General features: G+C 52.2%; 55 protein-coding genes and 2 non-coding genes across 57 annotated transcripts; 24 read left to right on the top strand and 33 right to left on the bottom strand.

Moving 5' to 3' along the window:
- Positions 1-20,383: 20,383 nt before the first annotated feature.
- Positions 20,384-24,195, bottom strand: HRG_05278 (polyprotein; the record flags this gene model as incomplete). The annotated part of the gene is made up of 13 exons (XM_044863749.1): positions 20,384-20,893; positions 20,942-21,130; positions 21,200-21,261; positions 21,331-21,490; positions 21,796-21,851; positions 21,897-22,125; positions 22,415-22,424; positions 22,500-22,662; positions 22,737-22,764; positions 22,827-22,937; positions 22,995-23,380; positions 23,977-24,059; positions 24,116-24,195. The coding sequence occupies 13 exons, from the start codon at positions 24,193-24,195 to the stop codon at positions 20,384-20,386; spliced, it is 2,067 nt and encodes a 688-aa protein (XP_044720281.1).
- Positions 24,196-42,153: 17,958 nt separating this feature from the next.
- On the bottom strand, positions 42,154-43,044 carry HRG_05277 (uncharacterized protein; the record flags this gene model as incomplete). The annotated part of the gene is made up of 1 exon (XM_044863748.1): positions 42,154-43,044. One exon carries the CDS (start codon positions 43,042-43,044, stop codon positions 42,154-42,156), a length of 891 nt encoding a protein of 296 aa, XP_044720280.1.
- A 12,432-nt stretch (positions 43,045-55,476) lies between these two features.
- HRG_05276 (Nucleotide-binding, alpha-beta plait) lies at positions 55,477-57,087 on the bottom strand (the record flags this gene model as incomplete). The annotated part of the gene is made up of 1 exon (XM_044863747.1): positions 55,477-57,087. One exon carries the CDS (start codon positions 57,085-57,087, stop codon positions 55,477-55,479), a length of 1,611 nt encoding a protein of 536 aa, XP_044720279.1.
- Positions 57,088-60,223: 3,136 nt separating this feature from the next.
- Positions 60,224-61,441, top strand: HRG_05275 (HPP family domain-containing protein; the record flags this gene model as incomplete). The annotated part of the gene is made up of 3 exons (XM_044863746.1): positions 60,224-60,481; positions 60,716-61,123; positions 61,262-61,441. 3 exons carry the CDS (start codon positions 60,224-60,226, stop codon positions 61,439-61,441), a joined length of 846 nt encoding a protein of 281 aa, XP_044720278.1.
- A 990-nt stretch (positions 61,442-62,431) lies between these two features.
- On the top strand, positions 62,432-65,074 carry HRG_05274 (uncharacterized protein; the record flags this gene model as incomplete). The annotated part of the gene is made up of 2 exons (XM_044863745.1): positions 62,432-64,942; positions 64,985-65,074. 2 exons carry the CDS (start codon positions 62,432-62,434, stop codon positions 65,072-65,074), a joined length of 2,601 nt encoding a protein of 866 aa, XP_044720277.1.
- Positions 65,075-66,947: 1,873 nt separating this feature from the next.
- HRG_05273 (phosphatidylinositol-4-phosphate 5-Kinase domain-containing protein) lies at positions 66,948-69,461 on the bottom strand (the record flags this gene model as incomplete). Its single annotated transcript, XM_044863744.1, has 3 exons — positions 66,948-68,196; positions 68,599-69,048; positions 69,103-69,461. 3 exons carry the CDS (start codon positions 69,459-69,461, stop codon positions 66,948-66,950), a joined length of 2,058 nt encoding a protein of 685 aa, XP_044720276.1.
- Positions 69,462-73,350: 3,889 nt separating this feature from the next.
- HRG_05272 (putative threonine/serine exporter domain-containing protein) lies at positions 73,351-76,113 on the top strand (the record flags this gene model as incomplete). Its single annotated transcript, XM_044863743.1, has 2 exons — positions 73,351-75,963; positions 76,024-76,113. 2 exons carry the CDS (start codon positions 73,351-73,353, stop codon positions 76,111-76,113), a joined length of 2,703 nt encoding a protein of 900 aa, XP_044720275.1.
- Positions 76,114-76,794: 681 nt separating this feature from the next.
- HRG_05271 (peptidase family m20/M25/M40 domain-containing protein) lies at positions 76,795-78,708 on the bottom strand (the record flags this gene model as incomplete). Its single annotated transcript, XM_044863742.1, has 3 exons — positions 76,795-76,979; positions 77,033-78,303; positions 78,416-78,708. 3 exons carry the CDS (start codon positions 78,706-78,708, stop codon positions 76,795-76,797), a joined length of 1,749 nt encoding a protein of 582 aa, XP_044720274.1.
- Positions 78,709-84,404: 5,696 nt separating this feature from the next.
- On the bottom strand, positions 84,405-85,269 carry HRG_05270 (alpha/beta hydrolase family domain-containing protein; the record flags this gene model as incomplete). Its single annotated transcript, XM_044863741.1, has 2 exons — positions 84,405-84,829; positions 84,900-85,269. 2 exons carry the CDS (start codon positions 85,267-85,269, stop codon positions 84,405-84,407), a joined length of 795 nt encoding a protein of 264 aa, XP_044720273.1.
- A 1,362-nt stretch (positions 85,270-86,631) lies between these two features.
- On the bottom strand, positions 86,632-88,548 carry HRG_05269 (sugar transporter domain-containing protein; the record flags this gene model as incomplete). The annotated part of the gene is made up of 4 exons (XM_044863740.1): positions 86,632-86,960; positions 87,066-88,093; positions 88,177-88,425; positions 88,535-88,548. The coding sequence occupies 4 exons, from the start codon at positions 88,546-88,548 to the stop codon at positions 86,632-86,634; spliced, it is 1,620 nt and encodes a 539-aa protein (XP_044720272.1).
- A 1,988-nt stretch (positions 88,549-90,536) lies between these two features.
- On the bottom strand, positions 90,537-90,648 carry HRG_12089. The gene has a single exon. It is a non-coding gene; the product is annotated as a tRNA-Phe (tRNA).
- Positions 90,649-91,331: 683 nt separating this feature from the next.
- On the bottom strand, positions 91,332-92,149 carry HRG_05268 (SNO glutamine amidotransferase family domain-containing protein; the record flags this gene model as incomplete). Its single annotated transcript, XM_044863739.1, has 2 exons — positions 91,332-91,797; positions 91,860-92,149. 2 exons carry the CDS (start codon positions 92,147-92,149, stop codon positions 91,332-91,334), a joined length of 756 nt encoding a protein of 251 aa, XP_044720271.1.
- A 1,448-nt stretch (positions 92,150-93,597) lies between these two features.
- On the top strand, positions 93,598-94,536 carry HRG_05267 (SOR/SNZ family domain-containing protein; the record flags this gene model as incomplete). Its single annotated transcript, XM_044863738.1, has 1 exon — positions 93,598-94,536. The coding sequence occupies one exon, from the start codon at positions 93,598-93,600 to the stop codon at positions 94,534-94,536; it is 939 nt and encodes a 312-aa protein (XP_044720270.1).
- A 4,238-nt stretch (positions 94,537-98,774) lies between these two features.
- On the bottom strand, positions 98,775-99,859 carry HRG_05266 (BTB/POZ domain-containing protein; the record flags this gene model as incomplete). Its single annotated transcript, XM_044863737.1, has 3 exons — positions 98,775-99,450; positions 99,496-99,635; positions 99,698-99,859. The coding sequence occupies 3 exons, from the start codon at positions 99,857-99,859 to the stop codon at positions 98,775-98,777; spliced, it is 978 nt and encodes a 325-aa protein (XP_044720269.1).
- A 10,645-nt stretch (positions 99,860-110,504) lies between these two features.
- Positions 110,505-111,287, bottom strand: HRG_05265 (integrase core domain-containing protein; the record flags this gene model as incomplete). Its single annotated transcript, XM_044863736.1, has 4 exons — positions 110,505-110,663; positions 110,712-110,829; positions 110,914-111,014; positions 111,093-111,287. 4 exons carry the CDS (start codon positions 111,285-111,287, stop codon positions 110,505-110,507), a joined length of 573 nt encoding a protein of 190 aa, XP_044720268.1.
- A 163-nt stretch (positions 111,288-111,450) lies between these two features.
- Positions 111,451-112,665, bottom strand: HRG_05264 (reverse transcriptase (RNA-dependent DNA polymerase) domain-containing protein; the record flags this gene model as incomplete). The annotated part of the gene is made up of 3 exons (XM_044863735.1): positions 111,451-112,494; positions 112,561-112,588; positions 112,649-112,665. The coding sequence occupies 3 exons, from the start codon at positions 112,663-112,665 to the stop codon at positions 111,451-111,453; spliced, it is 1,089 nt and encodes a 362-aa protein (XP_044720267.1).
- Positions 112,666-121,896: 9,231 nt separating this feature from the next.
- HRG_05263 (pyridine nucleotide-disulfide oxidoreductase domain-containing protein) lies at positions 121,897-123,834 on the bottom strand (the record flags this gene model as incomplete). The annotated part of the gene is made up of 2 exons (XM_044863734.1): positions 121,897-122,748; positions 122,827-123,834. 2 exons carry the CDS (start codon positions 123,832-123,834, stop codon positions 121,897-121,899), a joined length of 1,860 nt encoding a protein of 619 aa, XP_044720266.1.
- Positions 123,835-124,606: 772 nt separating this feature from the next.
- Positions 124,607-125,930, top strand: HRG_05262 (putative cyclase domain-containing protein; the record flags this gene model as incomplete). Its single annotated transcript, XM_044863733.1, has 3 exons — positions 124,607-124,800; positions 125,002-125,672; positions 125,755-125,930. 3 exons carry the CDS (start codon positions 124,607-124,609, stop codon positions 125,928-125,930), a joined length of 1,041 nt encoding a protein of 346 aa, XP_044720265.1.
- Positions 125,931-126,882: 952 nt separating this feature from the next.
- Positions 126,883-126,954, top strand: HRG_12099. The gene has a single exon. It is a non-coding gene; the product is annotated as a tRNA-Gly (tRNA).
- Positions 126,955-128,423: 1,469 nt separating this feature from the next.
- On the bottom strand, positions 128,424-129,794 carry HRG_05261 (RNA recognition motif domain-containing protein; the record flags this gene model as incomplete). The annotated part of the gene is made up of 5 exons (XM_044863732.1): positions 128,424-128,979; positions 129,040-129,306; positions 129,365-129,505; positions 129,579-129,686; positions 129,739-129,794. The coding sequence occupies 5 exons, from the start codon at positions 129,792-129,794 to the stop codon at positions 128,424-128,426; spliced, it is 1,128 nt and encodes a 375-aa protein (XP_044720264.1).
- A 9,916-nt stretch (positions 129,795-139,710) lies between these two features.
- On the top strand, positions 139,711-145,342 carry HRG_05260 (proteasome stabiliser domain-containing protein; the record flags this gene model as incomplete). Its single annotated transcript, XM_044863731.1, has 3 exons — positions 139,711-139,878; positions 139,931-139,977; positions 140,032-145,342. The coding sequence occupies 3 exons, from the start codon at positions 139,711-139,713 to the stop codon at positions 145,340-145,342; spliced, it is 5,526 nt and encodes a 1,841-aa protein (XP_044720263.1).
- Positions 145,343-145,649: 307 nt separating this feature from the next.
- Positions 145,650-147,341, bottom strand: HRG_05259 (RNase H domain-containing protein; the record flags this gene model as incomplete). The annotated part of the gene is made up of 4 exons (XM_044863730.1): positions 145,650-145,799; positions 145,853-146,015; positions 146,422-146,891; positions 147,312-147,341. 4 exons carry the CDS (start codon positions 147,339-147,341, stop codon positions 145,650-145,652), a joined length of 813 nt encoding a protein of 270 aa, XP_044720262.1.
- An 897-nt stretch (positions 147,342-148,238) lies between these two features.
- On the top strand, positions 148,239-149,947 carry HRG_05258 (thioredoxin-like domain-containing protein; the record flags this gene model as incomplete). Its single annotated transcript, XM_044863729.1, has 2 exons — positions 148,239-148,785; positions 148,866-149,947. The coding sequence occupies 2 exons, from the start codon at positions 148,239-148,241 to the stop codon at positions 149,945-149,947; spliced, it is 1,629 nt and encodes a 542-aa protein (XP_044720261.1).
- Positions 149,948-151,066: 1,119 nt separating this feature from the next.
- HRG_05257 (kinase) lies at positions 151,067-153,255 on the top strand (the record flags this gene model as incomplete). Its single annotated transcript, XM_044863728.1, has 4 exons — positions 151,067-151,148; positions 151,205-151,235; positions 151,297-151,613; positions 151,661-153,255. 4 exons carry the CDS (start codon positions 151,067-151,069, stop codon positions 153,253-153,255), a joined length of 2,025 nt encoding a protein of 674 aa, XP_044720260.1.
- Positions 153,256-154,216: 961 nt separating this feature from the next.
- Positions 154,217-155,493, top strand: HRG_05256 (isocitrate/isopropylmalate dehydrogenase domain-containing protein; the record flags this gene model as incomplete). The annotated part of the gene is made up of 3 exons (XM_044863727.1): positions 154,217-154,252; positions 154,314-155,332; positions 155,409-155,493. 3 exons carry the CDS (start codon positions 154,217-154,219, stop codon positions 155,491-155,493), a joined length of 1,140 nt encoding a protein of 379 aa, XP_044720259.1.
- A 555-nt stretch (positions 155,494-156,048) lies between these two features.
- On the top strand, positions 156,049-156,737 carry HRG_05255 (glutathione-dependent formaldehyde-activating enzyme domain-containing protein; the record flags this gene model as incomplete). The annotated part of the gene is made up of 4 exons (XM_044863726.1): positions 156,049-156,100; positions 156,154-156,200; positions 156,270-156,333; positions 156,481-156,737. The coding sequence occupies 4 exons, from the start codon at positions 156,049-156,051 to the stop codon at positions 156,735-156,737; spliced, it is 420 nt and encodes a 139-aa protein (XP_044720258.1).
- Positions 156,738-157,057: 320 nt separating this feature from the next.
- Positions 157,058-158,461, bottom strand: HRG_05254 (aminotransferase class I and II domain-containing protein; the record flags this gene model as incomplete). Its single annotated transcript, XM_044863725.1, has 1 exon — positions 157,058-158,461. One exon carries the CDS (start codon positions 158,459-158,461, stop codon positions 157,058-157,060), a length of 1,404 nt encoding a protein of 467 aa, XP_044720257.1.
- A 660-nt stretch (positions 158,462-159,121) lies between these two features.
- Positions 159,122-161,268, top strand: HRG_05253 (tRNA synthetases class II (D, K and n) domain-containing protein; the record flags this gene model as incomplete). Its single annotated transcript, XM_044863724.1, has 8 exons — positions 159,122-159,355; positions 159,414-159,479; positions 159,532-159,687; positions 159,740-159,958; positions 160,013-160,376; positions 160,432-160,793; positions 160,850-160,974; positions 161,031-161,268. The coding sequence occupies 8 exons, from the start codon at positions 159,122-159,124 to the stop codon at positions 161,266-161,268; spliced, it is 1,764 nt and encodes a 587-aa protein (XP_044720256.1).
- Positions 161,269-161,641: 373 nt separating this feature from the next.
- HRG_05252 (methyltransferase involved in williams-Beuren syndrome domain-containing protein) lies at positions 161,642-162,537 on the bottom strand (the record flags this gene model as incomplete). The annotated part of the gene is made up of 2 exons (XM_044863723.1): positions 161,642-162,461; positions 162,515-162,537. The coding sequence occupies 2 exons, from the start codon at positions 162,535-162,537 to the stop codon at positions 161,642-161,644; spliced, it is 843 nt and encodes a 280-aa protein (XP_044720255.1).
- A 394-nt stretch (positions 162,538-162,931) lies between these two features.
- HRG_05251 (transmembrane adaptor erv26 domain-containing protein) lies at positions 162,932-163,626 on the top strand (the record flags this gene model as incomplete). Its single annotated transcript, XM_044863722.1, has 2 exons — positions 162,932-163,235; positions 163,298-163,626. 2 exons carry the CDS (start codon positions 162,932-162,934, stop codon positions 163,624-163,626), a joined length of 633 nt encoding a protein of 210 aa, XP_044720254.1.
- Positions 163,627-164,213: 587 nt separating this feature from the next.
- Positions 164,214-164,588, bottom strand: HRG_05250 (uncharacterized protein; the record flags this gene model as incomplete). Its single annotated transcript, XM_044863721.1, has 1 exon — positions 164,214-164,588. The coding sequence occupies one exon, from the start codon at positions 164,586-164,588 to the stop codon at positions 164,214-164,216; it is 375 nt and encodes a 124-aa protein (XP_044720253.1).
- Positions 164,589-168,663: 4,075 nt separating this feature from the next.
- Positions 168,664-172,852, bottom strand: HRG_05249 (KR domain-containing protein; the record flags this gene model as incomplete). Its single annotated transcript, XM_044863720.1, has 9 exons — positions 168,664-169,218; positions 169,280-169,530; positions 169,590-170,525; positions 170,581-170,888; positions 170,948-171,651; positions 171,736-171,750; positions 171,816-172,013; positions 172,066-172,623; positions 172,733-172,852. The coding sequence occupies 9 exons, from the start codon at positions 172,850-172,852 to the stop codon at positions 168,664-168,666; spliced, it is 3,645 nt and encodes a 1,214-aa protein (XP_044720252.1).
- Positions 172,853-172,975: 123 nt separating this feature from the next.
- On the bottom strand, positions 172,976-173,756 carry HRG_05248 (polyketide synthase dehydratase domain-containing protein; the record flags this gene model as incomplete). The annotated part of the gene is made up of 4 exons (XM_044863719.1): positions 172,976-173,115; positions 173,256-173,307; positions 173,375-173,652; positions 173,720-173,756. 4 exons carry the CDS (start codon positions 173,754-173,756, stop codon positions 172,976-172,978), a joined length of 507 nt encoding a protein of 168 aa, XP_044720251.1.
- A 1,105-nt stretch (positions 173,757-174,861) lies between these two features.
- Positions 174,862-176,466, bottom strand: HRG_05247 (reducing polyketide synthase FUB1; the record flags this gene model as incomplete). The annotated part of the gene is made up of 4 exons (XM_044863718.1): positions 174,862-174,975; positions 175,024-175,764; positions 175,822-176,164; positions 176,225-176,466. The coding sequence occupies 4 exons, from the start codon at positions 176,464-176,466 to the stop codon at positions 174,862-174,864; spliced, it is 1,440 nt and encodes a 479-aa protein (XP_044720250.1).
- A 1,933-nt stretch (positions 176,467-178,399) lies between these two features.
- On the bottom strand, positions 178,400-179,148 carry HRG_05246 (uncharacterized protein; the record flags this gene model as incomplete). The annotated part of the gene is made up of 2 exons (XM_044863717.1): positions 178,400-179,045; positions 179,111-179,148. The coding sequence occupies 2 exons, from the start codon at positions 179,146-179,148 to the stop codon at positions 178,400-178,402; spliced, it is 684 nt and encodes a 227-aa protein (XP_044720249.1).
- A 154-nt stretch (positions 179,149-179,302) lies between these two features.
- On the bottom strand, positions 179,303-179,575 carry HRG_05245 (uncharacterized protein; the record flags this gene model as incomplete). Its single annotated transcript, XM_044863716.1, has 1 exon — positions 179,303-179,575. The coding sequence occupies one exon, from the start codon at positions 179,573-179,575 to the stop codon at positions 179,303-179,305; it is 273 nt and encodes a 90-aa protein (XP_044720248.1).
- Positions 179,576-183,143: 3,568 nt separating this feature from the next.
- HRG_05244 (PIF1-like helicase domain-containing protein) lies at positions 183,144-188,308 on the top strand (the record flags this gene model as incomplete). Its single annotated transcript, XM_044863715.1, has 12 exons — positions 183,144-183,281; positions 183,339-183,440; positions 183,495-184,028; positions 184,088-184,149; positions 184,340-185,180; positions 185,245-185,759; positions 185,825-186,307; positions 186,378-186,492; positions 186,567-187,086; positions 187,188-187,318; positions 187,494-187,930; positions 187,996-188,308. The coding sequence occupies 12 exons, from the start codon at positions 183,144-183,146 to the stop codon at positions 188,306-188,308; spliced, it is 4,191 nt and encodes a 1,396-aa protein (XP_044720247.1).
- A 5,017-nt stretch (positions 188,309-193,325) lies between these two features.
- Positions 193,326-198,109, top strand: HRG_05243 (PIF1-like helicase domain-containing protein; the record flags this gene model as incomplete). Its single annotated transcript, XM_044863714.1, has 11 exons — positions 193,326-194,264; positions 194,372-194,473; positions 194,546-194,909; positions 195,016-195,142; positions 195,200-195,604; positions 195,666-195,703; positions 195,761-196,179; positions 196,255-197,115; positions 197,178-197,654; positions 197,709-197,899; positions 197,965-198,109. 11 exons carry the CDS (start codon positions 193,326-193,328, stop codon positions 198,107-198,109), a joined length of 4,068 nt encoding a protein of 1,355 aa, XP_044720246.1.
- A 2,531-nt stretch (positions 198,110-200,640) lies between these two features.
- HRG_05242 (cytochrome p450 domain-containing protein) lies at positions 200,641-202,625 on the bottom strand (the record flags this gene model as incomplete). Its single annotated transcript, XM_044863713.1, has 4 exons — positions 200,641-200,878; positions 201,064-201,280; positions 201,359-201,831; positions 201,916-202,625. The coding sequence occupies 4 exons, from the start codon at positions 202,623-202,625 to the stop codon at positions 200,641-200,643; spliced, it is 1,638 nt and encodes a 545-aa protein (XP_044720245.1).
- An 11,968-nt stretch (positions 202,626-214,593) lies between these two features.
- On the bottom strand, positions 214,594-215,478 carry HRG_05241 (retinal pigment epithelial membrane protein; the record flags this gene model as incomplete). Its single annotated transcript, XM_044863712.1, has 3 exons — positions 214,594-214,635; positions 214,727-215,260; positions 215,359-215,478. The coding sequence occupies 3 exons, from the start codon at positions 215,476-215,478 to the stop codon at positions 214,594-214,596; spliced, it is 696 nt and encodes a 231-aa protein (XP_044720244.1).
- Positions 215,479-216,334: 856 nt separating this feature from the next.
- On the bottom strand, positions 216,335-217,351 carry HRG_05240 (C6 zinc finger domain-containing protein; the record flags this gene model as incomplete). The annotated part of the gene is made up of 1 exon (XM_044863711.1): positions 216,335-217,351. One exon carries the CDS (start codon positions 217,349-217,351, stop codon positions 216,335-216,337), a length of 1,017 nt encoding a protein of 338 aa, XP_044720243.1.
- A 1,636-nt stretch (positions 217,352-218,987) lies between these two features.
- Positions 218,988-220,460, top strand: HRG_05239 (cation efflux family domain-containing protein; the record flags this gene model as incomplete). The annotated part of the gene is made up of 1 exon (XM_044863710.1): positions 218,988-220,460. One exon carries the CDS (start codon positions 218,988-218,990, stop codon positions 220,458-220,460), a length of 1,473 nt encoding a protein of 490 aa, XP_044720242.1.
- Positions 220,461-221,989: 1,529 nt separating this feature from the next.
- On the bottom strand, positions 221,990-223,828 carry HRG_05238 (cytochrome p450 domain-containing protein; the record flags this gene model as incomplete). The annotated part of the gene is made up of 6 exons (XM_044863709.1): positions 221,990-222,169; positions 222,237-222,247; positions 222,308-222,455; positions 222,518-222,856; positions 222,929-223,430; positions 223,494-223,828. 6 exons carry the CDS (start codon positions 223,826-223,828, stop codon positions 221,990-221,992), a joined length of 1,515 nt encoding a protein of 504 aa, XP_044720241.1.
- Positions 223,829-229,566: 5,738 nt separating this feature from the next.
- Positions 229,567-231,484, top strand: HRG_05237 (uncharacterized protein; the record flags this gene model as incomplete). Its single annotated transcript, XM_044863708.1, has 5 exons — positions 229,567-229,929; positions 230,083-230,208; positions 230,283-230,722; positions 231,026-231,077; positions 231,167-231,484. 5 exons carry the CDS (start codon positions 229,567-229,569, stop codon positions 231,482-231,484), a joined length of 1,299 nt encoding a protein of 432 aa, XP_044720240.1.
- Positions 231,485-233,125: 1,641 nt separating this feature from the next.
- HRG_05236 (uncharacterized protein) lies at positions 233,126-234,449 on the top strand (the record flags this gene model as incomplete). The annotated part of the gene is made up of 4 exons (XM_044863707.1): positions 233,126-233,270; positions 233,334-233,986; positions 234,085-234,195; positions 234,261-234,449. The coding sequence occupies 4 exons, from the start codon at positions 233,126-233,128 to the stop codon at positions 234,447-234,449; spliced, it is 1,098 nt and encodes a 365-aa protein (XP_044720239.1).
- A 2,577-nt stretch (positions 234,450-237,026) lies between these two features.
- On the top strand, positions 237,027-238,714 carry HRG_05235 (sugar transporter domain-containing protein; the record flags this gene model as incomplete). Its single annotated transcript, XM_044863706.1, has 2 exons — positions 237,027-237,906; positions 237,966-238,714. The coding sequence occupies 2 exons, from the start codon at positions 237,027-237,029 to the stop codon at positions 238,712-238,714; spliced, it is 1,629 nt and encodes a 542-aa protein (XP_044720238.1).
- Positions 238,715-238,842: 128 nt separating this feature from the next.
- Positions 238,843-239,868, bottom strand: HRG_05234 (shikimate dehydrogenase substrate binding domain-containing protein; the record flags this gene model as incomplete). The annotated part of the gene is made up of 2 exons (XM_044863705.1): positions 238,843-239,582; positions 239,655-239,868. The coding sequence occupies 2 exons, from the start codon at positions 239,866-239,868 to the stop codon at positions 238,843-238,845; spliced, it is 954 nt and encodes a 317-aa protein (XP_044720237.1).
- Positions 239,869-240,449: 581 nt separating this feature from the next.
- Positions 240,450-243,359, bottom strand: HRG_05233 (mutS family protein; the record flags this gene model as incomplete). Its single annotated transcript, XM_044863704.1, has 6 exons — positions 240,450-241,277; positions 241,330-241,730; positions 241,792-242,149; positions 242,204-242,244; positions 242,295-242,616; positions 242,676-243,359. 6 exons carry the CDS (start codon positions 243,357-243,359, stop codon positions 240,450-240,452), a joined length of 2,634 nt encoding a protein of 877 aa, XP_044720236.1.
- Positions 243,360-244,491: 1,132 nt separating this feature from the next.
- On the bottom strand, positions 244,492-245,160 carry HRG_05232 (uncharacterized protein; the record flags this gene model as incomplete). Its single annotated transcript, XM_044863703.1, has 3 exons — positions 244,492-244,618; positions 244,681-244,883; positions 244,987-245,160. The coding sequence occupies 3 exons, from the start codon at positions 245,158-245,160 to the stop codon at positions 244,492-244,494; spliced, it is 504 nt and encodes a 167-aa protein (XP_044720235.1).
- A 300-nt stretch (positions 245,161-245,460) lies between these two features.
- On the top strand, positions 245,461-246,637 carry HRG_05231 (FAR1 DNA-binding domain-containing protein; the record flags this gene model as incomplete). Its single annotated transcript, XM_044863702.1, has 2 exons — positions 245,461-245,860; positions 245,922-246,637. The coding sequence occupies 2 exons, from the start codon at positions 245,461-245,463 to the stop codon at positions 246,635-246,637; spliced, it is 1,116 nt and encodes a 371-aa protein (XP_044720234.1).
- A 274-nt stretch (positions 246,638-246,911) lies between these two features.
- Positions 246,912-248,578, top strand: HRG_05230 (WD domain, g-beta repeat domain-containing protein; the record flags this gene model as incomplete). The annotated part of the gene is made up of 3 exons (XM_044863701.1): positions 246,912-247,133; positions 247,195-248,267; positions 248,326-248,578. 3 exons carry the CDS (start codon positions 246,912-246,914, stop codon positions 248,576-248,578), a joined length of 1,548 nt encoding a protein of 515 aa, XP_044720233.1.
- A 2,296-nt stretch (positions 248,579-250,874) lies between these two features.
- HRG_05229 (glycosyltransferase family 20 domain-containing protein) lies at positions 250,875-253,723 on the top strand (the record flags this gene model as incomplete). Its single annotated transcript, XM_044863700.1, has 3 exons — positions 250,875-250,897; positions 250,950-253,618; positions 253,683-253,723. The coding sequence occupies 3 exons, from the start codon at positions 250,875-250,877 to the stop codon at positions 253,721-253,723; spliced, it is 2,733 nt and encodes a 910-aa protein (XP_044720232.1).
- Positions 253,724-255,027: 1,304 nt separating this feature from the next.
- Positions 255,028-255,456, top strand: HRG_05228 (uncharacterized protein; the record flags this gene model as incomplete). Its single annotated transcript, XM_044863699.1, has 1 exon — positions 255,028-255,456. One exon carries the CDS (start codon positions 255,028-255,030, stop codon positions 255,454-255,456), a length of 429 nt encoding a protein of 142 aa, XP_044720231.1.
- A 1,633-nt stretch (positions 255,457-257,089) lies between these two features.
- HRG_05227 (amino-transferase class IV domain-containing protein) lies at positions 257,090-258,341 on the top strand (the record flags this gene model as incomplete). Its single annotated transcript, XM_044863698.1, has 3 exons — positions 257,090-257,159; positions 257,218-258,113; positions 258,165-258,341. The coding sequence occupies 3 exons, from the start codon at positions 257,090-257,092 to the stop codon at positions 258,339-258,341; spliced, it is 1,143 nt and encodes a 380-aa protein (XP_044720230.1).
- Positions 258,342-259,018: 677 nt separating this feature from the next.
- Positions 259,019-259,531, bottom strand: HRG_05226 (hydrophobic surface binding protein A domain-containing protein; the record flags this gene model as incomplete). The annotated part of the gene is made up of 1 exon (XM_044863697.1): positions 259,019-259,531. One exon carries the CDS (start codon positions 259,529-259,531, stop codon positions 259,019-259,021), a length of 513 nt encoding a protein of 170 aa, XP_044720229.1.
- Positions 259,532-261,922: 2,391 nt separating this feature from the next.
- On the bottom strand, positions 261,923-262,837 carry HRG_05225 (uncharacterized protein; the record flags this gene model as incomplete). The annotated part of the gene is made up of 2 exons (XM_044863696.1): positions 261,923-262,364; positions 262,644-262,837. The coding sequence occupies 2 exons, from the start codon at positions 262,835-262,837 to the stop codon at positions 261,923-261,925; spliced, it is 636 nt and encodes a 211-aa protein (XP_044720228.1).
- Positions 262,838-266,183: 3,346 nt separating this feature from the next.
- On the bottom strand, positions 266,184-266,596 carry HRG_05224 (fungal hydrophobin domain-containing protein; the record flags this gene model as incomplete). The annotated part of the gene is made up of 3 exons (XM_044863695.1): positions 266,184-266,225; positions 266,284-266,369; positions 266,419-266,596. 3 exons carry the CDS (start codon positions 266,594-266,596, stop codon positions 266,184-266,186), a joined length of 306 nt encoding a protein of 101 aa, XP_044720227.1.
- Between the last annotated feature and the right edge of the window lie 8,907 nt (positions 266,597-275,503).

Raw genomic sequence — 275,503 nt, 5'->3', positions numbered from 1 at the left:
GGACTAAAAGGTCTATTAGGGGACTAGTCGGGCCGGTCTGTCTAACGGGACCGGGCCGCCCGGAGCAAGAGGCGGGGCCGGGCCTACGGCAGCCGTTAAAGACAGTGTTGATGCTCTCGAGGGAGGTGGAGCCGAAGGAGCAACAGCCGCAACAGCAGCAGCGGGAGCCGCAGCAGCAAGGGCTGCAGCAGCTGTAGGTCGAGCCGTCTAGGTTAAGTGCTAGCCACGAAGGAATAAGACTGCTTACTGTTATACTCTAGCAGCCTCTTCGTCTAGTTCCCGGCTAGCTTCTCGAAAGATAGTCGAGTAACCGTTACTAATAGGCTTTATTAGCAGAGATATATCCCATAGCCACTAGCCGGAAAGAGCTTCTATAAGGAAGTATTAGTTAGCTTCCTCGAGGATTTCTTCCTACTTAGCTAGCCACGAAGAAGCTAGTAGGTTCCTAGTAGAAAAGGCTCCTAGGTAGGCCGTATAGGTCTTCCTAATACGGTTAGTTATATAACCTCTTAAGGGAGCTATTAAGGTCTTGAGCTTTAAAAGCTACTACCTAGGAGTCTCTTCCTCTCGAAGAGAGATTAGCTTTGCGGCACTAACGGATTCCGTTATCGCTATACGAGCAGCCGTTAGCAACTTCGTCTCGTAAAGGTATTCCTTTCGGTGACTCTCGTAGTCGCCTAAGGCAGCAGAAAAAGCTCTCTGTTGTGCAGAGGTTAGCTTAGAGAAGAGGGTAGCTCCCTCTGCAAAGTCCGTTGCCCTAGGACGAAGAGGGGGCTCGAGAGGGTCCTGCTTATCAGAGAAGACTAAATTATAGATGGTTCTGTCTACACGAGCCCGTAGCTCCTTTACCTACTTATCCCAATCTTAGGGCTCTGTAAGAATCGTCCTACGGACCGTAGGGACGGCAGAGGAGTCGATTTTTATTATCGTTGCGGAAAGAGGGGGCAGAAAAGTCGGTTAAAAATCGGCTTTTCTAGTAAGAGGGGTAAAAGGGAGCCACGAGGGATGTAAGAAGGGTGCCTTTTATAGCAGCCGGAAGGTATAGGAATACTATTCCTCCCGGGCTTATAACTCTCGCGAAGAGAGATGCGAGAGATATATATAAAATGCACGAAGGTGAAATTAGAAGTAAGGGGTAGGATAGGCAGGGCAGAGAGATATGATTCTTGCAGAAGCAGCAATAAAGGTAAGGGAGTGATTGTTGTATTGCCTTAATTGTCCTTCTTTTCTCTATCCAACGCCCCTATTTATACCCGTCTAGCATCTTAATTAATAAAGAAGATCCTGCTTAAAGAAGCTACTAATGTCCTTTTAACTACCGAGCTTTTTGCCGGTTTTTTCCTTCCTTTGCAGCCGTTTCCGGCACATCCGTCTTATCTCTCGCTACTTTATGCTTTCCCTTATGCCCCTACCCTCCTTTCTGCTCCTTTTTTCAGCTCCTTCTTCTATACCGGGTGTTTTTAGCTTCCTTAGTCCCTCTTACTAAGGGATATCTTTAAGAACTGCGAAATCAGGCCACGCTTCGCAACACTAATAGCCTATATAAGAAGGTAATATCTATAGCTAAAGAAAAGGAAGAGGTTTTTCCCTTTAAAGGGCCCCTTATTTTAATTAGGTTTTTCCCTTTTAAGAAGGCCCCTTTTCTTATAGGATTTTCCCCTCTTTAAGCTCTTATTCCTTAAGTAGGTCTAAAAGAGCCTAGGGGCCTAAAAGGGCCCTTACTTTCCTTAAGTAAAGAGATAAGTATAGAGCTAAGAACCTCCTTTATACGCTTACTAGCCTAAAGCTATATTTACTATACCCTTACTATAAGGATATACTATAGCTAAGGGGGTATATCGCGAAGTATATCTTAATTTTATAGTTCTTAGAGATATTCCTTAGTAAGAGGGACCTAGGAAGCTAAAAGACTAGTATAAAAAAAGGAAGAAGGAGCTAAAAAGAGGTATAGAAAGGAGGGTAAGGGTAAGAGGGGAAGTAAAAGTAGCGATAGCTTCTTATAAAGGTAGCGAGAGATAAGATAGATATACTAGTACCGGCTAAAATAAAGGGGAAAAACTAGTAAAAAGCTTAGTAGTTAAGAGGATATTAATAGCTTTTTTAAGTAAGATCTTCTTTATTAATAGAGATACTAAATAGATATAAAGAGAGGCCTTAAATAAAAGAAAGAAGGATAATTAAGGCAATATAATAATTACTCTCTTACTATTATATACTAGTCCCTTAGTATAAAGCTAGTATATTAACCTTACTATCTACCTAGATCTAGTATAGGTCTAATAGGTAATTAAACGGACTAGCTATTATATATAATTAAATATATTATATAAACTAGCTATTATATATTATTACGCGCGTTAAATATAGACTAGCTACTAGTCTTATAAGTTAAAGTAAGAGTAGTAATAACTATTTATATTCTTCTCTACCTACCTAAGATCTAATAAGTTCTCTATCTTCTATATATACTATAGTAAGCGTAAGACCTTACTTAGGGCTTTAACTAAGTAATATCTTAACCTTATAATTATATAATAGTAGTATAGTATATTAGTAGTATTTCTTAGTATTTTCCCTAGGTAAGTATAGGTATTTCTCTATAATTTCCCTACTATACTTTTATAGTAACTTCTTAGGGAAATATTAATATAATCCTTAAGGAGCTATTATTACTTAGGAAATTATAGTATATTTCCTATATAATATATCCCTAAGGGAAATCTCTATAAAATATCTATATAATCCGCTTAGTTATTATTTCTAGGATTTCTAGGTAATTTCCTAGAGTTTACTTAGTAGCTTCTAAGTTCCTTCTTTTATAAGGAGCCTTAAGGAGTTAAAGGTAACTTCCTTAAGGGAGGCCGATATTATTATAGGTACCTAGATTATCGACTATAAGGTATCCCGTAATAAATACCTAGGGCAAAAGAATTAACTAACGTCCTTATTAGTCTCCTATAGTATTTAGGTAAGAGTCGCGCTAATAAGGAATTATAGTAAAGTTCTATAGATTTCTAAGGTTAGTATAAGGAATAACTTATATCTTATCTAGGATATAACTTAGTATAACTAATACTAAGGGCGTAAGGCGGCTAAGCTAAGAGTAAAATACTATTAAAACTAAGGGCGCTAGGTAGCTAAGCTAGGGTAATAAATAAGTAGGGCTAGGGGCATAGTATAGCTAAGCTAGGGAAAATTAATTATAACTAAGGGCGCTCTATAGCTAAGCTAGTAGAAAAATAAAATAGGACTAGGAATATAATAAAGCTAAATCGGTAACTAACCGTCTTACGCTATAAGGGTAAGGGTAGGGCGGGGAATCTCCTCCTTAGCTTCCTCCTTTATTAGATTCTTAAGGCTTACTAGTACGTCGTTTAAAGTATCCTATATATTAAAGGCTCTATAAATAAGCACGCTATAAGTATTATTTAAGGCTAGTTTTACTAAGAGTATTATAGCTAGTCTATTATAAGAGGCTAGAACCTAGTTATAGATTATTACTATTAGTACCTATATAGTTAGGCTTAGGTTTTAGAACCTACCTAGGTATATATTAGTAAACTTTTAGTTTAATAAGTTAAAATAAGCTATTATATTAGCTATATAAAGGCGGGCCGGTACTAGCGTATAAAGGGGGCTAATATAGGCTACTCCTTAGTATACTATAGTAAGCTTAGGTAAGTTATCTAAGAGGTAGGCGGTAAAAGTAAACTAATAAATAAAGCTAGTAGGCACTTTAGTAAGGGCGGCGTATTAGCTAAGTAAGAGGTTAGCGTTAGCCTCCTTATAAATAGCGGTAATTAGATTTACTTAAATTATAACTACGTTTAAGGCTTTATAGACTAGCGCTTTTAACCTAGACTAAATAATACTTATATAGCTATCTATATTAGCTAGGTTATTATAGTATACTGTAAAAGGTATAATAGGGAATAGTCTAGGTTTTTTATAGCTTAGAACCTAAAAGGGGTTAAGCTTTTATTAGACCGGTATTAAGGCCTATTTCTTAGTAAATAGGTTAGCCTATTTAAAGGGAGTAAAGGGTAGGGCCGCGGCGGCGGTAAGTAAGCGTTTAGTAAATAGGTTCCTTAATAGCTTATTAAAGGTAAGGTCTACTATACTAGATCTTCTAGGTTTAGCTAGGGTACGCTTAAGGCTCTCCTTAAACTTATAGGTTCCTAATATACTAGTAGCCTTACGCTCTTCTATAGTAGCGGCCTTAAATATCTTTAGATAAGTAGGGAGGTACTTCGCGCTAGTAATAGTAGTAATAATCTTAAGTATCTCGGCGTTTATAGAGGCGACCTATTTAAATAAGAGCTTATTAATAATATCGGCTAAGATAGTAGCGATCTATATAGTTTTAAGGGCGCTAGTTATTATCTTAGTTTTATTAAGGAAGATAGCCCTATTTAGGTCGCGTAATAATAAAGGGAGAAGCTTATCCTTATTAAATAATAAGGTAAACTACTTATAGGTATTATAGGGGGTACTAAGGGTTTTTCCTATAATACCTAAAACTAATAGTAGCGAGTTACTAAACGAATTACTAAAGCTTAATAGTAATAAAGTATAGTTATTAAAGCGAACGTATAAAAAAGTACTAAGATTATAGCGATAGGAAGCGTTAACCTACTATAGTTAGATAGTTAACGTTATATTCTTACCGGTTTAGTTAGTTATAAGAGTTATAGTAGTATTATAATAAGCGGCGGCGCTATAAAGCGTAAAGAAGTATAGCTAGTTATAGTTATATAGGTCGTAGGCTTTAAATAAAAGAAGAGATAAAAGGGTATAGTATATACTATTTTTTACTAAGCCTATATTAAGATTATATCCTTCTTTAGTAAGGAGGTCGCGGTAGTTAGTATATATATTATAATTATCCTATTTCTACTTAGTAAAAGCAGCTATATTAAACTTAAGGTTATAGAAAAGTTCTGCTTTATTCCTATATAATTAAACTACTTAGCGGAATCCTTTAAGGCTTAAGCGTAGCGGTCGGCGGTAGATTTAGTTAGAGAAATACTAGCGAAATACTAGGTCCTTACTATAATATTTATAGCTTTAAATAGCGGGAACCTTAAATATAAGTATAAGAGAGGCGCGGTTTAGTATAGAAAGGGGAGTATAAAAAGATAAGAAAATTAGGTTCTTAAAATAAAAATAAACGCGGGTACTAAAATATAGTATTAGATTACTATTCGCCGCGGGCGGCCTATTAATACTTATTAGCTAGTTAACCTATCCTTAGACTTCTAAGAGAATAAATAGTAATAGCGCGTACTATATACTATTATTTCTCCCTTAGCTATAGCGGCTTATACTATTATATAACGCGCGCGCGGAGCTTCTAAGTATAAGTAATATAACCTTATAACGCTCCTTACTATACGTTAAATTCTTCGATAAGGTCTTTAGCGATAATATCCTTAGCGGCTACCTAGGAATTATAATAACTTAGCTAGCCTTTTTAGCTAATAAGGTATTTTATATAAGTATTCCCTTAGCTATATTTATAAGTTCTAGAGTTAAGGATTCTTTTAACTTCTTAGTAGTTAGTATTAGGTTCTAAGCTAGGTCGGGAGTCTAGTTATTTAGCTAGCTATAGCTATATAATAGAAATAACGTTATAAATATTTAGGGATCTAGCTAAGTTAAGGCGGTAAGCTAAATATCTAATTTATTTAAAGACTTCGAACGGTCCTATATAGCGTTCCTTTAACTTCGCTACCTATTTATCGGCTATACTATATCCTTTCCCTAGCTAGAGCTATACCTAATACCTAGGCTTAAACTCTAGCGCTTAGCGCTTTACGTTATACTGCTTTTTTATTCCCGCTTAAGCTAGAGTAATCGAGATCTTAGCTTAGTCTTAGAGTATCTCCTTATCTATCTATAAGGGGCCTTCCCTAAGGTATCGCCTACTATTATTTATCTATATCTTAGTTAGTAGCTCGCTTAAAGAAGTACCTATTACTAAGGAGTAAGAGTTATTAAGGGTAAATTAAAGTAATAGTAATATATCGACCTATTATAACGACCGGTGTTATTCCTAAGGGATAAACCTATCGAGGGGTTTATATTAGCAGATATAATAGGGCGTGGTCTAAGTAATAATAAGTATATTACGTTAGTAATAAGTCGGAGGTTATAGACTATAGACTATAACTAGGTAATTAAAATTAGAGATAAATCGTAATAAAGATCTATATTAAAAGCTATCGAGCTATCTATTTAAAGGAGTATTTCGTTCCTTCCTTATATATCTCGAGAGCTTCCTTAGATCGCTAAGAGCACTTAGTAATCCCGTCGCCTAGGAGCGCTAGGGCGCTAAAGCGATCCTACGATCTAGCTATAGAGCGTTAAAGCGCTAAAGTAACCTATCGCTCTAAACTTAATTAGCCCGTCGGTCCGTTTAATATTCCTTGCTCCCTACGTTATATATCCTCGTAATATATACTAGTCCCCGCGGTTTACTAGACTATAGTCGTAATAGGATGCTTCCCTTCCTTTTAGTCTTGCCCTTAAGACCTACTACCTTAGCCGCCGTATATAAATATACCCTTATCGCGTTATACGTAAGTATATCGTTCCTTATTCCTTTATCCTTTTAGGATATACTACTAATAGTATATCTAGTTATATTTAAAAATCCCGTTCTTATAATTCCGATAAATCGCGTTAACGATCGGAGCTAGTATCCTAGACCGAGATCTATAGTATTAAAATTATACCTTGCTCCTATTATTTTCGGTTAGGCCTAACTTATAAAGTCGGCGAGCGTTTTAATCGGTGTTCCGAATATACCTCTATAGGCCGTTCTTATAATAGGTATAATATAGCGTCCGCCCGTTCGTTTTATCCCTTTCCTTCCCTATTATTCTTTTTTACTAATATTCCTTCTTTTTCTAGTTTATCGTATTATAAATTAATAGTAAAAGAAAAATTCGGACGAACGGAAAGTAAAAGAAGCGTTAAAGGAAGTAATAGCTCGCTTAGCTTAGATTAGGAAATAGAAGCGTTTCCTAAAGGACCGAGGTAGTAAGTTATTTTAGCGGGGTATATAAGCTATTAATAAAGAAGATAGTATAACGCGTTCTTCTTAAGACAAATCGGTTCGTTTATTAAATAAGGAAAGTATTACTATTAGCGAGGTTTAATTGTTTAGTGCCTTAGACGTATTAGACTAAGATACTATTCTTAGTAACCTTATATTTCCGAGTAAGGGTTTACTTAATAGAACTATCGGAGTAAAGAACCATAGTAGGTTAAGTGCTTAAGTAGTTCCTAGGTATTTTCCTTTAGTCTATATCCCTTTTACTTAATAAGGTATTCTTATTACTAACCTTATTTTCTTATATCTAATATTTATTCTACTTTATATTCTTAATCGTTGTTAACTTCGATTTTTTCCTATAGTTTAGCGTTTTATAGTACTAGTTCTAATAGTAAGATATAAAATATTAGGTATATCCGTATTATTATTAGTAGCGAAAGTTTATAGTTAACTTTTAAAATAGTTTTCTTAACCTTAAACGGTCTAAGTTTCTTAAAATCTAATTTATTACTTAGTCGTTTTATTTTAATATTTCGTTATATAAGGTAGACTATATCTCCCTCTTAAAAGATTAGTCCCTATAATCTTTTCCGATTATAGTAAGTAGATATTCGTTTTCTAATAAATTAAAGTTCTTATTATATTTCTTTATATAATTTTTATAGCTAATCTACTTATAGTATCGCTCGTTCCGCTTATAGTCCTTATTAAGTAACCTTAAATACTTCTAGGTTATATCCGTAATTAGCGTATACTAGTAAGAGCTTAGTTATTTCTATAACTAAGCTATTATAAGCTAGTTACGCTATTAGTAGCTATTTAACTTAATCGTTTTATTTATAGCTAATATAGTATTATAAATATTATTTAAGCGTTTAATTAAGTCGTTTTATTTATCTATCTATTTATAAGTAATAGGCTATACTAAGCTTATATTTCGTCCTTAATTATATTATAAGAGCTTACTAAAACTTAGCTATAAATATACTTCCTTTATTAAAGATAATCTCGTTTAATAGTTTATAATTACTAATAATAGTTTATAGGAATATATATACTAGATCTTTTATATTACTTACTTCTTTATATAGTAATAAGTACCTATACTTCGTTAGTCTATTAGTAATAACGAATATACTATCGTACTTAACGTTAGTTATAGGTTCTTTTAACGGTAGTAGCTTTATAATATAGTTAAAAGCTATTAAATCCTATAGTTTCTCTAGTACTAGTAGCGGTTATAATTCTCTATATAGTTTATATCGTTTAGCTTTACTTTATATATAAAGTTTATATTCTTTAATAACTTATTATATTACTTCTTTAAGCTATAGGAAGTTATATTATCGTTTAATCCGTTTTATTATTCTTTAGATTCCTAGTATCTATATATTAGATATTTATATATATCTTATATAACTTTATCTTATAATTCTAGTAGTATCTAGATTTTATTTTTATATATTAGAACTTCTAAATATCTTATATCGTATCCGTTTAGTACTTTATATTCTTTTATTTATTTTAGGATCTTTTAATAAGTCGAGTCGTTAGGTTATACTTTAAATATTATATTTAGCTATCGTTATTAGTAGTTCCCGTTTTCGTTAATTTCTAGGAGCTATCCTTTTACTATAAGTACCCCTATATCGTAGTTACTTCGTCGACTAAGGGTATTAGCTCGACCGTTTTCTATTCCTTTTCTATAGATTATTTTATAGTCGAATTCTAATAAGTATTTAGCTTATTAGATCTATCGTCCGTTTAACTATTATATTATTATAAAATATAAGATATTCTTATAGTCTATATAGACCTTAACTTTATATTTACTTTTAAGAAGGTAGTATTAAAATTCCTTAAAAGCTTAAATAATTATAAGGAATTCTTTATCGTAGATAGGGTAATTAAGTTCTACGCTATATAGCTTTTTCGAGTAGAATATAATTAGTTATAGTCTTCCTTTATTATCTTTTTATCCGATTTATACTCTTAGAGTAAAGTCTAATATATCGGTTTTAAGTTCGATTTATTGTTTTAGATTAAAGGTAGTTAAGACTAGTTCTTATATAATCGTAGTCTTAATATATTCGAAAGCTTCGTTAGCTTTATCGTCCTATATAAATTCTTTTTCCTTTTTTATTAAGTTATATAGTAGTACTATAATCTTTCCGAAATCTTTAATAAATCGTTAGTAGTAATTTATAAATCCTAGGAAACTTTATACGTCCTTAACGTTCTTTAGCGTTAGCTATTCTTTAACTAAGTTAATCTTATCTTATTATATTTATATCTCTCTTAGTAAGATCGTATATCTAAGGAAGTCTACTTCTTATATATAGAACTTACTTTTCTTTAGTTTAACTAGTAACTTTATATTCTAAAGTATATAGAGTACCTTATAAACGTATTCCTTATATTCTTCTAAGGTATCTAAGAAGATTAAGATATTATTTAGGTATACTACTATAAAGATATCTAAGTATTCGCGTAGGATATTATTAATTATCCGTTAAAAGGTAGCTAGTATATTTATAAGTCTAAATAGTATTACTAGATATTCGAATAGTTTAAATTTTATTTTAAAGGCTATTATCTATTTATATCCCTTTTTTATATATATTAAGTTATAGGCGCCTTTAAGTTTAAGGGCTATAAACTATTTTTTACTATATAGTCGATCTTATAGTTTTAATATAAGCGGTAATAGTATTCGGTCTTTTATTATAATATCGTTTAGGCGTTTATAGTCGATAACTAGTCGTAGCTTACTATTTTTCTTTAGAATAAATATAACTAGATAGCCTACTTTAGATATTAATATTTATATATATCCTTTTTATAGATTCTCGTTAAGGTAGTCGCGTAGCGTTTATAGTTACTTTTTATTTATATTATAAATCTTATAGAACGTTAGCGTTATTCTATCTTTAAGATAAATCTTATAGTCCTATTAACTATATTTAGGTAACCCTATCTTAAGTTCTTCCTTAAAGAGTTTATTATATTTCCGGTATTCTTAGGGGATATTCTTTATTCTATCTTATAAGCTTTATTCTTTCTCTTAAGAGCTAGTTTCTCTTAACTTAAGCTCTTTATTAATTTATTTAAGGTCTTTTCTTAGAGTAGTAATAACTCTTTAAATCTTTATATTATATCCTTTATTCTATTTATATTAGATACTAGGTTATATAGCTATATTAGTTAGTACGTAGGTCTTATTAGTTAATTTTATTATATTTACTAGTTCGGTTACTATTTTCGTTTATATCGCTAAAGCCTATAATAATTTACTTAAACGGTTATCCCTTTTATCTTATTTAGTAGCTAAATTATCGTAAAATTTTACTTTCTCTTAAATCTACTAGTCCTAGAAACTTATATCTTCGTCTTAATATAGCTAGCTAGTTTTCTAGTTAATTAGTAGGTTGCTCTCTTATAGCTATAGAAGCCTTAATATAAGGTTATATTTTCTAATATCTATAATATTAAAGTTAACTTATTCGTTATAGCCCTAGATATTAATATCGAGGTAATTAATCTCTATATTAATAATTCCGTTATTATAGTTAAAGGCCTCTCCTTTAATATTTATAAGTTTATATAGATCTATCTTATATCTCTATATAAGTTAGTAACGATTAACGACTTTAGGTAAAACGTAGTTACTTATCGCGCTATAGTTTAAAAGTATATATACGTAATATCCTACGATTTAAATATCTAATACTATTTAGTCGCTATAGCTTACCGTTACTATATATAGGGTCCTTAGATCTTATCGTATTATACTAGTCTATAGCCCTTTTATAGATAGCGTACCTTATTTTTTACTTAGTCCTTATTCGTTTTATTTAAGTATTCTTCTTTAATTTATTATTAATATCGTTTCTTTATATTTTTATCGCGTAGTATTATATTAGGGCTTAAGAAACTAATTTCTTATAGCTAATTAAAGATTTCTTATTTCTTAACGCTATATCGTTTATATTATACTACTTTATAGTTAATTATATACTATACTTTATAATTTTATTTATTTTCGTATTAAAGGTTAAGTTTTCGTTTAGTATCTTTTTATTTTTTATATAGTATTTCTATATCGATTCTTCCTTAGTCGAATATAGCTTATAGCCTTTATATATATTACTAATAATCTTTTAGTATACCGTTATATCGTTTATACTATACTTATACTTTTTTATATTTATAAATTCTATAGTTTAGGTATATATATTCGTTATAATTTTCTTTATTATATTTAACTCGTTATATAAGTCTTTAGAAGATTAAGGGTTTAGATATCTTAGAGTAAGTAGCGTTATATTATTCCTCTATTTTAGCGTGTTTATAGATTTTATATATCTCTAAAAGATATCTCGTTAATAAACCGTAATTATCGCGGTATTTAAGTAGCGTGCTATAATCGGGTTCTAATAATATAACTTAGTTATTCGGGTAGCGTTAATCGATTTTCTAGTAGTCTAGTTCTATACTTAGGTAGGGTTTCGAAAGTACTTATCCTTTAAACCTAACTAGGAAGGCGTTATATCGTGCCTTTATCTAAAAGTATATTATATAATCTAGGTAGATATATAATATCTATAAAATATACTTATAGTACTTATAAGTAAGTAGTATTTATAGATCGTCTTTAAATTCTCCTTATAGTTACTATTCTTATTATAGAGCTATAAAGGTATCGACTATAGTAATAGCTATAGTATAGTCTCCTTTACGTAGTACTAGTTAATATCGAATTAATATAGCTTATTAGTTTTCTATAAGAATTTAAGGTATTTATTAAGTTTTAATTTTAAGTATTTCTTTAAATTCTTTAAAGTATAGAGCGTGTTCTCTAATCGTAGTATTTTCCCTTAGTAGTAAGGGTAGTAATATAAGTTCGTTCTTATCTTCCGTTTCTCTAAGTATTTCTTATTCTTTAAAGCTTATATCGTCGATACTTTATTATTCCTCCTTAGGTTATTATCTAAGTTTTATAAGTATAAGGGCTATATCTATATCTTCTTTATTATATTATTTATAAACTACCTATTATTATTATCGATTTTTATTTTATATATCTTCCTAGAATCGTTTACTATTTTTCCTAATCTAGTCTCGTAAGACTCCTTTAAGATAAGGATATTTTAGTTCTATAAATTTAACTTATTTCTATATTTTAGGATCTTTTCGTTATATTATTATAAGGGTTTTCTATAGTAGCTTTAAGAACTATTTAATACTGTTCTTATCGCTTAAATATACTATATATTCGTTATTATAGTATATAGTCTAACTAAGGAGTTTATACTTTAGTTCCTATCTATTAGTAGCGTTTAAGTATTTCTTACCTTCTAGGGCTAGTACCTAGTAGGTTTTCTTCTCCTTATAAGGTTATCTATATTCTTTAAAGTAATATCTAGGTTTCCTATAGTTAAAATACTTTCCTTTACTTTTCTATATTATATTTATATCTATCCTACCTAGGTTAGTTATATAAGCGTAGGTAATAGGAGTTTCGCGCTTCTTTTTATAGTTAGCGCGTCGGTTAAAGTTATTCCTATAAGAAGGGTTCTAGTTTCCTCTTTCTTAATTCTTTTCTTAGCGTTACGTATACTATCTATCGTCGATTTATACTACTATAGCGATATAGTTTAAGAGGCCGTTAGGTCGATCTTCCTTATAGAGTTCGTCCTTAACTTCTTCCTTAAGTCTATCGTAGAATCGCGATATAAGGGGTTCGTTGTCCTATTTAAGTTTTAAGGTAACTTAATAGAATTTAGTAGTATAGTTTAATACTAAGGTCCTTTATTAGAGTTCTCGAAGTTTCTATTCGGCTTCTTATTCTTTATTAGTTATTCTAAATACCTTAGTAATAGCTTCTTTAAATCCTTAGAAACTAGTAAAGACTTTATCTATTTCGCTATTTCGTTATACTAGTTAGTTATCGAGATAGTCCCTTATAATAGGTCTAAACTAAGCGAGTGCTATTTTAAATAAATAATTTTCTACGTAGAGTACCTTTTCGACTAGGTTCGAAAGTTTCGTTAAGTAAAACCGGTAGTAGGCCTTAAGTTAGGTAAGAAAGTCTTAAAGAGTACTATAAGTACCGTTAAATAGTCCTAGCTACTTTAGTTTAACTACTTCTCTAAGGTCCCTAACTTATCCGTTACCTCCTTTATTCCTAAGTAACTATACCTCTTATTAAAGGGTAATAATCTCGCGTATTATATTCTAAGGCAATATAGTAGCTCTAGAGTTAGTTGATCTAGTTTACTATATAGGTATATTAATAGTTACGATATTACTTAGAGTAACGCGGTATTATACTAAATAAGAGCTTTTAACGTATAACGACTAGTATTATTCCTAAGGGATAAACCTATCGAGGGGTTTATATTAATAGATATAATAGGGCGTGGTCTAAGCAATAATAAGTATATTACGTTAGTAATAAGTTAGAGGTTATAGACTATAGACTATAACTAAGTAATTAAAATTAAAGATAAATTATAATAAAGATCTATATTAAAAGCTATCGAGCTATCTATTTAAAGGAGTATTTCGTTCCTTCCTTATATATCTCGAGAGCTTCCTTAGATCGCCGAGAGCACTTAGTAATCCCGTTGCTTAGGAGCGCTAGGGCGCTAGAGCGATCCTACGATCTAGCTATAGAGCGTTAGAGCGCTAAAGTAACCCGTCGCTCTAAACTTAATTAGCCCGTCGGTCTATTTAATATTCCTTGCTCCCTACGTTATATATCCTCGTAATATATACTAGTCCCCGCGGTTCGCTAGACCGTGGTCGTAATACCTATTAATAAGATAGGAAGTTAGTTATAAAAAACTAAAGTATAGTTTTAACTACTTAGTTATATCGTTTTAATAAGCCGTTAGTCTAGGGATACTAAGCTATAAATACTAGTAACTTAAACCTATATGCTATTTATAGTCCTTTCTAGAATACTAAAAGGAACTAAGGGTCTTAGTCGGAAATAATCTAAGTAAGAATCCCTTAGTTATAGCGTATTAACTTAGTAAATAGTACCTCGGCTTAGTCCTCTATAGTATTATAACTATAGTTAGCGGGCTATAAGAGAGCTAGCTAAGTTTACGTAATAAGGCGGCTTAGAATAATAGTTAGGAAAAGAAGTTACTTAGGCTTAGCTTACTTAAAGTATATATAAGCTAAGTAAGCCTTATATAAATAGATTACTACTTAGGAGCATAGCTTATAAGTAAGCTATAGTAAGCTATAAAGGGGATAACGGCTAGGACTATAATCTAAGGATAGTCTTTATAAGTATATATAGCTACTTACTTTTACTCCTTTAAATAAATAGCTCTCTAGCTTTTAATATAGATCTTTATTATAATTCTATCTTTAATTTTAATTACCTAGTTATAGTCTATAGTCTATAACCTCTAACTTATTACTAATATAATATATATATTATTACTTAAACTACGCCTTATTATATCTACTAATATAAACCCCTTAATAGGTTTATCCCTTAAGAATAATACTAGTCGTTATATATAGTAAACTAATTATAGCCTAAGATAAAGAGCCTTATTTTTAAGAACTTATTAGTTACTATTAGTAGTATATTATAATAGACCTTAATAGGTAGTATTTATAGAGTTTAGTCTATATAGACGTTTAAGAGCCTTATTACGAAATCTATAGTAATTATATAGAAAGGTAAGGCTAAGGAAGTAATTAAAACTAACTTACTAAGGGCCTTTAACTAGTTAGTTTAGTTCTTATAGTAAGTATTATACTTATCGATAAAGCTATTAATAAGTTTCTTAAGGCTAGTAATAGTAAATATAAAGGATAATTCCTTTTATATCCTTTACCGTTTAAGGTAGAATTTATATATATAGTCATCGGCGATAATTTCCTTAGTATAGGTAGTAGGGATATAAAGCTAGTAATAACCTTTAGACTTAACTAAGTAAAGTAACTTATTCTATTAAATAAATAAGAGACCGACCTAAGACTTATTGCTTTTAAGCTACTTTAATATACTAGCCTACTTAGGTTCTTCCGCGTATACTTCCTAGATCTTTTAGTATAGGTTAGGTTAGATAAAGGATTCTATAACTATATATACGTATTTAACTAGCGCTTTATCTTCCTAGATATAGTTTAATTCCCTAGGTTTATATTTCCTAGGTATTATAAATAGTAATTAAGATAGTATATTAGTAAGGATATTTATAGTTCTAAGAATATAGTAAACTTTTAAAGGAAACTAGCTAAGGTACTATAAAGCAAGTATAAGCTAATTATTTATCTTTATACTAATAGTAAATAGTAATATTTACTTTAGGATTACGCTTATAGTAGTATAGTTAGTTAGTATAATAACCTTTAGTAGTAAGGTAGAGATAATATATAACTAGAGCTTTTAATAAGCTTAAAAAAGATAGGTAACTTTAAGTTTAGTAGGCTAGTATCTAAGCTCTCTACTAGTTAAGCGTTTACTAAGGTAAAGGATTAGCTAGATACTCGTTTAAGGTAGGGTTCTTCCTAGGTTCTAGTCTTCCCTTTAGTACTAAGTAGAAGGCTATAACTATAAAGCCTAGCTCGCGGCTAGCGTCGATTTATAAGAATAATAGCTATTATAGGTCGAAATAGTATAGCTACGTTAGTTTTATAAAAGCGTTTATAATATCTTAGAAGGCCTATTCCTCTACTAAGGATAGTTTATATATTACCTTAAAAGTATATTTATTCCTTACCGATCCCTTAAGTAGCGCTTAACTATCTCGCGCTTCTTTAAGTATTACTATTTTCTAAACCTAGGGCGCCTTTACCTTTTAAGAGAAGTAAGCTACTAAGTACTATAGCTAGTTAACTAAGCTAAGCTACTTTTCTAGTACCTATAGGGTATTTAGAAACTCTATATCTTATAATACCTATACTTATTCTTTAGTACTTATTAAGCTAATACTATTAACTTAAAATCTTAATAGTTTTATAGATAGGTAGCCTAAGAATAGTTTCGATTTAGCTAAGGCTAGGTTATAGTTTATAAAGAGTTAAAAGATAGCTTAGAGGTAATAAATATAGTCGTCTTTTATATCTAAGTATATTATAATATCGTTAATATACTTAATAGAATATTCTATATATTCCTAAAGGATTTAGTCTATAAATTATTAGATATATATAAGTAAGTTCTTATATCTTATTAAGGCTACTATTAGTCGCTCTAAGCCTTTATAGCTAATTACTATAAACCTTTCTTAATACTCCTTATAGATAAGGAACTAATAAAAGAAAGACTAAGCGTCTATAGTAAAAATAAAGTATTTCTTATATAGCTTTTAAATTATATCTCCTTAAAGCAATATTAAGTAAGCGTCTAAGATAGCTATACTATTAAGAGTATATAGGTCTATTATTATTTAACCCTTTTTATTACTATATATAGTTCTCTAAACTATAAATGTAAGGTAAGTAAACGGGGTTACCTTTATAGCTTATTTTATATACCCCTTTTAGTATAGGTCCTTATAGGTTTAGTCGATTAGCGCTTTATCCTTCTAGCTAAGTAGGTAAGCCCTAAAAGCTAGTTTTTATAGGTATTAATTTTCTACTAGTAGAATATATATATAGTAGTTTAGGTAGACCTTAATAGTACCTTAGTCTTTCTATATAATTAGGAAGGAGGCGACTATACGTTAGATCTTTTCTATAAATATAAGGTCCTAATTATAGATTTTAACGTCCTTTAAAGTAGTTATTTCTAGGAGGCTATAATCTTATAAAATCCTAATCTTATAGTTTAAAGTCTATCTATATATTTATAATAGGAGTTCCCTTTTAGCGGACTTAGGGCTCCCTTCTTCTAAGGTTTCTTTTAATAGGTTAGTATCTTAGTATAGTTCGCTATATTTTATAGTCTTCTATATAGCTAGCTCTTTAATTAAAGTTACCTTAGCTAGGGTTTCCTTAAGTAGGTCGATTTATAAAAACTATATTTCGTTACTAAGGTTTATTAGTATACCTAAGTACTATCCTTTCTTAAATTAAACGTAGCGAGCGGTAGTATTAACCGCTATAACTAAAGTTATACCTTAGATTAAGTTATAAGCTAATAATAGGTTTCTTAGAAAAAGCACTAGGTTACGATCCCTTAGTATATCCTTAATCTATACTAATAGGCGTTCTATCCTATATATAAGGACGTCGACGTTAGCTTAGTATATAACCTAATAACGGATTATATAGCCCTATTAGGTCGAGCGAGCTATAACTATTAAGTTACTATATAAGCTAATAGATATTATTCCCTTAAAGTTTAAGATATTAACTTTATTTAGTACTAAGAAATCTTATCTAAGTAATAATCTTATAGATAGGGTCTAGACTACCTAGGCGCCGATAGTAAATTACCTAACCTTAAATCCTATTTCCTATTTCCCTAGGATATTAATTATTAAGGTCGCTTAACCCTTAGTTTAGCTTTTTCCTATACTAAATAATAAGACCTACTAGGTTATATTAAGGGTTATATTATTAAAGTAGTTAAGCTAGTCTTCCTTAATTATAGAGTAGGCTATATTAAAGTTTATATATACGTTTAATAGTTAGTTTAGGCCTTTAGTTTTAAAGATAGATATCTAAGTATATATAAACTAAGACGGCTTTATTATATTTAATATTTCAGTCTATAGCGCTGCTCTTATAGTTAGCTAGTTTCTTAGTATTCTAAGCGAACTACTTAGTCCTATAGGTTCCGCTTCTATTATATTAGGAATAAATAAGATCTTATCTTTTATTTCTTTAATATCTTCTCCTATATTAGCGGTAGTATCTTTATCTTCTAGCCCTTCGTCCTAAGTAAATAGGATATAGTTTTATATTTCCTAGGAAAGATATATCCCGCCCTAGTTATCGGTTAGTACCGCTTAAAGCTAATAGGTAAGGTTAATAACGATTAGGTTTTCCTAAGAGCCCTCTTTTAGTTTTAAATCCTAAGGCTATAGTCCGACTTAAGGGCTAGTTAATTAATTAGGTACTAGGCCTACGTCTACTTAGTATAGATTATTCTATCTTAATATAGTCGTTATATTTCCTTTTAATTAAAATTATCCTTATTCCTAGGGTTTCTAACTAGTTAGTTTAGCTATAAATAGGGCAAAGTTTACTATAGTCTTATTCTTAGTTTTATATAATCTACTTTATACGCGTCCTTTTACTATATTACTTATCTTTCCCTATAACTTAACCGTTAGCTTAGTTTCTAACTATAAGATAAGTTACTTATAGTTATTAATCTAAGTATTAAATAATTCTAAACTAATAGGTCGGCGGAATAATTCTTATAGTAATACGTTTAGTTATTAATAAACTAATATAATAAGGTGCTCTTTTAAGTATAGCGCTACTTTTACTTTTTAGTAGAGCTTTAATATCTATTTATAAAAGTTAGCTCCGTTTATAATATCTAAGGTAGTAAATCGTTCTATTTATAAAGATCTTAACGCTACTTTTAGCTAGATAGTAAAGTATTTTTATAGTTTAGTATACTAGGCGGTATATCCTTAGTCTAGGGTATAAAGTATAGCTTTATCGGATTCGCTAAGATCGCTAGAATACTATTCGATAGCGGTCTATAAAGTAAGCTAGGGATTAATATCGCTGGTTTATTAGCGTATTTTAGTCCGCGAATAGCTACCTATTTTAGGGAATCGATAAATCGATTAATGCTTTTATATATAATTATTTTCTTAGTTTCTTTAAGAACGTTAAACGTTATATTAAAGGGGCTAGCGGGGTTAAACTTCCTTATATCTTTTAGTCTAATATATACTAAGGGTGCTTAAAGAGGGTTTATAGTAATATTATCCTTAGTTTCTCTTACTATAGCTTTTACTAGTAGTCTTATAAAAGCTTCTTTTATAATTAGGCTTACTAGCTAGTTTACTAGGGTTATTATCGTAAACGTACCGCTAAGGGTAGTATTATTTAAAGGTTCTTTTTTATTTTAATCGTTATAGTTTAGCGAACTTTTAAGGCTTTATCCTTTTAATAAAGGTAGTTAAAGCGGGGTAAGGGAAGCTATACTATACCGATTTCTATATAGCTTTATTATTTATAGCTAATATTACCTTATTACTAAAACGTATTCTAAGTTATTAATTCGTTCTTATAGGCCTTAATAGTTAGCTAAGTAAGCTAGTAAGTCGTATTATAAAAGTTCCGCTCTTAATTCCTTTAAGCGTTATTCCTACTACTAAGGTAGGCGATCTAGCTATCTTCTATTTCTATAAGAACTTAATAAGAAATATCCTAGAAATAAGTATCTTTCTATCCGCTAATAAAAGCTCTATATTACTTAAGCTTTAATATATTAAAGTTCTACTTTTATTTAGAGTTCCCTAAGTATTTCTTTTATAAAAAGTAATTAAGAAGCTAGTATTCTTTAGTATATAAGTAAAAGCTTTCTTTTTAAGAAGATATTAAGGTTTATAGGTTAAAGTTAACTTATCCCTTTCCCTATTCTTTATCTTTTATTCTATTAAATATAGACCTTAGGATAATAAATAGTTAAGGGAATAGGAATTACTACTATTTATTATATACTAGTCCCTTAGTATAAGGCTAGTATATTAACCTTACTATCTACTTAGATCTAGTATAAGTCTAATAAGTAATTAAACGGACTAGCTACTATATATAATTAAACGTATTATATAGACTAGCTACTATATACTATTACGCGCGTTAAATATAAACTAGCTACTAGTCTTATAAGTTAAAGTAAAAGTAGTAATAACTATCTATATTCTTTTTTACCCGCTTAAGATTTAATAGGTTCTTTATCTTTTATATATACTATAGCGAGTATAAGACCTTACTTAGGGCTTTAACTAAGTAATATCTTAACCTTATAATTATACGACGGTAGTATAGCGTATTAATAGTATTTCCTAGTATTTTCCCTAGGTAGGTATAGGTATTTCTCTATAGTTTCCCTACTATATTCTTATAGTAACTTCTTAAGGAAATATTAATATAATCCCTAAGGAGCTATTATTACTTAGGAGATTATAGTATATTCCCTATATAATATATCCCTAAGTGTCGGGAGGTCTGTACTGCAGTAACGCAATGGGTTGTATTCAAGATGTCTTGCTAGGAAGGGAGGAAAGGGAATGAGGGGGCACACTACGTGCCCTTTATACACGGATCCCCGAGGTCCATACACGTGACGCTAAGGGTCACGTGTGCGTGTGTGCGCACCTCCCTTACAATCCTACTATAGCTATATGCTACATTCCCACACTGGCAAATCTTCTTTTATCGCTGCAATCGCAGCAGTAGCAGCAGGTGCGGGAGCGTAGCAGCAACCGCAAGGGTGCGAAAAGAGTGACGGTTCGAGCGGCAGCTAGCGGGAGGGCGTTCGACTGATCCTTCTATCCTAATCGTAAGGCTATTCGTATCGACGAGGCGTTCGAGGGCGCGGTTAGGCGATGCCTTTGTCATAGCATCTGCTGGGTTGTCTGCGCCGTTAATCCAGCGGATTTCTGTGATCTCACGCCTTTCGTAGGATTGACGTAGGGCCATGATATCTATCATCAATCGCTTCTCCTTCGTTGTGCCTAGCTTAACGAGGCACTCGTAGAGGGAAAAAGAGTCGGTGCAAACGATTAGGGATAGGGGAAGATTGAGGCGGTCTGTGATCTTCCGTATCGTCGTTGCTAGTGATATCCCAATATCGAATCCGTTGACCATGCCGTAGATCTCTGATGCTAGCACGCTTCGGGTGACCCTCTTACACTTCGTTGAGCTCCAATGGAGGACATTGCCCTTGATCCCGAATTGGTCTTTGGTACGTGCGGTCTCGGTCTCATTGACTAGGGCAATGACGAAGCCTAGCTGTGACGATAGGTCCTTATTGTTCGCAAAGGAACCGTCGGTAAAGATGATAAGCTTGGCATTGGCGAGGTCAATAGGGATATACGTTAGGCCTCGCTGCTGGTGGTCTTTCTGCCATTGAAGCCGCTTGTTGAGGGTCGTGCAATCCTCTTCCGTAGGGGTTTGGACCTGGGCAGCAATAGAGATGTCGAATGAGGCCTCTGGTTGACAGATTGAAGCCACATACGCGCCACGGGCACGCTGTTCCACGTACTGTTGGGCTCGATCGTATGCCTTGATGTCGATGGGTTCGATCTTGGCTGCTTGACCCTTTTGTTGAAGCAGTAGAGCGTTGTGGAAAGTGGTGTCTTGGAGGGTTATCTTTGCACCGTTGAAGTCAATGCTAGTACCCGGGGTCATCGTTGTCTTCGGCTTTGCCCGAAATTGTGCCTTTACGAGTTCCGCTTCCTCTAGCGCGGAAAAACGTTGTGTGCCAAGCATAAGGGTATCGTCAGTCTGCATTCCCACAATCCCAAAGTTATCAGGTCCCTTATTCGTAATTAGGAAGCATAGGTCGTAGGTTGATGTGGACATGTCGAGGTTATCGACATGATGCCCGTGATAGGTTCGAAACCAATGGACTCCGGCCTCCGCAATTCCGTATAGGGGCTTAATAACGCGAATGATTGTTCCTTCCGGCATCTTCCTTCTAATTCGGCGGGAAGATGCGTGAGAATGGTGCGGAATAGTTCGGTCTGCGCCTGGGGATACGCTTGTGTGATGTCACGAAGAGAGAGGGTCATGCCGTGAGAAAGGAGGTCTGGGGAGATAGCAGAAATAAGCCGTTGACTGACGCGTTGAATTGTCGGGGATTGCGTCAATAGGGTGGTTTTCTCTTGGTCGTTGTGCCCTTGGACCACGAGCCTTGACTTCTCGTATGGTTTGGTTTCTTTGCCTTTAACCTCGCGGACCATGCGGGAGCGGAAGATATGATGGTTCCCGTGCTTTGCTTCATTGTAGCGTTCGAAGCTAAACACTCGTACCAATAGATCATCGATCTCCGTGCTATCGGATTCCTCAAAGGGGGTGCCTGGCGTTGTGATAATGCCTTCGTCCCGTAGCTTGATGGCTAGTTGGTAGGCATCTTCTTCCTTCTTGACTAGGAACGTCGTCTTTGGCTTGTTCTTCGAACCAGGCGGCTCGCTTGCGCGGCGCCGGGGATTAGGAGCAGGAACAGGGCAGGGCAGGGGCAGAAACAGGAACAGAATCGCTCGCAGGATCAGAAACAGGAATGTCAGAATCATCCGCAGCAGCAGCAGCGGGGGCAGGGATCGTCGTCTCGTCGCGGAAATAAGGCTGCACAAGGGTGGAACGGAAGGTCTGGGGTCCGTTGATAGTATCAATTGTGACATTGGAGCCATCAATTGCACTAATCTTAAAAGGGCCTTGCCAGCCGAGCTTTTCTCTCCACACTCGGACCTCGCTTTGCAGTGGGAGCGATAGTATAACGCCTGTTGATGATGGTCCGTTCTTTGTGTGTAAGGCGCCCTGCACTTGCCGCTCTGCTGAGAGCTGACGAAGCATTTTCATCGCTTTCTGGGCTGCGGCAGCCCTTTTCAGGGTCGTAGCAGAAGGGGGCGAATCTAACGCCATTCGAGGGTAGGCGCCAAAGACTAGGAGCGTAGGGACAATGCCATTTGGCCCTGTTGTGTCGTTGATGGCTTTGATAGCCATTTGAAGGATCGATTCGGGGATGTGAAGGTCCTGATTTCTGCGTGGAGGATCTCAAACGCACGGCGGAGAGGGGCATGATATCTTTCAACCTTTCCAACGGACCAATGTGCTTCCACAGGACTTGCTTGCAGGTTATCCCCATAAGCTTTGCCTCGTTACGGAACTCTAGGGAGGCAAAATTGGTCCCTGCGTCGTGCTTGATAGTATCAGGGGGTCCGAGATATGTGTCTATCCAGAGGGCTCGGAGGGCTTCCCACGTATCCTTTGCTGACATCGATAGGAGGAACCTGGCTGCTTGGAACGCTGTTGCTGTATCTACCACGTGCAAGACGGGGCGTTGAGGGGTTCCAAGGTAGAGCACATCAGCGACGATTTCGTAGTTGAATTCCTGGTCATCCTTTAGGGTGAATTTGAAGCGTCTTGGAGCTTGAGAGTGCATTTGACAGTGATGACAGAATCTCGAGATGTTCTCTAGGATATCTATCGTCACATCGTTGTGGCCAGCTTGCCGTAGGAGGTTGTGAAGTCTTGGGACCGCTGGGTGCCCGAATCGACGATGAAGAGTGCGGATCTCGCTCTCCGTGAGGAATGCGATAGCGGCCTCGTTGGTCTTAGGTAGGAGGAACCAAGGATGTCCCCATTTGCGGATAACCGGGAGGGTTGTTCGTCCGACAATAGTGTCTGTAAGGTTGTTGAAATAGATGCCTAGGCGATCCATATCAGCGAGAGAGAGGAGGAAGGAGTAGGGGTCTTGAGGATATGGAATGTGATCCTTCCGAGAGGTGTTTTAAGGGCGATAGAGCCGAGGGATAGAATGGCTTCGCCGTTGCCGAATTTGATAGAAGCTTGGCCTGCTGTAGTCTTATCGAGCGTTATAGCAGGGTCTGCTCGTTGTAGAGCGATGCATTGGTCGTAGCCAGCTGGAAACCTTCGCGGCGCCTGTGTCAATTATGATGCCCTGGAATCGGAGTCTTGAGTAGCGCTCCTCTATCATGAATTGGGAAGCAGGTGTAGCGTTGTTTTGAGAGGTGCTATACACGTCTTCCCTGTGATCAGATGGTTGAAGGCTTGCTGGCAGAGCATTTGGCTTGTGTGCCACTGTTCTGGGTTGTTGTCATTATCTTCATTGTCGTCCTCGTCCCAGGGTCGTTAGCATCATCGTGGGCATCCATCTCGTGACCTTCAAAGTCAAGAACGTAGGCTGTAAGGTCCTGGGAGGGTAATCCCTATGAAGTGACAGTGGGCGACGTATTGGTCTCGGGATCTTTGACGTTCCTCGGCAGTGTGCTTTGTAGACCAACATCCTTCCTTATTGCAGACGAAGCACTTCTTATTCCACGGGTGGTTGTGGCCGTAACGGCCTTGTGGGCGGTTAAAGCGTTGACTATTGAAGATTCCCGTGGAGCGTTGTAGCTGCCTCGTTGAGCGTTGCCTCTATACCTTCTATACCCCTTCTGACCAAATCTTCCGCGATTGTTGTTGTATCTTCGATCGAGATAGTAGTGGTCATTGGGATCCATATGATCAGATGGTTCCTCGAGGTCTTGATGGTATTGAGGGCCTCCTTGAAGATAACGAGGCGCTATTCCGCGTGCAAGATGGGTCTCAACGGAAGAGCGAAGATCTGCAAAAGGGCTCGATTCCTTCGGCGGGCTTGAATAAAGCGTATTCAAGTTCAGGAACACCGCGGCATGCATTAATAAGCGTTGTACGCAGTGGAACGTTTCCTGCATACGCGTTGCCAAGAGCTCGTTGGCATAACTGTAGCTTATCAAGGAGTAGCTGAAGAACCTCGTGTAGGGATTTCGTAGCATTATCGGCACGGAGCTTGTTAAAGGAAATAGTCGTCCATTCAGTATAGTAGTGAACGTGGTTAACTTCCGTATCGAAATGTTGCTTGATGCTATCGTATGCCTTGCGGAACGTTGAGGTCCAGTTAATGTGGTCAATGTAGTACGTTTGGGCTCGGCCAGTAAGGATTCGAGGGAAAAGAGCGTGGAATTGGTCCGGCTTGACCTGAATGTTATAACAGATACTCATAAAGATGCGTAGCTTATCATCGAGAAGGTCATAGGTTCCCCGCATAGTTCTTCTCTTTGTCCCAGATCTTGGTGAATTTCTGTTGTGTGTCGGCATCGACGATGCCGTTCGGGATGTCGGGGGAAGCGTTGTGTACGCTTCGAGGATGTGGGAGAAGAGGGTTCTGCTAGAACGATGCTCTGTTGCTGGAACTGATAGCTTGTAGGATGTATTGTTCGTTGGGGAAGCGTAGCAGTCGTTGTGGGCGGTTCCGCAATTGTCGTAGCGGGAGGAGCAGGGAGCGTCGGAATAGGGGCTAACGGCGTGGATGGCTCCGCCGTGTTGGAGGTGGGAGGGTTCTGCGTTAGTCGTCTCTCTTTTCTTGTATAGGCCTCCGTTCCTTTATCGAATTGGGTTACCATGAATTCGTTGTCGGGCCAGGCTGGTGGGTTATCGATCGTCTGTAGGAAGACGAGCTGTGGGATGATGTGGTCACCCTTTTCTCCTGTATAGATACCACGTCTCTTTAAAAGGTAACGTAGCTCCTTCGAAATTCCTTTGGCATCTTTCTCCACGTTGCCTCGGTCCACTGTTGGAAGTGATCCTGGAAGAATTCAAGGATATTAGTGCCATGAAGGTGTACGTTCTCTCGCATTCTGACATAAATCGTGCGGTATATGTCATAACAGCTATTCTATCTTCCTCTTGTGGCGTGATCTCATCCTCCCATCGGGTCGGATCGATATCCTGATATTGGGTCTTTGGGATCGTGAGATTTGGACCAATTCCTTACTTGGTCGAGGAAGGCGTCGTTCCTCGTAGAGGCGGGGTTCGGGGTTGGGGTCGTGCTTGTCATCGTGAGGGTTGTCACGTAGTTGTCGAATCGTGAGGGCTGTCACGTAGTTGTCGAATCGGCGTTGTGGACGCACTTACACTTAATGTAACCGTTAAGTGAAGTTGGAAGGATCTATCAATGGCCTACCGGGAGCTAGTTGGTTGCCGGGTCCGGGTAATCGTAGAGTCCTTGATCTTAGCATAGAAACCTCCTCTAGGTCCAACCAGGCAATATCGCTAGGAATATGGTAGTTGGGCTTTCGAAGGTTGCGTTCTATCTCTTCTTCCTTGCCAATCTGTGATCGACCAAATCGATCACTGATCAGTGTCGGGAGGTCTGTACTGCAGTAACGCAATGGGTTGTATTCAAGATGTCTTGCTAGGAAAGGAAAGGGAATGAGGGGGCACACTACGTGCCCTTTATACACGGATCCCCGAGGTCCATACACGTGACGCTAAGGGTCACGTGTGCGTGTGTGCGCACCTCCCTTACAATCCTACTATAGCTATATGCTACATTCCCACACTAAGGGAAATCTCTATAAAATATCTATATAATCCGCTTAGTTATTATTTCTAGGATTTCTAGGTAATTTCCTAGAGTTTACTTAGTAGCTTTTAAGTTCCTTCTTTTATAGGGAGCTTTAAGGAGTTAAGGGTAACTTCCCTAAAGGAGGCTAATATTATTATAAGAACCTAGATTATTAACTATAGGGTATCTTATAATACTTACTATAACTACTACCTTTATAAGAATTAAATAACTTTGCCTTACCTATTTAACCCTTTACTTTTACTTTTACCTTTATATTTTTAATATATACTTCTTATATCTCTCTTTATAAGAATATTAATACTATATAAGGTAGCTGTTTTCTCTTTAATAAGAATAAATAAGTCTATATAAAACTAAGTTTTATTTTTTATAAAGGAACCTTTTTCTCTTTTTTTCTTTAGCTTAAAACCTTACTTTATTATAAGAAAATTCTTTTTATTTTCCCCTTTAAAAGGCTTTTATCTCTTATTTCTCTAGACTTTACTTAGCTAGTTTAGTAATAGTAAACTAAGGATTATTTAGATATTTATTACTTATTATCTAAGCACCCTTTTTATAGTCTTAGATAAATAGTTCTTATTTTTAAGATCTTATTATTATATTATATAAATATAAATAATCCTCTCTAAGGATATATTTTTATTATAAAGCGTAGCTTAATTTTATAGTTCTTAGAGATATCCCTTAGTATAAGGGACTAAGGAAGCTAAAAACACTTAGTATAAAAGAAGGAAGAAGGAAGAAGGAGCTAAAAAGAAGTATAAAAAGGAGGGTAGGAGTATAAGGGGAAGTATAAGTAGCGAGAGATAAGACGGATATACTAGTAACGGCTAAAAAGGGGGGGAAAACCTAGTAAAAAGCTCGGTAGTTAAAAGGATATTAGTAGCTTCTTTAAGTAGGATCTTCTTTATTAATTAAGGTGCTAGATAGGTATAAAAAGGGGCGTTAGATAGAGGAAAGAAGGAGAATTAAGGCAATATAATAATTACTCCCTTACCTTTATTACTACTCCTATAAGAATTAAATCTCTTTACCTTACCTATCTAACCCCTTACTTTTAATTTTACCTTTATATATTTTATATATACTTCTTATATCTCTTTATATAAGAGTTATAAGCCTAGGAGGAATAGTATTCCTATACCTTCTAGCTACTATAAAAGGCACCTTTCTTATATCCTTTATAGCTTCCTTTTACCCCTTTTATTAAAAAAGCAGATTTTTACTTAACTTTTCTACCCTTCCTTATAATAATAATAAAAACCGACTCCTTTACTATCCTTACGGTCTATAAGACGATTCTTATAGAGCCCTAAGATTAGGATAAGTAGGTAAAGGAGCTATAGGCTTATATAAATAGAACTATTTATAATTTAGTCTTTTCTAATAAATAGGACCCTCTTAAGCCCCTTCTTTATCCTAGGGCAACGGACTTTATAAAGGGAGCTACCCTCTTCTCTAAGCTAACCTCTATATAGTAGAGAGCTTTTTCTACTACCTTAGGCGACTATAAGAGTTACCGAAAAGAGTACCTCTATAAGATAAAGCTACTAACTACTATATATATAGTAATAATAAAATCCGTTAGTACTATAAAGCTAATCTCTCTTTAAGAGGAAGAGACTCCTAGGTAGTAGCTTTTAAAGCTCGAGACCTTAATAGCTCCCTTAAGGGGCTATATAACTAACTATATTAGGAAGACCTATATAGCCTACCTAAGAGCTTTTTCTACTAGGAACTTACTAGCTTCTTATAACGACCGGTATTATTCCTAAGGGATAAACCTATTAAGGGGTTTATATTAGTAGATATAATAAGGCGTAGTCTAAGTAATAATAAGTATATTACGTTAGTAATAAGTCGGAGGTTATAGACTATAGACTATAACTAAGTAATTAAGTAATTAGAATTAAAGATAGGATCGTAATAAAGATTATAATAATTATAATATTAAAAGCTATTAAGCTATCTATTTAAAGGAGTATTCTATTCCTTCCTTATATATCTTAAGAGCTTCCTTAGATCGCCGAGAGCGTTAAGTAATCCTATCGTTTAGGAGCGCTAGAGCGCTAGAGCGATCCTACGATCTTAGCTATAGAGCGTTAAAGCGCTAGAGTAACCCGTCGCTCTAAACTTAATTAGCCCGTCGGTCTATTTAATATTCCTTGCTCCCTACGTTACGTAACCTTATAATATATATTAGTTCCTACGGTTCGCTAGACTATAGTCGTAATAGGATGCCTCCCCTCCTTTTAGTCTTATCCTTAAGACCTACTACTTTAGCCGCTATATATAAATATACCCTTATTATATTATACGTAAGTATATCGTTCTTTATTCTTTTATCCTTTTAGGATATACTACTAATAGTATATCTAGTTATATTTAAAAATCCTATTCTTATAATTCTAATAAATCGCGTTAATAATTAGAGCTAGTATCCTAGACCGAGATCTATAGTATTAAAATTATACCTTACTCCTATTATTTTCGGTTAAGCTTAACTTATAAAGTCGGCGAGCGTTTTAATCGGTATTCTAAATATACTTTTATAGGCCGTTCTTATAATAGTTATAATATAGCGTCTACTTATTCGTTTTATCCCTTTCCTTTCCTATCGTTCTTTTTACTAATATTCCTTTTTTTCTAGTTCGTTATATTATAAATTAATAGTAAAAGATTAATTCGGACGAACGAAAAGTAAAAGAAGCGTTAAAGGAAGCAATAGCTCGCCTAGCTTAAATTAGGAAATAAAAGCGTTTCCTAAAGGGCTAAGGTAGTAAGTTATTTTAGCGGGGTATATAAGCTATTAATAAAGAAGATAGTATAATACGTTCTTCTTAAAATAAATTAGTTTATTTATTAAATAAGGAAACTATTGCTATTAGCGAGGTTTAATTATTTAGTGCCTTAAATATATTAAACTAGGATACTATTCTTAGTAACCCTATATTTCTAATTAAGGGTTCGCTTAGTAGAACTATTAGAGTAAAGAGCTATAATAGGTTAAGTACTTAAGTAGTTCCTAAGTATTTTCCTTTAGCCTATATCCCTTCTACTTAATAAAGTATTCCTATTACTAACCTTATTTTCTTATATTTAGTATTTATTTAGCTTTATATTCCTAATTATTATTAACTTCGATTTTATCCTATAGTTTAGCGTTTTATAGTACTAGTTCTAATAATAAGATATAAAATATTAGGTATATCTATATTATTATTAGTAGCGAAAGTTCGTAGTTAACTTTTAAAATAGCTTTCTTAGCCTTAAATAGTCTAAGTTTCTTAAAATCTAATTTATTACTTAGTCGTTTTATTTTAATATTTCGTTATATAAGGTAGACTATATCTCCCTCTTAAAAGATTAGTCCCTATAATCTTTTCCGATTATAATAAGTAGATATTCGTTCTTTAATAAATTAAAGTTCTTATTATATTTCTTTATATAATTTTTATAGCTAATTTACTTATAGTATCGCTCGTTCTACCTATAGTCCTTATTAAGTAACCTTAAATACTTCTAGGTTATATCCGTAATTAGCGTATACTAATAAGAGCTTAGTTATTTCTATAACTAAGCTATTATAAGCTAGTTACGCTATTAGTAGCTATTTAACTTAATTGTTTTATTCGTAGCTAATATAGTATTATAAATATTATTTAAGCGTTTAATTAAGTCGTTCTATTTATCTATCTATTTATAGATAATAAGCTATACTAAGCTTATATTTCGTCCCTAATTATATTATAAGAGCTTACTAAAACTTAGCTATAAACATACTTCCTTTATTAAAGATAATCTCGTTTAATAGTTTATAATTACTAATAATAGTTTATAGGAATATATATACTAGCTCTTTTATATTACTTACTTCTTTATATAGTAAGAAGTACCTATACTTCGTTAGTCTATTAGTAATAACGAATATACTATTATACTTAACGTTAGTTATAGGTTCTTTTAATAGTAATAGCTTTATAATATAGTTAAAAGCTATTAAATCCTATGGTTTTTCTAGTACTAGTAGCGGTTATAATTCTTTATATAGTTTATATCGTTTAGCTTTACTTTATATATAAAGTTTATATTCTTTAATAACTTATCGTACTACTTCTTTAAGCTATAAGAAGTTATATTATCGTTTAATCTATTTTATTATTCTTTAGATTCCTTAGTATCTATATATTAGATATTTATATATATCTTATATAACTTTATCTTATAATTCTAGTAGTATCTAGATTTTATTTTTATATATTAGAACTTCTAAATATTCTATATTATATCCGTTTAATACTTTATATTCTTTTATTTATTTTAGGATCTTTTAGTATATTAAATCGTTAGGTTATACTTTAAATATTATATTTAGCTATCGTTACTAGTAGTTCTTATTTTCGTTAATTTCTAAGAGCTATCCTTTTACTATAGGTGCTCCTATATTATAGTTACTTCGTCGACTAAGGGTATTAGCTCGATTATTTTCTATTCTTTTTTTATAGATTATTTTATAGTTAAATTCTAATAAATATTTAGGATATTAAATCTATTATCCGTTTAACTATTACGTTATTATAAAATATAAGATATTCTTATAATCTATATCGACCTTAACTTTATATTTACTTTTAAGAAGGTAGTATCGAAATTCCTTAAAAGCTTAAATAATTATAAGGAATTCTTTATCGTAAATAAGGTAATTAAGTTCTACGCTATATAGGTTTTTCGAGTAAAATATAATTAGTTATAGTCTTCCTTTATTATCTTTTTATCCGATTTATACTCTTAAAGTAAAGTTTAATATATTAGTTTTAAGTTCGATTTATTATTTTAAATTAAAGGTAGTTAAGACTAGTTCTTATATAATTATAGTCTTAATATAATCGAAAGCTTTATTAGCTTTATCGTCCTATATAAATTCCTTTTCCTTCTTTATTAAGTTATATAGTAGTATTATAATCTTTTTAAAATCTTTAATAAATCGTTAGTAGTAATTTATAAATCCTAGGAAACTTTATATATCCTTAATATTCTTTAGCGTTAGCTATTCTTTAACTAAGTTAATCTTATCTTACTATATTTATATCTCTCTTAATAAGATTATATATCTAAGAAAGTCTACTTCCTATATATAAAACTTACTTTTTTTTAGTTTAACTAGTAGTTTCGTATTTTAAAGTACGCGGAGTACCTTATAGATATATTCTTTATATTCTTTTAAGGTATCTAAGAAGATTAGGATATTATCTAGGTATACTACTATAAAGATATCTAAGTATTTATATAGGATATTATTAATTATCCGTTAAAAGGTAGCTAGTATATTTATAAGTCTAAATAGTATTACTAGATATTTAAATAGTCCGAATTTCGTTTTAAAGGCTATTATTTTTTTATATCCCTTTTTTATATATATTAAGTTATAAGCGCCTTTAAGGTTAAGGGCTATAAACTATTTTTTACTATATAGTCGATCTTATAGTTTTAATATAAGCGGTAATAGTATTCGGTCTTTTATTATAATATTATTTAAGCGTCTATAGTTAATAACTAGTTATAGCTTACTATTTTTCTTTAAAATAAATATAACTAGGTAGCTTACTTTAGATATTAACGTTTATATATATCCCTTTTATAGATTCTCGTTAAGGTAGTCGCGTAGCGTTTATAGTTGCTTTTCGTTTAGGTTATAGATCTTATAGAACGTTAGCGTTATTCTATCCTTAAGATAAATTTTATAGTCTTATTAGCTATATTTAGGTAACCCTATCTTAAGTTCTTCCTTAAAGAGTTTATTATATTTCCGGTATTCCTAGGGGATATTCTTTATTCTATCTTATAGGCTTTATTCTTTCTTTTAAAAGCTAGTTTTTCTTAACTTAAGCTTTTTATTAATTTATTTAAGGTCTTTCCTTAAAGTAGTAATAACTCTTTAGATCTTTATATTATATCCTTTATTCTATTTATATTAGATACTAGGTTATATAGCTATATTAGTTAGTATATAGGTCTTATTAGTTAATTTTATATTTACTAGTTCGGTTACTAAATTTATTTATATTGCTAAAGCCTATAATAATTTACTTAAACGGTTATCCCTTTTATCTTATTTAGTAGCTAAATTATCGTAAAATTTTACTTTCTTTTAAATCTACTAGTCCTAGAAACTTATATCTTCGTCCTAATATAGCTAGCTAGTTTTCTAGTTAATTAATAGGTTACTCTGTTATAGCTATAGAAGTCCTAATATAAGGTTATATTCTTTAATATCTATAATATTAAAGTTAACTCGTTTATTATAGCCCTAGATATTAATATTAAGGTAATTAATCTCTATATTAATAATTCCGTTATTATAGTTAAAGGCCTCTCCTTCGATATTCGTAAGTTTATATAGATCTATCTTATATCTTTATATAAGTTAGTAACGATTAATAACTTTAAGTAAAACGTAATTACTTATTACGCTATAGTTTAAAAGTATATATATATAATATCCCGTGATTTAAATATCTAATACTATTTAGTCGCTATAGCTTACCGTTACTATATATAGGGTCCTTAGATCTTATTATATTATACTAGTTTATAGCCCTTTTATAGATAGCGTACCTTGTTTTTTACTTAGTCCTTATTTATTTTATTTAAGTATTCTTCTTTAATTTATTATTAATATCGTTTCTTTATATTTTTATTACGTAGTATCGTATTAAGGCTTAAGAGACTAATTTTTTATAGCTAATTAAAGATTTCTTATTTCTTAACGCTATATCGTTTATATTATACTACTTTATTATTAATTACGTATTATACTTTATAATTCTATTTATTTTTATACTAAAGGTTAAGTTTTCGTTTTATATCTTTCTATTTCGTATATAGTATTTCTATATCGATTCTTCCTTAGTTAAATATAGCTTATAGCCTTTATATATATTACTAATAATCTTTTAGTATACCGTTATATTATTTATATTATACTTATGCTTTTTTATATTTATAAACTTTATAGTTTAGGTATATATATTCGTTATAATCTTCTTTATTATATTTAGTTTATTATATAAGTCTTTAAAAGATTAATAGTTTAGATACTTTAAAGTAAGTAGCGCTATACTATTTCTTTATTTTAACGTATTTATAGATTTTATATATCTTTAAAAGATATCTCGTTAATAAACTATAATTATCGCGGTATTTAAGTAGTATACTATAATCGGGTTCTAATAATATAACTTAATCGTTTAGGTAGCGTTAATCGATTTTCTAGTAGTTTAGTTCTATACTTAGGTAGGGTTTTAAAAGTACTTATCCTTTAAATTTAACTAGGAAGGCATTATATTATACTTTTATCTAGAAGTATATTATATAGTTTAAGTAAATATATAAGATCTATAAAATATACTTATACTCTTTATAACTAAGTACTATTCTTAGGTTATTTAAAAATTCTCTTTATAGTTATTATTCTCGTTATAAAGCTATAAAAGTATTAACCGCGGCGATAGCTATAACGTAGTCTCCTTTACGTAGTACTAGTTAATACCGAATTAATATAGCTTATTAGTTTTCTATAAGAATTTAAGGTATTTATTAGGTTTTAATTTTAAGTATTTCTTTAAATTCTTTAAAGTATAGAGCGTATTCTTTAATTATAGTATTTTCCCTTAATAGCGAGGGTAGTAGTATAAGTTTATTCTTATCTTCTATTTCTCTAGGTATTTCTTATTCTTTAGAGCTTATATTATCGATACTTTATTATTCCTCCTTAGGTTATTATCTAAGTTTTATAAGTATAAGGGCTATATTTATATCTTCCTTATTATATTATTTATAGACTACCTATTATTATTATCGATTTTTATTTTATATATCTTCCTAGAATCGTTTACTATTTTTCCTAATTTAGTCTTAGGAGACTCCTTTAAGATAAGGGTATTCCGGTTCTATAAATTTAACTTATTTCTATATTTTAGGATCCCCTTATTATATTATTATAAGGGTCTTCTTTAATAGCTTTAGGAACTATCTAGTACCGTCCTTATCGCTTAAGTATACTATATATTCGTCGTCGTAGTATATAGTCTAACTAAGGAGTTTATACTTTAGTTCCTATCTATTAGTAGCGTTTAAGTATTTCTTACCTTCTAAGGCTAGTACTTAGTAGGTTTTCTTCTCCTTATAAGGTTATCTATATTATTTAAAGTAATATCTAAGTTTCCTATAGTTAAAATACTTTCTTTTACTTTTCTATATTATATTTAGATCTATCCTACCTAGGTTAGTTATATAAGCGTAGGTAATAGGAGTTTCGCGTTTCTTTTTATAATTAGCGCGTCGGTTAAAGTTATTCTTATAGGAAGGGTTTTAGTTTCCTTTTCTTTATTTCTTTTCTTAGCGTTACGTATACTATCTATCGTCGATTCGTACTATTATAGTAATATAGTCCGAGAGGTTATTAGGTCGATTTTCCTTATAGAGCTCGTCCTTAACTTCTTCTTTAAGCCTATCGTAGAATTATAATATAAGAGGTTCGTCGTCCTAATTAAGCTTTAAGGTAACTTAATAGAACTTTATAGTATAATTCGATACTAAGATCCTTTATTAAAGTTCTTAAAGTTTTTATTTAGCTTCTTATTCCTTATTAGTTATTTTAAATACCTTTATAATAGCTTCTTTAAATCCTTAGAAACTAGTAAAGACTTTATTTATTTTATTATCTTATCGCGCTAGTTAGTTATCGAGAAAGTCCCTTATAATAGGTCTAAACTAAGCGAGTGCCGTTCTAGATAAATAATTTCCTATATAGAGTACCTTTTTAACTAGGTCTAAAAGTTTAATAGGGTAAACTTAGTAGTAGGCCTTAAGTTAAGTAAGAAAGTCTTAAAGCGTACTATAAGTACTATTAAATAGTCCTAGCTATTTTAGTTTAACTACTTTTCTAAGGTCCTTAACTTATCTATTACCTCCTTTATTCCTAAGTAACTATACCTTATATTAAAGGGTAATAATCTCGCGTATTATATCCTAAGGCGATATAATAGCTCTAGAGTTAGTTAATCTAGCTTACTATATAGGTATATTAATAGTTACGATATTACTTAGAGTAACGCGGTATTATACTAAATAAGAGCTTTTAACGTATAACGACTAATATTATTTTTAAGGGATAAACCTATTAAGGGGTTTATATTAATAGATATAATAAGGCGCAGTCTAAGTAATAATAAGTATATTATATTAGTAATAAGTTAAAGGTCGTAGACTATAGACTATAATTAGGTAATTAAGTAATTAAAATTAAAGATAGGATTATAATAGAGATTATAATAATTATAATATTAAAAGCTATTAAGCTATTTATTTAAAGGAGTATTCCGTTCCTTCCTTATATATCTCGAGAGCTTCCCTAGATCGCCGAGAGCGCTAAGTAATCCTATTATCTAAGAGCGCTAGAGCGCTAAAGCGATCCTACGATCCTAGCTATAGAGCGTTAGAGCGCTAGAGTAACCCGTCGCTCTAAACTTAATTAGCCCGTCGGTCCGTTTAATATTTCTTGCTCCCTACGTTATATAACCTCGTAATATATATTAGTCCCCGCGGTTCGCTAGACCGTAGTTATAATACTTCTTCGTAGCTAGCTAAGTAAGAAGAAATGCTTAAGGAAGCTAACTAATACTTCCTTATAAAAGCTCTTTCCGGCTAGTAGCTATAGGATATATCTCTGCTAATAAAGCTTATTAGTAATAGTTACTTAACTATCTTTTAAGAGGCTAGCCGGGAACTAAATAAAGAGGCTACTAGAGTATAATAGTAAGTAGTCTTATTTCTTTATAGCTAGCACTCGACTTAAATAGCTCGACCTATAGCTGCTACAGCCCTTATTACTACGGCCCCCGCTACTACTACTATAGCTATTGCTCCTTTAGCTCCTCCTCCCTTAAGAGCCTTAACCCTATCTTTAACAGCTGCCTTAGTCCCGGCCCTAGCTCCGCCTACTACTCTAGGTCCGGTCCTATTAGTTAGACCGGCCCGACTAGTCCCTTAATAGACTTTTTAGTCCGTTAGTCGAAAAATTAAGGAACTAGTCGAAATCGAACCTCTTTATTAAAATTAGCAATAAGGGGTAAAAAGGGGGGGTTTTTAAGCAGACCTTCTAGAAAAGGATAAGGATTCCTTAAAGAGATAACATATAAAGAGGAATCGACCTACCTACTAAGTATATAAAAAGCCCTATCGACTAGAAAACTACTAGTAGGTCTTAAGGAAAACTAACCTAAAGGAATTAACCTTTTAAAGAGGCTATAAGAAATAGTATAATAGTCTCTTAAGGAGGACCCCTCGTTATAGAAGAAGATAGATAAGATTTAGGTTACTAAGAAATAGTAACTAATAACGCCGCTGCCCTTATTCGAGCTATAAATTTAAGGAAAAATCGTTAGTATAGTAAATCTAGTATTCGTCTTCCCTATAGATTAGTAAGACTACCTATTAGGACCCTCCGACTATCCTCTATAAAAATTAGCTATCCTTAACTTTAGTGCTTCTCTTAATATTTATAATATACTCTTACGATTCCGGTCCTTTAAGAAAGTATAAAGGGAATATCTTATTACTAGGGAATTAACTATATAGATAAAGGGATATAAAAGGGTGAATTTTACGATAAAATTACTTAATAGGTCTATATAAATTCTTCGACGAAAAAGGGTAGCTTTTTACCCTCGATTTTTAACGAGCTTAATTTCCTTCTACTTTCTATAAAAGGAAGGAATCTTCTAAGATATAATGTCTAAGCCTATAAGGCTAGTCTAAAAGAATTAAACTATTAGGCTTATCTAAGAAAAATTCGGTTAATTTATTCTTAAATTCCGACCTATCCTTAGGAAGGAATTACTTAAGAAGTTAGCTTTCCTTACTAAGAGGAATAGGTCTACTATAAAGGACCCTCTTCCGGTAGCTTAAAGAGACGGTCTTCTTTAGTACGCACGACTTAGTTACCTAGGCCCCTTAGCTTTATATAAGCTAGGCTAATAATAAGGCGTATAAATAAGGGGCTTAAAGACCGTTAAATATAAATACTATAGCTAAGGAAAGACTAAGAGACGAATTTCTAGACGAACGCCTTTACGGCCGGACTAGCTATATAAGGAAATTTAGGTCGACTAGACCGACGTCTCTAGGGATTAAGAAAGCTTTATTAAGGTAATGTTTTTTATAGACGCTTTTTTAGGGACGGTTTTCCCTTATTTCTTATAGACCTACCTAAGTAAGTATAACTAGTCTACCCTCTAAGACTTCGTTAACTAAATAAAATCCTACTTTAGCTATAAGGTAAAGAAGATACGGTCTAATAAAGAGCTTTTTATAAAAGATATCTTAAATTAGCTTCGAAAAAGGGGTATTTTACCCTTCCTATTAGCACTAAATACCTAGGCCTAGAATAAAGGGGTAGAAAGATTAGGAGGTGCTATAATAGAAAGGGCCTATATAATAAGACTTACTATAAGGCTTTTATACGACCTTTAAATAGAAGTCGTTAAGACCGCCTATTACCTTTAAAACCGGACCTTAAGGGACCCTAGGGGCCTAAGGGACTATAGGGACCTAGAGACCCTTATTAAGACCTAAGGAATAGACTAGAAATTACCCCTTAAGCTCTTTACGAAGAAGAGGGCCTCGCTAGCCTACCTTTATACCTATAGCTATAAGGTATACGCAATAACTACTAATATATAGCTAAAAAGGATAAAGAAAAGAAAGCTTAATCTTAGAGCCTTAATTAGTTACCTTATTAGTTATAATTCTATAAATATCTTTTAGATCTAGATTCCTTTTTTATAGAAGGTTATTTTAACTAAGGATATAATTTTCGACGAATCTAGCTTCTTTAATAGAAAGAGGGATTAATAGCCCCTCTTACTCTTATAACGTTAGCTAATTTAAAAGATTTAAATCCCCCCTTCCTAATAGTTTTAAGAAGAGGTCTTAGATAAGGAAATAAAAGAAGAAACTAATATTAAAGTAGTTAAAGATAACGCCGACTTTAAAGGAGAAAAGGAAGCTACTAGATTAGATAATCTAAATAAAGAAGGAGACTATAAGAAAGTAGTAGAGCTAGAATACGCCTACCTTCCTATGCCTCCTCTTATAAAATAAGAAGAAGATCTAAAAGTAGCTTTTTTAGTTAGTCTTCTTATCTCGACCCCTAAGGGGGTAGGAAAGGCACCTCTCTTAAAGGATTACCTAGCTGCCTTTTTATCCCTACTTCGAGAAGTAAAGGAAGGTATAGGGCCTAATATAAAAGAAGACTAACCTCTCCCTTATTTTAATCGTTTTTTAGACTTCTATCTAACGCCTATAAAAGACGGTTCCTATAAAGCGTTTATAGTAGGCCGGCTCTTTAAGCTATAGCTATTAGTAAGGAAGGTATATAAAAGAGACCTCCTAGACCTACTAGTAAACTAAAAGTAGCTAGAAAGACACCCTTTTAGAAACTAGTTTTTCTAGGCCTAGAAAGATTACCTAGTATTACGGGCTATGCTTATAGAAGGCTAAGGTTATACTATAGCGACCGTACTAAAGTCGGGCTAAAGTAGACCTATATATAAGTAGAGCTCGACCCGAACTTAGGCCGAATAGTACCTAAATATAGGTCGAGCTAGGGACTAAGGAAGATAAATAACTATCGCGACTAAGATAAAGTTTTCCTCCTTTCTCCTTAGCTTTAAATAAATAATTATTCGGCCTTATACTACTATACTAAGTATACGCCGGCCCCTAATATATTTAAAGCTCCTTTTAGATAAGGCTATAAAGCTTAAAGAGAGATCGGACTAAAAGGATATAATATAGATATCCTAATAACTTAGAGGAGGGAGAATAGGCCTAAGGATAGTAAGGAGTAGTAATAGGAGGGCTAGACGCCTAGCTAATAATAAAGTAAGCGATACTCTCGCTATAGGTAGGAGAGGTAGAGATAAGGCATTAAGTAATATAGAGCTAACTATAGATATAGGAACTAATTAGCTAGATTAAAAGGATATACTAAAAGATAGATAAACTAATATAGATAGGTATATAGGAGGGGGCTAAGGGCGGAGTAGGTAGTTTAATACCGCCCTTAAGGGCGATAGGGGGGGCAGCGACGCTTATAACTAAGGGGGAGGTAGTAAGGAAGAATAGCTATAGGAAGCCTCTCCTAAGCCTAGGAAAATTTAATAGATAACGATAGTACTATACCTTATAAGCACGATATATATAAGAGAAGTATAAGATCGATAAAGAATTCTTCTTAAGCTTAAGAGAAATCTTTTACCTTATTTATAATTACTTAGACGCTAGGCTATAATATATAGTCGCTATATACTATAGAAATAAGGGCGGAGAGGGGCTATAATTAAAAGGAATTCCTAAAGTACCTCGACTTAATCTACCTTAATATAGATATTTAGTTATACGCGGCGGCGGCGATCTAAATAATAAAATAAAGGGAAAGTTAAACGTTTATAGCGTTCCTCTTAAAGTTTAAGTAGAGACTCTTTAAGGCTAGAAGCGGGTCCTAGCTATACGACGTTTAGATCGTCTTCCTAGAGGGGGCCCTAGGAATCTAGCTTTATAAGGTATTAGCTATAGTCGACCTCTCTATATTAAGCTTCGCCGCCTATACTAATCGGGTAGCGTAAATAGCGGCTAAGCTAGAGAAGGTCTAGTAAATAAGATAACCCCCTTTAAACTAAAGGAGACTAGCGGATATATTATCGCACGGAGGATGAGCAAGTGGGCATAAAGATCAGGGACTGGAAGACTCTTGATTCTGCTATCTAAGGTGGGAAAGAGGCGAGATCTTTATAGACTGCCTGAATATGAGAATGGAAGGGAATGGTAGTGAATGGAAGCATCTGATCGGATCATCTGGAAGCCACTGATGCGTTGATGATGCCTCCTAGAAGTTTCTGTGGGGAAATGTGGAAACGGACTGTGCGAATAGGGGGTCAGACTGTTGGAGGCTGATATCCTATGTGTGACATACCCCCCCAGGTTGTGCTGGCTAGTGGGCAGTGCAAACTGAAGAAAGAAACTAGATCCCTAGCAACGTAGAGATATCGACGAGACCGAGTTGTTTGACGAAAGTAGCAAATTTCTGGCCTGGCAGAGCTTTGGTGAGCGGGCTGAGCGCCGTGGCTGAGTCACTCGGACCGGGGTCCGTGTCGGATATGGGTGCTGAATGTCATGAAACTCATCCTGATCATCCGAGTCCTCATGATCAGATGATTCGGGTTGTACCACAATCGTGGTGGCGTCTCCTTGGTCTGAGGTTGAGGAGATTGCTCAACGGGGTCAGGTTCAGGTTCATCGATTTGAGTGGGGATTTCCTCGTAATCCGACTCGTCCTCGATGTGGGCTGGAAGCTGTACTTCCACGCGCTGTGGGATAGGTTCTGGTGGCTGATCATTTCCGTCATAGAAGATGCTTTCATTGAAGGTCACATCTCGGACCCTTCGGACTTCTGATGTGGACGGAATCCAGATCCTGAAAATGTTCGTGGAATCATATCCAACGAGATAACCGATTTCTGTGTGAGGTCGGTCTTTAGGTCCTTCTTCTGTCTGTTCTGAAGGGCCTGGGGTGTCAAGGATAGGCTCTGCAGCCGTATGCCTTGAGAAACGTGATGTCAGGCTGGTCTTGCTGGTAGCCTATGTCTCTGTTGTTGTCTCGCAGCCACTGATGAAGCAGCTGGAAAGGCGTTCGAAGCTGTGGTTCTGCATGGGCGATCTGTTGTGCAAAAACACTGCAGCTTTCCAAGTCTCTGGCCAAAGATCAGATGGTAAATTGGCATCAATTCCCATTGTTCTGGCCTGGGCAGATATTACCCCCCCAGATCGCTCTGCAGAACCGTTTTGAGCGGGAGTGTAAGGGGCAGAAGGTTCATCTTGAATCCCTTTTCCTCGATCCAGCTCTCATACGCACTCTGAAGAGAACGATCGTTATCACGGTGGATAATGCAAATGTTGAGATTCCATTGGCGTTGAACCATTGCCTCGTGGTTTCTCAAAGCAGTCATAACGGACCCTTGTGTCGCGTCATTCAGAAGGTAGATGAAGATCATGCTTGTAAATTCATCTTTGATAAGAAGAACAGCTTCCTTGCCGTTGAATGAGGTGTTCATACTGAAGATATCAACGTAGATTCTCCAGAATGGTCTGGGGCTCGGTTTTGAGGGGTTCGGCGAGAGACGACCTTCTTTCCCTTCCCAAGGAACACGCGGTGCAATCGATGGTAACTGGGCCTTTGATCTTCGAACCCGTCGTGTTCTCAACAAGATGCTCTAGGGCTTGAGCGTTCAAGTGACCTAGGCGCTTATGCCAAAGCGTAGCATCTGCTGTTTTCACTGTGCGAGGTGCAGATGAAGATGTGAAATTGGAGGCGTGAGAGTCCTCCTTAATCGGGTTGAACTCGATGACCGGTTGACGAAAGCGGCGTTTCGTATGAAATATAATCTGATCGTCTTTAGAGACGCGTCCAGATAGTGGATTCCAGTTGTATCCCTTCGCAAGAAAGCGGTCGAGGATGCGATGTTGGTGTGGAATTTTGGCACGAAGGCAACTTCGTTGAGCTGAAAAAGTCCTCCTTCTTCAAGCTTCATACGGACTGTGCCGTAGCCAAGGATCTGAAGTTGACTATCGCCTGCAAAGAGCTCTTTGGCTCTGCAAGGGCGGTGTAGTCAAGAAAACGGGATCGGTTGTTGCAAATGTGTGTGTCTGATCCGGAATCAAGGATAAAGGAGTCATACAGCGGGTAGACTGCCTTTCCCGTCGAGAAACTGGTTGATGGAGGTGTTGAGGAGGCGGTGTGTTGTCAGGAGCTGGTAGAAGACCGGCAAACGCTGTGCCTTTAACGGAGGAGTCGGACGATTTCTCCATTTCCTTCTTCTTGAAGTCTTGTGCTTTCTCCGTCATCTTCTTTGCCCATGGATTGGAGTCGAGGATTTCCTTGATCTTCTTCTCAACCTTCTGATCAGGAGTCCAGCCATCAGGCCGAGCTGATTTGATGAGATAGAAGCAATCTACGAAGCGGTGATATTCTCCGCAGACACACATAGGAACACCATCAGCGTTCTTGCTTGAAGACCACTTAGGCTTGTCCTCTTTCCTCTCCGATTTCTCTCCTTGCCTTGGAAGGCAGCTCCGAATGATCCTTTGCTGTTGTTGGCGGCCTTGATTCGGTGAGCTCGTTCAAAGATCTCACTGATCTTAATGCCGTCCGGGAAGTCCGTCTTCCAATCAGGCTTGCCGAATACGGCCTCGTCTTCCATTTTGTTGACCCAATAGTCTGTGAATGGGGCGTTGATGGACGAAACAGCCTGTAGGAAATCTTGGGTAGGGCGAAGGTCCTGGACATCAGGAAGCCCTAATTGCTTTGCCTCAGTGAGGACTTTCTGCCATTGGGTGACCCAAGCTTCGATCTTGGTCCTGTTTGGCGACTGAAGGGTGGAACGATAACGCTGAACAACTTCCCTCTCGAGTGCCCAGTCGGTTGGGGCCACACGAGCCTGAAGCAAGGCAAGTTGCTTTGCAACGTCGTGTTCCTCGGCAATGGTGCTGTAGTAGTTGCCGATGGTCTTGACGATGTGTTGTTGAAGGCTGGCGAGTGCCTTCACTTGATCCCTATACCCTTGAAGCTTCGAGCGGTATTGGGTGTGGAGGAATTCGAGACGGCGAAATTCCTCCGAGGTCAGATCCACGAGATCAGATGCTTCGTGGTTGATTTGTCGGAATGTTGGTTCAACTGGCTGCTGAAGAACCGGCTTACCCTCCTTGACGGCAGGGTCCAGAAAGTCCCAAAGACTGTGGGACGTGGCGAATTTCTTGATGATAGAAATCCATTGTTTCCAGTCGCAAGGGCCGTTGAGCACGGTGCCCTTGGAAGAGCCATCAAGATCTAGAGCTGAGCTCATTGTGGAAGCTATTCTGCGCAGCGGAGTGAACAAGAATAAGATACCCAGTCAGTGGCAGACCGGGCTCATAACTATCGCACGGAGGATGAGCAAGTGGGCATAAAGATCAGGGACTGGAAGACTCTTGATTCTGCTATCTAAGGTGGGAAAGAGGCGAGATCTTTATAGACTGCCTGAATATGAGAATGGAAGGGAATGGTAGTGAATGGAAGCATCTGATCGGATCATCTGGAAGCCACTGATGCGTTGATGATGCCTCCTAGAAGTTTCTGTGGGGAAATGTGGAAACGGACTGTGCGAATAGGGGGTCAGACTGTTGGAGGCTGATATCCTATGTGTGACATATATACCCCTAAGAAAGGAAAGATTAAGATAAGGATACCTTAATAACCGGTATTAACGCCTTAAATAAATAAAGGGAGGGGTAGAGCTAGCTAGAGAACCGGATATACTTTAACTATAGAGTTAAAGGATATATTACGCTCTATTATAAGAAGAGGAGATAGGAACCCTAGAAGGCGGGTATAATAAAGGAAGAGAGGGACGCTAAGGATAATAATAACTTAGAAAAAAAGGAACCCTAGTATAAAGTTAAGCGCTAAGGGTAGAAGAGAAATAGTAAGAAGCTTAGAAGTTAATAAGGGACTATCTTATACTAAGCCTAGTAACGTTAAGGGTAAGTATTAATAGGAAGAAAGGACTTAACGCGCTTATAAATACTACTTATTATTACTATACTATAGTAAGTAAAAGGGTAGTAAAGAAGCTATAAATACCTCTTACTAATAAGAGAAGAAGATAACTAAGGCCGTTCTTAAAAGATACTCTAGCCCTATAAATAAAAGGAATTATAGTATTTAAGATAGATATTAACGGCTATATAGAGTAGACCTTTATATATATAGTCCCTAGGCTAAGCTACGATATATTCCTAGGAAGGCTATAGATAAAGAAGAACTAAGTAATATATAATATAATAAGGGATCGGATTCGGTATAGTAAGGCTAAGATCTAAATAGGCTTATAAAGATAGGAAGTAGTAAGGAGGGTAGAATAGATCTAAGGGGCAAAGATCGTTAGCGCGGTAGTATTTATAGTAGAATATTAAAGGGAGAGGGTAGTAAGGGATAATAAGGGAAGGCGGAGGATAGTCGATATCTAAGCGATTATAATAAAGGATATAAAGAAAGCACTCTAGCTAAAGATAGCGGTAGGCCTAGCGGACTATATCCTAAAGTAGGCGCTAGATATATACCTAGACCTCTTTATATTAAAGAAGGCTTTAGAGATACCCTTATATAAGCTAGGGGTAAACTATAAGATTAACTTAATACTAGATAAAGATAAGATAGAGCCCCTTTTATTATAGGGACCCCTTTATAATATATTAAGGGAGGAACTCTTAGTACTAAGGAAGACCCTAAGCGAGCTAATAAAGGTAAACCTAATCCGCCTAAGTAGCTCCTTAGCTATAGCCCTAGTACTTTTTACTTAAAAGTTAAATAGTCGCTTATAATTTTACTATAACTACTAGGCCCTAAATATAATTATAAAGAAAGATAGGTATACGCTACCCTTAATTATAAAGATATTATAGATACTTATAAAGGTAAAGTAGTTTATAAAGCTCGATATTATAGCGGCGTTTAATAAGATCTAGATAGTAGAAGGCTATAAGTTTAAGATAGCTTTTTAAATAAAGTTCGGATTATTTAAGTAGTAGGTATACTTATTTAGCTTAATAAGGACGCTAGCTACCTTTTAATAATATATTAATAAGGTACTAAGGGAATACCTATATAAGTTCGTTATAGCGTATATAGATACCGTCTTAATCTACTTATTAGGGTCTCTTTAAGACTACTAAGAGAAGGTAGTAAGGGTACTTTAAAAGCTATAAAAAGCGGGCCTAATATTAAACCTAAGGAAGTATAACTTTATAATATAAGAGGTTAAGTACCTAAGCTTTATTATATAAGTAAGGGGTAAGGTTTAATATAACCTAAAGAAGATCTAGGTAATATAGATATAGCGGGTACCTTAAAACGTAAGAGGAGTTTAGAGCTTTCTTAGCTTCGCGAACTACTACTAAGCCTTTATACTACTCTATATAAAGGTATTAGTATACTTAGATAGCCTTTATAAAAAAGGCGCGATCTTTAAGTAAACGGATAAGTACTAAGTAGCGTTTAAGTTTATCTAGAACGCTTTCTATAACGCCCTAGTACTATAACTCTATAACTTAAAGAGAGAAATATACCTAGAGGCAAACTATTCTAAATACGCGATAGGGGGGGCGCTAATATAGGTAGGGCTAGATAGTATATAATACTTAGTAGGATTCTTCTTAAAGAGACTAAACCTAGTAAAGTATAACTACTTAATCTACGATAAGAAGATACTTATAATTATATAGTACTTAGACTTTTAGGAAGTAAAACTCTAAAACGTACTTACTTTTATAGTACTAACTAACTACGATAACCTAAGGTACTTTATAATAAAGAAGAAGTTAAATAAGAGATAAAGCTAATAGGCGATAGAGCTTATATCCTATAACTTTATACTAAAGTTCTAGCTAGGGAGGCTAGCGGTAGTACCTAATACGCTATCCTACTAAGAGTAAGATCGGCTAGTAGGCGAAACGGATAAAATAGAAATAGGGCGGGTAGTCTAAATAATTCCGGAGACTATATACCTATAGGGCCGCTTAGTCCCTACCGAGAGCTAATACGCCGACTTACTAAGACGCTTAGCCTAAGATAGGGCGGTAGTAGTAGCGCTATAGGTAGGTAGAGGAGGGGTAAGCGCGATAGCGTACGTCGGAGGAGTAGGGGGGCCTATAAGACGACCTAAGGAGAAGGCGAATAAGGGCGATAACCGACTAAAACTTAACCTAAACTTAGGCCGAAATATACCCTAGGAATAGGCTAACCTTATATTAGTATTCGACGACTAAGAGCTATAAAAGAAATAAATAAAGGTATTAAGGAAAGATAAAGAATACTAAGCGGTATTCTAAGTAATATATAAAGGGGAGAGATCGCTAGTACTAAAATAGTAACTAAAGGTATAGCTAAGCGAATATATAATTAACGTTAAGAGATAGTTATACTTTTAAGAGAGGCTATAGGTATTAAGGAAACTAAAGTATAATAAAAGAGAAGGGGCTAAGGAATAAGATATACTTTAAGTATAGATAGCTTAATAAATATATAACTTAACGGCGGTAGGATACCTAAGGAGAGAAGGGACCTTAGTAATACTAGCTTAAGAATTCTTTTAGCCTAGCTTGTTAGCGATAGTAAAGCGGCTCGTCGCGAACTATAGACTATATAAGAGGGGGTATTTATAAAGGTAACTTTAAAAGGGACTCTTAAAGCTCCTACTACCGCTATCCTAACCGTTCGTATACCTATTAATAAACTTTATAGTTAAACTACTACTAACTAAGATAGAAGGCGTAAAGTACTTTTAGGTAATTATAGACTAGCTAATAAAGGCAGTAATACTTAAAGCGATACTAATAATAAGGGTAGTAGTATACGCAACGAGGTTCTTTTAGGCTTACTTCCGCTTTTATAAGATACTAAGGTCGATTATATTAAATAAAGGGACGAACTAAATAGGAAGCTTTTAAAGGGAGTTCTATAAATAAATAGGAGTATAAAGGAAGTTAAGTTTAGTATACTACTTATAGATAGATAGGTTAACTAAGTATATAAACTAAGAAGTATAGGTATACCTTTAAGTATACGTTTACTATAGCTAGGATAACTAAGGAGTATAGCTATTATATATATAAGCCGTACTAAATAACTATATAGCGTCGATAATAGGTATAAGCTTATTCTTTACGATATATAGATACGATATTAAGCTAGTTTAAATAGCGAGGGAGGAGGGGCCGCTAATACTAAAAGTAAGGGGGGTAAGGGAGCTCGCCTAAAGGATAAGAGAGGTAACTAACTTCCTATAAACCGCTATTATCGCGGCGTAGGTAAGATAAAAAAAGATAGTAAACTAAAGAAGAGCCTTAATAAAGAGGTTTAAAGTAAGCGATAAGGTATAGGTAGATATAGCTAAATATATAACTAACCGGCTATATAAGAAGCTTAACTAGCTATATTAAAAGTATATTATAATAAAGGTAGTAAGCTTATATATAGTAGAGCTCGATATACTAAGGAGGGTATATAAGAAGCTCTATATAGAATTTCTCTACTAAGCGGTAGAGAACCTACTACCTAGATAAGTAGTCGACGACTACTAACTACTACTAGTAATTAGGGAGGATAACGAGCCTAAGTATATCGTCGAAGAGATTTAGTAAGCGTAGTAAAAGTAAAGAGGGAGGGGTAGATAGCGATAAGTACTTATAAAATAATAAGGGTATATAAACCTATTATAGTACCTACTAAATAACTTCTAGGAGATAGAAGCCTTAAAGGGATTTAAGAGATAGTAGGGAAATATAAGGGAGAATAATAAAGGAGGGGTAAGAGAAAGGGATAAAAAGGAGGGCGGAAGATAAGGAAAGGGAAATAAAAGATAAAAGGAGGAGAAAGAAAAAGAGGTAGGAGATAAGGGACGCTCGTTAAAAAATAAGGAAAAGATAGAAAAGAACTATAGTACTAAAGGGAAATAATAAAGGATAAATAGGGGATAGATATAAGATAGATAGCGATAAAGGATAGATAAGGATAAAGATAAAGGTAAAATATAATAAGATAAGATATAGATATAGTAAGATATACTAAGGATACTAACTTAATTTTAACTAATTATAAACGCCCCTTAACTACCGCTTAATTACTCTAAGATATTAAAGTATATTTAAGCTTAGCGTATAAATATAATAGCGTAGGTAAGCTTAGTATACTAAAACGATAGTTAGAGATAAATAGTAAGATAAGGTTAAAGGAGGAATAAAGTATATATATAAAAGTTACTTTAATAGTTATCGAATATCCTTTAGGATATATAGTCTTAGAGAGCGTTAATAGTAGCGATCGTATCCTTAGTATACTATTATTATATTAGCGTCTTATTAAATAAAGTTAAGGGAGAGTAATAGATAGGAAGGTAGTATAATCTAGCGTAGGTATAGGTAAAGTAGTTATAAGTACGCGGCGACGCCTAATTCTAATAAGTACTATACTATATCTTAACGCTCGGCGACGTTATTTAGCCTATATAGGTAAGATAGGGTAGCCGCTATATAGTAGTACTATAGGTCGCGCTACGCTTACTAAAAGATATAAGCAGACGCGTCGACTAGCGTAAAAGCGGTAGAGTATAGTCGCCTAGCATACTAAGAGGCGGGGTACCGCTACGCGGAGTAAAGAAGCTAGCGGGCGTATAAGGGCCTATAGTAATTATAATATAGCGCGGCGCGGCGATAGAAGTTAAGTAGAGTAGGGGCACGCGCGTAGAGGGAGTAAAGCTTAAAAGAGGAAAAAGAAAGGATAAGGGAGAGGAGATAGAAGAGGGGCATTTATACGCGGCGGGGCACGCGTATAGTTAGTAAGGTATAGGGGTATATACGCGGAGGAGGGAAGGATAGGGCGGAATAAGCGTATAAAAGGGCGGTATATAAAGGGATAGGGCGAGCGTAAGGTAAAAGGAAGCGACCGCGCGTACTAAGAAAAAAGGGATAGTAATAATAGAAAAGTAATAAGAGAGAAATAAGAGCGCTACTAATAAAAGGGGGAGAGCGGGGGTAGTATTATAGGCTATACCTATAGAAAGCTAAGGTTATACTATAGCGACTATACTAAAGTTAGGCCGAAGTAGACCTATATATAGGTAGAGCTCGACCTAAACTTAGGCCGAATAGTACTTAAATATAGGTCGAGCTAAGGACTAAGAAAGATAGATAACTATCGCGACTAAGATAGAGTTTTCCTCCTTTCTCCTTAGCTTTAAATAAATAATTATTCGGCCCTATACTATTATATTAAGTATACGCTAGCTCTTAATACCTAGCCTTATATAAAGAGATAGGGTCTTTTAAAGAGGTCCTTAAGGAAAAGCTAAGAGGAAAATAGGTCCTTAGTTATAAGTAGGTCTTTATCTATAAGACTAATAAATATAGCTTCCTTTAAAAGTATAAAGCCTAGCTAGTTATCTATAAGAATTAATAGGAAAAAGGGGATTTACCTACTAAAGTAACTACCTTAATAAGGATATCTTTTTAGACCCTTATAGCTATAGTAGTAGAATTTAACCTCGAGCTCGATTAGATAGATATAGTTAACGTTTTTATTAACTATCTACTTAAGAAAGAAAAAGTTATCTATATACGCTTTCTACTAAGCTTTTAATAGCTAGGAAAGGTTCTATAGCTTAAGAAAGCTTTATACGGACTATAAAGATTATCCCTTCTTTAGTAATAGTATTTAATAGGTTCCTTTAAAGCCTTAGGCTTTAAGAAAGTCCCTTAAGAACCGTGTATAATATAGAAGGGTAAAATCATAGTCTTTTTCTACGTTAATAATATTATCTAGGCCTACTTAAAAGAGGAAGAAGCCGCTACTAAGGAGGCTATATAAGGCTTATAATAAAGGTATAAGATAACTAGGCTAGGGGAGCTAAAGTAGTTCCTAAGGATATAAATCCTTTAAAATAGGTCTTAATAGACTATCTAGCTTACCTAGGACGCTTATATCGATAAGGTCGCTTATAAATTCCTCCTTAAATCCCTCGATAAGAAGCTTCCCTCTACGCCTATATTAGATAAAGAGCTTTTACCTAATCTATCCTTTTAAGCTAGGGAGTAAGAGAAACACTAATATTAATAGAAGGTAGGCTCCTTGCTTTTTTTTAGCTATTTTAACTAAACCGGATATCTCTTTTACGGTCTCTTAGCTAGCTAGGTATAACTAGAATCCTAGCCCTAGGCATTAAGAAGTAGTAGATAAAGCTATCCTTTATCTCTATTTAACGAGATTATATAGTCTACGCCTAGGAGGGTAGGGAAGGAAATAAGCTACCGAAATCTTCCTTTATTTAAGCGATTCGTCCTTTACGGATAATTTATTAGATAGAAAGAGCTTATAAGGGTATATTATATCTCTTTTTAAAGGAACTATTACTTAGAAAGCTTTAAAGTAAGCTACCGTTACTATATTAAGCATAGAGGCAGGGCTACTAGCTCTTTTAAAAGCGTTAAAAGAAGCGATTTTCCTTAGCCGGCTACTAATATCTTTACGACTATAAATTCCGTCCCTATTAGCTATAGAATACGATAATATATAGACTATATAAATTCTTATAGAGGAAAATAGTAAGTTATCGACCTAGCTATAGTATATCGATATCTACTAGTATTACTTACGCTAAGAGGTCTAAAGGGGACTAATTTCTATTTATTAGGTTCTAACGGCATCGATAAAAGCCGACGGTCTTATAAAGCCCCTACTAAAGTAAAAGCTAGCTATCTTTTATAGTAAATTAGGCTAAAAGACGTTTAAGAAAAGCTATCCTTAGAGGCCCGCCTTAAGAGTCTTCGAGAGGAGCTAATAGCACGTACGAGAAGGTAACGTCTATAGCCGAAGAAAAGGAAGAGGTTTTTCCCTTTAGAGGGCCCCCTATTTTAATTAGGTTTTCCCTTCTAAGAAGGCCCCCTTTCTTATAGGACTTTCCCCTCTTTAGGCCCCTATTCCTTAAGTAGGTCTAAAAGAGCCTAGGGACCTAAAAGGGCCCCTACTTTCCTCGAGTAAAGGGAGAAGTATCGAGCTAAGAACCTCCTATATACGCTTACTAGCCTAAAGCCGTATTAGCTATGCCCTTAAGGGGCAGGCTATAGCTAAGGGGGTGTGTCGCGAAGCGTGGCCTGATTTCGCAGTTCTCGGAGATATCCCTTAGCACGAGGGATTAAGGAAGCTAAAAACACCCGGTATAGAAGAAGGAAGAAGGAAGAAGGAGCTAAAAAGAGGTATAGAAAGGAGGGTAGGAGCATAAGGGGAAGTATAAGTAGCGAGAGATAAGACGGATATGCCGGCAACGGCTAAAAAGGGGGGGGGAAACCGGTAAAAAGCTCGGTAGTTAAAAGGACATTAGTAGCTTCTTTAAGCAGGATCTTCTTTGTTAATTAAGGTGCTAGATAGGTATAAAAAGGGGCGTTAGATAGAGGAAAGAAGGAGAATTAAGGCAATATAACAATTACTCCCCTACCTTTATTGCTGCTCCCGTAAGAATTAAATCTCTCTGCCTTGCCTATCCGACCCCTTACTTCTAATTTCACCTTCGTATATTTTATATGTACTTCTCGTATCTCTCTGCGCGAGAATTTTACCTCCTTTAAGCTTAACTAAAGAAATATACTTTAGTTAAATCTTTTTAAATCTAGCCGTTTTATTATATATAAATATATAATTTAGTATTAATAGTAATATAAATACCCTTATTTATATTTAAAGGTATATAATATTATAATTAATATATAAAACGCTAATAAAATTATTAAATAGATCTAGATACTTATAAGCAGCTTAATTAATAAGAAATCCTACTTCCCTTATATTATATATATATATTATTACTATTATACCTATACTCCCTCTTTTAGGAAGGACAGCGCAATCTATATACTCCTCCTTAATATAAAGACCTAATAACTAGTGATCAGCGCCGCAATCCGCAGTAGCGGCCCGCCAATATTGTTTTTGCGCCGGTGGAGGTAGGGAGTCGGACCGGAGATCGGAAGAATAATTATCTAAGTTAGTGACGCCTCGCTCGGGAAGCTCGTTAATCCCCCTTGAATCACCGCAACAATGTTAAGCTCGCTCATCGAGCGACTATCGACGCTGTTTATTAAACTGCGTCACCTCATCAATATTCGATGGGTTCTACTGCGTCAATCCTTATCATGCCTAACGACACATATTTCCAAATTTTGGGCGCCCGTCCAGAAATACCCGCTGACCCCAGAGCAACGCGACGAACGACGAACGAGCTTTATTACGTCCATCAACAAAGGGGCAGTTGGCGTTTTGGCGTCTCGATACATTAATCAAAAGGAGTGTCTTGTTTCCGATACTATACGCCATGGCAGCTATAATGTCTGCCTGTTTGTTGCATTTCCTATCGACAACACCCAATGGGTTGTGCGAATACCCGTCAGCCCACCCGTGGATGACGCCTGGGACAAGGTTCAAAGCGAAGTTGCGACGATGCGGTGGGTGGCTCGTGAAATCTGTCTACCAAAACTAACACATGTACAGACTTGTCCAACGCCATACAACGATTCCCCTTCCTGCGATACATGCTTACGGGCGAGGCGAGCAACGGCCAGCCACTTCAACTCCATCAACTCTGCTCATCTCCAATAGAAAAACGAAATCGTTTCTACACCGAGCTTGGCAATATTTTGGGACAATTACACAAACTACAATTTCCCGGAACTGGGTCGCTTTACCCAGATCCCGAAGACCTTGGGGATATTGGACCTTTGCTGTCTTTAGCTGAGAATGACCTAAAATTTAATACTGGAGAGCTTCGAAGACTTCTGCCGGCTTTCAGCTCAACGGCCGCTGCCGTCGAACATCAATACGGCGTATTGACTGATTGCTTTGCTATACCCGCTGCAGATTCATCTGAAGACACCATCAAGCGGGAAATTTTCGCACTTCACAGTTTAAAGGATCTATTTTCGAAGTGGCGCAGCTCGTCTTTGAGTGGCCAGTCATTCTCGCTTAGCCATGGGGACCTTGGATGCGATACCTTGTCAACGATGATCTCCAAATCCAGGGCATACTTGACTGGGAATGGGCAAGTATTCTCCCACGACAACTCTGTACGCCACCTCTCTGGATTTGTGGCTATGAACCCGGAATGGTCGACTCGGCGACGAAAATAGTTCATGATTTTCGTAACGCTATTATGGCCGATAACCTATGCTTCGAGCATCTGAACCAGTGAAATGAGGACCACGCGAATATTTGCACATGTCTCGTAAAGGCTTGCCTCTCGCTCTTGCAGAGTGACCGTTTCTCCGATGCCTTTTCGTCTTGTCGAACTCGAAGCAGCGCGCGATAATTGGGTTTTGACCTTCTCGCTCATCTGGAAAGTCATGTCCAGCATCCCTTGCGCTTCTTGTTCTTTCTCTTGCCAGTATGCAATATGCTGATGTAGCTCATTTATTCTGTGTTCGATCGCTTCGATTTCCAAACCGGTTGTGGACATCTTCGACAAATGATACCGGATACGGCGGGTTGATTTCAGATCCAAGATCTGGATAGAATGAGAATTAGAGAGCGAAAGGGTCGAAAACGTGAGTGTAAAAGGCGCGTGCAGGGCGGTCGTTCTCGTCCCTGACTTCTGCGTTGATCGGGCTTCGTCTGCCCTTTGGTACTTCACGCTTGTACCTGTGGGGGAAAGGAAAGGGGGTGGATAAAATACAGTGCCGGTCTCCTAGGCCGTTAATAGTGAGTATGTGGTTAAGCTGACCACCACCCTCGTTGCTCGTCCTCTACGAGCGTTTCGAGTTTTCCTAATGCAAGCTTTTCGGCAATACCAAGCTACTCTCGCAATATTATGTCTATTTTGCTACGCAACCTTTCTTCCTGAATCAGACTTTCGACAGCGCAATTGGTCCATTGAGACACGATGCCCAGGACATCGTGAATGTGTGCTCAGCAATGTTGGCCCAGCGCCGGGATTGTTCACGGAAAATCTCAGCCAGAAGTGCAGAGTTATAGTTCCCCGGCAGTTCCTTCCCTCTGGTGTGGAAGTATGCCTATTTGTAGGGTGTTTGAAACGGGACCTACTCGTTGGTGACGAGGCAGATCGGACGAACCTGCTTCTTAGGGTTTTAGAGTTAATTTAAGATTGATGTTGTCCAGGTTCTTGGTGACAAGCGCAGCCTTGGCTTCGGCACCCTGATTGATCAGGTCCGGTTTGGTGATTATCCCGACCGTTCGCTGGCCTTGGGGGTCGTGTTTCCTTGCCAGTTTGATGATTGTTTGATTTGCCATAGCATTGCTCGCTCAAGACCCCAAGACTGCGAGAATTATCGTTCGAGAACCCTGAAGATACGTCGTCACCATGTCGTAGACAGCGTTAACATCCTCTTCAGATTGCTCTTCACTAAGGGGGGAGGTCCGTGATTGTGGGGGCCGCAAAACCAAGCAAGGCAGACGTATGCAAGTCGGGCGCTTATATGCGGGACTCCCAATTCTTCCGACAATCTCTGCCCAATAGACCTTTTGCACGTCGTTCACGTTCGACACGTCACACGTCCATCTTCTCAAAGCGCTTCTCAAGGCCCACTTTGCCATGTATCCGAAGATGCATCAGTTAACCAATTAGGCAACGGCATGCAGGACTATTGTGAGCTATAAAGCCTGCTTGGCATGGCAGTCTATGAACGGGCAGGTCGAACTTGTCCGCCCAGCCTTGAGTTGAGCTATGAGATTGAGTTCAGGTCGTTTTGCATCCCGATTTATCAAGAATTCTTGCCGCAGAGCCTCCACAGTACGCGCCTCGTCTGTTCCGTCTACCTCGTCTGCTTCGTCTGCCCTGTCTGCCGCCGATTGTTGTCATGGCCTATTACGATAACGTCACTAGCAAAATCCGCTTTGATAAGTATGCGTCGCGTCAAGGGCCGGATAGTTTCGATTCTCTTTACAAGTCGAATGACTTTAAGGGTGGTGTCGGTCGCTGGGGTACTGCGCACTTATTTGCGAGCCGAGTCATCTGCACTAAACCCCAGAGGCACCTCGCCCTCTTGGCCGACTTCTTCCCAGACTCTACAAGGGGAGTCCATGCCTACATCGACCGTCTGGTTCACGGGCCAACTGTCAGCCTCAGAGAAATGTATGAGCCCCAGATTGTTCAGCAGCATCAGCCAGACGGTCTCGGCTATATCTGGGCCGCGCTCGCCCGGCTTCTGCAAGCAGAAAAACAGGTTATTACTACGACACCGGATAGATCTACACGAGAAAGACGGCCGGCGACACAGCGTGAAGGCCATGTCTCATCTACGACCATGCAGGTTGGCAGCAGCTCGCCAACCAGACCAGCGTTAGAGTCGTCCTCGGGCTCATCTGTGGCGAACCTCAATTGGGTAAATAAGTTATCGTCGTCTCCCCTCGAGGTCCTCACTGTGCGTCTAGCCAACGGGGTGCAAGGTTGGAGGGTTGCTGCTGACATAACGTTAGTGCGCTAGGCCAGCCCGGTTTACTACTCCCAATGTCTACAGGCCACGATGGAGCAGCACCACCTCCTTGGCTGCCCGTCACCTTCGCAGGACTGGTGCTCCGAGGCACGGCAACGTATGTGTCTATTCTCTGCCGACTTGCTCTCTCGGCCTCTCCTTTATTTTCTACCTTTTGTCCCTTCCAATGTGCCTCGCCACCCTGGCGGCGGCCGTTCCCCTCGACGGCCGCTTCCGCTGCCGGAGCCAAGAGCCTCGTCCTCACTGTCTCGTCACGTCCGTTGCTCTTTGGAAGCGCCGTTCGACGAGGCCGGCGGGCGTGAGTTGCTGCCTTCGAAATACTGCTTCACCACATCCGGGACCGCCAAGGCCCTGATATCGCAGCATCCCCACTCGCACTTTGCCTCGCACTGCGGCACACGCCAGCCCTCGATGCCCTGCTCGGCGGCCTTGCGACGGCGGTGTCGCGCCAGCATGCCGTACCGCTCCCAGGTGCGCAGGTTGACGGCGCCGAGCGCGGCAAAGTGCTGGTCCCATTCGTCGGCCCACTCGGGCTCGTGCAGCGTGTTGGCCATGAGCAGCTTGAGGTCGTCGTCGGCGTGCACCTTCCAGCTCCATGCCCGGCGCGTCAGCCTGATTGTGCTTCCTATGATGCGATACTCGGTGTCTGGGAACACGTCGCGCTCGGCGAGGTACGAGGATAGTTCGGATGGCGAGACGTCGTAGCACCTGGCGAGCTTTTCCGTCGCACCCGGGCTGGCACGCCGGGGCATCGGTCCCTGTTTCTCCTGCTGCCGGGCTTGGTCCGACGCTCTGGCGGCGCGATAGTGCGCGAGGGTGCGCTCGTTGTAAGGCGCGCAGTTCCATCTTTCCTCGAGATGGCTTGGGGAAACGTGGCCTATTATGGCAGCCCTGAACCCGCTCCCCTGGGACGAGTCGTCAATAAATCCGACGTGGAGCCCTGGCCACTCCCACTTGATAAGCCTATGCGCTCGGTCAGCCTCGAAGAGAGAGGCAAACTCCAGGACCACGGCATCCAAGCGGTCCGTCAGAACTTCCGATACGGCATAGGTTCTAAGAAGAGTGAGTAGGTCCCAAACAGCGTCGACGGGAAACCCGCCAAGGGCAATGGCTCGGGTGACGCCACTGGTTAAGAAGCCATGATCCCGTGCCGTGTAGCCGAACGACGCCGTCTGAACCAGCCATACGTAGGCCTCGTAGATAGAGCCGTCCTCGGCAGCGAACGCCAGAGCGTTTCGCTCGCAATGGTCGGCAAAGCGCTCGGCCGAGACGGCATAGACAAACTCGACCACGGCCGACTTTGTGACGCCCCCGGATCCGCAATCGGGCACGACGGTCGCGGCCATGACGCCCCCATAGCAGCTGATGGCACGGAGGACCTGGGTGACTCCGATACTAGGCGGCAGGTTATCCAAGACGACACGCCTGCTGCCAGCATATGGCGTCAATGGACCCATAGAGATCCTTGGCGACTGCAGGGACGCAACATCGGGGTGGTAATCGGGGACGTAGGGCTGGAGATGAGATCTGCCGTCAGACTTGGCAGGAAGCGCGTCGACAAAGGGATCCTCGCTGGATAACGGGATCACGCATGAGCCGCTCCAGCGCGGATTGCTATAGCCTGAAAGACGGCTCCAGCGTGAGGAGCGCGATCCGAAAGGCGCAGGATCCGAAGCAATGGCGCTCCCCGGTTCCTCACTCTGCTGCTCCCCACTCGCGTCCACCCCCTCGGCCCTCTTTGGCACCTCGACGTCCTTGACGAACCGATCGGCGAAATCCAGGGCGGATTCGACCGACCATGAGAGGGCGGTGGCCATGCCCCGAAGCGTCGACACCGCAACAATACCCGGGTGCTGCGGCATATGGGACGATAGGTCGGCTGCGCTGTGCTATAAGAATCACAGAGGCGCAGCATGGCTTGGTCAGAAACGTCCCATCATCTTCCATGGAGGACACTCAAAGGCGAGGACATTTTTGCGTACAGTGGCGGATACCAGCAGCTGAACATGTGCCTTCTGGCAGATCAAGAGTTCCTTGACATGGCGAGCTTGTGAGAAGAGCTCGGACGCGAGCTCTTGTGGCGGCGCGTCTTCTGAGCTGTCACGGACTCCCTTTCTGCCCGAGCCGGGGTGAGGTTCCTGGGGATTCAGATCAAGCGGAGACGGTCGGGACATTATAAATCGTCTCACGGCGAGCGGCCTGTCGAGATGGAAATGATATCAAGATTTAGGTGCAAGGTTGAAGGTTATTTGGAGGGAAAAGAAGCCGCCGAGGTGGGCGATCCGGTTGTCTGTTGTGGCAGAAGAGAGATGCAACTCGCGCGTGCGAGCGTCAAGAGACAAGGAAAGGGAAGATGGTGCAGGAAAGAAATCGCGGGCTTGTTGGCGATGGAAGAGATGCGCAGTCTGGACGAGCAAACGCTGAGAATGAGGCAGAGAGGCGATGCATTGGGCAGAAGGCGGGAATAGAAGGTGTTCCTTGAAGGGAGAGCTCGGTTGACGAGCTAGTGCAGACTGGAACGGCTGTGAACAAAACGGAGGAGGCCCAGGCAAAGAAGTTGGAAAGCTGGAGTTGAAGGTGCGTGTGTCAGAGCACGGCGAGAGAAGCCGAGGTGGGCTGATGAATGGTGGTTGGAGCAGCGTTGACAGCCGGGCCAGCATGCACGGGTCGACGGACAGGTTGAAGGGGCCTTGATTAGGTGATGAAGCGTATGGAATCCCAGACCTGCGTGGGGAAGAGCAAATGAGGTTGACAAACATCACTATCAACTGCTGAACAGCTTCCCCCATGCTGCTCACGCCAAGCGACTCGCTTACTGGCCGCTTCAGTCGTGCTTCATGTTTGCTTTCCAAAGAGGCCGCTGGTTGCACGATCTCGCGATGATGGAGGAAGCAATCAAGGCTGGTAACACAAAAGACAAGAAGCGGAGTCATGAGGCGAGGAGAGACGGCGTCGTTGGGATTCATCAAGACCCACCCACTCGCGGGTGCCTTTCTTCATGATTCGTGAGAGATTACTGAGCTCGGTTGCAAACCAGTTGAGTGGGCAACTATAATTACATTATTTGTTACTGGTTGTCGCGGTGGCGTCTGACAACTCAACGCTCCGAGATTCTTGACTACACGCTCGTCGCTATCGCGCGGGACATTGCACATCTACTTCTAGTACGTCCTGTTTAACTTCGATTCAACATTTACGGCTAGGGGTTTACTTGGCTCTCTTACTTTCTATTCGCCGCTTCACTTCATGCCATCGATGCCACGTGCATGCAGTCGGAGAGGAGAGGAGTGACAAAGAAGCACGCAATCGGTTGCCACCAGGAACCGGCAGCAACAGAGTTTATCGCAGGTCGCCTATAAGCATGCGTCCTGCAAGTGTGAGAGTGCAGACGTGCAAGCTGACCAAGTCTGGGGCTGCAGGGCCAAGCATGGCACGGCATCGGGATGGGCTGGCCTCGGACTGAGCGGTCCAGCCTCGGCGGCCACGGTTCCGGCCAATTCAAGCTGTCTTGCATAGAAAAGAGCTTGGCACGGAGCCTGCACGTTGCCAAGCCCATGATTGGGTTATCCTCCTCCAACCCTGTGACATGCCGAGCGTCGTTTGTAGCCTTGAAGCAGAGCATCGTGGGGTCGGGAACGACATACACCAGACATGGACAGGGTTCGTGGAACGGCGTGGATGGAGTCGGTCTTGTTTCCTTGCAGATGGGCAAAAGAAGCTTCTTTTCTGGATCGTGCGATGTCGGGTCGCTGGACGGCAGCCCCGTTATCTGCTGCCTGGGCGAGCCAGAGTCATTGGCCGACATGGTCGTGCAGGCGGGATGCGAGGGCACGCAGCCTTTTTCTTGCAACAGGGGGGCCGAGTTGATGGCTGCGCTCCTCACCGCCGTCTCGACGACCATGGCGGGGGTCTTGAGGAGGGAGGGGGCTAATGTGTGTGCGTGCCGGGACAAGGGGCTCGTCTCTACTTGTAAGTCAGGATCAATGAAACGAAACTCTCGTCATCCCCCGACCAGGCTCATTGACAGCCGCCTGGCGTGCGGCTGCTCCCTCGTCATCCCAAGCTTGCCGGGCTCGCTCGGCTCTTGTGGTTTCATCCTGTCTGGCCCCCGTCCACAGTCCACGATGCCGGATTCCCGAGCAATCGCCGGTCCGCCTCGCGCCGGACGGAGAGCATCAGACGCCCTTCAGGTGCGTGCGTGCATGCAAAAAGAAACAAGGTTTCCAAGACGCGTGCTTGACAGGCCGCCACGATTGCCCGGAAGGGACGGGATGAAGAGCATGCTCAACGACGAATGGGCAGCTGGAATTGAGAGAAATCTGCATGCAGAGTGCGAAGTAAACGCAAAAAGGAAGATACAAAGGAACGAAAAAGAAGCATCTCCGTTTCTCCACCCCGATCCCCTCCACAGCAGCCCACATTTGTCTCGAACCCATCAATGACGCCTCGCCTCTCGGCCCCAATCCTCATTCGTTCCTGGCTATTCCTCTCTTACACAAGGCAGGGGTGGCCCCCCCTATCCGTAGCATCTCGAGGGCCCGCGCTGCTGTCATGGGTTGTGAAAGAGTCGGTCCCCCGTGGGTTTCCAGGGTTGGGGGCCTGAGCGGCCGCTTCCGGATCCATCACTGACATTATTTCCTCTTGCTTGTTTCTTTCCATTCCTTCCCTTCCCTCTCTCACACACTCTCTCGCACTGCCCGGGTCCTGCCGCCATTCTTGATGCCTTCGACTCTGCCCCCTCCGCCCTTTCCCCCCTTTCCTGCTCCACACCTCGACCCCCGAGGACAGCCGCCGGGGAAGCCAAGACACACCAGGCAGGCCCAAGCCCGGGCTCGCTCCCGCTCTGATTGCGACGGACGCTTGTCCTGCTCCCGTCGCCGACGACGACTCGGCCGGAGGACGCCGTGAAATCCTCTCCGTCAACCCTTCTGGCCGTCGTTGGCCGAAAACAAAACAACAGAACCAACAACAACAATGGCAACAACAGCACAGACAAACATGCGGCACCGGACGTGGAACCTGGATATTGACCGCTTCCTCAACCCCCTCGTGCCGTCGCCGCCATGGCCTATCCTGCCGTACCCCGTGGCGCACTTCCTGGGCCACCGCAAGACGAAGCCGCAGGAGACGGGCAACCTCATGCCCATATTCTGGGCCTTTGTCGGCATCCTGTGCTCCATCCTCGTCATCGAGGCCGTCACAAGCCGCGTGCCGCTGTTTGAGGCGCGCGGCGTGCCCATGATTGTGGGCTCGTTTGTACGTGCAGTCCTTTCATCTTGTTTCCTTGCAGGCTGTGCCCTCGTGTTTGGTGGCTGAATGACCGCCAAGCCTCCATGCTTCTCCTCCCGCCATTGATAGGCTCTCGTTGCGTTTCTCATGTCTCAACCATTGCTAGTCCAGCATCAGGGTTGGACAAAGGGGGGGCACGAGGAACGGGTCCTTTCGATGTCGAGAGAGCCACAATCGCCAGTCTAACACGAGGCTTGACAGGGAGCCGCGGCCGTGCTCGAGTTCTACGCCATAGAGTCGCCCTTGGCGCAGCCGCGCAACGCCATTGCGGGCCAGCTCATTGCCACGGTGGCCGGCGTGGCCATTGCCAAGCTTTTCCAGCTCAGCAGCAGCTTCCAGGAGCTGCGCTGGGTGGGCGGCGCTCTGGCCTGCGCCTCGGCGACGGCGCTCATGGCCTTGACCAAGACGGTGCATCCGCCGGCGGGCGCCACGGCGCTGCTGGCCGTCGTCGACGTCAACCTCGTCGCCGTCGGCTGGCTGCTGGTGCCCGTCATGATGCTGGGCTGCGCGCTGATGCTGGCCATTGCGCTGGTCGTCAACAACCTCGAGCGCCGCTTCCCCATGTACTGGTGGACGCCCCTGGATCTGCGGCAGACGGAGCCGGCGTTTGTGAGGGGGGGGGAGGGGGGGGAGGGGGAGCAAGGGCCGCGGCGCCGGCGTCGGCCACACCGGCGCCGGCCGGATGACGAGGAGACGGGCAACGACGACGAGGAGAGGACCGTCGTGGGCGGCGGCTCGAGCCAGCAGACGGGCGAGAGCGACGGAGACGGCGGTAAAGAATCGGGACGCCGGCGGGACGCGGACGATAATGCCGGACGCGGCAAGGCCGAGGTGGTTATTCGGCGGGGGCAGGTCATCGTGCCGGAGCACATGTTTCTGACGCAGGAGGAGGTGCAGCTGCTCGAGTCCATGAGTTTCCGGTTATGATGATGGCGACGATGACGATGTCACGACTGCCAAAGACGAACACGGCCAAGACGACGGGGACGATGGATTCAACCATGGCCGACTGCTGTTCAAATCGGTTTCCTGTTCGCCACTGAGCCCGACTACAGATATTTCAACCATGACGGCGATAGCGAAAGAAGGAGAAGGTAAAGTTTGGACTTGTACATCTTGATAGACCCTGGCTACGTGTATATGCCCACGTCGAGCTGCACTTTAGTAATGACTGGAAGACCTGCAAACTGTACAGGACAAGGGGCCACGGCTCCCGTCCTGGCAATCTTCCAACATGGAACGAGCCGCATGACGCGAGCCAGTCAAGCAACTAGAGGACGGCAAGCCAACAGGACAAAATATGCCTTTCTGCCTGTCTTTTCACCCGGACCACTGCGGCCCTCTCAACCGGAGCCGGCTCTAGTAACCGGCCACGGAACGCAAAACAGCCACGTCTTGACCGGACTCATGTTCATCGAGCGATATTCCAAGTCACCTCGCTAGCCTTCCCCTCTTTCGTCTCTTCCCCCCGCCTCCAGGCCCGGCTGCATGGCTACTGAACCCTGTCAAGGCGATCGCCAAAGCCTGGTGCAAAAAGGCCCACGCTGTGAGTGGATGGGCGCGCGGCAGACGCGGCCAGTGAGTCACCGGCTCCTCTTTGCCTCTGACGTCGGTGCAACAGCTTCCGTGGTTGATGTGCCCAGCGGTCGAGCAAGCTGGGGCATTGAGTGTCCACTACCGATGCATGCATGGAGTATAGGGCTCCGATATCATACCGCGGCTGACAGACATCTACGGCGAATGACTGTCTCCCGCTTGCTCCTCGCATGGAGGCCAGGCATATCAAAAGGCTTCCGCCCGAGCCAAAGTCCCCCTCAACTACCCATTCCATTGCAACGGTTCATTCTTACATTGAATACTGCCGTCCAGCGACGCGGAATCAGCTCGAGCAATATCGTGGCGCGTCCTCCTCTTTCCATGGCGGCTACGGCGTCAGCGGCAGACCGGCGGCCCTGGTTCCTGCGTTCAACATACCCCGTCGACTTCCCAGCCCACGATGCACTGACCAAGTCGCGAGCCGATTTCGATGGTTTCCTGGCTGACCAACTCATCCGGCGTCGCCCCGATCACGCCTGCGCCGAAACGCCGACCCTCGGTGGCGACTCTGCCTCGATAGAGGCTAAGGTCCGCGATGACTTGGCCGTCATGGACCTGGACGGCGCGACCCAAGCCGGTGACGAGGCCGTCGGCAACATGGACACGGATCCCAAGACGTGGGGACCCTTCATGCAGGGCCTCGTGAACCACCACCGCCATCAGCCGGCCCCGCCCGGCCTTCCGGCTAACAAGATGCTGACGGAAAACGCCGACGTGGCGCTGCGGTCGAGCACCAACCCTCTGGTCGATCTCTTTGCCGAGCTCGAGGACGTCGTCTCCGGGCCTCGGCTGCGGCAACTGCTCGACGCCGCGTGGGCCGAAGACCCGTCGGCCACGCTCAAACTCATCTTCAACGCGCGCTCCATCCACCTGGGCAAGGGTTCACGGGGCAGCTTTTACCGCGCCGCCGGCTGGCTGGCCCAGAACCACCCGCTCACCCTCGTCGCCAACCTGGGCTGGCTGAGCCGTCCGGTCATTGAGAAGAAGGCGGGGACGGCGGCTGGCGAGGCCGACGAGGACGTGGTCCTGGTGGAGGGCCCGCGGTCCGATGAGGAAGACGGCTGGACGAGGCTCGATGTCAAGCACGGAGTCGCGCACGGCTACTGGAAGGATCTCCTCAACATCCTCGTTCTGGCCGTCAGGGGTAAGCTTGACGTCCTGGCCGACCCTCGCGACGTGCTCAACGCCGAGGACGAGATCATCTCGCGCGTCATGAGGAACCGCTGCGCGCGCCGCTCCGGCCGTGTCCCGCCCAGGCCCCCCGCCAACGGCTACCGGAGCCGGGGAAGACCGACCCGCACCGGCGCCGAAAACCCGGCCGACGAGGCGGTCCCGGCGGCGCACACGGAGGCCCGGAAAGACGGAAGCGCCGGTGAAGGCAAGACAGAGAAAGCGAAGCCCGACATCAAGCAGAGGCGGAACGAGGCGAGGAAGCGCCGCCACGCCACGGCCGTCGACGCCTTTTCCAACAACGTCGTCTACCGCGCACTACACCTCGCCGTGGCCCGGCTCTTTGCCCAGCAGCTCCGTGCCGACCTGCAGGCCCTTGGCGACGAGCACCCGGGCACCAGGCGGCGCGGCGTCTCGCTGTGCGGCAAGTGGGCGCCGTCGCAGGACCACTTCCACGACCGGCACACCTCTATCGCCAGCTCCATCGCCGAGCTGCTGCACCCGCGCGAGTCTTTGACCGCCCAAGACGCCGGCCTGGCCCCCGACGCCGGCCGCGAGACCTTCCTCCGGCACGCGCGGGAGCGGTACCGGCGAGACCTGTCGGCGCTGCGGGCGCACCTGGGCGTCGTGGAGCGCGACGTGACGGCCGGCACGTTTGACAGGATCCGGTACGAGCGCGTGCCGTCGCTGGCCATGAGCGCGCACTGCGGCGTCTTCATCGCCAAGGACGCCGAGCGCTTCGAGGCCTACGTCGAGCGCGTCGCCCGCGGCAAGGCCGGCATCTCGGGCGCCACGCTGCTGCCGTCGACGCTCGTCAGCCGCATGCGCCTGTGCTCGGGCGGCGAGCCGCGGCCGTCGTCGCGGCAGGCCCTCGTGCGGCGCCGCGTGTGCGAGCTCGAGGCCCGCGTCGCCGACGGCCAGTGGCGCACGCTGGTGCGGCGGATCCGCGACTCGGGCACGCTGGCGTCGAGCATCGCCGTCTGCGACGTCTCCGGCAGTATGGAGGGCCCCCGGTTCCCCGACGGCTCCTGTCCCATGGACTCGGCCCTCGGTCTGTCGCTGCTCGTCGCCGAGGTCACGGAACCGCCCTTTGGAGGCGCCTTCATCACCTTCAGCGCGAGTCCGACGGTGCAGAAGATTGATCTGACGCAGGGCCTCGGCGAGAAGCTGCGCGGCATGCAGGCCTCGGAATGGGGCCTCAACACGGACTTTGTCAAGGTCTTTGAGGAGCTGATCCTGCCCATGGCCGTGGAGAACAAGCTGCCGCCCGAGGACATGGTCAGGCGAGTCTTTGTCTTTAGCGACATGCACTTTGACGGTGCCCAGGAGACATGGAGCCTTGACGGCTCCCAAGACCGCCGGGATAAGCAGCCGGAGAAGTGGAGCTCGTCGTACGAGCGCATCAAGCGCAACTTTGCCGGCGCTGGCTACGACATGCCCGAGCTGGTGTTTTGGAACCTCGCGGGCGGACGCGCCGGCTCCGGGGCCGGGGAGGCCGGGGGAGATGCCACGGCGCCCAAGCCGATCGCGGCCACCGAGGAGGGCACAAGCCTCGTGAGCGGCTACTCGCAGGGGATGCTCAAGGTCTTTCTCGACAATGGCAGCTTCCAAGACCCAGAAGAGGAGGAGGAAGACCAGCCGGAGGAGAGTGACGACGAGATGGTTGTCGTCGGGCACGGAGAAGGAGAGACGGGTGCCGCGCAGACGAAGCGCAAGATCCGCAAGGATCCTCTGCGGACGGTGAAAAGGGCCATTGGGCACGAGGCATATGCCATGCTGCGGGTGATGGACTAGAGAGCACGGCTAGCCATGTCTCGTTATTGTGTGATGCTGTCGCTACTCCGCGGGAGTCATCACGTTGTTATATCAGGGTCCTCACAGCTCAATAACAAACTCGTCAGTTGCCGCTCAACAAGACTTGCCATTCAACTGTCGATGTGCTTGACGATGCCTTGACACGCTCAGCCGTCAGGGGTGTTGACATCCACCCGCCAAGCAAGCACACAACATGCAAACTCTCCGCTGCACGTCCGTGCCCGCAGATCTCAATAACGCATCGTTCTCCCAAGACGATCTCTTGGGGCTCGGAGGAGAGACTCCACGTGGCAAGCATCAAAGTTCATAAACCAGCTTTCTCGCAGCTCCTCCCGCCCTGCCGTCCCTCTACGACACAGGACTGGAACGCCGCTGTCTCAAACTCAACCTGGGACTACGTACCGGTGGCCATGACGTACTCTTCCCCTGCTCTGTCTCTGTCGATTCCCTTTTCTCACCGGTTGCAGATGGCCGGATCTGGCTGCAGGGGAGGCAGGGGACTGAAGCCAAGATCGAGCATCACTTGGCATTGGCGGCAAAGAATGGGGTGTCCCGCCTCCTCGTCTTGTTCCCGTACCCTGGGGCAGTGCGACCAGTGACGATGCTGGGCGAGCGAGCAAGGGAGCATGTGGATGGACGGACGGGGCAGACTGGCCTCTTCTCAGCTTCTCCCCTTCTATATTTCCCCGTTGCCAGCGAGCCACACGATGGTATGTAGAGGGCGTAGCCGCCCATGTGCACACCGCCAACCTTGCCTTACACGCGAGACAAACTCCAATCTTGAGCCGGGACGGGCGGGGTGCGCGTATGATGATGTGCATATGAAAGAGAGACACTAGGCCAAGCATTGGAAAGAGAAGGACTGAGGAAGCGACGTGAAGAGCATTTCGAAACATCATGTTACAATCTGACGTGGGGAGCAGACTGCCAATTAACTTGATATTAACGAGCACGCGAGATCTGTGAGAAGCAAGGACCACACAGCAAGCAGCGGCATCTCGCGTTTACCGAAATCAGACACCTCGCATCGTCTTCTCCGCTCACAGACACATCCAGCGTCAGCTCCGCTCTTCTCCACCCTATAAAAACTCCCTTGACAGTGCAGCGGTATCCTCGCCATGGAAAAAAGACGCCCAAATCCGGCCTCGTTACTGCCAATGCCTGGCCTCCTCCTCCAAAAGCCCCATCATATCCCAACCGAGCGAGACATGACAGCATTCCTCGCCCGCGTAGCTCGCCACGTCCTTGGATGCTCTGCGACGGTTCCAGAGTGACGATGCTCCGCTTCACGCCCAGACACCAGCGACGGGGGCGGGGGACTGGATCCAGGTGGGTGGAGGCAGGTTGACGAGTGAACAGTTTCGAGAAGGAAGGAGATGCCATGTCTGCCTTTGTGAGACATGCTCAATGGTAGGGGTGAGGCCATAGTAGGGGTTTTCCTGGATGATTCTGGGCTGGTCTTCGTGACTGGATAAAAGCCCGGGGTCCGTGATCGTGACCAGTCATGTCGGTCCTCTGCCTCGACGATAACTTGCGAAAGAGGAGGGCCAGAAGCTGGTGAGACACGGAGACCGTAAATTTGCTGCCCGTGGCCCCCTCGGGCCTGGGCCTTTCTGAAAGCCAACCTCTGCGCAGCCTCACCAACGCAGTTCGTCACCCGCGCTGCCAAGGGCCAAGGGAGCAGGTGCCTTGTTGGATCGTGGGGCTCTGGGATATGCATCAGATATTGCTGCCCGGTCCGCTCGCAGGCCCGAAACGCCGCCCCCTTGCTGGGCGTCCGTTCCTTTGGCGCCTCCCTTGACAGCGGCGCGACACATGCTGCGCTTTCGTCTCGCCACCGTTGCTTCAAACTTTACAGTCCCGCTTCGTCGGCCTCGGCCTCGTCCCCGTCTTCGGTGTCGTCGTCGCCAGTGGCCACGACGAGCTTATCCACCATGCCCATGAAGCGCGTCCGGTACTCGGCTGGGTGGGCCGTGATACTCATGGGCCCCTTGTTGGCCAGAAGGTTAAACACATTGATCAGGCCCGTCATGGCCTTGGCGCGCAGCTTCTTTTTGGCCCAAAAGAAGTCAAGGACAACGGCTCGATAGGTCCAGCGGCCGTCGGTGGAGTGGAACCCTCTGCGCCATGAGCCGCCGACGTTGTCGGCAAAGGGCGACACGACGCTGGAGCCCGGGTCCATTCGGGCGAAGCGCACGAGGAAGAGGGAGTAATCAACGGCGCTCGCGGCGGCGAGCAGCGCCGTGTCGGCGTCGAGGAGGGACAGCAGTTCAGCCCTGGCCTCAGCCGAGACCCGCACCTTGCCGGGGAACGTGTCGACTAGCCGGTCTTTGACGCTGTCGGGCGCCAGCCTGCCCTCGGCAATGTCTCGCTCGGGGAAGAAGTAGTCGTTAGGTTTAAGGTCGTATGTTTCCACGCTGGCATACTGCCAGCGCCCGTCGCCATCTTGGCCGTCGGGCAGGCCGCGATAGAGTAGGTTTTCCATGACGACGTGGTGCGTGGGCGCGGTGCCTAGCAATCCGCCCAGGGTGGCGCGTGGGGTATAAACCATGTCGACGATGCGGACGAGCAGGCTGTCCGGGCAGCGCCTCATGTGCGCCGTGTATACGTCGAAGAGGTCGTGGGCGAAGAACTGATGCTCGAAGCGGCGGGGGAGCGACTTGACGAGGTACATGTCGTTGGGCGTGGTGAAGAAGGTCGAGCCGCTGTATCCGAGGTCTCCGGCGGGCACGCGCTGCGTCGATGCATCGGGGGAGGAGGACAAGCGAAACGAGTCCCTGTACTCGTCGTCGTCGAGCTCCCAGATGTCGCGGCGCAGCTGGAGAAAGTCGGATGAGCGGTAGCGCGTCATGCTAAGCCTGAAGAGGCAGAAGAAGGAGACGAAGGCTTTGACGGCGCCGTCGAGGACGCCCTTGGTCTCGACATGCTGGTCCGGTGCCGTGACGGCGTCGGCGACGCTGGCGGAGATGCGGGACGTGCGACTCGTCATGACAAACGGCGCCGCTTCGGGTCCATGGGCGTGTGAGGGCGGATCGTCAGACTTTGCCTCCACGGGGCGCTGGTGAATGGGGACATTTCGCATCAGTCGAGGTTGAGCAAATCTGGATATTGAGGCAATTCAGGCATCAGCAGCGGAAGCAGCAGCAACGGCAGCGGCAGCAGCTTCCCAGCCCTCGCACGGTGTGACGTCATTGCGGCGCACGGATGCGGCCTGCACATCGACGGGCAGCCTCAATCGCCATGAGTCACGTCTAAAAGAGACGGGTTCGGCAACCAAGTAGGGCATATTTCTTGCAGTTTGAGCGGCTACGTACAGAGGCCAACTTGTAATTAGTGTCTGGTTGATGTGGTAGCGACTGTTATGTTAATAGTGTATGTCGCGGATATAGCCAACTCGGGTAAGTTAGTGGGTGGTGTCATGTCTGCTTGTCACAGCGCTGCGTGCGTACAGTGCGGCCTTGATGCCGACACAGTAACCATTGTTCAACCTCGTCCGTCTTCACCCAAGCCTCGCCCACGCCAGCCAGCCTCCGTATCCCAGCATCCCCATCATCACCAGCTCGCCCAGCATGGTAACGAGGTTCTTGTGCGCCCGCTTGGTCGACTGTTGGAGGTTCCGCCGCGAGTTGACGGCAAACGTCTCGCGGTCGTTGATGCGCGGAAAAGGCGCTTCGACCGGCTTGCCCGTCGCCTCGTCCTCGACCATGGGCACCGGCACCCCGAGGTGCTCGCACAGCGGCTTCCACCCGTCTTGCACACGGAACTCGAGGCACCTCTCGGCGGGGATGCGGTCGCGGAACTCCTGGTACTGCCCCTTGAACCACGCAATGGCCTTGTCCTTTTCCTCGACGTGGTCAAAGGGCATGCCAAGCTTTACCATGACGTTTGTGAAGCGCACCCAGCTGCGGATTTGCCCGTCCAGGGCGTAGCAGTACAGCCGCGCCGCCCGCTCCCTCAGCGATTGCGGGCGCAGGACCTTGTGGATGCTCTGCAGCGCGCTCTCGTACCACAGCTCCGGGTCGCGGTTGAGGATGACGACCTTGGCATCCGGGTATAGCTCGGCCAGCTCGGCACTGAAGACGGCCGACGGCATGTCGCAGCACGCCTGGCAGTGCCCGAGCAAATGGTCCCAGTCGGCCTTGCCAAAGCTCCCCTTGCCTGCGTACTTGGCCTCGTAGGCCCGGATCCACTGCTCCGGGTGGCTGTCGAGATTCTGCAGCACCGTGTGCATATGGTAGCAGTCGTGGAAGCCCAGCTGCCATAGCGCCGACCGCATGCTCATGGTTCCCGTGCGGTGGACACCGCAGACGATGACTCGCATCGGCACCACGCGGTCCGGGACGCCAACGGCGGTTTGCTGAGCCATGATTTCGATGGTTACAATGATCAAATCGTCTGTGTCCTCGTCTCCGTTTTCGTCTTGGGGGCTATCGTAGTCGCTATCCGCAGTCTTAGTCGGCAAGCAACTCAGAGACAGGCACAGTCGGTACGAGAGGAAGAAGAGATGAACAACAGAATCTCACAAACACGACGGGAGGGGACGGATGGATATAAACAGGCGAGAATCCTTGTTCGGCGGCCGAGCCCGAGGCGACCAGGCGGGGGTGCCGGACAGGAAGACAAAAAAGGAAAAACAACATGGTGGCTACCGTGAGCAGGAAACAAGTCTCGTGCTCGGAGTCATCCTTTTGCCGCCCAGCAGCGTCTGCTACGGCTCGTCGGAGGTCGGCGCACAAGGCAGCCCGAGGGTCCGGGGCTACGATCGAGGTCAACGGCAACGGCCACGAGCCGCTGCCGCCAAGGAGGGGATGCGGGCAAGCTGATTGGAGGCATCCGACGACCTTGCTGTGCGATGCGGGCGAATGCTCGGCTTACGGGCGGCAACGGCGGCGCTGACGCCCTACATGATGCCGATTCTTGAGCCATGGCCTGTATGTAAGCATTTAGTTACAACGTCAGCGATTGTCACAACATGGAAGACGGCCATGGAGGGACCGGCGACGGCCTCGCGAGTTTGCCAAGTGCGGTCGCCGTCGGAAGGCCGACAAGAATCGCCGGGACCCCCTTGCTCTCCTTTGCGCACACGGTTCACACCGTCAATGGCCATCAATGATGGTGGCCACGTTTGCGCCTCGATGGCCTGCCTTTTGCTGCGCGTCCGACGGCCTGGGAGTCAGAGAAAAGAGGGCAAGCGGGCGCACGGCAGTGAGAGGCGTGAGATCAAAAGCATCTGCATTGGTGGACGTAATAAAAATAACCAGAGCTTAGAATAGGCGCTGACACGCTGGCTGAACCGGCCTAGAAGGGCTCCAAAACGCATGTACAGGCCAAGTGTGGATGATGGAGGAGAGAGAGAGTCGACTCTTTGCCTCGACATGCTGCAGCATAGTTGAGTTGCCACACTCTGCTGTCTTGTGAGATGCTTGTACCTCAAGGTATAATACATGCCTCGTTGATCGCCACCAAGGGAAACTCCCGCACGTTGAAACTCGATCCCGTCCAAGACAAAGCTTAACATTCGAGGGACGCAGTGTTTGGTATGCACCGGTTGTTTCAGGCTCGACTTTGGCACTTAGCACGGGGTCTGCCGCACACAGCCGATACCAAATTGTACGCGTACGATACAATCTTTAACCAAATTTTCTGGGGCTCGAACTCTATTCTGACGCGTCCCTCGTGCGGTTACAGTTGCATGCACCTGGACCGATGGCAGGCGAGGCAGCATTGGTGATTGCTGGATTCTGCAAATCGCAAGTCCGGACAGTGCCGATCAAGCACACGCTCGACGTTCGTCCGATGGGCGGCGGCCGTCTGCCATGGCTCAATGCAAGGCTGTGCTCAATGGCTGACTCGCAGGCTCATCTGCCGCGTCGTCTCATGGCAAGTCGGTCGTCACAGCGGGACATTGATTCGTCGAGGCGGGTGTTGGCCAGAGCGGGTCACCGGGAGATGGCAGCTGAGAGCATTGGGTCAAGTAATTCTATCCATCCCTCTGGCCTGGAGTCAAGACGACGACGCTCATGCCGCGAATTACGGTCCAGTGGGATAACGTGTCGTGTTTGGTGGATGGCCGACATTGAGGGAAGGGCGGGAGGGAGCATCTGTTGAAGGCTGCTGCGGCACAGGAGTTTTTCATTTCGAAAAGATATATATAGACTGCCAATGCAGATAGATGTCTATGCAGAGTAGAGATTACCTCTGCTTCCGCTCCTTCTGCTCCTTCTGCTCCTTCTGCTCCTTCTGCTCGGCCAGGCTGTGACTCGCCGTCTTGGGTCCAATCAGAAAGACAGACGCCTCGTCAGGGTATCCGCAGGCAGAGACGGCTATGCCCAGCGAGTCAGGCGGCTGAGAGGGAGCTTCCCGGTCCATGGCTCGGTGAAACGCAGCCGTGCGTGCATATCTCCTCATACGTCGACGACGACGCCAGACAGGAGCTGCCTGATTGTCGTGTCGGGTTCGGGGCGCCTTTTTGGCTCCACGGCCTTCAGGTGGCGAGCGGGCGTCAGGTCGACGCTACAGACGCTACAGTAATTACAACTGATGCACTACCTAATAAGTACTACCTAGGTAGGTAGTAATGACTGGCCGTTGGCTGGGCAGTAGAAGCCATTGCTACTGTACAGTACGATGGTGCAGTGGACGAGATATTAGGTAGGTACTTACCTCGTCAACGGGCCTGCTGTATGTTGTATGGGCGGCTGAGCGACGACCATCAAACTCGCTATCATGGCCCCGACCGACATCGGCACCCGAGCGACAAGGTTTACCTGACGCCGTGTGTGCCCTTTGCGCGGTTACAGCCGTGCATGCCACGCTGGAGCACACAGTTTGCCTGCGCAGCAGATCCGACTTGACGTCAACGGGCGGTGCAAAACGTGCTCAGATCGAGGCAGGCCATCGACATAACTTACAGTAACTTACAGGACAAAGGATTCGTCGTTGTAGGCCGCTACTGCTGCAGGTCCGGAGACGTACGTACTGGTAGGGTGCACCGAGGGCACTACAGGGGCCGAGGCGCTGTAAGTTCTGGCCCATGGCCCGTACAGTTCGAGGGGCCCCACGCACTGCAACTCGCCTTCGTCACATGTCTCCGCTGGCCAACAAGGAAGGCGGCGATCCAGGTCATTAGTGCCGTGCTGTTAGAGGAGGGAAAATTTTCCCCTTTGCCAACTCTCCTGACCATCCATCATCTCACCGGGCACGCTATTCCTCGCATGATCAAGCGCACAACCTCGACTCGCGGCAGGGCGGAAAGTCCCGACCGCCCCCTTTTCGAGCCTCTTTGTCCGCTGCCTCGGCCTCGGAGCCCGGCAAGCACATGGCCGTGCAACCCGGCCCTCTCTGCCTCTTCTGCTTTTCGCCGTCGGGTCAAACGAGCCTAGAATCGTCGTGCGGCGCCATGGAGGCGTCGTACCGTATGCAAGCACCGAGGCTACGGTTCTCCCAGGCACACACACACGCACACGCACGCGTCACCCGCCGCAGAGAGACTGGGCGAGATGGATGGCTGGGTCCGCTGTCGACGTGCCGACCCACCGCACCGGAGCCCGCCGACCGCCACCCCCCAGCCAAAAGTTAACCCGACGCCCTCCCCTGCTGCGGTAACGATACGACACATCATGCGCCATCGTCAGGACGGACTCGACATCTGCCGGCAAGCAGATGCCACCATCCAACGCCCAACGCCCATGCTCTCCAATCCCGTAGGCCCGGCCATCCTCGTCCCATCTTGCTCACGGCCCAGGAAGAGTAGAGGCAGGAGAGAGGAGGCCCGCGGAGAAAAAAGGAAACCCGACGTCGCCAAGCATCCGGAAGCTTGCTTGGGAAGTGTGGTTCCCACAAAAAATCGACAGCATGGTGGGAACTCTGAGTCTACCGTACAGCATGGTGGGAACTCTGAGTCTTGGAGATGCCACCCAAAACCCACCGGGTCGCGACCGCTTCCGTACCCGCCTCGCATTCTTTCTTATCTCTTGACTCTCCCTCTTCATCTGACAATTTGCCTGCGCCTTGGTGGCCCGACGACCCATCTTTTCCTCCTCAACTTTACCAAGCATCTTGCTGGGCCCAGCGCCGGCCTCTAACACCGTGTCCCTCGCCACCTACACGCATGCGAGCAATGTGGAGTTCTATCATAATCCCCCCTTTTCTCTCTCCCTCGTCTCCCTCGTCTCGCCTCACCAAGCTCGACAGTCCGGCTCTGAGACCTGTCTCAGAGCGAATCCCCCCCAACCCAAGACCTCTTCACCCAGGCCATGGCCCGAGAGCCAACCAACGGCAGCGGCCAGGCTAGCGACGTGCCTTCGCCAAACCGCAAGCCCAAGAAGCGCGTGGGCTGGCACTCGAGCAGCAACAGCGGCGGCGAAGGAGGCGGGAGCGGAGCGAGCAATGTCGGCTCGGGCGACCACTCTCGCTCCCCGCTGGCCTCTCCCGGCCTACCCTCGGGCATCACGCCCCCCGGCGCCCTGGATGCCCGCGAGCTGAGCCTGGCCCTGACAAAGGTCCTCTCGGACGAGCGAGAGCACCAGCAACTGCAACGGCAGTGGCAGGAGCACCAGCACCAGCAACAGCAACAAGAGCAGCATTCGACGCCGCCGCCGCCGCAGTCGCTGCCCATTCTCACCATATCGGAGCCTCTCCCCGCCACCGCTCCCAAGACCCCGAGGCCGGCTTTGAGACGCAACACGAGCTATGACGCCCCGGAGGAACGCAAAATGGCCGACTGGGCAGAGCAACGAGCCACACAGCGCCAGCTCCGCTCCCTGACTGACGCACGCCAGCGTGCCGACCTCCTGGCCATGTCTGTGTCTGCCCCGGATTCACGGCGGGCATCGAATGACTTCGATGCTGCATTCCAGCCCCTGATTGGTGATCCAGATGGCCTCGACAGGGGCCCTGCGCATGACGCCGTTGCCGCTCCCGAGGGCAAACTTAGCCCGGACAGCGTCAAGCTTCGCACCCCCCACAGCCGCCGCCAGGTTCGGGCGCTGGAAAACGACCATGCCGCCGCAGAGACTCTTGTCCGGTCTCACACCGTTAGGGACAAGAGCAGAGACTTATTCCATCCCAAGCCTTCCCTCTCGGGCACGCAAACCCCCACCCTGCACCAGGCATACACTCAAGACTACGTCCCCCGCCCGTCCAAGTATCGTGGTGGCATCCTCTCCTCGCTGCTCAAGCTCTACAACGATGATAGGAGACCCAGCGGCGGCAGCAACAGCAGCGGGTACAATACGCCTTCCAACCCATCGACTCCTCTCATGTCGCCCCGCCCCTCTCCGCCGCCTTCGCGACCGGCTTCCACGATTGGGGGTTCCGGGAGGCGCCCCTCGACCGGCGGCCTGTTCAGCAGTCAGCGGGCTCTGAATTCGACAACGTCCCTCTCCGAGTTCATCAAGTCGTCGTCCATGTTTGCGGCCCCCGGCGGCGGCGAGCTTCACGACCAGTGGACCGAGAAGCTCAGGAAGGACAGGCCGAGCAAGCCCAAGAAGGACCAGATTCGAATCACGGTCCACATTGCCGGCATCATCTCCCGCCACCGCTACCTGCTCAAACTATGCCGCGCCCTCATGATGTACGGTGCCCCGACGCACCGCCTCGAAGAGTACATGACCATGTCATCGCGCGTCCTCGAGATCGAGGGCCAGTTCCTCTACATCCCCTCGTGCATGCTCGTCAGCTTCGACGACAGCACGACGCACACGACCGAGGTCAAGGTGGTCCGCGTGCCCCAGGGCATCGACCTCGGCAAGCTCCGGGACGTCCACAACGTCTACAAGGACGTGGTCCACGACAAGCTCGGCGTCGAGGAGGCGACGAGGCGCCTCGACGAAGTGATGCAGCGCAGACCAAAATTCCACACCTGGCTTCGCGTCCCCGTCTACGGCATCGCGTCGGCCTGCGTCGCGCCCTTTGCCTTTGAGGGCCGCCTCATCGACCTACCCATCGCCTTCATTCTCGGCTGCATCGTCGGCCTGCTCCAGCTCGTCTTCGCCCCCAGCAACGAGCTCTACGCCCACGTCTTCGAGGTGTCGGCCGCCGTCATCACCTCCTTCCTCGCCCGCGGCTTCGGGTCCATCCACCAGGGCCAGCTCTTTTGCTTCAGCGCCCTCGCCCAGAGCAGCATAGCGCTGATCCTCCCCGGTTACATGGTGCTGTGCAGCTCGCTTGAGCTCCAGAGCCACAACATTGTCGCCGGCAGCGTGCGCATGGTCCACGCCATGATATACACCCTGTTTCTGGGCTACGGCATCACCATCGGCGCCTCGCTGTACGGCATGATGGACAAGAACGCCGCGAGCGAGACGCATTGTCAGGACCCCCTGACGCGGGGGTGGTACTTTTTGTTTGTGCCTGGCTTCACGCTGTGTCTGTGCATCATCAACCAGGCCAAGTGGCGGCAGACACCCGTCATGACCATCATGGCCCTCGCCGGCTTCTGCGTCAACAGCTACTGCAGCAAGTACTTTGAGCAAAACACGCAAATCTCCAACATGCTCGGCGCCCTGACGGTGGGCATCCTCGCCAATCTTTACTCGAGACTGGGACGACATGTCGAGAATTTTTGGCTCGACGTGATGGAATGGTGGGAGTTCCGGATGCGACCCCGTTTCACCAAGAAGAAGCCGTCCCTGCGCGCCGACTCGTGGTCCATGCCCTCCCTGTCCGACCCCGAGTCGCGGCCGGGGTCCCCCGAGAAGCCGCAGCGCGCCCCCCGAAAGGTCGGCTACAGCCTCGCCGCCGCCGCCATGCTCCCGGCCATTTTTGTGCAGGTGCCTTCAGGTCTTGCGGCCGGCGGGTCGCTATTGGCTGGCGTGACGTCCGCGAACGCGCTCAATGGCAACACTTCGGCCGTGGCGGAATCGAGCGTGAGGACACTGGGCAGCCTAGACGGCACGGCATTCAACGTCCTGTTCAGCGTCATCCAGGTGGCCATTGGCATCAGCGTGGGGCTGTTCATGAGCGCCTTGATTGTGTATCCCCTCGGCAAGAGGAGAAGCGGTCTCTTCAGCTTCTAGCCTGACATCGGCATGCCGAACGAAACGACCTGATCAGCGACACGCAACGCGACGAAACGTTTTGGATCCAACATTGGACAGCAGAGCAGCTGGGCTGCCTTATTTTATACACGTCCACATTAATGTTTTTGTGTTTTTACCGCATTCATCTTGCCTACTACAAACAGATGCTCGGCCATTCATCTGACTAAACAGATATTATCACCGGCCCGGAGTCGAGGAGCATTCGTATCATGGAAAACTATCAAGCGATTGGCGCACGGAGCTTTTTTGGGTTTTTACGTCAAGAGGGGGAGGGGGGTTGTCACCGGCGAGCATTGATGTATTGGACATGCTGGGATTTGAGATGGGGTATGGCGAGAAGCTCTGGCCGTGATGTGCTCCGAAAAGCTTTTTGTGACGTGGGCAAAGCAGTGTCAAATCTCAACGCTTAGTTTGTCGCATAGTCCAGCACGAGGAGCAGTCCAGTTGAAAGATGAGCGAGTCGGCCAACGTTCGGGTGTCTGGCCCCACGTGATTGCGTGCTTGTGGAGTCTTGTTGCAGACCTAATAGTGCATGGCAAAGCTGACCCGACAGTTTTATTCATATTCAATCTGCACCTTGGGACAGGGAGGATAGTCTCATGGGAAGAGGACAGGTGGCGGGAACAAGGTGAACGAGCAAGCGTCAGTCGGCCAAGCTTACAGCTCGGATGGAGTCTCGAGAGTGACGCCGAAGCGGTTGCCGTTGAAGACGCGGACAAGGTTGTAGTAGAACATGACCATCTCCATTTGGGTCGTCATCATAACCCCCTCGTCTATAGTGTGGATGCCGTTGAACTCGCCGAGGCGGACGGGGGTCCATCTGTAGATGTTGCGGCTGAGATCTGCAAAGGAAAGATGAGATTGGGCTGAACGACGGTTGGCTACATAGACTTACTAAGGTAGTGGCGGGTGTCGGTGTTTGCCGTCATGCCCTCGGCCGCCGGAACGACGATGCCGTCGGCAAAGGCATAGGTGTGGCGGATGGTGCCGGCAAAGGCGTCCCAGACGGGGCCCTCGGCGCGGGTGACGGGGCTGGGCTCGGAGCTCTTTCCCTTTGTAATGGCCAGCGTGCCGTTGTAGTCGACGTCGTAGCGGGGTTCCAAGCTGCCGGAGTCGGAGCCGGAGCCGGAGCTGGTGCCGGAGCCGGAGCCGAGGCCGGCGACGTAGTCCCGATAGCCGGCGTCATCCTCAAAGGCGCGGACGCGGATGCCATAACTGCTCGCAATCCCCGCGGCGAGCTCGACGATGTGGCGCTGGACATCGTGGAGGCTGTCGTGAACGGCAATGCGGTAGTTGACGCCGAGGGAGACGCTCTCGGGCATGGCGTTGATCTTGAAGCCGCCGACGATGACGTCGACGGCCTGCGACGTCTGGATGATGTACTGCGTTTCGCAGCTGGCGGCTGCGATGATTCTCGCCGCGGCCTCGAGGTCCCCCTCCTCGATCACCTTGGTCAGCTGGGGGATGGCGCGGGGCGAGTAGCGCGCCTGGCACTGCAGGTGGCGGTGGACGGGGCTGTCGTCGACGATGCGGGGCTTGAAGGGATTCGCCTCGAGGTCGTTGACGATCTGGGCCATGACGCCGATGGCTGTGTGCGGGAAGGGCACGGAGCTGTGGCCGCCCACGACGTTGAGGTCGAACCAGACGTCGAGGTAGCCCTTTTCGTAGACGCTCGGCAGCGCGTACAGCACCTTGCTCTTCTTCTCGTCGTCGTCGTCGTCGTCGTCTCCGCCGCTGTCCCCCTCGAGCTGGAGCAGGCCCAGCCCACCCTCGTCAAAGATGAGCTCCAGGCCGTCCTTGCCGTAGCGCCTCTCCAGCACCGGGGCAATGTGCGCCGCGCCGCGGAGGCCGGAGCACTCCTCGTCGAAGCCAAAGGCGACGAGGATGGTGCGCTTGGGCAGCCAGTCCGGGTCCGACGAGAGCAGCGTCTCCATGACGGCCATGATGGCGCTCAGGCTGCCCTTGTCGTCGACGGCGCCGCGGCCCCAGAGCCACGTGCCGTTGAAGTGGCCCGAAAAGGGCGGGTAGGTCCACGACTCGGGCTCGGCGACGGGGACCACGTCTTGGTGGGCGGTGAGGAGGATCGGCCGCAGCTCCTTGTCTGTGCCTTGGAATGTGTAAAGCAGGCCCAGAGTGTTGATCTTTTCAGGCTTGGCTCGTTCGTGGCTTTGGCAAGGGTAATGGAACATGTCATCAGCTTCATCGATCAAGGCCGACTTGGCAATGATGCCGACTACCTGAGGCATGAGAAAGGGAATCAACGTCTCAAGAAACTCACACGACTGGATACAACTCTTCCAGGGTGTCCTGGAGCTCATAAAACGGCTCCCAGCGCTCGTCTTGGTCGACGGGCCCCATGTCGTCGTAGCAGATGGTGGGCACCCGGACAATGGCCCGGTGGCGCTCGACCTGTCTCAGGAGGGCGTCCTGGGACGAAAACAGCTCATGCGCCGAGGGGAGGCCGTCGCCGGCCGGGTCGAGGGCGTCGGGCAGATCGCACTTGAAGCTCGAAGCCGCGGCGCCGCTCACGAGGGCGGTGGCGGCGAGCAACGACAGCTTGGCGCGAGACATTTTGTGCAAGTTGCGTCCTCTGGCTTGCGGTATATGCACCGAGCAGATGGTTTCTCTCAAACGGGTGTTTGAGAGCGCATGTGGAAGTAATTAGGGGCAAATAAATTGATGTGAATTGATAGGACAAGTGTGTATGCCTTCCCTTTAGCTATATGAGATCGAAGGGGGTATTTATACGTATAGGAAGCTCCTCTAGACCCTAAGTCAGCCCACCTAAAGTCCGGCACACCCCAACGCCGGCACTCTCTATAACCCTATCGCGTCGCTAAATATATTACATTGCAACCGCGTTTTCTCATATATCTCTTGCTCTATAATTGTAAAATAAACACTATTTGTATTAGCTATACCCCGGCTTTCTAAGTATACCGAAAACTAGCTTTAAGGAGCACTCGAAACTGTTAAAAACGGGATACCTTAGCTCTATACTAGTCAAAAGTAAGGTATTCTAAGAGGGGCCCTCTATACACGTCTTAAAGGGGCTCTACTTATTAAGGAGGCAAAAGAGGCATATTAGAGGCTTAGCAAAGAGTAGGAACAATACTTTACTAATTAGGTTCTTACTTTGGCCACTTTACGGGGACGAGGGCATACACCCAAAGCACGCGCAGCACACGGCGAAGAGTGAATAGAGTAGTTGACGACTTCATAGACCGTGGGATCATCTGATCATCAGCGTCGCAAGGAGCTCTACGAGTCTCTTGTTGGCAATGCAAATTCGGATGCTTTTTTACTTTATAGTTCTTCGTCTAGCCGAAGCTGCGTAATTGGCAGTCCTCGCTTTAGGAGGTAAAACGAACGTTGAAGATTAATCAAAATCGAAAAAGGATATCTAATTAAATGATCCGCGCACCCTAAGAGTCTTCATCTAGAGTAACGGCAGTCTCCCAATGTCGCCTCATCGTCATCTGCAAAGCTCAGGGACTCGGCTCGATGCTGGGGTTGAGCTTGAGCGTTGTCGTCGTTGTTCGCGTACCGGGCACACAACATGCACGTTACACGCCCGGTTCATAGTCTCCGTGGCTGAATCTGCAATCTCGAGTGAGTGGTACAGCATGGGCTCTGCGGGAGAAAGAGGGCGCCAACGGGTCAAAGTCAACGGCTGCTTGTGTCGCAAGGTGAAAGCCACGGCATTGGGGCTTGCCACTTGTCGGTACTTGATTTGCGGACGCCTGCTTTGTCCAAATTGGGCCAATCAAAGGGTCGGATGTTTCCCCCTGGCCGGACGAGGGCAGTATGCCACAAGCATCACGACCAATTCCAACCAGGCAGACGATCACCAAACATGACTATCATCAGTATATGGCTGCAGAAACAGTGCCTGGTCTTCGTCGGTTCTTAATCAAAGAGGACCTGAAGGAGTCTACCATCAGGTAACTCGCAAATCTCCTCCCTGCCACTCTTGACCCTTTTGAGCAAATCAATCCGTGCTGAACTGATGACTGCGGGGTTGTGGTATGATAGCCTATCACGTATTAAGCCCGAGATGTTTGTCGACATGAAGTATGTCAACTTGTAGAGATCATCGCTCGACATGATTAGCTTGGGAAGTTCAGTTTCACCTGGTCCATCAACGGAATACACACATGTGTGCGAGAACTGTGCGAAGCATACAAGTCTACTAACAAGCCCTGGCTGAGACGAGCGAGGACAGGCTATCCATGGTCCATAGTAGGCTGTAGTCACAAATCATACAGCAATAGAGAGGGACCAGGACTTGTTTTAGTATAAAGAAGCCGTGGCCGGCAGACAGACTGCCTCAAGGCACACAAGATCCGAGTCTCCCTCTGCAAGCGGAAACGCGATTTCTTTCTCGGGCCGGCGATCAAATCTGTGAGTTCGAAATAAACCAAACAAGCTCCCAACTTCGATCATTGCCGATCCTCGTCGATAGATGACCAGTGACGTCGTAAAACATTTTCCAGAACTGCCCTCGGAGAAAGTGGTGATCAGGGTGAAAAAGCCAGCGTGATAATGTCTGGGCGCCAAGAACAGTTTCAAGGCCACCGATGGATATGCCAAAAGGTGTGATTTGGCATCTGCTCAGTCAACAGCACTAGGTATGAGACCATTGTTCTTATCCTTATGGATATTCATTTCTACGAGATCGTAGTGGTTGAGTACCATTGAGTATTCGGGTCGAAAGAGCAGCGGAAGCCCTTTGCGTACTTCTTCTAGTTGAAGTCGAAAGCGCTCTGGCAGGCTTTGGGAAAGTTTGTCGAGAATGTCGGAATAGGGGGACAAGAGGGTGCAGGCGACATCGGGCGACTGCTCTAACCCTGACTTGTTTATCCACACCGAGGCAAAAGATCTAGTAAGGTTTAGATAGGCTCAATCAGGGTTTAGGTGCATTCGAACAAACCTCGCAAAGTCCTTGACAGTCTGAAGTAGAGGCTGTTGATGATGCTTGCAGCCGTGCAGTTGCAGTCAGCTCGTATAACGGTGTTTTATCTGTGGAAGAAGTTTACGATTTGAAATGGCGTCAATATCCTCTACCGTTGCTGTGTATGAGAAAATATCCATCATGATGCATCTGCTGTCGCGAAGCATGGCCTGATTTCGCAGTTTTCGGAGATATATCCCTTGGCAAGAGGGATCTAGGAAGCTAAAACCAACCGGTACAGGAAGAAGCAAGGAGGTGCAGAAAAGACAGTGGGGGAGAGAGGGGAAGCAGAAGTAGCGATAGCTTCCCATAGGGGTAGCAAAAAAGTAAGACAGATTAGCCGGCAACGGCTAAAAAGGAGGGGGAAAAGTGGCAAAAAGCTCTGTCTTCGGTCGGATATCAAAGACTCGGCCGAGGGGGATTTCCTTTGTCAGTTAGGATGCTAGAGGGATATAAAGAAGGGCGTTAGATAGAGGAAAGGAAGGGGATCAAGGGAAATATAACAACTAATTTTCTGCCCCTATTACTGCCCTCTAAGATTTGAACGATTCTGCCCTGCTTGTCTGACCCCTTACTGTTAATTTTACCTTCGTGCATTTTATATGCACTTCTCGCATCTCTCTTCGCGAGATCTGCAAGACGAGGGATCCTCTCGCTCTTCTTGAAGAGCGGTGTGCCTACGTACTTGGGTCTATAGAGGAGCCGACTTATTCAGCCCCGGCAGCATTAACGGGATTATTTCTCTTTGCACGTCCAGCAGCCGTTTATTGCCTCTACACACACAAAGGTCCCAGGCCCATGCACACAGCTCCTACAGGTAGCCGTCTTCATGCCCTTTTCCCGTTCTATATATATACTTGCCTTCCCCCTGCTCCGCCTGAGTAGTTGCTTCTCTATCATCCAACCAAATCTTCTTCGAGCATCTATTTCGTCATGCCTCTGTGGTTCTGCGACTGAGAGACTGCCTGCTCTGTGACAGCACCTCTGCCGCGCTCACCTTCAAAGGCCATGGCACGAATTCCCAAAGGCAGGGGTTGGTGTTATCGCCACTGTATCAACCAAGGCAGCCCTTTCTCATGCTGTTAACTCAAGTATTACTTGGATTCCTCCTCCTCTCAGTACACGGCCGCCGAGGCTCGTCGCATAGACGAGCTATGCCTTTGAATAGATGGCGCCAATCTCTGTTCCCGTGCATCAATGCTTAGGGAAGGATTCCCTTGCACCGTTGAACTGTCCCACAGTAACGTATGGGCCATGATGGGAAACCAGAACCGCCACGTTGAGATTACCTTTCAAGACAATGTTAGATGGCTCGCACGCTTCCGTCCTACGACAATTTCGTGACCACATGCTCCAAAGCGAAGCTGCAAACGTAATGTACCTTGAACAACACGCTCGCATTCCCACACCTAGAGTGTTCGATTGGGCATGTGAGTCCGATCCGACACTCGCTTGGAGCCGGCTACATTCTGATGGAGAAGTTGGATGAAAGAACCCTGGATTGGACAAGTGCGGCGCCGAATCAAAGGGAAAAGGTCATGTGTAGCAGTTGTTTAAAGTTTCCTCGATATCAAGATGCATGCCTTCAACGCAATGTGGTCACCAGTCTCTGCCACAGATGCCACCGAGTCCGAGGTACAAGGCCTGGCACACCACGCAACATTCCGGGTGGGATGCGGAGTTTCGCTCGGTCCCTTCTCATCCTCGCTGGAGGGCTCATGTGCTATCCTCGAATCGTACCTCGAAATGATGGCCAGCGGGGAGATTGAGGCGCGCCATCCGGTCGATGTTTACTTTGCCCACCGTTTCCGCCTGGATATTGTCCACGAACACTTCCCGTCTGGGGAGAAAGGTCCCTCGAGCATCTAGACGACAAGGGCGACCTTATCCTAGTCAATGACTCTTTCGACGTCGTCGGACTCATAAACTGGGAATGGGCGCAGACGGTTTCACGAGCGGATGCATTCTGCTTAGTACTCACTACGTATGAAGTGACCTGTGTCCGAGTTCTATAACGGATTCAATGACCTGGGCGTGGATAAAATGCGACTAGCTGATATTCTTCGTGAAAGGGGACGTCAAGATCTCACCCAATGTGTCATCGATGGCAGGAGGATGCGGAAGTTCTTCTTCGCTCTTGGTCCCGAGAGCTCTTTCTTCGACCCAAGTACACTCACAGGTCTCTTCCCAGGACTCAGGCGAGTTTTTGACTCCAGAGACGAGGGGTGGGTGCAATGGAAGGGCAAGGCTCTCGACGAATGGAAGAGCGAGGAGTCGCTCCGGCGCTTGTTGGAGCTGGATGAGGGCAAGAAAACGTATCTTGTAGATTAGCCCCATATATAAGACCAGGCGTCCCCTCGCTCCTCTTGGAGGCCGACGTAAGCCGACTAGTCTACTTCGTACAGAGGAGCCAGTTCTGGATACTGTACTCCCGGGCTTAACAAAGAGGAGAAAACGCTCCATATTCGAGAGCAGCCGTTGTGTTTTCCATCCACGACCATGTCTACAGGGCAGTCGGGATGAGGATTTCGCGGGCCAAGATAGCAGGCTCTTGGGAGAACAGTCACATGGGCAGCAACGTTCTTGATACTCGATCAATTTTCCCACAAATATCGTCATGTCCTAGCATCATTAGACTTCAATGCAGAGCGCTTCCGACCGCAAAGTTCCCATTTCTTAAACGAGGTAGCTAGGCGAGACCCATGTCAATCGGCCAGTGGAGGCCTCATTCGGTGCCCTGATGGTGGTCTGGGAGTGAAACATACCCCATCTGGCCGTCTCAGCATACTCGACGGCGCCATCGACGGCTGGCTGCGTATTACCCCGTGGTCCCTTGAGACCACTGCCGACCCATACCCTTATTGAATTGACACTTATTGATGATTGGATTGCAGAAGCCGACGCCTACGTGGCTGCGGTGCTTTGTAGCTCAGCGCGGACGGCTGTCTACGTGCGACTTTGATGAGCCCATTGGCTATTTGCTGTTATCTGTTAAAGAGGAAAACAAAGGATGGATCTAGTTAATATCCATTATGTTATTGGTTTTCAACTGATATATTCCAAGTAGCTACGTAAAATACGTCCAACGACATGGCCTCGGGTCGCACTCCCCTCTGCCGCCCTGGCCAACCAAGACCGCAGACTCACTCGACGCACTCAAGCACTCCAGTCCAGTTGCGGCTTTACTTGGCAGAATGCTACCGTCTTGCACCTGGTTGACGTCAATCGGGCCAGGTGCAAGCAACGTGACGTGTCACGGCGGCCGGTGGCAGTCTGCTAGATGCGCCACTCGGCTTGTTCAAAGTCCACGTCGTCATTGTTCTGTCCCGTGTACGACAGTAGGAATACCTCGGACCACCTTGTTGATGACATCGACAATGGCGTCTGCGGCAGTCAAGTGGGCGAAGTGGCCAGTGGCCAGCTTATAAGTCTGGACCTTGCGGCCCTGCTCCTCCAGCAAAGCCACCATCGACGTCTGATAGGTCAAGGACATGACGCTGTCGTAGGGTGTGTAAATGTACGTAACTGGCATCTCCCTCCAGGCGCAGTGCGTGATGGCATTGTATAAGCACTCGCCGTTCCAGCGGACCATGGTGGCATTGATGTCTGCCTCGAACCCTCGTTGGTCGGCACTGGCACTGCCCGGTGGACCATGGAAGAAGAGCGTCATGTCCTGGTCAAAGTTTAAAAGGAAGGGCATAAAGGCCTCATCGCCCATTTCCTTGATCTTGCCAGCCACTGCAGCGTTGTCAGCACTCGCCCAAGTTCAAGGACGGCAGGAGTACAGAAAGCACCGAAAGCTGCTCACCGGAACCGCCCTCAGGAAGGGCAAAGGCGCACAAGTAGACAAGGTCCGACACGCCGCCAGGCAGCCCCCTCTTGGAGCGGCTGTCGAGGCCCAGGCCATGCAGAGAGTTGCTGCCGACTTGGCCTCCGTACGAGTGCATAAGGGCAACGACGCGACGGCCCGAGTCGACCAGCTTCTTGGCGTAGGCTCGCATGTGCCGCGAGTCCGAGGCCAAGCCATCAGTCGGAGGTCGCGCCTGGTTCAGTGACGGGTGGCGAGGGCAGTGGACCTCATAGCTGGCCGCTTCGAGCGCCTTGGCGAGCTTGTCGTAACTTGCCGGCGATTGCCAGCCGCCGCCGATGATGAGGACAACAGGCTTGTCGGTGGCCATGGACAGTGCTACTCTGACGCTGGATTCGATGCGCAGTCGATTGCTGAGGAGACAGGGGGGGTCGAGGACGGTGAGAGGGCAGGCTGGGGAGAAATAGGGGGGCTGCGATGGATAAGGAAGAGTGTGGGCTTATACGCAACAGAGAGCGGCGCCTGTTGGGCTCTTATGCCCGATTCTATTACATTACAGTACATGCCGTCTACCTCGGCTTTCTCCGCTGGGTAGCCATTCATAAACGGCCTCCACGTCTCTTCTTTGGCTGTCTGCATTGGCGGGCTGTCTGGGTAACTCTGGCGTCCCTCCTCTTTGCTTTGGTCTACCGATGGCCACGTCCCTCGTGGCGTCGCTTGGCGATGCAAGTCATCACATTACTGCCACGTACGGCATCAGCCAGCTGAAGCTATACAGCAAGTAAATCCATTAGACTCGTACTCATACTCCCCCTGGAGGCGACCTCAGAGGAAGCGTTCTGGCAGATGCTATGTCAAGGGAGGTCGGCAGGTACTGAGCTGCCTCACAGTCGATTCAAAATCGATGCCCTTTATCATCCAGACGATGATACATCGAGTTCCGCACATTTCCTAACCACCGGCGCACCAAGATACCGCTTCTCGGCCGACGCTTCGTCAAGGAGGGCTTGGCGCTTTCCATGCGCCGTTCTTATCCATTACTCCCGGAGAAGCTGCATGCATGAATCCGCATCATGTCTTGGAGATGCCGGAATCCCCATTGACACATGTTCTTAAACTCAGCACTTCGGTCTACATTGGGGGCCTTCAGAACCACTGCCTCAGCATCTGGTGCCCGGTGGCTCGGCGTGGCCATGGCCCATCACTCGTGCTTCATGGAGGCCATCGAGGCTCTCAGGCAGCTGGGATGTGGTATAGCAGCTTTTGGCGGCATCGGAATCGAAGAAGCCGCTTCCTCCCGCCCGGTACGCTCCAACACATCGACGACGCCGCCACGATAGACTCTGAGCTGGCTTGGATCATTGCCCTTGTCCCCGGGCTGGCGGTTTCTGTTTGTGTATGTCCACGTCGCCCGGCAAACACAAGAAACCTCTGGAAGCACCACCTGTGTTCCAGACGCAGTTCATTATTATCGCATGTTTCTTCTTCCTCCCGTTTCTTCCCCTAAGTAAACCAAGTATGCTTGCCTCGTGACCCATGTTATTTTATCTCCCGCATCGCCAGTCAGGCACGCGGACATGATGTAACCAAGAGAAATGTAGTAATCTAGGTGTACTTGCTACTTTGTACAATACAGCAAAAAACAATGCCATGCTAACCATACAACCCTGTGTCGATTTGACACAGCTTGAGGACACCCAAAACCGACAACCCCAAACCCAAGCGCCAGACATTAAGCATGCTCCCTCCTCTCCTCACCGATGCCGTCGCTGCCGTCGCTGCCAATATTTTCCTTGCCCGTGGAGCTAGTTTCGACGGGGCTGTGGGCGTCGTCTCGCAGCTTACGCGTGATGTAGCCCGGCGGCACCCACTTGGAGCTATTCCACGGCTTGAGGCCGGGCTGGCTGTACATCAGGTCGACGTTTTCGAGGCTGAGGGCGCGGGACTCGTAGAGGAAGAACCAGACAAGAAGGGCGGCGGCGATGTTGGTGCCGACAAAGACGAAGCCGTAGCTGTACGAGATGCCCGTCGAGGCCAGGGGCGTGAGGAAGCCGATGAGGACTGCGTTGGGGGGACGCGTCAGTCGTGCGGATCTGGGAAGGAATTGGGGATATGGGGAGGAGACACGCCGAGACACGGATAGGGGTGGGACTGGGCTCGACTTACAGTTTCCCAGCCAGTTGCCGGCCGTGGCCAGCGACGCCTGCTTGGCACGGGTACGCAGGGGAAACGTTTCGCCAATGACGACCCAGGCCATGGGACCCCAGGTGCCGGCAAACGAGGCAATGTACATGCAGGCCGAGACAATCATGACGATGCCCGTTGTGCTACTGCTGGTCGAGGGGGGCCTGCCGGTGCCGATGGCGGCAAAGACGAGCAGCCACAGGGCTTGCCACAGGGCGCCGAGGAAGAGCGGCCAGCGGCGGCCGAACTTTTCGACAACGTAGAGGCCGTAAAAGGTCATGACGACGTTTACGGCGCCGAGGATGAGCTGCGTCAGGATCGGGTCGCTTATACCGGCCGACTGGAAAATGGTGGCGCCGTAGTAGAAGAAGTAGTTGATGCCCGTCCACTGCTGGAGGAAGTGGATGCCAATGCCGAGCAGGGTGCGATAGACGACCTTTGGTGTATCGGGGCTCGGTGTGAAGCACTCGGCCCAGGAGCCGCTGCCGACCTGGCGCTCCTTTTCGAGAATCTGGCGCATCTCATGGATGTCGTCCTCGACAGTGGCGTGGCCCGGGTCGTGCTTGAGGCCGCGAAGGCGGGCGATGGCCATGCGGGCCGCGTCCCAGTCGCCGCGGCCGGCGAGCCAGCGGGGGGACTCGGGGACGACGAGGATGCCGATGCCGAGGGGCAGGGAGAAGAAGATGCCGAGGCCGATGACGATGCGCCACGACGCGCTCGACTCCTCCATGGTGCGGGTGCCGTAGTTGATGACGTTGGAGACGAGGATGCCAATGGTGATCATGAGCTGGTACGAGGCCACGACGGCGCCGCGGATTTCCTTGGGCGACGACTCGGACTGGAACATGGGCACGCCGACCGACAGGTTGCCGACGCCCAGGCCGGCGACGAAGCGGCCCATCATCATATGAACCCAGCTATCCATGGCCGTGATTTGGATGATGTTACCAACGATGAAGACGACCACACCAAACGACATGCTCTTTCTCCGGCCCCACCAGTCGGCCGTGCTGTGCGAGGGAGTGGGTGCACGTCAGCTCTCGTTCTCTCCGGATGGCAGAGTCTGTAGTCAAGACGACCAGGAAGGACGTACTAGGCTCCGGAGAGAGCACCTATCAGGCAGCCGATGCTCATGAGGGACACGAGCAGGGACTTGATGATGGGCTGCCACTCCTTGGCGCCTTGGGCGTTGGTCTGCGCAAAGCGATTCATGAAGTCTTTGAAGAGGAGCATGGCCGAGATCTGGCCCGTGTCGTAGCCAAAGAGGAAGCCGCCGACCGAGGTGGTGGCCCCGAGGATGAAGGCCTCGACGCCGCAGTCGGCGCCATTGACCTTGATGGACCTGAGTGCAGAGGGTGGCGGTTAGCAATTCGGGGCGCATGGACTTGCCGAGAATGGAGTGAGTTCCTTGCGGTCGCAGCCCGGCGAGGAAGAGGAGAGAGCATGCTCACTTTTTCCCCAGCATCGCCGCGGGTCGCTCTGTTCAGGAGTCTCCAAGTCGGGTTTCGAGCGGTAGAGGAACGATATGAAATGCGGTCGGGTGGATGTGCCCCAGGATTCGAGAGGAGAGGCTGCGCGACGGAGCTGCAACCAGAGCCTGGGTTTGACAGGACGAGATACGGGAGGGTGTTGTCTCAACGTCAAGAAAGCCGTCTGTCTCTAGCCAGATGTTCACAAGGGGTCCGAGAGTCGACGATGCGCACACATTGAAGAGAGAGCGCGGGAGAGAGGGAGGGGGGGACTGAAGATACGGGGAGAGGGCGTGAATGGGTATATTTACCGCCCACAGGACAACAAGGGGGGTGCGGTGGGTAACGCAGAATCACGGAATATTGCCAGACGAGCCCGGCGAGGAGGCGATTTGTGGGGAGGGAGGAAGCGAAGAGGGCGGCTCGCATCGTGGAGTCGCATGGGCCAGTCGGAGTGGGACGCCTTGGCAATCGTCATTCCCCAGGACGGGACGCGTCAAAGGAAGCAGACCCCGGAGCCCGGCTTGCACCAAAGCGAGAAAGGGCCGTTGCGGCAGGTGGGCTCGGCGGCGAGGCGGCTGCGATGACGTCTCGGGGAGGCGGGGGGGAGGCGGGAGAGAGGCGACGGAGTCAAACAGAGGCGCCTTCTTGGCAAGCAAGGCGCTGACGACGAGGGCAAGGAGAGCCCGCGATGGCAAACAACCCCATGGGGGCAAGTTGGAAACCGTGGTTGAAACGCGCCGGTGGGTCGCTGTTCTTCGTTCTTGTTGCTGATAGATCGTCTGCTCTCTGCTTTTTTTTTGGTCTGCATACCGCCGCCCTATGGCACCGAGAGTCGGCCTCGAGTCGTGTCGGGGCGGGAGCTGTTGTAGGCAGCAAGCATTGAAGCCATCGTGACATCACAACTCGATAAGCTTAATAAATCCACCACCAGGCGTCCTTCCTTCCCCTTGTGTGACTGGTTTCTTGGCTTGGGAAGCTGCGCCTCGACACAAGCGGCACCTTCCCTCTTGATTCCATCCCCTATCTTGGATTGATCCATCACGTAAGTAAGAGTGCTGGCCGCTCCACCGAGGCCTCATTGAACACGGAAGCAAATTATCCTTGGTACAAGCATCTTGGTACAAGCATCTTGGTACAAGCATCTTGGTACAAGCATCTTGGTACAAGCATCTTGGTACAAGCAACATCGAGGAGGTGGACCAGCGGCAGCAGTACACTAACATCAACGCATCGGCCGCTCCCTTCTCTCGATCCCGGTACCGCCGGCGAGGGACGCTGTGACGGCTCTTCTTGGCTCTACTTGAATGGCCGGGGAGGCCGGCCGTGTTTTGCTTCCACTCCCCTCTTCGGCGCCTTGCTCGGTGGCTCTTGTCATGCGCCCGCTTCTGCATGACGACCATGATGCAAGCATTGAATGCAGGGAAAGGGAAATGAACAAGCAGACTGGGGAAACCAGTATGAAAATTAAACCCCCCAAAAAAAGGAGGAAACGGGGACCGATCAGAGAAGAAAGGGGCGCCCCGTGGGAATGCCGGGCCCGTTCGCCGGGCACAGCCAGCCCACACGGCTTCTGCCAAGCGGTCGCTACCGAGAGCGCAGAAGGAAAAGGCACGGCGTCGAGGTTCCAGAAACACGGCGAGCCTTGGCTGCCAAGCCTCCGTCTACCTATTTGGAATCACGATCGCCTCTCTCCCTCTCTGGCTAGAGGAGTCTGTTTAACTCGGACACTCTGTCTGTTGAAGTCCTTCCTGGCTGCACCGGTTCTTGACTCAGGACTGACCGTCGTCACACAGCCGTTGCAGGGATCGTCATCTTCCACGCAACCTTCCATGCACACCAAGGTCGCCTCATCTGTAATCGGGATGACTTGTCAAAAAGAAAAGTCGCGTTAACCAGCCCAGACTTGTTCCAGAAATACACAGAATAAATTGGACGTGCGGAATGTAGGCCCGGAGAAGCCAGCGCAACCAAAAAACTTGAGTGCGGTCAATGTGGATCGAACACATGACCTTCAGATAACAGATGGATTGGATCCACACTGAGGATTGAAGTGATACTTCAGTCTGACGCTCTCCCAACTGAGCTATGCCCGCTTTGTTGAAAACATGACAATATGTTTTCATATATATCCGAACAATCATAGCTTGCGCCCAGACCCAAACTCGCGGCCTGCTTCCAAGCTCCTAGCTGCCACCCTGAGCTGGCTGATATCCCTCGGCTGGTATGTCACTAGCAGCGCCATGCTCTCTTTTAGAAAATTCCAAGCTTTAGTAGCACGCCAGTCCAAAGGCCAGCAGGCTAACTAACGCCCACTGAACCAAGCCCAGCAAGTCTGTGCCCGAGGACGTTCGTCTCAGCCTGGCTACCCTGAAGCCACGTATTTGGCCAGATGGTGCGCTCTGCGATGCAAGCCGTGCATGCGGCTGCCGTCAATGGGATGGCATGTGAGCTGTTTACTTATTTTTTTGAGATGCTCGGTTTTATGTCACCTAATGGTCGAATGATATGCTCCTGTTGATGGACGGTAAATGCTTGCCCACTTTCCATAGCCCTTTCACTCTCATTTTTAGCATGCGATTTATAACCTCGACGCGAAATCTGATTGCTGACGATGAGACGCCCAAAGTAAAACAGCACGCAGTAGAAAGGACAGCATCCAAACATGTACGGTCTAGTTTCCAGGCAAATCCTGCCCGTCTATATGCAAACCCCAGACTCCAGCGGTCATGCATCGTGTCTCCCAAACAGCCAACCCTCCCATGCTACCTTCAACGGTCTACCGCAGCCGCAGAATCTCGCGCAACCACCAGACGTGGATGCGCGCATCCGGCGTCAGCTCAGGGTGAAAGCTTGTTCCGAGGACATTACCCTGGCGCACGGCAATGACGTCCCCCGAGGCATCCTTGGTGCTCGCCCGGGAGACGCCGGCCTTCATCTTATCGACGCGGCCGGGCAGGGTGGCCAGGACGGTGACGGGGGCGCCGGGTAGCACCTCCTCGACGACCGGGGCGCGGATGAAGACGCCCGGGAACGGGGGCGGGGGGGCAAAAGCGTCGGCGGCGGCCAGAAAGGGCAGGTCGAGGCGGGCCTCGAAGCTCTCGATCTGGCGGCCAAAGTGGTTGCGGTGGACGCGGACGCCGAGGCCGCCAATGAGTTCCTGGCCGCCTTTTTTGGTGGCGTTGGCCTGCTCGGAGAGGAGGATGAGGCCGGCACAGGTGCCCCAGGTGGGCTTCTTCTGGGTCCTTTGGAGTGTCAGTGCCGGCGAGGGTCACATGTTGCTCAGAGGCGACGAGTTTCAGCCTACTTGACAAAGTCCCTCAGCGGCTCAAGGAGGCCCGACTGGGCGGCTACAAAGGAAATGGTGGTGCTTTCGCCACCGGGGATGATGAGGCCGTCGCAACGGGCCAGCTCGGCCGGGGTTCGGACCTCGAGGGCCTCAAAGGACAATGGCGTCGAGGTCTTGACGAGGTCGGCGGCGGTACGCAAGAGGTTAAGGTGCTCGGCGAAGCCTCCCTGAAGGGCGAGGACGCCAACGGTGAGGGTGGCGGCGGCGGGCCCGTCGTCGGACGAGGCCAGCCGGGACTGGGCGGTCATGAAGAGCGACTTGCTTTGGTGATGGCGAGGGCGATGGCGATGGCGCGTTGCGTGGTGACGAGGCGATAAGTATGGAGTCGGTGAGGGAACGGGTTGGTTGGTCCGGGACTCGGGGTTGGCCGGGCTGTTTGATCCGAGCCGAGGGGAGTCAGACCGGCATGCGGCGGGCAAAAATCCTCGGAGGTGACAGTGCAGGATGGCTTGCATCCGGGGTCCGGAGGCGGAGGCGATTACTAATTACATTGACAAATCCGCTGTACTGTCCCGGATACAGAATAGGTACTACAGTACATAAACGAATGGAAGAGATTGAAGAGCGCATGTACAGAAACATATATGAATCGAAATGGTAGCAATATAGAGAGGGGTTGCATGGCAAAAGGCCGAGTCAAGCAGACGCAAACGGGCTTCGGAGACAAGACCAGCGAGAGCGATGGGATGGCGGTCCGTCTTCGGAGGATGACTTGCAGGCAAAAGGCAGGGTCCAGGCCTGGCAACCAGGGTTCTGTCCGAGGTGGGGTTCCAGAATGTCACGTCGAGCCGTGTACGGAGCACAAAGCAAGGCACATCGAGTCGATGATGGTAGGGTGCGGTGGCGAGTCGGTCACGCCAGATCGATGATTTGGATTCTGGCAACAGCTTCTCGATCTGCTGCTTCTCCTTTGGACCTGGCCTGCCTGTTCTGTACAGCACAGTAAGTTACAGTACAGGACAGTACAGTACATGCATGTCCTCTGCGCCCTTGTGCACCACAGCAACCCGCTGCAGCAAATGCCGACCCTGGCCGTGGCAGCGACCCGATGATTGCCGTCGCCACAGACGCCATGTCGGTCGGTACATGATGTCGAGGTGGGGGGTACAAGCCCTGCCCCCGGGCTTTCCTGCGTCAGGCGGGGTACCCGGAGAGGCCACCCGCGTGTACGTACGTACCCAGACTCTTGGGAGCAGTGGGGAAGGCACGACTGGAAATTTTTTCCGCAAGAACTTTCCCGTGGTAATGGGAAATATACCTCAGAGTACCGAGCAAGTGCTGGCGGATACTCACGTACAGAGGTACCCATACATGGGAGCCCGGCTTCGGCATCCGTCTTCCGCCATCGTCGCCTCTCTCGCCCCGGACGCTCTTTTCTTGCCCCTCCATCTCTTGCAATTACCATTCTTACCATTCTTTCCATACTTTCCAGTCATCATCCACCCTGCGCCGTCACGATACAGGAACAAGCAGGGAGCAAAGCTCCTCCATACGCAGGGAAAAGATCCAAACCTCCAACAGTCTCGGTACGGACGGACCTACAGCTCGGTTGCCCGGCCGTGACTGTCTGAGGGCTGACTCACTCTCCTCGCAGCCGCATCCCGGCTCCGACATACACCGCGGTCCATATAAACCACGGCCATATCTCCACCTCGTCCAACGCTCTCCGTCCCCTCGAGCATCTCCCGCAGCCAACATGACCCACGACGCTTCCAACGGCTCCAACGGCGATGCCGCGGCCGCCAAGCCCTCGTCCCTCTCCGTCAAGGCCGGCCTCGCCCAGATGCTCAAGGGCGGCGTCATCATGGACGTCACCACGGCTGAGCAGGCCCGCATTGCCGAGGAGGCCGGCGCCTGCGCCGTCATGGCCCTCGAGCGCGTCCCTGCCGACATCCGCAAGGACGGCGGCGTCGCCCGCATGTCGGACCCGGCCGTCATCCGCGAGATCCAGGACGCCGTCACCATCCCCGTCATGGCAAAGGCCCGCATCGGCCACTTTGTCGAGTGCCAGATCCTCGAGGCTCTTGGCGTCGACTACATTGACGAGAGCGAGGTTTTGACCCCTGCCGACCATGAGAGCCACGTCGAAAAGAGCCCCTTTTCCGCCCCCTTTGTCTGCGGCTGCCGCAACCTCGGCGAGGCCCTGCGCCGCATTGCCGAGGGCGCCGCCATGATCCGCACAAAGGGTGAGGCCGGCACCGGCGACGTCGTCGAGGCCGTCCGCCACATGAAGACGGTTAACCGTCAGATCGCCCAGGCCAGGGCCGCCCTGGCCGAGGGCGGCATGGTCCGCATCCGGGAGCTCGCCCGGGAGCTCGAGGTCGACGCAGAACTGCTGCGCCAGACGGCCGAGCTGGGCCGCCTGCCCGTCGTCAACTTCGCCGCCGGCGGTGTCGCCACCCCCGCCGACGCCGCTCTCATGATGCAGCTCGGATGCGACGGCGTCTTTGTCGGCAGTGGCATCTTCAAGTCGGGTGACCCGGCCAAGCGCGCCAAGGCCATTGTCAAAGCCACCACCCACTTCAAGGACCCCAAGGTCCTGGCCGAGTGCAGCACTGGCCTGGGCGAGGCCATGGTGGGCATCAACTGCGACAGCATGAAGCCCGAGGAGAAGCTGGCCGGTCGTGGCTGGTAGCGAGCGGAACGAGGCAGAAAGATTCACCACCGATTAAACGAGGCAGAGATGAGCATGCCAGCGACACCTCGAGACAACGACGATCCGTCTCGACTTGTCCTCAACTCCACTCGACGTTTGTACGCTTGAGCAGAAGAGAGGACGGAAAGAAGACTCCGTAAGCCGGCATTGTCCGGCTACGACAAGGCGCTCCACACGTCTTTTGGCTTTTGCACGTTAGATGGTTTGGTTATGCGCGGGCGCCTAGCTGCAAGGGCCTTCAACACTTTTTGGCATATCCTGATGTGTATCCGGAGGGGAATGGATGCTTTGGGGTGGCGAGGAAACCATATCGCGCCATGTAGATTACTGCTCAAGTCCCTGGTCTCATTAGCGGTTCCAATACTTGCTTGTTATAGAAGAGACACGTTTCTGCGTAACGACTGCCAGTGGATTACATGCAAGACATTGCTGCGAACGAGATGGGCTTACGTGCATACATGTGCCTCTACATGTGCATCGAGCATGTGTCCCCGGGCGGCCCGAAATAGAAACGGGAGTTTTGTGTCTATCCCGGGGAGGCAGGCTGGAAGCACAAGAGTATATGCATGTGTATGTATGAAGTGACGGCGCAGAGAGACATGGCACACGTGTAGCGAATGACAGACGGATGCCAAGATTCGAGGTCGGGATGCATGAGTACCGGTATCACGGCTGCTGATGGCTCCGGGGCCGGTATTTCAATCTCGTCTTTTCTTTTTCCTCACCCGTGCCGCGCCAAACGACGGTTTCTAACCTTGAAAAGAGCGGGCGACGTAGACCGTTGGCAACTTGGCCTTGTGAGCGGCAAACAGACGCTTCAGCCGGCCATCCTCTTCTTCTGCACTCTGTACATGTACCAGAGTCCCCGTCTTTTTTTCTTCAGATATTTTATCGTTTCGCAGGAGTCGAGGGGGCGTCGTCCACTTGATTGCTGGGGCTTCTCGCTTGTCTTCTCGTTGACTGGCTTGTGTGGAAAGAGGGTCGCGGTTCTCACACGGCTGCTTCGAAGAGCTGGCGTTTCGATTCTCACGACCCGCCATGTTTTTTTTTGGATTGGTTTCCAGACACTCTTGTTTTTGTTTGAAGGGGGGAAAAGACTTGTCTTGTCATTATGGCCCGAAAGTAGCCCTTCTGCAGAGCCACCGCAGACTCTGTGAGCAGCATCGAGCGCTGCCCGCTTTGAAGGCCTCCAAGGAACGTCGCAATCTCGGGGGGAAAGCCCATATTCCATGCTAGGGCGCTTCGTGTAACATCTACATGTTTTTTTGGGGCAGGGGATTTCAAATCTTTGACCGTTTTGCTCCAAGAGCCCAGCCCGTTGGCCGGTGGCAGGTGTGATACTCTGCCGTCATCCGTGGCTGCTGTTTCCATGCTGAATGTACCGTTTGCATGACCGGAGAAGTAAGTGAGAGGGTGGAGAGCAGTTTGATCCGGACGATATTGTCTCGGTGGTCGACTTGCTGCGGCTTCCCTGGTGCAGCCCTGAGCAGCGGGAGCTGGGGGCCTGTTTCGAGCATGATCCACTGCCGTGGTTGTTCATCAGCCCCAACAGCCCGGGCAACCCGAGGTGCAGTGCCCGGGCTCGCAGGTCGGTGCTACCAGCCATTAATGTATCAGCTCAGGCGTCTATACTGAGGCGGGGCGAGGAGGGAAATCAAAAGCATAAGACAGGACTGACCACGGCAGCATTCCGCAGCGAGACGCAAGAAAGGTCGACAGGCCGAAGGCGCTTGGCTCAAGTATCGGTCGTGGCTTCTGTTTCGATTCGCCATCCTGATGCCCAGGCTACGTGGGCAACGGAGGTGGCGCCTGTGATGGTGAGAGCGACCTGGGAAAGTACCCCCCGAGCTTGACTATCAGTGAGGAGACTGGAGCGAGAGGAGCCATACCCTGGCCTGGGTCTCAAAAGACCTCGGGTTTGTGCATGAGGAGCGCGTTTTGCTGACTAGCACAGCTTCGTTTCCCTTTCTAGCCCCGATGTTCCTTTAGAGAGGCTTTCGACAGTCGCCCTCTCCCCCCTTTCGAGTCTTGGTATGTCTTGCCAGGCGTGGCATTGCTGGTGCGTCTGGAAGACTCCAAGGGGCAGAATTGCTGTGATTCTTGGTGGTTTTTACTGTGTCGGTCTCAGTGGTTACCAGGGACCGATTCTGCAGTGGGTAGAAGCTGCGGCAAATCGTTACGGCACGGGGCAGCACAAAGGCTGAGTCCATAACATAATCCACCAATGGCTTTGGGCCCTGGCCTGACCTCTGGCCAGGTTCATGTCTTTTTGTTTCTATCTTTGATTCTCGCCAAGCAGCCGAGCTCGTGCAGCCGGCTGGCCTTCTTTTGCCCCCCCTCTCCCCTCCCCTCCCTTTTTTTCAAATTCTGGTCTTTCTTGACATCGACGATCACTGACATGTTGCTCTAGGCAGTCCCACCAGCTTCCCGAGTCCTAGAGCTCTACCGGTCTTGACGCCCGTCTTCGTTTTACGCCGCTTTGCGTTTCTCCAACGCCAGCTCTTCGTCTTACCTACCTCAGCCCGTTCGTGCTGCAACCAACAAATTCCAATGGAGACGAGCCACAGCCGGAGACACCCGTTATCGTCGTCATCACCCGCAAGTCCTCTCTTGCGGGTGTTTCAAGCATTCACCCAAGTCCACAAGCTTCGAGCTCAGCGCCAGCCCTGCGACACTAGGCCCAGCTCCAGCAACTGGCGGCCCTCGGCCGACCGAGCCAAGTATGCATCTCGACCAACGGGCATACGAATAAGAGTACACGTCTCAACAGGAGTCATCGGCAATTGGAATACGAAGAGACCGGGTCGTGGATGAGGACTGGAACGCACCATCGCATGGCCCCCACTGCAGGCGATTCTTGGGCCACTGTCTTGTCAAGACTCTGGCAATAAGAGATCATAGATCTCACAAACGGCTACAGGCCCAATTTCTCTCAGAAATATCGGCATGGGTCAATTTGCACTGCATTTATACATACCCATCCGTCCACTCCAGGTTTCTCTCCCCCTTTCCCCTTACCCGGACCCGCCGGCGGAATCCCATCTTCCGCGACGGGCTCAAACAACATCATTGATACTGAATTTCCTTTGAACTGCAGAGAAGCTATCCCCGTCGACGCTGAGTAGTTTCAGAGGCCTTAGAAAGCTCCTGAATTTGATTCGAGGGTTGGAGAACACGATCATCTTACTCGCGGGCTTGACCCTTTCAAAATATTGAAGCATGCAACGGTATTATCAGGACAACCTAATGCATTTGAATCTCCGCCGCACCATCACCGCTTACTATTCGTCCAGGGTTGCTGAGTTTGAAACACCGGATAGACAACTGTCCTTCATGGCTGGAGCCACAAACAGCACAAATCAAAGCACACCAAGCCTTGCCTACACACGGCTCAGCACGGAGAGTTTATAATTTTTGCAATGGATACTTCTAAGAATAGCTTCTGTCCATATATATTCTATTCAAAGATGGTATTTGAGCCCGGATTATCATTACCGCATATAGTTCAGAAGTTGCCGGAGGATTTGTTGTTTCCTAGTCTTGGCGTATCTCCCCAAATCTAGTCAAGGTCGTCCATTCTCGACATCAGACAGAAGGGGCCTGCCCAGGGGTATGTAGTCAGAGGATTTGGTTCTTGTTTTTTAACTTGCATGAATTAACGTTTCTTCTATATCTTCGCATGCATGCTTGCAGGTATTAATAGCATATACTTCTAGCCGAGAGCCGTCTATTTACGAGGATACACGGGATTATCTGCAAGCGGGCACGCGTAGCTCAGCTTTCCATCTACACATTCCCGAGGAGTCGTCACAGTAGATGATGACCGACAAGTTCGAATGCCAGTACAAATGGGACGAACAAATAAAACTCAACGTTGAATTATTGGGCGCAGGGAAGGAACTGAAAGAAAACTTGACGTGTCATGCTGCTTTATGGAGGAAGCTCAAGGGGGGACCAGACGTGCCTGGGGTGATGCTCATGACGCAGCCGCTTCTCAAAGCCAGGAAAGAGCCGTGATAATTCAATCCCTCCAGAGATTCAGCAGCTCTCAAGTACTAATTTCGAGAGTCAAGGACTGACCTGAAAATCCGCAAAGAATAAGCACTCGTGAAATTCTTTTTGTTCGACTACCTTTAGCTAACGGAGAAACTCATCTGCTACGATGTGTTAATATCGTAGCACCTTGCTCTACCCCATTGATTGCCGCCCAATTCGCGTCAATCTTTGTGCTTGCACTTGCACCCCTGGCAACGAAGGACACGCTCCTCTGGATCGATATAGCACCCGAACACAGAGTCGCAGTTCACGTTTCTGCAACGTCTTGTCTTTCGCAAGGTTTGAAGGCACCGGTCGAACGCGGATTTCTCGGCGCTCTTTTCCATCGTCATCACCTGGTATGCAGAAGCCTCGATGGCCAAGCGCGATTCGAGACTCTGAACTTGAAGCTTAGTTTGCTGCAATTCCTCACCTAGGCCCCGGATCTTTTCATCGCAGTATCTCAACACCTTGAGCGAAAAATCCGTGATGGGCTTGAGACTCTTGAACTCGTACGTGCCAACGAGAGCCGAAATGTTTTCCGCAGTCGCTGACGCTAGGATCTCCAGCAGCTCGTTGTCTCCCGTCCACTCCAGTGCTTCTTGGGTCATTGTAGGAAGACTTGAAACCCAAGTCTTGTCTTTGCCCTGTAGATCAATAATCCGTTTGATCTTCGAGTCCGCCAGCGACACAAGGGCATCGATTGCGTAGTAGTCGCCGATGCAGTTGACATGAACGTGATGAATGAGGGACGCGGCAGTGGCGGCTGTCGGCAGCGACGGCTCAAATTGAGCAAACGAGTCGGGATTTTTCCCATTTGGCGAAGCATTAGTTACTGTGCTGTCAGTCTCCGAAGCCCTAATTGTCGGAATAATCCATATACCTTTTCCATGACTACCATGCCTGTCTGCAGCACCGTCTGGCATAGGAGCTTCATGCAGATGCTCGGAGGCGTCGTAATCGCCAGAGTACATAAACTTTACCAGCTGCTTGACGGTTTCGGTATGGAACTTGTCCATGTTGATGACGTATTTGTGTGATTCCTGCATTTCCAAGTCAGTCAAAGGATCGAAATAGCTTTGAGCTCCGAGCACAGCAAACACACCTCAAAGCCCCCTTGGACGGCAGCTTTTATGACCGGCGACTGGGCGCAGACAATAGCCTTGTGGACTTTGAAGTCCTTCCCTTTGCAAGTAAACTTCAGATCACTGAAGTCGCCCGACAGCATCATACGGGTCAGAGCTGGAGTGAGGTTCTCGGCCGCCATCGCGAAAAGCTGTTTCTGACGCTCTCAATTCAGGGAAACGCGGATTCGGAGAAGAGCTGTGCGAATTGCGTCTGGGTACTGGAGTGGACACTGCACGTTGTGGTTGCAGCTGCTGGATCGATGTCGGGTCAAAGAGCGTGACTGACCGGGCTCGACTGGGACGGGTGGTAAGAAAAAGGGGAGAGGGGGTAAAATTGAGGATCAACACGAAGTTGATTCAAGTACCCGAAGGGATGCAGTGAATTCCGTGGCGAGATTCTTGCTGCAGCTATCATTGCGGAGTGAATGTCGCAGCAACTCGGCACCCTGTAACAGCCATCTAGCGGCTATAGTCACCAGTACTGAATCCACAATCCCATTCATAGTATTTTTGCTCAAACGGAGCCTTTGCAGCATCAACAGGGGGTAATTTCGTTTCACTGACCCGGAAAGGTCACACAACGTAAACGATTCGCCCCTCCTCAACAATGCCCTCATTCCGCGTGTTTCTGAGGCGGTCCGTTTGTTTGATAACGACTGCTTTCCGGAAGCATCGGTTTGAATCCCAGGTGGAACGGCATCTTGACTACCACCGGCAGCCGAGAGGCACAACGACAAGAATGGCTGTTGAATGCTGACCAGCAAAGCATTGCTATGACCATGGCACGATAGTGCTGTATCTTCAGCCAGATGCAGTTGAGAGGCATCAGCACCAAAAACAACAGCGGATTGCAAGTATGACTGAATTCAATTGTGCCATTAAACTTATTTTCCTTTCTTACCAACGCCAAGCAGAGTGACTGTAGAACTTTGGAAGAGGGGCCAAGACAAAAGAACACGGTTGAAGGCAAAGTAAACGCGCATGAAGTGTGTGCTGATTTCTTGTGTTTGCATCTTTTATGCTCCAAACAATCTCAACCCCTTTTCCATGCTCTTTCACCCTAAGACCTGTCCATGTGTAGATGTTCGTTTCGTTTCGCTCGCTTGCTCGCTTGGTACGAAGACGTGACTGATAATCCCGGTGTGTAAAAACGAATTAGCATGCTTCCAAAACGTGAAAAGCGGTAAAAGAGAAAGAAAAAGAAGAAGGCACGCCTATTTGCACTCATATTGCCTTTTACGCGCGTTCATCTCCAACTCGAAACAACAGACGAGCAAGCCCGCCTGTGCTTCGTGAGTTTTCCCCCGTAGGGGTCCCATGGATCGATGCAGAAATGGTTTTTAATCATTGTGCATGCATGCTTTGAGAAGGAGACAGTGGACTTACCAAATAACCTGGAGATGGCATTGAGCCGTGGAAATCCGATCACTAGCGAAGTAAGCAAGAACCGAAGAGTAGGAAAAAGAAGACGAAAAACAAGAGCAGTCCTGTTTTCCCTCAGATGTTCTTTTCATGGATTGCTCCTGTCATGCCCGCTCAAACTCCGGGCGGGCAAGGCCCGCCCAGGTTTGTGAGCTCTCCCAAAAGGGATGCTTTCGGATACAGAGCAGAGTGTTCATCATCATTGGGAGACATGCCGTCAAAGAGACCAAGAAACTTACCAAATAGTCTGGAGATGGCGCCAATGACACCGAGGGATCCTGTGCATGTAATCAACGATGTTAGCAAAGTTTTCAACCCCAAAGAGAAAGCAGAGGAAGACAAAGACATGAGCAGTTCTGTTTGAACTCATAGCATAGCGTTTTTCACTCATCTCGAGCTCGAAACGCGAGGTGACCAGGAAAGCCCAACCCGCCTGCGCTTCATTGAGCTCTCCCCAAAGGGGAACGGATCGGATACAGAGAAGATTTTGGTAATAATCATTTGCAGAAGTGCCTTGTGCGAGAAACCAAGAGAGAATTGACTTTCCAAATGTTCTGGAGATGAAGGCAATCCCACCACCGCGGGAGGAAGCATGCTAAGGCATCAGGAGTGCTGAGAGAAAAAAGCTTGCAAGTTTGCAAAAAAGGTTCCAAAAATTGAGTGTGTATCAGGCTTCAGTGTCTCTGCCCCTCAGCAACAGCCTCATCGGGGTCTGGACAGCTGAAGTCATCATGTACTTGTATGGTCTCGGACATGCTTGAGCGTCCTTGACCTCGATGTGGTCGAAGAAGATGGGACTTGGTCCCCCGAAGGATCGTGTGAGCTCGAGAAAAGGCGTAGTGTCGGTCGTGTGGTTATTCAATCGATCCGCCGCGTCGTGGGAGGGAGGATGAATCGACACCTGTGGCATTGTCAGCAGATGAACAAAAACTCAAAGAACCAGGAGCGATGAGTTATTGAATTCAGTCAATCACGAGGCGACTGGAAGTTGTCATGGTCGATCGGTCGTGTGGTTGGAAAAGTGGTTATTCAATCGATCGATCGGCCGCGTCGGGGAGGGAGGTGAAGTACATCTGTTGACACCTATGGCATGGTCGGCATATGGACAACTCAGAGAAGCAGGAGGGGGTTTTTATTGAAGTCAATCAGTCGCGAGGAGACTGAAGGTTGTAAAAGTCGATTGTTTGTGTGGTTGGAAAGTGGTTATTCAATCGATCGATCGGCCGGCCGTGTCGTGCGGAAGGAAGGAGATCCGTTGAACCTGTTGCATGGTTAGCAAACGAACGACTCAAAGTTTCAAGGGGAGTGAGGGGAATGGTTATTGAAGTCAATCAGTCGCGAGAAGACTGGAACTTGTCGGTCATGTTGCCGGAGAAGTGGTTATTCGGTCGATCGGCCGCGTCGTGGGAAAGGCGAGATGGAGTCAATCTGTTGAATCCTGTGACGTGGTTAGCAAATGAACACCTCAAATTTCAAAGGGATCGAGGAAATAGTTATTGAGTCAATCTGTCGGGAGAAGAAGTCGTCGTGGAAACCGGTTGCGTTGCGAGGAGACTCGTGCGAATCGATCGGTTGCGTTGAGGGGAAGCCACAGGTTAGCATCAGAGTTCCAGAGAAAGAAGGGCAAAAATAAAGAAGAAGGAAGTGAGAGGAACAAACTTACCGTTGAGCTTCCGCCCATCTCGCCTCTTGCCGCAAGGAGAATCGAAGGATTTGGGGAGGCTCACGGTTAGTATGATCAGAGCTCAAAGACGGAAGTGGCAGGAAAGCTTACCGTCGACCATTGAGCCACCCTCACGCCCCAAAAGGAGTCGATGTAGGGAAGTAAACGGTTAGTATGATCAGAGCTCAAAGGCTGAAGAGGCGGGAAAGCGTACCGTTGAGTATTGAGCCATCAATGCCCGGCAAAGACAAGAGCAGCAAAATCAGAGCTCAAAGACGAGACATAGAGGCGAGCGTACCTATAACCATTCACCCGCTTCACAAAAATGAGTCGGCCGATGAAGGGATGAGCGCGGTTAGTATGATCAGAGCTCAAAAGCCGAAGAGATGGGGAAGCGTACCGTTGAGTGTTGAGCCTTGAGCCATCGATGCCTCGCAAAGAAGAAGAGCACGATCAGAGCTCAGAGACTATAGAGAGAGGGTAGAGCGTACCGTTGACCTTTCATCCGCTTCACAAAAAAGAGTCGGCCGATGAAGAGATGTGCGCGGTTAGTATGATCAGAGCTCAAAAATCAAGAGATGGGAGCCAGCGTACCGTTGACCATAGAGCTGTCGATGGCTCGCAAAGAGGAGAAGATCATGGTCAGCATGATCAGAGCCCAGGGATCAAGAGATGCGGGAAAGCGTACCGTTGGCTGTCGAACAATCGCCGCTGGCTCGCAAAGAGGTCGACAAAATGTGGGGAGAAACGCGGTTAGTATGATCAGAGCCCAAAGAATCAGGAGATGGGGGCCAGCGTACCGTTGACTTTTCAGTCACAATCGCCTCGTGTTCCGGAAAAATAGTCGAGCAGATCAGGGATAAGACGCGGTTAGTATGATCAGAGCTCAACGAATACAGGAGGAGGGGAAAGCGTACCGTCAAGTTTACGGCCACAACCGCCTCCAGGAGCGAGAAACAGACAGGTTAACATCAGAGCAGAAGAGAAAGCAGAAGCAGAAAAGAAAACGTACCGTTGACCTCTCGGTCGGCCTAAGCTCTCGCCTTGAAGACAAGTGAGTTGCATGTTGTCAAAGTCGCTCGGTCGTCAAAGACACACCTTTGCCCTCCCCGTCACCCCCGCCTCTCGCCTTGGAGAAGAGCGAATTGTAAATGTTGGAGTCGGTCGGTCGGAGTCGGTCGGTCGAGGTCGTGGTCTTGGAAGCGTCGAGTCAAAGTCGGTTTGGCATTGTGGAAAAAACGAGGTTAGTAATTGAACCAGACAACCAGAAGGAATGAAGGAAGGACTCACCGCTGGCTTTTTAGTCAATCTGACTTGTCGCTCTGGACAGTGTCGAGTTGTTGTCAAAGTCGATTGATGTCGGTCGCGTTATGACGAAAGTCGAGTCGAAGTCAACGAGCGAGCAGTTGGAGAAGAGACAGATTAGCATCAGAGAACAAGAACTGGGAACTGGGGAGCACTCACCGCTGGCTTTCCAGCCACCATCGCTTCTGACCTGATGTGTTGTTATCGAGATCGATCGTTCGTGCTGGGAGAGACCGGCCTGTGGGAAAAGAAAAAAGTCATCCAAGTTCTCGAGTTCATGATGAGAGAGAGACAGAAACTTGCCTTGACCAACCACCCGCCCGCTCAGGGATATTGGACTCAAAAAAAAAGAGTCAAATGTTAGCCGCCCACCCACCCGCTCCGAGGAGCATTGGATCTGTGAGAGAAGTCAGCATCTGTCCTGAAAAAGGGGGGAGGGGCTTACAGATTCCCGCCCGCCCGCTCCTTGAAGCCATGGACTCAAAAAAAAAGAGTCAAGTGTTAGCCGCCCACCCACCCGCTCCGAGGAGCATTGGATCTGTGGGAGAAGTCAGCATATGTTATGCTCAAAGGGGAGGACTCACAATTGCCCGCCCGCCCGCTCCTTGAAGCCATAGAACCTGTGAGAAAAGTCAGCGTCTGTTTTGCTCAAAGAGGGAGACTCACATTTGGCCGCCCGCCCACCCGCTAAGAGCATGAACCTGTGAGAAGAGGGAAGTCAGCATCTGTCTTGCAAAAGGGGAGGGACTCACTGTTGCCCGCCCGCCCGCTCCTTGAAGCCATGAGAACCTGTGATGAGAGAAGTTAGAATCTGTTTTGCCAAGGAAAGGGACTCACCTGTTGCCCGCCCACCCTCCCACTGGAAGAGCTTGACACTGGAGATGTCAGTGAATGGCCGCCCACCCACCCGCTCCGTGGAGCCAAAAAAAACCTGTGGAGAGAAGTTAGTATCTGTTCTGCCAAGGGGGGGGACTCACCTGTTGCCCACCCACCCTCCCACTTGGAGAGAGTTGCCTGCTTCTGCGTCAGCCAAATGGAAGAAGGACACTCACCTTGGTGCCCACCTTCCCTCCCACTGGAAGAGTGCTGCCTGCTTCTACGTCAGCCAAAGAGGAGAGGGAGACTCACCTCCAAGGCCCATCACTCCGAACAAGAATTTGCCAAAAGAGCACACAAATGAAAATCAAAAGACAAGAGCATACAAAATTTGATACTGAAAATCGAAGACTGGAAAAAAACATGGATGACAAAAGGAAAAGGACCGGGGAGCTTCATCAGACTGGGTGCGTGCCACACAGACTCTGGAGTCTGTGTTTGGGCGCGTCTTGGAGGTCTCATCACGCGAAGCTCGGGCGGTCATGGTGGAAAGAGTCAAGTCAGCGTTCATGAGCAGGAAAACATGCAGAGGTTTGGAGGAAACTTAGCTCTGGATTGGGCACCCAGACGAGGTCAGGTCGCTAGCAGTCGAACAAGTCAGCGGTCACGATCGGAAAAAATGTAAGAGTCGAGCGAGACTTAGCTCTGGATTGTGATCTCGAACTGTCTATGGATTCAGACACGAAGAAGTCAGTGAAGGAACAAGCACTGCAGACAGACAAAGGAAGGAGAGAGAGAGAGAGACTCAGCTTGTTGCAAAAAATGTCGAGGAAAAAATTGGCCCACCCACTAACCCGCTTGAAGCGCCTTGAGATCGAGAGGATCTGGGACAATGATGAGTTAGCCAATGGCCACATCAGACAAGGGGAGGAAAGGAGGGGGGAATGATGAAGCTCAGCTTGATATCGATCAAGTCGGAATGGCCCGCCCGCTAACCCGCTTAAAGCGCCTTGAGAGAAGAAGTGCCGACCGAGGTGGGCAAGGAAGGAGGTGTCCTGAAGAGGATGTCGATGTGACAAAGCCATTAGCCAGCTGCCACTTGACGAGTGTGTGAAGGGATGTGGAAAGGAAAGAGTGAAGTGAATGTGTTGGAGGATGAAGAAGAGGAAGAAGGAAATGAGGGGAAGCTTGAGAGTGTCAGGCCTGGGCCTGTTCAGCAAAAGACCAAGTCGAAGATGGTCAGTTGCTGTTCATGTGCGAGCCATGAAGATGATGAAGAGGAAAGAGGAAGAAAAGAGGAAGAGGTTTGGGGGGGAGCGGCGAGGTATTTATACTCTGGGGGGGGAGGAAGTGATGCCTGAGGGAACAGGCGACGACGAACGGATGCCTGAGGTGGCAGGCGACGACGAGCAGCTGTCAATGGGATGGAACGCGCACGATGGCTTCGCCGCCAACTTCCTTGGCAGGCGGGCCAATGGCTGCGTGTTGTTCGGGTGTGCAGTGATGCATAGACGAGCAAGAGTGGGGCCCCCTGGACGTCATGGGGGATGCTTCACGTCTCGGGGCAACGTGTACATGGTCCCTGGCGAGATGAGTTCAGGCCAGGGAGTACCCCTCGGGGGGGGCTGTGGACGTGTTTGCCTGTGTTTTGGCTGGGCGAGCCTATGCTCCTCCTCCCGAGGGTACCTGGGCCCAGGAGTTGCTGCGTGCCTCGTCCTGTTCCCTTTGCTCGCCTCCCCGGCCCCCTTTTCACACTAGCTTTGCTCCGTGGAAGTGTCGAGAACAGGTGCCAGCTGCAATCACAGCCCATTGCCACGAGGCATTTGCGCCAACCACCCCAACAGGTCATGAGCCCATCACGCCAGGCTCGTAGAGGGGAGGGAGGCAGCCCTCGGTGATGCCCAGCAAGCAGGCTTCGTGATGCTTGAACAAGTTGCCCAAAGGGCCATTCACTACAGTAGCCCCTTTCTTGTAGACCATCAGTAGATAGTCACCGTGCTTGACTCTGTAGAAGCTCCTCCTCGTGCAGGTGCAGCACTTGTTGCGGCAAGTTTGATTTTCCTAGGCTCAGGAGGGAGCCCACGACGAAAATAGTGGCCTCACCTTGCTGCCAGTCCACCACTGTTGCGCCTCGACGCATTTTGTAGTCACTAAAAGCTTCCCCCGGAGCTGTAGACTCGTTAATGCTCAGGGCAGCCTCCTGGAGCAGGGGGAAGAAGTACCAGAAGCTCGTAAAACTACGTGGTAACGCGTCGGTAGACTCTGGATCGCTGGCGTGGAGGTTTGCCTGGCACCCAGCAATGCATCGTGGAAAAGCCCTTGCTCAGAAGAGCCTGTCTACTATGGCCCCCTGAGCTTACTTCCTCGAGAAAAGTAGCATCATCACTAGAGTCACCGTGTTGGAGCGTGGGATCCTCGAGTGGCAGGCGCGACCGAGCGACCAGGGCTGCGAGAACGCACATCCCAGAGCCGCAAAACACCACAGGTAGGCACTCGTCAAGATGCTGGAGAGGAGATCATCGCAGCCAGGGTAGAAATCATACAGACGACGCGAGAGGCTACATATGGATTGCTTCAAACTGCGAGACTGGGGCCAAGGGGCACATCTACATCTTGGCTGGGGATATTCCCCGGTGGGCACAATCTGGGGAATCCTTGAGGATCCGCGGCAAGGTCCAGGGCTGGAGGCTGCCGGTATGAGCCTAGAGGCACTTCAGGTGCGTTACAGAGGGCTCAGGAACAGATCTACGGACGAAGGCTCAAAGAGCAGAGCATCCATCAAATGTATTGAAGCTTCGTATTTCCATCTCCAACATTCCACGGCCGGCGTGTTGTGCTGTTCATCTTCGTGAAGCCTACGAGGACGCAGTTCCACCAGCTCTGAAGTTTGTCTTGGCTCCCGGTATCCCCCTTGTTTCTCAATTTGCAGCCTCCTCTTTCCCCAGACGCGGCTGGACATTGTATTGAATCGATCGTGGGCAGGAAATCGTGCCGAAATCGAACGGCGGGAGCTCGGACTCAGCACTTTGCACTAGCAGGGCCATTGTTGGATGGCAAGGTCGAAACTTCAGTCGACAAGAAGCGAGTACCAAGGCGAGTCTTGGCCTCGTCGGTGCTGGCAAATCGCGTTTCTTTGGCGTCGACAAAATGGGGGGTAAGATGGTGCTTTCGTCTCCAAGCCCAGAGCGTTGACCAGAAAAATGAAAAGCAAAGAGAGACGCTGAATCAAGCATCAATGGCAGGCCACCAAACTGGCTGAAACACCCGTCGAGTGATTCAATGCTGCAGAATAGCGGGAGCCCTGATTGTCCGTCGCCTTGGGATGGCCGGCGGTGGCTGTACCCCAGCTCCTCCTCGACCATTCTCCTTGCTCGCTTGGGAAGCATTGTGAAGAGAAGTCTGGACAAGTACGGTTCTCTAGAGCTTGTAGATCAAATTGCATGAAGAAAATATCCCTTGTCTTAATCATGGGCGCCGTGAGCTGGCCGCGAGCAGTTTGCAAGCTGCCCGCGTGCCTGGCGTTTACCTGGCTCAGGGGCCGAGCGCTGTAATTTCCTCCCCTGCAGGTCGGGCATGGCTCTACTCAAGAGACGAAAACTGTCAGGCTGTTCCATGAAGCTTCTCACGGGCCAACTGTCAATTTGGAAGTTGCCCTCGTAGAAAAGGGGTGAGGGGATTTGTCTCGTCACAGGGCCGTCTGAAATTCCTGGTAGAAGGAGACTGGTAAGAGCTGTTGTGACCAGAGACTCTTCCTTGTCATCGCTGCACGACCCTGCTCTTCGGCTACCCACAGCAGTACTTGCTCACGTTTGTCCAAGACGGCCTTGACAAGCGGCACTGGGAGAGCACGTCACAATCTGAAAGCATCCGCCTGGCCTTGATCAGGGCCAAACACGCCTCCTTGCGCTCTGGATACCACTACGGAGTCTGGCAGGGGTGGCCTGGGAGAAGGCACTCGACCAAAGTATGTGTCGCTCCCTCCATGTCCCGATCACGTCCAGAGGCAGTTCTTGTGACTGGAAGCGACCGAAACCGCCGAAAATCGACGAACGATCCAAAGAGCAACGCCAGGTCAGTAATACTTCATGACAGCGCCTCCAAAGGCTGCTACAGAGACTAGAGAGAGATGCTCTCGCAGACAGAAATCAAAGTGCGGCGGCTTTGTTGATTTTCCAGCAGAAAAGCCGACTGGGTCGCCCCCTTCCACTTGACGGCTTCCCAACGGCCGATGGGAAGAAGCCAGAATAAGAACTTGAGAAATTAGAGGCAGCAGAGTCCGCGGCTGGGCACTTTTCGGTCGAGCCAGCCCTCTGGCCTGCTCCAGTCTGCAGGCCTACTCCAGTTTACAGGCTGGAAGCAAGGTACGCACTGAAGCCCATCTTTCCTCGCCATTACCAAGTTCGCTCTCTCCCTTTGGAGCCAGATTACCAGATGCTAACATGGCCTCTCGGTGGTCCAGGCTCGACTCTACGCTTGCTCCTCGAGAGCCACGACTTCCATGCTGTGAAAGGCTGGCCCGGAGTTTATTCAACAAGCAGGTGCCTAGGTGTTGTCTATCTAGAGCTAAGGAGGAAAAGAAGCTGAACTCGAGGCGTAGCCTCGAGTGCGAGCTTATATTGCCCTTCTCGGAATGTTCTCGCAGCTTCTGGGTCCGCGGGCCGGCCGGTGTTGCCACCGGAGCACGACCCACCGGACCCGGTACAACCGGGTCCACCAGCCGGGCACAGCCCGTGACATTACCCCTTGTCCCCTCCGACCAGGTCGGCGTCTGCGGGGTTCTTGCGTTCCTGCCAGCGTCTCGTACCTCTCCTAGGGCCATCATTGGTCTTGATTGGCCCGTACTTGTCCTCGAATGCCTTCATCGCAATTGTTCCTTGCAACCACTCAACTGGCTCCCAAGTCGGCTCTGCGTAGCCCGTCCATCGCACTAGTGCTTGCCTGAATTCCCTCGTCCGCGCTTCTTCCATCTCGCGCAGAGGATCTCGTCGACATCCACAGATCCGTGCCGGACTCATCTTGTACCGGTGGTGGCTGTGCGTCATCTACCTTTGGCCAGGAGCCGGATCTTGATGCGCCCGCCGCAAAGGTCAACATGAAATCGCGGGTAAATTGAGCCACGAACATCGAGCTCAACAACGTGCGAACTAATTACCTTCGTGACTGTGTACTTGTGATGCAGCCAGTCGAGCTTCTTGCACGGTCGTGGCGATCTGTAGTTTGCCATCGAGAGCCACACCTTGTCACCAACTTCAAATCGCTCCGCAGGCTGTCGCTTTGCGTTGGCAGCCTCTTCTTGTTGTTGCTGTGAGGAGGCCATCACTGCTTGCATGTACTCATTGACCTCCTGCAGGCGACTGAGTAGGCTATCAGCTCTGCTTTCCTCTCTATGCCTCGGTGGCTCTTCCGATTCCTCGACGCTGATGGGATCGACGTGGTAACCATGCTCAGCGAAAAAGGGGCTGATCTTGGTCGCTGCGGATTCACGATTGTTGAGTGCCAGCTGCGCGGCAGGGAGCAGTTCTCCCAGTCGTCCTGCACGTACGACACGTAGGCTCTCAGGTAGGCCTCGATCTCCTGGTTCATTCTCTCTGGCCTCCGTCCGTCTGAGGATGATAGGCCGTGCTCAATTTCTGCGTGACACCTGCAAGACGGCAGAACCTCTTCCAGAACCTACTTAGCCAGTTGCTCCCGCGGTCGCTGACGATGGACCGTGGCATTCCGTGAAATCGGTAATGACACTGGAGAAAACGGTTTGCACACGGCTCAGCTTCCATGTTGTCCATCACCTCGAGGGTCACAGCCTTTGTCAGTCTGTCCACAATCACCCACAGGTACCTTGCCTTGCTCGGTCCAGTAGGCGGCAGATCTGTGATGAAGTCCATGGACAAATGGCTTCGGGTCGATCTGGAATCGGCAGAGGCTTGAGAAATCCCTTTCGACTGGCGCCAGATGTGTGCTCTGCCGCAGGTGTCGCAATTGGCTACGTACCGGCGAACCAGCTGGGACTGCCCAGGCCAGTAGAATCGCCGAGCCACAATAGCCAGCGTACCTTCCCTGCCGGGATGACCGGTCGCAACAGAGTCATGCGACTGCTGCACAATGCGGGTTCTCAACTGGTCTTTCTCAGCTTCCTCCTGGTTACCCTCCTCTCCGGATCCACCCGGCACCCAAATACGGTCTCTGAATGTCAGCCTTTTGCCTGCGTCGATCGCACATTCTGAAATCTGGATCTTCAGGCCCAGCGAGGGCGGGAAGGCACGCTCGCGATCGCGGACTGCCTTATAGGCTGCCCGGAATATCGAGTCCTTCGCCACCGTTTCGTCCCAGAGTTGCTGCAGGTCCGCTACCTCGAAGACCTTCATCTTCGGCAGGGTGGATGCCTCTGAACAGTCAGAACTCATCGCGTTGATACATGCTCTTGTCGATGATGGAATGGCACTATCCGGTATCAACTGTATCATTCTTCCTTGTTCCCGCTCGTCGTCAATGCCCTGTGGCTTGTCTTGTTCACGGCGGGACAACGCATCAGGCACGACAGCCTCGCTTCCCGGTCGATACTCGAGCTTGAAGTCGAACTGGGACAATTCGGCAACGGCTCTGCCGTTCCGTGAGCTTCTGGCGTGTCATGAAATACTCCAGGTTGCGGTGATCGGTAAGGATTGTAAATGGGCCGCAGCTCCTAAGTTCGGCGTTCCAGTTGTCGAGACATCTCATGATGGCAAGCATCTCCTTGTCGTGAATGGGATAGTTGTACTCCGCTGGCGAAAGTCGCTTCGAGAAGAAGGCGCATGCGTGTCGACGTCCATCTGGGCCTTCCTGCGACAGGACGCCTCCCAATGCGTAGCCTGAGCAATCCGTCTCCAAAAAGGTCGGGAGGCTCGGGTCCCACTGCTTGAGCACCGGTGACTCGCAAAATCGTCGCTTCAGCTCCTGAAACGCCTCGTTCTCCGCTCGTCCCCAATGAAAGGCAGTTCCTTTCTTAAGCAGGGCATCCAGAGACTGCGTGATCTTGGCATAGTCGGGGATGAAGATCCGGTAATAGTTGGCGAAGCCCAGAAAGCTTCTGACACCCTTCACCGTGGTCGGGGCCTCCCATTCGCGGATGGCGCGCTGCTTTTCGGGGTCGCAGGCGATTCCTTTCCCTGCGTTGACGATGAACCCAAGGTATTTGACCTCTTGTACCGAAAACTCGCACTTCGCTGGGTCTAGGTGCAGCCCAGCGTCGGCGAGTGCTTGGAGAACTCGTCGCACCTTAGCCTCATGATCCGCCTTCGAACCGCTCGAGTAGATCAGTACATCATCCAGGTACGCTGTGACAAAGTCGTCCAGCCATTCGCGCAATACACTGTTCATGTATCGTTGGAATGATGCCGGGGCGCCGCTCAGGCCGAAAGGGCACACGAGCCACTCGTAGAGCCCAAACCTCGTGCGAAATGCAGTCTTTCCCTCATGTCCCGGAGCCATGCGGATCTTATGGAAAGCGGCCACCACGTCCAACTTGGTGAACCACTTAGCCTTGGCCAGATTCTGCAGGGTCTCCGCGATGAGGGGCAGTGGGTATCGGTCGCGCTTGGTGATTGCATTCAGCGCTCGGTAGTCGCAACAAAATCGCAGCCCTCCATTCGGCTTCCGCACGAACAGCACCGGCGCGGCAGCCGCTGAGCTACTCGCTCGGATGAATCCTCTGTCCAGCAGGTCTTTCAGGGTCTTTCGCAAGACCAACAGCTCTTCTCGTGACATGTTGTAGAGTGGGCCCCACGGAAGGGGTGGCTCGTTGCCGTTCTTGTCAGGCTGCAGGTTGACTTCATGATCCACACCCGGTCGATGTGGCGTAGGGGTGATAGACGAAGGTGAATTTTTTGAAGATTTTGAATGAAGGATGAATCAAATGAATTGAATTTTTTGGATCTTGATTCAAAATCTTCAAGCTCCAATTTTCGCGATTCAAGTTGGGTTTGGGCCAATTCAGGCCATTCATGAATAGTTTGAAGGAATCCCCTAAACGAAGTGAATTTGGTGTGTACCTAAGCGATTGCAAAGATACCTCGAAAACGCCAATAAGTAGTATATGGTTTTATAGCCTTCTGGGAAGTCTCTCGATAATCTCGAATATTACAAAAATTAACTTACATAAATACTGATCCGCCCGTCCTAGGCAAATGGACCGAAAATAAGCACTTTCAAAAGCTCTGCCGAATCCTCAAAATATATCGGTCCAACGCGTTCGAATCCGCGATTGTACACAGTTACACACTTGTAGAGCCTCAATCCTCCGAAGCCTCCATTGTATCTGGACAGGGGGTTGATATCGCAGACTTATCGGCTTGGGAGGCAGGAGGTTTGGGGGGTAGGAGGTTCGGCGGGAGCCTCGGTAGTAGCCTCGGTGGGAACTTCCGCCGGAGCAGGGGGTTGAGGAGGAGGATTCTCGCCTGAACGCAGATTAGCATATACACAAACAATGAGGGTATATTCACACCATCTACCAGCTTGCCCGGAAATTGGAATGTGGTCTGGTCTTCAAATAATAGAGCGTGCCGTTGTTGGCGGCGTTGTCTCCCGTAATGGCGAGAAGCTTTGGCTTGAGCCTGAGCTCCTCAAGTGTCTTCTCAACTATCTCGTGTTTGCCAGTGTGAGATTTTTGAGCTCGATAAACTCAATAACCTCCTCTCTCCTCAAACTCCGGCGTAATCCAGTGCGTAATAATGGCGAAAATAGGCACCGATTCGGTGCTGTCCAGATATCAAGGGTGAGCGAGATGGTAGCACAATTGTACTGAAGCTCGATCTTCAGCTTCTCTCTGCGTTCCACAAAGTCTGTGTAGATGTGATTGCGTAAGGTTATACGGCTCCTGTACACACAGGTTGTATTGTGAGCCAAGAACATCTCTTGGAAAGCAGGAGTCTCAAGTTCTCAACAACAGAGAAGGGTTGTCGGTGTTTTACAAACCACTGGCGGATAGACTCCTTTGCCGTGAGCCTTGCTCTTTGCCTGGGTCGACCGCTCCATGCATCTACCTCTGTATAATCTCCTCCACCAATGGCGCGGCCGTATCCATTGATTCGACCGTGGTGAGACTCCTTCGTAATACTGTGGGATTTTAAATGGTCTCCCATGCCAGAGGTAACCCCTCGGCGGTTCGATTCAAGGACCTGGAATATCTTCCGAAGAGTAGAAGGATTTTGAAGGCACTCTATACAAGTCCACCGGAACTCTTGGAAGATCTTCGGCCCATCCTTATCCTCTGAGTAAAAGCTTCTGTCTATGGCTTCCCTCTGCATGTACCAATAAACGTGGCTATTCTTGTCTCTCTTCTTGCGAACATGCTTCTGTTTGTTGTCGGCCCACTTCTTGATAAGTCTGGCTTTCTCTGCGAGCGTCATGTGACTACCGGTACTGTTCAATGGCGGCTCTGATGTATCCGCGTCAGGCATGTCATCATCTGACTCACAGTCAGGATGGCCCGGGGGCGCGCAGATAATTGTATCTTCGCCAGTCGGAGGGGACGAAGGAGCCGGAGTTGTGCTAGGATCAGGGCGCGCGCGCGCGGGATTCTGAGGGTTGAATTGAGGGCGTTCAATGCGGGCATAACTCTGCGTTGGCAATTTACGCCGGGTCCTAGGAGCAAAGAAATTCGCTGCGGCAGCTGTTTTCGATTCAGCAGGGGCCATACTATGTATCATGTTATAATTAGCTATCGGTTGGACAGTAATGAAGTTTTACCTGGTCTAGGCTAAAAGGCTCGAGAATGGACGTGAGACAGGTAGTCGGGACGACACCAAATAACCCACAATAAAGTATAACGGAGTCGAGGTTGAACGGGTGGGATAGGTCGTCGGGCAGGACGTTGATTCGGGGGCCGACCCGAAGCCGCTGTCGGAAACATCGAAGCAGGAATTAGGCGAGATCGTCGTAAAATAATGTCGTGACAGTTGTCGCGAAGACCGTTGCGCCACGCAGGCAAAAATGTGGGATGGGCTGACGACCGTGTCTTTCCGACAGTAGAATTAACAGGTGGTCAATTGAGCGCGAATAACGCGTCTAAACGCGGCTAGTTGGCACAACATATCCTTATCATGCAGATGTTTCGGTACTTTCTGATCGGGCTAGTTTGTGTGGACAAGCAAGTAGCAGTCATATTGGGCTCGATGAGTAGATAAGTCCCTAACAGTCTCCAAATCGCGAGATGACGCAATTCGTGTCACGTCCAATTGTTCGCGCAGTATTGAGACGTTGAGGGATCTGAACGCGTTTTTCTAATCAGTTTGCCGGAGGCTGTTTAACGGTATAAGTCTTGTATTATATTTCAAAAATTTGGGCTGCCGAGCTTAATCTGTGCTTGAGATGTAGTTTTGCAAGTAGCAAATGACCGATCTATTTATTGCCTTCAGGATGATGTGGCATTTCTTGAGCAAATGTTAAGCACAGATATCGAGAGTTATATCACCCGAACCAGAAAATCCAGAACATTCGAGTGATACTACATTTAAATGGTGTGCATTATAAAATGGCACTGTTCATAAGCTTCATGGTTTTTTTGATACTCCGTATAGGGTGGCAAGACTGCTGAAACGGTGGGCGTATCAGGCACTGTTAGGGTCGTTATACCAACATATATGGACGCCCTAACTACCCCACTTCCAACCCACTGGGATTTTCCCAGTGGAGTGTGACGGCGGAATCCAACTGAAACACGCACAACAGACTTTTAAATACGCAGTGCGTCATCGCATGGGCGGCCGATTTCGAAGTTACCATGTCCGCGCGGGCGAACCCTTGCTCCTGTCAGAACGGTGGTTCTGTGGCGTGCCTAATGGGAAAGTGCATTGTGGAATCTATTGGTATTGTGGGAATCATGCTCGTCAATTGTATCTAGATCACACGGTCAGCATGTGGCCTTAGGGTCACGTGTGCGGCTGAGGCTTGCGTGGCTATATCTTCCACGCTGGCCTCTCCTCCTAGATAGAAGACAATCCTCATAGCATAATACGACACACCGGTTGAACGACGTTCCCAGTTTGTCTCATGCTCGAGCCCTGCCAACAGGTATGATGGGGGTCAAAGCAGCTTGTTTCTTGATGTGTACGTGTGTGTCTGCTTGTTGGAACGGCGCAGCAGGAAGGGCGGCATGGGTCACCTGCCAGGTCACGTGGGGCATTCAGCCGAGATTTCTGCGGGCCCAAAAGGGGCACATTCCTAGCCGGAAGGGGGCAACACACACATCGCCTTTACACACACACAGCCGTGCATATAGCTCCAATTGACCTCTTCTGTGTGCCCACTATCGTTGCCACCTTCCTCATTCGGACGAGCCGCAGAACCGCTGTTTCTGACACTGCTCAGAAAGAAAAGGGAGGCCCTTGGTGGGTGGCTTTGGGCATTAGCCCATTCCTCCCTGTATGCCCCCTTGGCTGGCAGCTGCGAAGCGGGGTGATCCTTTTTCACCGTATATTTCGACCATATCGCCATTCATTCAAGATTTTGATGAATGAATTGAATAAAGACTCCTGATTTTTGATTCATCGAATTTGAAGACCTTACCCGATTCGGCTTCATTCAATTCAAGGGTCCCGAGGCCGATTCGACTTCAAAATCTTCAAATATCAGCCCTAATGTGGCGGCAGCTTCATTGCCTCTCCTGGTGAGAATAGGTCGCGGAATTCTTTCAGCACTTCTGCCGGGACCTTCTCGCTCGGATCGACTGGCGGCTTCGGCTGAAGCGCCCTCTCTATATCCGACAAACTGATTGCATGAATCGAGATCGCGTTGCACTTCTTGCGTCTCTTTGCGCGTCGACACTCCGCCGTGAATACGGCTGCCGACACGAGTCTTGCGCTTCGAATCGCGCGTATCTTGGCGGGCTCTTCCTGCCCAATGAGGCGTATCGTCACACCTGCCCTCCCATGGTACATTCGCTGCTTGGCAGCATCGTACACGACGTGATTTCTCTCCATCCAAGGCCGGCCGAGGAACATGTCCTGGCCCAGGCTTGGGATCACGTATGCAAAGACACGTTCGTCAAATCCAGCTGTCTCGACCACAACAGCCACGACCCTGGGGATATGACACTCTTCGCTGACTCTGAGAATCCCCAATTTCTCGTGGTTTCGAGTCGACGAAGGGTATCCGCAGCTTCCGAACAAGGGCTTCGTCGATCACGGCATAGCAGTCACATCCACAGTCGACAAGGGCGCGTATTCGATAGCCTCGGTTTACCCGCGCGTTGACTAATACAGTCCGACTATTCATTCGTGGCTTGAACGCTTCCCAGTCCCGGATGTCTGCCTTTGCAGGCCCCGGCGCCCGCTTTCGCCCGGGGCTAGTCTTTCCCGCCGACTCGTCCTCACTGGATGCTGCGGTTGATTCCGAATCATCTGCGGCATCGGGCTTCTTCATGCGCGCAGCTTTAGGTCGCTGTTGCTTCCTTCGCCAGGAAAGACCACCTGGGCTGGGCAGTCCACGATAAGATGATCCGTCCGACCACAGCGATAGCAGCGGCGCTCATCCTTCGGCTTCTTATCGACATGTCGACGACCCTTCGACTCGTGGCCAATACGGTTGATGTCCGTCATCTTAACATCTCCGTCGGGGTCCTCCGGTTCCTCCTGGGTCGTTGCCTTGGTAGCTGTTGAGGCGTCCGCTCAGTCGACGTCGGCTGCCTACCGGGTTTCAGTCTCTCCAATCTGCCCGCAATTTCCTGAACTCTCGCAAGCCATCCCTGGTAGTCGTCGGGTAGGACGGCTGTGACCAAACTCTCTTGGAGGCGTGCATTTATTGCGTTCTCTAGAAATACGATCTTTGCACTGTCCGGCCAGTCTGCTCCCCCGGCTTCAGCTAATGCCTGTTCGAATCGGGGAAGGAAGGACGCGAGAGGTTGGTCTTCGCGCTGCCGCATAGTTCTCAGCGTGGCAGCAGCGCGGGATTGGATGTTGCTGTCCTGGTAGGTTCGGTCGAGGTATCGCATGAACTCTTGGGGTCGTAGCTACCCCAGGGCCTCCCGCGGCGTAAAAGGTAGCGACCACTTGCTGTGGTCGCTCGTCCAAACATGAGTTGATGAGGTACCAAAGTTCGCGATTTCCACTGTAGTAGTGTGCATCAAGGTCCAGCTTGTCTCGCATCTGCCTGGCCCAGGCGGAGTAGCTCTTCCGTGAGCCGTCATACTTGGGTGGGTTGGGCAACGGTTTCCGCATTCCAGTACCGCAGGTTTTGGGAGGGCGTGCCCAAGCCAGGCGTGCTCTCGCCCAATCCTCGTGCCACTGGCGGCGATTGCAAGTCGGCGCTCTGCGGCTGCGCTCGCCCGAGTTGCTCCATCAGCAAGGAAAGTTGGTCCTGTAGAGGGCTGAGAGTCGCATTGACCGCTTCTTGAATGCGTTGGTCAATCCATTGCTGCTGGAGACTTGGGCTCTCACTCTGCTGGTCCATCCTGACGAGCAGTCTGCAGCTTGCGGTATTTAGAAGGAGCTCTAGATATGTGAAAGGCTGGCCCGGAGTTTATTCAACAAGCAGGTGCCTAGGTGTTGTCTATCTAGAGCTAGGAGGAAAGAAGCTGAACTCGAGGCGTAGCCTCGAGTGCGAGCTTATATTGCCCTTCTCGGAATGTTCTCGCAGCTTCTGGGTCCGCGGAGCGGGGCCGGTGTTGCCACCGGAGCACGACCCACCGGACCCGGTACAACCGGGTCCACCAGCCGGGCACAGCCCGTGACACATGCAAACGATACGAACGAACCCTCCCGACCGTCATATCCCACAAGCCAACGCTCCAGTCTGCCGAGACAGCATCTGCCTGCCTGCTCCTCTTCCCGCCGAGACGACCGGAATAAATCGAGTCCATTGAGCAAGGACACATATATGGGGGGCTGGTGATCCAGTTACCACCAATGCCAGTGCAGTCTTCCAGGCTGCCGTGAGCAGTTCGAGGCTCCCGTTGCAGATATTGGTGCACGGATTCTCCAACACTGGGCCCACCGACACTTTGTTTTTCTGTTTGAAAACGCACGAGCGGAGGCCTCGCCCCAGGGTCTCAGCTCTTCGTTTCTCCTCGCTACAGTCTATAGAATGCTTGAATACCTGAACAATATCATGAATGGTCTCTCCTTGGTCGTGGGTGCAGATACGCGGGAAAAGGGGGCTGGCGAATGGCTGGCATCGCCCCGTCAACCGCTCCCACATCCGCGGAGAAGCGAGCTCAAGGTTTATGGCCTGCTGCAAGTGCCACGTCATGAGTGGCTTGAGCTGCCGGCTCTTACTCGTGCCCCAGCCCTGGTGCTTCTGCAATTTGCGTGTGTGTGTTCTCCTCCGTTTAGCTCTATGTAGGGTAGGCGGCATTGGCTTCGGTTGACGAGCTCTCGCATTGCTTGCTCTCTCGTGGCAGGCTCCAAGGATAGAAAATGTTCGGCACATGGCCATGTCCAAGGGGGAGTGTTGTGGCACGTTCAGGAGCAATGATGGAGTCGTTTGAATTTGGAAGAGGCGCCTTATTCTTGATGGTCCTGGAGGCGATGAAACTGTTATTTGAAAAGGAAAAGCCCCATGGCAGTGCAGGCTCGGAGTGCCCTCCTTGACCATGGGGCGCGGCAGTTTCCCCCATCTCGTTGATGCTTGCAGGGAAGAAATCTCGCTTTTCGAGGCCGCGGGACAATAAGGCGGAGCAGACCCCTTGCAGTGGAACTTGCAAGTAAGCAAACATTGGCTTCTAAGGGGCAAATTCGAGGGAGCTTGCACGATGTGTGCCATCAAGTTTGAACCCAACTCTCGAGGAAAAGAAGCTGCTGCTGGGCACGCCGATGAGGCCAGCATTTCAAACCTCTGTGGATGAAGAGGACCAGAAATTTTCTTCGAATTAACAAAAGGAGCGGTCTGATGCAGGGCCTACGGGTGGCCAGAACCCGGCCAGCCCCAGCTCGTCTGTGTTCCCTGACTGCATGTGCTGTAGAATCGGCCAGATGCTGGAGCAGGGATGCGCAAACAAATCACCAACTGCACCAAAACCCCTATGTCCTGTCTCTACCCGCATTCTCTGTGCTCGGCTGCATACAGCATCGTCGTGTACGACACGGGTCAACGCGCTGTACCGCCATCCTCCGATCCCAAACATTCCGACACGGCTCCATCACCTGCTGACAGGGTCTCGGTGATGCCCTCCTCCTGATTCTGGTGCCTGTACTGTGTCCAGCTCGGCTGCTGGTCAGTTCAAAAAAATCAAGGGGCTACTTCTCTCGAAACACTCTTCTGACCGTGCCACTCGTTCGGTGCGCCAGATTTTGCTACACAAGAGCAGGAAAATTCGGAAAAGACGTGAAGAGATACACGCAACACCAACTTCATCACCGCCATCTGCCGTCCGTGGCGAGCTGCCGGCCTTTCAGTACGCGCTCTCAGCCCCTTTTCTTCCGACAGTGTGGAGAGCCAAGAAAATTGTACCTCGTGGTGTTCTGGACGGCGCTGGGCAACAACAAACGGAGACATGAGCGGCAAGATGCGACGATGTTTCTTCGAGACGCCAGGTTCAGCTTGGCTGCTCCTCATCGACTCGCAAGACGACTACAAAATCAAATAACCAAGAAAGCAGCGAGGCGGAGCATCCAGCAGAGATCACAAGTTCACAGGTGCGTTTCCTGGCCATGCAAATGGCTAATTCTGGGGACCTCCGAGGGCCAGGCCTTGCTCTGCCAGCCTCAGGGGAGACCAGCACAGCCAGTGAGCGAGTGCCAACTTTGGATCTGCCCACGGCTCCAGGTCCATATTTGCAAAGAATTGCTTCAGGTTTTGTCGACAGATTTCAACTACCAACCCAGCTGGGCCTGCTGTGCCTTGCTGCTGCAAAACAAGCCCTCCCCAAGTTTGTCACGGTTCTCTTAACGAATACCCCAGCTTTTCTACGGTCTCGAACGAAGCTTGAAGCGAGGAGCTGACCAAATTGAATGGTTTCTTCCGATAACAGTAAGTGTTCTGCTCTGTATTGATTTGTGTCTTGGTTTCAGTTCCATGATGTTGGCCTTTGATTTATGACCAGGTTTCGATTTCGCCACACCAGTAGCTCTCGACGAAGCCCGACCAGAGACGTGCAGAGCTGACTCCACGCTCCCACTACATGTAGTTCTACGTGCTACTGCGGTCGACGGACGAAATAGCTATACTTGGAGAGTTTGTCGAGGAGACTGGCAAAAGAAAAATACAGTGCTGGCGGCAATGGGGGCCTGTTCTTGTTGAAGGCGAAATCTACTTGGGCGGTCGAGTAGTTCTGAGCCTGGTGCAAAAGATGTTCAATAGTACTCTTCTGCTTCCATGACGGGCCCGTGCGAGCAGCATTACCCCAATCGTTTTGCTGGCTCGGCTGTTGAGGGAAACCTCGAGCTGAACTGGCATCCATGCCGTCAACGCGAGAGCCATTCACTCCAAACGAGGGACCTATAGAGCCGGGGTGTCTTCTTCAAGGCCCAGAGACAAAGTAGCCTGCTGTCGGCTCCTGTTTGGACAAGCAGCATAGGGCCACTGTTACTCTTGGGAGCCTTGGGGAGAGTGCCTTTGTCCAAGAGTGCAGTCTACACGGCTGCAGCACGAGTCGACATTGATGACAGTGCATGCTCTTGCAAGGCGTATATTGCTCCAATCTTCAGATAGGAAAGAGAGTGCCGGACGCATGCGAGCCTAGAGACTCTTGCTTATTTGTTTAAAAACGAGGCCCGGGGAGCCTTGGCGGTAACGACCGGATATTTGTTTGATATTCTGCGAGCGAGATTTCTAGTCACCGACGCAAACCATGTTCTGCCCGGCGAGAAGAGTGCCCAGCTATTGTTGGAGCTGGTCATCCACTGAAAAGCGTTGCTTCCTGCGTCCGAACCGCAGAGTTCCCATCGCTCTCTCCGCTACAGCCATGGACGTCTCCTGTGCCCACGAGCACTTTGAAGTCGATCTGCAGGCAGCACCACTTGAGCGCGAAGATCCCCTATCTAGGCCGCCGGGTTCAACATCGACTCAACCACAGCCGCCCCCCGACGAGCCCACAGTCAAACCCTGCATGCTCCCCTCGCGCCGCCAGCGCTCCAAGACACGCTCATACTCGATGATGCCGAGCGGATACGGCGACGCACGCGCCCCCTTGGCAGCCTCGTCGGGCGAGCGGTGCGCCGCGTCGCTCTCGTTGTTGATATAGCCAGGTCCGCAGACGGCAACGGGCGCCATCCACGTCGCCCGCCTCACAATCCGCGCCGTCCAGTCGGCCTCGGCCTGCTCCGTCGCCTCGACGGTGACGCGGCCGCCGTCCACGCCGTCTCTCTCTGCGCGCGCAACGGCCTCGGACAAGACGTGGGCCGCGTGGCGGGCCAGCACGTCCTGGACGCCGGCGTAGTTCCCCGAGGCGCCGGCCTGCGCCGGCCCCGTGAGGATGAGGTTGGGGAAGCCGTGCGTCAGCATGCCGTGGAGGGTGCTGGCGCCGTCGTCGTGCCACTTGCGGGCGAGCTCGACGCCGCCCCGGCCCGTGACGGTCGTGTTGGACCGGCTGCTGGGCTCGACCATGGCGACGGCCGGGGAGCGGAAGCCCGTGGCCAGGACGATGATGTCGAGCTCGTACTCGCGGCCCGCGGCCACGATGCCCGCGCGGGTGAAGCGCTCGATGCCCTTGGCGGCCGACGTGTCGACGAGGCTGACGTGGTCCAGGTTAAAGGCCTCGAGATAGTCGTCGTGGAAGCACGGCCGCTTGCACCACGACGGATACCACGCCTTGAGCGCCTCGGCCGCCGCCCGGTCCTTGGTGACGACCTGGTCCACCCTCGTGCGCAGGCGCTCCATGCGAGGGGCGTGCGCCTCGGCCACGACATCGGGCACGCGCTGCAGGGCCACGGGCTCGTCGTGAGGCCCGCCGACGAGGTGCTTGTATGTGCGCATCAGGGACCAGGCGTCGCCGACCAAGTTCTCGTCGATGGGGTACCCGCTGATCAGCCCGTTCCAGTTGTCGATGCGTGCCTTTTGCCAGCCCGGACGCGCCGTCATGGCCCGCCAGGCCTCCGTGTCCGTCTCGCGCTGGCCGCGCTCGTCGACGGCCGACGGCGTGCGCTGGAAGACGACGAGGCGGCCCGCCCACTTGGCCAGCTCCGGGACCAGCTGCACGGCCGTGGCGCCGGTGCCGACGACGCCGACGCGCTTGCCCGCGAGGCCCGCGAGGGTCCAGTCGTCGGGCGAGCCGCCGCTGACGGCGTAGTCCCAGCGGCCCGTGTGCATCATGGGGCCGGCAAAGTCGTCGATGCCGGGCACCTGGGGCGCCTTGGGGTGGTTGAGGACGCCGCCGGCGAGGACGACGAACTGGGCGCGCACCGCCACGTCGACTTCGCGACCGCTCCGGCCGCGAACCTGGCGCAGGACAACGCTCCAGCGGCCGGCGTCGTGGTCCCAGGCGAGGGAGCGGGCGCGGGTGCGGAAGACGGCCTGGTCGGCGAGGCGCCAGCGGGCGGCAACGGCCTCGGCGTGGCGCCGCAGCTCGGGCCCGTAGGAGAAGCGGTGCGCCGGCACATGGCCCGTCTCCTCGAGCAGCGGCATGTACATGGCGCTCTCGACGTCGCACATGAGCCCCGGGTAGCGGTTCCAGTACCAGGTGCCGCCGAAGCCGCCGGCCGGGTCGACGATGCGCACGTCGGCGGGCGCGAAGCCGGCCTCGACAATGCGGACGGCGTGGACGAGGCCGCCGTAGCCGGCGCCGAGGACCAGGACCCGGACGTCGTCGCCGTCGGCGAGGCCCGGGGGGCGGGCGTCGAGGGCGTCGTGGTCGGCCCAGGGGTCCTGGGCCAGGCCGGCGAGGCGGCTCGACGAGGGGGAAAGGCCGAGTTCGAGGTACTGGGCATCTCCGTCTGGGCGCAGCCGCTTGTTCTTTTCCGCTTGGTACCGGCTGGCGATGGTGGCCAGGTCAGGGGCCCCGGCCATGGCTGTGGATGATTGGCACGGGCTGGTGAGCTGCAGAGGGATGGCGGTTGATGGCGGTGAATTAGGGGGAGCACTCTTACATGGAGATGGTCGGGCCCATCCATCATGACCGCATGCACTCAGCGCTCTAGGGCTGTTCTAATGCACCATCACCACATCCTCGTCATCATCATGGGACACGGGGTCCATAGACTCCATCCATACAACAAACCATTGAATATGCACAGCACGCACCTTGCCCGTCCACCCAATCGGCGACTCATGTTTGATTCTTGCGTCGACCATTGAGGCCAACGATGGCCAGCGCCACTAGACAGTGATGACGGCTTTGCATTCAGATCTCTTCTCCGCACTGGAAGCAGCTCGGCAACGCCAGAGGAGCAGGGGGTCCGCCTCTGCATCTCGGGTTCCTCGGCCGAGCCTCGTTTCTCCGCCAGAAGAAGAATTGGAACAGTAAACGCCCGTTGCTCGACTTGACTCTGTATTTAGAATGAATCTACATGTCAATGCCCATATAGTTGACTTCTTCCAACGTGAACCCCTGAGGGGCCTCACGCAGCATGTTGACCCTGCATAAATAGACTCTTTCTCATATTCGCATGCACACTACAGGTAATGCATGTCCCATGATGTAGGCTCTACTGAATGGCACTGCCGATTGATGCCTGGCCATTTTTGCTCGTTTCCTGCTGTTTGTTGCCGCAAACACCCAACCACGACACCCTCAGACATTCAACACCCACAGACTCGTCCCTTGACTCAACTCAAAGCCATGACGCTCGAACCCTCGTCGTACCCAGATTTCGACGACCTGCCCAAGGTCGAGGGCATGCCGCAGGGCTGTGCCTGGGGCGTCTTTGATCGCGACGGGCAAAAGGACCTCGTCGGCACGCTCAACTTTCTCACCCCGGCCGTCGTCAAGGCCGCCGCCGCAGAGGTCAAGGACGGGGTGTCCATTTCTCTCAAGTAAGATCAAGGACGTGTAGGATGGGATTTTCTCATGGACCTCCTCCTCCCCTTCCTCTCTCCTCCTCCTCCTCCTCCTCCTCCTCTCTCCTCCTCTTCTCTCCTCCTCTTCTCTCCTCTTCTTCATACTCTTTCCTCCCCTTTCACGATACCGCTACAAAGACTGCCCGAATACGGCCAAACACCGCCAACACATCCCAGTTGGCCCCTCGACGGCCTCGCCAAGCTAGGCATCCCCGGCCGCAAACCCCCCCGGCACACCGTCCTCTACCTCCCCGACACCATGCCCGGCATCCCCCCCGAGGCCAGCAGCTGGGACGACGAGCTCGACTTCAACACGCAGTCCAGCAGCCAGTGGGACAGCCTGTGCCACGTCCAGCACCTCCCCTCGGGCCTCGCCTACAACGGCCTCCGCCCCGACGCGCGCGCCCTCGCCGCCGCCTCCACCGCCGAAAACGACATGCCTACCCTCGACCACTGGCACGCCCGCGGCGCCCTCGCCGGCCGCGGCGTCCTGCTCGACTATGCCGCCTTTGCCCGCGACACGGGCCTCTCCTTTGGCCCCTTTGACGGCACCGCCATCTCCGTCGCCCAGCTCGAGGCCTGCGCCCGCCACTTTGCTGTCGACTTCCGCCCGGGCGACGTCCTCGTCGTCCGCACCGGCGCCACCGAGTTCGTCGACGGCCTCTCCCAGCAAGAGGCCGCCCGCGTGGCCCACACCTTTCCCCGCCTCAGCGGCATCGAGGGCTCCCCGGAGATGGCCAGGTGGCTCTGGAACAAGCGCTTCACCGCCGCCGCATCCGACAGCGTCGCCCTCGAAGTCTTCCCGCCCATCAATCCCGACGGCACGCGTGCCGGGATGGAGAACCCAGGTACCATCGCATTCATATGCTGCGAGCCCCTGGAAGAAGTCGAGGAGAGGAATACATGAGCTGACCAGGACTTGACTTGTAGTTCTCCACCATTACATGCTCGGCCTGTTTGGCATGCCCATAGGCGAGCTCTGGGACCTCGGCAAGCTGTCGCAATACTGCCAAAAGACCAAGCGCTACTCGTTTATGATTACCTCGGCTCCTCTGAACCACCCGTGCCTCATTGCCTCGCCCCCAAACGCTCTCGCCATCTTCTAGACGCGACAGTCAAGCTGGACAGGACAGAGACAAGCTGCGGGTGAGAGTAGCAGAACAAAAGGGTAGATCTTAGTTCCAGACACGTGTGCGTATTGTCTGCAGACTCTTCAATCTCCAGCCTCAATAGAGGCGTAGTGTATCCAACATGTCCCTCCTCTCTTACTTACCGAGGATCTCGAGACTCGGTAGTTTTGTCTCGTAAACTCGAGCAGCCCGGGAGCTTTTCGTGCTGTGTCTTTTCTCCCGCTGCATGTACAGGCCCCGAATCCGAAGACCCAAGGGGCCATCCGCAATCACCTGTCCAAGCGTGCGTTTCTGCAGCACAAGAGCTGGGGCTGCGAACACCCTTATTCCGTGCCTTTGGGTCAGAAGGGCATAAACGTGCCAGGCCAGAACGTCGAGCAGTGAGGCATACCCCTACATTTGCCAGCCGAGGAGCGTAGCGTATTGTGCTGTGCAGGAGAAAATAGGTTCCTTGAAGGCCTGACTCGAGACGTTGCCTTTCCGTACTCGATTCATCTCCGTCCGAGTCCTCTGTCAAGCTCATCCCGCCTCGACCAATTCCGACCAGTTCTATAGGAGAAACTTCCTTCCCTCTTGAAGCGGTGCCAAGGGTATTGGTGGTGACACTTCAAGCAGCCCTCGCACACAGACTGAGAAGTGCACATGCCCGTCCTGTCGCTGCTTGACTCTGGCCGCGAGGAAGACCGGGCCGCGACAGTCCGAGACGTTTCGGAGCAGCTGTTGGTGCATACTTGGCGTGAGTTTCACTGCCGGCATACAGGCGGCGCCGGCGTTGAAACACCAGTCCAACCTTGACGCTGGGAGCACCTGTTTTTGCCTTTTTGAAGTCGTAGCGCATCTCCGAGGAGCTTGGGGCGGGGCAGCCAGAGAAAAGTGAGTTGCATGTACATATACCGCTGTACTCGACCGCAACTCAACAAGCGCAACAGCGTCGTTGGTCTAATGGTTAGGATTCAACTCTTCCAAAGTTGAGGTTCGGATTCGATTTCCGGACGACGCATTCTTTTGCTGCCCTCATCCCTTTTTGGATTATTTTCAGCCGCCATTTTTCTATACTTGCACTGCCTTCTTGTCAAAGAGCATCTAAACCTCGCCTTGTTTTTTGTTGGTTTTTTCACGTCCTTGCAGGCAGTAATTGAGAAACACCCGTCGCCTGGTTCCTAGATCCATCAGAAACTTGAGGCCTCGGCCCAAGAAATAGGGCATTAAACACGTGGACACTGTGGGTCAGAGACGACACCCTTGCACTCGGCTTCGGCTCGAGACGGCTTCACCTGTCGAGCACGAAAGGACAACACAGCACAATCAATACTGGGCTGTCGAAGCAGCCGTGGTCTTGGTATGCTTCCACTGGGCCCCCTTGTAAGTTGCAACTTCTCTTCAACGAACTCGTTCGAGCAAAGCGTTCAACTCTCCCGGGTGGTATATCATCATCGCACGCGACAAAAAGAGTCCATCAGTCCCAACGACATGTCCCGACATGTCCAAGCCCGACGCAACACCCTTGGGCCTCGCAGCGTACTGTTTAAAGCCGCCGTCGCCTTGGCTTTCTGCCCCCAGCCAGCCTTCCCTCAGCCCAGCGTCAATGCCCGCAGGAGACCGGCCTCGACGCCTACGCCTGCCAAAAACTCCAAAGCTCTCATCATCCCAGCGAGCGCAAATCATCACTTCGTTGTCTTCATCAGCAATCCAAAGAAGGCGAGGTCAAAAATACACAAGGCAGGTTCCACGCAACAAGTGGAGGACAGGCCGGCAGCGCAACCAACCTGGAGCAGCAAACGCTCTCGCAGCCGGACAGGTTTGCAAGACAGTAGGCCGACCGTCTTCCAACCCGCTCGAGAGCTGGCTGTGACGAACGACCATGACCATAAGTGCCGAAAAGCAGGCTCACGGTGCGCGTGAGCAAGCCCCAACTAAACCGCACCCAGCAAGTAAACCGTGACTTGGACTCGAGGACCATCACATCGGGAGAGCTACTGACGCACTGGGCAGCCCGAGGCAAGACAAGCAACAGCATCGAAGCAACTGCAAATCGCGGGCGCAAGACAAACATCACAAGAATAAACACGCACGCTAAGCAAGAAGCCACGGCCGAGGGCAGCAAAAAGCATGTTTTAACTGGGGTGACAAAAGAAAAAAAAAGCCGCAACCGTTGAAATTGACTGATGACAATCCACCAGGGGACTAAAATCTCCAACGCCGGTCATAATCGACTCAAGAAAATCGAGAGCGTTGTATCATGGTGACGAGCAGAGCAATGCTGGTATGAGATAAATCAGTCCCAACGCCTCAACGTCACGCCAGGCAAAGGCCTTCGTAGATTGGGCCACCAAGAACAAAAGAACGTCGTAAAAACGAGCTCCCCCAACATGCGCTTGGGTCTGGCCGTTCGAGCCGGGCGTCAACGAGCCAGGTCATTTACTGCAAAGCATGTCAGTCGTCTAAACACACTTCATCCTGGGCAGCCCATCATACCTGGGGAGGGCCAGCGGGGCCGGGTGGTCCCGGGGGTCCCTGAAGGCCAGGAGCCGGAGCGCCAAAGTGTTGGGGGCCATAGGGGCCTGGGCCGTGGCCTGGCATGCCCATGTAATGAGGCGGCGGGGGAGCGGGTCGGTAAGGGGTGCCGACGCCCGAGTTGTTCTGAGACCGGCCCCAGCTGAGACGCACGCGCGAGTTGCCAATCGGGTAGCCCTGCATCTGGTTGATGGCCATCTCAGCGGCGTGACGGTGCACAAACTGGACAAAGCCGCAGCCCTTGCCGGGTGGAATCTTGACGTATGTTATCTCGCCAAAGCCTTGGAAGAAGGAGCGGAGTTCGTCCTCGGTCACGTAGCCCGAAAGCCCGCCGACAAAGACGGTCGTGTTGTTGGGGTCCGTGAACTGGTTCATCTGCGTGGCAGGGTTATAGCCGCCGTACGGAAAGCCCTGCATTCCACCACCCCACATCTGTTGCTGCTGGGGCATGCCGCCGCCTCCCATCATGGGCCCGCCGTGGTGGCCGTGCCCACCGAACCCGTGGTTGCCGCTGAGGACAGGGAGTAAGCTCGTGCTGCGAAAGGTCGGGGATGCTCCATGCCACACGTACCGGTTCTTGGGCGTAGCGGTAGAGATCCTCATAGGTCTGTTACCACAGTACACACCCTGCATTTCAACGAGCGCGCGCTGCTGGTCGTTTTCGTCCGAGAAGCGAACAAAGCCATAGCCGCGGCTCTGGCCCGACATGGCGTCCGTCATAATCTTGGCAGACTTGCAAGACGGGAAGCGGGCCTGGAACAGAGAGACCAGGACGTATTCGTTGACCTCGGGGCCCAGATCACCCACAAAGATGCTATACTCGGGACCACGGTCGTCTCTGCAGCAAGAGGTCAGCCGGTCAGCGCAGCCAGGCAGTCGAAACAAGAAGAGCATACCGTCTATCGACAAGTCCGCCACCCGAGGCCCAGTTGAGCTTGAACTGGCGTGAGCTGTTGGGAACAGGAGTGCCGTTCAAAGTGAGAGCCTTGTTGGCGGAGTCGGGAGTCGGAAACTCAACAAAGCAGTAGCCGGCGTTTCTGTACGTCGTCTTAGTCGCCTTTGACTCGGGCAGCGGGGCGCATGGCCGAGGGCCGCGGACTGTCGACTTACCCAGAGTTCTTGTCGCGAATGACCTTAACATTGACAGTCTCGCCTGCAGCCGATAGGAAGACGCCTTTGATGAAGTTCTCATCCATCCAGGGTTCAAGCTCGCCCATCCTGAAGCGCAGCGTCAGCGACCTGCAACATGGCAACTCCGTAGATCGCTTACCAGAGCGTAGTCTTTTGCTGATCCTGGCCGCCTGGGGGCGGTGCAACAGCCGACATGTCAGTTGCCGGTGGGGTGCCGTTGGGAAAAGACATCTTGTTGCAGTATACTCAAGTTGCGTGAAGGGATCGAGAAGCTGATCTGGATGGTATATCAACAATCGGCGACCTCGACGAAGATGGTCTCTGGTGGATCTGCGAGAAGGCCTTGGTTAGCAGTCTCGATCGGGGCGTGAAGTGACGGTCGATCAATCAGGCCCCGCAGTAATAATATGGCGAGTCGTGATAGCTTTGTTACCTGGGGCCGCCCAGGACTCCGCAACAATAGGAGAATAGGGAGCCAGCAAAGCGAAAACTTTCCGGCGCACACAAAAACTAGGATCGGCGAGGACAAGTCTGGAGCACGTAACACGGCCGCGACCATACCACTTTTGATCGACCGGCCTAGGGATCACCAACAGGCAGAGTGTTACTTACCGAATGACAAATCGAGGGGAGAGGGCGGAGAGGACAAGAACGGGCGATTATTCGACTACGTTCTGTATTTCCGCTTTGAAAGGAGCGGGTTGAGGCCTCTTGGGCGGTGTTGTCGGATACGAATACCGAGAGGAGAATCTGTGTCATGTGTCAGTTCGTTGCTCTACCCGTCTACGTGCTGCGAACTGCGGCTCTTTCAAACGCATTGAGGTTGCGTTTGACGGCCACAAGGATCGGTATACTAACCTACTGGAGCCTCTGGATGCTACGCGGTCGAATCGAAACGAAAATCGGAAGCGAATCGAAAAAGGCCGGTATCCAGACCCAATGCCGAGACCCAGTAGCGTAGTCGAAAGGCAAGCTGTCAAGACGCCGACACGCCGCGTTGGAAGTTGCAAGAGAGTGCGTCGAAATATTCCGCCGGTGGCCAAGCAACAGACAACAACGACAGTGTCCAAACGGTGACTGTCGAGATGAAGCTGGAACGGGATATTCCTTTGGTGATTGGAAACCGAACGCACGCGTTACCAGAGATTCCGAAGGAACGTGTGTAACAGCTGAAACGCTCTGAAAACCACTAGAACCTACTTTGACGGTTAGTATCAACGCCCATGATTTATTTCGAACTTTTCATGTGCTCTGTGCTCCAAAAGGCTCCAAGACATGGTAAAATGAACATGCGCTCAGGGTAGGGTTGATGTCAGTCCGGCGTGGCATCCATATTCGGCGGAATCTCAGTGCTGTGTGTATGGCCAGGCTGGATTCGGCCAGTCTGGGAGAGCTGCAGCCAGGACTACAGTTTGTCCAGGTGGAAAATATCAAGCGCAGGTGAGCATGATCCGATTCCCAACATGAAGAGGACTGCCAGCAGTTGGTTCTGATGCGTCCGAGCCGAATTATCCGCCAGGTCCAGGAAAGCGCCGGCACAGGAAACTTGCTATCCGGCGTCTGAGGTGTTTCCAGCGGACGGGGAGTAGGCAAGATCGTTCAGGAAGTATATCGTGTCGCTTTGAAGACAAGCATTGACGCATACTGTTGATGTGTGACCAGGCGAATCTATGGATACCGACAACTCGCGTTACCTGAGGCATCACGGCGATTGAATTTTGGGGACTGTCGATGAAGAGGTTTGAGACGGTCTGTTGCGAATCACGCCCCGCCCATGTAGGTGCTGGCTCCAACCACTCTGGAAGCGAGGGCTATGTGGCGACGTCTCGGTACGTCGAGCGACAGGGCGCGCCCATCGGCGTATGCCCATGACAGCAGGCGCGGAAGCGTGAAATGCTCTCCGGTCGATGCCGGAGAAGCGCAATTTCGGACCCATTTCCCCGTGTCGCCATGTCAAAATGGTTGATGCCTAGCATACCCGAGGTGAGGCGCTCAGATGATGCGTCTTGACGGCACGTGCGCGGCGGCGAGATGTCGGCTCAACGTCCGGGCGGCATCGAGGTTGATCGGTGTCGAGCCATGCTCAAGGCGCGCTCGATTCAGAGTGAATGGGTGCATGGCGCATGCGGCCTGATGTTGCGAAGAGGGCGAGTCGAGTCGCGGCGCACAAGGCACCGCCAACCCAGTGGAGGGGAACTGCTCCGTCGTCGCGGGCCGTGGCTAGGGTCCTCTGCGTGTTGAGACCTGTCGCAATGGGTCCAGGGCCGACGACTTCGCATGCGCACTCGAGCGTCTCGTTTGAAGGATTGACGTTGGCGATTTTGTCATTGCCATCGAGGGGTAGCACCGGCCAGAAGGAGATCTCAACCCGGAGGTGCAGGACGAGCCACGGACAGATGGGGAATCGAGAGCAATGATCAGTCGAGGGGGAAATGGAAAAGGATACTCACTTTTAGGCGCCGGCAAAAACAACCGTAACTCTCTCGGCCAACGTCCAAAACACGCGCAAAGGAAGAGTCGTGAGCGATGATGGGGGGTTTGAGGTGAGGAGGGAAGAAAAAAAGAAGAACGTGGGCCAGTGGAGCGGAAGGACGGACGAGCTTTTTTTTTTTTTTACACCTTCCCTGGCCAGTCGAGTCGTGACCGATAGGGTACTTGCTGCGACCCTCTCGATCTCTCGCTGTTGGGCAGGACACGCACAACAAGGCCCGCACTGCAAAGCCTGCACTGGGTCGCGCGCGGGAATCAGCTTAGGCGAAGGCAGGGTAAATTGTCGACGGGGGAGGGGGGTGGGCGTGCGGCGGGCTCGTCGACGAGGGGGGAGGCGTGTGTCTTGTCGGCGCCAGCCAAGGGTCTCCGATCTTTGGGCCGCTGACTCCGAGTTTTACTAATAAGGTTGGCGGTGTCGAGCTAGGCGTTGGCAACTGGCGCTTTAGTTTGTGTGTCTGCTCGAGAAGGAGAGACATACTGCCGATGAAGCAGGCGAATAGCTGCTCGCTCCTTGCGCATCCGCCTGCTGGGCAGCACGCTCTTGGAGGGCGGAGATGAACCAGTACACCAACAGCTATACACCGTGTCAACGGATGGGTCGATGTACTGTAGGTCACCCGTCTCGAGATCGGATGCCGTCGAAACAAGGGGGGGTGCTGGAGGGCTGCTTTGGTTGCGGGGAAGGGTCGAGAGCCGCAGGAGGGAGTCCCGAAGCGGAAACGACGCTGACGATGCGGACGGAGAGTGTCGAGCATGTACTTCTTTAATCGGCCGGAACTGGTGGGAGAGGGATGATGTCGAGGTCGTGCTGGATAATGGTTTTCACCGACTTCTTTGTGCGCAGACGACATGGGCTGCGATGGCCGTATACTGGATTCCGGGCTACGGGTACTTGGGAGCTGCTGTGGCTGTCACCGGTTCAGGTGTATATTCTGGAGCTTCCCGGGGCACTGCTTAGCGCCAGCCGGCTTGTGGCACAGCCACCCTACAGAAAACCCGGCGGGCCTACCCTATGTCAAGTCCTTATATTTGTCCAGCCGTGTCTGCGGATGGCCTACATCCTCCGACATCTCTCGAAGCCCTTGGAGACCGTCGCTGGCTTGTTCCAAGCGGTCGGCATCCATGTCATGTGGCTGTTTGCATCTCTGGCCGCGGGCTGTTCCAACAGCTGCTCTCCTTGCACACGGTCGCGGGCAACGCCTCCAGATCCATCACCTTTGCGGGCACAGTTGACCACTGCAGCATCCTGTGCCTCCAACACCAAGGTTCGGCCAGGCAGCGGGCACAGCCTGCAGCGAACATCGTGGCTTGTTTGCTCGACCATATGGACATGTCCGCCTGCGCTGGCAGCAACCCCGTCTGCCGGTCCAAACAGAGGGAGTCTGAACAGTCACAAGCCCCTGTGCCCAGTCATGGCATCTGGGAGATCCGCAGCGGCCGGTCCTGTTGTGCGGCGACGATCAACAACGCTGTTCGTGCGAGCTACCGCAACCACGCTGGCTCAAGATTGGGGGGGAGGAGGGGCAAAAGCTCGAGGGATGCGTCTTGCTAGGGCTGCCTTTTCTGCAAACAGAACGGACCAGAAAGGCAAAGGGAAATGGACGCCCTGACTAGCTCGTTCCTCTCGCAACATCCATCGACTGACTACACCTCCGGAAAATCATGGCTGCATCTTGGGCGTGGCACTGCTGTGCAAACTCTCCCGGACATTGCAAAGCACAAGAGTTTCGTCAACTGCAGCCTTGACCAACCAGCCAACAGCAAAGTAATCCGCTCAGGGCAAGTGTCCTCTAGCTTCAAAAGCCCGCCGGCGACATTTCGGGCCTACCGCGCCGTTTGCGGCCGGGCACCCTGTGTGGGCTCAAGCCGTCGCCGTCCTCTCTCCGGAGGCGTACGCGGCCGTCTCGAGACGTATGAAGACCCAGGGGTTCGACTGGGCGTCTTCAAGTCGGCACACATCGATATCCAACAACCACTCTCACCCACCGGTCATGGGCTCCTCGAGCTCATGGTACACAAACAAGCAGCACTGTGGCAACATCGACAGCGGCAGGCAAGGCTTTTAGACTTTGCAGGAATCAGTGGATCCCGGCGGGCCTGGCAAAAGCCAGACTGTCCCTATTTTCATACCTGCCGCCAAGGCCATGCTGGTACATACACTGGCTGTATCACATCTCAACAGCAAGCGGAGTGTCCCTATCCGACTGACGAGTGCACACTTCGCACAGGTCGCTGTCTCGCTCCGTTTTGTTGATCAGAAGTCGGCGTCTCGGGCTATTACAGTACATACAGTTGCTCTGCGACCGGTACGACGAGATCGAGCCAGCCAAGCATTGTCTCGGCTGTGCCAACGCTGCCCTGCATGTCTCTCCGGGCAGCCCCCTTGTCATATCCCTCTCTTACCAACTCGGCTTCCCTTGCCTGAATCGATATTTCTTTGCCCCTGCTCTAGCCGTTTCGTCTTATAACTCCACGCATGTATGTACTCTGCTCTGGCCACTGGAGGTGAGTCCGCTGCATGGAATGCAATCCCGCGTCGAGCCCACTCTTCACTTTCTTCAACAAGCGGAGGAGAAAAGAGCAGCTCGTCTGTTCCCCCCCCGTCGCACGGCCCATTGTCACTTGACGGCCCGATCCTCGCCAAATCGTTCCCCCGTGCTCTTTGATATGTCTCTGCGCTCCGTCGCCTGTGGGGGCCATCAAGTGTCTCGCACGAAATGACGCCGAGAGCCCTAGTCGCACCGCGGCCACGCCCTGTGCACCGTAGCACCGTGGGTACTACTCTGTACTTACCTGGACATCAGGAGCACAGGGTCCTGCACGCCGGAGTGTCGCGGCCAATGCGCTCAGTACAGACACATGCCATGCCAAAAGAGGTCAGGTCTCAACCCCTCATTTTGCGCACACTCGGCCTGCTCGGGATAGCTTCAGTCAGTGATCCAACCAGATGCCCCTTTCGCCATGTGGTGAAGCCCTGGCTGGCGGCGTCTGGTTGAGCCGAACCCCTCCCACCCAGACAGCCCGCGTCATTCCCTGTTTCTGATGCCAACGTTCGCACTCAACAACGACACTTCTGCGCACTTGGCGTCAAAGCGCATCTCGCCAGCCAACGAGCGAGAACGATCGTGTCTGGTACCTGATGGTTCTACCCACCCTTTCCCCCCCGCCAATTTCCATCCTCCCTACCGTGCATGGTGTGGGCACACGACTGCAAGGCCACCAACCACGCCGTTGTCTGCACATTTCGCTATGCAAGGCTCGATGGCCCAACCCAGGGCAGTGGAGCGATCTCGTTAATCATTAGCCGCAGGCGTGACCGCGTGCTGCGAGATACTGCACTATCAGAAATACCAGAGACAAATAAATGGCTGGCCTGGATAGAAGCAGGGCGGGCGACCACACGGGCCCCACAGGCACCCAAAAGCAGGGGTCGGGGCGGCCGACAACTGTGCACTCATCACTGATGGGCAGCCTGATTTTGGTCGCAAGGGTTTGCCAACATCATGGCAGATGACGAGATTTCGTCCCAAAGACTCGGATGATGACGCTTGTCAGAGGATCGACACCCAGACCCCTGCTCAGCCACGACGGCGTCAGCTGAAAAGCTGCCGGCTCGAAACATGGGCCCCCAAACACACTAACAACGGGGGGCATCTTTCGCAACTCAGGCCAAAGAAGAACCAGATGGATTGCTGGTATCTGACGAACTCGAACGGGTGCGCAGTTCCTGCGGCAGAAAGCCCTTCCGGTCACAATATGCCACACCCCCCAGCACGCCATAAGGGGAAGCACCCTAATTACCGAATATCCATCCCTTGGACCTCGCAGGTACATGCCGTATATGTACTCTTTGCTTCTGTCGGTGGCGTGTCTCTAGCCAGTGCGGGGGCCGCTCTCCCTCGCAACGCTCTTATTATGTGTCCTAAACCCCTTTGCTGGCTGCATCAACAAAGGTCACCTGGCCCAAGAGATGGGGGCCGAGGGAGAGACGAACACGCAATTGCGAGCGACAGGCCTCCCGTTGTTCGGAGTTGAAATCCGACATCGTGGTTGTGGTCCTCCTGTTCCTCGCCCCCGTGTAACTACTCGGAATAGTCCATCCGGCCCGCCGAGCAATGCTGTTGCATCGAGCTTGGGTTGAGAGGCAAAGTCCGGCTGCGTAACCAGCTTTCGGAGCAGACCACGGGTGCTGCAGAAGCGGAGAGCTGGGCCAAAGTCGTCGGCGCGGGAGCGGCGCGGGTAGCGAAACGTGCCGTTGGCCATTCGGCGTGATGTTGACGGCATCGAGCAAGGTTCTTTTGGCCGTGTCGCGCCGGTGCACAGGAGCCATTTCAAGGCAGCGCAGAAAACGCCATGTACGGCTGCTGGGGAGACGAAAAGTCTCGCATTATGCTTGCCAGATGCATCACTTGTGCCTATAGTGAGGAAGAATGTCTTAGGCGCTATCCAGACTGACAGCAACCAAGGGACATGATATTACTGCTGCTTTGGTGTAGAAAGCTTAGCCTGCCTACCTAGCTAACTGCATCCATCATAACCGAGTCTTCGTTCGAGACAGTGACCTGCACGTTATGCGCTCCCTCCCGAATTCTGTGCTCCCTCCGAATCTGCTGTAACGAAACGGGCCGAATTACCGGCTTTGAAAGCTTCAAATAGTGGATCGCATCACCATGAGACTTGACAACTGCACCAACATCCAGCAGTTCCTCGACAATAACGCATCCGCCGCCACCATGCTCGAGTGCGACGGCTTCCCAACCCCGGATCACAGGAGGATGCAGAGCGAATTCCCATGTTCCTCTCCAGGTTACAACAGCAGGCTGCCCGTCCCCCAATTGCCTCGTATCTGAAGAGCATCGCCGATCCCTCTCGTCCGTTCCATATCTTCATTGTTTCAAGTTTTGGCATCTTCATGGCCACTGCTGCTGCCTCCTGGAGCATGTCGCCGATCTCGCTCGGGCTCTCATCGGGCGGGAGTAGTCGTGAAGTAAGCACAAGCGAAGTCAGGTTGGGCCACTTCCAGGAGAGTTCGCAAGCATGGAAGAAATAGCTGGCATCCACCGGGAACGACGCTGAGAGATGTTCAAGCTTGAGACTGGCGTTGACCACCATTTGGCTAACACCAGAGTTCGGGACTCGAATATGTTCACAATCCGTAAAACTAGGTGGTTACTGTTGATTAAAGTTTTCGAAGAGCACGAGTCTCCGTAATTTGTTGGAAGCGAGCGACTCGAAAAGCGATCGGTAGGCTACATTAAAGACGAAGATTAGTAGGTGGTCCCCGGTCAACAAAATGGCATGGCAGAGAACAGCGAACGGTCGCAACAGTACTCACATTTGTCCGTCCACCTCGGCTGAGACTTATCCCATTCCCTCCAAGGCTCGTAGTGGATCTCCTGGAGTCTGGGAAGCCGGGCAAACATCTGTGCCAGCGATGTCGGCTTCCATCGTCGGCGGTTCTGCTGACGTAGAAGTATACCTGTTACTGCTGGGGCTGATGGCAGTTGCTGCCACCATTGGTTTTCCTGCTCGTCATCATTGAACGGTCCTTCGCCCATGATTTCCTCGAAAACTTTGTAGGTAGCATTGTCGGTCGGAGCGAAAGCTCGGCTGCCAGCAATCCAGCCATGCTAGTGGTGATCAACTTTGGCTACCATCGCCTGCTCTACGCATCGATTCCGGCCGCACTCGTCCGAAGGAGCATCAGGCCCAAAGGTCAGGTATTTGAACCAATGCTCTGAGTCGCTGGGCGAGTGAACGCTGACATCGAGCAGCAAGTCGCCGTTTGGCTCCCAGGTGCTAAGTGCTGAGAATAGATCCTGGAATGCTGTGGTGATGAGGATATTGTCCTTGTTGCTGACGCCCCATACTGCCGGATCTTGAGGTGCACACTCGGTGCAATCATACTCTTGGAGTTCCAAGCAAAGCCATATGTAGCCCACGAGAGCCCGATTGCGATGAACAGTCGAACCAAAATCGGCGAGGCGTGACGGTGTCAGTCTGATTCGGGCGAAGTTGTGCCGCTCGATGATCGTCTGCAACTCTCGCGACACTGACGAAGCGAGCCAAGCTGCAACCGTCCTGCGGTAAGACGTCGAGGATCACAAGCCGGGTCTCTGCGCGCAGGCAGTCCCAGGGGTCTTGTTGACTGTCATTAAAGACATTGGTGCCATATTCGTGAACAATGACAGGAAAGAGGGTCGATGCACTGCTTGAAGGAGGTCGTAAGGCGAGAGGCGATAAGAAAGAGCGGAAAGGTTGGTATTAAGGAGCTGTGAAGAAGAGAGATGAGCAGAGCAGCGATTTTTATTTGCAGACACCTTCTTGTAAGATCTCGGCCTGATTGCGCAGATTGAGCGTGTGACTCTTGCCGGCTGTGGTGCGCTTGAGCTTTTGAGTGAGCATGGTTCTGTAAAACTCTTAGCTCGCGCATTTTGCCGTGGAAAAAGAGACTGGGAATAGTGTCAAATTGCAACAGGGCTAGACATGCTGCTACCTTCGCGCGCCATGCGCCCTTGGTTGTGTTGCAGCCTTCAAATTCCTCGATAACGACCAAAGTAGCAGCCAGCTCTATATTTCAAGGACAGCAATATCTCTGTAAGTATGAACTTCTTCATGTTACATGTCATGGGGTTAGCCCTTGTTGTTGTTGTTGTTGCTTTGCTTTGGTGTTGGACCAAGCCTTCTTATGCGTGCTCAATTGACAAAGCTGTCGTTTAATCAATTTCGCTCTCTTTTGCTGCATGCCACACTTTGCCTTTGCAGTGACTGAGGGGTTTGGTAGCGCGACCACTGCTTTTGCCCACCAGGCAAAGACTCTTACATTATTGCTCTTTCCTATATTGGCGTCTATGTGGAGCTCCGTTGGCCGCCTCGTACTCTACTAGCAACTTCGCGACTCTGGTGGCAGTTACGATAATCACAGCAACCGTCACAGTCACAACATGTGCAAGCTACCTACCCTTGCGCCTGCCGCATAACGCAATCGCCTATATTAATGCAAGTAATATAGCTTCCTTCAATTAGTAGACTACTTCTAGTAGCTAAACAGCATTATAGACTGCTTGCTATAGCCCTTGAAACTGTCAAGCCACTGAGGTGGTGGAAGCAGGCGAGGGCGTCAGGGACGCTCCCGGAGGCACCATGTAAGAGACAGTTCCAGGTATCTGTTTCTGGCCTATTTAGTAAGGGACCCTGTTAGCCTCTGCACACCATGGACATATATGTAGTTATATCCGCAGATGCACTCTTTCAGGAAGGACAGCGCAATCTACACACTCTCTCTCAATGCAAGGACTCCATGGGTAACTACTTGAGTGATGATTGAATGGTCGTTGTGCCCAGGACTAATGCCCAGGTACAGACTCTGCACGTACCTCGAGTGAGCATATCCGTGGTGTGGTTGGTGTTCTGGAAATTTCGGCTTAGTCATCGCCGCGGCCTCGTCAGACGCCTGCTGGCTGGAGCTTAGCATCGCAGGGTCGTCACCGAGAGGCTGCCTATTCTTGCCACTCGAGGCCGTAAAATACAAACCCGAGACGATGCTTACGGCGCTCAATCGTCTTCTTCCGCCCTCGACTTTGTGATACGCCTTCGTCTCCGATACCGCCAGCGCACCGTCATGGCAGCTCTCTCGTCGGAACAGCGGGAGCTCCAGCTGGTGGAGAATGTCGAGTTCAAGATCCTCGCCGTGGCCAACAAGGAGGACAAGCTCCAGCACCTGCTGCAGCTCTACCTGACGCCGCTGATACTCAAGGCCGCCAGTAGCCACGGCTCGGTTCGCGAGAGGGTGCGTTCTGCGGGCTGACACTGTGCGCTCACCGTTGACGCCCTCGCTCCAGGTGATACGGGTATTGGCCCGGCTCAAGACCTTTATCCAGCCTCCGTCGTACGCCTCTACCGCTGATCCCAATGTTGGACCGTGACTTACATGGACTCGTAGAATTGTGCTGCCCGTCAAGGCACTGCTGGAGCAGTACAAAGCCAACGAGTCTCCCGTCATTAAGCAGCTCGACCTGTCCTTTATCCAGCACAGTCTGGACAGACTGGACGCCGAGGATCGCGTGCCTCTCATTCCCATTGCCCTACAGGGTCTCGCCGCCGATGAGGGCCATCCTAGGGCCACCAGCATACTCAACATTGTCCTCCGACTGCTTCTCGACTCTCGGATACCCCCTCGCGGAAGCAAAGATGACGAGGCATTCAGATCTTCAGTTGGTCTCTCAGACGCCGCCGACGCGAGATATCTTTCCCATGTCATTGGAGTCTTCTTCCGCCTACGCGCCCCTACTGGCGTCCAGAGCTTGGCGCAGTCTAACCCGGCGCTTTCTCGACAAGAGCTGGAACTCTTCGCCATGGAAAATTCCGACTCCGAGAAAGTCTTCCGGCGCCTGTCTGAGCTCAAAGCCAAGCTGGTGGCCTTCTTGGCTAGCGGGGCTTTGACGGATGACGAAAAGCTTCTCCCTGCTCTCTATGCCGCGGCGGGCTTCGACAACAGGGTCGCCTCCACGGCCGAGGAGATTATCAAAAGGAGCTCCGTCTCCATGGAGAACGAGGCGTTGGTCAAAAGCCTGTTTCACGCGCATTCCATCTTGCCAGCAGCCTATCGAACCCGCATCCTCGGCATGCTGTCCAAGTCTGCTGTTTCGACGACAATGACAGACAGCATAGCGGGCGTCGTCGAGCGTGATTTCGCGCCGCTGCGTTCAGAGGAGCCGTCTGCTGCTTCCATGCAGCCAACAAGCGCCCTGGAACGAACCAAGCTTCACAACGCACTATTCCAGTACCTGTCTTGGGTCGCCCGGATCGGACCGTCGCAGCCGGGATTCGCCATTGGCCCTCCGCTCATCCGCAGCATGACGACTTATATTGAGACACAGGGCTGGCCTGCTCCGCAGAACTCGTCTCACGATGAAGTCAACCTACGGTCCAAGGCCTACGAAACCATCGGAATGCTAGCAAGAAGCGCCGACCTGTCTGTGAAAGAGCGTTTGGAGCTCGGTGCTTGGCTGTTCCGCTCGCTGTCCGAGGATCCCACCAATGACGCGGTTGTCAACATCGACGGCGCACTCTCGAGTCTGACGGCTGGTATCCCGCCCAGCATCGGGGGCGACCAAGAGCGGCTAAGGACCATGCTCCTTACGTACATGTCGCTTCCCGATGAAGCCCCTGCCGTGAGAAGCACACGTCACGCTGTGGTCAAGTGGGCGAACCAGTGTCTTCCCTCTTCAGATATCCGTGGCCGGTGGATCGACATTTTGGCAGTAGCTGGGCGTTTGAATGAACGGAGTGACGTGGTCGAGCAGGGCCACAAGGGGCTGGATCCTTGGACGTATTTCGCCCATAGCGAGTCCAGGCTCCCCTTGCCTGACTGGAAGCATATGGTCGTCACCTTCTTCAACTCTCTCATTGGGCCACATCAGCCGTCTGGTCCGGCATCCAGCGGCAGCTCGACAACTGCGTCAAGCGCCACCGTCTTCCAAAACTTCCCGGGAGGACGGATCCAGGCGTTTCCTGTCGCACTCCGGTACTGCAAGCAAATCATGCTGCTCGCGGCTCTCGATGACTTTAGCGTCCAGCCGGATTGGATGCAGGCGCTGGACGCACAGGTCAAGACAGATGTGAAATGCAGAGACAGGGTGCGAGCGTACCTGGGGACTGTCGACGGCGCCCACATCGTCCTGTATCTCAAGTCGTGTCTTGTAGGGGCTTTCCTGGAAGACTCCCCCATCGTCGAAGAGTGCATCAGATGCTTCGTCGATGTGGCCTCCTTGAGCCCGGAGGGTCCTTTGGGTGGCCTGGTAGACGTCAGTTCCGGCCTTCTTGGCTTGATCAGGTCCAACAAGAAGGAGGTTCGAAGTCTGGGCGCCAGGGCTTTGGGCATACTTGCCGCACACCCGGCCAACACATCCGACAGCGTCATGTTCTGGCGCACAACCCTGTGCTCGTTATTTGCCGATGCTGAACGTCTTGTGGGATCCGACGCGAACGCCGCCGACGGTGCATTGCTCGCGCTTGGTTATCTCAACTCTCGATCTGTCTACTATGACCGCGATTTCCCCAGAGACCTCGACTACCCCCTGCACCTTCTCGTCGATAAAGCCGGATCCTCGTCGCTCCATGCTTCCGCGCTGGAATCCTTTTCTCAACTGTGGTCCGCCAAGCTGGCGTTGCCCCCTGCAGATGGAAAGTACTCTGCTCGGATCGTAGTCGAGAGGCTCTCAGCCGAGGCCAAGAAGGGAAACGAAAGAGCCGTTGCAGCTCTGGGAAGTCTTGCCATTGGGTTAGATGAATCTGAGGACACTGAGCTGGTCGAGGCTGCTCAAGACGGCGAGGATGGGCCAGGTCGCGGCGTCTTGGGCTTGATTCTCAAGGAGCTGCTTGCCCTGCACGAAGTGAAGCAGGTCGAGCTTCAATTCACCGTCGGAGATGCAATCACCGCCGCCGCGGCGCGCTGGGAGTCAGACTACGTCATCCTGAGGCTGGACGTCGAGGCACGCAGCTCGCAGTTCCGTACCGGTGTGAGAGCGACCCTCCTCGAAGCTGTTCTCGGAAGACTTCTGCAAGGCTCCAAGGCTACGAAGCCGTCCCTCCTCAAGGCGTCTGGCATCTGGCTCTTCTGCATCGTGCAGTATTGTTCGCACCTACCACAGGTTCAGGCCAGGCTGCGCGAGATCCAAGCTGCCTTCATGCGGCTGCTCACCGCGCGAGACGAGCTTGTCCAGGAGACGGCATCTCGCGGCCTATCCCTCGTCTACGAACGAGGCGATTCCGATCTCAAGTCTGCGCTGGTTAGGGACCTCGTGTCTGCCTTTACAGGATCAGGAACGCAGCTCAAAGTGGGCGAGGAGACGGAGCTGTTTGAGCCTGGCGCGCTGCCAACAGGGGAGGGGAGCTCGGTTACGTCGTACAAGGACATTGTCAACCTGGCTAACGAGGTGGGGGACCAAAGGCTAGTCTACAAGTTCATGTCGCTGGCAGCCAACGCGGCGACGTGGTCCACGAGGTCAGCCTTTGGTCGATTCGGGCTCAGCAACATTCTCTCCGAGTCAGAGATTGATCCCAAGCTCTACACGAAGCTGTACAGATACCGATTCGACCCCAACCCCAATGTGCAGCGTTCCATGGAGGACATTTGGAAGGCCCTTGTCAAGGACTCGAATGCCACGCTCGACGCACACTTTGACGCCATCATGGAAGATCTCTTGAAGAGCATAATTGGCCGAGAGTGGAGGGTACGACAGGCTAGCTGCGCGGCCATTTCTGACCTTGTTCAAGGACGGCCGTTTCCGCAGTACGAAAAGTACTACAGAGACGTCTGGACGGCGGCCCTCAAGGTGCTGGACGACGTCAAGGGGAGCGTCAGGGAGGCCGCGCTCAGGCTTTGCATGGCCTTGTCAAACAGTCTCGTCCGTCAACTGGAAGAGGGCAACCACGCGGCAGCGGCAAAAGCCATGATGCAGGAGGCACTGCCCTTTCTCCTCTCCGAAAAGGGCGTGGAGAGCTCGGTTGAAGACGTCCAGATCTTTGCCACCATTACCGTACTCAAGATATCCAAGCACGGCGGCAAGGCCCTACGGCCGTTTATCCCAGGCATGGTGACCCAGCTTCTAGGGCTCCTCAGCACCATCGAGCCCCAGCAGATCAACTATCATTACCAAAGGGCTGGAGAGGAGAGTCGCGATAAGATTGACCGACTGCGGTCGCAAATGGTGAACCAATCACCCATTTCGGAAGCAATCGAGAACTGCCTGCGCTTCGCCGACGTCGAAGTCATGGCCGAGCTCGGGCCGCGACTCGAAGCGACCATCAAGAGCGCCATAGCAATGCCAACCAAGATTGGCTGTAGTAGGGTGCTGACGACGCTGGCGACGCGTCACGCAAGCGACATTGCATCCGTGTCGGGCCGCTTCATGCAGCTGCTCGAGAAGCAGGTGGTGGACAGGAACGACGAAGTCAGCCAGGCGTACGCCCGCGCCGCGGCATACGTGATGAGGGCGGTCCCGGACGAGGCCCAGGCGCGATTCTGCGAGCGGTGCATCAGCATGTACATGCAGGCGGAAGACGAGAGTCGCCGTCAAAAGATTGCCGACGCCATGGTCGCTCTCGCAAAGGTCTCGCCCGACCACTTCACCGCCCACGAGACGGAGCTTGTGCCGTTCTCGTACCTCGGAGGCAACGATTGCGATGAATATACCCGCAAGGTGTTTCAGGAGGTGTGGAACCAGCATGCGGGCAGCAGCCGTACCGTGGTTCGGTACGTCCCGGAGATTGTTGCGTTGGTTCAGCGATGTCTAGATACAGCTCAGTGGTCGCTTCGACACACGGGAGCCTTTACCGTTGCCGCCATGGTCGCCGACGTCGCCAGCGCCAGCGACTCCACGGGCGGGATGGGAGAGGCGAGCCTCAAAGCCATCTGGCCGCTGCTGGACAAGACGATGGCGCTGAAGACGTTCCCCGGCAAGGAGAAGCTGCTCGAGTCGTTCCCCAGGTTTGTGGAGCAGGGGCAGCTCCTCTGGAAAAAGGACGAGGAGGTTGCAGCGCAGATGAAGAAGATTGCCCTGCGAGAAGCAAAACGAAACAACGACGACTATCGGGTCCACGCTTTTCGCTGCCTGTGGCGGTTTGCCAAGGCAAGAGACGACCTGGACATGCTGCAGGAAATTGCCGAGATGACGAAGCCGTATCTGGAGGCTCAGAAGGACGAGGACAAGATGGACGTGGACTCCAAGGGAGGCACCAAGCAGGAGGACCTCACCTTCAAGACAGCCAAGAGCGCTTTCGAGGCCGTTGCCCGCGGATATGCCCGGTCCTCAAGTAAGGACTTTCGACGCTCCCTCCGAGACATCATCGACACTCTCGGGCCATATCTCTCGAGCCCCCAGTTCGACATCATCAAGCGCGAGACATGGTACGACTGCGTCTGCGACATGATGGCGGACGGCACCAAGATGACAGGTCCAGCCGGACCTGCGCCGTCAGCGCCGTTTGACGGCAGCGGGGCACTGACGGCCTTGCTGGAGAGCCTGGACCTGGGGCGGGCAGAGGCGGGGACGGAAGCGCAGAGACTGGGGCGGGCCAAGGCGGTATCTGCGACTCTGCGGGCTAGAATTGACGGGGTGTTTGGGAAGGCCGAGGTGGCCAAGGCGCTGGAGGAAGCGATCAAGGCGGCGATGGGCGAGGAGCGGGCCTTTGATGTGCAAAAGGCGTGGAGGACTGCGCTGGACGACGTACAGGAAGCGCTCAGGCAGTGATGGGAATAGTGTAGCCAACATGGGATTTCTGTCTACGACAACTGCTTGTTCTCTTTGTAATGCACCATGTGAGTTGTGTGGTGTGTTGGTTTAGTTTAGTTTAGTTTAGTGTATTTTCCGTCCAGCAACTTTTGGTCGCTCAGGTCTCCGCAGGGGAGCACAGGACGTGCTGAGCTAGCAGGTGTCTACATGCTACATATCGTACACTTCACCCACTATCCAGCATTTCATCGGCTCAACGGCGCTCATGACAAACCTGTTGCCCGTCAGCGGGACGTCCAGGCATGAAGAGAAAGCTGTCCCGTGGTCAGATCAGCCAATTTGCTTCTGGGGCCTTGCAGCCCTTGATGACCTCGGCGATCGCATGGTCGCGAGACCTTGACGCCGCCGAGATCGGAGCAGGTAACAGAAAGGATTGAGAGGAAAAGGTAGGGTGAGAGAGGAGAATGATGACCGTCTAGTGGCGTGGGCAGATCCTCCGAAGAAGGAGCTCGCTTTCGCCAGCCTGACGAATTTGTCAAAGTCCTTGCCGATTGCGCGGTTGATGGCTGCAGCCGGCCAAGGTGCAAGCCGCATACGATGCCGTGGCGCAACCTTTCTGCAGTAAAAGATGTGTGCTGGCTCTTTTCGTCTTCCGCACGAGCACGTCAGTCGCGCATTGTCGTGACCAAACCTTTCGTGGTAGTCAGCAAAATCCCCATGGTGGGTTCTTGCTGCAAGCAAGTTACGAAGCAGGGGCCGAGAGAGCGCCAATTCTGACGGGCAGCTGGTTGTGGCTTTGTGGTGTGTTGGTTATTATTATTATTATTATTGTATTTTCCGTCCAGCGACCTTTAGGTCGCTCAGGTCCCCGAGACGGGGCACAGGACGTGCTGAGCTGCTGGAAGTCTACTATCGCGGAGTAGGCCCACAATACGCGAAACGAAACGAGTACCAATCCGCGTCTTCTGCCCCTTCCACAGAACGTAAACAATCCACCATTCAGCATTTCATCGGCTCAAAGGCGCTTCTTTGCTCAGCCTGCTGCCCGTCAGCGGGACGTTCAGGCGCGACAGCCATGTCTTTCGTTTTGGCCTCACAGGGCCGGTTCCGAGATGAAGTCCCCGTGGTGGGTTCTTGCTGCGAGCAGATGGTGGAGCAGAGGTCGTGGAATGGTAAGTTCTGGCGGGCAGCCAGTCGTGGCATCGAGGTCGAGGACCCTGTACTGTTGGGGTGCAGAAACTTCCCACCAGGCTTTGAATGCGTCTTTTGGTCGCTGCCTAGCGACCTTGCGCAGATATGCCAGCGTCGGGAGAGCGTCTGCAGGCTCGGGTTGAGAGGTTCCTGCCTTTGCTAAGGCGTCTGCCTGCTCGTTACCTGGGATGTTGGTGTGGCCGGGGATCCAGCGGATCTCAGTGGCACCATGTTCTGCGGCCAAGGCCTGGAATTCCAGGAACTCCTTCTGGGAGGAATCTTGTGGTGTGTTGGTTGTTGTTGTTGTTGTTGTGTATTTTGCGTCCAGCGGCTCAGGCCGCTCAGGTCTCCGCGAGGGAGCACAGGACGTGCTGAGCTAGTTAGAGAAGTGTCCCGAATGAGTTCCCTCGAAAAAACCACTGTCCATCTAAATGCACCCAGCGCTCGTAGTTCGCTACCCGTGAACAACCCCTTCTGTCCCTATCCAGCATTTCATCGGCTCGATGGCGCTCGTGTCAAGCCTCGTACCCGTCAGCGGGATGTCAAGGCAAAGTGTCGGGTGGTCGCAGCCACAAAGAATTGGTCAACCCTTGGTTTTGTCCGGTCAGAATTCTCTCGCTCGCAGCCAAAACTGCTGCCGCAGTCCACGCTCCAGTAACCAAGCCGTGGAAATGACTGGGAGCGGCGGCAGGAAAAACTCTTGGAGGGGATCAGAGGCTGGCTTTGCAGCTTGCCCTCAGGGAGAAAAACCTCCGCAACCGGCCACCGTTGTTTAGAAGGGCGGGCCTTCCAATACCCATAGCTCCTTGGTTCCGAAGAGAGCCATGAGGTCCGAGTGGACATGTTGTCGAGACCGGCTTCGCAGAGGAATATGAACTCTCCTAAGGTCTTCCTCTGTGCTGTTAGGGTCACGATGGACCCCGCAGCAAAAGCGCGGTCGGGTGGCCTGTAGATCCTGTCCCGGCTAACGAGCCACTAACAGCTCCGCGGGTGAAGAATTTTTACAGGGAGAGTTTGTGTGGTGTGTTGGTGGTCTGAGCAACGCTGAGCTCTAGGGTAGCCCCCGGACTGTAACGAGCAGTAACTCCGGAACCGGCGCTTGTAATGATCCGGAGGCGCCACCAAACGCGGGCACCTGCTTTTCGTTGCGTCATGGCGGTCGTGCCTGCGGAGCTGCAGTTGCACCTAGAAGGTTCAGTTGACCCTTGGTCCAGCCAAGCTCTCTCTCTCCCCCCGTCTCCCCTCAACATCAAGGCAGCCTTACCACCGGGAACCTCGAAATCATCCGCTCTTTTGCTCTCTTCACCCTACGACCGATAGCCGCGTGGGCTCATTCGCACAACGGTCAACTGGGTCCCTGTTCCCCCGCACGTTTGCCGCACACTCTGGTCGTTGCACACACAAGACCGATACCTAGAGAAATTCAGCCGCAAGACTCCGTGGGGCGGTTGAAAAGGGATCCAATACTGCCGGCGACGAGCCCTTGACTTGTCCCCGTAACAGAGCCACAAGCTGTTTCGGGAGAGGAGCAGAAACAGACGGCCAAAAATCCGCAGGCAACACCGAGCCTCGATTATCGTCTGCCGAGCAAGCCAGGGAACAAGGCCGCCGACGAATCGTAATCTGCCTCTGCCTGCAGAAAAAGCTCTGTTCAGCCCCAGCTACACCCAGGAACGAGACGCACGACGGCGTCCTTGGCCAGGCAGTAATCCTGGTGACGGCCATGGACGAAAACATCTCCAACTTCGTCTCCATCACCGGAGCGAGCGCCGACGTCGCAGGCGGCTTCCTCCAGCTCGCGGGCGGCGACTTTGAGCGTGCCGTCGGCCTCTACTTTGAGAACCCCGACCTGGTATCGGGCGTGGGCGCCGGCATCACGGGCGGCGAGGCGGCAGCGAGCAACCAGCCGTCGGCGTCCCAAAGCCAGCACAACATTGGCCGGCAAGACGAGAGTGGCGTCATTCACATCAGCGACGACGACGATGATGACGTGATGCAGATCGAAGATGACGACGACGCCAACGACGACACCGACAGAGTTGCCGTTGCGCAAGCCGTTGCGCTTGCCCAGGAAGAGGAAGATGCGGTCATGGCGAAGCGGCTGCAGGAAGAACTATACCAAGGAGGCCAGGGGTCTGGCGACGACGGTGTCAGGGCCCCCATTGCGAGGACAACAGAGACGCTGGTCGCCCCCGACGCGGGCTGGGGCGGCGATGATGAGATGGGATCTGCCTTTTTGGAGCAAATGAGAAGACGAAGGCACCCACCTCGTAAGTTTAGCCCCTCCCCTGTTTCTACACAGCCCGAAAGTTGCCATCGGACATAGCGGCTAACAGTGCGGGCAACACAGCTGGGTCGGGAGGACCGTTTGGCCAGCGGATTTGGGCAGATGGCTCCGCTGCCCCCGCACCCTCGACCGAGAATGGCACGCACGCGCGAAGGCTCGAGGACTTGTTCCGGCCTCCCTACGAGCTCATGTCGCGCGTATCGTGGGATGACGCCCGGACGCTGGGCAAGGAGGACAAGAAGTGGATACTGGTCAACCTACAGGACATGAACGACTTCAACTGCCAGGCGCTCAATCGAGACATCTGGAAGGACCCGGCCGTGCGCGACCTGGTGTCGGAGAACTTTGTCTTCCTGCAGTACGATAAGGACTATCCCGACGCCCAAGAGTACATCACCTTTTACTTTTCTCACCAGACGCACGAGAACCCTGACAACTACCCGCACGTGTCCATTATCGACCCTCGGACGGGCGAGCAGGTCAAAGTGTGGAGCGGGCGGCCCTTTCCCAGCGCCGTAGACTTTCACGCCGAGCTCGCCGAGTTTCTGGACCGTTACAGCCTGGCCGCCAACAGCAAGAACCCGGTAGCGCAGTCGACGGGGCGCAAGGCGCAGGTAGTGGACGTGGACCGCATGACGGAGGAGGAGATGCTGGAAATGGCGCTCAAGAACAGCCTGGCCAGTGGCGAGGGCAGCGGGGCGAGGGCGGCGGCCAATATCCAGGATCCGGACGCGCTGACCAAGTCGTCGGGTCAGAGCGGTGGCGCCGAGGGCGAGGACGAGGGCGAGGGCGAGGGCGAGGCCAAGGGCAAGGGCAAGGAGCCGGAGCAGGCTGAGGCGGCGAGCGCGTTTTCGCAAATCTCGGGCGACAAGCCGCACATGGAGCCAGAGAATGACGCGGCGATGACGACGCGAATCCAGTTCCGACACCCCGACGGGCGGGTAATTCGACGGTTCCGGCTGCAGGACCCGGTGCGCAGGATCTACGAGTGGCTCAAGGCGGAGCCGCTCGAGGGCAAGCAGGGCGTCGAATTTGAGCTCAAGAAGATGCCGCAGGGGCAGGACCTGATGGGCAGCGTGGATGAGGCGATTGAGGAGACGGGCCTCAAGCAGGGGACGGTGATGATTGAGTTTGTGGACGGGTGATGGCCAAGGGTGCGGAAACCTGGTAATGGAGGCAGGGAGGAGTCTCTAGAGCGAAATGCTAGACGAAGCTGGTTCTATTTCCTTTGTCGAAGCAGGGGAGGGCCGCTTTCATGGACGATATAGACGGGAAAACGGCATTTGGGCTGTGAGGCTGGACGAGCATCGAGTCGACAGCGAGGAGGAAGCAATGAGATGAGCATTTTACGTTTCGTGCTCTGTGGACTAGATGTTTGACAGGTGTCGGACATGGTCCTCACCGTCGTGTTCCTGTGGCCAAGAAGGCTCATCTTGATGGTGCAGGGGTTCAACAATGGGCGGGGAGTGACGACTGTGAAAAGCAGCGTCCGCTGGAGCCTGGAATCCACAGGGCTGGCGCACCTGTAATTAGTGCAAGTGCACACACGCGCCAAATGACGACGGTACCTTGGCTGGGCCGACGCGTTCTCGGCCGCTGCCCCGCCAGGTACAGTGCCTTGCGACGCGTTGCAGGTACCTTCAAGTAGTAATATACTACTACCTTAGGTAGGTAAGTACCTCGGTGGGTACGTGGTGGTAATTACTGCGGGTAGATTGGGCGGGGGAATGAATGTGTTAGTTGGACCGCTGCCTGCGCGCGCGTTATTCCGTGGATGCCTACCTAGTAGTACTGAGTATTACTACCTACAGTAGGCGGCCGGGCCTGCCCCCGCTACGGGCACCACTAACTCGCTGCCCGAGATGACCCCAGGCGTGAACCCGCCCGCCCTGCTCGGGCTGCCTCTATTACAGCGCGGGCCAATTTGCGGAGTGGAAGCCTGCCTTCTTCCACCACCTCCAACTCTGTCCGGCGGGCTTCGCCGTGCCATTCGCTGCCTCATCACTCTCTCTCTGCTTTCCCAAAGACAACCCTCACTTTCCTTGGCCGCCGCCCTTGCTCCGCGACTCAAGCAGACACCCGTGTCTCGACGTCGTTTTGTTGTTGACCTGACAGCCGCGAGCACCCGTACACTCGGACGGCGGCCGCCTGCACACCAGCTTCACCAACCTTTTGGAGGAGGAAGCGCAGACTATTGACGATATCCAAACGCCGCGAGATTCAGACTCGACAGTCTCTGGGGCTGCCCCGCTCGCGCGCCCACCATGGCGGACCGCATCCGCGAGGCCGACGAGGGCAACGAGGCTCTGGACCCGGAGCTCCTCTACTCAAAGGACTACTGCATTGGTGAGCCCCGCGGCTCCACGGCCCTCGACCTCGCAGACTAATGCCCCGGTGTGCAGGCGGAGGCAGCTTTGGCAAGGTCTACAAGGGGTACGCTCCTCCACTCTCTGTTTCCCTCGCGTGGCTGACGAGAGGCGTCGGGCCCCTGCAGCGTCGACAAACGCACCGGCCACGCCGTCGCCATCAAGGTCATCGACATTGAAAACGCAGAGGACGAGGTCGAGGACATCATCCAAGAGATCGCCATCCTCTCGGAGCTCCAGTCGCCATACGTCACAAAGTACTATGGCTCCTACGCAAAGGGCGCCGAGCTGTGGATCGTCATGGAGTTTTGCGCCGGCGGCAGCTGTGCCGATCTCATGAAGCCGGGGCTCATTGGCGAGGACTACATTGCCATCATCGCCCGCGAGCTGCTCATGGGGCTCGACTACCTCCACTCGGACAAGAAGCTGCACCGCGACATCAAGGGTGAGTCTCGTCGAGTCCAACAAGACGAGTTTGGCTGACGCTCTCAGCCGCCAACGTCCTCCTCGGCTCCGGCGGCCAGGTCAAGCTCGCCGACTTTGGCGTCTCGGGCCAGCTGTCGGCCACCATGACCAAGAAGAACACGTTTGTCGGCACCCCCTTTTGGATGGCCCCAGAGGTCATCAAGCAGTCGGGCTACGACCACAAGGCCGATATCTGGTCCCTCGGCATCACCGCGCTCGAGCTCGCAAACGGCGAGCCCCCCTACGCCGACATTCACCCCATGAAGGTTCTCTTCCTCATCCCCAAGAATCCGGCCCCCAGACTCGAGGGAAACTTTACAAAGGCCTTCAAGGACTTTGTCGAGCTGTGCTTGCAACGCGACCCCAAGGAACGGCCCACGGCGCGGGACCTGCTCCGACACCCCTTTATCCGCAAGGCCAAGAAGACGTCGTACCTGACGGAGCTGATTGAGCGCCACGGCCGCTGGGCGGCCACCCACAAGGCCGACGACGACGAGTGCTGGGACACGGTTGACGCCTGCGCACCCGCCGAGCGCGAGACGGTTGACGAGGACATGTGGGACTTTGGCACCGTGCGGCTGGTGGGCGACCGAGGCGGCGTCTTTGTCAACAGCCGCGCCGGGCTCAACGCCCTCGACGAGAACGCCACCAACGCCCGGGCTGCGCGCCCCGCCGAGACTGGCGACGCCAAGGACGAGAGGCGAGGCGACCTCAGCCCGGCCAAGACGCGCGACCAGGCCCTGCAGTCGAGCGACACGCTCAAGGCGGCAAATCAGGCCACGTCGCGGCAGGGCAGCCCGCAGCGCAGGCCCGTCTCAACGCAGGCTCTGCCCGCCAGCTCGCCGACAAGGGTGCCGCTGCCGCCGAGTCCGGTCAAGGCTCTTGCGCGCGACGGGCTGGGGACGCCGTACAAGCTCAACACGCCGCGGCCGCTGCCGCCGGACCCATCGTCGGAGTCTCCCGGCTATGACGAAGAGCTGCAGGCCCAGCTGCAGCGCGACCTGGGCATGCTGAACCTGAACCTGAGCATGGCGTCGTCGGCGCGGTCCTGCTCGGTGCAGGCGGCGCCGTCGGCCGGGGGCAGATCGCCGCAGCCGCCGCCGCACGACGTGACCTCGCGGTCGCCCAGCAGCTCGCGACCGCCGGCCATGGCGATAGCGGACATTCCGCCGTTCAGAGGCCCGTCTCCGCGGGCCGTGTCGCAGCAGGTGACGGCGCAACGCGCGACGAGCACGGCGCCCAAGCCACTATCTCCCGGCGAGTGGGAGGCGTCAGCGGTGCCGTCGTCGTTTCCGTCGCCCATCTCGGCGAACCCCAACGGGGAGCTGGACGCGCTCAACGACGTCATGTTCCCTGCGCTGGAGGAGGCGCTGAAGCGGCGACAGATTCGGCTGCAACAAACGCTCAAGGCGGGGCCGCGGACGGTGAAGCAGCAGCGGGCCGAGGCGGCGCACGAGAAGCTGCGCAAGCTCGTGTACAAGCTGGCACACGTGTGCAAGGAGATTGACCAGTACGACAAGGCGGAGCCGGTGGGGATGGGCCGGGAGGTGGACAGCTTCCTGGAGGGACTGTTGGAGGAGATCCTGGTGCGGGTCGAGCCGCTGGACGAGGAGGAGGCTTAGGGGGAAGCCTTGATGACGATGCGATGCCTTGATATGACCAGTTGAGCGGCAGCAGCACCAGACGTGCCCCCACGCAGCACATGCCGGTAGATGTGCACGTTAGACGACGTTGGGCATTTTGCTTTTGACATTGGATCTTGTCTTTGCCTGGAGTTGCGGCGGGCAAGACGGGACGCCGGAGAGGAGAGGAGAGGAGAGGAGAGGAGAGGAGAGGAGAGGAGAGGAGAGGAGAGGGAGGGATGCAATTGAGATGGCTTTGACCAGGTAGTAAGCATGCAGCAGCAGCAGCAGCGGCAACAACGACAGCGACTTGATCAAGGGTGTTCTCTTGTTTGATTTAATACTGCTTCGCGTATTGTCGTGTCTGGCTGGGTAGGTATACTTGATTACTTGTTAGTCTGAGGCTCAAATGCCGTCTGCTTGGGGCGGCTTTTGGCGGCGGGGCCCCGCTCGGAGCCGACGTCGCAATTCCGCTCCTTGTTTCCGAGCCGGCTGTGCCGAGCGTGCTGGAAGGACAAGAAAGACGGGCGGGCAGCGTGATGGGAAAACCAATCCAGGAAAAGGGAGAATGGAAGGAGGGTGGAACGAAGATGCGAGACAGTTGAGAAATGCATGCATACCGCGCAACATGGCGGTTGATATCGTGATGACTTGGTACCTAAGTAATTACTTGGTATCCGTACTCGGTAGAGGGTAACGGAATACGTAGCTCGGATGTACCGCTGAGCCTCAGGTGGCCTTTTTTCCCTCTTTTTTTTTCCTTTTTCGCCCTCTCCTCCACCACCTCTGTCTGTACAACAAAGAAGCCTTGCCTCCCATCCTCTGCCTCGTCCGTCGCCGCCTCCGCCGCCGCCGCTGCTCCAGTAGACGCATTGAGCTTCATCCGACGCCGCGGGCCCAATCCGGTTCTCTTTCCCCTGGCCTCCGTCCGTCTCGCGTCCGAGTCGAAACGAGGGCAAGCATGTTGTCGCGAGGCTCCTCGAGGACGGCGGCGCAGGTACGTGGCTTGCCCGAGGGTCGACGACGAGTCCGAGTCTGACAGGCAGCTCAACAAACAGCTCGCGCGCGCAGTCCCCCGCCGCCAGCAGGCCCGGTGCATGGCGACGGTGCAGTCGGACCTGTTCAAGCCGGCCAAGTTTGGCGGCAAGTACACGGTGACGCTGATCCCCGGCGACGGCATCGGGGCCGAGGTGGCCGAGTCGGTCAAGACGGTCTTCAAGGCCGACAACGTGCCCGTCGAGTGGGAGGAGATTGCCGTGTCCGGGCTCGACGAGGCCGGCTCCGGGCGCACCGACGAGGCCTTCCGCGAGAGCGTCGCCTCGCTCAAGCGCAACAAGCTCGGCCTCAAGGGCATCCTGCACACGCCCATCAGCCGCTCCGGCCACCAGAGCTTCAACGTGGCCATGCGCCAGGAGCTCGACATCTACGCCAGCATCAGCCTCATCAAGAACATCCCCGGCTACGAGACGCGCCACCGCGACGTCGACCTGTGCATCATCCGCGAGAACACCGAGGGCGAGTACTCGGGCCTCGAGCACCAGAGCGTCCCCGGCGTCGTCGAGTCGCTCAAGATCATCACCCGCGCAAAGTCGGAGCGCATCGCCCGCTTCGCCTTTGCCTTTGCCCTCGCCAACGGCCGCCAAAAGGTCACGTGCATCCACAAGGCCAACATCATGAAGCTGGCCGACGGCCTCTTCCGCAACACCTTCCACGCCGTCGCCAAGGAGTACCCGACCCTCGACGTCAACGACATGATTGTCGACAACGCCTCCATGCAGGCCGTCTCGCGGCCCCAGCAGTTTGACGTCATGGTCATGCCCAACCTGTACGGCGGCATCCTGTCCAACATTGGCGCCGCCCTCGTCGGCGGGCCCGGCATCGTCCCCGGCTGCAACATGGGCCGCGACGTCGCCGTCTTCGAGCCCGGCTGCCGCCACGTCGGCCTTGACATCAAGGGCAAGGACCAGGCCAACCCGACGGCCATGGTCCTCTCGGGCAGCATGCTGCTGCGCCACCTGGGGCTCGACGACCACGCCAACCGTATCTCCAAGGCCATGTACGCCGTCGTTGCCGAGGGGTACGTCCTTTGTGTTTGCCATCCCCCCTTCTATCTGTCTCGGATGCTGACCTGTTCTCCCCCCCCCCCTCAACAGCAAGGTGCGCACGCGCGACATGGGCGGCAACTCGACGACGCACGAGTTCACAAGGGCCATTCTCGACAAGATGGAGGCTCTGTAAGTTACTGAGAGGGAAGACTTGGAAACAATACTGCGAAGGTGGAGAGGCCAACTAGTGGGATCCTGGCGGCGGCAAGCTCGCCAGATGGCCCCTGTTCTTTTCTTTTTATGTCGAGACAGCAAGACACGATGATATGATGGCAGAGAGAGAGCGGGAGGGATCGGCTGTGTACGTGTAGTCTGGTTCGACGGATGGAAGGGGGAGCGGTCAGACAAGGCACCTAGACTCATACATACATACCTATAACACACAGCCACACCTACGGATAAACACGTCAAGAGACGATGGTTGATAACGCCACGTCTGGCTACGCCGCAGCCGGCGAAGAGGAGGGGCGGAAGGGCGTCGATGCTGTTACACGGCAATGGCCTGAACTCGTATCCGGGTACTCTGTATTAATAATGGAAATAGACTTGGATGTGCCGAGGGTACTGTACGGAGTATTTAAAGGGGGGTTTCACTTCATTTGCCGCCGCGCATCCTCACACAGTCACCAATACAATTGCTCTCTAGAAAGAGACACAGCACCTGAAGCAAAGACACCGAGCAAGCACCATGGCAACAAAGGGCAGCTGTGCGTGCGGCGACATTGAGTTTCAGTTCCCGGGTACGTGCCGAGTGACGCGAGAGCAGAGGCAGACGTCTAACGCACCGGGGCAGGGGAGCCGGCGGCCACGGCGCTGTGTCACTGCACTGATTGCCAAAAGGTGGGTGCTGGCCAGTCTTGCGTCTCTTCAGGGCGCTGAGGACGGGATGTGGTGGTGACGCCGAGTTAGTGGACCGGCGGCGCGTTTACGTCCAACGCCGTGGTGCCCCGGGCCTCGTTCCGGGTCACGAAGGGTACGTCGTGTCATCCCCTATCCCCTTGACAGGGAGACAGATGTGAGAGAGACGGAAAATTTGTGTGTGAGAGAGGGAGAGAGAATGGGAGAGGGAGAGAGAATGGGGGGAGAAGGGAGAAACAGAGAACTGACATCCCCCCCCCAGGCACCCCCAAGGCATGGGACGCCGTCGGCGGCTCGGGCAAGCTCAACCGGCACTTCTTCTGCGGCCGCTGCGGCTCGGGCCTGTACACGGAGCTCGAGGTGATGCCGGAGCAGACGTGCGTCAAGGCGGGCGCCCTCGACGGCGGCGCCGCGGGGCTGGGCGGCCGCGTCGACGTCGAGTTCTACACAAAGGACCGCGTCGCGTACCTCGGGCCCTGCGGCGAGGGCGCGCGCCAGGAGCCTGCGTTTGGGTCTTGAGGCCGTGGGCAGGAGTCTGGACGAGCTTGGGGAGGGGGATTCTAAAGGGGCCAAGGGGGGTGGGAGAGCTGTTGGCGTACGTGCGAGCATCGTCGACTATACGCATGTTGGGACTCTGTTATATATACAGTACTGTTCGCATGGATGTCAACTGCAAGAACCGCTGATCCTGGCGGCAGCTTGGCCTCCCATCAAGTAGACCGCCGACTTCTATATGTGCATTACAAAAGGACGAATGGAAGCATGTACTTTGTCTGCGTGTGCTGTTATATGCAAATCAGCTGCCCAGTCCTTCGGAACAGCCGCCTGTCCCCTTTATTTCAGAGGCAAATGCCAATCGTTGACAAATTGGTGGCGGGCTCGTGCCGGAGAACAGGCGCCGTGTTGTGCAGCCGGCCCCCTTCGCCGCCATTGACCGCCTGGGGGGGTTCGGCGGCAGCGCTCTGCCCCTCTCCAATGGCGGCAGCGATCCGGCGAAGGCCCTCCTCGATGTAATCTTCCTCACGCGAAAAGATGATGCGGAACCACCCGGGCTGCTCGGCCCCGAAATGCACCCCGTCGGCGAGAAAGACCTTGTGGGCGATGAGGCTGTCCATGACGGCCTTGTCGAGGTCCGCGACTGGCCCGGCGCAGTGCTTGCGGTACACGGCGCCCAGGTTGGCCCAGACGAAGAAGCCGGCGTTGCTGCCCGGCGCGTACTCGATGCCGTGCTCGCGTGCCCAGGTGATGACCTTTTGGTGGTGCAGCGACAGTCTCCGCTGGTTCTCCTGAATGTATCCCTTGACCCATTCGTCGTCCTCGAGCATGTTGGCCGTCACCAGGTCCGACAGCGACGAGGTCCAGGAAAACTCGAAGACGGCCTGCAGCGCCGTGCGCAACCTCTGGTTGTGCTGCGTAATGGTGAAGCCCATGCGCAGTCCGTTGGCGCCAAAGTCCTTGGACATGCCCCAGAGCACGTGGACGAGGCCCGGGTCGATGATGCCCGTCGGGTCGATGGAGAGCACCGACTGGAACGGCACCGGCGGCGCCTCCGTGTCGGCCCTGTTCTCGAAGACGGAGAGGGCGTAGATTTCGTCGCTGACAAGGTGGATCTGGTGCCGCTGGCAGAGCTCCATGTAGGCCACGAGGGCGTCGCGGCCGTAGCAGCGCCCCAGGGGGTTGTGCGGGTGGGCGAGGATGATGGCGGCGACGCGCTGCCCGCGTTTCTTGGCCGCGCAGATGGCCTCGTCGTGGGCACGGACGGCGTCGGCGCCCATGGGATCGACGCCGCCGAAGCTGAGGGGGATGAGCTCGACGCCGGTGCGCTTGCCGACGTCGGCCGGAAAGGTGCCGTAGTACGGGCGCCCGATGAGGATGGCGTCGCCCGAGTTGGCGCAGGCCCACGATATGCTCTCGATGGCGGGGGTGCAGCCGTTGCTGACGAGGACGTGGCCCGGCTCGATGGGGGTCAAGGGCTTGAGGTGGCGCGTGAGGAAGCGGGCGACGGCGTGCTTGACCCTTTTGTGGCCGTCGCCGTACGTCAGGGCCATGGGTGGGATCTTGATGTTGCTGTGTATGTGCTCGAGCAGCTCCGCGTGCATGAGCGAGTTCTCGGCGGCGCCGAGGTTGATGAAGCCATCCGGGTTGGACCCGGCGTCCCAGATATCCGACACGACCTTGAGGAAGAGGGCGTTGGGGTCGGATCCTGGGAGGGACAGCTTCTCGGCGAGGCGGGACAAGGACATGGCTGTGAGACGGAGAGCTTGGGAAGCAAAGACACGCAGCGCAAGAGGAGACGGAGGAGGCGGGAGGCGCGATATCAAGGATTCAGAGGCGGAGGACCCGGATTTGGCGTTGACGACACGGCGTTGCGCATCTCGACTAGCACTCTCATCCCAGCGACTCCCCAACAGCACCAGCAGCGATTAGCCTGCGGAGCCATTGCACCATCATGGAGGGTCTCCTTGACCGAGTCCGTCGGCGAGTGTGAATACTAGTGTCGAGGCGACGGGAAGTTTAATCGGAGCTTGCTGAGCTGCCGGGCACCGGGGCTGGACGGCGTTGGGGGGACCGACGGACGGTGCATTGGACTGGCTGAGCAGATGATGCGCATCCAACTCTGAGCAAGAGTGCGGCGGCGACCAAGGACTGATGAGGTCTGAAGAAGGGTTCAAGAGTGAGGCGAGCAAAAGAAAGCAGAGATGAGTCAGGGCCGGGCCGGCCAATTCAAATTTTCCGTGGTTGGGCTCGACCCCGCCATCGGCCCCCCTCCCTCCATCTTTGGCGGCACGACGATTCTTTCTGCCCGTCGAGTCAGAATTGCCCAAGAAGAATACACAACCCCCCCTTTCTCAGCGAAGACAACAGACTGCAATTGAGACGCAACGGCACACCGCTCCCCCACCATGGCCGACCACCAATCGACCGCCGGCGCCGACGACGCTGCAGCCGCCGTCGCCAAGCTGCACCTCGACGATGTGACGGGCGAGATGATCTCCAAGACGGAGCTCAAGAAGCGCCAGAAGGCCCGCGACAAGGAGGCCGCCAGGAAGGAGAAGCAGGCCGCCAACCCGACGCCCGCCGCCGGCCCCAGCAGCAAGAACGCCGAGGCTGCTGAAAAGGAGCTCACCCCCAATCAGGTACTGACGCCTGCCATCCTCCACCCAGACATAAGACTGATCCATCGGCGACAAATAGTACTTTGAGATTCGCTCCCGAGCCGTCGATGAGCTTCATGCACGGGGCAAGGCCTATCCCTACAAGGTGCGTCGGACCTTTCCCCCAAATTTGAAAGCGCCATCTGACCGCTTCCCAGTACCACGTCAACTACGACATCCGCAAGTTTGCCGACGACTTCTCCCACCTCAAGAATGGCGAGTCGGAAAAGTCGAGGATGGTCCAGCTCGCCGGCAGGATATACGTCAAGCGCTCGTCGGGCAACAAGCTCTACTTTTACGACATCCGCTCCGAGGTGCGCCGCAGCCCCCTGTTGCGCCCACCCGCACCAGACTGACTCTTGGCAGGGCACACGGCTCCAGGTGCTCGCCCAGGCCGACAATGTCGGTCAGGATGCCCCAAGCTTCGACGAGCAGCATGTACACCTCCGGAGAGGCGACATCATCGGCATCCGGGGCTTCCCGACCCGCACCAACCCAAAGACCAAGCAGGGCAGCGGCGATTTCTCGGGCGAGCTGTCCATCGCCGCCACCGAAGTTACCCTCCTGTCGCCGTGCTTGCATCAGGTATGGCCTCCCGCTCACCTCCGCTATGCGCGTGCTAACCATGGCACGGTCTAGATCCCCGACGACCACTATGGCTTCAAGAACTCGGAGCAGCGGTTCCGCCAGCGCTATCTTGATCTCATGATGAACGAGAGGTCACGGCAAATCTTTCTCACCAGGGCCAAGGTCGACTCATACATCCGCCGCTGGTTTGACGACCGCGACTTTGTCTCCGTGCAGACCCCCATGCTCAACCCCATCGCCGGCGGCGCCACCGCCAAGCCCTTTGTCACTCACCACAACGACCTCAACATGGACATGTTCCTCCGTGTCGCTCCCGAGCTGTACCTCAAGATGCTCGTCGTCGGTGGCTTAAACAGGGTCTACGAGATGGGACGTCAGTTCAGGAACGAGGGCGTCGATCTGACTCACAATCCTGGTTCGTGGTTTGACCCCGCTCACCCTCTCGGTTGATCCGCGCTGACGTATTCTAGAATTTACCAGCCTCGAGTTTTATATGGCCTACGCCGATGTCAATGACCTCATTGGCATGACCGAGGAGCTGGTCAGCGGGCTGGTAAAGCATGTCCACGGCTCCTACACGACCGTCTTCCACAACATCAAGGGCGAGGAGATTAGCATCAACTGGGAGGCTCCGTGGCCCCGGATCGAAATGATCCCCGCCCTCGAGGAGGCTGTAGGCGAAAAGTTCCCGCCTGCCGACGAGCTACACACCGACCAGACTGGCGACTTCCTCAAGAGGGCTCTCAAGAAGACTGGCGTCGAGTGCACGCCCCCCCTGACCAATGCCCGCATGATTGACGCCCTGGTCGGCGAGTTCCTCGAGTCGAGATGCGTGAGCAACACCAAGCACAACCTATGGGAGCCGAAGCAAGCAGCTGACGTCTGTAGATCAACCCCACCTTCATCATGGGCCATCCCAAGATGATGTCGCCCCTTGCCAAGACGTCACGCGATACCCCCGGGCTGTGCGAGCGATTCGAGGTCTTTGTCGCGACCAAAGAGATTGCCAACGCGTAAGTGCAGTGCTCAGCTTTGACAGTGGAGGGACGTACGTGCTGACTGCTGCTAGCTACACCGAGTTGAACGTGGCCTCTGAGCAGCGGCTTCGGTTCGAGGAGCAGGCGCGCCAGAAGGCCCAGGGCGACGACGAGGCGCAAATGGTCGACGAGACCTTTTGCCGGGCCCTGGAGCACGGCCTGCCGCCTACCGGTGGCTGGGGCATGGGAATTGACCGCATGATGATGTTCTTGACGGACAATTACAGCATCCGTGAGGTCCTGGCGTTCCCGACCATGAAGCCCGAGTGAGGGTGACGGAGCTGGGCCGGGCGACGTCCAGAGTCGCTGGAGTGCTTGGGTATCGCGCGGCTGCGTGCCGAGGGCCTGCAAAGCGCTGGCAGCGGTCTGTTTCCGTGATTGCTTAGACATGCATGTGGTGAAAAGCACGGGAAAGGGTCAACAGGCAAGATTTGGAGAGCCAGCAAGGAAAGAGGGCTAGAGAGGAAAGGGATCACGAAGGAAATGAATAAACCGGGTCTCGCGTGAGACAAGGGGGTATCTATTTCGGCCTTGGTCTCCGTCGTCTCATGCAGTCGTGCTCCCAAGTAAAAGTCCTTCGCTTCGCCGTACGCCGTGTCCATGCAAGCCCAATAAATTGCACACAAATATCGCAAAGACAAGCTCAAAAGGCGGTGCGACGCTTGCGCCCGCTGTACTTTGAGGTGGCCTTGACAACCTTGCCCTTGCGCTCCATCTGCTCCTTTTTCTTGACGATCCAGGCCTTGCTCCCCTTTTTGACGTAGGCGGGGCCGGTCTTAACCCTCTTGCGGGCGTCGAGGACGTCGACATTGTCCATGCCGGCGACGACGCCGGTGATGTCCGAGGACTTTCCGTCGACGGGGCTGGTGCCGGCGGTGAGGACGAGGTAGAGCTTGACGTTCTTTGTGCCCGGGTCGTCCTCGAGGATGCCGGCGCCGAAGCCGGCCTTGACGGCGGCCTGGGTGATGAGGGCGCGCTGGGCGTCATTTTTGGGGTAAAACTGGCAGACGGCGCGGCCGCCGCGGCGGAGGGCGGCGTAGAGGCCGTTGAAGAAACGGGAGAGGCGACCGGTGGGGGAGGTGTCGGAGGACTCGGCGCTGCAGAGCCACTGGATGGCCGAGATGCTGATGGCGGCGTCAAAGGAGCCCGGGCGAAAGGGGACGCCCTGGCCAATGTCGGCGAGGAGGAGGTCGCCGTCGACGTCGCGCTCGAGGGCGACGTCAAGCATCGAGGGTGCGAGGTCCATGCCGACCCAGGTGTGGGGCCCGCCGTCGGCCGGGTCGAGGGCCGAGAGGATCTCGCCCGACAGGCCGCTGCCGCAGCCGACGTCTAGGAGGAGCGAGGGGCCGCGCAGGTCAAGCAGCTCGAGGGCGCGACGCGTCATGGAGGCCTGGATGTTCTGGATACGGGAGCTGGTGGTATACTTGCGGGCCTCGGCGTCGTTGTAGTGGACGTCGGCGGCACTGGGGGTGGTCAGTTGTCACTCGATGTCTTGGAACGGGGGATGATGGAGTACAGGGTATCTTCGGGGCGGGACATGTTGGCGAACTGGTGGCGTTGCGAGCTCAATGCGACGATTAGGTCGAGATTTGGCCGTGAGGAAGACGAGTTCGAGCAAGGTGTGGATGTAGATGGGCCATTTACTGCTAGAGATTCAGGTGTCGAGGAGGGGACATTTTTTTGTCGGTCAGGGTGGATGCTATCGATAAGCGCTGTGGTGGGCGCTCCGACCTTGCGGAGTGAGCTCTGCCATTCGCGGAAGCGCCGGAGCGGAACAAGGCTCGATCCGGAGTGGACGGACGTGTCCAAGGGCACTTTTTCATCTCGCACGACTTTTCTCCCTTCATCCAGATCATCTCCAGCCTCTCCATCCACCACCCAAAGCCAGTGGTGCCGGGCCATTGACCGTGGCCCAAACTGCCTCAACGTCATAATGTGGATTCTACCGCTCATCGGCTATGCCGGGGCTGTTGTCGGCTTCTGCTTCCTCACGCTGGCCATCGCCTCCGGGCTCTACTACCTGTCGGAGCTCGTCGAGGAGCACACCGTCATGGCCAAGCGCCTGTTGACCCGCCTCATCTACACCGTCATCGGCCTGCAGCTGGCCCTGTGGCTCTTTGACGGCTTTCCCTTTTGGTCCACGCTGCTCGGCATCGCCGCCCACCTCGTCTACCTGGGCAACATGAGGCGCTTCCCCTTTGTCAAGCTCTCGGATCCGCTCTTCCTCGTCGCCTGCGGTATGCCCTGCTGTGCACGACGATGATGCCCTGCACACAGACACGGCTAACAGCGCGCGCAGTCCTTGTACTCCTCGACCACTACGTCTGGTTCAAGCACTTCTCCCACAGCCAGATGCATGCCCACCAGCGGTCATCCTACTACGATCAAGTCGACACGCCCACATTTACCATGATTGCCTCGTACTTTGGTTTGTGCGTCTGGCTCGTCCCCTTTGCCCTCTTTGTCAGCTTGTCTGCCGGCGACAATGTGCTGCCAACCATGGGGACGGAGCCAGTGCGTGGGAGCGATGGCAAGAACAAGCATCAGGGCATGGTCAAGGCTCTCGTGGACTACGTCCGTGGTGCGATTGGAGAGATTGCCGGCTCGGCAGGCATGGGTCATCCATGATGAGAGGGCGCACCGGGAGACATGGCGCTTGTATGGAATCATGGGACGGCCATTGACAGATGAATGCTCAAGTCGTGCGCACTGTTGCATCGGCGCTTCCTCGTTGCTCCCCGAATCCTCGAGTATGCTGATCCCGAAAGGGAGCACTGGGTGAGTGGAACCTTCCTTTACCTCCAATTTTGCTTTTTGCGATTTCGTGATGAACAAACCTCACGCTAGATTGTACGTGACAAGGCAGTGCCTTGCATGATCACTCTGAGTTCATAGTTACTCTGATTCGTTGAATATTTTCTCCCGCCTATCTCGCGCATCTTTTTGATGGCTTAAGTACTAATGAGAATACATGGGAATGCAGGCAAGGCGATCCTCAGCGCCACCAGCTCTTGGCGCGCGCTGCTCGCCAGAAATGCACCGACATATGTGTACTGCCCGGCCTTTTCCGCTGCACTGTCTTGCTACCCGTCGAGCGCCAACAGGGAATATGGCGCTGTAAAAGGCGACATTGTCCTTGGTGGGCTCACGTGCTGTGGCAGTGCGGAACACCAAAACTCAACCGCTCGGCATGGCATCATTCCGGCTCGCCGTGTCTAGCCTTTGGAAGCACCAGTCCAGAACTTGGCATCGGCCTTGTACTCGGGAGCGCTTTGGCCCCGGTCGTGCTTGGCGGAGAAGTGGCGGTTGTGCTCCTTGACCTCCTGCTTCTGCTCTTCGCTGAGCTCTTTGTCGAGATTGACGCCGGGGACGCGCGAGTTGACGACCTTTGGCGGCGCCGGGGCTCCCGGTGCGGTGCTGGACAGGGGCTCGCCGCCTCCCGTGCGGCCCTTGGCGCCAGAACCGCCGCCTATCATGGAGTCGTCGACGGGGCTGCCATTTGTGTTTGACGCGGTTTGGCTAGCGGCGGCTCTGGAGGAGGCGTGAAGGGAGCGCCGGAGAATCGGCGCGGTTTGCAAGAGTGGGCGCATGGCTCGAGATGTCGAAGAGACGGGAGCGGCCTGAACGTTGGGTCTGCTATGTGGTATATTGCTGCACAGCTATGCGGAGGATTGCTGAGGTGGAAGAGCTTTGCTTGTCTTGTGGGGTGAGTGACGGCAGTTGACGGCAAGGTTATATGAGTGGCAGATGGAGTTCGCCCCACGTCCCTGCCCGCCCCAGGGAGCCCGTTGGTCGTGTCGAAAGGCGTGTCTCCCCCTCTCGAGGGGATTGACGGCGGTGACGTCAAAATGAAGGGGTCCGTGTGGTGTGGTGTGGATGTTTGGGTGTATGTATGCACAAGCGCGGTTTGGACGACTGATCAGCGCTCATATGTCATGTCGCACAGCGCGCATCATTTTTGCCGGTCTCCAGCTGCGCCCTTCGGCTTTCCAACTAAGTTGCGGGTTGCTGGGTTTGGTCAGGCTCTCTGTCCTGTATGTGTGTCCTGTACATGCAGTTGTGCCGTCTGATCGCTTGGTGCGGCCGAGGGCGAGATGCTATTTCGTACCGGGCACACGGACACGGATACGGTACATTTTGCTGCACTCGGGCTCTTTGGAATTCGTGGCGACCTTGCTGATTAGCTTTGTAGCCATTCAGCCTCGACGCAATGTACTGCGCTGGCTCGCCTGGCTGCCATCTCGCGAACCCTGCTCAGCACCAAACAGCGGTTCACGGATCTTGCCGTGTCTCACTTTTCTCACGGCATGTACCCGGCATGGTGGGCCGGGATGACGAGCTTTTTGGGGGCTGCGGATCATAGACACCGTGGATTTACGTTCCTGGCAAGGCACAAGTGTCTTGCACAACAGCGTTTCGCATTTCTGTCTCGATGGCGAGAGTACCTGCTTCAATGTTACCCAGGTGGCTGTTTGTCTTTTGAAGGCACCTCCTGGCCTGAGGTTTGCTTCCTCCCTCGTCAAGCTAGATCGAGGCTTGCTTTAGCGTTGCCAGCAGCTATTCGTTCATAACTTCATCGGCATGTCCTTGGTTGCCCCGACGGGTTTGGAGACGTTGGCGTCTGGGCCCGGAAGTCGACTGCCCAGGCGTGAGCGCGACCTTTTCTCGAAAGTCACATGCATTCTGTAGAAACGCTGCAGAAACGTGGAGATGAGCCTTGTGGCCACAAAGCCACAAACGCCTTTCTCGGCCAGCGACATGTAGCCTCCACTTCAACTTATCCAAGCCTCTTCAACAGCAGCTGCAGCCGTCCCGTTTGATCTAGCACCTTGAAGACGCAGCTCTACGAGTATATGTATAGACGTGGACGAAATAGAATGATAGGCATCCTCACCAGCTCCATCCAAGCTTGGGAGGTGAGTTTAGCAGGCCTCAAAATTCTCATTTGTCATGTTCCTCTTCGCTTTGGAGCTTTCTGTCTACACCGATTCATGGCTTAGCCATCCGTCAAGGTCAATCATGAGTACTCGTATTATTGTTAATGCTACTCCCAAGCTATGCCCGGAGATGCCATTAATCGACGGGAAGAGATGGCAAACATAGTTTGCCGACATAAATGGGGACGCGGTTTCGACAGCACCCAGGATCAGCTGCAATCCTCCGGCCAACACGCCTATGGTGGCAATCACTGCTTCTCCTAGTGGACAATGGCCCACCTGCGTCTCAAAGTGTGTCTCTGTCCATGTACAAATGGGACGGAAAACAGTTGCGAGTCCGACTACCTGCGACTCTGATGCGGCATTGATAACGTTAAATCCATCCGTTTTCTTCCTAGTATCGAGCCGCCTCTGATCTCCCAGGTCACTGATCGCCTCCGCCACCATCCTTTCAACGCCTGACCCCGGCGAGGGTATTCTGACGATGAGTTCAAAGAGAAATACGGCGAAGATGCATATAAACATCTGCAAAGAAGGCGGTGGGGCCAGAAGCTAACCAACAACGAGACGGGATTCCTTAAGACATATCTTGAGCTTGATACAGAGGCATGAAGAACGTCGGCTGAATGTGTGGAGTTAGAAGAGGTACGAGAGCAGGCGCGAAGGAGCGGTCTTTAATCTCCCTGCGAGAGTGCGTTATTATAGCGGAACTAGTAGTTGTAGGGCCATAAGGAGAGCTGGATGTAGAGGTTGTGAAGTAGCTGGGTGGCCAGCCTGGCCCAATGACCCGTCGGCACCAGCTTGGCTGGTGACGGTGCACCGGAACATAGAAAAGTGGGAGGGTGGCAAGAGTATCTCCAGTAACCGGCCGAAGTGTGGGTACGGGGGCCCTCGGGGGCCCGGCGGGACCCAGCCGCAGGTTCTCGGAGCCTTAATTGCTTAAAAAGGGAAACTGGGGCGTATATTTTACCGGTTAGCCGTGAATCTATTGGCTCCCCAGCGATTGCACCCATGTTCCCATGTCGTGCCATGTTCCCTTGCGTTACGGGAGTCTCGGGCACCGGGGCTAACTCCTTGTATGGTTTCTCCCGGTGCGTCCCTATCGATATAATAGCCAAAGAAATGCGATATATATTCTCCTGTCCACACTGAGACCTTGTGTCGGGAGCCTATAGTTTTAAGGCTGCCCGTGAATCTTAAGAAAACATGGACCAAGTTCTGCTCTTGGGGCACCCTCGGCTTGGCTTGCTCAAAAAAAAACACCGGCTTAGAGTTTCAGGGGTAACCGCAAACCCATTGGCTCTTGTGTAGCGCCTCAACGTGTATTACGGGGTTTATCAACCCTGCGATTTAAGCCTTTGGTTACCCTGTACGAATATGCCGTGTAACAGTTGACCATTAGATGAATCTGGTACCATTGCTCTCTTGGGCGAGCCAAGGATACAGCCTCCGCGCACCGCGTAATGTGCAGGTCACTGCACCCCCCCGCCTCCCTACCGGGGGTTCGCGCAACCCTTGTCTTATTAATTCGCTCCCGGTGGCCTTCGTAGCCAAGAGAGAGGTCAAGGTTATAATTATGTTCGCTGCTGGTTGGGCGAGGGCTTGGGCCAGCTGAAATTCGCTGTGGATGCAACATGGTGGGCATATGTCGAGTCACTGCCACTATTCTGTCGGGTGTAACGTTTCATAAGTAATTCTCACAAGAGGCGCAGACCTTTTGGCCCATAGCGGCGGCACTCCTGAATTTCATGTAGACTACTCCGGTTCAAGCTTCCAGTCCCCACGTTATAGCTGAGTATAAGAGCGCTATCAAATTTAGTCGATACAGCAGAGAATGGATCTCTAAGTCGAGACAGAATCACACCTGCGCTTGGCCCTATTATAAATATCCTGTGCATCTCGTATTTTCGTTTTATTTTCTTCCTTCGATAGTGCATCCTTCTCTCCCGGCGCCCCCAAAGTATCGTCGGTACTTTTCACACTCATTCCACCAACCTAGTTACCTTCGTTTTACACTACTTTTCAAGTATGAAGTACGCTCTTCTAGTCGTCATTCTTGCGGGCGTTGGCCTTGCGAGCCCTCTTATGTCCTCGCCTGACAACAAGCTCTATCTAGAGCGGCGAGGCAACGAGACCAGTCCCGAGCCCATGCCAGAGCCTGCAAGACAGCAAGGCAACATGGACTCTATCAAAAGTACAGAAATTAAAATCTCTGATCTTCCTCCAGAGGACGAACCTTGTGAGAAGTATGGCAAAGAGGGTATTACTGTCGATAGGGAGTGCGTTTCCGAGCCCTCCACCCGCCAGATGTACTCCACTCGCAAGAAATTACACAATGGACTATCTTCGTACGGATCTTCGAGAGGAGGCGGCTAGGTAAGTTATTCGGTTCCTAAATACTCTTATTCGTAGCCTACTGACACTGTTGTTTAGCATAGTAAGTTTTTTTTACTAGGAATGATCCGAGTTGTAAACACGATGAGGAGGCCAAGTGCGATCCGTAAGTTCTGGAGAAACTCTCTCGACATACACGAACTATACTTATTTGTAATTGCATAGTGAACCCGTGCCCGCCGATGCAATCGATCAGTTGAAGAAGCTGGATGGCGTGACTGTGTCAGATAGGCCCAACTAGCCATGTGGACGAAAGATATCGAGGTAGCCAACTCATCCATCAGTTCCTTAACCTCATCTGGTGCCCACATGGACCTGCATTCAATGTGGCCTGTTAAATCCGCATCTTACCTCCCCCAGCATGAGCCACGGCGCTGGATCGAAGGACAATCTTGGCACACAAGTCCGCTATTGACCGGGAGTCCAAAAGCTCCAGGATGCTGACATGGCAGTCCAACTCCTTGTTGAGCCAATTTCTCAATTCCGAGGCGACCAGACTGTCGAGACCATACTGCTGCATGGTTGCGGCACGGTCGATGTCTGCCTCGGGTCGCATGATGATGCGTGATAGTTTGGCGACAACCATGGATTGGACCAGCTCGGCAGCCTCGTCGGTGCTCTTGGCACTCCTGAGCCGCTCTTGGTGGCTCGACATGTTGGTGGCGCCCGTTGCAGTGTCGGAGTCGGCCGCGTCTACGCGAAGCAGGTAGGACAACTGGGGACTGGACCGTAGCCACCAAAAGTCATCGCCGGGGGCCTGGCTCTTAAACGTGCGCTCGATGCCGCCGGTGCCCAGGCCGAGCACGAGTTGAGCTGGTACAGTCTGTGTCGATGACTGGGACAAGACAGTGTCAATAACCGCAAGGAGTCGTTTCGAATCCAAGCCCGTCTTTTGCGTCTCCGAGTGTCAGCATGTGCCCTCGGATGTGGCGACGGCATGTTGGACTTACATAGTCCAAGGCATGACCTAGCTTGAACGACTGCCTGTTCTCCTCCACATAGCCCATTTCGTGGATAACACTCAGATCGAGGGCATTTGCCCTGAGGCCGAGCGAACGGCGATGGTGAGCGAGGGCGTCTTGGAATGCGTTACCGGCCGCGTAGTTGGACTGCGAGGCAGAGCCGATGACACCCGACACGGATGATAGCATGAGGAAGAAGTCAAGATGCTTAGGTAGAAGCTTGTGCAGGTTCCAAGATCCTGTGCCCCCCGCGTTAGCATAGAGCCTTTTAATGTAGCAGACCGGGGATCTAGCCTACCTGCGGCCTTTGGCCGTATGGACTGGCTCCATTCCTCAGAGGTCATGTTGCAGAACAACTTGTCGTGCAAGGCCATGGCCCCCTGGATGACGCCGCGCAACGGCGGCATGGTGGCAGTGAGGGACTGTATCATGGCCGCAAGCGACTCTTGGTCGCCAATGTCACAGGAAATTGGCTTGACATTGACTGCCATGGACTCGAGCCGACGCAGCAGACCCTGCGCCTCGGGGCGTGTGGGCCCAGACCGTGACACGAGAACCAAATTCCTCGCTCCATGCTCTGCTATGTGCAAAGCAAGACCACGGCCCAGTCCGCCGAATCCTCCAACCAGGAGATAGGTTGCGTCCGGGTCCAGCACGAGACTTGCCGTGCGGGCCGCCGGGGCCGTGACCCGAGACTCGGACGTGATGCCGAGCACTTGCTTGCCCATGTGCTTCCCTTGCTGCATTTTCCGGAACGCCGTCTCGACGTCTGTCATGTCGAATGTTGTCAGTGGCCGGATCGGCCGAAGATGGCCCTCGTTGAGCAGCTCGACAACCCGCCTGAGCAGCCGCTGGTAGGAGACCGGGTCGTCGGCACCCAGCTGTGCGATGTCGACGCAGCTGAACTGAACATTTTTCAAGAAGCGAGACATCTCCAGTCCAGTGTTATCGTATACGTCGCGCTTGCCTACCTCGAGGAAGCGTCCAAAGGGGGCTATGCACTCCCATGTTTGACGGAGCGCCTCGCCGGTGAGGGAGTTGACGATGACATCGACACCGCGCTGCTTTGTCTGGCGCATGATGCCGCCTGCGAAACTCAGGTCTCGTGAGCTGAAGATGTTGGACTCCGGTATACCCAGTTCCAGCATGAGCTCCTTCTTGGCTTTCCTCCCGACGGTGCAGTAGATGTTGGCTCCTAGGTATGTTGCCAACTGGATACAGGCCAGCCCGAGTCCTGGAGCATTCAATGTCAGCTCTTCCGTGTTTTCGCCTCACAGACACCGGCTTACCTCCCGCGGCAGCATGGACGAGAACCGACTCCCCCTTCGACAGGCGCGCGACGTCCACCAGGCAGCGGTACGCAGTCATGTGAACCACGGGAATGGTGGCTGCGTCTGCCATGGATAGGCCGTCGGGAATGATGTGATACGCCGTCTCTGAAGCGCGGCATTTCGTCCTCATCGAATCCATGGCAGCACCCATGACGCGGTCGCCCGGTTGAAGCAATGTTACCTGAGAGCCGATGCTCGTCACAACCCCGGATGCTTCGCAACCAAATCCCGTCATCGGAAGATGGCCCATGGCCACCACGATGTCCCTTCGGCCGGATGCCCCGTCAGCTCAAAGTCGAGTTGTCTCTCTTGAGAGGAGGCTTACCGGAAGTTCATGCCACAGAAGTGATGCTCGACTTCAACTTCTTGCTCGCCAAGAGGCTTCGAAGCCTCTTCGTCGACAACGAAATGCAGAGAGTCCAGCGCGCCGGCCGTCTGCATAGCGAGCCTCATTGGTCGACCGGGCTGGATCAGTGGTTGAGGACGTAAAACCAGCCCCGACCTTGTCTGCGCAAGCTCCTCGTTCTGCTGTGGCTCTGGCGCATAGCGCATAACCTGGAAAAGGCCGTCACGATGCCTGACTTCGGGCTCCCCTGCCGCCGCACCACATTCTTGGCTGTACTCGCGAAGCTTCTGGACTATCAAGTCTGCCAGCGTTGAAGCGTCTGGACTTGTGTTGCTGCCGCCAACAAGGTGAAGCTCGTGTAGCCGGAGCTGGGGGTTCTCTGTACGCGCAGTTCGGAGAAGACCAGAGACAAGGCCCATAAATGGAGCCGTTTCAGCCTGCGGCTCAGGAACGAAGGTGACCCAGAGAAGCTCAGCACTGTTCAGGATGAGCTTCTGCACGTGCTCAAATCCTTTTCCGTCCATATGAGCAAGGAATGGGTCATCCAACTCGAGCAGACAGATTGTGCACTTGCCCCGGCATTGCCGGGCGGCCTCTTCAATGTCCCATGGTTCCACAGACAGGCCACTGGCTTCCAGGCGTATCTTCAAACCGTGAGAAACATCCCGAGTTCGGTCATATATCTGACCAGGATGAACAATAGCCACGTCTTCGAAAGGGAGGCAGGGGCCATCACTGCCCCCGACTTGCATGGTCGAGACACCCACGGTCACTCGGCGAGCCTCGGGATCGAGACAGTCATGGAGGATGAGATCAAGGCCAGTGAAGCCCGCACCTCGCAACTCACGGTCCCATTCATCTTCCGACAGAAGCGGCCCGTTTTGTCTTCCATCTTCGGCGAGCACCACCCCGGGAGCGTGCCCCATATGAAGGCCGTGGGCTCGTCTTTGTCCATCATTTCTCCGAGGACAAGCTTCCCGCCCGGCTTCAGCAGCGAGTGGCAGTTTTTCAGCGTTCGGGATATATTCTCGGTAGTGTGAAGGACCTAGTCCCAGGTCAGTTTCACGGGGCCGGAGCGCATCTTATTGGGAGCATACGTTGACCGCGAGCACTACATCGAACGACCCCTTCACGAACCCCTGCGTGGTGGGATCTTGATCAATCTCCAGCTTCTCGAACGACACATGTTGCTGCCAAGGCTCGAGCAGCTTTTGCGCGTCTTCAAACCAGCCGGTCGAGATATCCGTGAAGACGTAGCGGCTGAACCATGGCGTCTCGCCAGATTGACCGCCAATCTTCCGCAGAATCGACACACTGGAGGCCGCCGAGCCTCCTCCAACCTCGATGATGTTGGCATGCGGCATCTTGTGGCAGTAGAGCTCAAACCAGTTTCGCAACAACAAGACGTCTGATTTGACATATCTCTCCCTGTATAATTTTGACCACAGGTCGTCTTCCATGAGGAGGCTCAGCGCATGGCTACGGCCGCTCAAGACGTCTGGAAGATGCTGAATGATCCGCTGAAATAGCAGATACTGAATGGGCTCGAACCTCTGGAAGTCTTCCAACGCCGATGTCCGCTCCGCTGCCGTAAGATGAAGCCATTCGCCGGGCTGCCGCTGAAACCGAGCTTGGCCCTGCTCGTATCGCGAAAGCTGCTTCCTTAGCCTCTGTCTCCGAGCGGAGCCACGAGCCAAGGCTTTAGGGATGGTTCAGATCCGGATCCGGTCGCCATATCGGGACGGAGCACACCTTAAGGCTCACATCTGTCTCGCGATCTTGGCTGGATGTCTTGTGAGCCGTTCCCTTAACAATGGTCGCAGTGAACCCGCGGAGCTCTATTGCAGGCAGCGCTCCTTGAGTCTTGGCATCTTTATTCCGCATAAGAAACAATGCAGTTTCATAACGTAGGCCGGACCTCGAGCATTTATATATTCCCTGTAGCGATGCTCCTATACTTGGCACTATGGCCGGCCAGACGGTTATAGACTTAATTATGGTAGGAACCTAGGCCGAGCCCGACCCGGCGTCGAAGCCCCGAGCTGAGGCGAACATGGCTTGAAAACAGCTGTCTAGCGTGCCGGGGTGGATCAGATAGCCCGTCTTGAATGGATTCTGCGTCAAAACCTTGGTGTCTGGGACGTCTACTTGGAAACAGCAAAGTCCCCGAGTCTCGGACGTCTCGTATCAGATGTCTCTCAGGCACTGAAATGTCGACGCTATGCGTTTTGGGCCTGTATGAGTAGTGGGACATGGAACCAAGAGAAGAGCATGGGGCTAACTGTACTCAAAGCCCGCTGCACGGCAGCTCTCGTAGTGATCCTAGACTGATATGCTGGCTGCAAGGCTATACATGGCCTGAAACTGCGTCTTATTTTCTTCTCGCTCGGCATCGGCTCGGCTTACATCGTCAACGTCGGACGGAGGCGTCTCATGCTCGTAGACAACTTGGCACAGGCCTGATGCGTGCTCAACGAACTTGTCTCCATCGAGGTTGATGTAAAAGGTAAACTCGAGCCAAGCTCCGACGCCGCCCCTTATGCCCGTCTTCCGGGGCTTTAGATGAAACCACGACTCAACCCCGGCTTCTGGGTCTGCTAGGACTAGCGCCCGTCTAATGCGGACGTCACGCAGCTGCAGATTCTGGATGGTGCCCACACGCTTTGCCGTCATCTGCAGAGCCTCTAGAACGACGCTTAGAATACCAGCTGCGGGAAAGACGGCATTTCCCTGCACGCGGTGGTGTGTTACCCACGGTATGGTCTGAGTGCTGATCAAGTTCTTCCATACGGGCTCCTCGGGGTTGAAGTCTTCGACCGGACGGCCTACCAAGTCATGGGGACGGTACTTGGGGAAACACCGGTTTCTGGCCTTGCTCGTCTCGAGCTAGTACTTGGTCTCGTGGTTCTAGGGGTAGCGCGGCAGGCCTATCAATGAGAGACGAGCTGGCGGATTCCTGCGCGCTTCGTTTAGCTGCCGCACACGACATTGATGTCAGAATATGTGAGTCGCATTGCAGTGCTTTCTAGGATGACGAGGAGGTTCAAACCTTGGCGAGGTCGACGGCAACGCCTCTGGCCTAGATGCTGCCAGCAGCGTGCAGCGTCGTCAGCAAGGCGTCTTGGCCTCTGCTAAGCGCCGACACATACGACACTCGCTCCGTGATGCCGGCGTGGACGAGCCGTTGACGGACCGGGCCTGCAAGGGCGGAGTGCGGCCCAACCTCTAATAGCATGTTGATTCCTTCGTCTTTCGAGCACAGGTCGTCATCCGTCAGCATCTTCTCAAGAGCCTGCTGGAACTTTACAGCGCCGCGCATTTGCCGGGCCTATTACCCGGCCGTTACTCCTGAGCCGGAGATCTCGCCCCCGGTAATAGAAGAAAATATCTTTAGGCCCGCGGGCGTCTCTGCCCGCGGTTGCATATGTTGCAGCGCGTCTTTAAAGCTATCGGCAACCGCGTCTATGTGTGGGCTGTGGTATGCAACAGAGACCTTAAGGAGCTAGACAGACACTCTATCTTCCTCTAGAAGACGCTAGAGCTTTGTTAGGAATTGCCTATAGCCGGAAAGAGTGACACTTAAAGGGCTGTTTATGCAAGCCAGGACGACGGAGCCCCTAGGAACCGTGTCTAAGTACGGTGCCACGGCATCTCGTCCAAGCCTCACCGCCATCAGCGCACCGTCAAGCTCCGGGCGCGAGTTGAGCCGACAGGCGGCCCTTGTGGAGCGCAACCCGAAGGCAATCCATCCTGGACAGCGCCACCGCTGCATACGAAGCCGCCGGCTCGCCCGAAGAATGGCCCACGACGACCCGGGGCTTGATATTCCAGTGATCCAACAGGTCGACAAGTGCCATCTGGAGAATGGCGCACAGCGGATGGGAGAACTCGGCCTAGGCATCCCACGTAGCCCCGAGCTCCTTCAGGATAGCCGAGCTCGACTCGACCGACTCGCGGAACACGTCGTGCTCGAGGAGCTCCCGGCTCATAGCGTACCACTGCGCCCCCTGGCCGGTGAAGACGAAGGCAACATTGACGGCGGCTTACATTCGCACGGGCTGAATGTTGGGCTGCATACACTGTCGAATCAGGTCCTCGATGCTGCTCGCAGCCATGGTGTGGCGCCATGGGAACAGCGATCGTCTCACGCCCAGCGTGAAGGCGAGGTCGGCCAGCGGAGCCTCTTTGCCCCCAGCGAGGCGGTCTGCCAGAGAGGCACAGTCACGCTGCACTGCGGCTTTCTCGGGCGCAGACACCACGTACAGCCGGAAACTGCCAGTCTCAGCCGACCCGCATTGGGTGGAAACGAGGCCGTGTTGTTGCAAGTAGCCTTCGGCGTCGTCGAGCACGGCGTATGCGTTGCTCCCCCCGATACCAAACAAATTGATGGAGCAGCGCCGGACCGGCCCCGGCGGCCATGCTATTAGGCTTCTCGGAACCGACATGTTCCATTCGTGCAAGCGCAGCCGCGGGTTAAGCGTCTCGAGGATGAGATTTGGGAATATTAGTCCGCTTTCCATGGCCAGGACACACTTGATGACGCCTGCGATGCCGGCCGACCCTTCCAGGCGTCCAATGTTGGTCTTGACAGAACCATAGAATAGGGGAGATCCGGTGCGAGCCGCAGACCCAAGGGCCAGTGACGTGGCTTCTATTTCGATGGGATCCCCGACGGGAGTACCGGTCCCGTGCAGCTCGAACAGAGCCGTGAGCGCAGGATCAAGCCCGAACGTGGTGTATGTTCGTTGCATGAGGCTGCTCTGGGCCTCCACGCTGGGGACGGTGATGCCAGGCGTCTGCATATAAACCGTTAGTCTCTACGTCTTTAATCATTGCCGACTTGTAAAGACGGCCTTTCCATCTTGGTTAGAGCCCGTCGCCCGGATAACTGCACGTATCGTGTCTCCGTCCAGAATGGCATCCTTGGCGCGCTTAATCACCAGCATGCCAACTCCTTCGCCGCAGGCATAGCCGTTGGCTCGGGAATCAAAGGAAAAGCATCGACTGTCTGGGCTCAGAAGGTGGAGCGCACTTAACATGCTCATATATTCCGGGCCTAGTATCAGGCTGCTTCCGCCAACGAGCGCGCACGTTGTGTCGTTGGACTTGGAGCGAATGGTGTCGCAGGTGAGATGCAGGGCCACCAGAGAGCTCGAGCATGCCGTATCCAGTGTGACTGAAGGTCCCCGGAGGTTACTGTTTAAGTTAGTCTTTAGTAGTGTAGGCTGTATCGCCGGGAGGCGGGAATCGACCTACTAGAACCAACTTATACGGTTGGACAGCATAGCCCGGGCCATGCCCGTCACCGTGTACTGGGGCATATGGCTTAGATCACGAAATGTTTGGAACTTATAGTTATGCGTGAAGTTGCTAATGAAGCAAGCTGCTGAAGATGCCGCAATGGCTTCTACGGGGACCCCGGCATCCTCGAGCGCCTCGTATGTTAACTCGAGAAGCAACCGCTGCTCCGGGTCCATAGCAATGGCCTCTGCGGGCATGGTGGAGAAAAAGGGAGCATTAAAGGCGGAGACGTCTTAAGATAGAAAATAGCCCCCCTCGGCAAACTGCGGTTAGGTTAGCGACAGCTGCTATAAGCCGCGAGAGAGTTGATCTACGGTAAGCCCTTTCATGCTGCGACTGGAATGACGGTACGCATCGATATTAAACCGGCTCTTGGGGACCTTAGACCATGCGTCCCTGCCAGCCCGGAGCATCTCGAAAAACGCTTCGGGGGACCTGGCGCTGCCCGGGAACCGACATGCCATGCCAACAATGGCAATGTCATCGTCGCTGACGCTCTAGAGGTGAAGCTTTTTATTCATGGTGGACGACGGCGTGGAGAGTCAAGAGCGTACCAGGACCCAATGCAGGACAGCCAGGCTAGGGCGTGTCGAAGCTATATGCTCAGCGGCGGGAGTTTCTCGCAAGGTACGGATATTGTAAGACGTTGTAAGAGTACATAACATTTCCTTTAAACAGTTGAACTGGCACCAGAAATGTTAGCCGTAATGCCAAGTCGCGATTCAAGAATATCCTACCCTGGGAGTCATAACCACCGCAGGGCCCGTAGTCGCAGAGGGATAGAACGGACCACGGAGACAACACCCATCAAGGGTCTTGATCTCAACCGTCTCAAAGGCTGCTGCCATTGTGGCCGGGGTGGAGGTTTCAACTCGAATAACCGGCGACAAGAGGCACGACTTGACGATTCAGGAGGCAAGTGACATGGAAAGATTCAGAAGCCAGGGCGGTGGTGACCATACACATAGCTCGTGAAGAGTCACAGGCGGCTAAACGCAGAACGGGCTTCTCGATAATATACCGGCGCATTACATGGGCATAATGGTGTCTCAAGAAACATTTGCTTCTTGCCAGCGTAATTGGGGGCGGAATCTAATCACACTTCCCCCACCCCCTGCCCTGTGACTCGTGAGGCAAGCACATGCGTATAGGACTCTTGAAAGCCAGCTTACCTAAATACGGACCACGATAAGGTGCCTCTTGGATTAAAGGACCTTCGCTCTCAGCCGTACTTGCCCGCGCTAGCGAAGCGCCGGTGCCTGATACGCTTTGGCAGATATGGGAAAGAAAGTCTGCGCGAAAGATTAGGTACGAAGCCATATCTCGGCTCTATCTAAAGGACCGGGCAGGGTACTACGCTAGAAATGTCTATGCGTTATTAATTAATTTACTCGCTGAGCCTTAGGTGCGAATGCTGGGGTTGGGCGAGGCCGTATTATAAGTTAGGCGGTTGGGAAGCAACTTGGCCAGCTGACCTCACATATACCCCGAAACAAAATATTGGCCAATGGGAGAAAAGGAGGGAGCAGAACACACACAATCAACACGTCTTTTATGCTTAGTTGCATGCATGCTCTTTTCGCGAGAGATGCTTGGACGAGTCATATCATCATGTAAACGTCACAGGAGAGGCAACCCAACGGGGGTTGCGCAAAGAGCCTTGAGGAACGAAAGACTACAGGGAAAAAAACTTAAGGAAGAAAAAAAAGGGGCAGACGTGAGGATTGAGGATGGAGTAAGAACAGGGGGGACTTAAGGACGGAGTGAAAAAGAGTGATAGAACCAGGGTAGGGTTAAGGAGTAGGTTAACTTAAAGTATAAGATTTAACTGTCTTACTCGTTTAGGAAACTGTAGCAGTTTATGGTTTCGCATCGTTATTCCGTTTCGGTAGCTTTCTTAGATAGGGGACGGTTTCGGAGTGGACGGGCCGGCGAGTCAAGCCATGCGCGACAATGGAATGGAGGAAGAGTCCCTAAGACATGACCCCGTTTAGGGCTATCCGGCTTAGATGTCAAGGAGGCAGCCGAAACAGAGAACGACTGGGTGGCAGATGAGCCAGGGTTAGGGAAGACGAAGGCACCGGGGCCTTATGCAGCAGCCGCGGTCGTTTCGTCGGCGTATCGGCAGGCTCAGGGCAACATCGCTTCCCGGGCGGCCCAAGGGGCCGGTCGAGGCGAAGCCGAAGCCAAAGGTGGAGGGCTGAGCGGGAGGGTGCCAGGGGTGGCCAAAGACAAAGAGGCAGCGCGCATGTCCTGAAAGGCCGCGGAAGGAGGACGCCTGCTGCCTCTGTGGTGTAGAGAGAGTGGTGTCATTGGGGTGACGGCGGCGGCGGCCTTGTCGAGAAATGTCCAAGAATCCGGGACGACAATAAAGACGTTGTCCCGGTCGGAGCCTGGGGGATAGAGCATAACGTCATGACGGAGCAGGCCGGCGACCTTGGCTGTGCAAGTAAAGGGGACGTTGGGTTGGAATTGAGAGTCCCGCCTCTCGGCCATCTTCTTACACAAGATGGCCCAGGGGTTAGCGCGAATAGGGAAGATGACGAAGACCTGGAAGGGGTGGAAGCCCTTGAAGGGGAGTTTATTGGGCATCCCAGGAGCGACGTAGGTAGAAAGGCGGACAAAGCCGCAACAGTTAAGCTGGGCGGCGTCTAGACCCGGCAGGAGGTCCCGCCGGAGCAAGGAGTGGCCGGTGCCGACGATAAGGCCGGTAAAGGAAACAATAGGCGGGACGCAGGGGAAGTCGTCCATAGGGGCCAAGAGCCTAGGAAGAACGCTTCAGGCCCACCTTAGCTATGTATCTTTTCGTTGGCACTTGCGAGGGAACAGGGCACGGCTTACGGCTGGTAGCCTTGGTCGCGGACGACAAGGGCGGGCATCGTATAGAGAAGGTGCCGCCCGTGTCGGACTCCAGGCCGTCGCGCTGCTCAATCTCCACGCAAGGGCGTAGGGTGGACGCGGCCATTCATGAAAAACCACTCTTCCGTCCATTTTGAGGCATCAATAGGCTGGCCGTAAATCGAGAGATTGAGACTAAAGAAGACGGATGTCGGGAATCGTCGGCCTCCGATCGGAGGGCGCATATCCCATCGCGAGCAGCCAGGCGGGCGGAGGCAGCAAGACGCGGGCCATGGCCTCGGCGTTAAGACCCTTGATGCGGTGCTCGTCCTGGTGGGCAAATCTAACGGGGCAATCCGGCTGGACGAAAAACACCATGGACATCTCGCCGCCAGCGCCCCTCTGGCTATCGAGCGGCTTTCGAAGGTGTGGTGCGGGCACATCGATGGGAGGTAGAGAGGAAGACATGGTGCAGCAACGCAGGTCGATAGGCCAGTCGCGCGCACGAAAATGACCAGTGCTCAGTGTCAAGAAAGAAAGGAGTAGGGAAGAAGTCGAGCGTGAAAGCACTTGGGATAGATCAATGGTGACATAGATTCGCCGGGAAGGGCGAGGAGCCTTGCCGCTGTAAGTAAACGGACGTTGAAGAGATGCGTAGTGGTGTCGTGTAGCTGGGTTCCGATCAGGCACCAAGGGCGGCGCGGACTAAAGTGTCCGGCAGGGCTGGCGGCATAGGAGGCCGAAAGCTAGGGCTGTCGGCAGATAAGCCTGCCGATAGGTCCAGAGGAAGCCCAGCAGGCCTGGGAGAGCAGAGGCCTGATGCAAAGGAGGACATCAATAAGGAAGGACATAAACAGGGGGCGTTTTAGAAGGCTGAAGATAAGGGGGCGGGGGATGAAGCAGGCAAGATCAGCACAGGGAACCTTGTCATACCTTTCCACGCCCTGTTGTACACCAATTAGTTTGCCCTCCTCGCGGGGGGTAGAGACCGACCTAATATATAACACGTACAAAGCGCACGGGGAGGTGTTGCAGGGAAGGTCGTGGTTACACTTGATAGGGAAGGTCGGGAAAGAGGGGACCGGAAGCAACCGTTATAGGTGAGGGCGAGCTGAAGGAGGCCATTCCTACTTTCGGTGCAGCAGGAATACTAAGAGATACCGAGGAAAAGAAAGATTAGCACAATGTTCCTTTGGCCGCCTATTTGCAACGGCCAAATAGAAAGATGCGGAGGAGAACCGAGGAGGAGGAGAAGACCTCGCCAGGCAGATTTTTATGGTGTCAGCTCCTGCGCATGGGCTAGTCGAGGCCGTCCGCCGGGAAAGACGCGTGGCGGCGGAGTTAGGAACCGCGGGGGGGGAGAAGGGGGGGTCTGTCCCGGACAAGCACTGCCGCGTTGTCCCCGAGTTATAAAGACTATAAGGTTGCTGGAGACAGACCGCTGGTAGGAAGAATGGCGATACGGCGGAACGCCATCGCCGGGAAGCAAGGCAATCCCAGCGTATATCGCGAGCGAAAGCTTCCCTATCCATCGTACGGTTGCAGAGCCTAGCCGTCAAGAAAGCACCAGCATGGGGGAGAATCCTAGCCGCGAGGCTAGGTTGGTGGCAAGAGGGTGCGAAATAGCGACGGTGGCAGCGGCCGCTGCTGCGACGAGGAGCATTACGGCGGGGAGACTGAGTGCAACGGACGAAGGGCCGAAGCGGGCCTCGGACCATGAAAGCCAAGCTAATACGGTACCTAGGTTCCGGCCTATCGAAGCCAAGCAGGCAACGCTGGCTGAGGAGGCCTCACGAAGAAGAACAAGCAGAGGCACTCAAAGAGCGTTGCCCAAGGGAAGTCGGCGAGGCGGTTGGCCGCGGGAAAAGACGACGCACGTCAATGGCGCCTCCTCGAAGGAGGGCGGGCGCGACGCTCAGAAGCGATAAACGCGCGTGATAGGTGTCCAAGCATAGAAGCAGACGCTGCCACAATAGGGTCGGTAGTTGCTGAGCCGGCTAGGCGGGGTCTTACGCCGTCCGTTGGCGCTGTGTTGGAGGGAGCGGCCGACAACCTCGTACCGCAGCGGCACACGTTGGCGAAGGAGATGAGGGCTAGGAGTGGCGAGAGAGGCGCACCAGGCATAGTTGCTCTGCAAGCACCACCCGCCCCAGGGGTCTTGGTTGGGCGAAACGAATGCCTAAGCGGCAGGGGATCTTCCGTCGCGGCCGGAGGTGGCCACGAGATCGTTCGGCCTGGGCAACTCATCGGTGGCGTACGGATGACTCTGAAGGGTCTTGTTAGGCGGACAACTGGTGCCGGGGGGGAACAGAGGAGGGGGAGACCGACAAGCAGGATGGGATTTCGGCTGGGAGAGGCGAGCCTGCAGTCGCCCCGGCCCATCCAGCCCAAAGGATCAGGGACGTGGCCGGGCACAATCGTCCTTCTGGCGAGGCCGGGTCGTGCATCGGGGCAGCGGCCGCTGCTACGAGGAGGAATACTGCGAAGGCGAGACCGAGCGCGACGGACGAAGGACCGAAGCGGGCGTTGGGCCGCGAAAGTCAAGCGGGCCCGGCACCTGGGTTGCGGCCTATCGAGGCGAAGCAAGCGCCGATGTCCGGGAGGTCTCAGGAGGAGAGCAAGCGGAAGCACCCGAAAGAGCGTCGCCTCAGGGAAGTCGGCGAGGCAGTCGGTCGCGAAAAATACGGCGCGCGTTGATGGTGCCTCTGCAAAGGAGAGGCAGCGCGACGTTTAACAAGATCTCGGCCAGAGGACGTAAGCCAGCGCTTGCCGCAACAACCCATCCAGCCGAAAGGGATCAGGGCGCGGCCGGACACCTCCCTCGGACGAGGGCGGATCGTGCGTCCGGGTCGTGGAGGGCGTCCAGAGGGCACGACTAGAAAGCGAAGGGGTGGTGCGCAGACGAGGGCCAAGGCCCCGACGGACACTCAAGCCGCCCAGGAGCACAGGATCGGCCGGCAACCAGTGTCGGGGTTTCGTCTCGAGTTGTCAGGGAGCGCCTCATTAGGCCAATCCAACCTAAAGAAATAAAATACAGAGCGGGAGATTTGCAGTCACCCGGACGCCAGGCGGGACAGGGTCGGCCGGCAATCAGGGTCGGGACCTCGCCCAGAGTAGTCGTCAGGAGTACGTCGTTCAGCCGATCCAACCGAAAGAGATGGAAGAGGGCCGGAGATACACACTCATCCGGACGGTTGCCACCACGGCCATCAGGGGAGGCAGCGGCGGGAGAACAAGACCGGCCGAGGCGAGACGAGGCTGCGGCAAGATCTTCGCGGCCAGCGGAACAGAGAAAGAGGAACCGGCAACCCGACCGAGACGAGCCACTGACGAAACGTACTCGAGGCGGCCAATCTAGGAGGTGGGGATGGAGCAGGAGATGTGCAGTCATCCGGACGGCTGCCACCACGGCCACCACGCCAGGCAGGACGGAATCGGCCGGCAACCAGGGTCGGGATCTCGTCTCGAGTTGTCGGGAGTCCCTCGTTCGGCCAATCCAACCTAGAGAAATAGAAGATGGGACAGGAGATTTGCAGCGATGCGGACGCCAGGCGGGACCGGGTCGGCCGGCAACCAGTGTCGGGACTTGGCCCGGAGTCGTCAGGGCATCCCCCCTCCAGCCAATCGAAGCTAGAGAGATGGAGGATGGAGCCGGATATTTGCAGTCATCCGGACAGTTGACACCACGGCCATCACGTCAGGCGGCGGCGGGAGAACAAGATCGGCCGAGGCGAGACGAGGCAGCGGCAATATCTGCGCAGCCCGTGGAACAGAGAAAGAGGAACCGCCTGCCCGACCGAGACCAGCCCCAGGCGAAACGTAGTCGAGGCGGCCATCGGAGGCAGAGGAGCCGTGAGTCACAGGCGGAGGATTTGGCCGGCGTCTTACGTCACCTTGGGAGGAATTCGCCGCGAAGGAGAGGCTGTCCAACGAGCAAACGTGGTGCACACCAGTGCCGCACGAGAGGAAGGTATCAACGGTGCGGAGCTTCTACCGGGCGTTCCACGACGTGGACACGCTGCCGATACGGACGTGCATGCTGTGCTACCGGAAGCGCACGAGAAAAGAGCTGAGGGAGGTGGCATGGGACCAGTGGTTGTCAAGTCCTATCCCTAAGGCTGGGTGGTCGCCATTTGCGTGCCGGAGTTGCTTCCGCGAGGGCGAGCCTGTCCCGGTTTGCGCAGAGTGTTCTCGACGCTTGGCGTGCGGTGTGCTGTCGCCAGCGGCGCAGCTTCATAGACGTCTCGGTTGTGAGCACACGTTCCCGGATGAGCTCAAGGGCCTGACGCCGGTGGAGGAGAAGCTGATCGCGCTGAACTCGTGCTACGGATTCGTAACCAGGTACAACGTCTCAGGCGGCCAGAAGCAGACGCTAAGGTATCCCAAGCACGTCAAGGGCCACATCACGGTGTTCCCAAACAACGTACAAGAGCTGGCGACGGACGTGCTGCCGCACCCTCTCTTCCAGGTAATGGACGAGATCCACGTCTCGTGGCAGGGGGCGCTAAGGCCGACACCGAGCGATCTGTCGAGTCTCCTATCGGTGAGGCGGCGAGTCGTCGAGAGAGCCCTTGTCTGGTTGAAGAGGAACAACCCCCACTACGCCGCGATCGAGATCGACGCGGCAGAGATGGAGAGCTGGGGAGACCCGGCCCACGGGGTGCCGCCGTTGGTGTACGAGCGCCTGGAGCGGAACGAGCCGTCGGCGTGGGAGAAGACGCGGACGGCGCGTCGTCGTGCCGCCCACGGAGCGGGCCATGGACGACGAGGGGCGGTGGAGATCGAAGAAGTCCTCGCCATGCTCAACCAAGGGGAAAGCACGACGAGTCGCGAGGCCGGCGAGCCAGAGGCAAGCGAGGTGGACGAGGTGCGTGGTCAGAGCTGCGGCGAGGCCGATGATAATGCGAAGACGGTCAACGAGGTGACCTCGTCAGGATGTTTGCGTTGGACGGACCGCCCGACGTGGCCGACGTCGACAAGCTGCGGTTCGCATGCGATTCCGTTCGCCAAGGCGCAGCCGACGACGGTACGGGCCCGAGGACGTGGGTCGAATCCTCGGCAAGGGGCAGCCGGGGCACGTCGATGGTCCTGAACCATTCATCCATGTCCGCCGCGGGATGAATTCGCCGACTCGTTCGAAGCTTCTTTCTTCGCAAAGACCTTTCCCACGCTATTACCATTCGGTGTCGGAGGGCCGCGGCCGGTCGAGGAAGCAAGCTCGCAGTTGGGCAGAGGCTCGGTCAACACGCGCGCGGCGGCGGAGGCGGGGGCGCAGGACCTCCTGTCATCCCGGAACATGAGCCTTCGTACGTGGGCCGACACGGTGTTGCGACGCCACGGCGGCCGGTTCGCGACGCACCACATCTTCGCATTCCTCGTCTTCAACATGGGCGTGCGGTCGAGGAACCGCCGCGTCAGCATGCTGAGCGTGACGAGGAAGAACTTCCGCAAGGTGGAGCGCATCGTACGGTCGCTGACCGCAGACGGGTTAGCGGCAGCTAGAGCCGAGCTGGAGAGCACAGGCAAGACGACCGACGACGGCGTGAAAGAGCTTCTCAGGAGCCTCTCGCTCTATGGCTATCGTCAGCCCATGTCGAGAGAGCTCCGTCTCAGTATGCGGCACAAGATCCTGGCGCTCATCGTCCGCTACGGCGTGCCTGCGATCTGGTTCACGATCAACCCAAACGACATCACGAACCCGGTGAAGCTCCGACTGGCAGCGTACCGCACGCGCGACCCTGAGGCGGCCGAGGAGTTCCTGCGGAGCCTCGATATGTCGTTCAAACGGGTGAGGCTGTCCGTCTCCGACCCGATGAGCTCAGCCATGTTCTTCCACCGGGAGATGACGCTGTTCTTCGAGCATTACGTAAATGCAGGGGAGTCGGTGTTCGGGCGCATCGGCCACTACTACGGTGCCGTGGAGACCAACGAACGAGGATCCCTTCACGTCCACGGGCTGCTCTGGTTACACGGAAACGCGCACCTGAGCTCCATGCTTTCCGACGCCCACGGGGAGGAGCAGGCGGCGTACCGTGAGCGAATCATCCGCTATGTCGATAGCGTCTTCTGTGAGGTAGGTAACAGCAAGGGGCGTTGCTGTCATGGGCCGAGAAGACGCAGGCTGACGCGGAAGGCAGGACTTGGACCAGGAAGGCTTCTGCGCCGTGCAGGCGGAGCGTTCGGTGACGTCTGACGTCTCATCCCTGCTGGACAGTGCCGAGCAGTTCTCGGCCGGATTCGAAGAGGAAGCCAACTTCTGCGCCGGCGCGACGCAGATCCACACCCACAGCCCGACATGCGTCAAGTACTCCCTGGGCAACAAGGGGCGAAGGGGCGACCTCTGTCGCTTCAAGGCGCCATGGAAGCTGGTCGAGGAGACGACGCTCTCACAGGACGGCGTGCTGCGGATCCGCAGGACGCATCCCATGGTGAATCGGTGGAACAAGGCCATCGCCGTGGGGCTCCGCCACAACCACGACATCTCCTTCATAGCGACGCAGCGGAAGACCATGGCTCTCGTCTATTACGTGACGAATTACGCGACCAAGGTAGAGGACCCGACGTGGAAGCGCGTCGCCGCGGCCGCGGAACTGCTGCCCGTCGTCGCAGCAGGTGGCCAGCCGGGTGCCAGGAGGATGCCGGAAATGGCGTCGTCGGCGGCGACGACGGAACCAAGAATAATAAGACGCGGCAGTTTCTGATGAGAGTGGCGAACAGGATATTCACGGAGCGCGCCCTGTCGCAAGTCGAGGTCGTCGCCCATCTCCTGGGATACCCGAGCGAGTTCACGAGCAGCAGCGCCTGGGCGTACCTGAACGTGTCGGTGCTCTACTGGCACGTCTCCAGGCGCTGGCGACACCTTCGGCAGGAGAGCGGCACCGCGGTCGCAGACGTGTCCGTGGACGAGTCGGTCGCCGTGGAGGAAGCAGGCGAGAGGATCAGCTTCGCCGAGGCGTACCATCATCGCGGACACGTCCTACGAGGCTTGTGCCTATATGACTATGTTTCGCTCGTCAGGCTCCAACGCGTCGGCAAGGACGGGTGCTCCGGTGCCTGGGAGAGGTGCCTTTCGAGCGGCTGGGTGGCCGGCAAAGACTGGGTGCAGGTATTGAGGCGGCCAGGAAAGCACGCCGTCGTCTGCCTTGACGGCCACCTTAGCAAGGATTTCGAGCAAGACGACGAGGAACAATGCCACCGCCGGTAAGTAGGTGCGGTGGATGGCCGGTCGAAAAGCGGTCCCAACGCGCGGTGACTAACCGTGCCGCTACAGAGCAGCCGTGCAGCATCTTGCCCTATTCGCGCCGTGGGAGACCTTTCTTAGCGAAGAGCGAGGCGACATCAACGAGATATGGAGGCGCACGAGAGCGGCTTCCGCCAAGAACCTCGTGCCTCGTCGATAACGTTCAACTACTCCGGCGGTCCGCCGAGGACGCAAAGCGAGACGCCAAGCAATGGGCAGCGTCGTCCGGCGACGGGGATCCGGCCGGCGCACCTGGCGATTGGGGAGGATGGGGAGGGGCCGGGCGAGGCGGACCGCGAGGCGGGATCCGCGTACCAGTCCGACAACGTCGGAAACGCAACGCGACTGATCGATGTCGTTAGAAGCGCGACCGGCGCGAACCAGATCACGGCGGGGTCGCGGGAGCTTTCGGGAATGATGCAGCAGCTCTCCCGCTTCCAGCAATCAGCGCTAGCCTCGACGGCCGAGCTCCGGGCCACCGTCGTGACCGAACGGGTGGGGGCACATCAACATGCCCGGGCAGGTGTTCTCCGGGCTGCAGTGCCGCCGCAGGATCAGGTCAAGGCCATCAAGTCGCAGCAGACATGCGCCTCCAGAGAGAGGGTGAAGATGATCCAGGGCATACAAAGCATGGCCCCGGCCCACGGTACCGATCGCGGCGCAGCGGGGCGGAGCGTGCTCGCCGGCTTCGGGGAGGAAGACGTCCAGGTGACGCGAGTGGAAACCGAGGAGAGGGCAGGTAACGCGGAGGCCGGCATGGAAGTCCGCCTCGGCCCATCCACCTCCTTTCACGAGGCCGGGAAAGACTTGACAAGACGATTGACGCTAAACAAGAAGCAGGCGATTGCCTTCTCCATAATATGCCGCCACCTGGACTCGATGCGGCAGGAGACGGAGGCGACGTCAGCCAGCTCTGTCAGTTCGTCGGCGGCGAGGGCGGCACCGGCAAGTCGCGCGTCATCGAAGCACTCGTGGGCCTCTTCGCCGCGAAGGACCTCTCGCATCGCCTGCTGATCACGGCGACGTCGGGGACCGCCGCCGCGCGGTCAACGGCATCACCATCCACTCGGCCTGCGGCTTCACCAGGACCAAGGGCCGGGCGCGAACACGGCGAGGGACGTCGACGGCGTGCGGTTGCCGAGGCAGGCGGAGCGGTTCGTCAACGGCCAGTCTCGGATGGACTGGCAGGATAAGGACATGCTCGTCATCGACGAGGTGAGCATGCTCGGCGCGCGGACGCTGCACGCCGTCAACGAGCGGATCTGCCAGCTGCGGGGATCGCAGCGGGACTTCGGCGGGATCCCCATCGTCCTCTTCTGCGGGGACTTCCACCAGTTCCGCCCGGTCCAGGAGAGGTCGATCCTGCTGCCGAGCGCGGCCGTCTCGTGGGACGAGGACAACTCGTTCAGGGCCGAGCAGCGCCACCAGCACGACAAGGCGCACGCGCTGTGGAGGCGGTTCACGACGGCCGTCATGCTGGACGAGCAGATGCGCGCCGCCGGCGACCCGGAGCTGCAGCGGCTGCTGAAGCGGATCCGCGGGGGCGTGCAGGACCACACGGACCTGGATCTCCTCAACTCGAGGTGCCACCGGGAAGGCAGGCGGATCCGTGGGAGACGGGCATCACCGTGGTGACGCCGCTCAACAGGAATCGGTGGAACCTCAACATGGAGGCGAGCCTGGCGTTCCAGATCCAGCAGCGGTCGACGGTGCGCATCTTCCTCTCCGAGCACAAGTGGAAGGACGGCCTGCCGACCGAGGAAGAGGCCATCATGATGCTGAACCAGGGCGACGACAGCGCGATCCCGGTGCCGGCCGTCTTCATGTTCGTGCCGGGGATGCCGGTCGTCGTGAACCACAACACCCACCAGGGGCTGAAGCTGGTGAACGGTGCTAGCTACACGGCGGTGGAGGTCATCGTCGACAAGGCGCACCCGGGCATCGGATCTCGGCCGACATGACGATCCACTTCGGGCCGCCGGCGGCGATAATACTGGGGTCGAAGACGACCAAGGACTTCCACTTCGTCGGGATGCCGCCCGGCACGATCCTGCTGACGCCCATGAGCGTCAGGATCCAGTGTCAACGGAAGCGACCGTGGCAGCAGAACGACGTCAGCCGAAAGGGCCTGCCGTGCGCCGCCGCTTTCGCGTGCACGGATTACAAGGTGCAGGGGGGGACGCTGGAGCGCGTGGCGCTCGAGCTGCGGGGGACGAGGACGACAAACGTCGGCGGACGCGCCGTCCCGTCGCAGTGCGACCCGTACAGCCTATACGTGCAGCTGTCACGGTGCCCGACGCTGGACGGCATCATGCTCGTGTCGAAAGTGCGAGAGAGACCTAGTGGAAACCGGGTCCCCGGGGAGATGACCGCCGCACAAGCGAGGCTGGAGGAACTGAGCGATAGAACTGTTCGGGAAGCGATGTGCAACAGGCTCGGTGAGCGCGCGGGGACAGAGACGGTGAGCAGTAGGTAACTTAACCCAAGAGGGCGCGACACCAATAACTTAGCTATGCCCCACCCCGACCCTTGCAAGGACTTCATTACTAATGGAAAAATTGGGTCGGGGCGACCGGTGGAGCAGGCGGCACAAGCGAATGGGACTTTCAACGGGCCAGAAGCGAAAGCGGTTTATTATTCTGGGCAATCAGAAGTCTCAGGGCACGGACAAGCGAATCAGATGCCCCAGGACATGACAAACAGAAGGCGAAAGGCCCAACCGAAGGCGAAATGACCGTAGCCAATCGACCGAGCGAATCAGAAGCGGGGATTTCGAGGGGCAAAACCGGGGGTGGGGCATACGGGAGAGGCAACCCAACAGGGTTGCGCAAAGAGCCTTGAGGAACGAAAAAAACGTCTAGACAAGGGGCAGACAGATGTACAGAGGCAGAAAGGTAACGACGACCAAGGGGCAGCCAGGCTGGACGAAAAACACTTCCCATTTAAGGAGTTATAGCAGCGTACGCTATTCCATTTCCGTAGCTTTCTTAGATAGGTGGCGGTTTCGAAGCGGACGGGCCGGCGAGCCCAAGCCATGGGCGACAATGGAATCGAGGAAGAGTCCGTAAGTCAGGACCCGGCTTAGGTTGTCCGGCTCATGAGCGGCGGAGGCAGCCGAAACAGAGAACGAGTGGGTAGCAGAGGAGGCGGGCTTAGGGAAGACGAGATCACCGGGGCCTTATGCAGCAGACACGGTCGCTTCGTCGGCGTATCGGCAGGCTCAGGGCAATATCGTTTCCCGGGCGGCGTAAGGTGGCCGGTCGAGGGCGAAGCCGAAGCCAAGGGTGGAGGACTGAGCGGGAGGGTGCCAGGGGTGATCAAAGACAAAGAGGCAGCGCGCACGTCCCGGAAGGCCGCGGAAGCGGAGGAAGCTTGTTGCCTCTGTGGCGTAGAGAGAAGCGGTGCCATCGTGGTGACGGCGGCGGCGGCCTTGTCGAGAAAAGTCCAGGAATCCGGGACGACGATAAAGACGTTGTCCCGGTCCGAGCCCGGGGGGTAGAGCATGACATCATGACGGAGCAGGCCAGCGACCTTGCCTGTGCAGGTAAAGGGGACGTTAGGCTGAAATTGAGAGTCCTGCCTCTCGGCCATCTTCCTACACAAGATGGCCCAGGGTTAGCGCGAACAGGAAGATAACGAAGACCTGGAACGGGTGGAAGCCCTTGAAGGGGACCTTATTAGGCATCCCAGGAGCGACATAGGTAGAAAGGCGGACAAATCCGCAACAGTTAAGTTGGGCGGCGCCTGGACCGGGCAGTAGGTCCCGCCGCAGCGAGGAGTGGCCGGTGCCGACGATAAGGCCGGTAAAGGAAACAATAGGCGGGATGCAGGAAGTCGCCCATGGAGGCAAAGAGCCTAGGAGAACACTTCAAGCCCATCTTAGCCATATACCGTTTCGTCGGCACTCGCGAAGGGTCAGGGCACGGCTTACGGCTGGTAGCCCTGATCGCGGACGACAAGGGCGGGCATCGTATAGAAAGGTGCGGCCCGTGTCAGACTCGAGGCCGTCGCGTTGCTCAACCTCCCATGCGAGCGCGTAGGGGTGGACGCGGGCATGCATGAAAAACCACTCTTCGGTCCAGTCGGAGGGATCAATAGGCTGGCCGTAGATGGAGAGGTTGAGGCTAAAAAAGACGGATGTCGGGGAATCATCGGCATCCGATCGGAGGGGCGCATATTCCGTCGCGAGCAGCCAGGCGGGAGGAGGCAGGAAGACGCGGGCCATGGCCTCGGCGTTAAGACCCCTGATGCGGTGGTCGTCCTGGTGGGAAAATCTAGCAGGACAGTCCGGCTGGACAAAAGACATCATAGACATCTCACCGCCAGCGCCCCTTTGGCTATCGAGCGGCTTTCGAAGGTGCGGTGCGGGCATATCGGTACGAAGTAGAGAGGAAGACATAGTGCATCTGCGCAGGTCGATAGGCCACTTGCACGCACTAAAAGGACGGGTTCTCAGCGTCAAGAAAGGAGTAGGAAGAAGTCGAGCGTAGACGCACTTATAGTAGATCAATAGTGGTATGGATTCGCCGGGAAGAGCGAGGAGCCTTGCCGCTGTAAGTAAGCAGACGTCAAAGAGATGCGTCGTGGTGTTGCGGAGCTGGGTACTGATCGGGCAGCAAGGGCGACGCGGATTAAAGTGTCCGGCAGGGCTACCGGCATAGGATGGCGAAAACTAGGGCTGTCGGCAGATAGGCCTGTCGATAGGTACAAAGGAAGCCCGGCAGGTCCGAGAGAGGAGAGGTCTAATGCAGAAAGGGGATATTAACAAGGAAGGATATAACCGTTAGCAAGAAGAATGCCAACGCGGCGGAACGCCATTGCCAGGAAGCGAGACAATCTCGGGGTATATCCCGGGCGAAGGCTTCCTAATCTATCGTTCGTTTGCGGAGCCTTGCCGATAAGACAGCACCAGCATGGGGGAGAATCGTAGCCGCGAGGTAAGATCGGTGGCAGGAGAGTGCGAAACGGGGACAGCAGCAGCGGCCGCTGCTGCGACGAGGAGTATCGCGGCGGCGAGACCGATCGCAATGGACGAAGGGCCGAAGCGGGCGTCGGGCCACAAAAGTCAAGGAAACGCGGCACCCAGGTTCCGGCCTATTGAGGCCAAGCCGGCCGCGGCGGCCGACGATGCCTCACGAAGAGAGCAGGCAGAGGCACTCAAAGAGCGTTGCCCAAGGAAGTCGGCGAGGCGGCTGGCCGCGGAAAAGGACGACTAACGTCGATAGTTCCTCCTCGAAGGAGGGCTCGTGGAGGGCGTCCAGAGGGCACGTCTGGAAGGCGAAGCCGTGGTGCGCGGACAGGGCCAATGGGCTCCGAGGGACACCCCAGGAGGACAGGATCGGCCGGCAAGCCCTGTCGGGAACTCGCCTAGAGTCGTCAGGGAGCTTCTGGTTCGGCCAATCCGACCTCAAGAGATGGATGATGGCGCAGGAGATACGCAGTCATCCGGACGGTGGCCACCGCCGCCATCACGCCAGAAAGGACAGGGTCGGCCGGCAAACAGTGTCGGGATTTCGTCTACAGCCGTCAGGAGCGCCTCATTCGGCCAATCCAACCTAGAGCAATAGAAGATAGAGCGGGAGATATACAGTCATCCGGATGCCAGGCGGGACAGGATTGGCCGGCAACCGCTGTCACGATGTCGTCTGGAGTCGTCAGGAGCCCTCGTTCAGCCAACCCAACCCAGAGAGATGCAAGGCAGGGCAGGAGATACGCAGTCATCCGGATGGTTGCCACCACGGCCATCACGCCAGGCGGCGGCGGGAGAACAAGATCGGCCGTGGCGAGACGAGGCAGCGGAAAGATCCTCGCAGGCCGTAGAACAGAGAAAGAGGAACCGCCAGCGTGACCGAGACCAGACCCCGACGAAACGTACTCGAGGAAGCCATCCGAGGCAGAGGAGGAGTGAGCTGCAGGCAGAGGATTTGGCCAGTGTCTTGCTTTACCTCGAAGGGGAATTCGTCGCGAAGGAAAGGCTGTCTAAGGAGCAAACCTGGTGCACACCAATACCGCATGAGAGGAAGGTATCGACGGTGCGAAAGTTTTATCGGGCGTTCCACGATGTGAGCACCTTGCCGATAATGACCTGCAGGCTGTGTTACCGCAAGCGTACAAGGAAGGAGTTGAGGGAGATTCCGTGGGATCAGTGGCTATCAAGTCCCGTTCCTCGGGGTGAGCGCTCACCATTTGCGTGCCGAAGCTGCTTTCCCGGGGGTGAGCCCGTCTCGGTTTGTGTGGAGTGTGCCCGATGCTTGGGGCGCGGGAGCCTGTCGTCGGCGGTCCACCTTCACAGTCGCCTCGGATGCGAGCACATGTTCCCCGACGAGCTGAAGGGGCTGACGCCGGTCGAAGAGAAGCTCATCTCGTTGAACTCGTGTTACGGCTTTGTGACGAGGTATAACATTCCGGGCGGGCAGACGCAGGCAGTGAGGTATCCGAGACATGTCAAGGGCCACATCACGGTGTTTCCAAACAACGTGCAGGAGCTGGCGAGAAGGGTGCTCCCGCACCCGCTCTGGCAAACAATGGACGAGATCCACGTCTCGTGGCAGGGCGCGGAGAAGCCAGCACCGTGCGACTTATCGGGTCTCTTGTCGGTGAGGCGTCAAGTCGTCGAGAGAGCGCTTATCTGGTTGAAGAAGAATAACCCCCATTACGCCGATATTGAGATTGATAGGGCGGAAATGGATAGCTGGGGAACACCATCACACGGTGTGCCGCGGGTGGTCTACGACCGCATGGAGCGGAACGAGCCGTCTGCGTGGGAGAAGACGCGAACGGCGCAGGTCGTGCCGCCCGCAGAGCGGGCCATGGACGACGATAGTCCGGCGGAGATCGAAGGAGTCCTCGCCCAGCTCCTCCAAGGACAAGACGTATTGGACAGGGGAGTCGAGAATCCGAGGGAGTGGAGCGGACGGGACTGACGATGCTGAGCCCGATGACAGAGCCAAAACGATCAACGAGATCACCTCTTCCGGCATGTTTGCATTGGACGGACCGCCGGAAGTGTCGGACGCAGAGAAGCTCCGCTTTGCGTGCAATGCCGTGGGTGGCGATGGGGCCGAGAACGACCGCAAGGGGCCGAGGGCATGGATAAGGTCGGCGGAGGCGGGTCAAGAAGGCACGGATGTCCGCGAGCCATACATCCACGTTTGTCGCGGAGACGAATTCGCCGACTCGCTCGACGCCTCGTTCTTCGCCAAGACCTTTCCCACCCTACTGCCGTTCGGATTTGGAGGACCACGGCTCGCGGAGGAAGTCATCTTAGGACCCGAGGGGCCGGTCAATTGGCGGGGTACGGCTGCTGGAGAAGAGACGGCGGCGCGAGATCTTCTGTCGTCTCGGAACATAAGCCTTCGGACCTGGGCCGGCATTGTGCTGCGGCGCCATGGTGGCCGATTCGCGACGCATACCATCTTCTCGTTTCTCGTTTTCAATATGGATGTGCGGTCGAAGAATCGTCGGGTCAGCATGCTCAGCGCGACGCGGAAGAACTTCGCCGAGGTGGAGCGCATCGTACGGTCGCTGACAGCGGATAGGTTAGCGGCCGCCAGGGCGGAGCTGGAGACGTCGGGCAAGACTACCGACGATGGCGTCAAGGAGCTTCTAAGATGCCTTTCGCTGTACGGCTATCGGCAGCCCATGTCGAGGGAGCTCCGTCTGAGCATGCGGCGCAAGATCCAGTCACTCATCTTATGTCGTGGCGTGCCTGCAATCTGGTTCACGCTCAACCCGAACGACATCACGAACCCGGTGAAGCTGAGACTGGCGGCATACCGCACACGTGATCCCGCAGCGGCCGAGGCATTCCTGCAAGGCCTCGACAAGGCGTTCAAACGTGCGCGGCTGGCCATCTCGGACCCGTTAAGCTCGGCCGAATTCTTCCACCGAGAAATGACGTTGTTCTTCGAACATTACGTGAGAGTGGGCGAGAGTCGGTGTTCGGGCGCATCAGCCACTATTACGGTGCCGTCGAGACCAACGAGCGTGGAGCGCTCCATGTTCACGGACTGCTCTGGCTGCAGGGCAACGTGCATCTAAGCTCGATGCTTGCCGATATCGACGGCGAGGATCAAGCGGCATACCGAGAACGCATCGTCAGATACGTCGACAGTGTCTTTTCCGAGGTATGAGCGGGGCCGGCGTGTTGACCTGCGTCCTCCGTCTGTCAAAGCCGAGAAAGCTGACGAACAAGACAGGATCTGGACCAGGAAGGCTTCTGCGCAATGCAGGCCGAGCGATCGGTGACGTCAGATATATCGCAATTTCTGGGCGACGAACGGCAATTTTCAGCCTCGTTCGACGAGGAAGCGAACTTCTGTGCCGGCGCGACGCAGATCCATACCCACAGCCCGACCTGCGTCAAGTACTCGCTGGGCAAAGGGGGGCGCAAGGGCGATTTATGTCGTTTCAAGGCGCCGTGGGGACTGGTCGACGAGACGGCCTTCACGGGAGACGGCGTGCTGCGGATTCGGAGGTCGCACAGCATGGTGAATCGGTGGAACAAGGCCATTGCCGTGGGGCTTCGCCACAACCATGACATATCTTTCATCGTCACACAGCGTAAGAAGATGGCCTCATCTTTACGTCACAAACTATGCGACCAAGGTGGAGGACCCTGTATGGAAGCGCGTCGCCGCCGCCGCGGATCTCTTGCCTCCCAGGGCAGGTGACGGAATGGCCGACGGCGCGGAGGTTCGTGGAGACAGTGGTGCCGGTGACGATGGCAGGCAGAATAAGACACGGCAGTTCCTGATGAAGGTGGCGAATCGCGTGTTTACGGAGAGGCCGTTATCGCAGGTCGAGGTCGTCGCGGACCTCCTGGGATGCGCGACTGAACTGACGAATGGCAGTGCTTGGGCGTTCCTGAACGTATCGTTGCTCTACTGGCAAGTCTTCCGACAATGGCCGCACCTTCGACGAGAAAGCGGCGCAGCCGTTGCAGATGGCTCTGTGGACGAGTCAATACTCGTCGAAGAAGCAGGCCAGAGGATTTGCCGTGTCGAGGCATACCGTCATCGGGGAGACGTCCTTCGAGGGCTGTGTCTCTACGACTACGTTTCGCTGGTCAGGCTGAAGCGCAACGAAAGGGACGAGGGGCCCGCCGGCTGGGGGGAGGTCCCGTTCGAGAGCGGCTGGGCTCCGGGAGGCCGTTGGGCGCAGGTGCTCAGGCGACCGGGCAAGCAGGCCACGGTCTGCCTCGACGGGTATTTGAGCAAGGATTTCGACGAAGACGACGAAGGGTCGTGCTACCGAAGGTGCGTTTGTCGTCGACGGGCCGGAGGCGCCGGGTCGAGAAGGCTAATTTCCATGGCGAAGAGCGGCTGTGCAGCATCTTGCGCTGTTCGTGCCGTGGAGTCTTTCTTAGACGAAGAAAGGGCGACATCAACTGCATATGGGGCGGCAACGAGCAGCCCTGGCCCCGAGGATATCATGTTTCGTCGATAACGTGCAGTTGCTGCGACGGTCGGCCGAAGATGCAAAGCGGGACGCACGGCAGTGGGCGGCCTCGTCCGGTGACGGCGACCCCACGGCAGTACGTCCGGACGAGGACGGCACCGGGGAGGTGGGTGTCGAGCCCGGATCGGGATACCAGGCCGACAGTGCGGGAAGCACGAATCGCCTAATCGACGTTGTCAGAAGCTCGATCGGGCCGAACCAAATCACGGCCGGCTCGCCGGAGCTCACGGCGATGATGCAGGAGCTCAGCCGATTTCAGCAATCGGCGCTGTCCTCTTCTTCCGAGGTCCAGGCCACAATACTACCCGAACGGGGCCCAAGACGAATCAACATCCCGGGCGGGCATTCTCCGGAGCCACCATACCGCCGCAAAGTGAGGTTAGGGCCATAAAGTCGCAGCAAATCCGCGCATCCAGGGAGAGGAGAAGATGATACGGGGCATACAAAGCCTGTCCACGGCACCGGTGACTGGTCGCCGCGCGGCGGTGCGGGCGTGCTCACGGGTTTCGGGGATGACGACGTCCAGATGACGGCAGCGGAGCTCGAGGAAGGAGTAGCGGGGGCCAGCGCGGGAATGGAGATCCGGTTCGGTGCCTCAACCTCCTTCCTCGAGGCGGGCAAGGCCCTGGCAGCGCGGCTCACGCTAAACAAGAAGCAGGCGATCGCCTTCCTAATTATATGCCGCCAGCTTGACCTGATACGGCGCGGGGAGAAAAGCAACGTACGCCAGCTGTGCCAGTTCGTCGGTGGAGAGGGCGGAACGGGCAAGTCACGAGTCATCGAGGCGCTCGTCGAGCTCTTCGCGTCCAAGGATCAATCGAATCGTCTGATGATAACGGCGACGTCGGGGACGGCAGCAGCGCGGATCAACGGCATTACGATCCACTCCGCCTGCGGGTTCTCGAAAGATCTCGCGGCAGCCGCAAACGCGGCCAAGGATCTCGACGGGGTGCGACTGCCGAAACAGGCGGAGCGGTTCGTCGACGGGCAATCCCGGATGGACTGGCAGGAGAAGGACGTGCTCGTCATCGACGAGGTGAGCATGCTCGGGGCGCGGACGCTACACGCGGTGAACGAGCAGCTCTGCCGGCTGCGCGGGTCGCACCAGGATTTTGGAGGTATTCCGATCGTCCTCTTCTGCGGAGACTTCCACCAATTCCGCCCCGTCCAAGAACGCTCGATCCTCCTCCCCAGCACCGCCGTCTCGTGGGACGTAGACAGCTCCTTCAAGGCCGAGACACGGCACCAGCACGACAAGGCGCACGCGTTGTGGAAGAGATTCACGACCACGGTCATGCTGGACGAGCAGGTGCGCGCCGCGGAGATCCGGAATTGCAGAGGCTGCTAAGGCGGATTCGACTGGGCGTGCAGGACCGCTCGGATCTGGACCTCCTCAACTCAAGATGCTACCGGGAAGGCAGGCGGATCCCGTGGGAGACGTGCATCACCGTGGTGACGCCGCTGAACAGGAACCGGTGGAACCTCAACATGGAGGCCAGCTTGGCGTTCCGGGCCCAGCAGCGGTCAGTGATGCGCATCTTCATCTCGGATCATACGTGGAAGGAGGCCCTGCCGACGGAGGAAGAGGCCATCATGATGCTGAACCAGGGCGACGACAGCGCGATCCCGGTGCCGGCCGTCTTCATGTTCGTGCCGGGGATGCCGGTCGTCGTGAACCATAACACCCATCAGGGGCTAAAGCTGGTGAACGGCGCCGGCTACACGGCGCTGGAGGTCGTCCTCGACAAGTCGTACCCGGGGCATCGTATCACGGCAGACACGACGGTCCATTTCGGGCCGCCGGCGGGGATAATGCTGGAGTCGGAGACGACGAACGACGTTCACTTCGTCGGGATGCCGCCAGGCACGGTCCTGTTGACGCCCATGACGGTCAAAATACAGTGCCAGCGAAAGAGGCCGTGGCAGCAGAACGACGTCAGCCGAAAGGGCCTGCCCTGTACGGCAGCCTTCGCGTGCACAGACTATAAAGTGCAGGGCAGGACGCTCGAGCGTGTAGCTCTGGAGCTGCGGGGAACGCGGACGTCAAACATCGACGGACGCGCCGTGTCCTCGCAGTGCGACCCGTACAGCCTGTACGTGCAGCTGTCTCGCTGCCCGACGCTGGACGGCATTATGCTGGTCTCGAAATTGCGGAGAGGGACCTGGTGGGCAACAAGGTGCCAGACGAGATGACAGACGCAGAAGCGAGGCTGGGCCAGCTGAGCGACAAGACTGTCCGCGAGGCCTCGGGATGGCTAGACGTTGATTCCCTGGACTCTAAAGGCACGGGCCTGGACGTGTAGCTATCGCGATGCCGGGCGCAGGGCGCTGGACGGCACCATGCTCGTGTCAGGGGTGCGGGAGAGGGTTTGGTCGGAAAAGGCCAAAAACCGGTTTCACGAGGAGCTGAGTCCTAGTCGCGAGGTTAGGTCGCTGGCAGGACCGGAGAGGGCGAACTGCGCCGGAAGGCGAAACAAAAGGGCTAGGACGAAAAGGGTAAGTAATCATTAAGCGACCAAAGGGAAGCCGGGATTTAAAAGCTCTCCAATCAGCAGCCAAGATGGGTTCTCCAATCAGAAGCCAAGGGTTTCGAGGGTAAAGTAGGTTTGGGGGTTTTTGGGGTTTTTTTCGCGTCCAGAAGAGCCTTTTCGTTCCTCAAGGCAAAGTCCTTTCGTTCCTCAAGGCACAAGAGTATTTCTCAAACCGGCCTACATGTAGCTGTCGACACGTAGCACTGCAGAGGCCTCTTTCTGGCGACGCCACACGTTCCTTTGCATAGCTGACGCTCATGAATAGTCGGCGAAGCTCTTTGCAACCAATCTAAGCGCGGAAGCGACGCATGATGGTGTGTCCGTGACCTAGGGAGACATAAACACTCTGTCTTTGGCATGATACTTGCCAATGCCGACAGGTCCGTACGGGTTAAGCCGTCCACTACAGGGCGGTGTAGACAACGAAAGACAGAAACCGCAACGAATTATCGAAGACAAGTTTTCTGGTCACGATAAGGCTCTAGGTACCGCGAGCCCTTTGGTAGTCTCAGATTCCCCCTCGCTCGTCCAGCGCAAAACTCTCGGCGCACCCTGACAACATGGATGCGGCCTCAATATGGCTTCGAAGGCTCTGGGAGCACCCGGAGCCCCAGAAGACGCTTGCTTGGGAGTTCATGCGCACGGCCTCAACCTACGGTCTTGGGATGAGTTGCTTCAATGGCCCGTAGAGAAAACTGCTGGGCTTTGGGAACAACTGTTCCGTGAATATCCCATCATCAACTCCAGAGCGCACGACCGAGTCTTTGATGACACAGCGCGCATGAACGCGGTCCCCGGATGGTTTGACAGGGTAAAATGCAACTTTGTCGAAAACATGCTCTTCTCGCCATATCCGAAATGCCCAAGCCAGGCAACGACACACCGTAAAGCCGACAACGCCGTGGGCCTATACGGAAGTCAGGGAATGTTTCTCCGAAGTCAGGAGCTTCACTTGGAGAATTCTGAGAGAGCACGTCGGACTTCTCGCAAACGCCATGCGTGCACGGGGTATTACGAAAGGCGATCCAGTTACTATTGTGGCCTCGAACTCGTTCGACACAACGACGGTTTTCTACGCAAATACTTGCATCGGCGGCACTTTCAGCGGTTCGTCGACTGACTTGGGAAGGTCGAGCGCTCTTGAGCGGTTAGTGCAATCAAGCCCAAATACGTCTTCGTCGACGACTGGTCGGTATACAACGGCAGGGAGTTTGATATTCGGCCCAAAATGATTGAAATTCAAGCCGGCATGAAGGGTGTTGAAGAGTTTCAAGGTCCTGTATGCATGCACCGGTGGCACGAGAAGCCCGCCAATGTCTCCAGGGTCCCCCCGAGCCGAGACCTTGGCCGGCTTTCTGACCTCGGCCGGAGCTGATGGCGGCCTCCACTTCGAGCGAGTCGACTTCCGCGACTCGTTTCTCATCGTGTACACGTCCGGAACAATAGGTAGCCTGGCATCTGCGAGCGCTTGGGGGTGACAGGGCTGACACTGCAGAACTAGGGGCGCTGAAATGCATTCAACACTGTGGGTGGGATCCTTGTCAACAACCAGAAGGAATCGAATCTGCATTGAGACACGCTGAGGTATCCGCCGGAAGACTTGTGCTATCTCCAATACACGACGACGGGTTGCCCGATATGATAATGTCGGGACGCACGGCGACTTTATCCCAATTCATCCGGACAATGGCCAGATTTACTTGCACGGCCGCTAGGATGGCGTCTTCAGCCCCTCAGGGATCCGGTTTATAACTGCGGAAATCTACAACGCGCTGGACAGCAGCTTTACAGAGGATATTCGCGAACCCATAAGGGTAGGGCAACGGCGACGGCAGGATACCGACGAAAGTGCCATGTTGTCCTTGCAGATGAACCCTGGCAAAGCCTTGACTTAAGGTCTTGTCGATCGAGTGGAGGAGGTCGCCTCAAGAGAGGTCAGCAAAAGAGGTGCGCTACCCGCAAGTGCGACCGACTCGCTGACTGGAGAAGACAGGATTTCTAAGAAGACGCTATAGATGATGAATTTTAAAAAAGGCGGAGCTCCCGGTGAAGGATATTGTTTCGGGCAAGACAATCAATCCTGCGAGCACTTGGGGGAATAAGGGAGGCCTTGGTTGCTTTTACTGGTTTGTCGATGCGGGAAATTGTTGAAGGGCATGCGCCAGTCAGCCTCGCCGGGGCAGACTGGATGTTAAACAGCGGATTAGCCTCGCAACAACTAGCTTATCCAATCTATCGTTGCATGAACTTGTCTTGAATCCAAGGCCGAGTCGCAAGGCATTGCAGAGAATCGTCAAAGCTGCTCAGATCTGCTTCACGGCCGCGTCACAGCGGTAGCCTGAGGCCGGCGTCAGGCTCACCCAACATCCATTGACCAGACTGATGGTCGAGCTCGCCATTTGCGCCATCGGAAGTTCGTCCCCACCTTCCATCTTATCAAATACCTGGAAGAAGCGCGCCGTGAGGTAGGACATCATGGTTAGCGCGAACTGCTGGCCGATGCAGATTCGCGGGCCTCCGCTGAATGGCACGTACTCCCAGCTGTTGCCCAGTCAGCCCCGTACGCCAAAAAGAGAGGGGATCAAGAAGAAATAAAGAGAGAGAGAGAGAGAGAGAGAGAGAGAGAGAGAGAGAGAGAGAGAGATGACAATGCCAATGACAAGTAGGGCTTCTACCCTCGAAAGCTGTTCACCATGCAAGAGTAAAGAGGAAGAGCAACAACGTACGACGTTCGGAGCGTCTCCCACCGCTCGGGGCGAAACTCTTCTGCATCCTCGCCGTAAATGTCCTTGCGGCGCTGCAGGCTATAGGTGCTATAGCGGCATTCCGTGCCCTTGGGGACGAAAAGAGGGGACTTGCCGTCAGGGCCGCCGCCCCGAGGGAGGATCATGTCCCTGCTAGCGGTCCGCATATTGGAGGGAACAGGGGGCCAGAGCCTCAGGGCTGCATCGTTGCTCGCGCATCTCCTCGTCAGTGACTGGCAGCATCACGGCGGCGCCGAGAGGCATCGAGCATACGGACCTTCCTTGAGCACGTTGTTGAGATACTTGAGCCCCTTGAGGTCTTCCCACGTCGGCCGTCTCCCATCTAGCCCGGCCAGCTCGCTTCGGAGGCTGCGCACTACCTCGGGCCGCCGCGCGAGCTTCCAGAACAGGCTGCTCAGAGTGCTGGCGCTCGTATCGCGGCCGCCCAGGATCATGGCCAGCAGCTGGTCTGTTATCTGCTCGTGCGTGGCGCCCGAGTCGAGCAGCTCGTTCATAAAGACATACGGCCGTTCCTTGACCTTATCCTGCGCCAGCGCTGCCGCCACATGACGGCTAATAAAGGTCCGGCACCGGGCCACGGACTCGTCGAGCCTCTTATCCGGCAGCAGCGTCAGCAGCCATCCCATGCGGGCGCGGCTAGTGGCGGAGAGGAGGGCGTAGTCAAAAGCCTTGGTAAACTCGACGGCTTCTTTGCTCGGGCTAACGAGCATGTGTATCGAGTGGCCAAACCTGGTTTGGCCAGTCAGCAGCATGGCCACACACAGGGCGCGCTCCAACGCTGAGCAAGACTCGGAAATGGGCTTGCCGGCTCACATGAAGTCGGTCGACATATCCATAGTAAACATATAGAAGAGCACCTGGAGGTCCACCTTTTCTCCTCGGCCACGCGGTGGCAATAGCTTCGCCAGCAAGTTCTCAACATGCCGGTCCATGCACTCAAGGTCGGCGATCTGGTTGCGCACGAAGCTCGGCCGGATCAGTGCCCGGGCGCGGGCCCACTGGTCGGCGTTGGTGGAGAAGATGGCGTGCGGGCCGAGGACGAGCGACAGGGCCCGTTGCCGCATCCCGGCGATAGGCCAGGCCTCGAACTGGTCGGCCAGGACCGCCTTGACGTTCTCTGGGTCGCACGTCATAAGCACCCAGCTGCCGAGTGCGTTGACCCAAAAGGTGCTGCCGACCGAGTTCATAAAGAGCCCGTGCCATGTCTCGAGCAGCGAGTTGGTTTGCAGCGACGTCTTCACCAGCCGCACCCAGTCAGTGCCCAGAACCGCGTCGCGGTGCGGGAAGACGGGCGCCGGCTGGGTCTTGTGGATGCGCGTCTTACGTAGCAGACTATACCGCTCCCGCGACACGAGCAGGACCGGAACGAGAAGGACGGCGAGCCACAGAGGCGAGGAGCAGGACGCGGCGTAGGGTGTAAGGGCGCGGCCGGCGGTGCGGACCGACAAGGACTCGGCGAGGGACCAGGCGAGGTACGCTCCGGTGACGAGTAAGACGGCGAGGAAGACGGCCTCTTGCGCCATTTCGGACCCTGGAACTGCAGACGGCTGCAGAGACCGGGTAGATGTCGACCTGGGGTAGCTGGCCTGTCTTGGTCTGGAGGGAAGATACTGACTCGACGACAAGCCACCAGGCTGTAAGGATGCCGCGGAGGGTTGATTATCGGAGTCTACGCGGGGTTTACGGAGTTCTCAGCAAGCTGAGAGCGCGGGCGGAAGGATAAGGGCAGGCACAATTGAGTCCAAACGATGATGCATGTTTTTTATCTATCTGTGCGACATTGAGGGGGTATTTATACGAATAGATACCAATCTGGGACCCGTGGTGGCCCTGAATCAGTGCCAATTCCCGTGTATCCCGATTAGGGCAATGTTCCTCTACTGTATCGATACCTGACTCAAGTCCTTGTGTCTGACCTGCCTCTTTCACCGGAGTTTATACGTGTGCGGATTAGACCGTCAGTCTGCTCCCTCTGACACACCCCCTTTGCCTCGGTCTCACTGGGTGAGTGAGGCAAACAAGCAAAAGAGACAGACGAATCATCCAATCTTATCAAATATCCAGCGAGTGAGGCTACTACCGTTGAGGGAGATGCTCTTCATGATGTCTTCCTTGGTGTTGTGACCAGGAGCATTTTAACAAGTCAATACCAGCAAAATGATGGGTCCATCCCGTGCCTGGGTGATGCTCGGAGAGCATCTATATCTCTCTCTGGGTGGTGATACTGTCGAAACTGTCCTCCGGCGCATCGGCTTCAATTGGTGCCACCGGTCTCCCTTGCATCCCTAGCTGCTTGACAAAAGCTTCGTGCTTTTGCTGGGAAGGGCCTTTGTCATTCCATCAGCGGGATTCTCCGTAGACTTGATCCATGTGATCTGGAGTCTTTCTTCCTGAACCTCCTGTCGAAGCCAGTGACGATGGATATCGATGTGCTTAAGGTTCGTCTTGAGCTTTGCGCTTAGTTCAGTCAGGAGCCTGATGGTCTGCAGGTTATCGCACCATAGCTCATTGGTGCCTTCTACCTTGATGTCAAGCTCTTTAATTAGCCGGGAAAATTGCATTTGCTCCTTCGCCGCGCTTGACAGGGCCAGTGTGTCCATCAACCAAGTAAAGCAGAAAATGACACCCTTACTTGACTTGGTTGAAGGATCCGTTTACTCGACTTGGTTTACTCGAAGAAATGGCTGTGCTTTACTTGGTTGGTTGACATTACTTGACTCCGGGAGCCGATTTGCTTGAGTGATCTCTATATCTTGTCCGCCTGTGACCTTGGGACGAGGGGAAAAAAAGTGCTCCTCGAGCATGACTACGATAGCATGCCAGATCGAAGTAGGTGCTTTTGGCATTCGATAGCTGCCACGGTGTTGGAGCTGAGGCGATTCCGCTCATCCGTGATGACCTTTTGGTCTGAGAGAAAACCCGCTCACATTCAGCACTCATTGCTGGACAAGTGAACAAGTCGAAAGCCATTTGCGACAGAACTGGGTAGTCTGCCGCATGACAGATCCACCATTGCAAGGGATCTTCGACTTCCGAATCAGCCTTGTTATTCCTAGCCATAAACTCGTCGAGCTCAGAAGTTAGTCTCGCTCTTTTCCTCCTTCCCTTGCCGGACGCCGCAAGCTCAGCCAGCATCTGTCGGCGTTTGCGAGCTTCCTGGAGTGGGTCAAGGGCGACGAGATCATCGCCAGCCTTATCAGTGACGACTTCTCCTAGGGCCAGCGACGAAGCCTCCTCATGGTCCGCAGCGTCCGCTTCCATGTATGCGTCTTCGTATTCTGCGAAAACTTCTTGAACCACGCTCTTTGCCTCACTGATCCACTGCTTGTTGTGACTCCACTCAAGTTCGAAGTAAGCAAACTTATTCGCCGGATGCAATGCGACAGCGCACCGATAAGCTGGGGTGGCATCGGTAAGGCCGAAGTACTCTTCTAGCTTGATGCGAGCAGCATCGATTGCGTGGGAATAATACGTTGAAACCACGTCGGGATGGTCATCGGCAAATCTTCCGGCCTCTTGGAGCTTTTGAAGAGGACATCGAATGATTCAATTGTTTCATGAAGGGAGCCATGTGATCCTTCCAGGCCAGCTTTGTTGGCTCGGCCTCCATGCGTTTTGTCAGATCTTTGAAAGGCTTCAAGATGTCGAGAAAATGGTGCAAGTCAATCCAATCTTGTGGGGTTAGTACGTCTTGCGAAATGTCGTACCCTACGCCACCGTAGCAATAGTTGAGGAAGAACAGATCAATCGCATGACGGAGCTTGACCGCCCTCTGAATCATTGCATATGCAGAGTTCCAGCGGATTCCGCCGTCGACCAGGACTCTAGTGTAGAGCAGTTCAATGCTGCCTTCCTCGTAAGCCTGCAAAATATACCGTTTCAGCTGCTCCCGCCTTTGGTCACTTCTGTTTACCCAAACACAGAAATTGTGAAGTTTACCGACGAAGCTATGCTTTCTCCAGATTTCAAAACGCTCCACTTCAGACGCGCCGCAAAGCTGTTTCTCCAACTTGCCGACACCCTACCCAAAGAGAAGGGCTTTGACGATTAGGTTGAGCATATGGCCGACGCAGCGCAGGCGACTCTGAGGCTTGATGACAGGATAGCGCTTCGCCAGCTCTCGAATGCAAGTGTCGTTACTACTTGCGTTGTCCATCATGAAGAAACCAACGTTCTGACCGATCTCGTATGACCCCATGACCGCTGCAAGGACTTTGGCGATATTCTCGCCAGTGTGGGGGCCCTTCAAAACTGGCAAATCCAGCAAAGCCGTTTGCAGCTTGTATGCAGCGTCTAGAAAGTGAGAAACTATAGCCAAATAGTTGGTACCTTCTTCAGATGTCCAAGCATCTGTCGAGACGTGGATCTTGCTTTTGGACAGGCGGAGCTGTTCTTTCAGCCAGGCGCGCCTGCCGTTGTCACCGAACCATTTTTCGCTGACCCAACTGCTCAGCGCTGACGGGCTTTTCGGCAAAACTTTGTCGATGTCTTCCAGGCACAATGCAAATATTTCATTTGTTCGTCGGTGAGTCGCTTGGCGGAAAGTCAAATCAAGATCAATGACCCAGTCGGCAAAATGACTTCGAAACTGGAGGTCATTGAACACCATGCGTCGGCTCCCCAAGTACGACGCGGCCTTGGTGGCTCCTTGAGAGATGCTGAAGGGGTCGGACCCTGCCACTTTGTAACCGAACTCGGCAAGTTTGTGGTGGTGCCTAAGGTGATAGATGATGCTCGTCGTACTCTCGCTGGCAAAGAGCGCTGTGTCGTGACGTCCGCTTACATGGCAATATTTGCAGAGCCAGTACTTGTTGTCGCCGTCTGTCGTGAGTTGCGCACCGTGTTTGTAGATTATCGATGGTTGCGCCTTCGAGTTCATTGCGCGCTTGTGAGGCTGACGATATCGTATGGTGGCCAACGGTTTTCTGTCGTAACGAATCTTCTCCCAAGATATAGGGAAAACGCATTGCGATGCCTTTGGCAAGTCCCTTTCATGGGAGATGCTTGGCTCGTCGGGGACCGACTGGGAAGGCGTCTTGGGAGGCGTGACGCCCGAGATGATTGCAAGGATCGAAAGCTGAGTGAGAGGGCATTGCTGGCTTCCTCAGCGTTGAACAGTTTCTGCAGGATGTTGATGAATCAGGCACGAAGAAAGTAACTGTAATCACCAAGCTCAATCGGCGAGAGGAAAGGGGTTCGTCCACTTTCATGACATGGGTATCACGAAATTGCCTGAAATCAACGCTAGTCAGGTACCGGTAACTCGGAGTAAACCCGAGTAATGCAGAAAGCTTTACTTTTGCTTGGTCGGAGAGATCGTTACTCGTGATTGACTGTTATGTAATCAACCAACTTCAAGCAACCAAGTCAAGTTACTTGATTGATGGACACACTGGACAGGGCCAGCAATTCGGCCTCTGTGGACGACGTCGTCACAGTCGCTTGTTTCGTAGCCTTCCAGTCAACGGGTCCGCCTAGAAACAAGAAGACATATCCCTGTGAGGATTTTCGAGTCTCCGGGTTGTCTGCAAAGGATGAATCAGAAGCGCAGAGGAACCTGCGTTCAGCTTCTTTGACTGAGAAGCAGATGCAGCGATCTCTCGTGTGATAGAGGTATGCCAGGCATCTCCTGGCCTCTCTCCTATGCTTCGGGCCCGGGTTATGGCTGAATTGTGCCAGTTTTCCAACCGGGAACGCACCGTCGGGTCTGGTGTGAATCGCTGGGTGAAGAATTGAGCCAATTAGAGAGAGATATTGATGAACCTCGTCCCTAGTAGCCGTCTTCTCGTATGGCTTGAGCTCTTCGGTCGTTATCGGGATCTGGGGCACGCCAAGGATCTGATCATCGTCCTCAATGTGGAATTTCTTGGCCATCTTCGAGAGATACGAGGCTTGAGCGAGCCAAAGCTTCTTCTGGGCCCTATCCTGATGACTTCAATCCCTAGGAACCAGCGAAGTTCCCCCATGTGGTTGATGGTATATTCCTTCATAATGGCAGCGTGAAGTTCTTCCCATTCGGCCTTCTTTTCTTTTGGATACATCATCACGATGTCATCCACAAAGAAGAAGATGATGACTCCTTTATAAGTCATCACGCAGGCATCTTCGACGAGTTGTTGAGCGCCCAGCTTCTTGAAGAAGCCCGAGAGCTCCTCAAACCACAGCCTTGGAGCGATTCGAAGCCCGTATAGTCCCTTGAGAAGCTTCAAGCATAGCCCAGGCTCAAGGTAGCCTGGTGGCATCTGACAATAGATGGCATGCTTGAGCTTATTATACAGAAACGCTGTTTTCACATCGTACTGTTCTGTTTCAAGGTCTTCAAGACAGCAGAGGGCCATTAACACTCTGAAGGTTCTTGCTCGTAGTGTGGCCGCGTATGTGTCCTCGTTGTCTTCCGGCTGCTGGTCTCCACGGACCACAAGTCGGGCTTTAAAGCGAGTGACGTAGCCCTGCTCATCCAGTTTATATGCATATACCCATCGCAACGGGATTATGAAGTGGCCGGCTTCTTCAACCATCTTTCTGGCCACCTTGGTCCACGTTTCGAGCTTCATCTGGTCCTCAATTTCACGCCCCATCCCCATTATCCATTGGGAGGCGTATTCCGAAGCCATCGCGGCTTTAAAGGAGGTTGGCACAGGAGGCATATCCTCAACGTGAAGCCTGTGCTTCGAGGCATTAGCAATGATGTTATTGATGAAGGCCTTCTTCGGCTTCCTCTGTCTCTTGCCCTCAAGCACATTGGCGGGGTTTATCCCCTGAGACTTGTCCCTCGCCTTGCGGGGTCGTTTTTCGGGTTGTGATTGTGACTCTGGGGTCGGGCTCTCCCCACCCCCCAGAGACAGCTCCTCGAATTCTGACCATTGTGGCTCGTCGAGCGCACCACCCCCCGGATCGACAGGTGGCTCATTCAATCCGTCTAGGATCGGCGTGCCTAGTGATACCTGAGGCTCCCGGTCGGTCCGCGTAGGGCTCGAGATAATGTTTGAGTTTTCCACCTCCGGGTCCTCACTCCCGTAGTGGGTGACCTCCTGCGGGGTCACGCTAGTGGTGACAGAGCTTGGTGGGGAGGGTGAGGTTTCTTCCTCCACCCTACTGTTTGAAGTGCTTGGAGGCGAAATATAGGCACTGTCCGTTGTAGTCCTCATCGAAGTCTTCAAATTCGGTGCTTCTTGTGTCGCCTCGTCTGCAGAGGGTGCCGCAATTGACTCCGAGGTGTACGGCGTCATTCCGTCATCTGTCTCATCATCGGAGTAATTGCGCACTCCTGCTTCCTCTATGTCTTCGTCGTCAGGGACGTCTATCGCCACCATTTGACGAAGAACATCGTATGTATAGACCTGGAAGGCTTCCGCGTCTTCTTCCCTCTTCGGATCGTACATTGTTGACTCATCAAATTGTACATTCGCCGAGACCATCAGTTTGGTCTGGCGGATCGAGGGTATCCACACGACATATTGATGGGTCGATCTGTAGCCCACCAGGTAACCGATATGAGCTCTCTGCTCAAGCGGGGACTGCGTCTTATGTGACTTTACATGCTCCAACGCAGTGATTGTCATTGGGTAGGCCACACAGCCGAAGACACGCAGGTGATTTATGCTCGGCTGGACTCGCTTGATGTGGCCGTATAGAGGGTTGTGGTCCCTCATAGGTCCACCATCGTTCGTGTGGGCTTCTCCAGCTATGATCAGATCCTTTAAGTGGCGTACGGTTGAGCAAATACACTGCTGTTCGGTAGGTCTCGGTCCAGAGCTCCTCCGGGAGGCGGGAGTCCAGGTTCATAAGCCGGGCCCTTTCTTTGACCACGGCCCCGGACCTTTCTGCATGCCCATTCTGTGTGGGCGTGGATGGAGCTGACTGGAAGACCCGAATGCCCAATCCTTCGATGAATTTGACTAGCTCCTTTGTTAAAAGGGCTTTTTCTCCGTCAGTAGCCAGGTTGATCAGTTTTATCCCGTACTGGGTTTCTAGCATTGATGTCAGCTTCTTGAAGGCATCTCGGACCTCGGTTTTGCTCTTCAATGCGTAATAAAACCTCATCCTGGTCGTTATGCATGTGAATAGCGCAAAGTACTTTTCACCCCCGAATCCGGCCACCGGGCCTGGGTGTAAGTCGAAGCTAAATTGAGCTCCGGCCCTCTGGGTCGTAAAGTGGGCTCCTCACGGAGACCTGCCTCTTTGCCTTGCCTGTTGCGCAGACCTCGCATTCACACGTGGCCGGTCCCCATCTTGGTTAGGTGGCTGGGGTTCTGGCCCCGGATGTCCTAGCCGTCTGTGCCAAAGGTCTGCTTGCCCACCCATTGGTGGCTTAGGAGCCCTGCTTGTGACAAAGACGCTGTGTTGGGGCCGCTTTGAGAGGCTTGCAATAACGTATTGGTCTTCAATTTCTTGCAGACTGACCAGAGTGCGCCCTGTGGGCTCATGGTAGAGTGTGCCGTTAACCTGGTTCCAATAGATCTTCGCAACAATCCCCTGACGAGCTGAGAACACACTTGTTGGCATCTCTGGGATGTAGTAGCTGCTCTCAAGCTTCAAATTGATCCCGTTTTTCACTGGGATAACGGCCATGCCTACCCCTTGACTTGGAGGAGTTTTCTCCTGCCCGGACTTCTTCTGACGATCCCCAGGTGAAGGTATCCTCATCGAACCATCGTAGGTCGTTAAAGACATGTACGCTAGCCCTGAATCATAGATGGCCTTGTCCTCGAGAGAGTCTTCACTCGTATTAGTGCTATGCACGTGCGACACTGTATTAGCCTGTTTGCTCGAGTTGTTGTTATTCTGCGGGACTGTGATGTCTTTGGCTTTTGGCTTCCACTCCATGGCTTTGGTCTTGTCCAAGGGGTTCTCCTTAAGGTGCTGGTTGATGGCCTCCTTAAGGTGGTCCCTGGGAATCCATCCTTCGGGGTCTTTCTGGAACATCGCTCTAAAGGTCCAGCAGCTTTCCCACCACTCATCCTTTTTGACCCAGTGTTGCTTACATGCCGGGCACTTGTGTGACCCCTCTGGGCCATTCCTAGTCCTCTGATCAGATGATCTTGGAGCGTTGTTTGCGTTGTTGACCCCTGGGGTCTTCTGAGGTTTCCCTTTCTTCCTGAATCCAACCTCCCTTTTAAAGTCGGCAATCAGGGTGCGCAAAAGGTTGCTGGGAGTCCTGTTCTCTCCAGGAGTGCGTCCAGCAGCCTAATCGTCATGGGCCAGCTAGGGTCCCATTCTTCGGTCCCTTTGAGGAAGTCCTGACGAATCTTTGTGTCATTAATAGTCGAGACCGCTAGGTCTCTTGAATCCAGGATGACTTGGTCCAGCTGCTCTGCCCAGGCCTTCCAGTCCCGGGTTCCTTTCTTGTTGATGATTTGATGATACCTTTCATCGATAAGGTTCTTTTCTTCCTCCGCTGAGGGGAGAACCTTCTGTTTGAGTTCTTTGATCTTGTCCCGGGGCGTCAGCTGTATCAGGGTCTCGCCCTGGAGCCCCTCACTGATGGACTTCTTGATCACCTCCTCGATCTGCATCATGGCTTTTTCTCTAGCCTTGAAGCGGTCCAATTGATCCTGGAAGGTCTTCTCTTTGTACCTAAAGAGGTCCTTGGCATCTTGAAGCTTCTCATTGAAGTCTTCCCTTGCTGCCTTATACTTATTTTCTTCGTTGGGAAAGCTTCCTCGGTGGGGCCTCTGCCCTACCTTCTCGAGTAGCTCTTCCCAGCTAGGCCTCAGGGGCTCCTCGAGCACCACGGTCCCTTCTGGGTTAACGTACTCCCAGATGTGGTGCGTTTGAGCCCATGATTTGATACCCCTAATCCATGGGGTCCAGTCAAGGCTTTCCTTGAGTGTGGTGATGTACACCTCCCCTTCTGATATTGGGGCCTAGTGTCATCGTGTGTTTTACCTCCTGCGAGGGATGCACGCGTCACGTTGACTCTGCGTAGTTGTGGGTGTTGCCCCTGAATTTTGCTCTCTTCCTCGCGTCAACCCCAAGGGTGAAGGATATATGGTGCGTTGAGATTCGTGATAGCCTCACAGTTGGTAGAGGAATGCGAAGGATAAAGAGCACCGCAAACCGGGCTCATAACTCTCAGCAAGCTGAGAGCGCGGGCGGAAGGATAAGGGCAGGCACAATTGAGTCCAAACGATGATGCATGTTTTTTATCTATCTGTGCGACATTGAGGGGGTATTTATACGAATAGATACCAATCTGGGACCCGTGGTGGCCCTGAATCAGTGCCAATTCCCGTGTATCCCGATTAGGGCAATGTTCCTCTACTGTATCGATACCTGACTCAAGTCCTTGTGTCTGACCTGCCTCTTTCACCGGAGTTTATACGTGTGCGGATTAGACCGTCAGTCTGCTCCCTCTGACAGGAGTATATATGCCGTCCATGTCACGAGACATAATCCCGTCAAGCCCATGTCTTAGGTTTCCAATGCATTTTGCCGCTAACATCTTGTCTAATGTCTAGGCGCGAGGACAGGTCCCGTTATTCGTGGCTGCTTATATTATCGTGCGACCTACCCACGCAGTATTTCCTACTGCCAATCACGTAGGGTAGGCGAATGCTGGTCGTCTGAGCTGACGTTTCGTAATACTGCCTCCTCCTGCACGAACATTAGGTGCTCGGAGGAGGGGGAGGGGGTAAGTGTAGTAGGTTAATAGCGATCCGTACTCTTTGGCAAACCACCGGGTAATTCTTGGTGTGCCGACGGTGCAAAACGGTGGATGGGATGGGCTCCGTTTTAGGAGCTGGCTGCGTGACCTGGCGATAGCGGGGTGATTTAATTAATTACCTACCCTGGATGCATGGTTCGTCGTCATCCAGGAAAGAGCGGGCGCAGCGCCTTACCGGTGCGGCAGCCGCCTAAAAACAACCTCGGCTAGTCACCTGACTAGACCCTAGGTTCCCACGTCTATTATTAAGCCAACGGCCCAGACCGTTACATGCTGCAACGTACATACAGTAGGTGTATTTCTAGGAAACTATTGTTTCATTCACTCCGCCATGTCCTGCCCTAAAGCACAACAACACTGCGAAAGTAGGGTTGTCTATCTCATTCAGATTCTGTGAGAAACCACTGGGTTGTGCAGGCAGAAGTGAAGTGACACTCCAACAGATGACCTGGCAGTGGTGGAGCCTATATGCCATGGAGGTGCTGGTGGCAGCTGACAGATTCCTATAACAAGTAAGCTTTCCGGAAGCTTCGCAACGGAAAGTACGCACGCAAAAGTGTCCGCTGTTTTAGAGGCAGCGGTTCAAAAAAGGGGAGGCCCAATGGAAATTTGCTGGAAGCGCCCGCCTATCTGCCTGTTGCGCCGAAGATCTCCGGCACACGCGCCGAAGGACGCGGACAAATTCGCACACGCCAGCATCATTGCACGCCAACATGCAGCTGGGACAGTCCCTACGCTCTGTGTACGAATCGCATGCTACTGAGTGTGTGGCCAAGCCGGCCAATCGCCCCCGGGCCCAAAGGCCGTTCTATGTAAGTGTCAAAGCCAAGCGATAACACATATACCGCTCCCACCAGGCACAGTAGGGACACCCTGGTACTAAGTCAATGCTACTCTGTTAGCCTAAGAATCCCTTCCTCGTGTTCACTGCTATCAGGGCTGCCCTGGCTCGCCACCACATGACTACACCATACATACCTTGGCATATTAACTTCGTGGTTTTGTTTTAAAATAAATCCTAAAATTCATCCATGCGGGGGAGGGGAGTGGCCAGTTAAATAAGGGGTTTTATGATGACCTGCCGGATCCTATAATCCGTTGGACTTACACGCAACCGCGAGTCAGACATCAATCCATAATAGAGTCAGCCGGCCCTCTTGGTCACGTATATCGCGAAAGAAGAAGCCAAAAGACAGATGCTTGGGTAGGTCGTGGAGAAACTGTAGTGGCGTGCGATCAGCGAGTCCCTTGATGCCGTAGGCGCCAAGGGCGTTGTGGATATGTTGATGCGAAATATGCCTGGGTTCGGGATCATTAGGCGTGAGGCCACGTAGGTTGGCAGCTATTTTGAATAGCTGCAGGCCTATTAAGGACCTTGCCACTATAGGTTCCGAGGTGGATGCTAAAAGCTTGCCGCACAACCATAAGATTTACAACCTTTACTCTAAATCGGGGTATTTATCTATAATATAAAGGAAGATAAGTAGAGAGATAGGAAGTCACCAGTATTGGTTTAAACTATGTGTACGGCACCAAACGACAGAACGAAAACGTCTTGCAGCGTATATATCGATTTGAATTACTGGCTACAACTAAGCGAATCCTCCCGTCGGACCACGCCCCGATTTTGTTGATGACTACAGACTGAGCCCAGAAAGCGCTGTCGAGGCCAAACACTATCTTCGCGTACGATCGTTAGCCTGAAGTCGAGACTGCAGGGTCCATACAGAACAAGGCAGAAAGTCCACGATGGACCATTCCATCCCAACAATAAGACTAGGTCAGACGCGGCGGGGACAAGCTGTTTAAAGAAAGGGATAGGTTCAGTTCTCCAAGAGCCAGCCAGACCAGCACTGCAACCGATGCTGGAGTGTCCATTCACATTGGACTTTTTTAACCTAAAGGGGCGTGAAATCCATGAAATCCAAAAGCAATCGGGAAATCAGCCTCTGCCCTCCCCAGTTCCTCCAGCGTCCTTGCATCCAGACATAGAAGATAAGATTTCTGCGCAGAGCCGTCAAGGACTACGGTCAAGAGCACCCCGTCATCCTCATCTGTTCCACCGGGTCGCGGCACAAAGACAGGTTCACCGGGTGTGTGCGCGCGGGGGCCGTTCCAGAAAACAGCCCCACGAGTTTGAAGGTCTGTTTTAACAATGGAGTCTAACAGGGTGCTTAAACCGCGAGTAGCAGTACTGTAGACATAACGGTAGGGCCGTCCTATCCGTTCGGGGTGTATGGTGCATAGCTCGCCTGCGTGAGGGCCGGGAATCGAGAGGACCTCCTCGGCCGTTGCTGTGTAAGATTTCTGGCATGAATGCTGCAGGGGCATCCTGTAACGATATCGCACTAGACGGAGAAGAGACTTCTTATAGCGCTGGTTGGGGAGAAGTCGCTTCCTGGCAGCATCATTCCTATCCAATAGGATGTCGTAATGAACATTATATAGAATGTCACTGTCGTCGTACATGGCATGGTCGAGATACAGCTCAATTCGCTCAACGCCACTTTTGTCTCTTAGGCGTTCCTCATAGGCGTTGATGGAGTGGAAAAAGAAGGCAGCTGGGGTGGAGAAACGGGCGACGACCCCTTGGCCATGCTTTCGGTCGACGACAATCCATTTGCATTTTTTTGACTTGTCGAAAGGTTCGATGGCTTCGAGAAGATTGCGTTTCCAGGCGATTTTGAGTCCGTGCCAGGCAATATGCGCTGTTGGTACACAGAGAATAACATAATTCTCTGTCAAAAAGAAACTATGAATGTATGCCGGCGCGAGCTCGGGATCCGAGACTGTAGCAAGAATATCGGTCGTTCCAGTCATATTGTTCACGCGGAATATGCGATATACTGGGTGGAGGCGAGCAAAATCTAGATTGAAATTAAACAAGTCTCCAGTCTCTCGGTCCCGCTGTGCATGAGCACAGGAGAGCGGTCCCTTGAGTTCGGGATGCAGCCGGACCTGGCTAGTGAAGCCGAGGGGCTCGAGCGTGGCGGGATCGATACTCTGCAGCGTGCTTGTGTCTGTGCTGATGTAAAGATTGGTGCGATCAACATGGTGGCCGAGGTTAGTAGGCGCTCCGTCCCGCAGGCCGGGGACATTAGGAAGGAGAACAACGTTGTTGGTATGCTGTTGGGGAGTGAAGTTGCTCATGAACTTGGCAAACAGTCCAACACAAGGATCAGCCTTCTGCCCAAAGGAAATGCTGGAACGCCAGCCTGTCTCCTTGATGTTGGCAACGTGGGCTTCGGACTGGCGTCGGGACGAATAAAGCACCGTTGTGCTACCGTCGTCGACTTCTGAGGGAACAATGTCAAACTTGTGGGTGTGGGCAAAGCCGTCAAACCAGTGTGATACATTGTGAGTCCCTTTGACGGTGTTCTCGACAACATTCTGGCCCGGCCCAGTTCGATATAAAGTACCCGCCGCCCACGACGGAATAGTACCTTTGACGTGTAAACGGAGTGGGCCGCGGTGCTCTTCAAGCCCTTCAAACTGGACTTGAACGTCAGTGGAGGTGGGGGCTGTCATACAGAGAATTGTCAGGGAGGCATGACAGTAGCTCGCTGGGAATAGGAAATCTGGAAACGTACGCCTGCCCCGTTTGGCCAGACTTTCCAGGACTGGTTCTCGGTATTTTTAAGAATTTGCTCGGTGTCTTCCTTCTCATGATCCACCGTGCGCAGGATGGTTCCGCTTGCGTTTAGAGCCATGTCAACGGGAGATTGTTGTTTTGAAACCAGTGGTTGTAAAGTGTAGAAGTTGAAGAAATTTTAGCACTTGCCTGCGTCCCAAATCGTGAAAGACGAGATCTCCTTGGAGCGATCTAATAAGCTGGCACTCGAGACGATGCATGAAAAGGAATCAAGCCTTTATAGTGTGCCTAGTAACAGACTAGCAGTGTAGACGGCGGGCAGGCAGATGTCTCAAGGACCCCAGATTTCCGGCCATGACTATTGCTGCAAGGACCAAGGACAGGCAGGCCTTTGGAAGTGGAGGCGTCTCCGCCAAGGTCATCATAATAGGCACTGACTCGCACTCGCACTCGCACTCGCTAAGAGCGGGGTTAACTTCTCCTAGGTTGGTGGGCTAAGAATTATGGGGGATGGGTGCTGCCATGCCCTCGCACTCGCACTCGCACTCGGACCTTGAGCCCACTCAAGCAAGACTCTTTCACGCCAATGGCAGAGGACTCTAGCTGCTCAACAAATTTCCAGCTCCTAGACATAGACAAGCGGTATATCAGCAGTCCGTACATTCGTCATCAATGTTACCTTTGACCTCTTTGCGGGTCACACCACGCACTTTCTTTTCTCCTACACCCATAGCCAAGGAGTGGCCAAATGCTGGACTCTGAAACAACTCGATGTCTTGTCCACGAAAGGCGTCTCTAACCTCCTTCGTAGACCTCGTTAGAAGTCAACTGTTCCAAGCGGGGCAAGCACCAGGTGCGTTTGGGTTGACAAGGGCGAAATTGCCGCCGTGTTGGACTCTTTGTTCCGCGTCATCACCCAGAGCGAAGCATTTGGCCCCATCCTCTTCAGCTCCTTGAACTACAGCCCATTCCTGCTATAGCATGCTATAGCAGGCGGGGCTGGGAAGAAAGTCTCCGGATATGACACGGGCAAGTTCCGTAGCATCATCAAAATCCATTGCCCTAAGCGGCATTTCGACATGCTGGCGCCATTCATGTCCCAAGTAATCGAGGATGTCGCGAATTGAGCGATCGCCGACGCCCGCCATCCACCATATACCTGCGACGACCTTTAAGAAGGCCGCGTAATGGACCATAATGACGAGAGCGCGAGGTCGTCTCGAGCGGACAAGCTCGACAAACCGACGGGGGAGGTAGGTGAGCCAGGTGATGATGCGTAGGGTCATGATGGCGCCCAGGCCTTTGCGCAAGTTGTAGTAAAGGGAGCCGAGATGCTGGAGCGTGACAAGATAAGTTTGTGTCTCAAGGAAATCAGCGTCATCTGGCTCCATTGACAAAACCATGGTGACAAGATGGTCGGGAATGGCGGCGGCGGCGGCGGCGGCGGCGGCAGCTTCCATGTCGATGGCGGGTCGGTGAAACAAGGGTTCCAAGCCTGCAGAGGGGATCGAGGATACGTCAACGAGGCCAGCAACTAAGCCGATCCCTTGCCACAGGAGCATCCACTCGATTATGTAGAGGCATTTACCGTCGGGCTCACGGAAACCCTGCGTCGATAGGACGGTGAGGAGCAGGGAGTTGGCGAGGAGAGCTGGGAAGGTCTCTGGCTTGGCCTCTTGGACAGCCCTTCGATAGCCGGCAAACGACTTGGCTCGGTAGGATAGAGCGCGTTGGGGGTTAATGCTTTGCCCCAAGCTCTGCAGATGAAGGCTTGCAAGAGCGAACAACGAATGCATTAGGAAGGGGGTCTCGAAAGCATGGCGGACCACCAAGGTACGCATAATGTCCTCGACGGGCCTCTGCTTGCCGCTTTGGAGAGAAAAGCAGCTGCAGGTGGCCGTAGTGTAAAACCACAGGAGCTTCATGTCAGTCTGATCAAATGTGTCGGGACGGGGTTGCAGCTCGATGACGATGCTTGGACTTGAGCGCATGGGGCAATCAGGAGAGGGGGCCAAGGTGTGACGCGAAATTGAAGCCACCGCAGACACAGCAGAGAAGGTATATTCGCACGTAACCTTACGCTGTCTGCATTGGCGGCACGTCGGGCGTGCTTCGTCGCACTTGACCCTGCGTTTCTTGCAGTCGCTGCACCCCGTGCGAGTCTTTTTGTGAGGGCGTTTGGAGTGATAGCGTCCTTCGGCAGGCTCGTCTTGCATTGTCTCAGTCTTGTGCATGTGATTGTTTTTGCGGAGTAGCCAGTGGCGAAGAGCGGTTCGCTCTCGAGGCTTGATCTTGCTTAAGCATGTAAAAAGGGTAGATTGACCAGGCCTGTTGCGGGACCGAGGGCCAGGTTGCAAGATAAGCGGGTGACTCTAATAGCAAGTAAATACACTAAGAAAACCGACTGGATACCTTACCTATGCCGATGCCGGCGCATGCATGGGTCGAAACAAGGAATACGCCTCATAGCTTCGACCTGGTCCCGGTAGCTTCAGTTCCTGCAGGTATGGCTGTATGTGCAAGACTGTCAAGCAAAACCAGCCTGTCAGTATTACTTGAGTGCCGGCAAGCAGCGGCTGCTCCAATTACAAGGATAAAGGCAAAGCTAGGCCTCGCATTTACTAAATGCTCATTGAGAATTAGAGGATCCCTGACATGATGCCGGTGGACAACTACCAGATTCCATGTTTTTCGGTGAGAACCCGAGGCATCTCTGTCCATGCCGACGACGGGTGCCCGCGAGAATGTTGTTGGCTTTGCATGTCGTGAGCGAGATGGAGCTGGGAGATGTTTGGTGCTCCGTACAGGAAGCGCGGCCGGCTTCCACTGGCCTGCTGGAGTCATTTGCCTGCTCCACACCCAGTTATGCAGCCAGTCTCTGGTCAAGCGCGGGGCCTAGGGGGCCTGAGGCGTATTAAGAGATGCACTTGGGTCTCTGATTTCGTGCAATGAAAATCCGAGCGTCGACTGTGCAGACCCAAAGCCTACACCAACACCTCACTTACCGCCGTTGGAAGTCTCGAAACGTTTGGCCTTGGGGACGGCTACTCCATGAGGTGTCTCAAGGAGGGTTGTGCCCGCTGGGCAATGCGCAATCTCGCCCTTGCTCCCTCCATGTCAAGTGTGTCTGTCCGTGCATTTTCACAAAACATGTGCCGTAGGGCAGATGAGGATGAGTGCAGGCTTGAGTCCCCATCACAGACAGCAAAAGGTAAATAGTCAAGCCTGAGCCCAGCTTACCGGCTGATAGCCGTGTACATGCCAAAAGCACACATAATGGTCATGGTCCTGTTGCTCCTCGGTCTGAAACGGGATACCTTTGAGTAGGGTTCGAGGCTTCACAACATATCATTGGGCTACTCGACAAAGCACAGTACACAATAACTACATACTCGAATCGACCCGGGGCCTTGGATTGCCTCCGGCACGGCATGGGCCCGCCCGCCCGCCGTGCCTGCCGGGATCGCGGCCGAGCCCCCGGAGCGTTGGGCTGGATGCGTCATTACATCACAAGAGCTTATGGACTCGGGAGCTTCAGGGGCTTTCTTTTTCTGCCCTGTTTATAGCTATTGCCATCCCAACTACATCCTTTCTCTCTACGTCCATACTCCCGTAGCTGTACCCGTAATGGTCGGCAAGCGAACACTTGCCCCAGACGCGGGCACCAACAGGCACAAGATGGCCGTGAGGCGACGGAGAAGGCATCACCTTCTCGGCGGCGGCGACGAAGACATCGAAAGCCGCCGCCCTTGCGGATCCGCCGCGCAGGTCCGGCCCCGAGGAGTCCGGCCCCGCCTCTTCCGCTTCCACGATGCCTCGCCCGCTGCCGCTGCCGCTTCGGCTGACAGCACCGACGACGACGACGACGACGACGGCCGGCGCGAGGAGGAACTCAAGCACGCGCTGCTGCACGGCATCGACCGCGACGGCCTCGAGCAGTTCCGCAAGACCGACGACGAGCTCGCGGCCATGGGCAACAAAAAGGTGCGCGCCTTTTACCGCGCGCAAAACGAGCGCCTCAACGACTGGCTCGAGGTCGACGCCGTCGTCATGGCCCTCGCTGACGACGTGCTCGAGTCGATGAACCCGGACCCGGACCATGACGGCGACCAGGAGCGCGTCGGCGCCCTGCAGCGCGTCGAGGGCAACATCGGTGACCTGCTGCCGGACGAGGAACGGGTCAGGCGGAGGACGGCGGCGCGGCGTGCGGCGTGGGCCATCAACGTCAACGTCGTCGCAAACGTGCTGCTCCTGACCGGCAAGGGATTTGCGGCGCTGACGACGGGCTCGCTCTCGCTGATTGCTTCGCTCGTCGACTCGGGCCCTGATCTGCTGTGCACTCTCATCGTCTGGACGACCAACAAGATTGTCCTGTGGCGGCTCAGCGCCCTCCGCAAGCGCTTTCCCGTCGGCCGGCGGCGCCTCGAGTCGCTCGGCATCCTCGTCTTCTCCATCATCATGGTCATCTCCTTTCTGCAGATCCTGCAGGAGTCCATCACCCGCCTCATCCCCCCCCATAGCGAGGCCGAGAAGCTGGGCCCGGGCGCCATATCCGCCCTCGTGGCCACCATTGTGGTCAAGGGCGCCATCGGCGTCTTCTGCCGGCCCATCCGGACGCCGCAGGTGCAGGCGCTGGTGCAGGACTGCAAGACGGACGTCGTCTTCAACTCGCTCTCGCTGCTGTTCCCCTTGGTCGGCTACCACGCCAACGTGTGGTGGCTGGACCCCGTCGGTGCCGGCCTCCTGTCCCTCTTCATCATCTACGACTGGGGCCACACATCGTTTGAGAATGTGGTCCGCCTGTCGGGCGAGGCCGTCGACAACCACACCTTGCGCAAGCTCGTCTACATGGCCTACCGCTTCTCGCCCGTCGTCGAGGGCGTCAAGTCCATCACGGCCTACCACGCGGGTGACGGCGTCTGGGCTGAGTTTGACCTCTTGCTCGACGGCAAGACGAGGCTCAGCCGCTCCCACGACATTGCCGAGACGCTGCAATACTGTGCCGAGGGGCTGGCGGGCGTTGACAGGGCCTTTGTGTCGACCGATTATGCCGCCGTCGGGCCTACGGGACATGCTCAAGACACGGAGAGGAATCACTGAGGGGCCGTGGACAATTTACTCGGGCAATGCTGGCCGAGCAACCCAAGGCGCTCGTTACGGAGCCGTTATATAACAGCTTGAAGACTTAGCCTCAAGTATATCAAGGGCAGACCCTGAATCCCGATGTCTAGTTGGGGACCAACAGCGAAACTCTTTGTCGACAGACCCAACAAATGTAGGGGTTTTAACTACATGTATCAACGAAGATGAATGCCATTAGATTGGCGTCACACAGTCGCCATGTATTACCTGATTCACTCGCGGTCGGTGAGCATATATGGAGAGCATGGTCTACCCTTGGCCGACACGGGTGGAGGCGGCATTGAGTCCACGGCTTGAGCCTCGTATGTACGACGAAGTCATCATGTCATGCCATTTGATATCGTCAAGCAGGACTCGAGTGGCTGGTCAGAAGCCCCCCCGCCTTGTTCGTCTCATTTACCTGTACGTTACAAGAGCGTGGCGCCAGGTGTTGAAGCAATACAGCTGCTAATGTATTCGTCTCACCGACCCTTGGAAAGAGTACATAAAGAGCGTACACTGGAAAATATCAAAGGCCGTACCCTAGTGGGCATCTGTCAAGCTGGTAAAATACCGCTACACCATGCAAAATGAGGGCACCCCCGATAGAGGTGTTACTAACGCGTATTATAGGCCCTTGTCCTGACAGCATCCCATACTCTCAACGTCTCGGTTCGCATTGAGGAAGAGCAAAGAACAAGGGAGAGATGGGGCTGTTAGTGTTGTTACTTAGGCCTAAGCGGTTCAGCCCCTTATCGACTTTCATCAGGGCCGCTCGTATCTTGGACAGGTTGTAGAGCTGGTTCTCTCGCCCCGTGTGGTCCTCGTCTTCTAGTGGCCATTGAAAAGTGCTTGTCTTGGATTCTAGCTTTTCCCTTTTTTGCTTGCATGAGTCAAAATCTATAATAACGGGGTCATCCCCATCTATCAGGATGTTTAACGGGATGAAGATGATAATGCACAAGCCCCAAGTTGTGCAAATAATAAACACCTACTTCACTCCCACGCAGACAATGAGCTACATTAAAAAGAAAATCCCATCCTCCAACATCTGGAGGGAGTCAAAGAGTACTTGGCAAAGTCAAGGCCTCTTGTCCTATCGTCCTTGACAGGGAAGCCCAGATACTGCACAATGTTATGATATAGGTGCATGTTTAGGACCTCATGTGCTTCTACCCCGGTGCGATCTGACAGGCGTGGTCTGAATTATCGTTGTTGGGAGTGTTCTCGTAATGTAGAAGACTGGGTCGTTTGAGTAGGCGGTAGAAGGGAGAGGGTCGGGAACTCGAGTGAAGTCGGGATTGGTTAGAGGATATACGTGTTCCGGAGGAGTTCTGCTCATATGTAGCTTGTCAGGATGGGTAATTACACATGCAGCCACGTTCCCGAGCAGTCTTGCACTTGGAGCAGCTCCCCCCACTCCTTCGCAGAAGACAAGACATGAATCGATTACAAAAGTCACGAGCTCATCCTATGAGCGCCGCTTGGTCCCTGTTGTCATGGGCGCATCACTCGTTGCGACGGGTGCACTTGAGGAAAATGTCACGGACGGGCCGCTTCTCGCCAATGCCGGAGCGGTCGACGGGGGGCAGTGCGTCTTGCGGCTCGTTACCGTTCTTGTCGCAGCGCGTAAAGTCGTAGTAGGCGAAGAAGAAGGCCGTCGAGATGGTTATTTCGAGCTTGGCAAACTACAACGACCAAGTCAGCATTCATGGCCAGTGCCACTCGAAGGATGGCGGTTCTTGGGGCTCGTACTCTCATTCCCACTATTTGTGGTCTCGTCAGCATGTTGCTCAAGCAGCAAAGAAGTTAGGGATGGAGCTTACAGCACGGATGCAGTCCTGATCCCCAGCCAAGGTATCCGTGCGGCCGCTTCTTGTCTTCCTCCCTGCTGGCGAGGTAGCGCTCGGGGTCCCATTCTCGGGGGCTGGTGTAGACTTGGTCGTCCATGTGGATGTCTTCGATTGCGTATAACTTGAAGCCATCCCGTGTCAGTCTTTACCCTAACAGTAGCATTGCAGAACGGAAATGCTTACCGCATAGGCATCCTTGGGAATGATCTTGCCTGTGTCGGCAATCTGAATATCCTTGCCGCTAACATTCTTGCGCATCGACGCGCCCTGGAGAATCAAGCGAATCGTCTCGCGCAGGGCCACGTTTATCATGGGGAACTCGGACTCCCACTGGTCCATGGACAGGCGCGAGAGCACCTTGGGCGCCGATTCGGCCTGCGAGCAGCGGTGCTTCGCGACGGCGGCATCGACTTCGGCTCGTATCCGGGCGTACCACTCGGGATTGGCGGTGAGGTAGGCAAGGATCCAGGCGGCGTTAAAGGCGCTATTGGTGAGTCCTGGAACGAAGGTTCCGATGATGAACTACGGAAAGTGAGTGTAGGTGTATTGTTGCGTAAGAGCGGGTGCCTCGGGGAAAGGGGGCCCAAAACGTACAGCAGATACGACAGTGTCTGGGTGGCCTTGGTCGATCAAGGTCTGCATGGCATCCGCCTCGGCCCTGCCGGTTCTTTGACGGTCGCTCATGATCTTGGAAAAGGTGCGGTGCAGCTTGGCGCCGGCGAGCATCTTCCTGACTTTGCTGGGCCAAGGAACGTGGGGGAACATGACCTCAATGGCCGACGAGTCGTCGAAGCGGTCAAAGGCCGACAAGGTGTCGGCGAGCAGCTTGGGGTCATCGGCAACGTCGTTGCTGCCGAGGATGCGGTGGGTGAGCTGGTAGATGAGGTGCAGCATCAGCTTGAAGGGCTCGACGGGCGCTGACGTGTCGATGCCCATGGCGCCTAAGGCCACATCTGTGTCGGTCGTCAGGTGATGGAGCTTGGCTGCGAGCCGGTCCTTGCCCATTAGATGCTTGAACGACGTGAAGAAGAGCGTCCTAAGGTCGCCGGGTAATAGATGCTCGATGCTAGGGCCTGCGGAATAGAGGGCAGAGAAGCTAATAAACCAAGACATGTTAGCACACGCGCAACTCATCTTACACCTTGAGAGGAATAAATACCCTTCAATGAAGTCGAGGCTGCGCGCGTTGTAGAAAAAGGACCGGGCCGACGAGCCGGACACGACGACAATGGGATAAGGTCCGTAGTAAAAGCTGAACTGCCGGCTGGGGTCCCGATGCCTCCCCTTGAGCAAGAAATCGCTACGTGAGCGGAAAAAGTCGACGGACCCGAGGATGGGCGTCCCCTTCAGGAGTCGAGGTGCCCCGCGAGGAAGACGTGGTCGCGACGCCATCATCTGTCCGACGAGCACCGCCGCCGCCGGCTTCAACAAGAAGACGAGGAAGCTGGCGAGCCAGGCCAGGGGGTCTGGTATGAGGCTCCAAGTGGACAACATTGTGTGTGGGGGCGGGCAAGCGGCGGTGTCGTTTTCTTCTTCTCTCCCCATCCAAGGCAGAAGACCTTGGTCCGCGCAAAGTGAGAAGCAGTTGGCGGTCGAGGCAAAGGCCAAGAGGTAGGAAAGGAGGGGAAAGACACGCCTCAATGGCAAAGTCATGTATGCATATAAGGATGTAAGTAGGCAGGGTGGGTAGGGCAGGCAGGTGACATTTGCTTTCGCTGTCCGTGATGCACATATGAGCATTGGATCATTTTAGCTTGAAGAAGGGACCAGGAGTTTGCTTTTCTCGAGGCTCAGCGCATGCCACATTGCAGGATTTAACTATATTGAGCGCCGATTGGCGTTCGGTAGCTCATCGGCATGCCCTGAGCAGCAAAGTAACGACCAAAGCTGTCAAATAAGACGAGCTTCATCAATACCCATCAGAGCCGCCGGTGCACAATATTGCATATTAACCAAGTTCTTGTCTACAAACATCTCAAAATGTTCCATCAATTATCCGTAGTTTTTATAGCACACGACATGCCACCGCTCGCAGGGCTCGTTATGGAACATCCGTAGCCTTGGACGAGTTGCCAGCTCAGTATGTTGGCGTGAATATGACTAACTGTTGTTGACTTGGATCGTCATCAAGCTTTTAGATATTCAATCAGTCTTAAGCACAGGGCCAGGGCTCAAAGGTTGGGGTGGGACAGGTAAGAAATTCACAGCAACATCACTAGCCTCGAATGAGGCATTGTCTTCCACTAACATGGGTTCCTGTTAGCTGCCACCAGCACCTCCATGGCATATAGGGTCCACTACCAGGTCATCTGTTGGAGTGTCACTTCACTTTTGCCTGCACAACCTAATGGTTTCCTCACAGTTCCTTTAATGAGCATGCCATGGGAAGACGAAGCCTTTGAGATTGGCCTCGGCTCGATGCCTTCCAGAAAGTCTTTTACCTAACAGTCCCACGCCTTTAGCCAAATATTTGCAATGTATTCTACGCAAATTATTTTTTCAGATTCGTAACAAGCCTTTAGCAGGCAGGATATATCTTCGTAATTGTCAGCTGCCACTAGCACCTCCATGGCATATAGAGCCCACTTCTAGGTCATTTGCCGGAGTGCCGCTTCACTTTTGCCTGCATAATATAGTTGTTTCCCAACAGTAGTATTGAATAAGTCCCATGTAGTTATATCGAAGGAGACGAGTAACTGTATTCCCAAAGGGGGGGGGGGGAGGTGGGCGCTTCCCTGAAGCGAAGGACAGGAACTGGAGGCCATTTCGTAGTCGATCCAAGTTATCCGCAAATCCCTAACTTAGGAGACCTGCGGAGCACGTTCCTCACAAGGTCGAAAAGCTTTCGGCCTCAGTTGAACAGATCCAAGTGAGCCATCGTCTTGGTGCAGTTCCCGGCCTTAGAAATGAGCCAGTTGGCCCATTTAGGATGGTTCTTTGTATAAAGCTTGATGGGAAAAAAGTGGCCATTTTTTCTCGTTTCCTTTTTTTGGCTGTAAACTTCCGGTCGACTTGTAAGTAGAATCAGATCGGGATATTCGTCTCCGGCCATTGGTCCACTCGCGTTATGTTGGAGTTACCACGTGAGAAGCTGGCATGTTGATTTAACGGGTGAGATGCAAAAAGGGACGGTATGAGCACCACGGCAGGTCCATTCCAAATAATGTCGCAATGGATCAATCAGTGTTCAAGATTGCCAGATTCTCCCGTGCATAGTCTCTCTAATATTGAAGAATAAGATGGGTCGTGCGCGCTTGGAGTCGCGGGACAAGCCATGTCGGTTTCGATGAAGACAAAAGATGGAAGGGCTAATGAGAGCCGGGGTAAGGGTCTGAGAACAGCGTCTGATCGTCCCCTGACGACAGCATTCGAGAACTTGTTTTTTGTTTGACCAGAACGTCAGAAGGAGCCGCCCTAGCCTCTCGTGACACTGGGCATTTAAGAGATAGGAAGGATACCGCCAAGAACGAGGGAACCAGCCACAATGTGGTATTTTTGACACGAAGGAGGCTCTACAGCTGAGGATGATGGACGTCGGCCTCCAGCCACCTGGGGATGCGCTTTTAAATTGTCCATAATGCACGCACCCTGGAGGAGGGGGAACGTTGTTGAATCTGGCCTCCCAAGGCTCTTCATAAAAAGGACGCGGCAGAGAACTGGTAAGCGAGCGTCTGAACCGTTTAAATAGCCCAACAGCGCATTGAGGGTTGAGCAGATTAGTCAACCCAAGGGACCGGATGATGGTAACGGACTCAAATTCTCTCAAAGGACTCAGCGCAAACTAGAGCAGAAGGCTCGACCTGCATCAGCAGACAAGGCAGGATAGCGGCCGTAGGCTTAGGCCGGAGTGTTCGTGACGAAGCATCCCTCTGGCACCCCCGCTCCCAGAAAAAGCAAAACACAATCCTCTTCAATCGCTCTACTAATTATCTCTATCTTGTGTTTGATTCTCGTATTTATACAAGCTCGCGTGATGAATTAAAAAAAAGCGATCGATAAGTAGGCTCGGACGTGTAGCGATTACCCGAAGCGTTTTCAGGAGCACCTGGGGAAATGCTAATACGCAATCGCAGGAGGTGACGACGAAATGTTCACACGTTCGCTTCGTCAGACTTTTGATTTTTTACATCCCGAGAGATGACGAGTATTTACGACGTTGCCGAATTTTCTCGATAGAAGTACACGGCACAGTTTCTCCACTTACGTTTGCTCTCTAGGCAGAGCGGTTTACTCCCGTAGTCAGAGCCAACTTTTAATACTATAGGCCAAAAGATGCAGTATGCTATTTTTTTTATTTCATCTTGCCTGGAAATAAGGGCTTACTCTCGTGGATGCAGTATTTTCTACCTTGCTGCCTCGCTAACCTTGCCCCTTTAAGTACTCGCCACAGCTTCCCTACTTCTGGTTTGCCCTCTAGGCAGGGCGGTTCCTAGCTAGGGCACAATATTGTAGAATGTGCGCACCCCTAAATTTTGCGGTATCGGCGCTGCCCCTGGACCAGCTACCCTTTCCCCACCTTTGATCTCCCCGTTTGGCAGAGCGGTCTGTTTGTTAGTTTGTTGGTCACAGTCAAGGCGCAAATGTGCGGGGAGGAGGCAAGGTGGGTGTGACGAAGATCACTCGGGACATCTAACCAATGGTCGGCCATGGAGTGTTTGACCCTTCGCCATTCCCGTGTACAAACGAATACAGGCAAGCTATTCATACATGCATGTGACGGGCGTATCCATGTGACGTGGCATTCCACCTGAGCCTCTTCCTGCATGCATCCATGATCATCAATGATAGGACACCGTTTCTTGAATCCGAGGGCGCCTGGCGCCACGACATTTCGGGTGACATGCTCATTGTCAGCCCTTCGACTAGCGTTATTTGTGTCATGCAAGGAGTCGTCGTCAACATTTCCCTGGTCGGTTTAGGACACAGCCAGCTACGAGCTCGCGCTGCAGATTTGCCGTGATATACCTACGTACAGCGCGTTTGGTACCTCGCGTGGAGGAAGAGGCTTCATCAGAGATGCGCAACGTGCTTGAAGGGCGTCGCCAGCTAACGTCCTCCCTGAGAAGTCGTCCCTGTCGTGTCTGCCACGGGCTCATGCCCTTTAGTACCTGCTGCTGGTTCCCGCCTGCCCATCATGGGGTTATCGACATCACGTTTGCATGAGTCAGGCGCGGCGGGTCAGAAGTCGATGCAGTGTGCATATGCAATGTAACCGGGCGGGGGCTTTGGTCAATCTGGAGGGGTCACTTCGCCCGGCTGCTGGACATTTACGATATAAAATGGAAATAATCAACTGCAGGCATCCGGGCCCAGATAAGGGCTCCGACACGGATAGTTACACACCTTGAGATGGCGTCCTATGCTGAATGATTGAACTCCCCGCTACTGGATGACGGGGTAGTAAGCTATCGCCCTGGAAGTAACGTTCAAGACGGATCAGGTCAAGGAACATGATGATGCCAGACATCAGTTCCAAGGGGGGGAAACACAAAATGTCCAGAGCCATACCAACGGTTATCACTCCCCTGTTAAAGAATATTCCTTCTGAGTGCCTGCCATGGCGTCGAATCCTCCACCGAAACCGGTCCGCCGCGTCTCGTATCCCAATAGCATAGACATTTATCCTCGTCTGACAGTGTGCTCGATGCCATTACCGTGTAGGAATCGTAACGCATCTGGCCCAAGTTAGTCGACAAGATGGACGAGAAGCTGCTGGCATCGTCGGCCTGACTTACCTCGACAGTGTACTCGCTACCAAATCTCTTTCTGAGAAGATCATCGAGCTTAAAGGGATCCACGTATTGCCCTGGAATTATGGTAGGAACTCGTTTGGCAGGACTTATGTCCCGTGGCGAGTAAGTCGTCGTGGAACCAAAGCTGTGCTTGGTCAAAGTTTGACTAGCTGAAGCCTTGTTCCTGCCATTGTACCCATTCATGGTCAAGACTGAACTTCTAGTCCGTCGCGGGCTCGACCTTTTGATTGAAGAATCGTACTTGGAAGGCATGGAGATTTCTTCTCATCAATATGTTACCGGGAGGGCGGTCAAATGTGTGAGGGGAACGGGTTGACAGTGTAGAGTGAGCAGACGTCGAATATTTACAGGTTTTGGCCAGCCGCCGAGGGTCGGCTAAGGGGGAAGACGTAACGCGGGAGTGGTCTGACCATCATTTGAAATCGCCCCTCGAGTACAGCACAGGTACCAGCTCGCACGGTATGGTAATTGGACAGGTGCTGTACGTGTCCGCAAGACCGACATTCGAAATGAACGAAACTTGAATATATCAAGTACAGAGGCTTATAATGCATGCGTTATGTATTGTCAATAGAACTAGAAGCGTAGCAACTAGAGAACTATACAAGAACCAAGTACAGTACGAACTCCGCACAGTGCCTACGTCCATTTCTCTCCGTTGGTAATACCATCCAGACCGGTCCAGGCCCCGTGGCTTGCCGAAGGCTGATGATGTTCGAAGTACGAGGTACGGATATGTACAGACAATGCGGCCGAGTACGTCTCCCGCTTGATGCATGCCATCGGGACCTTGGGGTGATACATGTGTGACTCTCTCTACACCCTCTTCTTCGCGGCCCATGCAGGGTGAAAATGGAACACCGCCGCTCCCCTACTTCACCCTTGCCTACTACCGGACCAGCCCTGTCTTTCTTACCCCGCATGACCCTCCCTTCTAGTTTCCGCCGCTTCTTCGGTCGGAGTACAGCTGCAGGCTTCCAGATAGCTTCGAGCCAGACCAACGCCATGTCTCGAATCTGTCTCAGGCTTCATCTTCGCACGTACCCGAAATGTATAACGCCAGACGCCTTACCAGGATCCTACTCTGCATATATCCGTGCCGTGGCCAACCAACATGAGGATAATACTCCGGCTTTGTCTTGAGAAGCCTATTTAGGCATACAACGTCTCATACTCAAATCCTGTCTCCCACCCATCTCATATCGCACGGGCCGAGAAGCCACAGCCATGGATGGCAGCCCGGGAGCCTCCTAACAAATTCCTCGTTTTTAGCGAATCAGGGGCCTGCGCGAACCGACATTTTGTCTTCAAGTTCAAGTTTACGACCTTGCGTTGAACGTGCTAGCACAGGCTATGGGCCAACCGCTACCGAGCCATCTTTGACGGTGCAAAGGGCGTATACCTAACCACCGAGAACGTTGTCTTCGACTGATCTTGACAATGAACCGCATGACGACGAGAAGCCAGAACAGGGAAAAAATGAAAGACAGACTGAACAGTGCCTGGGTGCGAATCAAGGCCAAGCCAAAAGAACCCTTCATGCCTATCGGCGCCTTGAAAGAAATTTGCCAGGAAGACTCCGTAGAGAAGGAAATTCGTCGGTCCTGCCCAGACTGGAGCGAAAAGGATGTAAACGCCTGCACCCGGTACGTCTGCGATGGCCAATGTGGTGCGCCGGGCTTTGGCGACTCCAAGATCAGGCTGTTCGCGGTTCTGGTTCTCATTGACGAAGTGAGCAAGGTGAAGTGCTTCTTGAAATATGGGATCATGGACAAAGATCTTCCCTTCCTGCCTAGTACGCAGGATGGTGGCAAGACGCTCCTCGGACGCGACCTGCAAAGTGTACGTTGCTGTCAAGGATGGAGTCCGACTTCTACAAGCGAGTTTTATGACAAAGAATGGCGACTTCTTGCTCCCATCTTCACCAAAGAACCTACTGGGTCAGTAACTACACAAGTTTTGGAATCCGGGGTGATCATGCCGTGGACTGAAAAGACCAAGGATATGGCTGGCAAGGAGGGCGGCTATTCTGTGGTGTATTCCGTCAAAATCCATCCAGATCATCACGGCTTTGTGCGTTTCCACCACCCTTCCTCATTCCTGCTCGGGGCTGCACCGAAAGTGCGTCACAAGATTCGATCAGACGCTTGACTTGCATCATGCTGACTGGTCAATGCCAGGAGCCATGTGATCAGTTCGCTCTCAAAACTCTACACTCAGCAAAGCAGGACGACTTCGATACAGAGCTGAAAAACCTGAATCTATGCGCATCAAAAAGCCATTTGGTCGAGCTATACGCGGCTTTGAAGCACGGGGAGAAATACTCATTCCTGTTTCCATGGGCTACGGGCGGTTCCTTGTCATCCCTCTGGAACAAATCCCGCAATTCATTTACCTGGTGCCCAAACCATAGGACTATGGATCCGTCGGCACAGACAAGAAGCGCGGTGCTCTGGATTGCGCAACAGTGCTACAAACTGGCAACCGATGAGGGCTTGGGCTTCGTTCACAATAGGAACTCAATGGCGAAGTCAGCTTATCTACGCAACTTGGTTGACACAAACGATAGTCGCTATGGCATCCACGGGGACATTAAGCCTGGCAACATCCTGCATTTCACAGAAGAGTTCAATGAGTATGGTGCTGGCGTACTCAAGATCTCCGACATGGGATTGACCGGATTTCATACAGTGAAGTCAAGGTCTAACCAGCCACCGACAGGACCCTGTTCGCCGTCTTACCGCGCACCAGAGCATGGCAGCAAAGACCGTTACCTCTCCCGAAAATATGACGTATGGAGCCTCGGCTGTGTCTTTTCCGAACTCTTATCATGGTTGATTCTTGGGCCGGAAGGCGTGAAGGAATATAACTCGTGGCGATTCGAAGACGCCAATAGAGAGCTGCCCCCGTGGCGGGAAGACAGCTTTTTCAAGCGCAGTGAACTAGATGGGAGAGTCGAGGACGCCATCTTGAAACCGTCAGTTGTCAAAGTAAGACGATTGGTAGTCATTTCCCTCTTGTGCTTGTCAAGTGTCATTTAATATTTTGAAGTCCGAGGACTAACCCTTCTTTTGGATAGTGGATCAGTCGTCTCCGCGATATTACAGGTCCCGATAATTTTCTACACGATTTTCTGACCTTCATCGAGAAAGACATGTTAGAGGTCGACTATCAACACCGAGCCTCTTGTATCGATGTTAGCGACTTCCTCAAACCAAGATACGAGAGGTGTATCAAGGACGAAAGATATTGCATACCCCAGCAACAACCATTTCACGTCGTGAGGAGTGAGAACAGGGGTCAAACAGTCACTGATACAGGCTTAAACAACGCCTCCCAGAAGCGAAAGGCTGGCAGTGACGAGGGAAGGGAGTCGAAGCAGCATCGCTCCATATGACATCATTCCAGTTCGTTGGATGTTTATAACGATTGATACTCAGAATCGGGAACCAACCTGGGCTCTGACACCTCTGAGGATCACAAAAAATATCAAGCAAAGTCATCAACTTCGACAGTAAATGGGATCATTAGAAGGCGTCGCCAAGAGCTCCAACATACCCGCGAGGCCTGCCTCGCCGGCCTAGGCTACAAACCAGGACCGTATCCCCCCCCTTGTTATTGTAGAAACAAGCGCTCTGCTGATCCTACTTTTATAGGTAGGGTTGGTAAAGACTATAGATGAGCCATCAAACGTCGAGCTGAGCGAGGATCAAGCTGTCGAACTAATCCTCTCCCGCCACAAATTTTATTCAACTAGTTACAATGTGAACAACGAATATAGGTGCTTGATTCATATTGACCCGAGAGAAGTGAACCGTCAACCATAAATAACCCCCACCTCACTTTGTTCTCGAGTAGTGAAGCACCATTTTTGCCTTCAGGGTTGCAATCTCCTCCTGCAGGGAATGTAATCAGCGCCGGGGAGCAAGAAGTTGCTGTGAACTTGGAACAACAAACCGGACTAAGTTTCCTCGGGACCTGCACAATCCAGTGATCGCTGCGAAACTGCATTGCAGAGGACTGCCGTTAGTGATTCGTACACCCGACGACGTCATAGCGATCAACCCACCCCCTCGATGACGAATTCTTGTGTCTCCAAGATTTCGCCCAGGTATTTTTCAAGTAGTGTCCTCGAGCTATACGTGATCGGCAGAAGCTGCGAATAAGCAAGATTGTTGCCCATTGCGTCCCTCTTTCGGTGTCGGAAACCGTGCCTGTTGACTTATCGGCAAAACTGGACGGCTGGGGGTGTCCAACGTCCAACGCAGCCGGCCCAGATGGCATCCATCAGCAGATAAATACACATTGCGGCTCCGCCTTGATTCGTTAAAAGGTAGTGGCAGTGGCCCTGCCTAAATGCACCTCAACACTGCCTGCTGACGTGTCGTCGGTCGTCCGCCTCGCCCGCTGACACCCAATTGCCCAATTCCGAAGTCGCACACAGTAAACCTTTCTGGTCAAGAGTTACAGTAGCCCGGTGCTTTTATAGCGCCGCTCGCTACATCAGGCTGCAACTTGTCGTGTTTTCGTAAGACACGTATTTCCCCCGGACTTCTCACCACGTCACCACGGTTAGACCTTGCGACATACCAATACACTGCGACATGCAGTGGTTACGGCAGGATCCTTCAATATGTGAGGAGAACATGAGTATTTTCACCTTTAAGCCTGGCCAGAGTGAGGTGTTCACGATAACCGATCCAAACGGTGTAAGGCAATATTGTCTCCCGCGAACGATGTCGAGTCTGAACGTTGGCGTAGGATTCTCCTAAACCAGGGAGGCGAACCCTGAATACAGACAAGCAGTGGCAAGAGTGGTTTGATGAGGTGCACATGCCAGCCTCCTGTCAATCGGATTCAATGTTGCTAAGTCTGCGCTCCTGCTAGAAAAATATAGCCCCGGCGCACGAGTCCCTCAACAGCATCAATTTATTGTTTGTCTATTGGCGTCGAACGAACAAGTTTGGTAACTAAGTAGTTGGGTAGACTGTGTATCGGTGCCACGAACAATTTGCCAGATCCAGCCAACCTGTCTCTTATGCCGTTCTCGGAGTCCACATTCAGCCGTCTTGTCGATCGCTTCTACGTTCATGGTTCAATTGCACGAGTCATAAACCGATCCACGAACTGCATCTTCTCCGGGCGACTGTTCTCGTGGGGTAATCCGCCCATCCAATCTTATGGTAGGTGACTAATTCACCGGGATTTGCTCCAAGAGTAGCTGAAGCTAGAAGGGAGGGATGCAGTTTACAACTGCAGATCTACTGCATCATGGTCTGGAGATCTGGCTCTTTCGGCCACGTTCTTCCCAGAAAGCCTGGCCACATACGCGGTTATGTTCGGCTGTGACAAAGAGCAGACTGAGGAAGTGATCGCTCGACTCTGTAATGCTGATGATCCGGTGTTTCACCCTATGGTCCTGCCAACCATATTCGCTGAGATGGAGCGTAATCGGCAGATCGCTTTGGTCAGGGAAATCACCACTAGTCTTGCTGAGAGAGTCTACAACACTGGTGTCGGCACCGACGATACTTGTCATGAGCAATCAAGAGACGGCTTCTCTGCCCCGGCATCCCCACAGCATCTACGTCCTATAGGAGATGTAATCTTTCTTTGGACCGAGACAGGCCACTTGAGGGACGGCTTGAATGCATTCAAGAGGCAAATGGAGAAGATGATTGAGCATCTGGATGAGCTTGCGGTAGCCCTTTTTCAGCCAGAGGGAGGCACAAACGCTCAGACTGCAGGCACAACATGTGATGTGGAGCGTCAGAAGCTGTGTCTCAAGGACTCGGGCGGTAGGATAAAAATGAGGCTCCGTGAGCTCGTGGACGAGTACGATGAGTACATTCTACGTTGTACGACAGTCATGGACGGAATGAATCTCGCAACACAGCTGGTAAGCAATCCTGCAAAACGCATGGATTGTTGGCATAAAGATTTAACCCGCTGCAGGAGTGGAACAACATTGGTCGACAAGATGCTGTAATCAACCAGCAAATCTCGAAATCCAACTTGGCAGTAGCCTCTCTCACGCGCAAGGACGGGAAACTCATGAAGTCAATTGCCGTCCTGACAATGCTTTTTTTGCCGGCCACCTTTCTGGCGGTACGTTTACCCTAAAGCCGCCCTTTGAGGGTTTATCTTACATGCTAAACTTGCCCTTTGTCTAGACATTGTTTTCGACTGGGTTCTTTGACTGGAAAGCTGCCCAGGGAAGCGTTGCAACAATATCGCCATACATATGGATATATGTCGTAGTGTCTATGGTTCTTACTGTTTTGACACTCGGGGCTTGGTATGTTTACGCAATTCGGCAACACAAAGCCGAGGGCGATTCTATGACGGATCTTGCTGCCTAAAAAAAGACAGACGTTAAATAGGGTGTTTCATATAGCACAGTCTATAGCCTCTATAGCAGTGAGAATCAGTCTCTACAGCTAATTTTACTTCCATAGCTATCTAGGGAATAATATTTCAATTAGTAGATAAATGTTTCTAAGAATCTTGTAAGGGCCAAAAAGTAAAAGGTAAGAGTTAATATCTTAGCTATATTCTTTTTAAAATAGTAGTTAGAAGTTCTCCTCCTGTTAAAATGTCAACACCCTGTATTTAATGCGGAATGGTTGTTCTGCATGGGTATATAAGCGGCTTTTACGCCTATAAGGGCTGCGCCTGTATTTTCATTTCTTTCCTCCTTATAAATTATCAACCTCCTCATTGGGAACCTCCTCTATGCACTATACTTAAACCAATCTTCCTATACCTTCCTATATCTTTATAACTGTCTTACTGTAGTAATAATACGGTCAGATAATACTAAGCTGCTGCAAATCAAACAGCTTTTAAATGAGACATGGCCTCTGCAATGACAGTAATCTCCTGTCTCGACTAGCCCTACATAGTATTGCTTAATCCTTGAGTTCTTTATTAGGCTGAAATGATCACCCGAATCGAAGGCGTAAAACCTTTTACAGACCTTAACCCCCGTCCCAAATTATTCTTCTACACTACCTCCGCCTATTAAATGGAAATACACTATATATATAAGAGCTATACAGAGTCACTACAATAAAGGTAAAAGACTTAAATATCTATAGAATCTACGTACTGGCGTGGGGTGTCGTGACAATTTTGGTACGCGTACGGATGACCAGTGTGCAGTGGCCCTGTTTTCAACTGATAGAATAGTAACATGCCTAGGCAACAGATTTTCCAATTGGCATCTTACCCTGAGATTAAGGGAGAGCAGAACTGATATAAAACATGCGCTAAGATGCATGCCGTCTGGATCACAGCGCTGCAAGTGATCGAACGACCATAGCAGCAATCTGGACAATGCTCCATCCGACAGATATGCAAGAGAAAGGGAGAACTTAGGCATAATGGTAGAGGATTTATAAGGGCATTAAAGTAGGCTGCAGAGCCACTAAGTCCCCCTTAACAAGCATAACACTCTATAAACATGTCGAATGCAGTAAACATAATATATTTCAGGTTTAGAACGTAAATCCTCTTTCATCTAGAAACGTAAAAGACGTAGGGGTATGATTAGTTAGAATGTAGATATTTAATAAGTTATTTAGATTGCTTCCTTCGTTAGTAATACTGATATTGCCTGTCTAAGCAGGACGTTGGTATTTCGACTATATTCTAGTTCTTATTAGCTTTGGTAAGTGAGGTGAGCGAACCGTATAGCTTTAACTAAGGTTGCTGCTGCAAATTTACTCCCTTGCATGAATGGAGCCGAAAAGATATTCAGCGGACTTATCAACTTATAGATTTTAACAGGAGTAGTTCTTAGAGCAAGTGATAGCCTGCCTAATGCGTCACACCTTAAGGAGAATAACACTTGCTGCTTAGGCGGCATGCCTCCTTTTATTTATAGGCTCATTATTAGAGTAAGCAGGCTGTTCTATGGAAGCAGCAAAAGCTAGCAATTCCTATAGATTTGGTTTTAGATTAGAACATAGCTTTGCTCTTAAGCGCTAAAGAATGCCTTCAACATTACAAAGCAAAATATTACCAATATACAACATGCAAGGACGAACTTTATAGCAAATATAGAATGGAGTTACTATATGCAGTGGTTTACGTGTCGGCGGTCGGTATGGGATAGCGAATGGAGGAGGAAGGGATAGACGCGATCGAAAGAAATCGTAGCAGTCACTCAGCCACAGCACGGACCGGGATCGTCGTCTCGATCCCAAGGGATTTTATCAGATCTTCAAGTAGATTTGTTCAAACTGCAACGATTGTGTCAACATGTCGAGTAACAAGCCTGGCCAAAAGGATGGCTGGTTACACTGCATGCCCCCATTCGATTCAATGGGAGTGCTCAGTTTGTCCTTCAACCTTTGACCCTGGAGTCGTCCGGGTCCTAAGAGGATCTGACACTCCATCCTGTGTTTAAACTCATGTCTATTCGGGCAGAGGAATGAGCAGACATCAATTGACTTTGAGATACAACAGCTGCCACTGTCTGCTCCGGTTCTCTATTCCTAAGCTGTCCGCATCATATCCCGAGAACAATGGATGGGTGTCGTTGCTCACGTCATTGCCTCGACAGGGCTATATCAAAATAGCATAAAAATCGACTCCATCCAATTCTGCTACGAGTCCATGGTGTTGCGTCCGTAGGAAGACCTTCTTACTGCTGCGTGCTTCCCAACGTGAACGTGTGATGGCGACCAAATCCATATCATTCGCTCCCCTTGCGTCGCTTCTCCACGACCTTGGCGTCACCCCGCAAACCTCTCTCCCTCTTTCTCTCTCCTTCTCTCTCCTTCTCTCTCCTTCTATCCTTCTCTCTCTATATATATCTCCACTCTATCTCTTGCTCACTCCACCCAAGTCGCGAGTCGGAATAATAGCAGCCAGGGGCAAGCTCTCTCTACACGCTGAGTGAATAACAGCCTCGCGTATAAGGGGCTCACACCATGGCTCTGCTCACCCTCGTCGAGGACCGGCCAACCCCAAAGGCCGTCTACAACCGGCGCGTCTATCTCTGCGCCACCGCTGCTTCCTTTGCCTCGTGCATGATCGGCTACGACTCGGCCTTTATCGGCACCACGATGGCCCTCCCCTCCTTCGCCCGCGAGTTCGCCTTTGCCGACCGCTCGCCGCAGGACCTCGCTCTGCTCAAGCAGACCATCGTCTCCGTCTACCAAGCCGGCGCCCTGCTCGGCAGTCTCGTCGCCTACGCGCTGGGCCACTTTATCGGCCGCCGGCGGGCGCTGCTGCTCTTTGCCACCGTCTTCCTGGCCGGTGCCGGCATGATGCTCGGGGCAACGCGAGAGCGCGGCGGCACCGGGTTGATTGTCGGTGGCCGCGTGCTAGCCGGCTTCGCTGTCGGCGGCTGCTCCAACATCACGCCCATTTACATCTCGGAGCTGGCACCTCCCGCGGTTCGCGGCCGCCTCGTCGGTATCTACGAGCTTGGGTGGCAGGTGGGCGGCCTGGCCGGCTTCTGGATCAACTACGGCGTTGACGCAACCATTTCCCCGGGCAGGAAGCAGTGGCGGATTCCGTTTGCCGTCCAGCTCATCCCCGGCGGATTGCTTCTCATCGGCGCCCTGTTCATACCCGAGTCCCCACGCTGGCTCTTCTCAATTGGCAGGCGTCGGCAGGCCACCGAGATCCTATGCTGGGTCAGGGGCCTCGACAGGGATGACGCATACGTAGTACACGAGATCGGCCAGATCGACGCCGGTCTGCATCGTCATCAAAGAGGCTTCTGGAAGCCCTTTTTGTCGCTCAAGAAGCGCAGGACGCAGTGGCGCTTCCTACTCGGGGTGCTCCTCTTCGTCTTCCAGAACGGTAAGCACCGACCCTGAGCCCGAGCTGAGAAACCTCTCTTTACATCTCCGCATCCATAGGCTCGGGGATCAATGCCATAAACTACTACAGTCCCACCGTGTTTCGCAACGTCGGGATCCGGGGCACGTCGGCCAGTTTCCTGACGACAGGCATCTTTGGGGTCGTCAAGACAGTCTTGACAATTGTCTGGCTCCTCGTCATGGTCGACCACGTCGGCCGGCGCAAGCTCCTGATGATCGGCGCCGTCGGCGGCTCCCTCTGCATGTGGTGCATCGGCGCGCTCATCAAGATCTCGGACGCCGGCCCCGCCCCGGCAAACGCCCCGCTATCGTCGTCCGGCATCGCCGCCGTCTTCTTCCTTTACCTGTGGACGGCATTCTACGTACCGACCTGGAACGGCACGCCTTGGGTCATCAGCTCCGAGATGTTCGACCCGGACACGCGCTCGCTCGGTCAGGCCAACGCAGCGGCCAACAACTGGCTATGGAACTTCATCGTCACCCGCTTCACCGAGCAAATGTTCCTTGCTTGGCGCTACGGCGTCTTCTTCCTCTTTGCCTCCCTCATGGCCGTTTCCTTTTTCTTTGTATTCTTCTGCGTCCCGGAGACCAAGTCAATCCCCCTCGAGTGTGCTGACCGCCTGTTCGAGACGAAGCCAACTTGGCGAGCAAACGTCGTACTCTTGGAAGAGCTACGCCAAGAGGACGCCGAGGCCACTGGAGGAGCAGGTGCAAGGGAGCTACACAACATGGAAAGACTGGCAGAAGGAGACAAGTGGGTAACGCAAGGGAAACAGCAATCAGGCTGAGAACGTAGGTACTCAAGGGGGCGGAGAGCCCAAAGACGAATTCATATGGAAGGCAAATAAGCCTCTGACACTTTGCCATCTGCTGCTCGTCTCCTCATTAACTTTGAAATCGCCTGTTACCGTCATTGTTACCCTTGATGAGAGGACTGTGCAACATTGGCCGCAATGACCGCCCTGATTGCCCTCACCGCCGCCTCCCCAACCTCCATGCCTGTCCAATACCTGTCCTGCTCGAGCCCCTGCCAGATCATCGCCTCAGTGCCCATCACAACCCGGCATCCATGCGCCTTAGCTAGGGCGCCAAGTGCGGTAAAGGGAGTGGGGTTGTAGCACATGTCGAGCACGACGCCTCGTCCGCCTGTCTTGCCTAGAAGCACATCCACAGTACGCCGCGCCCTCATCTCCCCCACGGTCCGGGGCACGGCGTCCGGTACGCAGGCAACAATGGCCCCTGGCCCCTGGAGACCCTCGGCCTCTTCCGCACTGGTGACGTGGCGCAGGGATTGACCGTAGCCGCGAGTCGTACAGTCGTGCACCATGGCCTCGGCCTCGTCCGCGTCGCGGTTCACCACGTATATCTCTGCCACCCCCATCCATCGGCGCAGTGCATAGATGGCGCTCCGGGCCGCGCCGCCGCCCCCGACGACGAGGGCAGGACGGTTGCGGTACGCCGTGGTCGAGTCCGCGACATTGAAATCAAGCGCGTCACGTACGCCTACGATGTCTGTGTTGGCGCCGTACAGCAGTCGGCGGCCGTCGGCCTCTCGAATGAAGACGGTGTTGCATGCGCCCACCGCCTTGCACTCGTTTGTCATGCCGTTAAGATGGGGCAGAATGGCCACCTTGTTCGGCATCGTAATGGAAGCCCCTGAGACCGATCTCGAGTCAGATCGTGCTGAATTCAAGCCAGACAGCAAAGCGGGCGCCCGAAATCACCAACCGTAAAAGCTCGGATGCTGCGCCAAGTCGAGAAACAGGCTTATGTCTGCCGAGTCGAGGCGAAGCTGGCCCCATCGCAGGCCCAGGTGGCGATATACCTCTTGGTGAAGCAATGGCGACAGCGAGCGCGCAAGGTTCTCGCCAAAGACATAGCCATGGCGCTTCAGAGCGTTGGCATCGTCCTGATCTTGGCCAGAAAGGCACGGAGCTTCCATGAACAAATTTTGACGACAAGAAGTCTCACGGGACACCATCTCTTCGCTGCAATCTGTGCTCAGCCTGACCTTCGAGACTCAGACGTCTCCCCGAGAGCCAAACAATTGAGCATCAAGGCCCAAACAGCTCCTCCAGGTTGCAGCTTCCTGCAGCGGCAAGGAAGCCTTATACTTTGACAGGCCCAAAGTAATTTCATCAAAATTGGAATTAGCCTCGAGGCGCTCTCACCCTACCCGGAGTGATATGTAGTGCGTGCGTTGTGGCACATGCAAAGAGATTCACCATGAAGGCCTAGAGAAACACCCCCGCCCGAGGCGACCCCGCCAGACGGGTATAACTGGTCTCTCCATGTGAGCCCAGGGAGTCGCATGACGTGCTTCTGGAGTATACTGCAGAATCCGGCTCTTTCTCCAGAGTACAAGTCCCGACTTTTCCCCCGCGGCTCAGGGAGTACAACAAGAGGAAGAGATCAAGCACAAGAAGAGAAAACTCGCCACTCTTTCGGAGCCCAAATGGTTAATATATGATCTCAAGAAGCAAGCATAGCAAGTCGCACCAGCTCAGCCTCTCATCATCATCATCACAAGTTATCGAGCTCCTCCATACGATGAATGAATTCTGCCTGAAGCCGACGCAAATAGCCGGGCAATGCTTCCTCGCTGCCAGAGTCCCGCGCCTGCAAAAGGGCAGCGTATAGGTTCAAGAGCAATTTGCGTCGCACGACAAGCTTGCGGGACTCGGAGCTCTGTCGATTCTCTTCCCTCGTCTGTCGCAGCGAGTCGGCGACTTGCTCGGCTTTTTCGATGAAGCTCGATGGCAGGCCAATGGCACGGGCCAAATGAATCCCGTAGTGTTCCTGTTCACCGAAAGTGCCCGCCGTGGCCTTGTAGAGCATCTTCAGGTGAGGCAATCCAGCAGCCGTCTCCGAGCTCTGGGCGGCGAGGTGGAGGTTCAGCACGCCGGGCCGCTCTGCCAGCACGCGAGCCAGGTCGACAAAGTGTGTTGCGAACCACACCGACGCCTTCTTTTCAATGAGTGCCTCTGAAATGGCGATTGCAATGGCCAAACCGTCTCGAGTGCTCGTTCCGCGCCCCAATTCGTCCACGATGGCGAGGCTCTTGCTGTCCACATTTCGCAGGATAAAAGCCATCTCGCGCATCTCGATGGAAAACGTGGACAGGCTGGACTCGATGCTGTCGTCCAACGACACTCTTGCAAAGATGTTGTGGATGACTGGGAATGCCGCATACTCGGCGGGCACAAAGCTCCCGATCTGAGCCATGATCTGAAGCAGCGCCACCGTTCGGATGTAGGTAGTCTTTCCACTCATGTTGCACCCGGTCACGACGTGGAAGCTGTACTGCTCGGTGGCGTAGTAATCATTTGGGACATATTTTCCGCTCAAAGTCTGTCATCGTGTCAGTCGTGAGCTCATCCAAGCTGCCACCGGAGCCACCCACTCTGTCTAAGACGGGATGCCGCGCCGACTTCAATGCCAATGTGTCAGTGACTTCTGGTCGGACATAGTCTCGCGTTGTTGCTAGTTGGGCAAAGGATGAAAGCATGTCAACAAGCGCGACGGACTCGCAAACGCGAAACAGCTGCGGCGAAGCTTGCCGGAGATCGTGCATCAGATCCTGTATGACAGCGTCGCTTCTGATAACGACCTCGTTTGACGTGTCGGAAAGTCTCACGTTTAGTTTGACGAGATCTAGCGTCTGGCATTCAATGTTGTCCTTTTTTTGAACCAGGTTGATGAAGATGGGAGGCGAGGCGGCTTCTTCAAAGTCGGCTACTTTGAGGCGAAGCCAGTATTTTCGCCCGTTATCGAACTTGAGCGTAGCTCGAACTCGGTATTCCTCTTGGTCCAGGTTAGCGGCCTGTAAGCCGTCGACATAGCTGATTCGGGCAACGGCACGAACCATTCAACTCGTCAACGTGCTGGTGGATTTCTTCAGTGAGCTCCTTGTAAGTTTGACGAGCGACATCTAGCATGCCGCTGATGCCCGTCTTGACCGCGAAAGTGCGTTGATTTCGGAGATCCAACGGCGACTTCATGTACGTTACATCGGCCTCGATGATTGTGCGGATGCCGGAGAGAATTGGCACCGTCACTTCGGGACGACAGAGGTCTCGGATTTTGACCAGAAGCGCACTTTGCGCTGGGCCCAAAGCTCTATGCAGGTCCGGAGCCGACTCGAGGAAGCTTTTGACCATGAGGATCTGGCCAATCTGCTCCTCCATCTGCATCATGCTGGCATCGGAGGAAACAATGATGAGCTGTGTTGCAAAGTCAGGTAAACCAGTAGCATCATGAGAGGATAGAAAACTTGCCTTTGTGAGCAGCCGTTCGACGTCGTGAAAGCCCTTTAGAGCTGGCCAACCATCAGCATGGAGACGACGTGGGGAGGGCACGTTCAGGCACCTCTCCGAGTTTCGCGAAACATCTCCTCATTCGTTGTGAGCTCTTCCAGGGCATCATATCGAGGGACTATGAATGAGTCTTGGCGAGTCGGTGGCTGAAGGATGTTACTGCGCAGCATTCGCGCCCCCATGGGAGTAGATGTGTGGTTGAGGGTTCCGTACAAACAGTCCTTGGACTTGGGATTGCGGAGATTCTGCATGATTTCGAGCGACTGTATGGCGGAGATGTCGATCATCATGGTGTCCTCGGACGGTTGGTATCGGATGCGAAGGGAGTGAGGGGCGAAGTTGATTGTGAATTGGTGCTCGAGATATTTCATGACCTGCGCACGACGTTAGCCATTAGCCAGAGGGCAATTCTGGATGCAGCTTGATTACCCACAGCTGCAAAAGAGCAAGTCGAGTAGTATTTGCCTTGCAAGGCGAATTTGACTGGCTCGACGTCGTCGGGCGATGCCAGCTTGTGAATGTAGTCCATGCCAGCGTGTTCTGACCAGGCTGAGCGATCGAGGGCGTCGCAACGGGCTTCTGGCACGAGCTCCTGGACCAGGCTGAACAGGGTGCTGGGGGTGTTGGGCGGACAGACGGAAGATCTCAAGATGATTCGAGAGGGCGAAAGCATCTGGATCTTGTGGATGGTCTTGACATAGGACTGGTTGTCGCATATCTGGCTGAGAATGGCTTCACCCAGCGAGATGTTGACAAAGGCGACGCCCACCGAGGGCGTGACGCCGCACGACTCGGCGAGGGCGCAGACGATGTTCTGCTGTTCGCCGAGACCAAGGATGGACGACGTTGTGGTTGTGCGAGACTTGCGGCCCGAGGCGGTGCTGGGCCGGGTGCCGGCGCGCGAAGCCGAGATGCGCGAGATGCTGGGCCTCGAGCTGGTCACCGTGGGCGTGTGCTGGGAGTGACTGATGTCTGGAGCTTGCAGAGCGCGTCTGATGGTTGACGGAGAGCTGCTCAGCGCCTGCGACTGGGGGCTGCTCTGGAAGTAGGCCGAAGACGAGCATGGGGCCACGCTCCCGTACGAAGCTGAGTCGCGAGTGGACGATAGTCGAGACATTGCGAGAAGCTGCGATGACGGCTGAAGCAGCGACTTCAATGCTTTTGTTCGAAGATCAGTCGTATGACTGCTGGGCGGTGGGCGAGAGTGAAATCGTCACGTGCACAACGTCCGATGGCCAGGCGAGCCTGGTTGGGAAGAGCAGCCCCTCCCTCCTAAGGTCAGAGCTACCAAAGGGCAGAAGGTTATGAAATTGGCATCTAGGGCGCAGATTAATATCTTAAAGCTCTTGGCCATATCAAAGAACCTTGCTGCGCAGCACGTGCCGCAACGTCGTTGCTCTCACGGTCATGTTGCGCGTTAAAGGTGGTGCCGTTCTCTCGCGCCCGGTATAAAAGGAGCCGTGGGCATGTGCGGGCGTCATGGTGGCCGACGAGGCAAACATGGTCCTCTGTTCAGCCTTACTGCGAGTCCGAGGCCAAGATTGCGTCTGAACTTGAGCCATAGCGCTTGATCAGGTAGGAGTAATGTGGTGACACAGTGTATCCTATATCTCTTCTGCATTCTTCGCCCACGGCACGACAAGTCTCGTTTGGAAAGAGCCTCATCATTGAATCGGCAAAGGTGAAACTCCTCTTGTCTTGACATGGGTGAACTCTTCTCATCCCTATCATGACTGGCCACCTCCAATAGCTGCACTATCCTGTCGATCTTGAACGAGGATGGTGAGAGGGCAAGGACATGGGCCAAGATGTCGAGGACCGTCTGGGAACTGCACCTGTGGACGCTAAAAGCGTTGTGCCCATCTCTTTAGACACTGTCTGGCTGAGGCCATTCCACGCTGCAGTCATGTCGGACTGCCGAACTGAGGAGACAAGTTTGTCAATAGCTTTCGCTGCATCAGCCTTCTTGCCTGCGACTTCCGGCGCCGAGGGCCAGAACTGCGAGTCTTGAAGAGGCCGGCTTTCATGTGCAGGTTGCAAAGTCGATTCCGGTCTTACTTTGGCGGGAGACGCCTCCATGGCTGCTGCGTACGGCGTCTCTGTGGGCCGCAGAACTAGATCTGATGCGACGACAGTGCCCCACAGGCCCGACAAATGACTCCGTTGAGAAAGTTCAAATCTCTTTGGGTGCATTCGCGGCAGAATACGTGAAGTGATTGCAGACTTGAGCTGGTGTGCGTTTGATGCGCCTAGTGGTCCACTAGAACACCTGTGTGAGCCTCGCAGTTGCTTGTGCAGTGATGCCAGTTCCTGTATAGTATATCTGCACGCACGCGGTCCAAGTCGACACCCGTATCCGACTTGTTGGGGCCTCTTCTGCGGACACGAATTGAAAGTCTCATCAGTCGCTGGCCTGGGCAGCCGTTGGTAGGACTTACATGAGTCGCAGCTGAAGCGCGATGTTCAAGGTGAGCTTGAAAGCGGCCAGGTGCTCCGTCATTGCCGTCACCTCTGACACGATCGAGTTGAATCTGGAACGGTGCATGAGCCTATACCAGGCAGATTCCACGATGATTTGCCGCAACAAGACAAGCCGGTGCTGGATGTTTCGCACCGTGCTCTCGCAGTTGGAAAGCACCGTCTAGGTCGCATCTCGCTCCGACTTGATGTGGTCACCTGCTTCGTCGAGCCGCGACCTGCAGCCCACCCTCCAGGCTTTAGAGAGCTTGGGTCTTCTTGTTGACCGAGTCGTATGGCTCGTGAGAAAGCTCGGCTACCTTGCCGGCAAGGGCGATGAGCCCTGCGATGGAAGCGGCAATGGAGAGAGCTTTCGCTGGAGATGGAGCAGAGCCGCGGAGGACCGAGATGGGTAAAGGTTCACGGGCGGGATGAATTGTAGCGTTGAGAAAGTCGAACATGGTCGGCCGGCGAGACTTTTATCTTACTCGCCTCCCAAGGCGCCGCACGTCGGCGCCTCATCTAGTAATCGACGCAAGGACACCCTCGGGGGCCGAGGCTGCAGGGGACCGTTTCTCCGCACCTTGCGCGAGGACACGGAGGAAGATTTTGAAGCCATGTTGACGGTCGGCAGGGGGCTACCACCGGCGCCTGGCACGTGCCGAGCCATTAATCCGCACGCCTGCCAAAGGGCCCAAAGCAAACACACTCAAACACGCACCACCTAGCTCCTTTGGCACATAGCTATCCACCACGCAGCCATGTTCGGAATCCTCGAGGCCGTCGCCGTGCCTCATTCCGGCATCTACGCCTCATGCGAGGAGCTCATGCGCGACCTCAACGCGCGCGCAGAAAAGGAGGGCTACAAGATCGTCAAGGCGCGCTCCCACCGCAGTCGCCCAGGCGCCCCCATTGTCCGCGCCGACCTCGTCTGCGAGCGCGGCGGCCGCCCCTACCGATGCCAGGCCACTAAGCACAAAACGTCGACCAAGAAGACCAATTGTCCCTGGAAAGCAAAGGCCGTTGATCGCAAGCTGGTCGGCGGCTGGGTCCTGACCGTCATCTGCGATCACCACAACCACGAGCCCGGCACACCAGAACCCCCGACGCCCACCGAGGGCAGCGAAGCTAGCGACGATGAGGAGCTTGTCGAGGAAGCCGGTAAGCCTTCTCAATGCATTCGCGTCGCCCAGGCCCTGCCATCTGCTGACGCGGGTGACAGAGGGCCCCCGACCAGACACCGAGACTGCTGCCGCGCTCCAGGTCGCCGGAGTGTCCGATGCTGTTCTTCGACTGAGCGGCGACACCTTCCACCGCTTCAAGAATGAGTACCGAAAGATGTCCCAGCCAGAGCGCCTAGGCATCTTGGCCCAGATGCAGCTCAGGATTGCCGCCATTTACGCCGTCCAGAACGAGGACATGCTGCGGCAAAAGAGACAGGATGCACAAAACAAGCGCCATCAGGAAATCGAGGACGGCAGGAAGCGGCTGGAAGCAGATGGGCTGCAGTCCGTCAGGCGGCAGCGAGCCCCACGCTTGACTCAACAAGACGCCCTTTCCCAGGCGACTCCCGAGGCAGCTCCCGACGCGGCCGTGGCCATTCCGGAAGCGCCCCTGGCCACTTTGGACAAGCCCCAGGCGACCCCCGACGCGCTTCAACAGAACTCGACACATAGCTTTGCCCGACTTGCACCAGCTCTCGCGATGCAGTCATCACAGCCTGCGATGCAGCAGCCACGGTTCCAGCGGACAGGCCCGACGCCCATTGCACCCCGGCCCCCGCAGAACACGGCGACGTTTCATGCCTACCCAGGACCTTCCAAGCGGCCTCGAGCGGTGAAGAAGCCGCAGAAGATGACGCGCCAAACAGCCCAGCAACAGGCTCTGCCGTCGTCTCAAGAGCCGGCTCAGCGGTCGGCAGAGTCGACAAGCTCGTGATTGCGTTGCGCCCCAACTCGCGGCCCCGGGGCCGGCCAGGCACCTGTTGGGCCTGGAACCCGGGGTGCCATTTTTTTGATGGGGTCTTTGCGCGGACGCGGGCGCTAGCAAGTTGGCACCAAACTATCCCCGTCTCGAGTTAGCTCAGCGTCACGACCCTCACCGCCCAAAATTTCCTGCAATCTTGCCAACCTTCGCACCGTTCCATTCCACATCTGCAAGTTGCGACGGCAGCGAGCGCATCCACCCGCAACGCGTCCCCTTCTTCCTCATCATGGCGACGGTACTCCCCCCGCCGTCGAAGCGGCAAAGGCGTGAGGACCTGGAACGGTCTCAAATTCAGCAGAATGTCACGGCAGCGGCCGGGCTTGCTGGCTCATTCAAGGCGCGGTTCCTCGACGCCGACGGCAAGCAAGTCTGCGACGTGATCGAAGTGCCCCTAGCCGATGCATCCGAAAAGAATCTCTCGCTTCTGCTGAATACGCTTCTCGCGAGGGTGCGTTACTCTCCGTTCAACGGATAACCGCCGGCACAAGCGTTAACTTGTCTGCCTGTAGGAAAAGGACGAATTTCTGCCCTATCGCTTTCGAATCCACATTCCCGACTCCGACATCATCGTGGACCAGTATCCCACCGATCTCCTGCAGCTCCTGCGCAGCCATGGCATCGACAATCCGTTTGAGACGACCGTCACCCTCACTGCCGAGCCGCAGGCCGTCTTCAAAGTCCATGCCGTCACACGCATGTCGCACAAGATACCCGGCCATGGCGAAGCAATATTGACTGCCCAGTTCAGCCCTGCAACTAGCGCGCGCTTGGCAACGGGCTCCGGAGACAAGACAGCCCGTATCTGGGACACGGAAACGGGAACCCCCCAGTACACGCTCTCCGGCCACACACATTGGGTCCTCTGCGTAGCCTGGTCGCCCGATGGCATGCGGCTGGCGACGGGCAGCATGGACAAGTCAATTCGACTGTGGGACCCGAACACGGGCAAGGCCTGGGGCTCAGGACCGTTGGTAGGACACGCCAAGTGGATAACAAATATGGTCTGGGAGCCCTATCACCTATGGAAAGACGGAACGCCACGCCTGGCGAGCGCCAGCAAAGACGGCACGGTCAGGGTATGGCTGGTGAATACGGGACGGATCGAGCACGTCCTGTCGGGGCATCGGAGCTCTGTGAGCTGCGTCCGGTGGGGAGGCACCGGGCTGATTTACACGGGCAGTCACGACAAGACGGTCCGAGTTTGGGACGCCGGCAAGGGAACCCTCGTGCACACACTCTCGGCGCACGCGCACTGGGTCAATCATTTAGCCCTGTCAACAGACTTTGCTCTTCGCACGGCCTTCTTTGATCACCTGCCAACACCGGCGACGGATGAAGAGAGGCGGGCAAAGGCAAAGGAGCGCTTCGACAAGGCCGCAAGGGTGCAGGGAAGGGTCTCCGAGAGGCTCGTGTCGGCTAGCGACGACTTCACCATGTACCTGTGGGATCCATCGCAGAGCACGAAACCGGTTGCTCGGATGGTTGGCCACCAGAAACAGATCAACCACGTCACCTTTTCGCCCGACAACACGCTCATCGCCAGTGCCGGGTGGGACAATCACGTCAAGCTCTGGAGTGCGAGGTAGGAGGAAGCATTGGCCCACACAGGAACGCGCCCACAGCTAACAGCACCTCATCAGAGACGGCAAGTTCATCAACACGCTTCGGGGTCATGTGGCAACGGTTTACCAGTGCGCTTTCTCTGCCGACTCACGACTCCTCGTGACTGGCTCCAAGGATACGACGCTCAAGGTCTGGTCGGTAAGCTCGTGCCAACTGACGGCCGATCTCCCGGGGCACAACGACGAGGTGTACGCCGTGGACTGGGCACCGGACGGGAAGCGAGTCGCCAGCGGCGGCAAAGACAAGGCGGTACGGCTGTGGCAGAATTGAAGGGCGCGTATGGCGATTAAACAAGACGGGTGTGGCGATGATGGCCTTGACGAAGCAGACGGACGGGGCTCGGCGTGGCTGAACCGAGGCTGACTGCACGAGGTTGGCGTGAAGAGAGTTGGCTGGACACTGGCGACGCTCCAGTCGATGACCTGGACATTCATGGCAGTGCGATGCAATGACGAAGCTTGCAGTATGTAGGAATGGGCCTGGGCCCTCATGACGCTGAGACTCGAGCTAGTACCCACCGTTGGCGTATGTAGAATCGGACGTACGAGACCAGTAGGTGGCCGCCGACGTCTGACAAAAGACAAGAAGCCAAAGAAGCAAGTCCTCGGAGCAGCAGCAGTGACGACATTAGCAGTTTGGCAATGCTGGTGGACGATGGATGGGAGTGTGACAAACCGGGTAGTCGAGGCAGTCGAATTCCACGCTGGCGTCATGGGCCAATGGCTGATGAGAGATGGCAACAAGCATGTCCCTGGACAAGCTCCGGGTCTGGAGTCGACGGGCATCGCCGATGAAGTCGCACTGAGAGGCTGAGACTTGGCACCTTTGTTCTCGCGAAAGGCTGCAACGGATGGATGACATTAGGTTTCCTCTGACTGCCAGCTCCGGGGAGGGCAGTTGCCTGATTTCTCATTGAGGGATTTTGCAGCGTGGGCTTCTTGCGAATAACATGAAGCTTCGCCGTGACGTCGAAGACAGTGCAACGGCATTTGACAATACCTCATTCCTTGCCCCGCACAATCACACGCGGCACAGTACGATACAGTGCCCAGCAGCTGTGATGATGCACGGTCATGAGCAGGGGGTGCCAAGAAGGAAGGGATTGACTATTGACTATTCCAGACGGTGGTACAAAACGAGCTCCTGACCCCTCTGTTCTGAGCCTTGTCTCGCAGAAGGCAGAGGCCAAGAAGGTCGGGGCTGCCGGCATCGAGTAAACGAGAGGCCTGGGCTACACCACATGGCTAGGGGCCGGGGAGCTGCGAGATGGGGAGCAGGGAAAGGGAGTGGCGAAAAACGAGCTGTTGAGGCTGGTTCGTTTGGAGTCTGCGCCCATCGGGCTGCATCCGAGGTCGTCCAGAGAGGATGGATGGATACACAGAGAGAGACAGCCATGGGACAGCCATAGACTCGTCCCCGGACTAGCGGCGCGGAGGGCAGCAGCAGTTGGGATATAGGACATGGTGACGGCGGTTGGCTGGTCTGGGATGACATCATGTACGCGGCACACGATGCATTGTCACGGCTTTGCAGTAGCGCTGGAAGGGATTCACGGAGATGAGGATGAGGATGAGGATAGAGGATAGAGGATAGAGGATAGAAGAGAAGAATCATGATAAGAGTTTTATTGCTGGCTGTGGCGGAGGCATCCAACCAGAGCCTGAGGCCGTGGCACAAGCACTGGCGCTCGCCCGCCATTGGGCCAGACGGACCAAACCCTCCCGTGTCGCGTGCGCTGCCCATGAAGGCCGGAGGTAGCTCCGGGCTTGGGCTTTTGATCAGCCCTGGATCAAGCTGATGTCATGGACCCCTGCGGGCTGTGCTTTCCAGCCAAGGGTAACCGCCTCGCTTTAGAAAAGAGGATAAATATTCGAGTCTTGAGAACAGGGCCTCCTTTTTCTTTGGGTGCTTATATCGGCGTCAACAAGACTGCAGTACACTAATTACACAACACCCAACTTACCCCACGAAGTAAATTAACCCCGCGCAAGCAGAGGCGTTTATACTACGGTAGGTATTGAGTACCTAGGTAGAGATACTACGTGTTTCAGTAAGGTACCTAGACGACGTCAGCGACCCCCGCTTGCAGTGGGCGTGGCAGAGCCTGTGCGCGCTAACCGTCCAAGGTACAGACAGGGCCGGCTAAAGCGCCAGAAACCTCGAGGGGCTGCAGCAGCCATTCGTGCCTTGCAGAACCTACCTTAACTCACTACCTTACCTTAGGCACATTAGAGGTGCGGTGCGTTACCACAAATCCTAGCGCCTGCATGGCGGCAGTCGACACCTAGAAAAAACCTTGGGCCGAATCCTCTAGAAACGCCGACGCGGCTTCTCCTCGCCAACAACGTCCAACTTGGCCCTCGTCTCCGCCGCACGGCCTACCCTGCCCGCCCTCACTCAGCCTGTTCGCGCAAGGGGCCTTTCATCGCCCAACGTGCGTCATTCACATGCGCCAGATAAAGAGGAGCTGCCGTCGATCCCTCCCGGACCCTGACCTCTCCTTCTCTTCTTCTCCCCCCTCACTTCTCTTCCGCGGGAGACAACGACATCTCCGCCGGTCTTCACCATGACCGTCTTCATCTGCTCGCTGTGGGTGCCTCTCATCCCTCAAGCAACCCCTCCATCTGACTTCCTTGCACAGCTTCCTCCCCAAGACGATCCAGTTCAACCTCCCCGGTACTCCCCCCCAGCGCGGCCATCTTTCGCGACGCCGAGGCAGGGCCGCACGCGCTCCCGGCAAGACTCCTGCTGCTCCTCCCGCCGACATCCAGCCCAGCCTCTTCAGCTCCAAGCCCGACCTCACCCCACCGCACACGCCCGTCGACGACTCCGATTCGCAGTCCCCGGACCCCTTTTCCAATGAGGATGGCCTCCGCATCCAGTTCCCCCACGAGCTCGGCTCCCCCGACAAGGCCCTCTCCTCCCTCTGGGGCTCCCGCGTAAACCAGCCCGCCTCTCGCGCCCGCTCGCCGCCCCCGCCAGACCTCTTCGGTCACAACCGCACCATGCAAAAGGCCCGCGAGATGGGCCGTCAAGGCATCAGCCAGCCCAAGGCCCTGATGCGCAGCGAAAGCCACGACCGCGTCTTCTCCTCGGCTCCGTGGGAGGTCGTCGACGCCGACCAGGGCAACGGCGGCCTCCGTAACGCCGCAAAGGCGGCCGCTCGCGACGGCAAGCTCAACGACTACATGTGGGTTGGCACCCTCGGCATGCCCACCGACGCCCTCGATGGCTCCCCTCAGAAGCAGGCTATTGAAGATGCGCTGGCCACCGACCACGGCATGCTCACCGTCTTCTGCTCCGACAAGGACGTTGACGGCCACTACAGCCACTTTTGCAAGCAGATCCTCTGGCCCGTCTTCCACTACCAGATCCCAGACAACCCCAAGAGCAAGGCCTACGAGGACCACTCGTGGAAGTACTACGTCCACGTCAACCAGCACTTCGCCGACAAGATTATCCAGAATTGGAAGCGCGGCGACGTCATCTGGATCCACGACTATCACCTGCTTCTTGTCCCTGGCATGGTCCGCAAAAAGCTTCCCGACGCAAAGATTGGCTTCTTCCTCCACGTTGCCTTCCCTTCGTCCGAGGTCTTTCGCTGCCTCGCCGTCCGCGAGGAGCTGCTCGAGGGCATGCTCGGCGCCAACCTGCTCGGCTTCCAGATCCACGAGTATGCCCGCCACTTCCTCCAGACCTGCAGCCGCCTCCTCTCCGTCGAGGCCACTCCCGGAGGCCTGCAGCTCGAGGATCGCTTCGTCGACGTCGTCAACATTGCCATTGGCATCGATCCCGTCAGCCTGGGCAAGCACCGTGCCGAGCAAGACGTTGCGCGCTGGCTCCACATTCTCGAGGAGCGCTACAAGGGCAAGAAGCTCATCGTAGCCCGCGATAAGCTCGACCATGTGCGCGGCGTGCGCCAGAAGCTGCTGGCCTACGAGCTCTTCCTCAACAAGAACCCGCAGTGGCGCGAAAACACGGTCCTCATCCAGGTCGCTCTCTCGTCTAGCGACAAGTCGGACCTCGACGCCACCGTCTCCGACATTGTCACGCGCGTCAACTCGTCGTGGGCCAACCTCGCCTACCAGCCCGTCGTCTACCTCAAGCAGGACATTGACTACGCCCAGTACCTCGCCCTGCTGACCATTGCCGACGCCCTCATGATCACCAGCCAGCGCGAAGGCATGAACCTCACCTCTCACGAGTACATTTTCTGCCAAGACGGCAAGGTCGACCATCGCCGGAAGCACGGCTCACTCATCCTGTCCGAGTTCACCGGCACCTCGTCTCTGTTCAACGGCAACGAGCTGTCTGTCAATCCATGGGACTACCGTCAGTGCGCCGACGCCATCCGGCAGGCCCTCGAGATGGGAGACGAAGAGAAGCAGCGCCGCTGGGAGAAACTATACGAGTCGGCGGCGCGCCAGACGGGCTCCTTTTGGTTCGGCGAGTTGCTCTCACGCCTGGACCAGGCCTACGAGGAGCAGCAGAAGCGACATCAGACCTTTGTCCCCCGCCTGTCGATTGACGACGTCGCCACAAAGTACCAGCAGTCGTGCCGCCGCCTCTTCATGCTCGACTACGAGGGCACTCTGGTCAGCTGGGGCCCCGTGAACCAAATCATCCCCGTCAGCCCACAACGCACCCTCGACGTCCTCAACGACCTGTTGCTCGACGAGCGCAACATCGTCTATGTTATGTCGGGCCGGCAGCCGGAGGAACTGGACCATGTCTTTCGGCGCGTCCCGAACCTGGGCCTCATCGCGGAGAACGGGTGCTTCATCCGGGACCCCGGCGCGGAGAAGTGGGTCGAGATGTCAGACAATGCGCACATCCAAGAGTGGAAATCCTCGGTCAAGCCCCTGATGCGCTACTTTTTGGAACGCACGCCCGGCACCGCGATTGAGGAGCGGCACTGCAGCCTCCTCTTTCACTACGAAGGCGCCGAGGACCACGAGACGGCCTCGCGCCAGGCATCGGACTGCGCCAACCACGTCAACGATGCGTGCGAGGCGCAGCGGGTGCACGCCCTCGCCATGGACGGCTCCATTGTCGTCGAGTCCCTCGACTACAACAAGAGCACCGCGGCCCAAAAGGTGTTTGAGCGGCTCCGGGGCGGTTCGGGCTCGGCCGAGGGGCAGCAGGGCCCCATTGGCTTTCTCATGGTTGTCGGCGATGGCCGCGAGGACGAAAAGGTGTTCAAGTGGGCTAACAAGTTGGGGCAGCAAGGTACCGTCGACAAGGTGGTGACGGTGAGCCTCGGGAACCGCAGCACGGAGGCTGCAGCAACCTTGACGCAGGGCGTTAGCGGTAAGTGTATCCTGCTCCTCGCGTCGCCTGGGGCGCTGAAGACTGACCATGGTTGATGGTCCAGGTGTCCGCAGTTGCCTGCAGCGTCTCGCGTCTCTCTCGTAGGGGGAATGCAGCCGAAGTTGCCAGAGACTGGCGACGTGCAAATCTTCCCCTCTTTTCCTGTTTCCATGTTGCCATTTCCGGGCGTTGCGGTATTTTTTCCTCCAATATTAGCTCTCAGGAGGCGTATTGAAGTCGGGGAGTTTCATGTTTCCTCGTCTTCAAGTTTTTCGTTTTCTTTTTTTACAAAAAAAACAAATAATGCTCAGACGTCAAAGAAAGGCTTCACGGCGGCCTCACGGCACGCAGCGAACGGTCCACGGAGTCGGGCGCCATAGGAACTTTTTCTCTGCAATGGTGGGAGAAAGCACGGGCCATGGGTGTCACGAGAGGAAATCGAAACACGAAAGCGGCGGTTGGATGTCTTGGCTCGAATAGGCTGGTTTTCACCGGCGATGTCCGGTTGCTTTATAGCGAACTTGAGTGAGCGTTCAATGAAGATACGGAATCAATATGAGCGTGGTTAGCCGAACGGCGGCTCGCAGGAACACGCTCGATGCTCTTTGTCCTTGCGGAGCGCATGATTAGGTGGCTTCTGGGCTTGGAGGCTATTGGGGAGGTAGTTGATGTAAGAGGCGTGATTAGGCAGGTGTAATTCATGATATGTAGCATGCCATTCGGAGATTATTGATCGTTGCTATGGGCACGCTCCAACCAGTTCCTGGGGACATGCAGCATCAATCTGGTGGGACCCCCGAACCTTAGACGTCAACTTTCACGGGCTCTCATCGCCATCAAACTTGCCAGACAACCCGGTTCTTTCCTGCCCGTCCCGCATTCCTTTGGACGGGATGCCCGTCCATGTATAGAAAGCCTCCGCCGCATGTCTTTCCTCGTCCGACCCTGCGCAATCAACAGGCCAGCCAAGCACGCTTCCGAGTCAACTCCCTCTCCACCGTTCGTTACATTCAAGGCTAGGATCGCTGGGACCCAGTCCCGCTTTGCCGGATGACTTGGCTTGCAGAGTCCCGCCGAATTAGCTAATGGTCATGCACCAGCGTCGAGTCCGTTCGGGATGCTCGGTCTTTTCGTCCGTTCGGGAAGCCGGCCGGGAAGAGCAACGCAAAGTGCCATCGGCAGGAGGCGCCTTCTGCAGCTAGCGATGCTATGGATGGTGCCTTGCGGCCTGGGCAAGAGGGCGGCATCGTCACATGTGCAGCTGTTGGGTGAGAAATATAAAAGGTCGTTGACCTGACGTGATTGTCGTCTTCGGCATCCATGATTATTCCGGGTCTGCGAGGAGTGCCCAAGGTCGAATATCTTATTCAAAATCAGCCACACTTGGGCATAACCCATCGACGTTCACCATGTTTCTCCTGCAAAGCACCCTCCTCCTGGGCGCTCTTGGGCTGCTCTTGTCAGTCTCCCCCATCACCGCCAGCCCCATCTCCTCCGCAGTGGCACCGTCGTCAATCAACCTCACGCCGTCTGACCACGACGAGCTGCTCTCCCTCGCCGCGCGCGGAGAGGCCAGCCGCGGCCCCGTGCCCAAGACAAACAGCGACGTTGGCTTCGACATGCTGTACGCGCTCCTCACAAAGGGGCTCGGCGCTAAGCTGACGCAGGGTACAATCACCAAAATGCTGCTCAACGAGCCCGTGATTGAGACGCCGGCCATGGCGCGATACGTCGTCGAGGCGCGGCTGGCGGTGGAGAGGGGCGATCAGAAGGCAGCATTTCAGGCCATGAGGAAGTGGAGTGCCGAGGTGGACAAGGAGCTTGGGCTGTCCAAGTAGGCGGCTGAGTCTTGGAATGCTTTCAGGGGGGTGCGGAACTACAAGTATGGAAACCTTCGAAGGGGGCAGCTCATTTTACGATGAAGCAAGGAAGCGGCCACCTACGTGCGAGAGACGAGGAAAAGGGGGAGACGGGACAGCCAGGAGAGCTTCCTGAAACTTCACAGTCTGGCCACGGAGTACAAGAGATTGCATTTCTGGATGTTGGATAACTAACTAGAGATGTGATTTATAGATGGGAATTCGATGCCTTTTCGTTGCAGTTTGAGGAAGAGAAGTTTCTGAGGAGAGGCCAGCCGACCATCTTTGTGTAGGAGCGCCTTTAAGAAACGGCACAAACAAGAGACGAATCGTGTCCTGTCCGGTCTCGGGGAGGGGGGGGGGGCTTACGACAAGGAGCTGAAAGAGAAAGCAGACCGTGCCGACGCGGATGTTGGGTAGCGCGTAAGCCGGCTTCCTCGGCGCCATGCAGCGGTGCGGCACGTCCGGACCGTCCATACATACCTGAGGGCGTATGGAAAGGCTTGCCTCGTAATGGCGGGTTGGTCCCGAGAGATTCTGTCCCACACGGGGGTGAATATCACCGCGTGGGGTGGAGAGGCTGTCGTAGTCAGCCCAGGTGCTGGGGACGCCGAACAGGAGCGAGGGTGGTAATTATGGTCCAGATGCTTTGCCCGCGTTTACACCAAAGGGGGCAACATGAGATCGGAGAGGCCGAACAGGAGCGAGAGTGGTAATTATGGCCCAAATGCCTCGCCCGCGTTTACACCAAGAGGGCAACATGAGCCCGGAAGCCGCCTTTCCTACCTCGGCCTGCAATTGCCCGTCGGATACCCGGACATGCACGAAGTCATGCGGTAGCATCAAGGCCCGAGTGCAACCCTACCAGGCTGCAGACATTCAGGTCTGCCGTGCCGTGCAAGAACGATGGCTCGCCGTCCGTGGACAATGCAGGGCTTGTGTCCCGCGTTGGGCTGACGACGCCAATGCCGTGCCTCGTCGGGTTGGCTTGGAAGCATTGATGGGCGGACACGGTAGGCCTGGCCAGCCAGAGGTGCTCAGCTGCCCCAGTGTCTCCGGGTATCGGATTGGCATTCATCGTCTGCTGCAGCGGATGCGGGACACGGCGTCGCCAAGTGGTGCTGTGCTGCTCTTTGGAGTGTTTGGCCGATGGTGATGAAGTCGATTCGCGACTTTGGGCCATTGGCGACAAGGAAAAGCCTATTATTTCGCAGCTTTATTAAGCGTACTGTACCCTACAATGATTCAATGAATTGTCTTGGTGGGCTTATTGTTATAAGTTGTTAGTTGTTATAGGCTTAAAGCAAGCAGCCTGAAACGGCGGCGGCCCGATCGGAGACGGATAAAGAGCCGGTCCCGCTGCATCGCGCTCTCCGATGCCGGCACTCGCTCCGTCACTCACCTCGACTCCCCTCTCCCACATCTCAGCATCCCACCAACAACTCCCCTTGATCGTCAAAGGAGGCCATCTCCGGCAAGCCCACGGCCGCAGTCGACCAACCAGTCAACCTCAAAGGCGTCCCCATACCTCCCAGCTCGGCGGAACAAGGAATCCGACATTGGCAGCGAGCGAAACTTTTTCCTCATCCTCAGTCGAGACAGATCGCCCATCATGGCCGCCTTCCCGCCGCCGCCGGTCAACACGATTGACTGGTCCAACGTCGGCTTCAAGGTCCGCGAGGGTGAGTCTCCCTGTGGCCCAATGGGCAGACGGAAAACCCGTCGCTGACTCCTCCCCAGTCAACGGCCACGTCGAATCCACCTTCTCGAGGTCCACGGGCCAGTGGACGCCCCTGCGCTTCGTCGCCGACCCCTTCATGCGCATCCACGGCATGGCTCCGGCCCTCAACTATGGCCAGCAGGCCTACGAGGGCCTCAAGGCCTTCCGCGGCCCCGGCGACGCAGACATCGCCGTCTTCCGCCCGGACCGCAACGCCCTGCGCCTCCAGCACTCGGCCGACGTCGTCTCCATGCCGCGCGTCCCCGTCGACCTCTTTCTCCACGCCTGCCGCGCCGCCGTCGCCCTCAACGCCGCCTTTGTCCCGCCCCACGCCACCGGCGCCGCCCTCTACGTCCGGCCCCAGCTCTACGGTTCCAGCGCCCAGCTCGGCCTCACCGCCCCCGAAGAGTACATCTTTGCCGTCTTCGTCATCCCCACGGGCGTCTACCACGGCACCGACCCCGTCAAGGCCCTCATCCTCGACGAGTTTGACCGCGCCGCCCCCAACGGCGTCGGCAGCGCAAAGGTCGGCGGCAACTACGCCCCCGTCCTGCGCTGGAGCGACAAGGCCCGCAGCGAGGGCTTTGGCATCACCCTGCACCTCGACAGTGCCCGCCACGAGGACATCGACGAGTTTAGCACCAGCGGCTTCATCGGCATCCTCACCGGCGAACACGGCCAAGACGACGTCACCCTGGTCGCCCCAGACTCAAAGTGCGTCATCGACAGCGTCACCAGCGACAGCATCCTGCACATTGCCCGCAGCTACGGCTGGAAGACGGAGAAGCGGCCCATCAAGTACGCCGAGCTGCCGCGTTTCGCAGAGGTCGTCGCCGCCGGCACCGCCGCCGCCCTCGTCCCCATCCGCTCCATCACCCGCCACCACTCCCCGGGCCTGTGGCCCGCCGGCCCTCGCGTCACCAGCGATGCCCAGTCCGAGACGGTCACGTACATGCCCGACTCGCAGGGCGAGGCCGGACCCCTCTGCCTCAAGCTGCTGACACAGCTCAAGGCCATCCAGCTGGGCAAGGTCGACGACGCCTTCGGCTGGCGCGTTGCCGTCACCGAGGCCGACAAGAAGATTGACGGCGCCCCTGCCGGCGACATTAACGGCTCTGCCCAGACGGTGGATCAGCTCAATTAGCTGAGAGGAACGGCGGCGTCCCACAATCCACGCGCGGAAAGGGGGAAAGAAAAGGAATGAAGAAAAAGAGAGAAAAGAGCGAAAGAGTGGGAATACCAGCGCTGACGAAGAACGAGATCAAAGTAGAACGTGGAATAAAAAAGGCCGCGCCGCGTGGCTTGTGCCTGCATATCTTGTTTCTAGAGCAGCATTAACGAATGGTCAGGAACTAGGTCGGCCGCAAGCCCGCCATTGTCACATTCGTGAGTGGACCAAGATGCAGCGGCTTCCGAACCCGCCTGGCGAAGTGATTCGTTGAAACCCACGAGGGGCACACATTATTTTACTCGGTTCTAATAAGATTTCAGGCGCCCTGCCCGGGTCTATCCCGTCGTCATGGGATGGGTCCGCGTTTAGAATCATGTTGGTGGAAGAGTAAGTAACTCAAAATATACAGAGAAATACCGGTCGCCTTCATCCAGGCCCCTTCTTGTCTTTGGTCTCGTCAACAAGGTCTGATGGATATGATGTACTCGCCGCATCATACAGATGCCACCCGAGCGGCAGGATAAACCCTCGTTGTCGTCGTGATCATGATCTGGACTTCTACTCGCCCGCTCTCCCTGCTTTCCCCCTCTCTTTGCCTCGCCCCGGCATAGTTGCCGTGTCGTGTATCTGGACCCTCAAAGGCGCCGCAGCTAGTGGTAAGCGTCAATGGCCGCCCCAAAGTTGTCATCGATGCCCTTGATAAGCTGCCTGGCAATCGACTGCAGCTCTTTAGGCACCTTGCCGACAACCTTGCTGCTGAAGTCATTCGAGGCGCCGCGCTGGACATCAAGGGTAATGAGGATGAGCGGCGTGACGAACAGGTGATCAAACTTGGGGCGGGCAGAGACGAGGGCGTCGAGCGTCTTGTTGACAGTCGACGCCAGATCTCCCGTGGCCGTGGCGACGGTCAGGGCCTCGTCGAAGCTCAGCGGTGTCGATACGTCGGCCGTGTGCGCGCCGTGCTTGAGGGCGACGAGCAGCCCGCCCGCCTTGCCGACAATGGGCAGCGCGCCCAGCAGGTCGCCCGACCACGACGAGACGGCGTCGCCGAGGGCCGCCGTGTCGCGGCCGATGGTCTTCATGGCGTTGCGGATGGTGTTGCCGTCGCCGAGGACGGAGCCCGCCAAGGCGGAGGCGGAGACGACAACTGAGGCGACGCGCATGTTGGAGGCTGGGGGAGAAGGCAGCGGCACATATGTGTTTACGGAAGAGAGAAGAGGCAGGCAGTTGAGAGAAGGAGAGGAGGGATGTTTCCAGGTGTTTTTCAAGGGGCCTGGTTGACTGAGGTAGCTTGGCCGCGTGGGGGACAAGACGAGACGGAGCGATGGGGGAGACGGGAGAAAGACCAGGGGAACTGTTTATCTTCCTATGGAGAGCATAGGGTGATCCTCCTCTCGCAGCCGAACCAAGGGGGATCGCCGTCATCTTTATACGCTGGCCATCGAGACGGCACCAGTCTTTGGACATGCTGCAGCCGTACGACTTTTGATTATTATTTCTCGAGTCGCCCCTACGCTGCCATGCTCGTATCCTCCGCTTCTCGAGCCCGGATCCCTGCAATAGCCTCGCCGTCCCGCAGCGAGTCCAGAGCCTCTACCATGCCTGTCTTTGGCGTGCCGGCTTCGGGCATGTACGTGCGTGCATGTATGTACACCTGGTAGCTTCTCCTCCTCAACCGCATCCTATCCTGTACGGTACAGGCAGGAACGACATATGATTATCCCAGTCCTCCCGTCCAGATCTCGGAGCCTAATCCTCAATGCGGCAGTTGCCCAGCGGAGACTGCATCCGCCCGCCTGCACCCCTGGCAGGTGTGGACAGGACGGGCAGCTGTACGTTGAGGTCATGGCTGTGACGAGCTCGTATTTCCTCATAAAGCCTTTCCAGTCTTTTGTGCGCTAAATGGGTGAAAACCGGAGGGCTTGGCTCAGAACCCAGTTGCTCCAGCCTCAGCCTAATACGACGTCTACATGTAATTACTGGTCTTATAAGTGGCGAAACAAACCGCTTGAGCTCATACCAGCAGGGGCTTTTATAATGTGCTCTTTATCAAGTACGGCAATTGAAGCCAAAAATCCCCATGAAAAAGGAGCCGTTGCATACAAATAAACACATAGAGAGAGAGGAGGAGGCACAAGACACCAAAGAGGACAGGCATCGTCGTCGAGCAAGACGAGCGAACGGTCAAACGGTGCAGCGGCACGACCCAAAAGCCCGTCCAATCGCGCGACCTGCCTGGATCGTCCAAGGATCGACCGCCCCATCCCATCTCATCCCTGCACCTCGCCCCGGCTCGCTTGCCCACGGACCCGGTCACCCGACGTCGGTGCCGAGGTGGGAAAAGGCTGGGAGTCCGGGGTAGAGACTGACCGGAGCCGCGGTTGTGGAGAGGGAGATGGCTGGCCACTTGCATATAGTTTGCATGTGGGTGTGACGAGGACGTTTGTGCTGCCCAAGGCCTGTTCATGACATCATTTTTATGTGAATGGATTGCCCTTTCTTCATCTCTTTTCAGCTATCGAACGATGCTCTCAGCCCATGACATGGCGCCTGGGACGGCGTAAACAGGACCGGACCCATCCCAATACCACGTCTCAGCTCAACCAACGCATGGCAAGGCGGGTCCCGCCAAGCGCGTGCGACATCGACATGTCTGGACGATTCCGTCTTGCCTGGGTATTGTTTCCCCCATCCCGGCAGGGCACCTGCGGCTACGGAGCTCGGAGGATATATCACGCACGAAATGCATGCATGCCAACTCGTGCGTATGCATGTCTGCGGGGACAAAGGGCCGTAAACGGGAGCAATCACGAAATAACACGATTGATAGCCAATAATCAGAAGAGATCATGCCACGACCGATACGATATTGTGAAGACCATTGCACCAGCATAAGTGGACCGAACCGGCTGTTTTATCGTCGGTGGTTGTTCCCAGTGCTGCTACCCGTCTCAGCGAGGGATGGACAGGTACTGGCTCGAGGCAATACGGCAGTGAAGATGAGTCTTGTCCGCGAGCCAAGGACGCTGCAATCGACGACCCTCGCGGCCCGTGTTAACAGAAGTAGGATCTTTGGGTCGCCGAGGCAATAGAAAATTACTCGCCAATTCAATAGTCTTGATTTATTCGTTGCTTTTTAATTTTATCCAATTTTTCGAACTCGAAAAAAACACTGCCGAGCGCCCTCACTGTTATCATCGACTGCGTCCTCCGTGTAGCTGCTCCGATGAGCGGCCCCACATCGGCGCCGGCTCCGACAGTCGGTGACTTTAACTGGGACAAACTGGCGGCCAAGCACAACCGCACTAGGATTTGACACAAGTTTACGTCCCAGAGTTTATGCCAGTTCTCAGCATCTGTTCGTAGAATGCAGAAGTGGCCTGAGGCCTATTCCATTCTTTTTTTGCTACATGATGGCTGACATACCCTCAACGGCTTTAGGGACATCCTTTCTCGATCAACCCTCGCATCTAACAGCTCTCCATCAAATTACCCATGCTCTCACAATGTCCCCTTGAAAACAAGTATACCATATGCAGATTCATTTCAAGTTCTCAAGGTCGCAAAGTTCCCCGTGCATCGACGTGAGAGATGAACTCTCCCCTCTTGTGGCGCTCGAGCTGGGCGTGCCAGAACGGAATCTGATGTTGCAAATTCAACACAGGCCAGATCTTCTCCAGTCCCTCGCCTTTAGCATCCTCAATTTCTTCCAGGACGCCGCTGACTCTTTCGAGAAGGGCTGCAAACTGCGGTGCTGGAAGCATCGCAAGCTCGATGATCTTGCAGACGAGCTCGGCCCAGTGCTTGATAAAGTCTTTATCAAAGCTCATCTGGGGGAAGCGAAACTCATAGGTCGATTGCGTGCCTTCAAAATCAAAGTCCGGTCGTTTGTCTTCGCCACTGGACTCTTCATCGGACGAACTGTCGTCCACGTCAAGTCGACACTTGCCTTGACCGGGTTCGCGCAAGTGGAGTGCGATTCCTGCTCGGGCCCCGCTGCGCAACACAAGCCCATTTCGAAGTTTAGCCAAGGTCTCTGAGCTCCAGATCAACTTGATAGTGCCTTGAAAATGCAAGGCGTTGTCGTAGTTCCACTCACGGGAAGGCATGGTTTTGCTTGTCCAACTCGAAGGCAAGTGCTCAAGCATGGTTGGATGGCTGCTTTTTGTCAACATGTCCTCGTAGAGGGTTCCCGGCGCGAATCTCCGTGCGAAACATGAAGAGTCGCCAATAGATTGGGCCGAGAAGAGTTGACTCCTTGTGAATGGAAGCAACCTGAGCATCACAGGCTGGTCCAGTAACGCGGCCAGCGTGAACACCTTCTTAGCATGCATGAGGCGCATGCCGCCCTCGACGCCCACATGAACGTGCATGCCGCAGGAACTGTTGGCCACAACTTGCATCTTCGTCTCCCGAAGAGCCGAGAGGACCTTGGACACTTGAGGCAGGCCAGCGTCCAACTCGCTCATTCCGAGTATCGGGGTGCTGATCTCCAAACCGGTCCAGTGTTCTTGGCCTCTTCCCGACAGAACTTCCTTCTGTACGAAGAAATACCGAAACCCCGGATGGACGTTGCTCGGCTGAGACGGTCTTTCTTTGGAGAAGATCACCATCCCCGGGCAAATGTCAGCGGCCGGGGATTCATCGCACAATGCGCAGGTCGAGTGATTTCTTCTGTGACTAAGGCATCGGGCAGCAACGGGAATGCCCTCAGCAAGGCGGGCGATTTCTTTTGCGAAGGCTTTCCTGGTGAGGGTCATAAGTTTGAAGTTGCTTATGATGCCATCTTGGGAGCCGGTTTGGGTGAGGAACTCCAGTTCCACCCCAAACGTGATATCTTGGCGACTGTTTTCCGCCATGCTCGTGTCCGAACCTGGTAGAGACGGTAGTATCTGTCTGTCTTGATGGCTCTGGAAACTGGCAACAAATCGTCTGGAGGCAGTCAGGAGGTTTCATTATTTAAATCGTAGTCGGGGCCGTATATAGAGCCGTTTGTTCAGAATCGTCTTTGCTTCTGCACCTGACAGCTCCCACACTTCTCTGTACCAGGAATTGTACGAGACGTGAGCCAGCAGTATGCGTTTGCTCAAACTTCTACGTTACTACTAAGCGAAAGCATCCTGGAAGATAAAGAATAAACGAGACTAGTTCATTCTTGGAGCGCATGTAGTGCTTACATTTGAATTAATTACTCGAGTCTCGGCAACTGGTTTCGCGTTTCCCACGCAGAACAAAGGCTCGCAAGAGCTTAACCATGCGATGCAAAGAATCCCTTCAGAACACAAAGTGAACACCATTGAAAATCCTGCGGATCATTTCGCTTTAATGAACACGCTATTTTCCCCTTCTTTGCTGAACATCAAGCGTTTACTCGACCCTACTGGATCACTTGATCCTGAATCCCTCGCAAGCACTAGAACACTACAGTAGGTTTGAAGTACTTGAACACTAGAATAGGTTTGAAGTACCTGTGGGAGTCTTTAAAGGCTGCCACCTGTTGCACGAGCGTGGGATGAAGGCTGAACAGACTGGTCCAAGAGTCGAGACCGGCAAAGGTGCGATGGCGACACTGTGGGTCTGACCGGCGGCGAACCCCTTCAAAACGAGAACAAGGAGAGAGTATTGATAGGGGCCACGGCGCGGGCGGTTTTGGTGTGAGTATTGTCAGCTAAACGACGTGGAAACGTTGGGGTTACCTACTTTTGCACTGAAGACTCGCCAAAGTCATCTTAGCATTTGTCGGGAAACATGACGAACCATTATTATAATACTCATCAGCTAAGACACTGCGTGTGGTCCCTTGATGTACAATTTCTTTATTTCAGCTAGATTCCAAAGTCCACAATACGAGCCCTTTAGCAAGTGGCTCAATCTCAGGTTCGACGCAATTTCCATTCCGGGCACTGGCTTTATCAAGAGAGCTTACATACTTAAAAAGCTTGACAGTGATTCTTTCATGGGCGCCGTTTTTCTGCCTCTTTGTAGGCTCCCGTATCTTCTTCAGAGGGGACGCAGAGCAATTCCCTTGTCGGCAACTTAGCCTGGGAGCCCTCCTTGGCTTGTGCAAATTTTCGGCCAGGAGTTTCCTCTTGCGCAGTTATGGCATGTAGAGCCAAGGGAAATGAACCGTTATAGCCCAAGGAATCACCGTTATAGCCCGCGAAAGCAACGGCCCATTGCTCTAACGTCTTGTCCTTGAACTTGAACTTTGCCAGGTTTTCAACATTGCCTACAAGCTGTAGCTGCCCAATAGGCACGTTATATATCTCGTATCTCGGCTTGTAGTAGGCATTCTCAATCTATCTCAATTCGGGACGACTTTTTGGTCCCTCTCTCCTTTGCGCCCGTAGCTTGAAACCTATACAAGGCTATCGCTGCGAAGGCTTGCCAGAATGAGCAACCAGGCTTCATGCTGATCCAAATATATCCCTCTCAAGGCGGAGAACTTCTCCTCGAGCCCATACTGGAGCTGGAACTCTGATGCGTCCCGATCTATCATGCTTGGGGCGGGGTGGATCTACGGGAGATCGTAAGTCCTATCTGGGAGCTGCCTATCCAACGACTAAAAACGACGGTCCTTGCCCTCCCCTTCTTTGTAATAGTCACAGTCTTGGTACGAGGTGAAAAGAAGTAAGAATATGTCTCTCCCAAAATTGTAGGAGATTCGGCTTCACAACCGTGGAGCCTTTGTGTATCTATCGTATCTGAGAGGGTAGGACTTGTCACACAACAGCTTGGCACTCCTGTTCCCAGGCCCCTTTGCATTCTCGTAAGAGTCTTGCTTCTATTCTATTTATGACAGCCTCTATACCTCCGAGGCCCGCCTTTCTAACCAACCGCAAAAATAACGCGGATCACGTCTACGAGCATCAATCATAACAAGGCGCGCTGACCCAAGGAAAGGCGTGTTGAGCAACTGGCTTGTCCTCGGGTGTAATGGGCCACTCCTCGAAGCCGACAGCCTTCGATCGTATGATCAAGACTAACTCTAGAAGGCCTTACTATGGTGTCTGTGGCAGCCAAACCCATGGCTCTTACACAGACTTCTTCCCACAAAGGACCAGCTGCCTTTTTATCCTCAAACCTGCCAGGAGCTACAACAGGAGCAGCCGAATCTGAGATTGGGCAGCAGCTCCTTACCTGCTCGCAAGGCAGCAGTAGTTGTCATACCCGGGCAGAAAGCTTCACTTACCTGACAGCCGACTCGGGCCAAGCCAGCCGCATAAGGGCGGCGAAGAAGAGTTCTGAGGGAGCCCGAGGGAGCCCGAAGGTACTATTGCGTACTTGCTCCCCTGGGGTGGGTATTTTTACGTAAAAAAGGGCGTGCCTAGGTTCTATAGGGCGTCCTTTGAAGTTGGAAGTTAAATGTTAAATATGCTGGGTGGGATGGCAGACTATAGAACTTCGTGATACCGCCAAGGTGTTGCAGACTCAATAACTGCCGAGCACGTGACTCCTTATCCTTTAGAAATATACTTTGTTCATCTACGGATGGAGGTACATTTGCAGCTATCTATCCGTCATTATGTCAGTTATTTAGCACCTTACAGCTGTAGCTTAAAGCTAAAATAGTCATGGAACGCAGGTTATAACTGGTTATAAGCACGTTCGCGCTGTAGCAGGACCTGTTATCTTTAAGTAAACGACTAGTTATTTTCATGTCAAAAAATGACCATATATAAGCCCTATACACGTATTCCGGCCTCTCCTGGACCAAATAGATCCCGAGTGCCCTGCTTCCCTCCTCGCAGAAAAGCAGGCGAGGCCCCGCTCAGCTCATGAAGCGACTTTTCGTGCTGACATCACGGTCCTTTATTAGCTCCCAAGCGGTGCGGTGCAGAGGACAGCTTGGCCAGCCTAAGTACATGCCTATCAGTTCAAAAGCTCTCTGCATTTTGACTTTTGGACCACTTACAACAGGAAGGACGCAGCAGCGAGATCGCTGGCCCTTGTCGGCGCAAATATCCCTGAAGTCGGATGGGCCGCGAGGAACCTTGGATGCTGCAATAGGTGTCAGGAGGGTTCATTGAAAGCGAAGCTTCAAGCTTACGCGTTTGGCAGTCGAGGTCCACCAAGCCGAGGACATCAGTCGCGCAGCACTGAGCAACGGTGAAAAGGCCACCAACAGTGCATAGCGGACCACTACCGCCATCGCCATCGCCGCCGCCGCCGCCAGTGGGCACGGCGAGGACTCTGGAAAAGAGGGCGGCAAGAAGCAGAAACTTCATCGTGAAGTGAGAGCTTGAGGAACTTGTCGAGATGATTCGAGTTGATAGGGGGCTTGGCTGGCTGTCGAAGCGTGGCTGAATGGCAAAGAAATGAGAGCTCTGTACAGGAGGATTCGTGATATTTATACTTCAAGAGAGGGCAGTGTTTCTATCATGGTATCATTAATGACGTCTGGATCCGGGCTGGCTACGGAGAATCACTTCCCGAGGGGAGGGCCCGAGATGCCGTCTCCTTGCACAAGACGCCTCCTGATGCATGGAATCACATATGTTCTCTTGGAGTGGCCTCTCGCCGAGGACCCTTCATATGGCCAGCCGCCGCCACATTTACTCCGCGAATACCTGCTCAGCCAAGGTAGCCAGGCATGACAATCGATGCACAAACTAGGTGATGCAAACCCAGAAAGATGGTTACGTCTTGCCGTTGCTTCCCACACCCCTGGCCTTGCAGAAGACGGCATTATACGATAAAGCGTATGTTTGCCATGCACTCTTCCGGCCTTGTCGGTTGGCACTCGAGTGTGGTCTTCGATGTTCCTTCAGGCTTGCTAAATGTACGCTCGCACCATCAGGTGGACATCTGCTCGTCTCACCATAGCATGGAAGCATGGAGTAGTCCTTGAAAATTTTGCACGCAAGACAGTCATTACAGGAGTTGGAGTCTTCAGAGAACGTCTATGGCGTGCTCTCTGAGTCATGCATATTGAAATGTCTGGAAGCTATATGTTCAGTTAAGAGGAACCAGTTGCATCGGCTCTCATGACCGCAATACGGAATATGGGATCGATCCAGCTTGGATTTGTGACAAAGAAGGGAGTCGGCCAGACCGACGGTACACACCCTCAAACTGAATGCGTTTGGAGGCCACCTTAAGAGACGCACCTCCGTGTCATCAAATGCACCCGAGAAACAGGAATTTACACGCAAACCATGAAGAAGAATGGGTTAAAGCAATGCATTCATCGTCAGTTACACGCAGTCCATCCGGTGACCGCAGTGGACGGGGCAACGCTAAACTCAACGCAGTAAGACAGAGGCAGAACGAGGTAGTTGAAGCGGCCTCACGTGGGGATTAATCCTGCGAGAGCCATGCAATATCACACTACGTCGGCCAATGCATTCGTTTCGTGACTAAACGGGTTCGCCCAAGGGACAGGTCGTAATTTTCGTAGAGGCGCGAAGGTGACGGGGCATCCCCCCCCTTTCTTGATGGAGCCTGACTTGGGCCGTGTAGTTCGCCTATTTTCCTGACTGAAGGAAAGATATCGATTCCTCCACGGCCCGACCACCCGAGAACAGGGTGACAGCGCATGTCGCATGTTTCCTTGACTCAAGGATAGTTATCGATTCCTCCACAGCCCGGCCACCCGAGAATAGGGTGACAGCGCATCCTGATTCGCCGAATGGGGTTCCGCGATGACCCTCAGCCGGATCTGCAACCCTCCCGCCCCCTGTCCTTGGAGGAGCCATCTCTTGATTCTTCTCCACATTCAGCTGCCTTCTCAACCTCCAGAGCTTCCACATTCGACACCCTGGCGATACCGATACGCTCTAAGACCATCATCGCGGGCGGAAGAGGACATATCCGTTCCATGAGCCCTGAATAAAGCGGTGAGTCGCATAGGAGGCTACGAGTGCGTCAGAGTCCTGTTTATTTGCGCCATGCTGGGGCCATGCAAGCGTGAGCGGCCCGGACGGGCTCGGAGTGGCACCCCTAGCTCCAGAGCACCTTCGGCTGGATGGGTGCTTCCATGCTTATTTATCACCGGGTGAGGAGGGCTACCAGCTTTGGCTAGAGCTTGTTCTCGGCCGATTCTCCTCCGCGACACTAGGACATAAAGGGCAGCTCGGCCAATATTCACCCGCGAGGGTGTCACAGCTTGGCCGGCCTCCTCAACCCCACAAACCGCTCCCATCGGCGTATGAAATGAACTGCTTGGCGGCTTGGCACCAGTGAAAGTAGCCTTTCTAACAGGCCACGGAGCGTGCTATTAAGATCCATGCGCAATAGAGATCAGGTATCGGAATTGGAGGGACGCTCGGGTGAGGTCTCGCCGTGGGCGCCTCAGCAGATATTCCCCATCACGCCATGTGCCGAGCCTGACCCTGCAGTTTCAATACTTGCACTTAGCTGTGTGGATCAAGAAGACCAGGGGGCCTGAAGATGATTCCACGTACGTACATGGAGTAGCTAGCTTTGCAACTCATGCAATTCGGTTGAATTTCCGGTCGTAGATAACTTGCGGTATCTTCACATCATGACAACGGCACCTCTTGGGCGAAGCTTACCCCCCTTGAGGCGACTGGGCGAACGGCAAAGAGGCATGCAAAAAGCAATTTCTTCCAATGTACTTTCTTCGTACATGAGGTGTACAGTTCATGCTGCTCCGTCAGCCCCTGTAAACGGATCAGTCGACGCCACCGCATGCATATCCATGTTCGGCAAGTTCCAGCGCTGACGCTCTAGTCAAAAGTCAGTATCTGGTGTCTGGGTTTACACGTGCAGGCACTGTACTGTACGTTGGCTCGTTCCATATTCCGCCGGACGAGTCTGTGCTGTAGCGATCATTGGCCGTGGCCCCTCACGGATCCTCGATACCCGATACGCTACTGTGTGTAAGCCTCGCTTGAGGAGATTCACAAACTTGCTTCAGCTCCCACTGAAAACAAGGTTTTATGCACACCTCAGCCCGTTGTGGTTGGGATTCGGCTCGTCGCTGTCAACGGCTCGGCTGCGGGCGTCCTGTGACCCATTTGTGCCCGTGCTTAATCTCGATGGTCCGGGGAGGGAGGGCATTTCAGCCGCGCTGAACTTAACGAATTAAGAAGGTGAACGCATACCGGCCGCATGATACATGTTGTTGCACTGCATCTTGGTTGATGGCTTCGTGTAGCCGTTGCTGCGGCCTTGAAAGCAATTCTATCTCACCTGTGAGCAAGGGTGCCGAGATGGTGGGCAGGCGAGTCAGGCGGACAATATGGAGAGGTCCTGTGTGAGAGATAATAAAGGACTATAGGGAGACTTTGAGGGACAGGCGAATGGGCAGAAATGATGTGCCCACTCCGAGCCTCGTCTTCAACCTCGGCAGTGAAGCGCTCTAGACGGCCTTCATTCCGCTTATGCGGTCTTTGTCCGGCTTTATAAGATCGTTGCTTGAGTTATGCAACCTTAAGTAAACCCCGGAACGATGGCCGGAAATCGAGACTTAGGAGGAGAACCGGGGCTAATTAAGTTTCCGGCAACTAGGATGCTAGGTTATATTAATATAGGTTACTAAGATAGTTAGTAACTAAAGGTTTACGAACCCGCGCCCTATATTATAATATAGAGGGATTAATATATATATTTTAATTAATAGCAACTTAATTATATCTTCTTAGCTAACTTTTTAAAACTAAGCCTAAACTATAAAAAAAGCATATGCCTAGAACCGTCGTAAATAGCGTATTACGCCCCCCTAAGTGCAGCCTCGTGCAGCTACTAGCGGGTGCGTAATATACTACCGAAGATTGCGAATTAAGCGAGGTTCTCCCCTATATAGGCGGAAAACTCTTCCCTACCCTCGCTAACTAAGGGTATATACCCCCCGCTAACGGGACCTAGCCTAGACCTAACTTAGGGCCCCGGCCTAGACTTAAAGAGGGCCCCTTTAACTTTAACCCCTTAAACCTAAGGGCCGAAATAAGTACCTTAGAGGCTAAGGCCTACTTAAAAGAAGCTCTAGAAGGCTAACGCTTTCTAAGGACCTTAAAAGAAAGACCTAGGACCTAAGACTAGGACTTAAAGGATATTAAGATAAAAGATAATACCTAGCCTATATTAAAGACTAGCCTTTTTAGGCCTAGCTTAGCCTTACCTTAAGCTAACTACTTCTAGCCTAACTAGCCCTTAAAGTAAGTAAAAAGGCAAAAGAGAGCTACCCTTAGTAGCCTTATTAACCTTATACCTATCTAACCTATATTTTAATACTTATAGTAGACTTAGCCCTAGCCCTAGCACCCCTTCCCTAGGGACCGGGCTTAGGGCTTTCTTTAGTAGGCCCTTTAGGCCCTTAAGAAAGCTTAAAAAATTAAACCCGTTTATAAGACCCTTATAAAAAGGCTTAAGAAGGTAGTTATAAGGACCCTAGACCGCTAATAGCACTTATAATAGCCCTTATACTAGCCTAAGGCCGCTTAGTAGCTTAAGGCTACTTAAGGAAACCTTAAAGCGAGCTTATAGGCTAAGGATACTATAAAGAAAGCGCTTAAGGCCCTAGCTAAGGCCCTAGCTAAGAGGAACGTAAAAGAGGACTTCTAACTTATTTTAAAGCTAAAAAAAAGGATTACTAATACTAACTATTAGCCTTATTACTCTTTATAGTAAGCTTAATAAGGCTATAAAGGAACTAGCTATATTAGCTCTATTAAATTAAAATAAAGTAATATAGTTATAATAATAAAGGCCCTATATATAGTAAAGAAGCTTTTAAAGTAATAGGAGAAGTAGTCCTTATACCTTAAGGAGCTACCTATTAAATTAGCCGACCTTCTTACTAGCTAAACTAAGCTAGTAGCCTAGAGCGTCCCTAACCTCTTAAAGACCCTTATTATTATATACTAGTCCCTTAGTATAGGGCTAGTACTTTAACCTTACTATTTACTTAGATTTAGTATAGGTTTAATAGGTAATTAAATAGACTAGCTACTATATATTATTATATATATTAAACATAGACTAGCTACTAGTCTTATAAGTTAAAGTAAGAGTAGTAATAACTATCTATATTCTTCTCTACCTACTTAAGGTTTAGTAAGTTCTCTATCTTTTATATATACTATAGCGAGCGTAAGACCTTATTTAGGGCTTTAACTAAGTAATATCTTAACCTTATAATTATATAATAGTAGTATAGTATATTAGCGGTATTTCTTAGTATTTTCCTTAAGTAAGTATAGGTATTTCTTTATAATTTCCCTACTATAATCTTATAGTAACTTCTTAGGGAAATATTAATATAATCCTTAAGGAACTATTATTACTTAAGAAATTATAGTATATTCCTTATATAATATATTTATAAGGAAATCTCTATAAAATATCTATATAATCCGCTTAATTATTATTTTTAGGATTTCTAAGTAATTTCTTAGAGTTTACTTAATAGCTTTTAAGTTCCTTCTTTTATAAGGAGCCTTAGGTAGTTAAGGTTAACTTCCTTAAAAGAAGTAAATATCGTTATAGGTACCTAGATTATCGACTATAGGGTATCTTATAATAAATACTTAAGGTAAAAGAATTAACTAATATCCTTATTAGTCTCTTATAGTATTTAAGTAAGAGTCGCGCTAATAAGGAATTATAGTAAAGTTATATAGATTTCTAAGGTTAGTATAAAGGGAAAACTTATATTTTATTTAGAACGTAACCTAGTATAACTAATACTAAGGGCGTAAGGCGGCTAAGCTAAGAGTAAAATACTATTAAAATTAAGGGCGCTAGGTAGCTAAACTAAGGTAATAAATAAAGTAAGGCTAAGGGTATAATATAGCTAAGCTAGAGAAAAACTAAATAGGACTAAGAGCGCTTTATAGCTAAGCTAGTAAAAAATAAATAGGACTAAGGATACTATAAAGCTAAACTAGTAACCGACCGTCTTATACCGCGGGGATAAAGGTAAGGTATAGAATCTCTTCCTTAGCTTCCTCTTTTATTAGTTCCTTAGGGCCTACTAGTATATTATCTAAGGTATCTTATATATTAAAGGCTCTATAAATAAGTACGCTATAGGCGTTATTTAAGCTTAGGTCTACTAAAAGTATTATAGCTAGTCTATTATAAGAGGCTAGGATTTAGTTATAAATTACTATTACTAGTTATTACGAAGTAGGTAGAGGCGTAGGCTTAAGTACGGTCCGTTAAAAGAAGGTTAATAATCTATAAGAGGGAAAAGAAAGAGAAGTATAGGCCTAGCCTATATAGGCGCGGAGGCCGCTTATATATAGACTTAGCCTAGACCCTAGTCTAGGCCTATATAGGGCAAAAGCCCTTATATTATACCCCTACCTAGCTTTTAAAGAAGCGCGCCTCTAAATAATACCCGATACCGCGCTTAGGGGGACGGAACCCTCGCGCGGACTACGCACGCCTAGTCGCGGAAAAAACGTTAGTAAATAACGCATAATACCCTCCTAAGCGAGCTTCTTAGATAAACTATATTATTAGTAGGGGCCGCGCCCTAAGAGTCAGGCTTTAGCACTTCTAGCTAAGGAGTAGAGGCACGTAGAACGGCGCGTAGCTAGCTTCGGTAAGCTTATAGTATCCCGCCCCCCCTATATCGGTATATAGTAGCAGCTCTTAGTACCGTAACGTAGGGGACGGTACTCCGGTATATAAGGCTCCGCTCCCTCCTATATAGGGCTATACGGGCACTCTTTTTCGCTATAGTTATATTATATTAGCGGCCTTCCTATATCTTAGCCGCCCTTTCGGTCGCTACGGGCATACGTCCCGTCCGTATAGTAGCTGCTACCGTACGCGAGGGGACGCTAACGAAGCCCGTAGAGGCGTTACTAAGATCACTCGTTGCTAGAGTCGCTATCGTCGAACTTAACCTCCTTTCCGTCCTAGCGCGTGCGCCCCTCTACTACTTAGAGTGCGTTTACCCGCGCTTCCCGGCGCGGGTACTTTAAAAACTAATAGGATTTACTACTATAACCTATATAGCGACCCTCCTATCGCTACCTCTTTCTATCCTTAGTCCTCGAAGCGGAGATAGAGATATCTATAGTATTACTAGCGTTATCCTCTTCTTATACTATAGAAGAAGACGAAAAAAGAAACTTATTGCTACTAAGCTCGCGAAGAAGGCGGACGAGATCGGTATATATATCTAGTAATACGGACCTTTCGCTTAAACGGGTACGCTAATCTAAATTTAAGCTCGTAACGAGGTAATTATACTTTACCGCGTTAGGCTAGCTATATATATTTACTTAATAAAGCACCTCTTCGAACTATATAAGGTAGGCCGGAATAGCTTTACTCCGCTTTTAATAAAGCATTATAAGCTCTTAGCCTACTAACTTAGCTACGTTAAGTTCGCCGTAATTAGTACGGAGCTTTACGAGGAGGTCGGCTAGTCTATTTATACTAATACGCGTAAATAGTAAGAGATACCTTTATAAGCGTAGGGATAGGCTCGCGTAAAGATAGTCGAATTAGGCGCGGATATCCCTTATTATAGCGCTATCGGTATAGAGCTTCGCTTCTATATAAAGTAGCTATAGCTCGAGCTCTACGGAGGAGCTATCGAACTTACTAAGGTACGGTAGTACCGCTCTTAGTCGTACGGAGCCCTACTATTATAAGAGGCTCTTAATTGCCCGGGCGAACTAAGTATTACGTTCGCTTTAATTTTATAACTATAGGAGTATAGATATTTCGCGTGCGTATATACCGGCGCGGGCGGTTTAACTAGACTAGGTAATTAAACGTTAGCTTTAAAGGCAGCTAAAAATAGCTATTCTATATACGGGGATATAGAGAGGGTAAAATAAAGGGTAGATTATACTATTATAGAGTAGGTAGAGGCGTAGGCTTAGGTATAGTCCGTTAAAAGAAGGTTAATAATCTATAAGGGGGAAAAGGAAGAGAAGTATAGGCCTAGCCTATATAGGCGCGGAGGCCGCTTATATATAGACTTAGCCTAGACCTTAGTCTAGGCCTATATAAGGCAAAAGCCCTTATACTAGTACCTATATAGTTAAGCTTAGGTTCTAGAACCTACCTAGGTATATATTAGTAAATATTTAGTTTAATAAGTTAAAATAAGCTATTACGTTAGCTATATAAGGGCGGGCCCTTACTAGTATATATAAGGGGCTAATATAGGTAGCTCTTTAATATACTATAGCGAGCTTAAGTAAGTTATTTAAAAAGTAAGTAATAAACGTAAACTAATAAATAAAGTAAGTATATAATTTAATAAGGGCAGCGTACTAACTAAGTAAGAGGTTAAAGTTAGCCGCCTTATAGATAGTAGTAAATAGATTTACTTAGATTATAGCTATATCTAGGGCTTTATAAACTAACGCTTTTAACTTAAAGTAAATAATACCTATATAGCTATTTATATTACCTAGGTTATTATAGTATACTATAAAAGGTATAATAATAAATAGTCTAGGTTTTCTATAGCTTAGAACTTAAAAGGGGTTAAGCTTTTATTAGACTAGTATTAGGGCTTATTCCTTAGTAAATAAGTTAGCTTACTTAAAGGAAGTAAAAGGTAAAGCTATAGCGGTAGCGAGTAAGCATTTAATAAATAAGTTCTTTAATAGCTTATTAAAGGTAAGGTTAATTATACTAGATCCTTTAGTCTTAGCTAAGGTACGCTTAAGGCTTTCTATAAGGGAATATATATTATAGTATAATTAGTTAGGTAGTAAAGGTAGCTAAAAGTACTATACTATATATATTATATTCTTTTTATTATAAGATTAAAGCTTACTAAAAAAGGGATTTTCCCTTTTTAGTTAAAGTAGTAAGTAGTCTATAACTTATAAGTAAGGTAGGTATATTTCTCTATTAATACCCTATTAATATATTAGTACTATATACCTTAGCGCTTTATTAGCTTATACTTCTTAATAGTATTCTTATAATTATCTCCTTTTTTTATAAGTATCTTAACTATATTTATAGTATATATTACTTTTACTATACTATATATATTTAGTTAAAAAGAAAGGTAGTTTTAATTATATATTATATATATATACTTATATAAGTATATATTAGTCTATACTTTATAATATTAAAAGTTATTATACTAGCGGTTACTACTAAGTAACTATTATAGTATTACCTATATATTAACTATATAACTATAATATAAAAAGTATATATATATATCTCTTACTTTT

This window comes from Hirsutella rhossiliensis (assembly GCF_020360975.1).
Source record: "Hirsutella rhossiliensis strain HR02 chromosome Unknown scaffold00005, whole genome shotgun sequence".
Classification (NCBI taxonomy): domain Eukaryota; kingdom Fungi; phylum Ascomycota; class Sordariomycetes; order Hypocreales; family Ophiocordycipitaceae; genus Hirsutella; species Hirsutella rhossiliensis.
This window is presented reverse-complemented; position numbering and strand designations above follow the sequence as displayed.